General features: G+C 50.4%; 7 protein-coding genes and 1 long non-coding RNA gene across 16 annotated transcripts; 3 read left to right on the top strand and 5 right to left on the bottom strand.

The window, feature by feature from the left end:
• Nucleotides 1–12,281: 12,281 nt before the first annotated feature.
• On the bottom strand, nt 12,282–16,284 carry SMIM45 (small integral membrane protein 45). Of its 2 annotated transcripts, none has more exons than XM_069581689.1 (2): nt 16,010–16,284; nt 12,282–13,471 (listed from the first exon to the last, which is right to left on the bottom strand). In XM_069581689.1, exon 2 carries the CDS (start codon nt 13,455–13,457, stop codon nt 13,251–13,253), a length of 207 nt encoding a protein of 68 aa, XP_069437790.1. In that variant the 5' UTR covers nt 13,458–13,471; nt 16,010–16,284; the 3' UTR covers nt 12,282–13,250. The 2 variants fall into 2 exon arrangements, with proteins under 2 accessions (XP_069437790.1, XP_069437791.1); XM_069581690.1 differs by lacking the exon at nt 16,010–16,284 and adding an exon at nt 13,877–13,980.
• A 7,254-nt stretch (nt 16,285–23,538) lies between these two features.
• CENPM (centromere protein M) lies at nt 23,539–35,392 on the top strand. Of its 2 annotated transcripts, none has more exons than XM_069581688.1 (6): nt 23,539–23,703; nt 24,168–24,247; nt 26,375–26,467; nt 28,351–28,430; nt 29,621–29,712; nt 34,504–35,392. In XM_069581688.1, exons 1-6 carry the CDS (start codon nt 23,647–23,649, stop codon nt 34,642–34,644), a joined length of 543 nt encoding a protein of 180 aa, XP_069437789.1. In that variant the 5' UTR covers nt 23,539–23,646; the 3' UTR covers nt 34,645–35,392. The 2 variants fall into 2 exon arrangements, 1 of the variants encoding a protein (XP_069437789.1); XR_011255354.1 differs by having other exon boundaries at nt 23,541–23,703; nt 29,443–29,712.
• Nucleotides 35,393–43,820: 8,428 nt separating this feature from the next.
• Nucleotides 43,821–45,990, top strand: TNFRSF13C (TNF receptor superfamily member 13C). Of its 3 annotated transcripts, none has more exons than XM_069581685.1 (3): nt 43,821–44,202; nt 44,486–44,818; nt 45,350–45,990. In XM_069581685.1, exons 1-3 carry the CDS (start codon nt 44,067–44,069, stop codon nt 45,529–45,531), a joined length of 651 nt encoding a protein of 216 aa, XP_069437786.1. In that variant the 5' UTR covers nt 43,821–44,066; the 3' UTR covers nt 45,532–45,990. The 3 variants fall into 3 exon arrangements, with proteins under 3 accessions (XP_069437786.1, XP_069437788.1, XP_069437787.1); XM_069581687.1 differs by having other exon boundaries at nt 43,857–44,202; nt 44,567–44,818; XM_069581686.1 differs by having other exon boundaries at nt 43,979–44,202; nt 44,564–44,818.
• A 7,485-nt stretch (nt 45,991–53,475) lies between these two features.
• On the top strand, nt 53,476–59,416 carry SHISA8 (shisa family member 8). The gene is made up of 4 exons (XM_069581684.1): nt 53,476–54,773; nt 57,330–57,463; nt 58,178–58,324; nt 58,712–59,416. Exons 1-4 carry the CDS (start codon nt 54,244–54,246, stop codon nt 59,104–59,106), a joined length of 1,206 nt encoding a protein of 401 aa, XP_069437785.1. The 5' UTR covers nt 53,476–54,243; the 3' UTR covers nt 59,107–59,416.
• A 2,246-nt stretch (nt 59,417–61,662) lies between these two features.
• On the bottom strand, nt 61,663–125,186 carry SREBF2 (sterol regulatory element binding transcription factor 2). The gene is made up of 19 exons (XM_069581683.1): nt 124,880–125,186; nt 100,367–100,792; nt 99,163–99,344; nt 98,014–98,160; nt 96,402–96,623; nt 95,292–95,406; nt 94,911–95,092; nt 84,859–85,048; nt 84,065–84,246; nt 82,951–83,227; nt 80,071–80,240; nt 74,913–75,081; nt 73,344–73,461; nt 72,369–72,478; nt 71,143–71,275; nt 67,683–67,851; nt 65,480–65,665; nt 63,969–64,080; nt 61,663–63,566 (listed from the first exon to the last, which is right to left on the bottom strand). The coding sequence occupies exons 1-19, from the start codon at nt 124,965–124,967 to the stop codon at nt 63,346–63,348; spliced, it is 3,399 nt and encodes a 1,132-aa protein (XP_069437784.1). The 5' UTR covers nt 124,968–125,186; the 3' UTR covers nt 61,663–63,345.
• Nucleotides 125,187–128,175: 2,989 nt separating this feature from the next.
• Nucleotides 128,176–131,499, bottom strand: LOC138436133 (uncharacterized). The gene is made up of 2 exons (XR_011255353.1): nt 131,081–131,499; nt 128,176–129,422 (listed from the first exon to the last, which is right to left on the bottom strand). It is a non-coding gene; the product is annotated as an uncharacterized lncRNA (long non-coding RNA).
• A 13,855-nt stretch (nt 131,500–145,354) lies between these two features.
• CCDC134 (coiled-coil domain containing 134) lies at nt 145,355–161,897 on the bottom strand. 3 transcript variants are annotated; one of them, XR_011255352.1, is made up of 8 exons: nt 161,710–161,862; nt 160,154–160,272; nt 159,322–159,443; nt 159,032–159,116; nt 157,098–157,279; nt 156,756–156,827; nt 147,632–147,836; nt 145,355–146,036 (listed from the first exon to the last, which is right to left on the bottom strand). XR_011255352.1 is itself a non-coding variant. In XM_069581680.1 (7 exons), exons 2-7 carry the CDS (start codon nt 160,254–160,256, stop codon nt 147,711–147,713), a joined length of 690 nt encoding a protein of 229 aa, XP_069437781.1. In that variant the 5' UTR covers nt 160,257–160,272; nt 161,710–161,897; the 3' UTR covers nt 147,233–147,710. The 3 variants fall into 3 exon arrangements, 2 of the variants coding, with proteins under 2 accessions (XP_069437781.1, XP_069437783.1); XM_069581680.1 differs by lacking the exon at nt 145,355–146,036 and having other exon boundaries at nt 147,233–147,836; nt 161,710–161,897; XM_069581682.1 differs by lacking the exons at nt 145,355–146,036; nt 156,756–156,827; nt 157,098–157,279; nt 159,032–159,116 and having other exon boundaries at nt 147,233–147,836; nt 161,710–161,861.
• Nucleotides 161,898–163,626: 1,729 nt separating this feature from the next.
• On the bottom strand, nt 163,627–219,158 carry MEI1 (meiotic double-stranded break formation protein 1). 3 transcript variants are annotated; one of them, XR_011255351.1, is made up of 31 exons: nt 218,957–219,158; nt 216,396–216,519; nt 215,527–215,577; nt 213,344–213,417; nt 211,728–211,833; nt 211,010–211,213; nt 209,456–209,586; nt 205,600–205,714; nt 204,422–204,538; nt 203,327–203,426; nt 203,064–203,198; nt 198,646–198,760; nt 197,711–197,802; nt 196,775–196,916; nt 194,720–194,831; nt 193,875–193,935; nt 192,782–192,879; nt 190,933–191,101; nt 187,912–188,059; nt 183,726–184,001; nt 179,233–179,398; nt 176,392–176,496; nt 174,342–174,452; nt 173,910–174,070; nt 171,613–171,694; nt 171,249–171,424; nt 168,086–168,163; nt 167,403–167,509; nt 164,948–165,076; nt 164,636–164,748; nt 163,627–163,833 (listed from the first exon to the last, which is right to left on the bottom strand). XR_011255351.1 is itself a non-coding variant. In XM_069581678.1 (31 exons), the coding sequence occupies exons 1-31, from the start codon at nt 219,125–219,127 to the stop codon at nt 163,788–163,790; spliced, it is 3,819 nt and encodes a 1,272-aa protein (XP_069437779.1). In that variant the 5' UTR covers nt 219,128–219,158; the 3' UTR covers nt 163,627–163,787. The 3 variants fall into 3 exon arrangements, 2 of the variants coding, with proteins under 2 accessions (XP_069437779.1, XP_069437780.1); XM_069581678.1 differs by having other exon boundaries at nt 168,082–168,163; XM_069581679.1 differs by having other exon boundaries at nt 168,082–168,163; nt 171,249–171,397.
• Between the last annotated feature and the right edge of the window lie 11,754 nt (nt 219,159–230,912).

Here is a 230,912-nt window from a genome sequence, read left to right as displayed (position 1 = left end):
TGCCTGGTGTGATGGATGAAACCTCTCTCTTTACCTGGGCCCCTGTCTCTGTGGACAACTCCGTGGAGGTCACATATACATGTCTGAGGACCCCAGGGGAAGACAGTGGTTATGGAGGCCTGTCTGCCTCTTCCATAAGGGGCCAGAGGACTCTGGGTTCCCACCCACACCCCCCAAAATAGGAATGCCAGCATCCAGGTAGGAGGCTGAGAGACGACCCCTTTGGCTTGGGAACAGGGTAAGATCTGGAGCTCCTCCCAGAACCAGGGAAGAGCCCTAGGCTGCCTGCTGCTGGAGCCGAAGTGGAATTGGAGCTGAAGAAGGCCCTGGACAAGGGGAGGCGTGGGAAGTGCAGCAGTAACAAGCGTTCATGGGGGACTCGTTCGGTGAATGCACCTCTGTCCCCGCTCCTGTCCCCAGAGTCACAGTGAAGCAGGCCAAGCTACATCAGAGGTGAGCCCTGTGGCGGAAGCATTAACTCAGCCTTTGGGGTTCAAGGGCGGAGGCTGACCTGGGGCTGGGGGATTTCATACGGAGGGTCCAAGGGTGAGAAGACATGGCGTCTTTGTGAAAAACCTCTGTGGGGCTTCCAGGCTGTGTCTGGGGGAGGGGGAGACCAAGCTGCAGGTGTGCTGAGACCCAGGCCAGGCCACCACGATGCTCGGGCCCTGGGAGGGGACCTGGTGGGATCTTGCAGGTGGTCACTCTGTGGCTATGTGGCAGAGAGACCGGGGGAACAGAGGAGGAGGCAAAAAGGGAGTCCTCTGGCGTCTGATGGTATGCTTTCACAGCTGTGGCCCCGGTTCAATCCGATCGGGGGGGACTGAGATCCCACAAGCTGCGTGGCAAGGAAAGCCACGACTCTATGGGCTGGGGTGGGGCTGGAAAAGGCTGAGCAGCACAGAGGAAGAAGCAGAGGGACCACCTGGTCATGGGGAGCTGGGGCAGGGGTAGGGGGCTGTCCAGGAATCTGGCTGGTGGTCTGCATGGATGAGCCATCCCCCAAGGGGAGCTCCCGAGTGCCCAGATGGCCAGCTGGTGCACACGCTGGGCTCCATGGAGCTCTCCTTCTGGAACAGTTATTTCTGTTGCTTTCAACACAGCAGACAGGGATGTGATGCTGGGGGGTGGGTGCAGGGCTGGTAGCAGGGTTCACGGGGGAGTGTGACCCTGTGGCTAAAGCCCTAAAGTCTGGTGCAGGGACCAGGCAGGACATCAAAGGGTCTTCATCATCCCTCACAGCAGGGCCCCAGCCCCTCATCCCCCTCCAGTCGCATATTTGTCCCCAAGGCTGTCCTGGCCTTTATCACCTCTCTACTTGGCATGTCCCCGCAGCCCTGCTTGTGGGCCCTTACTCACAATGATACACCCTGGGCACAGGCTTACTTACCCTGCACTTAACCACAAACATCTACCCTTGGTGTACACACACACACACACACACACACACACACACATACACACACACAGCTGGCCAGAGGACAGAATTTCCGAATCTGTTCTAACGTCCCCAGATCCCTTCCCTTCACTGAGCCTCCCTCCGTGCCCCATCAATCACTTGGTCCTGTCCTCCCCCCAGCCACAAAGACTCACCCGCCTTGATCAGAGAATAAGAAAGGTCTGAAGGTTCTCAGTCTGGGAAGCGAACTCCAGGGCAGGGCCCTCACCTCCTCCGCACCCAGATTCTGGCCAGCTTAGGTGGTGACCAGTTCAGGGGCCTCATCCCTCTGGTCCTCTCATGGGCTTTCGCTCAGCATCCAGGCTTGTGGTCTTAGGCCCAGGGCCCAGCCCTCTCCTGACCTGTCCCACCAGCGATGTCCCCAGCTGGGCTGGGCTCCGGGGTAGGGAGGGGCTGGCTTCTTGGCAGTGGGCGTCAGTGAATGGCTGCTCTGAGCCTCTGGAATCCCAAAGGGCCATGGGAGGCTCGTAACGGCCAGGCTGGGCCACTATGGACTCAAGGGCACCTGGGGGATGGTGCCCTGCTGTCTGCCCTCCCCAACTCTCCTCTATCTCCCCTGGACTCTGACCCTCGGAGAGATGTCTGCGGTAAGAACAGGGAGACTCCAAACACAGCCACACTCTGCTGGTCCTGGAGCTGACCTCCCTTGTGCCTGCCTCTGCATCGCCACGCACCCTGTTTAGCTCTCTGACCCTCAGACCGTCTTGCCCACCCGCCTGAGGTCTTTCGTGGAGCAAGCTAGAGACTAAAGCAGGGACCGTCTGCTTCAACAACTATCCCCCAAGCCTGTGCTCACTCCAGCCAGATCCTGTACTGAGCCCCTGAGCCTGCGAAGATGACCCTCCCCTGGGGTTGAGGAAACCCACAAGGCCTCCCAGCCCAGCGCTGGCATTGTGGGCTGTCCGCAGACCCTGGCCCTTGGGCTGGGCTGGGTGTCCTCTTCTGTCTGTTTCATAGGAATCAGTTCAGTTCAGTTGCTCAGTCATGTCTGATTCTTTGTGACCCCATGGACTGCAGCACGCCAGGCCTCCCTGTCCATCACCACCTCCCAGAGCTTACTCAAACTCCTGTCCATCGAGTCAGTGATGCCATCCAACCATCTCACCCTCTGTCGTCCCCTTCTCCTCCCGCCTTCAGTCTTCCCCAGCATCAGGGCCTTTTCCAATGAGTCATAGGAATAGTCATAATAATTGTGGTGCTAATGATAGCTGCCGTTTACTGAACACTTACTATGGACCAGCACTGCCTCAGGGCTGGGAAGGAGCACGCAGCCTGCTCAGACAGCTGATGTAAACAATCCTTACAGGAACTGTAGCGTGGCGACAGCGGACACTGAGCACTGACCCGAGCCAGGAGCTAGACTCAGCATTCTTCCGGCATCCCCTGCTTTCTCCTGATGAGGACACGGTGGCCCACACCATGCTGTGTGGTCTGGTCCATTTTCCCACGTGTCGCTCTCCTTAGCCAGCGAGCTTCTGGAGCCGCACTGGCCTACAGAACTTTCTGCGATAATGGGAGCGTTCTATATCTGTGCTGTCCAATGTGATGGCCGCTGACCACACGCGGCTCGTGAGCACTTACCATGTGGCTACAGCGAACACGGAACTGAATGTTTATTTCATTTTAATTTATGGTTATCATATTGGACAGCATAGTTCTGAAGGGCCCGGATTTTATTCTTCTCTGAGTCTTCCCCCAGGGCCTGGCAAGGATTAGCCTCTTAAGTTTCTGTAGAATGAATGAATGAAAGACAAAAAATGATTCAGTGAGTGGTGGATACGTGGACCTAGGAACTGTCCCTCTTCTTATCCATTCTCTCCTCCTCCAGCTTTAGGTTTTCAAACTTGGCTGTTCCTGGGTTGCCAGGGCAACCTGCTGGAAGGTTGGGTGGGGGAGGGGATCTGCCTGGAGTTCTCTCCCCTTCTCCCCTGCCTTTGAGGCCTGAGGACCAGCCTGGTTCCTGGAAGAACAGATGAGGCTGGGGGAGGGGCTGGCACAGCTCTTTCTGGATTGTGTTGTGCTGGGGGGGGAGCTTTTACCGCCCACCCCACTGGATCGCATCATCTCTGAGCTGGAGTCGGGGGTCTTAGCTTCTCTCCTCTCTTCGGCCAGTGACTCAGTGTGTAGCTTCTATCAGATCTCTTGTCCATCTGGGCCTCAAGTTGCCTTTTCAAATAGGGACCAGATGCCTTCATGTGGCCTCTTGAAGGTCTAGAACTCCTCCATCTTGCTCCATGCCAGAATGTTAGGGCCTTGAAAGCAAGGTATGAGTCTTGTTCATCTCGGTATTCCTACTGCCCATCTTCCCCAGCTCTCTCTTCCATTCTGGGGGGCCTAGAGAAAACTGCTACTGCTAAGTCACAACTGCCTGTCCTGTGATTGCAAGCTTGGGTTCAGCTGCCCCCTAGTGGCCCAAAGTGGCAATGACCACCCGCCTTGTGTCTGTACCCAGGTTTCTTTACCGCCAAAGGAAAGATTGACAGGTCTGAAAGTGGCCTCAAAGGACAGACCTCCACCCAAGCAAAAAATCCTCGTGGTAGCCTCCCAGACAAGTGACTCGAGCTCTAGAGTCTCCAACCTGGGTGTGTTACAGCTGTGCGATTTTGAACAAGTCGATCTCTGTGAGCTCCTGTTTCTTCATCTGTGAACTGGAAATTGTTATCAGTCAAGACGGGTTAAATTATGTCGCAGTCACAAACAATTCCAAAATCTCAATGGCTTGTAATATGGAATGCTTGTTTCTGATTCATGCCTCGTGTCCACTGCCGTTTGGCTCTGCTCGATGTCTGATGGAGCAGCCACCTTCTGGAGCTGGGCTAGTCATTGAGGCAGAAGGCAGGAGACACTGGTGAGGCATGCACTAGCTATGAAATGCATTGGCCTGGACTTTTCCAATCACGACTCACTGGCAAGAACTAGTCGAATTGTCCCAGCCATCACAAGGAAGCAAGGAGATTAACCCTACCGTGTGCAAGAACTGAACAGAACTGGCCCACACGCACGGCTGTGAGGATGCAGTGAGAGATGCCAATGCATTAACCATCATACAGTGAATTCAGGCCTCTGCCACTGAAATGACTGTCTTGGGGACTTCCCTGGTGGTCTAGTGGTTAAGACCTCACCTTCCCGTGCAAGGGGTGTGGGTTTAATGCCCGACTGAGGAGCTAAGATCCCATGTGCCTTGTGGCCAAAAAACCAAAACATAAAACGGAAACAATATTATAACAAAGTAAAGACTTCACAAAACAGTTTACATCAAAAAAAAAAAAAACCTCTTTAAAAAAGGAAATGCTGCTGCTGCTGCTAAATCGCTTCAGTTGTGTCCGACTCTGTGCGACCCCATAGATGGCAGCCCATTAGGCTCCCCCGTCCCTGGGATTTTCAAGGCAAGAACACTGGAGTGCGTTGCCATTTCCTTCTCCAATGTGTGAAAGTGAAAAGTGAGAATGAAGTCGCTCAGTCGTGTCGGACTCTTAGCGACCCCATGGACTGCAGCCTACCAGGCTCCTCCATCCATGGGATTTTCCATGAAAGAGTACTGGAGTGGGGTGCCATTGCCTTCTCTGAAAAAAAAAAAAAAAAAGGAAATAATTGCTCATAATTCTGATTTCTTCTTTTATTTACCCTTGTGTTTTCCAGGGACCTCTGCATCAATTCCAGTCGTTTACAGCTGCAGATACAGAGAGGGTAGTGGACTTGCCAGGCTTTACCCAATGAACGAGTAGCTGGACACCCACATCTCCAGGGCTCCAAACTCTGAGCCCTGCGTCCTTCACTTGATGGGGTGTAGGAGAAGGGGCTTTGTGTTCCCAGGGTTCTTGGTAAGGATGCTGGCTGACCGTGTGATGATCTTTTGTGGGGTGGGGGGTGGGGGTAGTTGCCACCCTCCTCCCAAAGCTGGTCCCTCAAACCTTCCCAAGGCCGGCTCGTTCAGTCCGAGTGGAGAGCGAGGGGGTAGAACAATGAGCAGCCTATGCCTTCCCCCGGGGCCAGAGTCCGAACATTGCAGCCAAGCCTACGCTGGGACCCTGCACATTCCCGCCTCCTGTCCTGGGCCCAGCCCAGTCACACCCACCATTTCCTGACAGCAATCAGATGGTGGGAAAGGAGAGCTCCCAGGGCTCTTCAAAACCTCCCTTACTTTTAAAACCTGCATAACAACCTGACCTCCAAGAAGCCTCCAAGCCTCTCTAAACTCTTTGTCTCTCAGCAGCTGGGCTGTCTCTGGCAAGACAGAGAGACAGGTGCCATTCATCCAACAAGCATGATGCCTCATGCCAGCTCTCCACAGACATGTGCCCAAAATCACAGCACAAGACTGGGGCCAAAACAGGGAAAGCTGCTGGTGGGGTCAGGGAAGGCTTCCTGGAGGAGGTGGCAACTAGAGAGTGATCAGGTTCTCCCCCTGGACCTAAGCCTTACTTGAAACACAACTTTTGGCTTGTTCAGGCTCCTCTCCCACCACTTAAGGCACTGGTATTCTGTGCTGGGACCACGTGACACCCCTCACAATCCTCAAAAAGGACTGGGTCCTCCCTAACCTCCATGGCTTTGCGCTTGCCAGCTCCTCTTCTCTTTACAGGGAAAACTCTTATTCAGCCTTCAAAACCCACATCAGCAGTCATATCCTCCTTGATAAACCCCTTCCTGGGATTCAATTCTCTTTTCAGTTTCTTACACATCCTTCTCTTGCTACAATTACAGTTGTTATCTGTTCACATATCCATCTGGCCCTCCAGTCTGGGAGTTCCTTTGATTGGGAGATTATCTCTTCTTTGTCTTTGAATTCTTGGTGCCAGGAGCAGGTGTGTGACACGCCTCTGCAGGGTTCAGGAGAAGAGCTGTATTCTGCATACCATTCATACACTGCTTTCTTGCCAACTGTCTCCTTTGACATTTGCCACAACCCAGTGAGGCAGGCAGGGCAGGAGCGGTATACAAACAGCCAGGGCGCGACAAGAACCTGACGTGAGCTGAGCACAATGCCAGGCACTGGCAGGGGGCATTCCTCTGAGCTTTAATCATCTATGAAATCTCTGTGCCTGGTACACGGAAATGCTTGGTGAATTCAGTCGTGTGTCTGAGAACAGGAAACTTGCCCCCCAGAATGCGACTGATTTTTCTTTCTTTATTTTTGGCCGCACTGGGTCTCGGTCGCTGTGCGTGGGTTTTCTCTACGCGCGGTGAGCGGGGACTCCCTTCACTGCAGGGTGCAGGCTTCTTGCTGCAGCGGTTTCTCCTGCTGCAGAGCAGACTCTGGAGCGCCGGCCAGGGCTTGGGCCTGGTCCCCTGCACTGGCAGGCGGATTCTTAACCACTGGACCACCAGGGAAATCCCCCTAAGAACGCGATTTAAATGAACAGCTTTATAGGATTTACTATTATCGGGCCCTCACATCAAGTTGCTCCCTGGTAAGCCCTGGCAGATGGGAAAATCTGCCTCCATGGACACTGGCCTGTTTCTGTGACCTCTGCCCTCTGGGTCAGCCTCCTAAAAATGATGCTGAAGGTGCCGTCTACAGTGTTGCTCTTAACATCCCATTTGAGACATTTCTTCTTAGTATTTAGAACCAGATAACTTGTCTTTCATTAAGGGTTGACCCTTCCCTTCTATCACCTAATGGGAATAAAATGAGCTCTTTGTGTTTCCTCTTCCCCTCTGGCTGCCAGGAAGCTCAGAGACAAGCAGCAATAACACAGCAGGAGTCAGAGTCAGAGTCAGAGTCAGAATATTGCCTTCTCACCCCCATGTATGTGTCTCCTTCCACTGAAACTTCTTAGGTCCTTTATGGGAAGAGCACATATAAATAAATATTTGCATATGCATGGAATCTAGAAAAATAGTACTGATGAAGCTGGTTACAGAGAAGACACGGAGATGCAGATGTAGAGAGCGGACTGATGGACGCAGCAGGGGAAGGAGAGGGGGGGACAGACTGAGAAAATAGCCTTGACATCTGTACACTACCACGTATGGAATCAGTAAGCGGCAGGAAGCTGCTGTCTAGCACGCGGAGCCCAGCCTGGTGCTCTGGGATGACCTAGAGGGGCGGAATGATCATTGGGAGGACTGAAGCTGAAGCGCCAATACTTTGGCCACCTGATGCGAAGAGCCGACTCATTGGCAAAGACCCTGATGCTGGGGAAGATTGAGGGCAAGGGGAGAAGGGGGCGGCAGAGGATGAGATGGTTGGATAGCATCACTGACTCAATGGACATGAATTTGCGCACACTTTGGGAGATAGTGAAGGACGGGGAAGCCAACGTGTTGCAGTTCATGGGATCACAAAGAGTTGGACATAACTTAATGACTGAATGACGACAAAAAGAGGGAGGGGATATATATATATACACACACATAATGATGGCTGATTCTCATTGATGTATGGCAAAAACCAACACATTGTAAAGCAATTGTCCTCCAATAAAAAAATAAAGACTAAGTAAATAAATATTAATGTGATAAGCCCTGGGGAGAGCACTGGGAAAGGATCCAGGCTTAAGAGCAGAAGGCTTGGGTAAATCCCCTACCCTCTCAGCTTCAGTCTCCTTGGCAACCTGGGATGGTAGATTCTGCCAAGACTCGTGGATACAGCCAGCCTCACTGTGAAGAAGACCGGCCCCTGCTCAGGCCTCGGGTAGGGTCACAGTCAACCTCCCCCTGTTTCTGTACACCCATTTCACTACCCCCGCAACCCCGCTGAGGCTGTGAAGCTCGTAACCTTGAACACCTTCACACTTTAGATCCAGTATGGCCAGAATTTTTATTTTTAAAGAGGAATCGGGATTTTCTGGCAGTGCAGTGGTTGGGACTACATGCTTCCACCCACGTAGGAGGCATGGGGTCGATCCCCGGTCAGGGAACAAATATCCTGCAAGCAGTGTGGTGCAGCTTAAAAAAAAAAAAAGAAAGAGGAGTCAGAAAAAGACTTTCATGTGAAATCTCCTGACTTAAAAAGGTTGCCAATTAATTTGCATTTGTTCAAACTTGGCTGCAGGCCAGATCTAGTCTGAGGCCTTCCCTGACTCAGCCAGTTAAGCCTAATAATCCAGGTGGGACTGTCTGACGGGTCTGGACTAGGGGTGGGGAGAAATTTTCGTCATTCCTTCTGAGCCCTGACTTCCTTCCGTAACATCCCGAGAGACGTGACACACGGGAGTCGGGGTCAGGTCCTGGGAGGACCTGAGCCCAGATCACGTGGGCTGGCCCAGAGGACCCTGATCCAAGCTGGACCTTACAGAGGACCCTGCCCCAGCCTCGAGCGGAGTTTAAAATGGGCGTCTGAGCTAGGCTGAGCCGTGAATCCTTCCCCTGAGATATCTGTGCTTGCAGCCAGAGAGTATGTGCGTGCATGCAAAGTTGTTGCAGCCCGCCAGGCTCTTCTGTCCATGGGATTCTCCAGGCAAGCATACTGGAGTGCGTTGCCATTTCTTTCTCCAGGGGGTCTTCCCCATCCCGGGATCAAACCTGCACCTCTTATGTCTCCTGCTTTGGCAGGCAGGTTCTTTACCACTAGCGCCACCTGGGAAGCCCTGCAGCCAGAGCGAGGGATGGGTAACTCTCTCTCCAGTGCCTGGAGCTGTGAGACATAAAATTTGCCAGCAGTTGGCTACTGCATTTTCCATGATGGGGGCAGCAGGGGTGGTTAGTGAAATGGGTATACAGAAACAGGAATGAAAAATGGTTTGAGGGGACTTCCCTGGAGGCCCAGTGATTAAGACTCCATACTTCCACTGCAGGGGACATGGGTTCGATTCCTGGTTACGGAACTAGGATCCCACAGGTCATGTGATGTAGCCAAAAAAAAAAAGATTTGAAAGAGAGTCCTAAGAGGGAATGCCTGGTCTAGCTGTCCTGAGTCCCTGCCACTATCCTGTCCTACAGGGCTGGACCACCCCAGTGTCTTTGTGATAACTTTCCCCTTCTTACCCAAGTCGGGATTTTTCTGTCCCTGGCAATCACTGGTCCTAACTCATGCATGTAGCTTCTGCTAGGGCACTTTCCACTTTCCTGATAAACTGGGGCAGCACCCAGCTCCTAGTCCTGGCCTCCCAGCCCCCTCCCTCATGCCTCACACCTCTACCCACTCAGCCTTGTAAAGTAAGAAGTTCATTACCCGCCCCCTCCTGCCCCCTCGAGAGGAAGAGAGCGCAAAACACATCGGGGCTGGCGCTGCCCGAGACACTGAGGCGTGTGGAACTGGCTACCGAGTGGGTGGTGTGGGTGGTGTTGGTTCCCCCCTCATTCTGGTGTTGGGTGATGGAAGACACTGGAAGGGCCCTGCCCTCCAGTGGGTCCCTACAGAACACACTCACCTGCTCACCTACCTCTGCCACGCCCTGCATGCCTGAAAGTCTGTACAGAGAGCCCAACTCACATACCCACCAAACTCTGGAGGAGGGTTTCTGTCCCTCCTCCCCATCCCAGACTCCCAGTCTCAAATCCAGGCGCTGGTAACCCCCTGGTCACCCTGGTTCACTTCTCTTCACCCTTGTATCCGCCTCCGTAAAGCAGCAGTCTCAGTCCCTCTTGGTTTTCACCCAACCACCCTTCCCTTTCCCCTCCCCTCCCCCTCTTCCCTTAGGTAACAGCTGCAACCTACCCCCTCAGACCACGAGATCAGCAGAGTCACTCCAGCCCCGTCCCCTGTGTCTGGAGCCAGAGCTGCCTGGTGATCAGCGTACCCATCCCCTGAGCTCAAGAGCTAGGGGCTCATGGGAACTTTTTGCTTGAACATGACATGTGCTCCTTCCTGAAATCAAGGCCCTAGGGCTGTGTGAACCTGGGACTGTCTGGGCAACTGAGCGCCTCATGGAGAAGAAAAATCCACCTGGATGAAGCCCGCAGGGCTGAGTGAGACGGGGAGAGGGAAGGATGGCTTGATGGAGCACTGATGACATCCTTGAGCCCCAGGGTCCAGCCAAGGCTGAGTCCAGGAGCAGCTGTTTTCAGTTTGGTGCCTCGTGGCTGCAGGAGTCGGGCGGTAGTCTGGGAGAATCTCTGAAAGCTACAGAACGCTTTGCTGGGTCAGACGGAGGTCAGGGCGGTGAGACTCAGAAACAACAGAGCCAGGCCGGGTTGCGACAGGAGAGGTGCCCAGCACTGGTGCCTCTCTTACCTAGCTCTAACCTGGTTCTGCAAGACAGCCCCTGCGATTCCCGGGTTCGCTCCAGGGAGGAGGGTAGCCCCACTCCTCGAGCTGAGAGAAGATAGCTTTTGTCCTGGCTGACTCCTAAGATGGGGCTTGTTTATGAGCAAGCCTGGGCCTGGGATAAGGAGATCCAGTCCAAATCTCAGCCCCTTGCCCTGTGCCCTTGGCAAATCCCTATGAAAATTGAATGGCAGGGATTCCCTGATGGTTCAGTGGTTAAGATTCTGCCTTCCAATGCGGGGAGCATGGGTTCAATCCCTAGTTAGGGAACTAAGATCCCTGGCTGCAGGATCCCAGATCCTGCAGGGTGTAGCCAAAAATTTAAAAGAAAAGACAGAATGCCAGCTGCCTCCATGTGCTCTCCCCCTTTCAAGGAGGGAGGATTTATTTTATCTTTTTAGTTTATATTGGAGTTTAGCCAGTTAACAGTGCTCTGATAGTTTCAGGTGGACAATGAAGGGAGTTGGCCATACATATATTAATGCACAAATCCATTCTCCCCCAAACTCCCCTGCCATCCAGGCTGGCACATAACACTGAGCAGGGCTGCATGTGCTATTCAGTAGGACCTTGTTGGTTATCCATTTTAAACATAGCAGTGTGTACATGTTGAACCAAAATTCCAAAGGAGGGGCTTTTTTAATGGACATATAGTTCTTTTCAGCCTCCTTGCAGCTAGGAGTACCCATGTGACTAAGTATTGGCCAGTGAGGTGTAAAGTGAAGTAAGGGTCCAGCCAGCCACAGTGTCCCTCAAGCCTTCCACCCTCCCTCCACCCTGCTCCTCAGGATGCAGAAGAGCCCCCTGGGGGTGGGGGGCACCAACCGACAACATCCCTTCTGCAAGAGAGGAGCAACTCGGGTCCCTGAACACTGCATGGACCTAGCCACCAGACCAGTCTGGATAACCTCCATAGGAAAGAACCGTGAGAAGGAAAGGACGTTCTATTTGGTATCAGGCTGTGTTGTTTTGCATCTCTGTGCCTGGATTTATATCCTCACTGGTTCTCTACCCCTGGGGATTCCAGTTAGCATTTTTGGTTGTCCTGGGTCAGGGGAGGGCACAGGGCTGCTGGTTTCTAGTGCATGGAGCCCAGAGGTGCTCACCACCCTACCACGCGCAGGACAACCTCCCACAGCTAAGGATGATCTCATCCAAAGAGTCAACAGTGCACCCACTGAGAAACTGCTCTTTCCTTTTGGCGATTCGGTTCCCATCCCCCAAATGGGGGATAGTGAACAATCGTGGGGTTTTTTTGTTTGTTTGTGTTTGTTTCTGGTTGCACCGGGTCTTCATTGCTGGGCACGAGCTTTCTCTAGCTGCCGCGACTGGGGGCTACTCTTTGTTGTGGTTCTTGGGCTCCTCACTGTGGGGGCTTCTCTTGTTTCAGGGCACAGACTCTGGGCACGCGGGCATCAGTAGTTGCAGCACTCAGGCTCAGTAGCTGTGGCTCACAGGCTCTATGGGCTCAGACTTTGTGGTGCATGGACTTAGTTCCTCTATGGCACGTGGGATCTTCCCAGACCAAGGATTGAACTCGTGTACTCTGCATTGGCAGGAGGATTCTTATCCACTGCACCACCAGGGAAGTCCCTGAACTATCATGTTTTTTATGAGGACCCGGTGAGATGATAGACATGACCCTACTTTTAGGAAAGGAGACAGTCCTGCTGAGATAGTCATGGAGTCTTTATTATTGCAATAAATTAAGGTGGAAGCCCCAGAGGAGGGGAGTGAGGCAGGTGGCCAATAGATGTCCAAAAAAAAGGGTGGTGCTCCACATAGGAGGGGGTTCCCAGGTGGGCTTGAGGGGAACAGCACAGAACCAGGAGAGAAGGCAGGGCTCCTGCCAGCAGCCTCAGTCTTGGGAAAGGAGAGAAAGGGGGGAGTCCAGCCAAGGGAGGGGGCGGGAACTGCTGCTGGTGGCCCCCATAATGCCCATGGAACTCACTCCGTCCCCCACTTCCCATCCTGCCTGGGTCCCCCCTCTCCCTCTCACACATACATGCTTCTCCCCCACACCCTGCTGTCTCCAAGGCTGCTCACTCCTCCCAAACTTTCTCTCCCTCTATCACACCCACACACACATACACACACCTCCTTCCTCTATGGTCTTGCCCCTGGCACGCACCATCACACACACTCATCCATGCTAAGTTTGGGTCCAGAGTGTTAGAGCTGGGCTGGCCTAAGCTGACTTCCCTCCAAAGGGGGCCCTTTCCTTGCATCAGCCTTGAAGCCTGGCCCGTGGAGCTGCAGGGTCGAGACCATTGGCTGGAGTGGGGAGCCGAATGTCACCCAGGATCCAGAAGGGATGTGGGAGACCTGGAGGCTCAGGACAGGCAGAGTGCCTGGCTCTGGGTGGAGGGCCAGGAGCGCCGGCAGCACAAAGGCACTGGGGGGGGGGGGGGGGCGGGCAGGACGGTGTCCACAGAGCTGGGGAGGGCAGGTGTGGGGTGAGCCAGCTTAACCTGGAGAGCAAGCCCGGGGCCATCAGCAGCAGCGACATCTCAAGGCACTGCTCAGCCAGGCTGCAGAGCGATCGCCTGGAGGACCAGGGGTGGCCTCCCTCTGCCCCAGGGTCTCCAGGCTGGGTGGCGAGGGAGAGGGCACCCCCCACGGCCACCAGCACAGGGCAGCTCAGACCTCGGGGCCCCCAAAGGCCAGGTTGTCGCGGACCATCAGCGTCTTGCGGAAGTCGCGGTCCACCAGGGGGCGCTGCATGCGCCACTTGTGCGCTTCCTGCAAGCCGGGCTCGAAGTAGTAGATGCAGGCTCCGAAGCCCACCAGGATGAGCACAGAGATGAACAGGTAAACAGGCACGAACCAGTCCAGGAAGTGCGGCATCGCGGCGGCCTTGGCTGCTGAGACACGGTCGGTGAGAACCAGCAGAGGGGCGGTTCGTCCATCCTCCCATCCACCTTCCCTCCCGGAGGAGGCACCCGCGGTCTTCACGGAGCCGGGCGGCCAGAGCATCACCTCGCGGGTGGGGAGACCGACACCCGGAGAGTGGAGGGCAGTGACTCAGCACCCTGGCCCCTGAGCAGGCACACAGCTCCCCACCCAGGGGCCCACCCAGGGGCCCACCGAGCTCCTACTCACCCCCCTACAAGGAAGCCTATAGGGGAGGGCCCAATGTGGCTCAGTCCCTCAACAGAACGTGTGGCCTCAGGCCCGTTGCCTAACCACTCCGGGCCTCAGCATTGCCCCGAGTAGAAGGGGGGACAACTACCAGAGACTTGAGGGGACGGGGTGAGGTGACTGACCTCTCAGAGCTCTCAGTAAAGGACGACTCGGGCGGTCCTCCTCCTAGCCCCCTCTCCCGGCTCTGACTGGGTGTCTGCAGAGGCTGCCACTTGCCAACCCCCTCACAGATGAGTGGGTCCCCAGCCACCCTCACATCCTGGCCAGGTGTCGCCTGGTGAAAGCGTGGTGAACAGCCACCCATCCCCAGGGGACCTCGTTGATATCAACAAGGTCTGCACAGGCTCCCACATTCAGGCCCATGCCCCATGTCATAATTATAAGAGAGTGGACACAGGCAGCAGCCCCCAAAGAAGAGCCTTGATTTCCATGTCCGTAAAAATGGGAAATTATAGGGCTGTTGTGACTGTTGCAAGAGATAATTTATATAAAGTGCTAAGAACCAGTGCCTGACGCTTACTGAGTGCTACATAGCACTTTGTTCTTATTCGCTGAGCCTCGGTTTTCTTACCTGTAAAATGGGCATAGAAGTAGGACCCACTTCTTAAGGTCTCTGTGAATGTTTAACAAGACAATGCCTAAAGTTCCTTTAGCATCATGCTGCCTGGTGCAGAATCAGCACTCGATGAATACTAGCTGATGTTATTTCCAGGGCACCAGAGGTGGGGAGAGCAGGAAACGGAAGCTGGCAGGTTTAAGGTGATTCACAAGTGTTACATGTATCCAGCTCCTTAGAGTGGACCGCCCCTGCTCTCTGCCAACCATGCCAACCTCATCTGCATGCCACACCACCAGAGGGAACCACTTGTCAGTCAGGTGCGTGTGCCTGCTTGTTATCCAGTCTCCATCTCTGTGTGTGCTTTCATTTTCCTGGAATGTCCTTTGTGTTCATGTTCATCTGGCAAACTCCTATCCATACTTCAAAAGCCACACCACAGATTATCTTCTCCAGACATGGGACAAATCAGGACCCATTTAATCCACCTTTGAATGGCTCCTGAGGTGTGAGAAAGGGGTAGGGTGAGGAGCCCCACCTCTGCCTGCCAGGCAGGGAGAACACGGTCAGAATGGAGTCACAGACCTTACAACAGGTCTCTGGGGTAAGTATCATTGTCCACATTTTATAGATGAAGAAACTGGGACTGGAGAAGCCCGCTAACTTGCCCTGAGTTACCCAGCTGAGACGTGATGGAGTTGGACTCCAGTCCCCCAGCGATGTCCTGAGGCTTCATGGGGAAAGACACCTGAACTGAGCGAAATGAGTGAAGGCCCACCTTGTCTTCTAGGGAGGGAAGAATGGCCTCCAGGGCTGCCTGAGAAGCCCCAGGTTCTCAGACCTTGGTCTCCAGACTCCAGCCCTCTTGTCCCTCCACTGCCGGGTGGGTCTCCGAGGAGGGCTGTGACCCCGGGGGGGGAGAGGTGCTGCTCCCCAATCCTGCATCCATCTGGAAGCCCTCCCGTGCCCTCTAGGGTCCCCACTGGCTGCTCTGAACCGCAGTGGCTCAAGGTGCCCTATTCTCTTCACCGAGGAATAAAATGAAGAGTGTGCTAATGGCCCAGAGTCGGCCTAGAGCCTGTTCTCCTAACCATCTGCCTTTCTGGAGAGCCAAAGAGAGGGTTCTGAATTGCTGGTGTGGCCTGGGTTTGGGGGAGGTGGAGAAGGGGATCTACGAGCAGGAAGGCTGGTCCAAACCAGCCTGACTGAGGCCGAGAGGTTCAGGCCCCCTCCCCTGGCCCACCCAGGACCCCAGGCTCCTTTGAGCTTAAACATGAGGATGGGGGACTTGGACAGAGCAGGAGCTGTTTCAGCCGCAGTGCTGTGGGCCCGTGGAGCAGTGGTCTGGGTCTCCCACCCTCTCCAGCCCTGTGAAGAAAATCCCAGGCATTCTGGGGCAACTGAGGACCCCAGACCTCCTCCTGGCTTCTCAGAGGACTGGCTCAGCTGAAGCAAAACCTCCACTGGCCTTCTGTGTGACCTTGGGTCACTCCTCACTCTCTCTGAACTTCAGCGTGTCCCTGCACAATGACGAGGTAGGGATGGGGGTTACCAGATGACCTATAAGGAATTTTCTAGCCCCCATTCCAGCGCAAGTCCCATCCAGGACAGTGCAAGGGTTGCAGACCTCCTTTCCCTGCCTCTCAAGCCGCTGGCACCTCTCCACCTGGCAGCCCAACCCCCGCGCCCGCAGACCCACCTCAAGCCCTGCAGAAGCCTGTTCCGGGGGCTCTGGGCTGAGCACGCCGCCTCAGCCCAAGCAGCTCAGTGTAGGCCTGCGGACTCAGTCGTAGCTGCTGTCCCCAGAGATGCTGCCATCTGCAGCCGCCCTGGGTGTGGGAAGCAGAGAAGGGGCAAGGCCAACGCCCCCCACGGGAGACAGTTTCTCAGGCCCAGGGGCTCTGCCTGGGCTAGGGGGCGGTCCTGGGCTGGGCAGCCTGTACATCTCCCCGCCCATCGGAGACCCTTCCCTCTGCCCCCACCCTCAGGATAGCAGGAGGTGGGACCCGCCTCCGCCAATCAGCAGCCTGGCAGAGCAAGGGCTTTATCCTCCGTTGCCCTGGCAACCAGCCTTTTCTGGATCCCCTGCACTGTGCACGTGGTGCAGAGATGACAGGCAGGGCAGGATAAATTGGGGACGGATGGGAGTCACCCAGCAGGCTGCTGGGCCCCAAGAGGAAACGGCCCCGACCAACATAACTAGGAGATTGGGAGGCTTGTTGTCTGAGGGTACGGAGAGATCGGGTCCCTGGCATGGGGGTGGAACACCAAAGCAATAGCAAATAGAGCCAATGAGGGGACCAAGACTGAGGGTCTGGACACCTTGGTCCAATGTAGCATTTATCATATGCCAGGCACTGCTTCAGTGCTTTGTTTATATTAACTCATTTATTGGTCCTCCAAGGTCACATGGCAAGAAAGTCTCAATGCCAGGGTCAGAGCCCTAGCCTGGGCTGCAGGCTCCCTCGCAGGGGCTGGGTTCTTCCTCACCAGCCCCAGAGCCCCCCGGGCTGGGGTACAGCCTAGGTGGTCATGGCTTTCAGGCACCGAGCCCCCCTGGGCATGCCAGGCCTTGCCCCCACATCACTTCATTTGCTCCTCCAGCTGGGTGGGTGTTAAAGCCCATTTGGGGGATGACACAGTTTCGGCTCAGAGAGGTGCAGCGGCTTACCCTCTCCCTCTCCAAGATCATTCAGCTTCTCAGTGACAGTCGCCAGAGGGGCGGGGAGTGGGAGGGGGTCCCGTGCCCAAGCCTGGGTCCTCCCACCTGTGCTATAGACAGAGGGTGTGCAGAGTTTCATGTGCCCGGTGAGCATTCCATGAACAGCAGTGGTTACTGTCTCAGGGGGAGAGAGCAGCCCTGGAAGCCCAAGGGGCGGGGAAGAGGCTCTGAGGAGCTGTCTCCCTGGGGAGTCCACTCCCAGAAACTGAGGACGGGCAGGTGGGAACGGCCATGGGTAAAGTGGCTTTGGGTCTCTGGGTCCCCCACCCCATTCCACACACAGCCTGCCAGCTCTGAGACCACCTGGGAGTCCTGCAAGGGTCCTCTCCCCTATATCCAAGGGGAGTGAGTTTGAGTTTCCGGAGGGATTTTTTTTTTTTTTAATGATGTTGACATCTTTTCGGACTTCCCTGATACCTCAGTTGGTAAAGAATCCACCTGCGGGGCAGGAGACCCAGTTTCGATTCCTGGGTCGGGAAGATCTGCTGCAGAAGGGATGGGCTACCCATTCCAGCATTCTTGGGCTTCCCTTGTGGCTCAGCTGGTAAAGAATCTACCCACAATGCGGGAGACTTGGGTTCGATCCCTGGGTTGGGAAGATCCCCTGGAGAAGGGAAAGGCTCCCACTCCAGTATTGGAGCCTGGGGAATTCCATGGACTGGATAGTCCACGGGGTCGCAAAGAGTCGGACACGACTGAGTGATTTTCACATCTTTTCAAAGAAAGATTTTTAAATTAATTGTTAGTGTTTATTATTATTATTTTGGCTCTGCTTGGTCTCTGTTGCAGCAAGCAGGAGCTACTCTTCCTTGCTGTGCAGGCTTCTCGTTGCGGTGGCACGTCTTGTTGCGGAACACAGGCTCTAGGCACACAGGTTCAGTACTTGCAGTGCACAGGCTTAATTACTCCACAGCACGTGGAATCTTCCTGGACCAGGGGTCAAACCCATGTCCCCTGCATTGGCTGGCAGATTCTTATCCACTGTACCACCAAGGAAGTTCTCCAGAGGGGTTTTATTAAGATACAAGGTATGAAAGTGTTAGTTGCTCAGTCGTGTCTGACTCTTTGCGACCCAGTGGACTGTAGCCCGCCAGGCCACCTCTGTCCATGGGATTCTCCAGACAAGAATACTGGAGTGGGTTACCGTTTCCTCTCCAGGGGATCTCCCAGGCCCAGGGATTGAACCCAGGTCTCCTGCATTGCAGATTCTTTACCATCTGAGCCAGCAGGGGAGCCCAGCTCAAGCCTGTAAAATATAGTGATGAATTTTTACCTGTGTATACACTTTTGCAATCAGCACCCGGATCACATCTAGGGTGTTTTCCTCATCCCAGACAATTCCCTCCTGCCTCTTGACAGTCAGCACCACCTTCCCACAGACACTCAGTGATCTGACTTCTGTCACCAAAGATCAGCTTTTCATGGACTTGCGCTTCACGTAAATGGGGTCTCACAGTCCAAGCTCTTTTGTGTCTGACTTCTGTTGCTCAGCACAGTGCTCACTCCGTTGATGATGCTGCCTGTATCAGCACCCCACAGCTTGTTTATCTGTTCACCACGGAAGGACGTTTTGGGCATTTCCAATGTTGGACTCTGATGAGAGAAGCTGCCAAAGTGCTGTTCAACATTTCAGAGTGGGAGGGCAGAGAGGAGGTGGCAGAGGATGACAAAAGGGCACAGAGAAACTTTGGAGGTAATGGATATGCTCATTATAAAATGATTGGGATGGTGCCTTCCTGGGTGCATCTTTATGTCAAAACTTATCAAATCATGCACATTAAATATGTGTAGCTTATTATGTGTCAATGACACCTTAATAAATCTGTTTTTTAAAAGTGATCCATGGCCCTTGGATATTGTTTTAGTCATGTGATTCTTTATTCACACAAAAGTTTTTTATAATTTTTATTTATCCATTTATTTTTGGCAGTGCTGGGTCTTGGTAGCTGCACCAGCTTACTCTCTAGTTGTGGTGCGCAAACTTCTTATTGGGGCTTTTCTTGTTGTGGAGCATGGGCTCTAAGACACAGATTTCAATAGTTGTGGGACATGGGCTTAGTGGCTTCGCAGAATGTGGGATCTTCTCGGATCAGGGATCAAACCCTTGTCCGCTGCATTGGCAGGCAGATTCTTTACCACTGAGTCACCAGGGAAATCCCACACAAAAGCTGGTGAGAAGCTCAACATGCAATAGAGATAAAGCCAGAGCTGCTTCTGTTAAATGGTGGAAAAAGGCTGCCCAATCCCACCCACTCAGCTTCCCCCTGTCCCTCACAGTGCCCACCCCCACCGAGGCAGCATCTCCCTAGGGTTCCACAAAAGTCAGTTCCAAACACACTGGCCCAGAGGGTCTCTGATGGCGCTTCCAGTTCTGGGTTCTGATGATATTAATACAAGAATTTCCAGGCCTGGATCTGAGTTTCCTGCCAATCTTTACCCTTCATCACAGGATGGATCTTACACACCACTATTTTCTATTGCACTACCTGGAGGACAAGCATCAACTTGCCTTGATGCCTCAGCCAACAGTCAGCAAAGTGTAATGGGGCTCTCCCCAGGGAGCTTTCACACACCTGCATCTGGGCTCCAGCTGCTTGGCAGGGTGACTCTCGCCCACTGTGCTGCCTTTCATTGCTGTTATCTGCCTGTCCACCCTGAAAACTCCAGACAGCAGGAAGGTCACCTCTGTGCCCGGGTCAGCCCAGCATCAGGCCCAGCCCCGGCAGGCACTCCACACAGGTGGGACCGAATGGGTCTCAGCTCAGCCCCTCCTGGAACATGATGAGCAGAGTCCAAAGTCTTTCCTTGACTCTCTAAGGGCCTCATTCGACAAATATTTATTGAGCAACTACTCTGTAGTTGTAGATACTTCTTATTTATTTTTAAAAGTATTTTTATTATATGAATAAGAAAGGCTTTCCTTCTAAAAATATTTATTGACCTTGGCTGCAGCAGGCCTTAGTTGTGGCACACAGGATTTTCAGTCTTCATTGTGGAGTGCGGGATTGTTAGTTTCAACATGCATACTCTTGGTTTCAGCATGTGGGATCCAGCTCCCTGACCAGGGATCCAACTTGGGCCCCCTGCATTGGGAACATAGAGTCTTAGCCACTGGACCACCAGGAAAGTCCCTACCAAGCACTTTCTAAAGTGCTGGATGTACAAACTGACAAAATCCTTGTCCTTTGTGTTTTATACTTTAGTTGGAGAGACAATGAGCCGGTAACTATATAACAGTTAGGAGAAGCAGTCTGCCATGGGCTTTGAGTCCCTGCAAGTTCTTGCTGGGCAAGCCAAGAGAGCAAGGCCCTGAGAGCTGCCTACCCAGGCCATTTCTCAGGGCTGTGTTTATAACAAGCAACGTTGAGGGATGAGGTAACATCTCCTCCTGGAAAAAGAACAAGCATGCTTATCACTCACTATAAAAGCAGTATGGACTTCTGTGTTCCTCTCTGATGATGCCGTGCGCAAGGTATACAGACAAACACAATGGGTCCTTTGCAGTGCTTGGGGAACATGGGAAAAATGACACAAAAATAAAGTATCAGCGACTGCTTTCTCTGTGAGTAATAATAATGTCCTTTGCCCCTTACCCAGGAGTTCCATGTCTCCTGCAGCACCCATGAAAAGACTTTTGCTAAACCCTAATAAATAGAAACAGTTTATTAGTTTGCAAAATCTCAGATGCTGTACAGTTGTAAGCAATATGTGAAGTGCTTTTGAGAAAACTGAGCAGAAAAGAGAGAGGAATTATGAGAGGGCTCGCTATATATACATAATTTTTTTTCCCTGAGCTGAATAGCACGTGGGATCTTAGATACCCAAGCAGGGATGGAAGCCAGGACCCCTGCATTGGAAGCTCAGAGTCTTAACCACTGGACCATCAGGGAAATCCCAGGGCTTGCTACTTTATTTCCTTATTATTTTCTACTTATTTGTGTCAGGTCTCTGTTGTGCAACACAGGATCTTCACTGAGGCACGAAGAATCTCCAGTCTCAGCACGCGGGCTCTAATTCCCTGACTAGAGATCAAACCCAGGCCCCCCGCTTCGGGAGCCCTGTCTTCATCACTGGACCACCAGGGAAGTCCCACGCTCGCTATTTTAGATGAGATTGTTCAGAAAGCCTCCTCTGATCCAGTGACGCTGGTGCAGATACATGAATAAAGTGAGGAAACAAGCCAAGTGACTATTTGCAAGTGCATTTCAGCCAGAACCGCAGGGGCAAAGGTCCCGGTGAATGAAGTGAAGGTCACTCAGTCCAACTCTTTGCGACCCCATGAACTATACAGTTCAGCTCAGTCGCTCAGTCGTGTCCGACTCTTTGCGACCCCATGAATTGCAGCACGCCAGGCCTCCCTGTCCATCACCAACTCCTGGAGTTCACCCAAACTCATGTCCATCAAGTCAGTGATGCCATCCAGCCATCTCATCCTCTATCATCCCCTTCTCCTCCTGCCCCCAATCCTTCCCAGCATCAGGGTCTTTTCAAATGAGTCAATTCTTCACATGAGGTGGCCAAAGTATTGGAGTTTCAACTTCAACATCAATCCTTCCAATGAATACCCAGGATTGATCTCCTTTAGGATGGACTGGTTGGATCTCCTTGCAGTCCAAGGGACTCTCAAGAGTCTCTTCCAACACCACAGTTCAAAAGCATCAATTCTTCGGCGCTCAGCTTTCTTCACAGTCCAACTCTCACATCCATACCTGACCACTGGAAAAACCATAGCCTTGACTAGATTATACAGGAGTGGGTAGCCTTTCCCTTCTTCAGGGGATCTTCCCAACCCAAGGATAGAACCCAGGTCTTCTGCATTGCAGGTGGATTTTTTACTAGTTGAGCCACAAGGAAAGCCCCTGGGAGCAGGTGTTAAAGAGAGAAAGACAGAAAATGAGGCTGGGGAGTCCGTCAAGGGCCAGAACACACAGAGCCTCAAAGGTCATGTAAGGCGTTTGCAATGTACTCTGAGTGAGAGGGGGACTACCAGTGGGTTTTGACCAGAAAAGTGGCCTGCTCTGATTTCTTATTCAAAAGGAAGACTCTGATTGCTGTATGAGACTAGCCAGTAGCCCTGGAGATCAGTGTGGACACAGGGAGCCTGTGAGAAGTCTATTACAGTAGACGCAATGAGAGATACCAGCATCTTCTCCTGACTGGGGGGTGCAAGTGGTGAGAAATGGTCAGCTTCTGGATGCATTTTAAGAACAGAACCAGAAATTGGCTGTGAGGTGCAGAGAAAAGGAGCCAAGAATGACCCAAGATTTTGTTCTGAGCAGCTACAAGGAATGAGTCAACTGAGCTGGAAGAGACAAATTTACCATATTAAAAAAGAGAGACATCACTTGTCAGGAAAGGTTCCATATAGTCAAAGTTATGGTTTTTCCGGTAGTCATGTATGGATATGAGAGTTGGAACCATAAAAAAGGCTGAGTGCCAAAGAACCAATGCTTTTGACCATGGTGTTGGAGACGACTCTTGAGAGTCCCTTGGACAGTAAGGAGATCAAACCTGTCAATCCTAAAGGAAATCAACCATGAATATTTATTGGAAAGACTGACGTTGAAACTGAAGCTCCAATACTTTGGCCACCTGATGTGAAGAGCTGCCTCATAGGAAAAGACTCTGACGCTGGGAAAGATTGAGGGCAAGAGGAGAAGGAGGCAGCAGAGGATGAGATGGTTGGATGGCATCACCAACTCAATGGACATGAGTTTGAGCAAGCTCTAAGAGACTGTGAAGGACAGGGAAGCCTGGCATGCTGCAGTCCATGGGGTCGCAAAGAGTTAAAAATGATTTAGTGACTAAACAGTCCTGAATATTCATTGGAAGGGCTGATGCTGAAGCTGAAACTCTAATACTTTGGCCATCTGATGCGAAGAACTGACTCATCTGAAAAGACCCTGATGCTGGGAAAGATTGAAGGTGGGAGAAAAAGGGGACGACAGAGAATGAGATGGTTGGATGGCATCACACAATGGATATGACTTTGAGTAAACTCCAGGAGTTAGTGATGGACAGGGAGGCCTCGCGTGCTGCAGTCCATGGGGTCACAAGGAGTTGGACACGACTGAGCGACTGAACTGAACTGACTGAGAGACTGAACAAGAGCACCTGGAATGACCATGAGTGAAGGAAAAATGAATAAACACATCACTGAATACAGTCTTTCTCCCAGGAGTGAAATAAAAGTCCTGTCTCGCAGGCAGCACCTTTGGTGCCTAGGGGCAGCCGTGGAAAACTTCCCCTGAGAAAGGACCTACTGTCTAGCACATGGAACTCAGCTCAATGTTATATGACAGCCTGGAGGGGAGCAGGGTTTGGGGGGGGGGGGCGGAACGGATACATGTGTTTCTATGGCTGAGTCCCTTCTCTGTTCACTTGAAACTATCACAACATGGTTTGTTAATCGGCTATCCCCCAATAAAAGATGAATTTTTTTAAAGGAAAAATGGTATTGTCTCCTTTAAGAAGGCCCTGTCTGGCCCCGCCCCACAGGAAGCCCCGCCCAGATAGTGTCACGTGTCCCGCGGTTACGCACTAGGGACGAGCCAGAGGGCTGTTTGAAAGCGCGGCGCGCACCCTGAGACCGGCAGTTCCGTCAGTCAGCGGGGATGTCGGTGTTACGGCCGCTGGACAGGCTGCCGGGCCTGAACACGGCCACCATCTTGGTAGGCGTCAGCAGCCCCGATTCCCGCGCCCGCCTTTCCTCCTGGGCCGCGCTTCAGCGGCCAGGCCCTCTGCGGCGTTCTGAGATTCTGGCCCGGGCTGCTCCGGCGGGAGCGTGGTGGGCGGGAGAGCCCCTTTCTGAACCAATCAGAGTTAGCTGGCCTCTTGACGCCGGGAGCCCGCGCGCAGGGTAGATGCAGGCGGTCCAAGACTCGGTTGTGGTTTTCCCCCTGTATCCGGGTCAGGCCTCCGGTAGAAACGAGGCTGTCTCAGGGAGGGTTCAGGGGCGAGGGGGGCGGGTAGTGAGGGGAACTGGAGCGGGTGCACACCTCAGACCCTCACCAATGCCTGCCGTAGTCCTCTCGGTAAAGAGGGCCTCGCGCGCTCCGGGGGTCGCGGCAGTCCGGGCCCAGCGGCGGGGCTGCTGTATCCAGGGATCCATTGGCCGCCTTCTCTCTCTGGGCAGCTGGTGGGCACGGAGGATGCTCTTCTGCAGCAACTGGCCGATTCGATGCTCAAGGCGGACTGCACCTCAGAGCTGAAGGTGTAAGTAGCCTGCGCTGGAGATGTCCGATCGCTGGCCTGGGCGCAGGGGAGAGCGGGGAGCGGGGTGGAGTGGATATGGGTGGAGCGGAAGGCCAGAGAGGCCGGCGCAGGCGGGGCGAGCTTGGACCCACCGCTCGGAGCCTCCGTCCTGACGCGCGATCTGTCCATGTGAAGCGTCCTCCGTCACTTCTCTGTCACGCCAGCTTTTCTGTTTCCCTCTAGCACTTGTCACTCTAAAGAAATTTCCATATTATGCCACGTTGGCCAAAACCGATGTCCATCACTACAGTGGCAATAATATTGAATTGGGCACAGCATATGGAAAATACTAGAGTATGCACACTGGCTATCATTGATCCAGGTGATTCTGGTATTATTAGAAGCATGCCCGAACAGACTGGTGAAAAGTAAACCATGTACAATTTTTCTGTAATAAAACTGGCCAGAGCTGGTTGTGGTTGTTGTTGTTTTTAATAAAAAAGAAATTCCCTTGTTCACGTGTTTGTTTACTTGTTTCCAGTCTGCCACCCCAAGGCACCCCAAGGTTAGCCCCTTGAGGGCAGGGACTTTCACTTTTGCTGGCTGGTGAGGAAGCCCCACTGCCTTGAGCAGTACTTGGCCCAGAACAGTTAGTTACTCAGATATTCCCCAAATTTGGAGAAAAGGTGACTAAAGTATATTTTGCTTTCCTTTTTCTAACTGATAGGGAGTAGAAACAGCTGCTGGCAGGAGTCAGGTGACTGAATATGTGTGGGTGTCATTCTCCCCGATTGAAAGATAAGCTCCAAGGGTCTATGTTGAATGATCCAAATCTAAAGCATATTTCCTTTATGGGAATTGGAGATGCCTTTTCCTAGTGAGAACATCATCTTTCTCTCGAAATAAAGATTGTTTATAGGTCCATCTGTGCCCTACCTGTCTTACCAGGCTCTTAGGCTATAGAACACCAAACACAATCACTGATAAACTCAACCCTGATGCGACAGATCAAAAAAAAAAAACAAAAAACTCAACCCTGTAGCTCAGAAATAGGAAAAGATTAAAAAAATAATTAGCATCAGAGTTAAAGGAAAATGTGGACAAAATTGCCTTCCTTGAGCAAGATGGCAATCATTACCAAAAAAGGAAATACTATTATCCTATTTTTAGATTCCGTCTACTGTATTCTAGTGTCTGAATGTGTATACATTTGTACATGGAAAGATAGTTAGAAAAATGTTCTAACACTAATAGTAGTAATTTTTAGGTAACTGAACTTTTAGGAGTGTGTGTGTGTGTGTGTGTTTTAACTTTTGTTATATTTTGTATACTTTTTGGTAGTCTTGAATTAGAAGCTGAGGGGTAGGGGCAGATGAGTAATAGGAATAAATGGAAATGGGCAGAAGTAGAGGATTCCAAAAAAAAAGACAAAACGCTTCAGGTGGGTATTTGACAATCTGAGACCAAGTACTTACAAGAATGTTGAGGGTGACTTCGCAATGTCACACAGCTGATAGTTGACAGACTGGGATTTAAACCCACTTCCATCTCACTCCAAAGGGCTTCAGTCTTAACCCCTAAACTTCATGGTCTTAACACCTTCCCCTCCCCTTCTGAGCCTGGCCTCCCTCCCAGCATTCAGGATAGATGGCTAGATGCCATCTTCTATCCCAAACCCCCTCTTGGCAAAGCAGTTACTAAACTTTCTGGCAGGGAGAGTAAAGCAGGGGAAATCTGAATAAGATCAGCTCTGCCCTGCCTCTGTGCTCACTTGAGGAGTCTTGCCCACAAAAGCTTCCTGTGGGGGCTTCCCTGGTGGTACAGTGGCTAAGGCTCCGTGCTCCCAATGCAGGGGGATCGGGTTTGATCCCTGGTCGGGGATTAGATCCCACAAGCCACAACTAAGAAAAAAAAAAAATCCCTGCAGGTTGCAAAGATCCCGCTTAGAGCAACAAAGATTGAAGAGTCTGTGTGGCACAACTAAGACTTGGCACAGCCAGGTAAATAAATATTTTGAACACACACAGAAGCTTCAGGTGAATAGGGGAGGAGCTTTTGACAGCCTCTTCCCCTACCAAGGGTAGCGTGTGAACGGCCATTGTGATGTGGGTACATGAGTCTTGAGTCCTGCAATCTCTTATTTTTCAGCCACTTAGCAAGGTCCCTCCCTCTGCCCTGCAGCGTGAATCGGCCCCGGATTGACTTGATTGTGTTCGTGGTCAACCTGCACAGCAAACACAGGTGAGAGCCAGAGGATGGGGCTGTCAGTGCTCAGGTGCGGCTCAGGGCTGTGCTGGGACGGTGGCCTCACTTGTCCAGGGAAGGGGAGGAGACGGGGGAGACTGCCTGGGGGCAGGTAGAGGGTGAGAGGGAGGAGCCGGCGCCGACGCAGGATGTTCATTACAGACGTGAGTGAGACGGAGCTTGGGAACAAGGCCCGCTAGGGGAGGAATCTAGGCTTTTGGACAGACAGTTACAGTATCTGTGCTGCGTGCTGTCAAGGCGGGAAGCCTGGGGCTGTGAGCCTGAGCAAGACCTCTGGCTCTGAGGGCTCAGGCCAAGCTATACTTCCTGGCGGAGGTGACATCTGCGTAGGCACCGGAGGGAATTCCCTGGCGGTCCAGTGGTTAAGACTCAGCGCTTTCACTGTGCGGGCCTGGGTTCAATCCCTGGTCGGGGAACTAAGAGCGCACAAGCCACACGTGGCAATCAATCAGTTAAAAAACACCTGAGAGATGAGAAGGAGTTAGCCAGGCAAGGATGACCGTGAGCAGAATGTCCCAGGTGGAGGGCTGGTGTAAAGGCAGGAGCACAGCCTGTGTGGAGGACCGTCCAGGCCTGGGCAGGGTCAGAGCCCAGTCCACTCTGGGGCTGGGGCAGTGGCAGCATGGGTGATATTGATGCCTGTGGCCTGGCCTGGCCTCCCCACGGTGCTGGCAACCCTGGGGTCAGGACTGCAGCCAACCTAGGGAATACAGGTGGAAGGCCTCCCCTCCTTCCTGGAGACAGCTGGCTAGGGACACAGGGTCCAGCACAGAAACCAGGGCAGACACCTAGTCCTGTGGTGGGGGATAAGGGAAGGCTGTGGTAGAAATGCCTGAGAACCGGGGGGCACGGAGACAGCAGACCCAAGGATTAAGTCCAGACCGCACGACCTGACCGCTGGGAACCAGTCAGCAGTGACTTAGGCCCAGGCGGGGCAAGAAAGGGCTGAGACCTGCCGTGGGCTCCCTGGCTCACAGGTCCGTTGCTGTTTGGGTGAGGTCTCTCTGTTCCCCGGAAGGCTCACCGGAGAACCGTCTGTGCCATGGGGCTGTTGGTCTCAGGCCTTGTTCATTCATGAAGCCCGACCGAGATGGCTTTTGGCCTGAAAGACAACAGAGTCTTTCATCGCTCCCTGGACTCCAGTGAGTGAAAGCCTCAACCCAGCAGGTCAAGGTGCCCTTGTTTAGAGAATAAGAGTGTTTTCATACAACTGATATGACTTAAAATCACTGTCATTTTACTGGAAAGCAATTCAGCAATAGCTATCCACACTTTAAAAAGACACATACTGTGACCCAGCCCTTCCACTTCTAGCATCTGCTCTACAGAAACATCTGCTTAGTAGATGTAGGAAACAATATCGATGCAGCGTTCTTTGTGACGGTGAAAAACTGGAGACCATTTAAATATCCACCGCAGGGCAAGCAGTTAGTTTGGGGTACGGTGCGGTCATACCAAAGAATGTAATAGAGACATCGAACCCAATTAGACCCAATTGGCTGATATGCATATCACTGTCTGTATTTGCATATGAAGAAAATTCCAGAAGAACTACACCCCAAACTATTGTGGCAGTCATCTCTGGGGAGTTAAAACTAGAGGTGATGCTGGAGACGGGGAGTTGTACTTTTTAGTTGTTCACCAGTATTTACTATCTGATCGTTTCACAAGCTTGACTCACTTTGTAATTAGAAGCAGTTTAAAGCTACAAAAGGACAAAGTGTTCCTCCAGGTCTGTCTCCCGTCACCCTCGTCTTATGCCCTGGCCTCTCTGGGATCAGAGGCGCGGGGCTTCTTCTGCCTTCTCTGTTGTGAAGTATTCCTCTGCTTGTTTTCTTGCCCTGGCCTGGCTGCCCCAGCCTGCAGAGCGTGGAGGAGTCCCTGTGCCACCTGGACGCGGCCTTCTTCCTGGGGAAGGTGGCCTTCCTCGCCACAGGGGGTGAGTGCCTCCCCTGCCTGCTGCCGTGGGTGGGCCCGTGGTGGACTCCGTGCAAGTCAGAGCTGATCATTCTGCCAGGTTAATTCTGCTGAGATCATTGCCCTGGGGTGCCTGGTGGCTCATCTCCTGTTACTCTTTTTCAGACAGTTCTCAGAGACTCTGTAATGGCAACAGGGGAAATAATAGTAGCTAACCTCAGGGACTTCCCTGGTCCTCGAGTTGGTGAGACTTAGCCTTCCAGTGCAGGGGGTGAGGCTTCAATCCCTGGTCAGACAGCTGAGATCCCACATGCCATCTGGCCAAAAAACCAAAACATAAGACAGGAACAATATTGTAACAAATTCAATAGAAACTTTAAAGATGATCCGCATTAAAAAAATTTTAAAAACCTTAAAAATATATAGCTAACCTATATTGAGTACTCACTATAGACCAGACTCCGTTCTACGTGCTTTGTTTCTGTATCACTTAATTTTCACAAAAAGTACTATTGAGGTGGGTGCTATTGTCTCTCTTTTACAGTGAAGGAAGCTGGTCATGAGGTTAGGTAACTCGTCCAAAGGCCCCATAGCTAGACAGTGGTAGAGCAGAGTTCATCCTTAGCTGGTCATATTCCAGGGCCCATGCCTTTAATGACTATACCATGTAGCTTCTCATACTTTCTCCTCTTTTTTATGTGTCTGACCCCAATTTTCTGCCCCCTGGGGGACACCGTCCTGACCAGCCCTGCTGTCTGGGCCCTCGGGGTGTCCATGCAGGCCTCTGTCCGACTCCTCACCCTTCTTCCTACACTGATGGTGTGTCTGCCCCCCTCCCCCAGCTGGGCTGCCAGCTCCTGGCACGAAGGGCCTGGCTCACATTATTTTCGATAAGCTTTGGTGGAGAAGTGAACGCCAGGTTACTTCTGTGTGTTCGTTCACGGACTTTCTATAGTAACTCAGCAGAGTAGGTGCTGTTATGCTCCTCATTTTGTAGATGAGGAAACTCATGCGTTTATTCCAACTCTATCAAGTCCCTTTAGCCTGTTTTCTGATCTGATGATCTTGACTGCCCTGAAAAGAAGATAGAACAGGCCTGTCACCCAAAGAAGGCAGAAACTGTGGCCCAGAGAGGGGACGTGACCTCCTGGGCCCAGTGCTTCCTCCATCACAACCACGAAGGTGGAGGTGACCGGCGTGGCTTCTTTGCAGCTGGGCGGGACAGCCACTGCAGCATCCACCGGAACACCGTGGTGAAGCTGGCCCACACCTACCGGAGCCCCCTGCTCTTCTGTGACCTAGAGGTGAGGACCTGCTCACGTGGGCCACGGGACGGCACCGTCAGAACCCAGAGGGCATGGCGGGCTGCTTCATGAGTACCTGAGCGAAGGGGCTCCTGATGTGGAGGCCAGATCCTTGTTGGAATCCTGGCTTTTCCACTCACTGTCCTTGGGTGGGTCACCATAAGCCTTGGGTGCACCCCTGGAAAGCAGGGCAACACTCCATGTACATCCTGAGTTCCGTTTGTACACCAGATGCCATCACCTCTTGCTTTGACATTTTTCTCTGTACTCATGACTAAGTCTTGTGTGTAGGTCTATGGGTCCCTGTTAATGTCTCACTTTTCTTGCTGGGTGTAAGAGCTGTGAGGCCAGGCATTCTGTCTGTCTCATTAACCAGCAGTCAGGATGCCCTCTGTTCCCCCTTACCTCCCTAGATCGCAGACCTTGTCCGCTCCCAGCCTGGGGCAGGGGGTCCAGCAGGCAGCAAGGGTGGAGATTGGGTGGATAGGTGGATAGATGGCTGAATGGATACATGTGATGTTGGTTCTGCCCTCTCTTGCTTCTCCTGGGGTTTCTCACAAGCTGAATCCTAGCTGTGATGGTAGCACAGCAGATTTCTGCTTTGCTGATGAGTTTTGCTCTCCAGCCTCTCTGTGCGTAGTGTGGAGCCTGAAGACATTTTGCTAAAGGGTTCTCGGCAAGAGTTGATTCTGCTCCCTCTGGGGGTCTGCTGAGGGCTCTCAGGTCCTGGGCTGCCCCACCTGCGCACCAGACCTGCTCGGTTGGTTTGGGGGTCTGTTTATTTATTTGTTTATTTTATATTGGAGTGTATTGCTTTCTAGTGTTGTGTTAGCTTCAGGTGTACAGCAAAGTGATTCAGTTATACATGTATCCATTCTTTTTCTGATTCTTTCCCCATATAAGTTATGTTTATTGGTTTTGAGGTTCATTTTAAAGATTTGTGTTTCTGTTCTGGGTCTTAGACCTGTCCCTAAAGGCCAGGTGATGTGGCGCAGAAGGAGCTGAGTCAGCGTGTGGTCCGTCATCACCGTCTAGACCAGAAGTGCTGACTCTGGGGTCTATGGACCCCTCTGGTCCAAAGGGAGAAGCATTTCAGGGTCTATGGACCCCTCTATTGTGAAGGGAGAAGAATTCGGGGGAGTTGTGGCTTTGGACAAGAAAAAAAATTAACTTCTGTTTTCACTAACCTCTAAGAGGAATTTAACATTATGAACGTAGATGGGAGGCAACAGCAGTGTTAGCAGAGCCTGTGGCTGTTAGCGACAGAAGCCGCAGACACTGGCACGTCCCGTGGGGACAGGGTGGGCCCAGTGAGCTTCTGCGATTCTGCAGAAGCCGTTAGACCTGTCCTAGGGCCTCTTTCTCAGTGAGTCGCTCAAGGTGCACATGCTGCTCTGTCACAGAGCTGTGTTTCACATCTGATCACTGTTTTAAGAACCCTGGCGAGACCAAGGCTCTGACCTCACAGGTAGGACCTGAGGCACCCTGAGGTGCCCATCCTTGCCGGCTTCGCTCACAACAGGAGAGGTGGCATGCTCACAGTCACACAGCTAGTAAGTCAGCAGAAGAGCCAGGTTGGTGTGCTGCTGACTCTTTCCTGGCTTAGCAGGCTGGCTGCATGGCTTTGAACAAGTCAGCCCCTCCCCGCAACACACACGTGCGCGAGTGTGCGCACACACACACACACACACACACACACAGATAACTCGCTGGGCCTTCCTTTTCTTAGCTCTCAAGGGGAATGGCAATCCACAGCAGAGGTGCGCGTGGAGGTGCAGTTCTGCGCGCGGCCAGGAGGTGGCAGGCTGTACCAGGTCCTGTGTTGGCCTCTAGCCTGAGAATGGTAGTTGCTCAGTTGTGTCTGACTCTCTGCGACCCCATGGACCATAGTCCGCCAGGCTCCTCTGTCCATGGAATTCTACAGGCAAGAATACTGGAGTGGGTTGCCATGCCCTACTCCAGGGGATCTTCCCAACCCAGGGATCTCCTGCATTGGCAGGCAGATTCTTTACCATCTGAACCACCAAGAAAAGATCTGTGGCTGACTTTCTATTTCCAGCCTGGAGCCGGCGGGCTGAGAACCTAAGCCTGGCATCCTCTCATCCGACGCACCCAGTGTGAGGACAGCCGGCATGCCTGGTACCTGTGCGGTCCTGTCCGGGGCACCTTCCCTCACTTCGTGAGCTGGAGCCTCGTCGTGTTTTGAGGCCTTTGCATGGCGAGAAGCACTGGCCCCGTTTTACAGGACAGGAAGCACACCCAAGGAGGTGCAGGATCCGCCCAGTGCGGTTCCAGCTCTGCTGCTAGGCCCTGTGCGAGTCCCTGAGAACCAGATGCCTCTGACACTGGCCCTGCCCCTCAGCGGAGGGGAATAGACCGCATGTCACACCTGCTGTGGCAGGAGCATCCACAGGGCTTTGGAAGCCAGGCAGTCAATCCAGCTGTTCCTTCCCGTCGGCGTCGGGGCAGTCACAATGGGCTCAGCTTTCTGGGGGTCACATCTCTGGAGTAAGGTGTGTGGATGGGAGGAGGCCCAGCCAGAGGCAGGAGGCCGGGGATGAGGCTGCAGGAAGCAGACCGTGGAGCGTGAGTGAGAGCAGCGGCCGTTTGGAGGGACCGTTCGGAGGCCAAGGCCGCAAAGCCCCGAGGATTTCTTTAACAGATATTTCTTAACATAACCTACAGCCTGTGCAGTGTTGCTCTAGGCTCTCGGGGGCAGCATAGAGCAAAGCAGTGTTAACACTCCCAATTCTGTTCTGGTGGAGGAAACACTGTAAGGAAGGGGAATGCGTGCTGTGTTAGGGCACGGAGATGTGACCCGTCAGGTGGTGTTAAAGCTACAGGATTTAAATGGGGGTGAAGGGACTCCCTAAAAATCTGACCTTAAGTGAAGACGTGAAGGGAGGCGCCGTGGAGCCTCCTGGTGGAAAAGCCCACGAGGCTGGAGAAACTGCAAGTGCAGAGGCCCTGAGTTTAGACGCTGCCTGCCATGTGCAAGGTCCACAGGGAGCCATGGGTGCCTGGAACAGAGCCGGGGGACTGACACTGGGGCCAGATCAGCAGGGCTCTGTGGGTCACAGCAAAGGTGTGGTGCCTTTCACTCTGAGTTAGACTGGGGCAGCGGAGGGGTATGGGGCCAGGGAGGGCCACAGCCCGACTTGGGTTTTGAATGGGGCCCCTCCAGCTGTTGGGAGGAGAGTAAACTGAAGGGAGGCAAGGGCAGAAATGGGGAGAGGGGCCTGGGGACTGTGTCTGGAAGAGTTCAGAGTAGTCTGGGCTCCATGGGAGCTGGGGAAGGGGGAGCTGGGATGGTCTCTGATGCTGGTTGTTTCCAGGGTGGGGCTACAGGTGTGCAGATGGCCTGCCTGTGAGACAGGAGAGGAAAAAGAGTCAGAGTCAACTCTGGAGTTTTCAGCCTGATAAGCCCCGCCCCCTCCTCCCCACTGCTGCCCCAGCCGTGAGATGTTGCACAAAGCAGGGAGAGCTGAGAGGTGGAAGGAAAAGCTGGGGGTGGACGAGTCCTGGGAACCAGGGAGAAACAGCCTGCCAGGGAGGCAGCAGCTGCCTCAGGCTCCACTAAGAGGAGACCCCGCTGAGGACGAGGCCAGTGCGTCAGGACTAAGATGTCGCCCCTGGACTTGGAACCCAGGACTCAGAGGTGACAAGACAGAGTGAGAGCAGGGGGGCTTCAGGATGTCCCGGCTCTAGCTTGGGTGACTGGGCGGATGGTGGTGCCCTTTCCTCAGTTAGAGAGGGAACAGGAGGAGGAGGAGGTGCTCTGAGGCCACCTGTTGGTCGGGGGAGGCCATCTGAGCATCACCGTTTATTCTCCTGCCTTTCTGGAGCAGCTCATTCCCGTGCCAGCTGGGGCCTTCGCACAGTCTGATTCAGTTCAGTTCAGTCGCTCAGTCATGTCCGACTCTTTCTGACTCCATGAACCACAGCATGCCAGGCCTCCCTGTCCATCACCAACTCCCAGAGTCCACCCAAACCCATGTCCATTGTGTCAGTGATGCCATCCAACCATCTCATCCTCTGTCGTCCCCTTCTCCTCCTGCCCTCAGTCTTTCCCAGCATCAGGGTCTTTTCAAATGAGTCAGCTCTCCGCATTAGGTGGCCATCAGCTTCAACATCAGTCCTTCCAATGAACACCCAGGACTGATCCCCTTTAGGATGGACTGGGTGGATCTCCCTGCAGTCCAAGGGATTCTCAAGAGTCTTCTCCAACACCACAGTTCAAAAGCATCAATTCTTCAGCACTCAGCTTTCCTTATAGTCCAACTCTCACATCATACAGTCTGATTGCCTCTGCCTAATCCCACGGCTCGTCTGGGCCCACTAGCCCTTCCATGGCCCTGGTGTAGGGACCGTCTGTTGATGGCACCTCCCTGTCCTCCGTGAGGGCCACTCTGTCCACCCCTCCTTTCCAACCTGGGCGTGTCCATCTCAGATACATCCCAGGGGGTGCCACCTCAGCATTGATTGGGGCTACCCCTGGTTCAGACCCCAGCTTGACAGTCGCTCACCGTGCCTCTGGACTGTGTCGCTGACCCCGCCAGCCCCGCCTGCTGAGCCTTCATTTCTTCTGGAGTAGGGGTCAGCATCTCTGGTATCCCTGGAGGGTGTCTGAAGGGTTTCCATAAGCTGAGGTGGTTGGAAGCTGCTCGGTGAGGTGTGGCGTGGACAGAGGGGTGGCCCTGGGGGCAGCGGTGCCCAGGGCTCTCCCCGTGTCTTCGCCCCCAACTCCCCTCTGGCTGCCGCCTCACTGGGGTCCTGTCTCCTCCTCTGCAGATAGAAGACTTCCGCGCCGCCATGGCACAGCGCCTGGTCCGCCTGCTGCAGATCTGCGCAGGCCACGTGCCCGGTGTCTCGGCCCTGAACCTGCTGTCCCTGCTGAGGGGCTCCGAGAACCCCTCCCCGGAGGACCTTTGAGACCCCCAGCCGACAGTCGCTGTTGCTGGAGATGGTGCCAAGGCTCGGCAGGCCTGGACCAGCGGGCAGCTCCCTCAGGGCCCAAAGTTCTCGTGTTCCAACAGGAAACGCCGGGGGGGTCGGTGGGGGCAGTTCAGCTGGTTGGACTCCAGCCCCCCACCCCTCTCATGCCCACCCCAGCAGAGCCCCAAGTCTTCATCCATCTGACGTCTTTCCTCTTGAGACTTTGTTCGAACAAAGGGTCCGTGGCTAAAAGTTTGAACATCACTGAACTCATCCACCACTTTGATTTTGTAGATGAGGAAACTGACTCCAAACAGTTAAGAGTCAAAGTGGGTAAGGACTTCGCTGGTGGTCCCGTGACTGAGACTCTGCGCTCCCAGTGCCGAGGGCCTGGATTCGACCCCTGGTCAGGGAACTAGAGCCCACATGTTGCAACTAAAGATCCTTCGTGCCTCAGCTAAGACCCGGTGCAGCCAAATAAATATTTTAAAAAGAGTTGGGCAGCGGGAGCTTGAACTCTATGAGCCCAGTCCAACTCCACATCCTGGCCTTGCCATTCTCACGGGACCTGCAGAGCCTCCATTTCTCCAGGTGTTAGGTGGCGATTGTTCAGCTTACCTTGCTGGCGTCGTAAGGGTGAGTGACATGGTGGTAAAGGTGAAGCGCCTGAGGTGTATTGCATTACTCCTGCGCTTGTTTGGGTGCTCCATGTATTTCATAATAAATGTGTGAATGCTTGCACGGAGCCAGGTAAGCACTCCACGATTAGTTACTTGAACTATTATATGAAATCACACAGAGCCAAGTTACAAAGCTGGTGCACATCCAGGAATTACACCATGAGGTCTTAAGTGAGAGAGCCTGACCGAGGGCTGGTTTCTGGGCTAGCCGCAAGGGACTGTGCAATGACGGCCGCTTTCCTTCTCCTCGGGGTCTAATTAGAATCTGTGGCCATGCTGAGACGAGGCTGCAGAAACCCCGGCAGCCCAGTGTGAGCTGCAGCCGTGCCCCTGTGGCCAGCTGGACACTCCCAGGGGAGCTTGGGTGAGGAGGAGGTCTGGTGCGAGAGGAAGAGAGCCAGATCCTGGTTCCCTTGGAGTGTCCCAGCGCCCTCCCAGCACCCCCTCCATCCTCAGGCCTCAGGACAGGCCCTGCTTGATGCCCTGGGCAGTGCCAACGCCACAGGGCCTCTGCTTTGACATCACCGTGGCAGTCACAGCTCACACACTTCACTGACGGATGGGCCACCCTGAACCTCAGTGCAGGCATCATGAGGGTGGGGCCCACCTTTCTCCTCTCCCTGGGCTCCTCTCCACCCCTGTGGGCTCTCGGTAAAGTTTGCCGAGGCCTGGCTGGTCTTCCAGGCAGCCCCCACCGAGAACCTCAGCCATGGTGATTTCGGTTCAGGTCTCAGACGTCACCCAACCTCCACAGAGCTTCACGCTTTACAGAGTGCTTCTCACACAGTCGCTCCTGCCACCCGCCCTCCCCGCTGATCTGTGTGAAGTTGACAGTGTTTCCCCATTTCACATTTAACGAAACCGAGACTGTTGCCATCAGAGGCATATCCACAGTCACACAGGTAGTCAGAGGTAGAGTCCAGCCCTGGGCCCAGTTCTCTGCTTTTTCTCTCTGGTTGTTCTCTTGTGCGCCCAATTGTTGAACAGAGGTTTGGTCATTCCTACTGGGCAGTGAGAACCCAGAAATGTGGACACGCGGGCCTTGTGCCGGAGAAAGCAGCCTGTGTGGAAAGACATTCTCCTGAAGAGCTGTTCCCACCGGCTGGGGCCCGTTAGCACAGGGGCAGGCCTCGTGGAGGGGAGGGCGGGGAGCAGGAGCCAAGAACTCCCTCCACATCTGGGGAGGGAGGCCCCCTTCTGTGCCAAGGTGGGGAGTGGGTCTCCGTGGGGATGGACAGGATCAGCCGAAGCCCAGGAGGTCAGCTTCCCAGAAGGACCTGGGGTCCTAGAAATCAGCCTTGTCTTCAGCCCCTTGGAGCCTGGGCCCTAAAGGGTGGGGCCCCACAGGGCTGCTAGAGGGGAGCGGAGGGCGACGGGCTGAGGTGTCCAAGCAGGAGTGAGCAGGGGTGTGGGCACACCCTGCCTGCCAGATCTGGGATGGAGTCAAATGGGGTCCTCCACACCCCCTCCCCGCCCCCTCCCAGCATGGGGCGCTCCTTCCCTCCCTCCCTCCCTCCCTCCCTCCCTCCCTCCCTCCCTCCCTCCCTCCCTCCCTCTCTCTCTCTCTCTCTCTCTCTCTCTCTCTCTCTCTCTCGTCCCTGTGCCACGTTTTCTTCGCCACCTGGTGCCATTTAACAAGAGAAATGGCATCACATTTTCCAGCCGAGGACCTGGGAGCCTTCCAAGTGCTGGGGGAGCTCCGTGCTGTCACGGCTCCAGCGAGCTCAGCGGGGCCCCCGGAACCCTGGAACCCTGCCTCTGCCTCACAGTGGAGCCAAGCCCTCAGGTCCGGGAGCCAGCCAGCCAGTGGAGGCCAGCGACCCTGTCCGGGAGCCGGTGTGAAGGAGGGCCTGTCTCGACGCCCCTGTGGTGCCCAGCACGGGTGCCTGGTGCCAGGGAGGGAGATGGGAAAGGTTGCCCTTGCCTGCTCACGGGTCCCACGCTCGCAGGCAGGCCCCTCACACTCCTTGTGCCTCCGTTTCCTGTCTGTAGCCTGGGGTCAGGCTAACTGATGCCTCTCTTCCCAGCTGCTCGTGAGGACAGAGCGAGAAGCTGTGATGTTAAACAAAACCTCAAGGCTAGTGGAAGACCTCAGGCTGGCCACAGTCACGGGGCGGTCACGTCGGAGGTGGTTACTGATGGTGGGCATGGACCCCTGGGCAGCAGGTCCAAGGCAATGGGCAGCCTGAGGCTCCGTGCTCCCTGAGAACACGGGAGGGAGGGGGGTATCGGGGCCCCCGCCATGAGGGTGCAGCACCGAGGCTGCCAGAGGGGCAGGGCTCACTCGGGTACAGGATTGTTTGGGTCTTCAGGCCACCTGGTTGCGGGCAGCCCTCGAGCCCAGGCCCGAAGGGCTCAGGCTCTCCGAAGAAGGCGGCCCAGACCCAAGCATACCGGCCCCAGGCTGAAGCTATTTCCCCTCCCCGCCCAGGAGGGGGCTCCGAGCCTGGCACCTGCGTCTCCGCCACCCCTCAGCGAGCAGAGGCAGGGGCGGCCTGGGGCTGTGGCTAAGACAGAGCAGCCTGGCCACAGAGGGGGAAGTGATGCAGTGGGAAAGGACCCAGCCTTTGCGTCCCACTGCCTCGGGGTCTGTGGCCAACCTGCAGCATGACCTGGGGCGGCTCACTTCCCACCCCCGGGGCCCTGTGGCCTGGCGAGATCCTCGAGAGGCTCAGAGAAACCCGTGGGCCAGGCACCGCACCTGCCAGGGTCTGGCCCTCCACACCCGCCGCAGATGGTGGCCCCGGGGGTTGAGGGGGAGTGGTTGGCTGGCTGTGCCCAGGGGTGTGGAGGGCAAGATGAGCACAGGAGGTGATTGAACTAAAGCCCCGCTGCGGGATGTCCCTCCCCCAAACACACCTGGTGTCGGGCCAGGCCTACCTGGCAGGACTCCAGCTCAAAGGGACCCTTTCCAGAAGATGCCTACTCACCTAACCCTTCCCCCACCGCCCCTGCCCTGCTCAGTCTCCCCTGGGGCTGCGAGCCTGCAAGCAGAGAATCATTGTGAAAGGACTTCTCACAGACACGGGGCGAGGCGGGGGAGGCTGAGGGGTGGGCTGCGGAGCCTGCTGCACCCTGAAGCTGTGAGGCCCACTCGAGTGTGACCCTAGGGATGGGGCTGGGGTCCCTGAACAGCTGCTCTGGGCGGGAGAGTGGGTGGCCATCCCCAGTGCCTGTGACCTGGGGACACCCCTGTGGTGTTGGCGGGAGGCGGTGCCAGAGACATCTCAGGGGGTGCCTCTGACGCTAACATGTAGCAGGTGCTTGGTCTGACTGGGTAACAGCGTTGCCCGGCCAGACTGAGAGGGGACCCCAGCTCTCTGTCCTCTTCTTTGCTGGACTAGACCCCCCACCCTTGCCCACCGCCGATGTCATCAACCAGCAGAAGTGGTATGGAGGGGCGGTGGCAGGAAGGCTCAGGGCCCAGGGCTGCCTGGCTCATCCCTTCTCCTGAGCTTGCTTTGTTCTCTGCAAAGGAAGGATCTCGAGGCCACCTCCCCATAGGTCAAGGCAAGGGGGCGCAGGGCCAGGCCGTGGTGGGCGTGCACCCTGCTGTCTCCCTGGTTGCTGTGGCCGGTTGGTCCCTGGGCCTCGCCCGCTCCTCTCCAGACATCCTCGGGTCACTCGGACCTCTGTCCTCCTGTTCCAAGGTCGCACCGGGCCTTTCCCAAGGCTCCAGCCCTCCCTGTCGCCCTGCGCTCCTGACACTTCCTCCCAGCATGTCGCACCTCCTCACCTCCTCTGTGGTTTCACTGTTGGGCCTGTATCTCTGTGGTTCCCTGCTGTCGCCCCAGAACCTAGAACACTGCTTGACCCATGGTACATCCCCGGTCCCTCCTGGGTGGTGCCCTGAATGAGGCCTGGGGACGGCTGGCCCCACCCACCAAGTCTCAGCATCTCTGTCCACCTACGTACCTATAACCCTGGCCCCAGAGGGTGGGGGCCTCCTCTCCCTGTGAGGCTGAGGGGCCGGGTCTCCTTTTGGACCTCACATGGAGGGCCCAGGCCCAGGCCCCCCAGCCTGGGGCCAGGCTGAGAGATCTGCTGGGGCTGCACATGTGTGATTGGTAGCAGGGGCAGGGATGGGGCCTTAAGGATAGGCAGAGGGGCCTGGGAGCCTGGGCGAGGACTTTCTAACTGCTTCCTGGACAAGCAGCCTCAGGGAGCACTCCCACCTCTGTCCCCCTGTTCCAAGGTTTCACCTTGTGTAACTTGGATTCAAGGGGAAAGGGGTCCCGGGGACCTCTGGCCTCACCAGGACTTTGAGCTGACCTCCCTGCCTCTCCCAACCCTTCCCCGTGTCCAGAGGCCCCACATCACACCCTTCTCACTCTCCCTGGTAGGAAAGGAAACTTTCTGGCAGTGTCCTGGATGTCAGAGCTAAAATGACATCTGTTGGCCAAAAGTTTGGTTCAGATTTTTCCATAACATCTTATGTAAAAACCCCAACTAAACTTCTTAGCCAACCCGATACATGAGAAAAGCAAAGGAGGGCTTTCCCTGATGGCACAGTGGATAGGAATCCCCATGTCAAGGCAAGAGACATGGGTTCAATCCCTGGTCCAGGAAGATTCTACACGCCGAGGAATAACTAAGCCTGCGTCCCACAAGTACTGAGCCCTTGCTCCACAAAAAAGAGAAGCCACCAAAATGAGAAACCCGCACACCGCAACTAGAGGAAGCCTCTCGCAGTAGTGAAGACCCGGGGCAGCCCAAAAATAAACAAAGAAAGGCAAAGGGAATCTCGACTCGGGGGACTCTGGCCGCTGTGACAAAATGAGATGGAGTGAGACAGAATTCCCCAGTGGTCCAGCGGTTAGGGCTCCACGCCTTCACTGCCGGGACCTAAATTGGATCCCTGGTCAGGAAACTAAGATCTTGCATGTCACGTGGTTTGTCTCCAGAAAAGAAGACGACACGAGAGAGCCAACACAAGCACTCAGACCGACCGGTCAGCTCGCAGCCCGAGGCCCCTCTCTCTATGAAACACAAAACCTGATTTTCTCAATGCACGTACCCGAGAATGCAAAGGCGTAAAAGTAAGACTGGGATGGAAGGCTTCAACAAAGTGAAAACAGACCCCCTCTAGGGCAGAGAAATGCCCCTTCTTACTCATCAACTTCGGTATTGTGTGAGGGTTTTTTTTCATGAGAACATGTGCAGATATTACTCACAAAATTACAAATAAAACTAATTTTTAAGTAAAGAACACAGGCATCCCAGGTCTCAGAGCGCTTTCACATCCAGATCTGGGGGCTGGGCCTCTCTGCCCCTGGGGCCTCCCCTCTCCACACCCCTGACACTGAGCTTGTCCACCAGGCAGAATGTCCTTACTTCCCCATCCTGTCTTTGAGGCTTGAAAGGCACAGGCCACACTTCATGCTCAACTGGACACAGACCCCAGGCCCCCCCGTAGGTGCAGGGTCATTACTCTGCCCCTCACAGTCCCTATTTCCCCATCTGAAAAGAAAATGACATCATGATAGCACCTGTGTCAGAACCATGGGGAGGGTGTTTTGGGGGGTATTTTGCGGGACACAGATCAAAGGAGACTCTGTTTTCCCTGACAGACTCAAATTAATCATATTAAAAAAAAAACCAAAACTCAGTGAATTAAAACTTGAGAACGCTAATAGATTCAATTAGAAGGGTTTTTCAGCAACAAAGTCCCTAATTTTCTACTTGTGCATACATAGAGTAATGATACCAAGTTAAAATAAAAGCTGTTGCGAGCACAGGGGACATTTGCTTGAACCACATTTGATTTTAGAAACTTAACTCCTCCCTCTTGGTCGTATCTCACAGTTAAAAAGTGATGCAGATGGTGAATTTTTAAAAGTAATAAATTTGACTTCAGAGGATATGAAAAAATACACTGAGGAATAAACTTCTACCATATGGTCTGATGGTGAAATTTCTCTCTCTCTCTCTCTTTTTTTTTTTTTTGTGGCAGCATGTAGTATGTAGGATCTTAGTTCCCTGATCAGAAATTCAACCCTGTGCCCCCTACAGTGGAAGCTCAGAGTCTCAACCACTGGCCTATCAGGAAAGTCCCGAAATTTCTTAACCCCTAAGTCATCCGAACAGAGATTCAAGGTCTCCCTGCTTCCCTATTTAGGAAGCACAAGTGAAAAGGTTTGGAGTCAGGCCCCCTGCAGGCTCCATCCACACGAGTCCTGTCGCCAGCTCTGTCCCCAGTCCCTGCCTCTGCAGGCATGCAGAAGGCGCCCAGGAAGCCTGTGTGTTCAGTGAGGACCTCTTTCCTTCCAGGAGGCCTGCGCCACCAAGCGCCACTCTCCCCGAATGGCCTGAGGCCCTGCCGGTCACCTCCTCTGCTCTCCACCAGGGTCAGAGCGGCTGCAGGAAGACAGAGGCCCAGGGCCGCCCGTGCAGGGGTGGCTGGTGTACACGACCCCAGACCTGGCCCTCCTGTCCCCCAGGCATAGGTTCTCCCCAAGGTTCCTGAGACTCAGCTCCCTCTGCCCAATTGTTCAGCACTCAGCTTCTAAGAAGGGGCTGCCCAGGTGGCACAGAGGTAAAGATCAAGCCTGCCAAGGCAGGAGACACAAGAGATGCTGTTTCGATCCCTGGGTCAGGAAGAGCCCCTGGATGGAGGAGGGCACGGCAACCCACTCCAGCATTCGTGGAAATCCCAAGGACAGAGGAGCCTGGCAGGCTACAGTCCGTGGGGTCGCCAAGAGCACACACACACAGAGGTTAGAAGAGATGCCTGACGCTATTAAGGGCTCGGCAGTCCCACGGCTAACAGGTAATAGCGGCATCAGTAGTGATGGGGTGGGGAGGGGGACCCAGTCTTCTAGTCTTGCCCCTGACCCTCTGCCCCCCAGGAGGGCCTGCCCTGCCCTGGCTCCTGGGCCGGCTCCTGGCTCCCCCACCCCCTCAACACACACCCACACTTACACCCACACCCCCACCCCAGGCCCACTTCTCCTTTGCAGTTGCCCCACCGCCTACACCTTCCTGCCATGGAGTTGCTGGCCCGTAGGCAGGGGACGGAGAGGCAGTGGGCCCTGGTCTCCCGAAGGCCGGCTGTCTGAGTTTCTGAAGCCAGAAACCTGGGGGCGGCCTAGCCCCACTCCCCTCATTCCATCACGTCCCTCTTTCCTCCGGAACAATTGCTGGCTTGTTCCCCGGCCCTGGGCTGTGGTGCCCAGCCTCCTTGCTGCGCTGCCCACCCTGGCCAGGCTGCAGCTCCACAGCAGCAGGCAGAGGGTCCCTTTGAAGGCACAGCTCAAAGAATCTCACCCACTCCAACACCTCCTGGGGCTCCTCACCCCTCCAGGGCCTGTGGCTCGAGGCCTGGCCCGGACCCCCAAGGCAGCGGCCAAGCTTCCCCTTGCCCCTCTCTTGCTTGCGAACTTGTCCGTCCCACCTTCTGTCGGCAAGGTTTCCCTCCTGCTTGAGCCACTAAAGATCTACTCCTGGCCCTGAGTCCCCTCCCTGCTCCCTGGACAGTTACTCTTTCCTCTGTGCACCTCCAGCCCTGCGTGCTTAGGGGTCTGGTACGGCCCACCACGAGGGCACCAAGTCCATGCTCCTTCCTGAGGCTCTTTGCTAGCCTCGGCCCCCAGCCACTCCAGGTAGGGGGTCCAGCATCTGTCCAGGAAGGCCAAGGGGGCTGTATGTCTGCCTGAGACTCGGCCCGAGAGACACAGGTGAGAGTCAGGTGGGGCTGCCCCAAACACTAGGGCGTAGAGAGACAGAAGGGGCCTTGATGAGACAGAGGGGTGAGCAGCCTGGACACACACAGCCCTGGGAAAAAGAAGTTGAGGTGGGTGGGCTGCCTACCGCCTCCTGGGCCTTGGTCTGTCTATCTGTTTACTGGTTGGTCTGAGTCTCCCTCTTGCTTAAGAGCTAGAGACTGAGCTATCCCTGGACCTAACCCATCTATGCACTCTGTTCCAGCCAGTGCTGAACAGGCAGGTCTGACTGGGACACTTCCTGCTGAAAGCCTCCATGGCCCCAGTGCCCTTGCAGCCAGTCTTGGCTTCTCTCAGTCAAAGCCCCAGCCCCGCCCTCTGGTCCCAACACTACCTGGCCTTTGGATTTGGCCGAAGGCCTTTGTTTACACTGCCTGCTCCAGTGGACCTCACTCCATCTAGCAAACACCTGCTCGTCCTGTCCATAAAGTTGCCCTGTCCACGAAGCTTCCCTGTCCCCCGGTGGGGATCACCTTCAGTGATGCTGCGGCAGAGAGGCACTCCCTCCCCCAGTGCCACCTCCGAGTGCGGGAGTCCCCCGGGGGCCTGGGACAGTGTGGGCACTCCGGTTGTGTTTGAGGATCTGACCAGCGCTGCCTAAGAAGCACAGGAGGGCTCCCCGGAGGAGGAGGCAGGAAGGGAAAGAGGACTGGTGAGGATGGCCTGGGACTACAGGCTGGCCTTGGGGAGGCCACCTCAGAGCTCTGTATCCTGCTTAAGGGGCCCATCCTCTGTGCCCCAAGATCAAGCCCCCGGGTCTCAGTCCCAGCCTGATTTCAGAGCCCAGAATAGGGCCCGCCCCATGGTTGTCTAGGGGTGATGGTTGAATGGAGAAACCACAGAGAGAAGGTCTGGGGTGCTGGTCCGCGGGCTAAGAGTGGTCCCACTCCAGCAGGCAGGAGGGCGGGCTGGGGCGGAGTGGGTGGCGCCCCGCCCGGTTCCCTCCCCGCGGGGCAGCAGAGGCCAGACTCGTCCAGGCGGCGGGGGGTATGCGCAGAAGGCTAGAGGCTCCGGCAGCATGCCGCGAGGGCGGAGAAGCCTGCGGGGCAAGGACCGGCCGGCACCCACGCAGTGCCTGCAGACCCAGTGCTTCGACCCGCTGGTCCGCAACTGTGTGGCCTGCAGTCTCCTCCGGACGACGGAGCCTAGGCTGGGTAAGAGTCGAGCCGCGCCGCATGGCGCGCGCACGGGGCCGCCCTGGAGCGGGAGGGAGGGGGATGCTAGGAGTCGCAGGCAGGCCCCCCCCAACCCCCGCCGCCGCCCTGTCCCGGGACTGTGGGGAGGGGCGGGGTCTCGGGTTAACTGGCGAGGTGGGGTGGGAAATGTGAGCCGGGGGCCTGGAGGGGGGACCAGCCGTCGGCGCGTGGCCCTCACGGCCCCCTCTCGCCCCTCGGCCTGCGCTGCCCCGCCCGGCCGTCCCCCCCTTCCGCGGCCCAGCCTCACCTTCCTCCGGCCCTCCCCCTCCCCACGCCCCCCTCCCCTCCGCCCCCTGCTCCCCCTGCCCGTCCCCTCCAGCAGGCGGCCCAAGCAGCCTGGCGCCCGGGACGGCGCTGCAGCCGCAGGAGTCGGCGGGCCCCGGGACCCCCGCGGAGGCCGAAGCGGCGCTGCCGCTCCCGGCGCTGCTCTTCGGAGCCCCCGCGCTGCTGGGCCTGGCGCTGGCCCTGGCCCTGATCGGGCTGGTGACCTGGAAGCGCCGGCGGCGGCAGCCGGGCGCGGCGGTGGTCCCTGAGGCTCCGGAGGCCGCGGAGGCGCCGGACGGAGACCCAGACAGTAAGTCCCTCGTCTAGGGGACCGGAGAGGGTTGGGGGCCGTCGGAGAGGAGGCATGGTCCTTGAGGGGTCCGAGGGGGTCCGGGTGAACGGGGAGGGATGGTCTGAAGGAGGCAAGGCCGAGGGGAGAGAAATAGTCCGACCAGAGACCGGCAATCCAGGCGAGGGACACAGCTCTAGCGTCCCAGACCTGTGTGAGGAAGAAATCCAAGGCTGGGGAGCCCAGTTGGGGGTGGGGGTGGCCTGTCCCGCCCTCTCTCTGGGACAGGCAGACCGGTTCCCACCTCTCCTCGCCCTCTGTCAGCACTGGCATTTTGCCAGCCAGCTCTAGAAACTTCCCGTCCTGAGGGCCCATCACGTGCCACCCCTCCCCATCCCACCAGTGGGGCTTTATCAGCTGACTGCTCTCCCATCAGTCAGAGGGCTGTCCTGCCAGGGAGGCTTCCAGAACGGGGGGGGGGGGGGGGGGGGGGGGGGAGACGGCTGGGAGCCAATCCTGACCCTGCACCACCCACAACCCTCTCCACCCCAGAGCCCCTGGATGTTGATACCGCACTCTCCCCCGGAACCCTGGATGCCACGGCTCCCATCTGGCTTCTGCCCAGTGAAGACCCAGCGGCCACCCCACCTACCCACAGCGTCCCTGTGCCAGCCACAGAGCTGGGTTCCACTGAGCTGGTGACCACCAAGACGACCGGGCCTGAGCTACAGTAGCGACCGAGGAGGGCAGGAGGCAGCCCCCACCCTTTCTATGGGCCACCAGCTGGACTCGAAGGTTGAATTCAGTTCTTCACTCCGGTGCCCACTGTCCCTTCTGGAAGCTCCCCCGCTAACCCTGCAGAACTACAGACACCCAGACCACAGAGTTTGGACTGCATGGCATTGTACTGCGTGTTAGCATTTGGCTTAAACTCATACTGGGCTGCCCAGGTGGCGCTAGCGGTAAAGAATCTTCTGCTAATGCAGGAGACATTAAGAGAGGCGGGTTTGATCCCTGGGTTGGGAAGATCTCCTGGAGGAGGAAATGGCAACCCACTCCAGCACTCTTGCCTGGAGAATCCCATGGACAGAGGAGCCTGGCGGTTACATTCCATGGGGTTGCAAAGAGTTGGACACGACTGAGTGACCACAAATGCACAAAATAAACTCATACCATCTGTCATAGTCCTCAAAGGTAGTGGCTGAGCTCTGTGCTCTTTCAGTGGTTGGGATACTCTGAGTAGAGTTTTTCTTTAAGCTTGGGGAAACCACCATAAACCAGAATGAATCTAGGAAAGCACTGAGTAGGAGGATGCTTAATTTGTAGCCGGGTTGTGTTTAATACGTGCTCTCAGAGCTGTCCCGCTTTTAAACCGATGCAAATGGCAGCAGTGAGTAACCAACTGACCGATTTGCTTTGGGATTTATTACAAGATGAGTTTAAGAAATAGCCTGAATTGTGCTGGTTATTGGGTATCTGTATCCTAGGGTCACCCCTGAGCTTGGCCCAACCTGCTAAGATCTGTGATGCCATTTTTGCCCTGGTGGCAGCTTCCAGAGCCCCAGGCTCACGCTTGGGAAGAAGTCTAGAGCCTGTGGGGCTGGACTGCAGTTGCACACTGATGGCGTGCTGACAGCACGTCAGCATGAGCCCACCTGGAGTGCTAGCGGCTTCCGGGGCACACAGAGCTGTATACAGGGCAGGGCCCAGGACCTGCAGGAGGCTTCTTAGTTAGGAGGCCAGGGCAGGCCTGGGCCCTCAAACCAGCTGGACCTGATGTCCTTTGAGTGCCCTTCGCTCTGTGGCCTGTGCTCCCCAAGTCAGGCATCCACCACCCCAGTGGAACTATTCCTCTGACGGGGTGCCCCCTGCCCTGGGGCCTGGAACCAAGACCTCTCTCTCCCAGTTCTGGACCACGCTGTGCGCTCAGTCAGCTGCTGGCTTTCCTGCCAAACCTCCTGCGATCAGGAGGGTTAGATCCTCCTGACCTGGACTCTACCCTGACTATGGCCTTGGAATTTGTCACAGTTTAGCACCCTTGGAAGGGGCAAGGGATTGGGGAGTCAGAAGATGGTACTCTGAGTACCATGTCATCCTCCTTGTAGGTTCTTGACCATATTAGTTTCTCTTTTTTGGGCCATGCTGCACACCTTGTGGGATCTTAGTGCCCTGACCAGAGATGGAGCCCATGCCCTTGTCAATGAGAGTTTGGAGTTATAACCCCCGGACTGCCAGAGGATTCCCACCTTGACCATGTTCTGTTCCATGCATCATCTCTCTGTCCATCTGTCCCTGACCTGCCCATCAGAGCTGCCCAGTAGACACCTGCCCTTCTGGCCCAGCCCTTCCCCAGCTCAGAAGATAGTCAGTGGCTAGCACCGTTTGGCGGCCCCCAGAACCGGACAGCCACATCTGAGTTTCTTCTCTCCATCCTGAACACATCTCTCAGATGCCTCCCCCCATCCCCCCAGCCATCAGCTGGCTGAGGTGAGGTCAGGGTGAGGGCTGTAGGCAGGAGGGTTGGGGGCACGCCCAGAATGGGCCCAACTTTCCACTTCTCTGCCTCTCAGAGTTGGGGGAGCCTGAGCTGTTCTCGGCCACCCCCGTCTCCCTCTCCACCTTTGTTACCACAGCCAGGGGGTGGGCCCTGGCGGCCACACAAGTGGGTGCAGCCCCCTGGGGCCCAGACATGCAAACCTCTGGCACCACTCTGGCACCACTCTGTCCCCACTGAGCCCCTAGTCCAGTCTCAGTTTCCTTTTCTGAAAAATGGAGGTGGGGGTTGGATGCAAAGCTCTCCTTCTGGCCTGCGGCCCTCCAAGGACTGGAAGGGAACATAGAGGATCCCCACTCCTCACCTCCAGTTTACAGATGAGGACACTGAGTCTCTGTTTCCCGGAAGGAGAGTTGATGCTTTAAAAAGGCCTTGATCTTTTTCAGAGCCCTTTTGGTCATACTGGTTTCCTGAAAATCTGGACCAGTTCATGTTCCTGAGCAGGGATTATATGGCTCATTTTGCAGATAGGAAAGAAAAGGCCCAGAGAGATGGAGGGACCTGGCCCAAGATACAATCAGCAGTGGTGGAGCTGGGCTAGACCTGGGCACCCTCTGGCCAGAAGGTCCCAGGAGCAGACCCGGGAGCTGCAGACTCCAGGCATTGGTTCCAGGCTTTGCTCTTTATTTTCACCTCGACTCAAAGATTTCCCTCCCCAGCTGGTCTCTTTCTGCAGTAAGAAGGATCCAAGATAGACTGGCAAAGCTGCTTCTTCAGATCAGAACCCAGGAAAGTAGCCCCCTTCCCCAGCCTGTTTCTGGCTAGATTTTCCTGGTGCAGGGTCAGGTTTCCCCAAGGTCCCCAGGGCCCTGCAGGTGGGGGCGGGGCTGGCTGAAGTCTCAGTTCCTCCTGGGGCTTCCTGCCGGCACCTCTCACTTCCTGCCTGGCAGCCCTGGCTCCTGGCTCAAGGTGGGGGTGGGGAGGCCCAGCTGGTGAGGCCAGGAGGAGGGACGTGACCCCTAACCTTCCTCTGTCCCGGCAGGGATGGTCCCACACAGCCCTTGCCTTTAGAAGCTGTGGCATCTCTTGGGGCCTGTCTGCTATGTGCAAAATGGAACCAGCAGGCCAACCAACTGTCCAAGATTAAAGAGGCCATTTGGCAAGTAGGGGCTCCACCTCATGAGTGCCTCTATTGACTTCCTTCCCTGGGATGCAGATACTTTTTTGCCCAGAGCCCCTCAACCCTCAGAAATTCTTCCCCCGCCCCATGTGAGTTTCCCAGAGCTGGCCTGAGGCTCTGGTCTCAGGAGTTACGGCTCCCATCTCCCATTGTCATCTGTTTAGTGCCCCCGTTGATCCCAGATCCCAGCACGCCTGCGTTGTGCCAGGACCATGCTGGTGGGTGCCAGGAGGTCAGCCTCAGACCCCGCCATTAGGTCCTATTCCAGCAGGAGAGACAGAGCGAGATGCAACAACAGGACAGGGTGATCCCGGCCAGAGCCAGGGAATGCCCCAAGCAGGTGCGGAGGTGGGGGGGGGTGGCGGCACGGAGAAGGGAGAGGGGTGTGTGTGTGTGTGATAATTCAGCATTTAGAGTGCTTTGGAGAGTAGGAGATATGCCCTGAGTCCTGCAGAGCTGTCTTGCTGGAACAGAGCAGAGAAAGGGCATTCCTGGCCCAGGGAGCTGTGTGAAAAGCTGCAGAGGTCAGGGCAGGGGAAGGGGCTGGAGACCTGGGCACACGGCCGGCCGGCCGGCCGCTGAGTGCCAGGTGAGGCTGTCAGAACCTTCCCTGTGGCCACTCCCCCCCAGTGGCACCCAGGGGCACCCACCTCTGGGAGCACAGCGCTCCTTCAGTTCCATCACTTGGTCTCACCCTTTCTGTCACCTCCAGACCCTTTAGCCCTCCCCTGGGCACAAGGTGGGAGCCCACCCCCATCTTCTCTGTTGTCAGTGACTCAGGCCAAATTCTCCCTTACCCAGAGCCGAAATCTGACCTCTCTCCCGTCTCTGGCGGCTCCCCAGCTGCCTGATCCAGACCTGGGGGTGGGGAAGGGGGGTTGCAGGGGGGTGGGTGGTAGGAACAACTGCCCAGGGTCACACGGAGAATCGAGGAGAAGCCAGGAGTACACAAACGCCTGTGTGCTGGCTCCTACTCTTCGGGGGACTCTGCATGGGTTCCAGGGCCCCACCGGGCCTCTTGAGCATCTCTTCACTCCCCTGAGCTGCAGAAAATCTGAGGACCAGCCCCGGGCGTCCTGCATGGATCCAGGACGGTGCCGACGACTCTGGCGCAGGTGAAAGTCTGTGTCGGCGGATCCTGCGGTCAGCGAGACCCGGGGCACCTGGACAGCCTGCGTTCGGGCACCAGAAGGCGGGGCTGCGGGAGGGAGGGGTGGGGCCAGGGCTAGAGGCGTGACGAGGGCGGGGTCAAGGAGGGAGGTGGGGTCAAGGAGGGAGGTGGGGCCGAGGAACCCCAAGCCTTGGAGGGTAGGAGGAAAGGGGCGGGGCCAGGAGCTGGTAGAAGGGGTGGATCCAAGGCCCACCTGCAGGGAAAACGGGAGGTCGTGTAGGAGCAGGGCACCGAGATCACCTGTAGACTCCAAACTCCGGACCGCCGCGCTCACGCGGGGTCCCCGTCCTCAAACGAGGCCCGAGGACCTCGACCTGAGCCGGGAGGGGTCCAAATGCAGGGGCTTGGCCCGACTTTTGGGAGAGGTGGCCTCCCCGGCTCTGTCCTCCTCCTCCGGCTCGGCGCTCCGCGCTCGGAGCTGACCTCAGAGCTATGTCCTAGGAACCGGCAGGCTGGCGGGGCAGAGCGCATCTATTCGGGGTGGAGGCGCGGTATGGCCTCCGCCGAATACTGTCCTCTCTGGGTCTGTTTCCGAGCTAAGGTCACGGTGGGCAGCTCCAGACTTGCACCTTGGTTGCGTGCACGTGGGTTTGAGAAGGGAAGATGAGCTCCAGCACCCAGCGCCAGCCCCCACCTCCCAACCCCAGCCCCCTCGCGACCTCAGGAGCGCGGGCGCGACCGGTCCCTCCCACAGCCAGCTGGAGCCTGAGTCACGAGCTGCCTCTCAGGGAGACAGAGGAGCCTCGGGCCCTCCCTGCAGACCTCCCCACCAACGTACATTCGGCATCTGCACGGGCCAGGGGATCCATGGTCCCCTGCAACGTCTGCCTCTTGGGTAACCTTCCACCATAGACGAAATGGGAGCAAGATGGGCTTGGCAATGACTCCCAGAGGGCACCCATGGTGGAATCACCGTCTTCTTAGCACAGCTGTGGTGGAGGCTCCCAAAAGGCTGCAGGCTCTGATGTTGTTCAACCGGAGACCCGTTGGCCTCTCCCTGCAGCCCTGTGGAAAGAGTTAGCAGCCCATCTTGCAGATGAGAAAACTGAGGCCCAGAAATGTGGATCGGTCTTATTAGAGCCGGCATTCCAACTCACATTAGTCTGGATCCGAAGTGAAGAATAGATAGGAGTTCTCAGTGTGAGGGGCTGGAAAGGCATTCCAGGAAGAAACAACCCATGGGAGGGCCCAGGGGTTTGTGGAGGAGTTGATGTGCCAGGTGTTAGGCATTGGGAGTGCTGGGAGCCTCCAGCTGCTTTCTCTATACTGAACTGGTCAGAAGGTAGGTTTGGGGCACACAGTGCAGGTTCCAGGCCAGACTCCGGCCCTTCCAGGCTGTGTGCCAGTCACCACAAGTCATTCCCTGTCCCGGGGCTTGGGTTTCTCTCTAGGAAGGCTAGGCAGACTGGTTACCTACCACCTAGAATCCGGATGCTGATGCCCAAGCCAGGTTCTTAATGTACGTCCCCGATCTCTCCTCTCAGGACCCTGAGCCCTGCTCAGCCAGACCTGGGCACCAGGCAAACACTCAACAGGGAGGGTTGTGCACAGGCACATTCGCACTGCCACACACGCATACATACACACCCACGTGCAGCGAAGGCCCTCACAGCCGTGCCAGCCCCAGACGTGTACACTCTCACTCATGTTCTCGAGCACACTCAGATACCCACACACTCCAGATCCCAGCTTTCGGAGCTGGGGGCGGGGCAGGTGCCCTTCATGAACGGAGACTCGGCTCCTCTGCCTGCCCCATGGGGCTTGCTGCAGATGCCAGGGGTTATTTTAAGCCTGGATCAATGGATGACTTTTGGTGATACAGGCTTGGGGGCGGCGGGCAGTGGAGATGAGGGGACGGCGCTCTGGTGCCTTGTCATGGAGAGAGATCCCAGGGTCCGGGGGGGCAGCTTGGACAAAGGGGTCCTCCCTTAACTGGACTACTCCATCTGTGGATCCTCTTGCCCAGCACGTGGCTGGGCACCTGGGGGACAGGGTCAGACCCCAGAGCTCAGCCAGTCAGCTGTGGTCTCTCTTTGCATTTGCCCTCTCTGTGTCATCCTGCACCCCAAGGCTGAGTGTTCACATGGAGAGGGCATTGAGTGCCTGGCATGGACCCAGTAGATGTGGGCATCTATGGTTCCTGGCTGACCACTGAACCAAACTGAGATGGGGAGGAAGCCATGGATGTGGGGAGGAGTTGGAGGTTAGACATCAGTCCCTGGGGGGTATGATAGGGGGGTGCCTGGAATCCAGCTCCTTCGTTGGCTAAATGGAGACATATATCCTGATTGCAGTCAGTCTGGGGTGGAAGCTGGGCAGAGCATCCAATGATGCCAAGAGAGCAGGGTCAGGAGAGGGGTCCAGGGAGAAGCAGCGCATTGGAAGACTTGCTCTGGGTCCAGCAGGATCATGTTACCCGGGAAGAGGTCACAGTCCCAGGGAGCAGTGACAAGCCTCTTGAAACCTAGTGCCCAGCAATAGGGTGGGAAAGAGGGGAGAAGCAGCCCCCCTCCGAGACTCAGTGACCCAGAGGGCTGCTTGGCAGTGTGTGTTGAGGGCATTGATACAAACTAGACAGTCTGTGCCATGGATTCCATTTCTAGGAATACCAGCTAAGGATGCACCAGAAAATATAAAGTTATAAAGCAGAATAATATACTGAAAGTTTGACAGCAAAATGTAAACGAAAAACCAGTTATAAAGCAGCTTGTAAAGGATCAGTTTTCCCTGGTAATGGAACTAAGGCAATTTCATTTTATCCCTTTGTTCATCTATTCTCTTTTTTCTATAAAATTGTAATAAAGCCTTTTAGTAGGGTAGGGTCTTCTGGGCTGGATCCAAAGCATGTTTGTGGGTGGAGAGAGGAGCAGTCTGTTTTTGGCCAGGGCATAAGGAATGGGGGAGGGCTTTGTAGGGAGGTCACCCTCCTTCCTGTCTTAGCCCTGAAATTAGCCTGTCAGCCCCTCATCTCATCAACAGGAAACCTGATCCTCCTTTAAATGTAAATCTGTCTCCTTCCTGCCTCCACCTCCTCCATTTTTATAAGCTGATCCCAGTTACTGAGTGAAGACAGGATGCAAGAGGGAGCAGGAAGCACCCAAGGAGCCCAAATTCTTCATCTGAAACCAGAGGCTAGAGTCACTTCATTCATTCAGCAGATGTGGCAGAAGTCTGTACTGTGGGGACACCAGGAAATTGGCACACGCAGTCGGTGTCCTCCTAATGCTCTCATCTAGACAGTGGGAGGCCCCACCTTGACCCTTCCCTGCCAGGAGAGGCAGTTCCTGATGTTAAAATGAGAAACTGAGGCAGGGAAAAGCAAGGCAACCCACCTGGCTTGTTTGGATCACATTCTGCAGTTAAAACCAACTTCAGAATCATAACTGAGCAGCGCTCTGAGTAGGTTCCCTCCTGGCCCCTACCCCTACCCCAGGGTTTGAGAAAGGACCTGAGGGTCCAGTGGGGACCAGGGCGCAGTGTCTGACAAGGGCTCTGCCCCAGGGGGAGTCCCTGCGGGTAAACCAGTCTCCTCTCTTTCTCACCTGGGCTGGCAGGAGAGATCCAGGGAGCTCCAGACTAGGCCCTGTCCACCGCTCATAGGCGTGGGGTCACCGCAGGACCCCAGCCCAGCGTCCAGGAAGTTCTGGGACCCAAGTTCGTGTCCCAGGGTTAACACTGAACCCGAGGCAGCCTGGAGGGGACCTAAACTTGGCCTTCTGCTGAGGCTCTGCTGGAAGTTTCCTTCCCATTTAACAGCCAGAACATCGAGGCGCGCAGAGGAAATGGCCCTGCCTCAAGCCACACTTGTGTCTGGATCGGAACTGGCGTAGGGCACGGGGAGGATGGGGGACAACAGCGACCCGCCAGGGCTGCCCGGTCCCTTCAGTCCCCGCACCTGTAAACACAAGCGCTCCCGCGGCGGGCCTAGTGTCCGAAGGAACAGTCCCGAGAGCCTTGGGCTGAGCGCCCCGGAGCGCCGGTTCCGAGGACCGCTAGCGGCGGGCCTTCGGGGAGGGTCTCGGTGGGGCGCTCCGCCGGTGCGGGGCCCGCCGCGCCACCGCCCTCCCGCCGCCGCGGCCGCGCTCCTCCCCCGGCCCTGCCTCCCTCCCGCCTGCCCTCCTTCCCCCGTTCCCTCCCTCCCCCGCCCGCCCGAGCCCGCGCGGAGCCGGAGCCGCAGCCAGAGCGCGGGCAGCGCGGAGCGGGCGGCGGGAAGGCAGCGGCATCCGGCGGCCCGCCGCCCCCGCTAGGCCCGGGACCCGCACACCCGCCGGGCCGGGACCGGGCGCAGGCGAGGACCCGCCGCCCGGCCCGGGGGGGTGGGCCGTCCCAGGGCGCCGACTGGCCGGCTGGGGTCCGAGGTGAGCCTACGAAGAGTACGCGCCCACCGGAGACGCGGCCCCGCGGGGCTCAGACCGAACCCCGGCCCAGGGCCTGGGGTCCTCGCGGGAAGCTGACGACAGAGGCGGTGTCCTCCAGGACCCAGCGGCAGGGCGGCGAGGCGGGCGCGATCCCAGCGGGCGCGGGCCAGCGGGCCCGGAGCGAGGCGGGACGGAGCCGCGGCGCGCCGCCATGCGCCGGGTGCTGTAGCCGAAGCGGGCCCGATGGAGCGGGCCGGTGCGCGGGGGCTGCGCGGCCGCCGCGGGCCGCCGGGGCTCGGGCTCGGGCTCGGGCTCGGGCTGGCGCTGCTGCTGGCGCGGCCGCCGTCGAGCCGCGCGGGGGCCCCCGAGGCGCAAGAGCCGGCGGCTCCCGGCACAGCAGCCCCAGCTGGGGGCGACCGCTGCCGCGGCTACTACGATGTGATGGGTCAGTGGGACCCGCCCTTCAACTGCAGCTCGGGCGCCTACAACTTCTGCTGCGGTACGTGCGGCTACCGCTTCTGCTGCCACGACGGGCCGCGGCGCCTGGACCAGAGCCGCTGCTCCAACTACGACACGCCGGCCTGGGTGCAGACTGGCCGGCCGCCCGCGCGCGCCCGCGACGCCGCCGCTCCCCGGGACCCGGGCCGCGAACGCAGCCACACAGCCGTCTACGCGGTGTGCGGCGTCGCCGCGCTGCTGGTGCTAGCGGGCATCGGGGCGCGTCTGGGCCTGGAGAGGGCGCACAGCCCGCGCGCGCGGCGCGCCGTGACCAGGTGAGCGCGCGCGGCCCGGGGCCGGGGCCCGGGATCCCCTCCCAACCCCCTGGACGGCCAGCCTGCCGGGTGGGCTCCCCCTCTCGAGCCTTCTTTCTTCCTGACCCTTGGAACCTCCGATCCTCTCAACAGCCGCCTCCTCCAGGTTTTGTCTCCCCGCTTCTGAGTCTCCAGGTCTGTTTCTCCCCCATCCCCCCTTCACGGAGGGAGACAGCCGATACCGCTCCGTCTCCCCTTGACCTTCCGGCGGGAGCTGGGTGCTGAGCGGCCTTCCCCCGCAGCTCTGGCCTCTTCTGGAGTTAGGGGGAGGACAGGTCGCCCTACTGAGGGCACAAAATCAGTGCCTAGGGGAGGGGGCCTGGGGCCAGAGCCCAACTAGCGCTGGGGTAGAGGGCGTGCACTGGTGTAGCGTCGGGCATCTCAGGTCCCCAGGGAAGGGACATTTTCTGTGGCTCCCTTGGCTCTCTCCCCTCCTGCTTCCCTTCCCACTCCCCACCCCACCCCCACCCCCAAAGCTGTGACTCAGGGCTGACCTTATTTGCCTGGTGTTTCTAGAAGACCTCCCCATCTCATCCCACTCAGTGCCCCTGGGTAGAGGGGGATCCGCATTGGGTGCCGTACAGGTTCGTTTTGGCTGCGGTTTGGACAGGTGCTGAGTTCTGTGTTAAGTGGGGGTCACAGGACCCAGGTTCCCTACCTAAGCTGGGAAAGGGACTCTGGGATTCGGTGTCCTAAACCTAAACTTTCACTTACACCCCATTCCCTGACACACACTCACATGCCCCCAGTCACCCCCATGTCCTGGGGCCTGTGCCCTGCTCACTCGCTCATCCAGGCCCGGCTCCCTTGGGTGTGTGGGCTGCTGACACGGTGTGCGACAGGCTGGTACTTAGAAGTGACCATGGAGAGAGGCCTCCATGCCTGGGTGGGCTAGGTGTTAATGCTTCCCCACTCCTAGACTTCCTTCAGGGGCAGGAGGGCTTCCTTGGCACTCTGTGGGACCCTCACCCTCCAGACCACCCAGCCCACCTGCTCTAAGGCAGCTGAAGGCCGAGCCAGGACTGGAACCCTGGCTTCAGCTGCTGTGCTGTGTGCGATCTGGTGCCTCTCACCCTGGGTGCTGCATGCTTCAGGGGCAAGGCCTGGGCCTCCTGAGCTTGGAGCCTCCTGGAGCTGGATGAGGGGGAGAGGACAGGGCCTGTCCTTGATCCGAGCGGGGAAGCAGGAACTGGGGGCCATGATGATGGAGGGGAGTGGCTGCAGCAGCCTAGGGACACGTTCACCCGGAACCCATATTATCCTCAGGGGACCAGGAAGCGGGTCTAGTGATGCTTCAGGAAGAGCTGGGCCACCCCTGATGTGCTGAGTCCGTGGACCAGTGCCTTTTTCTGTCTGGCCTTTAGGCTCTATGTGCCCTGACTCCGATTTCTTATTTGGGGAGACCTGGAGCTTGTGTGTGGGTGTGCTCTGAACCCCTGCCCTCCTCCCCTCGAGTCACACCCTTAATTCTGTTTTGTTGAGCTTGCTGGTCAGGGAAGGCTTCTCAGATGGCTTGGTGGGGAGTCCGACTCTGTCTCTGGAGAAAGTTTGTGCAAAGGCTCAGAGGCATGAAAATCGCTCAGGTGTTTGGGAGAGCTGGCTGTTGGGTGCTCAGAGATGAGACCACGGGGGTGAGCAGCCAAGGAGTGAGCAGGGGATGTGGATCGGCTCAGGCAGGCGCTAGGAGACCTCCAGCTCCTGCCACATTGCAGCCAAACTGCGCCCATCCCAGGTGTCCCATCTCCAATGTGCTTCAGCATGAATCAGTCATTTGAGGCCCCAGCGAGGAGAAAATCATGGGTTCTGGACTGAAGGCAGCTGGGCTGAAGGCTGGGTTTGGCTGTCTGTGGGGAAGGCTCAGTCAGATCCTGTCACAGCTGGGTGGGGGCTGGGTGTCCTGGTACCCAAGGTCACACAGCCTCTGGTGCGGGGCTGGCACTGCGGGGGTCTCCTGGCTCCTCCTTCCCCACACTGTCCATCTTCCCTGCTTGTGCTGGCAGCTAAGTCCCAGAACACAGCAGAAACCCCTGTGGCAAGAGGGGAGGAAGGTAGGCAGGTAAAAAAAAAAAAAGGCTTCCTGGTAGAGGAAGGATTCTGGTGGGCTTTGAAGAATGAGTAGGAGTTTTCCCAGAGGAGACGGAGAAGGAGTGGCACAAAGTCCAGGAGCCAGAGACACTGAGATGCTTGTGTTGAGACGGGGGCTCAACATGGAAGGTCTTGGGGAGTAGACTCCAGAACAGGGAGGAGGAGAGCCTTTGGAAAATAAGGTGGCCCTGGTTACACGTGACCCCCTTAGTTTCCTGACCTGCTCTGAGAGTTGGCCATGTAGGGGCTACAGGTCATGTCTGGGAGGAGAAACTAGATATTTGGGGCTAATCACCCGGGAGAGGGCAGGCCAGAAGGGTTGAAAGAGCTGCCCAGGGCCACACAGTGAGAAGTCATGGCGGGGGCTGCCTCTGATGGGCCAAACCTGGCTGACAGGGAAACAGGCTGCCTGTCACCTCTCTTTCCCTACAGGACACTGACAGAACTCCTGAAGCAGCCCGGCCCCCAGGAGCCACTGCCTCCACCTCTGGGCCCACCTCTGGGTAGCTGTGTCCAGGTGCAGATGGGTGATGGCCTTCCCCGGGGCTCCCCCCACAACAGCACAGGTGAGGCGGCTAGTGGCCGGGCCTTTGTTGATCCACAGCACAGAGCCGCCTTGTCAGGAGGGCCTGGGAGCAGGGGACCGGGGCGCTGAGGCTGTGAGCCATTTCTCAGATGAAGTGAGCTGCCCGCCTCTGTGAGGGGGGAGTGGGCAACTAGTCAGCTTCTTGTGGTGGACAGGGGTCCCTCCCAGGGTCCTGCAACCTCCAGCCTCTGGGACTCTGTGGAGAAGATTCCTGATTCAGGAATGCCCAGTTCAGACTCTGGGTCTGCCTGGTCCTAGGCTCTGGCCCAGAGCCCTGGCCTGCATCTGTGGCCTCTCGTGGGCCTTTTCCTTCCAGCTGGTGCCTCCCTCTTGGACTCTTGCTGGCGACACAGGCTTGACAGCACCTCCCCTCCCCCAACTATGGGTTCCAATCCTCAAACATTCTCTTCCTCTCTGGGAGGAGCCGATCCTGAGCCCCAGCGCCAGGCTCCAATCGAACAAGCTGGCAAGTCATCCGTTAGATGAGCACCCCCTCAGGGCTGGCTGCTATTATTCACGTTTATTCTGAGCCAGGCCCTGTCCGAGGTACTGGAGATTCTGCCGTCAGGAGACAGAGGAGGAATAAGTTCCTAAGTCATCTCACAAGTTATCATTAATTGCCCTCGGGAGTGGGCTGCAAAGAGGTGCAGGATGTCTTCCGGTCAGCGAGCCGAGTCTCATCTCCTCCTTCCAGACAAGAAACGCCCCAACAACGTGCCCCTGGGTTCGGTGACTGCGGGGCCCCCGCGCGCCCCCCGGCTGCAGGGGGGCGGCAACGTGACGCTGCAGCCCGACTTCGCTAAGTACGCCACCCTCAAGGCAGCCGCGCTCAAGGCCGCAGGTGAGAGGCCGGGTTTGTGCGAGGAGCGCCGGGCCCACTGCACCCCCGGAAGTGCAAGCGCTTGGATTATGAGGCTCGGCGTCCCAGTTCTAAAGTTCCCGGCGCTCCAGCCAGCGTCCGCATTGCCCCCTCGCTGATCGGCTCCCACGCCTCGGCTGCACCGCATCCCTCTCTCATCAGGCTGCGGGTCTGGGGCCGGGTAGCCGAATCTAGAGCCGGGGGGCATAGCCTGTACCCTTCCTGGGTGGCTCTGAGACCCCCGCCTCTGCTGCCTGTCCCCGCCTGGAGGCGCTGAGGCCCCGTCCCCGGGACCTGGTCACGCCTTGAGGTCTGACCCCGCCCCGAAGTCTGGCCCTGCCGCCGACTCACGGCTCTCTGTCCCCGCAGAGGCCTCCGCTCCGGACTTCTACCAGCGTTTTCCTGCCACGGAACCCGCCCCGCTGACCCTCCCGGCGCGAGCCCGGAGGTCCCCCGAGGACTTGCCTGAGCTGCTCGACGCCTGCCCCTGGGCCCCCCCGGGCTACGCGTCCCCCGCCGGTTCCACCCCATCGGGCCACTACAAGGCCTGGACCGCCGGCCGCCCCGTCCGGCCAGCAGCCCGCGGCCACCTGGTGGTTCACGCCTCTCCCGCGCCCCGACGGCCAGGCCACGCGCCCCGGAGCCAGTTCAGTGTGGAGAAGCTGCCCGAGGCCTTCAGCCCGCAGGCCCCTGGCCTTTACGGCAGCGCCGGGCGCGGATCCCGGCACCTGAGCACCAACAGCAAAGCTGAGGTCACCGTGTGAAGAAGGGGCTGCCAGTTCTCTCGAAGCGTTGCAGCGCCGGGAGCCCTCTTCTGCCAGGGGGACTTGCCACAGGGCCTGACCGGGGGTGGGGGGAGCACCCAGGCCGCGGAAGGAGGGATGCCAGTCTTGAAGTCCAGCACTTCTGCCTGCCCAGACTGGACCAGGAGGAGCCTCGGAGTCTTGCAGGGATGAGATGCACTGGGTAAGGCCAGTGGTTCTGTCCTGGGGGCTCCTTGTGTAAATAAACCCTTTTCTGTGACTCCCATCCTTGAGAATAAAGGAGCCCCAGCTTGACTCTGAGAGGCACTGATGGTGGAGGTGTTGGTCATTGACTGGACAGACGGCAGTGCCAGCAGAGGGCACAGCATGTACAAGAGCAGAGGACTGAGAGCTGGTGGGCAAGTGCTCTGGGAGCTGGGGAGAAGCAGCTGGAGAGGGTGGTCAGGGCTGAATGCCAGCCGGAATGTCCACACCAGGAAGAGCCATGGGAGGGGGGCAGCTAGGTCCCAGCCATCTTGGAGGTTGGCGCAGGGGAGAGAGCTGGTGGGCCCCCAAGGGTCCATGACCCTGAACGGAGGAGAGCCCCTCCAGCCGGCCACCTGCTTGACTTCGCTGAGCCTGGCTGATCCTCACTGACATTGTCTGGCCCTGGGCCGGCCCCTGGGCTGCAGGCCACTTGGCCAGCTTGGCCTGGGGCCACCCCCCTGATGGGCGTAGGCAGTGGGCCGAGAGACAGCTGGTACTCAGGATGGGGGAGCCTGCTCCCAGTGGCTGCTCTGGGGAAAAGGGGGATGGGGCTGCTGGACCCAGAGCCTTGGCAGTGCCCCCGCCAGGGTGCTTGCCCCCCCTCAGGCTTGGCACTGCCAGCTCTCCCTTTTCCTGGCTGTGGCCCAGGGCACTGCCAACACCCTGCATGCCATCAAGTTCCTCTGTGCCAGGCACTGGTGGGAGGTTGAGGGCTGGATTATGCCCCTCACTGGATATCTTAGGCACGGTATACTGTTTCAATAACAATGGCTGCCATTTTCTATTTCTTCTTTTAGTCCTCATGAAAGCCCCATGAGCATGTGGCTGGACAGATGAGGAAACTGAGGCCCTGAGACCTCAGTACCTTGCCAAGGTCACCCAAGTGATGGCAGTTTAGGACTCTTCCGCATTCTGCCAGCACTGTGGGTCTGGTGGTGGAATGGCAGCGTGTGTTGGCAGAGGGACCCCTTGCTCCCAGCCAGTCTCCGGCCTTCCTCCTGCTGGCTGGGCTGCCCTGAGGCCCCCAAACCCTCCAGCTCTTCACCTGTAGGAGGGTCCACCTTGCCCTTTCTTACGTTCTCTTGAGAAAACCAAGGCCCAGAAGCCCCAGATCAGAACAGAGCCTAGGGTCCACTGTTATGCCTGCAGTGGGGACCCCCATGGCTCACAGGGAAGGTGGCCCTCACACCCTCAACCCAGGGTGGGGGTGGGGTGCCCCCAAGAGGATCCTGCAGCTGTACAGAGCTGGGGGGGGTGGGGGTGGGTGCTGAGTCACAGATCTGGTAGAGACTCACAAAAGGATCAGTTTCCTGGGCACACATCAGCCACCCACAGCCACCCACCCTGGTGACACAGGCCCTGGAGAGGCTGGGCTGGGAGGTGGGTGTGACCTCGTTGCTCATTCAGCCCCAAGGGCCCTCGATCTCCATCCCAAGGGCCAGGCCTCCGCTGGAAATGCTGCTCTAGTGACTGGACAAGGACCAGCTACAGTGACCACCCCGCACCCCACAGGCTGTTCTGGCCCTAAGGACAGTGGCCTGCTGTATGTCCTTCAGAGAAGGGAATGGCTTAGACAGCTCAAGGGCCCTGGCCCATTTCTCAGCTGGGGGCCAGGTTATGGACCACGCACTTCAGCCCCCAGACTCATCCCCACGGGCCTTGCTGACCCGCCTGCTCACACAGCCCTGCACTGCTTGTGGCCAGGCCCTCCCCACAAACAGGCATTTCACGTGTGCCAGGTGGTGCACACTGGCCAGCAGGCTGTCATAGGCAGGGGCTAGCTGTCTGCACACAGGCATGTGGAGGCTGAAGGGACACATCCCACTCCTGCCACCCGCCCAAGGGGACCTGGCTGGGAAGCACAGGAGCTGGACTCAGATGTGACCTGCAGGCCACATCTCAGAAGCTCTCTGCCTCCAGGGAGACGGGGAAACCAACTGGGGAGAGCCTTCTCAAGGGTGAACCCAGGAGGGTTTAGCACCCCAAATCCCAAAGAACTGGTGTCGTCTGCTAAGCAGCCAGCTGTGTCCTGCATATGGTGACCTCTGACCCCAGCAACACCACCACCGACACCCCTTTTCGCCCAGGTCTGTCCCAGCCCTGAAGTGTGAGCCAGACAGCCAGCGCTGGGAGAACGCGGCCAGGAGCATGGGTGGGCAAGAAAGGTCTGTCAGCCGGAAGCCCCTGGGACCTCTCGGCAGAGGAGGAGAGGCGGCCCCTGGTTCCGGACCCACTGGAGGCCAAGCCACGCGGCTGCCTGGCTGGTCACCTCAGCGGTCACACCACAGACCCCACACGCTTCACACCGGGTGGTACCAATCTGTGTTTATTCAATAACCTACATCCAGGACTCAGTGAATGATTCCACATCCAGGAAGCCACAGGCATAGCCCGCTTTTCAGTGAAAAACCGACCCCCTCCCACCCTGAAACCATAACGAGAAAAGGCACAGTATATACACACGACACAAAGGCTGGCTCACCCAGGGGGCAGGGGCCATAATGGTGGGGGAGCAGAAGAGAAGTGGCTGAGGTCCAAGCTTATGGCTGAGGCCTGCTCTCGGCATGAGGGGAGCCCTTGCTCCATGTCCCCTCAGTCTGTGCTGGGGCCCCTGCCCACTTTCTGCCCCAACCAGCCCAAGGGGGTGAGAGGCACAGGGACGGAGGAGGGCAGCTCCTCAGCCTCCCTGCAGGCCCCAGGAGAAATGGCCTCAGGTAGACGCCAAGCCTGGGCATCCAGAAAAGTGGGGCCACTCTTGCTCACAGGCCCCCCTCAAGGAAGGGGGCTTCGATCCTAGTGCCCACCTTGGGCAACACTGTGCCCACCTCAAAAAGCGGCTTGTCTGGGGACGGGGTAGGGTCTGGTCCCTGCCAGCCTGGCTTATTTTCAGGTCAAGAATTAGGGATAAAAATAGACTGTGGAGGTAGGAGTTGGGGTGGGAGGGAGCCCGAGAGAGCGGGGAACCCACACTGAAGGTCCCTGGTCCTCAGTCCTGGTGGGTGGCTTTCTCTCTCCCAGCCCCCCAGGGGCCTACCCCGAGTCTGGGCTGACATCCCAGGGGGCGGGGGAGTGGGAAGGAACAGGACAATTAAAGAAGACCATTTATTTTTTAAAAAAATTAAAAAATAATGCCAACATGATTTCACCCGTCCCCAAGCCTGCCCCCTGCCTCCCACCCACCTCCCCAGGGCTGGGCTTGCTCCACCCCAGGCTGTCCTGTGTAATGAAGAGAAAACAATGAACTCGCTTTGTCAGGCACAGGGGAGGGGACGCGGACCTGGGGAGAGAAATAAAGATGCCACAGCAACTCAGCCTTGCATCACGGCAACCCCAAGCACACGGATATAAAAACATTCGTATAAAAGGGGGGTGTGCCGGGCACAGTGCCATGGGTGTAGCGCACGGTGCCCAGAGATCTATGTCCCCAGAGAGAAAGCCTGATAAAAAAAACAAGGAAGCAGGAAGGGGAGCGGGAGATTTTCAGAGGAGAGAGTCTTGGGAGGGCTGGAGATGGGGCTGGGCAGCCTGGGAGCTCCCCCTGCCACTTTCAAGTCAGGGAACCCCCATTTCCTGCCCGCCCTGTCTTTCCCTGCTCAGGCCCACTGGGGCCCAGGCTGGGACCTCTCTCTGCAGCAGCTCCCAGGGGCCCGCTAGCCCGAGGTGGTCCAGAAGCCTCGGCAGGTGACCGCTCCGAAGCCAAGGTTCATCCCTCAGCTCCCACTGGGAAGAGGAGAGAGACACAAGAGACAGAAGAGGAAGCAGAGACTGAGAGAAAATGAAGAGGGAGAGACAAAGGGAGAAGGGAGAGACTCAGAGACAGAAGGAGGAGGGAGAGAGACAGGGAGGAGGGAGAGACTCAGGGACAAAGGAGGAGGGAGGGAGACAGCGGAGGAGGGACAGATGGAGGAGGGAGAGACTCAGAGACAGAGGAGACTCAGAGATGGAGGGAGCTGGGGAGCCACCCAGGCGGCGGCTGAGGTGCAGAGCCCATGGTCAGGAGGCAGCGATGGCGGTGCCGCCCCCCAGCTTTACGATCATCTGCTGGCAGTCGCTGCATGAGCGCCGGTCACCCGCCTTCTCCAGGGTGCGGGCGGCCTCGGCCAGCAGCACGGCGCGCTGGCCCGGGGAGGACAGGAAGGAGAGGGGGAGGTGGCGGCAGGCCAGGAGGATCGCAGTGGCCCGCTCTCGTTGCCCGGGCCAGGCGTCCGCCTCTCCTGTGGGAACCAGGAGACACACATTCCCACTGAGAGCCCGCTACGACGCAGGTGCTGTCCCACAGCTCAGTGAGAACTTGGGTATCTAAGCCCCCCACCCCAAAGCGAGGGAGGTTCAGCTCAACAGATGAGCTGACCCAGGCTCATTACACACATTACTCTGGCTATCATTCTGTGATGGGGCTGAGATGGGGCCCATCAGCGGGGGCCCAGCTCCTGCGCTGGGACAACACCCCCCACCATCCCCTTCTCCCTCTGGAGAGGCTGGACCCATGACAACCTGACTGAGGCCAGTCCAGCCCCACAACGCCTCACAGACCCTCCCTGGCCTCCCACCAAATCAAGCCTTGGGTTGCCCTCCCCTCCCCTGGGCCCACCCAGGCGCCAGCGCTGGGGGCTCACCGTGCTTGGCGTTCTGAGCCGTGCGCCGTCGCAGGCTGTGCTCCAGCAGCTGGTGGGTGCGGGTGGGGCTGGCTCCGGCCATCAGGCGCACAGTGGCTTCATGCAGGAACACCTGGAAGCCCGGGGACACAAGCCCGGTGTCCTCACCTGTCTCTGTCCCTGGGGGAATCCCTCCCTGCAGCATCACATCTGCCCGCTGACCACACCCCTTCTCCTCTAGACACCCTGCCAAGCTCGAAAACAACCTCTCCTGTCCTCACTCTGACCCCGGACACACACCCGGCAGGAAAGGGGAAGAGCACAGGCCAGCTGGTGGAGCTGGAGCGAGCGAGCACGCTGAGAGGGAAGCTAAGGGCCACCTCCGCTGACGGTGACTGAGAGCACCGGCATGCACTCTGGGCTGTGAGGACAGTAGGCAGGTGGGCCCTCATGATGCTGGGGGCTGCCTCCAGCCCAAAAGCAGGACATGGGAGAGGCAGGGACAGGAGGCGGCAAGGGGACAGCTCAGGCGGCTCGGGGCCTGTGTCCTTTGGTTTCTTCAGAAAGGGTCTCCTCTTCAGAGTTCAGAAGGTCTCAGGAGGAAGACCTGCAGCTCTTCTGTCAACACGAGTCACCGACAGAGGAGGGAGGGAGGGGAGAAGGGGGGGTCTCCATCTTTTACACCTGAACACCTCAGGGTGTGAGGAGGGTGGCGCTGCCCTGGATGGCCAGGGTGGAGGCGGGGAAGGGAGAGGCAGGTGGGGATGTTTTGTGAGGAGGCCGCCGCCCCTGGGCGCACTTCCTCTTTTCCACCGTGCAGGGGGTGGTTCTCACATGACTGTATTTCATCTGTAGTGTCTGTCCTGGCTCACTGCACACAGGGAGGGGCTACAATGCAACCACGTGAGGATCCCAGAGCACCCGAGGGTGAGGGCAGCTGTACCTCAAGCCCTTCTTTTTCACACGTTTCCAAATACAGCCCTTCCCCACCCCTAACACTGGCCTTCTTACTTGTATTTTTGGAAAACAATTCAGGGAAAATATGTTGAGTTGTATTACTCTTAATTAGCAATAAAGGTAAACACAGGAACAATTTGAGTCCACTAAGTGGGTTATACAACTGCCCTCATTGCCAAAGGGAGATGTTACGTGGAGTTCTCAAGCACAGAACTAAAACCCCAGTGGCCCAGAAAAAGCATTAAACGCATTTCTAGGGGATTCTGACACTCACTATGAAAACCTAGCAGTGCTCCCTAGTGGACTTCCCCCCGCCCCCCCGTCCTCACACAGACTAGGAGCCCCTTCTTGCTCCCGAGTGTTAACTGATAAGGTGAGATCTCTGCTGGCCTGTCTGTGCTGTGTGGACTGCTCACTGCCACGTTCCAGGGAGCGGCACACACAGCATGAGCCAAAGGGATGAATGGCACCCAGCCCAGAGCCTGACCAGTCAGCCGACTCCACGACCCAACGCCAGAGCTGGGCTCGGTTCTGACACCTCGATCCACCCTCCCCAGCAGCAGGCTAGGCCTTACCTTGCGGTAGGCCGGGCGGAAGCTGTGTGCCAGCCTGCGCAGGCTGCCCAGGTCCCGCTGGAAGCCAGCCAGCTCAGCGCCTGACGCATGGTAGGTCTCCCCCAGGGCCTGGCTGGCTCCAGCCTGCTTCTGCCACAGAGTCGTCCGCAGCGACAGGAGCAGGTCACAGGTCAGCAGCTGGACCACCTGCGTGGTGGGCCATGAGGAAGGAGAAGGTGACTGGCCGGTTACCAGGGCAAGGGTCCCTGCACGCACCAGGTCTTCCCCGACCGGACACCTAGCAGCTCTGGGATTAAAGGGGAGACCCAGAAAATGAGGGAGCAAGAGAACCACCAGGGAGGGAGCTTCAGTTCATGACATCTAGTCCTTCCTACAGCCCCTGTAGGGAAATCTGCTCTTCCATTGGGCCGGTGAGGAAGCCAAGGCTCAGAGAAGGGCAGCGCCTCATGGAGGAGACACTGCGAAGGGTAGGAATAAAACTCTGGTGGTTCTGACAGCAAGTCACACGCCCCTCCCACCTCCGGGGCCCCTCCCACCTCCGGGGCCCCTCCCACCTCCGGGGCCCCTCCCACCTCCGGGGCCCCTCCCACCTCCGGGGCCCCTCCCACCTCCGGGGCCCCTCCCACCTCCGGGGCCCCTCCCACCTCCGGGGCCCCTCCCACCTCCGGGGCCCCTCCCACCTCCGGGGGCCCCTCCCACCTCCGGGGGCCCCTCCCACCTCCGGGGGCCCCTCCCACCTCCGGGGGCCCCTCCCACCTCCGGGGGCCTCTCCCACCTCCGGGGGCCCATGGCTGGCCTAGAGGCCCTGTCCTTGCAGGAGAATCAGAGCCTGGAGATGGAGCAGGGATCAGAGGCTCGCTTCCATGGATGGGGCCCAGGTCTGGCCCTAGTGGCCTCTGTGGTGGGCGGGGGAGACAGGAACCCAAGAAGGCAGACCAGCAGAGCGGCTCAATGCTGGGGTTTGGATCCACCAGTCTAGATCTTTCACTGTTTCCTGTCCATAGCTATGTGGCCCTGACACATGACCTCACCTCTGAGCCTGTTTCCCCACTCAAAAAATGGGAACCACAGAGGGCTGCAATGTCACAAAGGAGAGTCACAAAGGGCACCGGCCTCAGCCCACGCTGGTGTTGCCTAGCTCCTGAGGGCCCTCAGCGCCAGGAACAGTGCTTCTCAAGGTGGGTCATGTGCCGCCCTCAGGCGCCAATGGACGCCTCCAGGCTGTTCCTCATCTCATCCAGCCTGGCATCCCTTTCTCCAGGGTGCTGCCCCACCCTCAGGCACAGTGGTATTCTGGCTGTTGACAGCACTGGTTGAGAACGTGGATAAAACCCCTCTCCTCAACCAAAGGTAGCATTTCTGAGAGGTGAGGTAGCAGCCTGCGGCTGATTTCTGCCCTGAGGGACCCTAGCCTCTGTGGGGGCCCCTTCTTCCAGGCCCACTTTCCCACATAGGTGCCTGCAGCCTTTCTCGCCTCCTCAAACTCGTCTGGTTCTCCATGAAGACAAACACTAGAACCACCCAGAGCAAGCCTTGGGCCCTGCGGGCACACCTGTCCTGTAGGGCTGGCATGTTATCCCAGGTTCACCACAGGGTCCAGGTCCAGGCTCGACCTCAGCCAGAGGTGCCGGACCAACCCTAGTGAGGTCCTCGGAGTCTGACCCTCAGGACACACCTCCTGCCTCCCTTTCTGGAGTGAACCAGGCTCCTCCCGGTGAGCAGATGACAAGCCCCCCTCAGCTGTGTGCACCCCTCCCCTCCCCTCCCCTGCCCCAGATGGCCCTGCCTCGTGGCCCGGCAGTGACACAGTCCCTCTATCAGGCACGGGGAGTCTCTCGAGGGCCGGGCAGGCCTCTGTGATGCACTGTGGAAACATTGCACGGTGCCGCCGGAACATGCAATGCAACTACAATGCACCGCAGCCACCCGCTCCAGGGTGCGCGCGCAGGGGCGGGGGCGGGGCAGACGCGCGCCGGCCAGCCGGGGTCCGCCTGGGGCGGCCCGCGCCGAGGCCAGCAGGACCTGCGGCCCAGGTGGGAACACGCTGCCTCCCCCGGGCCACCGGGCCAGGCTCTGAGGGAACGGCTGCTGCCTGGCCTGTCTTCCACGCAGCCCCACAGGCCGGGTGGGCTCATGGCGGGTCAGAGTCCTATCTCCCAGGAGAGATGAGCACCGCCTCCAGGGGCCATACGCCCCTACTCACATGGTTAAGGTCAGGGTCACAGGTTGCCCCACTGACGTTGAGGCTGCTCCACAAGTGGCCACTGGCCCTCTCGCAGTGGCAGAAAGAACTCTGCTGCCCGTCCGCCTTCCCGGAGAGTGAGGCATGCATGGCTCTGCAGGTGTGGAAGATGGCCTTCACCAGGGGGCTCCTGGGTGGTGACAGGCAAGAGGTCAGCGCACGTCACCTGGGCAGAATGAAGGTGGGGAGCCCAAGCCAGCAACCACTGCCCTCACACTGCTGTGACAAGTGGGTCCACAGGACTAAAGTCACCATAATGGTTCTAGATCCTAGCTCCAGGTCCTGGAATTGCTGGCCCTGAGCGAGGGAGGCTCCCAGGCCGTAAGAATCCTCTTCACTCCAGAAATGTGCACAGTGTTCACGTTCTAGTGAAGGAGTCGGATGATCAACACATTAGATACTGAGTGTGTAATGCCAAGTGCTGCGAGAGCCATGAAGGAAAGTCACCCAGAGCCAGCGGGTGGCGTTTCATAAAGGATGGCCAAGGATGTCCTCACGGGAAAGGTGACACTCGCGCAGAAGGAACCCGAGGGAAGCAGGCACGCGGATTTCCAGGGGGGAGGGTTCTGGAAAGAGGCACGGCAGATGCAAAGGCCCTGAGTGTCTGACACGTGTGAGAACATCCAAGTGGGAGCATGGCTGCAGGAGGAAGTTAGGGGAGTGGAGGACAGCAGGCGCTGAACGAGGCCCTTCTCAGCCTCTGACTCGCTCTAGGCTCCAGGCAACTGGAGCTCATCTCCGCTCCCGTCCTCACTCCTCGCCTCTGCTGTCGTGGCTGCCTTTGCCTGGAATACTCTATTTCACCATTCCCGACTTGTTTCTGAGAACTGTTTCACCGGCTGGCCCTCTGGTCTGCCTTCTCCTGCCCTGCCCCCTGCAAGCCTCCTCTGGTGGCCCCCTGGGTCAGGTCCCCTGCTCCCCTGACACTGCCTGTCGGTCTGTGAGCCTCCTGCCCTCACCAGGTTGTGTGTGAACTCCTGGAGGCTCACCTGCCTCTGGCCCAGAATGTCTCCCCGCGATGTGCTGCCTGCTTCCTGAGAGCCAAGACTGGAGCCAGCAGAGGCCACGGCTCCCAGAGTGGAGAGCTGAGTGGGGCAGGCCACTGTCTATTTGCTTATGGCCGTAACTTGCTGTCTCATTCACCACGGCCTCCCAGAGACTAGAACTTAGCTGACACCAAGTACGCCCTCAGCTAAGCACTTGCTGAGTGGATGATGGAATCGTGGAGGGATGCAAGAGACCCCCGAATGTGGCACGTGACCAAGGAGAAGGGATCAGAGATTCCGGCCACAGAGACTGTTGGTGGGCCCACCAACAACAGTCACTGAGAAGCCACCCAAGACGGTCATTCAAACAATCTGTGCCTCAGGGGGGGGATGGTACAAGTCTGTGTATGGCTGAGTCCCTCTGCTGTTCACCTGAAACTGTGGTAACATTGTTAATTGGCTATTCTCCAACATAAGATAAAAAGTTGAAAAAAAAGCAGAAGAGCAACAGTGAAAAAAAAACCCATGCCTCAGTTTCCTCATCTGCCACAGTACCACTCGCCGCACCCTGTGGGGACGTATGTGTCGGCCCTGTTATCTGCACTCACTCGCTAAGGTGCAGAGGCCAGGTGCTCAACTCTGGAGAAACAGCCTCATTTCAGGGAGCAGATCAGGGAGAGAGTGGGGAGGCTGGGGCGGGGTGGCATCCCACAGCATCGCCACAACTAAAGAGCAAAGGGCCCCGGGTGGCTGAATTTGGGGGGAAGGAATGCCTGCAAGGGTCTTAGCTGTACCCCAGGGCCTGTTCTTACAAGTGAGAAGACTTTAGAGTTTACCCGCTGGGCCTCAGTCTGCTTGGGTGTGTCAGCTGGGAGACAACACATCCTGGGTGGGCGTTCACTGGTCAGAGCTTAAAAGGGGGTTACTTAAATGGCTGCTTCCCTGGTGGCTCAGAGGTTAAAGCATCTGCCTACAATGCAGGAGACCTGGGTTTGATCCCTGGGTCGGGAAGATCCCCTGGAGAAGGAAATGGCAACCCACTCCAGTATTCTTGCCTGGAGAATCCCATGGATGGAGGAGCCTGGTGGGCTATAGTCCACAGGGTCGCGAAGAGTCGGACACGACTGAGCGACTTCACTTTCTTTCACTTAAATGAAATTGGGAGTGTTGAAGCTGCTTAAACCTGCTTTCCTTGGCTCCCTCCTGCTCTCCCGGGTAAATGCCCGCTTGGCGGGAAACGCGACAGCCTTGGCTCTGAGGAAAGACCCAGTGGTGCCTTCCTGCCTTGGGGCGTTTCACAATTTCTCCAAGTGGCAGAAGATGTCAGGGACACTCAGATCCAGTCCGAGGCAGCCAGAGTGTTGGCAGGCTGCCCGCCGATACAGGCCAAATGCCCCCAAGAGGCAGGCATGAGTCCCCAAGAGGAATGTCAAAAGCTCTCTGGTGATGCCTTGTGCTAAAGGCCTTTTTAGTGATTCAGCTGGTGGGGTGGAGGGTGGTCGAGAGGAAATGGGACTCAGCGCTGGCACACGAGAGGATCCCCGGGCCTCACAAGCCAGCGCTGGCCTGCCAGGCTCCACCAGGACCTTCTATAGTAGAAGGAGCCACCAGCTCTCCCTGCTTGTCAGCCTGTGTGAGGAACCCTGGGAGCAGCACTGACAGCTGCTGGGGACACAGACACAGACACACAGACACACACACAGAGACACAGACACAGACACAGACACAGACACACAGACACACAGACACACACACACACACACAGACACACACACAGACACAGACACACACACAGACACAGACACACACACAGACACAGACACACACACAGAGACACACACACGGACACACAGACACAGACACAGACACACACACACACACAGAGACACACACACACAGAGACACACACACACAGAGACACAGACACAGACACACACAGACACACATACACACACACAGACACACACAGACACACATACACAAACACAGACACAGACACACACACAGACACAGACACACACACACAGACACACACACGGACACACACACACAGAGACACACACACGGACACACAGACACAGACACACACACAGACACAGACACACACACAGAGACACACATACACACAGAGACACAGACACACAGACACACACAGACACAGACACACAGACACACACGGACACACAGACACAGACACACACACAGACACAGACACACACACACACACGGCTAGCCACATCTGGAGTCTCCGTGGCTCCCTTGTTCCCTCGCTTCATCTCTCCATCTGTCGTGTGGTCCCCAGGCTGCCTGACCCTTCATGCTGATGGCCATGCAGACCTGCTCCCCTCCCCCACTAACCCAGCGAACCTGGCACCTGCTGGCACCAGGGGCTTCCCTGGAGAGAAGCAGGCAAGAGATCAAGGAGGGCTACGCACTCTGTCGCTTCCAGGGCCTGGGGGACCCGCTCCACTTCGGTGAAGTGAGTGCGCACAGCAGCGTCATCTCCCTGGAGCCAGCTGATGGCCATGGTGATGGCGGACGTCCACCACCGACAGACGACGTCTGGGCCTAGAGGCGAACAGAACCAAACGCCGTTCCAGCGCTGCAGAGACTAGAGCCCCCCTGTTCGTGCCGTCTCTCCCTCCGGAAGACGGGCTGGGGCCTGTGGGCCGCCCTCTCACATCCACCAGCCCCATCTCAGAACATGTTTGGCAATTTGCCTTAACAGCCTTAAAAATGTTCACTTCTATTAACCTAGGAATCTCATTTTTGAAAATCCATCACAAAGAGATGAGCCTAAACAGAGAAAAAAAAGATGTTCACTCTGGTGTTATTTTTAAGGAAGAAGCTGCAAACAGCCCAAACTTCCAACAGCTGTGAAAAACAGTGTTTCCAGAATATGTGTAGGAACAGTGCAGGTACAATCCTTCTAGTGTTTTCCTCTCTGAGGCCTAGTTCTCTCAGTGAACCTGCACGTGAAATGCCTAACAGCGCATTGTTTTCTCAGCTTGGAAATGAGACAGGCCATGAGGTCAGAGGTCATGATGGGGAGGCTGCTCCTCTGGGATACTACCCTCCATGGGGAGAGCTGTCAGAGGGAGCTCCACGCCCTCTCCTGCAGCCTCAGCCAGGTGAGAGGCGGCCGCTGTCATGTTGTCCCCTGGATGACAGTTTAGAGACGGGAGCAGAGTGTCCTGCTGCCAGTTCAGTCAGCAGTTGTGTGGCCATCCGAGGCAGTGGGTGCCGGAGCAGTACGGACGCCAGCAGAAAGGCCTCTCTGGCAGAGAGCATCAGACCCAAGAGCAGCCCCAGGGACCACTGTGTACTGAAAGGTGAGTACCCTCCACCAGCCCCCAGGGCCTGGACCACTTGCTGCCCATTCTGAGCACCTGGGAGCATTCTTGACCTGTTCTGGCCAGCATCACTGACTCACTCATCATCCCACTTCTAGCAGCATCGTGATTTCCTGCCCCCAAAACACAGCCCAGTGAGGGGAACTGTGGGTGGGGGGTGATGTGGGGACTGCAGAAACACACCTCAGAGCCAGAGAAGGTTCTTGAGTGGCAGACTCATAACCAATCCTGGGCCCCCAAGACATAAGGGCTGTGAAGGACGGAGTCAAGCAGCCTGAGGCCCGTGGAGCCGCCCGCAAGGTGCTTACCAAGGGCCGACTTGAGCACAGAGCTGCTGGAGAAGGGGGCGGTTACAGTCCCCACGGAGTCCACAAAAGAGTTAAGTAATTTCAGGTACTCGAGAGCGCTGGAGAATTCACTGGAAAGAAAAGAAAGGGTCCCACTCACATCAGAGTGTACACAAGGACCTCACTCACAGCCTGGCTGGTCAGCCCCCAGCTCTGAGACCCACAGGGCCAGGCACACCCCGAGCACTGCCCCCACCAACCACTCTGGCTCGCCCCAGGCCGCCCTGACACTGTTCCTGACACTCTTCTCTCTGTGGGAAAAGCAAGGTTTCTCTTTCATCCCTCGCCCTTCAAGACCCAATTCAACCGTGGTCTCTGCCCAGAAGTTTTCTGATCCCCCAGGCAGGAGACCCCCTCTCTGCCCTCAGAACCTGGGCCCTGAAGGAAAGTGATGCTGGTACCTGTCTGCCTCTCAGGTCTGACTCTGTGAAGGAAAGACTGTGCTCAGTAACTCCGTAAGAATAAGACACCACCTGACTTCTCAGTACAGGTCTGGGTCCCCAAGATGTCTGGGCCAGAGGCATCTGCCTTCTGCTGACCGTCCCACACTCCATTCCAAAGGCCACCCTCCCCCTGCCAAAGGGCAAAGCTAAAGAAATCAAATCCCCGACCTGCTCCAAGAACTGACTCCACTCGGTGATACAGGTATGTATATAGGTGATATAGATATAGAGACAGGTAGAAAGGAGCAAAGGGGGAAGTAATATACTTGGTGGGGCAGCAAGAGGCAAAGAAGCCAGCTGTGAGCCCACAGAGGGCTCTCGTGGGGCTGCCAGGCCTGAAACATCAACATCAAAGAGTCACTGGATTTCCCTGTGGCTCCCACACTGGGGCTCGTTTCCTTAAGGGAGGTGGATCTCAGAGCCCCATCTGCGCTACCCAGGGAGGCAGCCTGAGGTGGGGGCATGGGTGGGGATGCATATCCAAGGTCTGTACCAGCTCTCCTCTTCTTGGTCTGCAGCTTTCTTCTTGGCCTGAGGTTTTACCAAGGACTCCACTGCTCGCTCCAGCAGGTTCTTACAGAAGGCCTGGTGCACCTGGGCGATGGGGTCGGCTGGAGAAGAGGAGGAAGCCAGGAGAGGGGTGAGTGGGACTCACTTAGGAGCTCAGTTTGTCCTACAGAGAAAACAGGGCATGGTGGGGGAACCCAAGGAACAGATGTCTCCTCTGAATGGGGACAAACCTCCCCAGCGAAACCCCAGAACTGCTCGCTGAACAGCGGGGGGTGGGCGGGCGGAGGGTGGTCAAGTCCAAGACTACATGAGTTCTGGACTGGCTCCAGTGTGTGGGGGCGGGGTGCATGAGGGGTGCTGTGTCTCTTAGCATAATGCTCAGTCCTTGCATTCAAGGCTGGGAGCTGTAAGGTGGTGGCCACAACCCTCGTCAGCAAACAGAACCAGGAAGGTGGACAGCCACCCCAAGTCTCAGAGGCCGCCCCTTCTCCTGTGGCTTAGGAGGACGGCCGCCGAGGCTCCTGCCTGACAGGGTGAGGAAGAGCCAGCTGCCACTTAAGAGCCTTCGCACAAGACCCATGACCAGAAGTTGTCTGGCCGAGGCGATTAAACAAGAGGCCTGGCAATGTTGGCAATGACAGCTGCCTGTCACCAAGTCCCCCGACTGGCAAGCCCCAAATAGGGCGTCACCAGGCCCTTCCCCTCATTCACATGCCACAGACGTGTGGGCTTTAACTTGACAAGGACAGGGAGGCAGGACACTTAGGAATATGTTCTGGGCAACAAGGCCTAGAACCAGAGCCACCGGAGGCATGAGGGCCAGGGGCTGCCTCTGCTGCAGACAGAGCAGCCTGGCCAGGCATCCAAGACCGATGACGGCTTCTGCTTTCGCCCTTCTCTCTGGGGTCGCGTGTCATTCTTACTTTGAACAACAGAGTTTCTGAGAAGGAACGACAGTGGACCCCGCTTTCCCCACAAAATGCTTGACACACACTCCTGAACCTGCCAACCACATCTGACTCCCACACGCCTGGTTCAGAGAGGACAGGACAAAGCCACTGGCTGCTCAAGCCTGGGCCAACCCGACCGGCCTTTCCTGCCCGCTGCGAGGCCGGGCGAGTCGACTCAGATCACCATCAGACACGGGGGACAGCCAGCCGGCCTCTCCTCCCGACGCCCGGAGCCCTGTCTCTGCCGCCACCCTGAGCACTTGACGACCGTCTGCCGCCTGTTGTTCCCTAACTGCTCCGTCTATGTCTGTTTGTTTTCTGGCGGAAGCGGGAGAGTGGGGCCAGCCAGCAGCTCCTCTACACCCTCTGAGTCTCCACAGTGCCCGGCACAAGGGCAAGATTCCGCTGAGCACACTCAGTCACCCTTGGGGACGTGTGGCGGGGTGACTGATGCCAGGACCACGGGCTCCGAGTGGCCCAGCGGCGAGCTGGCAACCAGGCTCCCGAGCTCCTGAGTGTAGGGAACTCACGGCCAAGGCACCCTGTGTCTCCATGTGTCTGGGGGCAGCACCAGGGGCCCCCAGGGGGCAAGGCGTTCTCACCTGGGTTCCTCTGGGCACAGTACAGACTCTCCTTGGCAGCTGACTTCACTGACCAGCTCCGTTCCATGAAGAACTTCTGGCCCAGGGGATGGCAGAGCCAGCGCAGTGAGTCAGGGACGGCGCTGCGCTCGGGGCCACACAGGCTCTGGGCGTGACTGAGGAAATAGCTCTGTGGAAGGACGAGGACCACCGTGACACCAAGGTGGCGGACAGCAGCTGTGGCCACGGGAGGCCGTCAGAAAGTGCCACCGGGTGGAGGCAGGCTGGGGAAGGGGGGCCAGCAGGAGGGCTGGGACCCTCCACGCCTGGAAGCAAACACCCCCACAGAAACCAGGGCGTTGGCTCCGGGGGAACCTGCCGGGCTCAATGACAAACCCCAGAGGGAAGGGGTTGGGGGCTCAAGGCACCCTTGGAGACTTGGCTGCACCCTGTCCTACTGGGTGTGCCCAACTGGACTTGAATCATGTTCTTCGCCATGCTGGCGTTCAACCTGCCAAGCTGAGCCACGCTCTCCCAGGCGCCCCTGGCCCCCCTACAGCATGCCCGCCCTCAACCCTGTCCAACCCTGCATTCCAGCCAGGTGGCCCCCTGGGTCCTGAGACTTTTTCTCTTCTGCCATTTTAATTACATATCTTTGAGAGCATTTTTAGGTAAAACTGTGTTCTGCTTTGACTCATTTTCATTTCTTTCACCTCAGAGTGTGAAGAGTGTAGAACAGGCACCCAGCAAGTGGCCAGCGACTGTCATTTACCATCACTGTCAGTCTAGAAAGCGCTGGAGTGAGAGGGCTGCCCCGAGGTTTGTCCAGGACGCAAGCAGGCCTGCGTGATGCCCCTCCCTCAAGGCTGGCCCAGCAAGGGCTTTGTCCACCTGTTCTCTGTTCTTTGTCCAGAGAACCCTCTGGGACCTCCTTGGTGGTCCAGTGGTTAAGAACCTGCCTTGCAGTGCAGGTTGATGCAGGTTTGATCCCTGTTTGGGGAACTAAGAGCCCATATTCTGCAGAGATACTGAGCCCATGTGCTGCCAACTACTGAGCCTGCACGCTGCAACTAGAGTCTGCATGCTGTGATGAAGATCCTGTGTGCCACAACTGAAACCCAACATAGCCAAGCACATAAATAAATGAGTATTAAAAAAAAGAGAGAGAGAGAGACACCCCTGCTATCCCTGGGTGAGCCCAAGCCCCTGCTTCCCACGTCCCTCTTTAGCCCACAAAATAACATCACTCCAGGGCCCAGGGATAAACCTGCAGGGACAACGATGTCCATCCATGTTTTCAAAAATTGTGTCATTTTTTTTGACTGCAAGGAAATCTAACCAGTCAATCCTAAAGGAAATCACCCCTAAATATTCACTGGAAGGACTGATGCTGAAGCTCCAATACTTTAGCCATCTATTGTGAAGAGCCAACTCTCTGGAAAAGCCCTTGATGCTGGGAAAGGCTGAGGGCAAAAGAAGACTAGGGATAGCAGAGGATGAGATAGTTAGATAGCACTGCTGATTCAACGGACATGAATTTGAGCAAATTCCGGTAGACAATGGAGGACAGAGGAGCCTGGCGTGCCACAGTCCATGAGGTCCCAAAAAGTTGGATACAACATAGTGACTGAACAACAACAAATCTTTATTCTAAATCCCATAAAACCACTCGATACAGCACGATCTGAATGAGAAACTAGCAGAGAAGGATGAAGGGGCGAGAGAAGAACGCAGTGCAGGGAGCCTGGAGGAGGAGCGGCTGCTGGGCTGGGCCTCACCCATCACACGGCAGCCTTGCCTTCACAACCCAGGAGGCTGCTTCCTCTGCTGGTTCAGCCTGATGGTTCTGACCTTTACTGGGCTCTGAGCACCATCATCTAATGTGACGGTCTCAGAAGACTTGAATGCCAGGGTCAGAAATAGCCCTGCCAAAGTGCCATTCAAAGGACGTGGACCAAGGAGACTGGCTCTCTTGGGGGAACCTGAATACGGTTGCCTGAATCCAAAAGCAAAGGACGTGTGGTACAGTCCAGAAGAAAAGAGAAAAACAAAAACATAAGATCCCACATGCTGTGCTGTGTGGCCCAAAAAAACAAAACAGCAGTAACAAAAAACTGCTCACTGCTTGTTAAGCACACTCAACGTTTTCAGCGGGGTGGGGCACTCACTGGGGGACCATCTCCCCCATCCTCAGCTGCTACACACATGCCTTCCTCAAACGGATGAGTCCCTCTCACAGAGCAGCTGCGTCTTAGCAACAAGGACAATCAAAACCCCCTGGGATTTCCGGGCTGATGGAAATGATCCTAAAATGTATACGGGAAGGTAAACAGCAGACACTAGTCACTAGGGGCAGAGGACTGACACTTCCAGACATCAAGACGTATTAGATATATGGTCGCCAGGGGTATGTGGTATTGGTGGTGCACTACGGAACTGACCAGAGGGTCCAGAAGCAGAGTCCTCACATGCAGACATTTAATTTATGCAAAAGGGGTGCAGCAGGGAGAGGACAGTCATTTTAACAACAGATTCTGAGACAGGGAGATAGACATGTGAAGAAGAAAGTAGATCTGGCATCTCTTCCTCCAACTCATACACAAACCGGTTCCAAGTGGATTATGGACCCATGTGCAACATTTGAAAATAATGGGTCTATCAGACACCTAGTAGAGTATTTTCATGACACTGGGGTAAGATAAAGGAATATTAAACAGGACCTGATATATCTGTTAAGGAAAAGAATAGACTAGATTTCACGAACATTAAGAACTTGTGCTTATTGATCAACACCACTGAGAGAACAAGCAAGCTACAGAGTGGGGGAAGACACATGCAGAGCACATCTCCAACCAAGGATCAGAGCAGAGAACTCCTCACACCAACAGAAAGACACACATCACAAATGAGAAACGGGTAGAAGATCTGAACAGGGTGTTCACAAAGGAGGCTATGTCCAAATGGCCCATAAATGAACACTATGAGATGACCACCAGAAGGGCTAAAACCCCGAAACTATCCTGTGTCTGCTGAGGGTTCAGAACTGAAACTCTCTACACTGCTGGAGAAGTGAAAACTGGTCCATCCACTTTGGAAAACGGCCAGGCTGTGGGTACTGAAGCTGAGCGAATGAAAACCTCTGAGCTAGCAGCGCCGGAGCAGAGATGCAGGCACAGTGCACTGAGAGAACGGGAATGTTCACAGCAGCACTGCTCACAGTAACCAAAACAGGAAACGACCCCCAAGTCCACTGGTAAGTGCCTGGTCATACAGTGGACTCCCATGAAGCGATGAGAATGGACGATCTGTAACCACGTGCGACAACACAAATGAACCTTACACATGGCACCGAGCGGAAAGGGCAGAGAGCTGCAGGACGCACGCGCGCCTCTCCTCGTACCAAGCTTATAGACGCAAAGCATCTGAGGTCATCTGGATGCTGGTTACCCAGCGGGGGGGCTTGGGGTGGGGAGTGGCAGTTTGCTGATGGCAAGGGTCCCAAGGGAGGTTTCTGGGGTCTGGGCTGTGTTCTGTTTCTGGATCTATCTGTTGGTTATAAGCACGTGTGTTCATTTTGGGAAGTCGCTGACCTGTATATTTATAATTTGCACACTTTTCTACAGGCATATTGTACTTTAAAAAAAAGCTTCCAGGAACAACAAACAGCAGGGAGGTTAACCTATCGTGATGAAATTCAGGACACTGGTCCCCTCTGTGGGGGCAGCAGGAGCCAAGGCCTGCAAGGAGGCTCTGGGGGTGATGGGAACACACAGCTTCTTGATCTGGGTGGCTGTTACGCGGGTCAGTTCACTGTGTGAAAACTGATCAAGTTGCTAAGTTATACTGGACACATTTCACTGTGTGTATGTTGTATGTCGATTATGCCTTGAAAACTTTTGGGGGGCAGAGATGACAAATGTGACGACGCTGGCCCAGAGCACCAGGACTGCTCCCAGCCCAGAGAGGCCACCTCGACCTCCTCCAGGACGGGGCCGGGAGCCCAGCGTGCTCTCTGGGCAGCCAGCCAGACCCCACCGCACCCTGCTGCCCCCAAGGCCTGGGCCTGGTCTGGGTTCCTGTCCGACTGCGAGCCACCCCCGCAGGGTGAAGGTCCTGCTGGCCACTGCACGTCCTCCCCAGGGAGTGCCTGGCCTCAGTAACCTTTGCTGAATGAACCTCTTATTTGGGTCTTGGGAACACGGTCTTCCTCTCCCGTGCCCTCTGTCACCCAGAGTATGGTGACACGCTTCAAGCACATCAGTGTCAGCACGGGGCACGTTCCTGCTTATTCTCAGCACATCTGTGCTATTAATGAGATATGGACATGGATGGGGGGATAAGATCATTCTCTGCTGAACACAGCTGATGTGCTAGGCAGCCAACCCAAAGCTGACACTGAATAAGACATGCCTGTGTCTGCTGGAAGAGAAAGCCTGAGGTCAGCAGAGGCTGTGAACGAGTTGGCAACACGGTCTGTGAATTATCCAGTTGTGAGTTCCCAAGGCTGGCCCTGTGCCAGGCACACTGGAGGAAACCACGGTCTCCACCCGGAGTCTGACGCGAGCCCCTCACAAGACATACAGTGTTTTCCACTTCTAGACCCACAGAGCTGTGATCAACACAAGGTACCAAACAGAAGGCATTCTCAGTTAATAATAGAACCAGGAGACACAACCAGCAGACTCCAAGCAGAAGAGCCACACGTTAGCCTCTTGAATACAAGGTCACTCTTATCACTGAAGCAATACCTCAAGATACTAAAATGCCTTGTTCTGTTTAAAATGGCTCAGGGGAAGGAATTCTTGTCTGTTTTATTTACTGCCAAGTATTTGTGGACATCTACCCCTCAAGGTGGTCAGCATCTGAGGGCAGGGCCCACACCAATTTTTACATCTTGGCTCCTGGCTGGGAAGGGCTTCCCTGGTGGCTCAGACAGTAAAGAATCCGCCTGCAATTCTTTGAGATGCGGGATCAATCCCTGGGTCAGGAAGATCCCTGGAGACAAAAATGGCAACCCACTCCAGAATTCTTGCCTGAAGAATTCCATGGACAGAGGAGCCTGGTGGGTTACGGTCCATAGGGTCGCAGAGTTGGACATGACTGAGTGACTTTCACTCACTCAGTTGGCTGGGAAAGGCGCTCTGAGAAGGTCCAGGGGAGGGAAGTGAAGGACACTCACCGCCAGGAAGCCCAGCTTGCCTCCACACCTGGTCTTGAGCCCCATGGCGGCAGTCAGGTGGATCTCCACCAGCGTGCTCGGAGGGATCTTCTCCTCAGCACATTCAGCCAGGTTCACTGCGCACAAGGCCATGTGCACGTCGGAACAGGGGGATCCCACGGGAAGCTTGCCTATGGCGGCAAAAACAGAATGATGAATGTTGACAGAGGCCCTCAACCCACGCTTTCTCCTGCCTCCTCCAGCACCAGCAGAGCAAGAGCAGAACCATGGCGGGGAAGCTGGTGGACTCTTTGATCACAGCCCTGGATGGGGCGCCAGCCCTGCGACCCAGTAGCTCTGTGCGCCCTTCTACCTCACAGGTGGTTGAGGACCAGAGAAAGCACAGGTCTAACGCCTGGCCCGCAGCCCCAGCCCTGGGTAACGGAAGTGATCAGGACTGCAGGCGAGTGGGCAGGACTCAGGGGGCAAGCTGCAGCATTTTCCCAAACGGTGTCAACAGCATGGCCGTGTTCTGCTAACACAGTCCCGTGTTTCCAAATGGTGCAAGAAAGGTTGGAAAAATAAAAACTGATCTGAATTTATCTTGCTTAACAAGACCCCACAGTCTATAAAGCACACACCCTTTCGAGGGAAGGAGGTTACGCAAAACTGAGCCATGATGGCCAGACACATCTTGGCGGGGAGGTGGACGGCCAGGAGAGGCTCACTGCAGCCTCCGTGAGGGCTGAACGGCTCTTCAGGGACCAGACCCCAAGGCGTGTCAGAGGCTCTGAGGCTCTCACACTGCCACCTGCCTTGGTCCTCACTACAGCGAGGGGAGGTGGCCAGCACAAGCAGTTGTCTTTTTTTTTTTGGAGGAGGGGAGCAGGTTGTCCCTTGGGGGATGGCCAGCCAGGCCTCCTGACCCCGCCTGGCCTCTTTGGTCTCATATCAGGCCCCAGACTTCATTCGGCACAGACGTTTAGGTATTGGTCTTCCCAGAAGGCACCACCAACTGGGCTTTCTCCTTTGTGGGGAAGGCAGGTGGAGGGCAGCGTGAGGACCATGTCATCTCTCCGTCACTGTCCTCTCGGGGCCCTGCTCAGGGCCAGGCCCACTGAGTGCTGGGTGAGTGTGGGGGATGAGCAGTGTGAACCATCTCAGCTGGAACTTTCCTGAACAGATGCAGCTTCCGGATCAGAGACCTGTTTCATCCCCAAGGGCTCAGGATGGATGGGGAAGCAGGGAAGGTCTGCACATGGGGCTCCGCTGCGAGAGCTCTACAAGGCCGCAGGTGTTCCAGCCCCACACTGCCCCAGAGTCTCATCTCCATCCCCCTGGCCTGGGAGCGCCCCACCCCTGGGCGAAGCTCCCCCAGCCACCAGGTCACCTATGGCCTTCCTGTCGCTGTGCCTGCGGCTGCTCTCTGCCCTCGTCTCACCCCCATCCCAGCAGCAACCTCTCTTCTTGAATCCCCTCCTCCCCACACACCAAGCCTCTCGGCCTCTCCTGCCCGGCCACCTCTCAGGTCAGCCTCTGCCCCACTCCCTGTCCCTGCCCCGTCCTTTCCGTGCAGGTCTCCTCCCACATGCCCTGAGGGCCCTTTCATCACAAGCCCTCTCATCAGCGCCCATAGCTTTTATCCTCACCTGCAGACCAGAGGCCCAGCCCCATCCGTGGACAACAGATCTAGTGCAGCCCCTCACTGAACAGCCCTCCTCAGTGTCTCATGGGCAAGGGTCCCGAGCTGGATATCTCACCTCCTCCCTAGAAAGCTGTGTGTCTCTTCTTCTCCCCACCTTTGTTGGTGGCAACATGATTCACCCCAACTCTCAAGCAAGAAACCAGGGAAGCCCCTTACCCAGTTTTCCTTACCCTTCCCATGTAATGAGTCCCCAAGGCCTGTCAACCACCCACTCCTTCCTCTCTGTCTTCTCGGCACCTGCACCCGCTCCCACAGGGCCTCCCAAAGGCAGCCTCTCCATCGGAGTGAATCTTCTTGGCTTCAGAGCACAGGCCTGATGACGTCATTGCCCCCACTGTGCTGGCGCCCGTCGCCCTCCCCTCACACAGCCCACCTGGGGACACCACCAGGCGGGGGGAGCTCCTCCTTAGGAACACGTCCCTCGGCCTGGAAGACACATCCCCTCAGCAGAGCCAGTGAACTCAAACGCCTCCTTGCACACAAAGCCGGAAGGCTTTCAGGGCCCTACCCAACATGGACCCCTCCCTCCCAGCTGAAACCCAACTCTTCTGTGACCCCTAAACCACACTGAGCGGTAATTCACCTGCTGACCAATCTGCTTCTCTATTAGAGCAGGACTTTGTGGAATGAAATAAAGGATCATGTTTCACTGATGCTAAGACGCCATCAATTTTAAGTTTCTCCATTAACTTAAGCACCACCACGGAAAAAGCACTGCCAACTTAACCATGACACTCAATGTGTAGAGGACACAGCCTGGTGCAGAGATGTTAAAGTGAAAAAAACATGTGTCTTATAATGATGAAAGACTTCCCCGGTGGCTCAGATGGTTAAAAAATCTGCCTGCAATGCGGGAGATCTGGGTTCGATCCCAGGGTCAGGAGGATTCTCTGGAGGAGGGCATGACAACCCACTCCAGTGTTCTTGCCTGGAGAACCCCATGGACAGAGGAGCCTCGTGGGCTACAGTCCACAGGGTCGCAGAGAGTCTGACGTGCCTGAGCGACTGAGCACACGTAATGAGGAACTGCGTCTTCACAGCCGTGGCCACGGGCAGAGGGCTGGTCTAACCATCCTCGACGAGCATTGCAAAGGGGACTTTGTTGATCTGGGGCGGAAAACTGGCAAACTGAGGCGGGGTGGGGCGACGGCGCAGGGCACTGGGAGGCAGGCCGGGCCGCGGCGGCCAGCCCTCACCTGTGATGTGCAACTGGTGCAGCCTGTGGTAGGCCAGGGCTGCATCCCGGGCGCTGGTCTTTGCTTCCTCCTCAAAGCCCGCAGCAGTGGCTAGGGCAGCCCGCCGGTGCTGGAAGACCTTCTTGAGCAGCCAGCGCACCAGGCGCAGCTTCTGCAGGCTGTAGCGGATCACGTTCCAGGAGAGGCTGCAGGCCAGGTCCAGGCGGGAGGTGGGCAGGGCCCGGCCCAGCACCGACAGGCAGGTTTGCAGGTTGGCCGCGGCAGCCGCAAAGTCCCCCTGATGGGAAGCAAGAATATGTAACATTCGCCAGCCTTGGGGCGGCCTTTTAGTTTCGTTTTAGTGAAAACTCTTACTTTCTCTTCAGTCCTCCAGGTTATCAGAGTAATGCATGCTTAGTGAAGAAAAATCTGGGAAAACTCAGAAAGCTACAGAAAAGTACAAAGAAACCACCTGGAATCTTATCCCCTAGAATGACTGCTGCCATTCTGACATATTTCCTCCCAGCCTTTTTGCTTAACTGGGATTGTACCTTGTTCTATCTTTAAGCAAATATTCTATCCAGAATTTCCCACGGTACCTTTCATACATAAGGTGATAACATGGATGAAGACGAACCAAGTAATCTTTCAGGCTTGTAGGTTCTTAAAGGGTGGTTCCCAGAGACCAGGAGCATCATCAGCCCCTGGGATCTTGTTAGAAATGTGAATTCCTGGTTTACCACCCCACCCCTTCCCCACTACCGACTCAGAACCTCTGGGATGGACATGGGCCCTCAGGGTGGTCCTGATGACCCTGAAGTTTGAGAACCACAGTTTTAGACAAATATGCAGTGAAACTACTCTGACCGAGGATCTGAACAGGTCTCTGCCAACCTGAGAGGGCCTAGTGGACAGTCTACTGCCCTGTACTGAAGACCCTGTCTGTGTTTTTCTCATTCCTGGAGGCCACACTTGGGAAACTAGGGTCAACGCTCTTCTCCTTTCCCATCATGCAATGGGTATGACACCCAAACCTTCCTTCCTGTACCTTTAAGAAGAGAGGACCCTGAAGAAGAGGGACAGAGGATGCCCACGCGCTGAGCATGACGGTCTCTGAGCCCATGCCCAGACTCACCCGGGCGAGGTCCAGGTCCGCCTGCTTCCGGTGCCTCCAGAAGGTGACTGAGGAGCGTGAGTGCGGCCGGATCACTGGCTCCCCGTGAACCAGCAGCTTCACAAAGACGCTCAGCACAATCACGCCGTTCACCAGCCATAGGAGAAGCGTTGGCATCATCCAGTCGAGCCAGCCCCTGGAGCCTATGGAGAAGCGTCTCAGCTGAGCCCATGAGGAAGGGCCCACGCACCCACCCAGGGCAGCCCTGGGGGCACTGCAGGGCACCTGACCCACCCCTCAGGTTAAAGGAAGCAGCCTCCTCCCTCATGTTTGAAACAAATGTGATTGCTTCATTTAGTAACAATGTCTAAGTGCTTAGAGCACAAATAAATACATGCAATTAATCCACACTGTAGAAAATCTGGGACAACTCCACAGCCTCGATGGGAGCCCTGGAGCCCTTGTCACCATGGCGCGGCAGAATGCCACACAAATCTTTGCTGGCCAAGGCAGGGCTCGCAGCTGGTTTAACGACTCAGGCAGCAAGACCACATCCTCCTCCAAACAGGCACACCCCCAAACCCCAATTACAGCTGAGCAGGGTCCTGATTTGTTTCGCTATTTCTGATTGAACTTAGGTTTGTCCTGTTACTTGTACATGCAACTGATGCTGGACACTATCAGAAGCAAGCAGGTGGGGCCCACTGTGAAAGCCCTTTGGGACCTGGTGACAAGCCAAGTGGGTTGCAAGTAGGGCCGCCTTCTGCCACAGTAGCCCACTCGTGCCCGGGTGGCCCAAGGCGCCCTCCACCTACCTGACTCGAGTGATAGCATGCTACGGCCAGGGCCTGAGTGCGGGTGCTGGTCTGCATCGTGGGCACCCCCCCACTGCAGCAGAGCGGTCAGGGGGTTAAAGGAGAGGCAGAGGAAGGTGAGGACACACAGCAGGATGCGGGAGCGGTCCACCATGCCCAGCGCGACCGGAGAGTCTGGCTCATCTTTGACCTTCGAAACAGGGGGCCGCGAGGCGAGAAGGAAGACTGCAGTGAGTTTTTATAGCATTTTACTTTTTATATATCGGAATCGGGACTCTGAGATTTAAATTCAAGACCATGAAGCTGGATGGGAATAAACTCAGGAGGGAACTAAGAGGTTCATGCCTCTCCCACTGCTGCTCAGACACGGGGCCCTCGCCTAAGGGGGAGGGCCCACCTGGGAGAAGAACGTGTTCTAAAGACCGGAGGGAGAGGGGCCCTGCTGTTACCACAGTGCTCCGACACAAAAGAGAACACCCTGAGGGATTCTGCTTCTGTGTAATTCCACAACAGGCAAGCTGATCTAAAGCGACTGAAGGCAAAATCAGAAGTTAACTCTGCGCCTGGAGAGGTATGGGTGAACTTCCTGCAAAAGTGTACATTCATGGGAGATGAATATGTTCTGTATCATTTTTTTAAAAACCTAGAAAGGATTTACTCATTTATTGTTATTTTTTAGTTAAAGTATAATTGACCTACAAACATTATGTTGGTTCCAGGTACACAACACAGTGCTTGGACTATTTTCATACATGACACTATCTCTACAATAAATCTAGCTGCCATCTGTCACCAGACAAAATTATCACAACATTACTGACTATTTTCCCCATGTTGTAAAGCTCTTCCCTCTGACTGATTTATTTTTTTATCTGGAAGTCTGTATCTCTAAGTCTCCCCCTCCTATTTCACTCACCCTCCCACACCCCTCCCCTCTGGCAATTACCCATTTGTTATCTTTATCTAAGCATCTGCTTCTGTTTTGTACTTTTTTTCTTTTTAAGATTCCATATATAAGTGAAATTCTTAAAGAGATGGGAATACCAGGCTGCAAGGAGATCCAACCAGTCCATTCTGAAGGAGTTCAACCCTGGGATTTCTTTGGAAGGAATGATGCTAAAGCTGAAACTCCAGTACTTTGGCCACCTCATGAGAAGAGTTGACTCATTGGAAAAAACTCTGATGCTGGGAGGGATCGGGGGCAGGAGGAGAAGGGGGCGACCGAGGATTAGATGGCTGGATCGCATCACGGACTCGATGGACTTGAGTCTGAGTGAACTCCGGGAGAAGGTGATGAACAGGGAGGCCTGGTGTGCTGCGATTCTTGGGGTCACAAAGAGTCGGACACGACTGAGCAACTGAACTGAACTGAACTGAACTGAATACCAGATCATCTGACCTGTCTCTTGAGAAACCTATATGCAGGTCAGGAAGCAAGAGTTAGAACTGGACATGGAACAACAGACTGGTTCCAAATTGGGAAAGGAGTACGTCAAGGCTGTATATTGTCACCCTGCTTATTTAACATATGCTGGAAGAAGCACAGCTGGATCAAGATTGCCGGGAAAAATATAAATAACCTCAGATATGCAGATGACACCACCCTTACGGCAGAAAGAGAAGAGGAACTAAACAGCCTCTTGATGAAAGTGAAAGAGGAGAGTGAAAAAGTTGGCTTACAGCGCAACATTCAGAAAACGAAGATCATGGCATCTGGTCCCATCACTTCATGGGAAATAGATGGGGGAACAGTGGAAACACTGCCAGACTTTACTTTGGGGGGGCTCCAAAATCACTGCAGATGGTGATTGCAGGCATGAAATTAAAAGACGCTTACTCCTTGGAAGGAAAGTTATAACCAACCTAGGTAGCATATTGAAAAGCAGAGACATTACTTTGTCAACAAAGGTCCATCTAGTCAAAGCTATGGTTTTTCCAGTGATCATGTATGGATGTGAGAGTTGGACGGTGAAGAAAGCTGAGCACAGAAGAATTGATGCTTTTGAACTGTGGTGTCGGAGAAGACTCTTTAGAGTCCCTTGGACTGCAAGGCGATCCAACCAGTCCATTCTAAAGGAGATCAGTCCTGGGTGTTCATTGGAAGGACTGATGTTGAAGCTGAAACTCCAAGAAATACCCCACGCCCTAGGTAAGAGAAACCCAAGAAAGATGGTAGGTGTTGCAAGAGGGCATCAGAGGGCAGACACACTGAAACCATACTCACAGAAAACCAGTCAATCTAATCACACTAGGACCACAGCCTTGTCTAACTCAATGAAACTAAGCCATGCCCATGGGGTAAACCAAGATGGGCGGGTCATGGTGGAGAGGTCTGACAGAATGTGGTCCACTGGAGAAGGGAATGGCAAACCACTTCAGTATTCTTGCCTTGAGAACCCCATGAACAGTATGAAAAGGCAAAATGATAGGATACCAAAAGAGGAACTCCCCAGGTCATTAGGTGCCCAATATGCTACTGGAGATCAATGGAGAAAAAACTCTAGAAAGAATGAAGGGATGGAGCCAAAGCAAAAACAATACACAGCTGTGGATATGACTGGTGATAGAAGCAAGATCCGATGCTGTAAAGAGCAATATTGCATAGGAACCTGGAATGTCAGGTCCATGAATCAAGGCAAATTGGAAGTGGTCAAACGAGATGGCAAGGGTGAACGTCGACATTCTAGGAATCAGCGAACTAAAATGGACTGGAATGGGTGAATTTAACTCAGATGACCATTATATCTACTACTGCGGGCAGGAATCCCTCAGAAGAAATGGAGTAGCCATCATGGTCAACAAAAGAGTCTGAAATGCAGTACTTGGATGCAATCTCAAAAACGACACAATGATCTCTGTTTGTCTCCAAGGCAAACCATTCAATATCACAGTAATCCAAGTCTATGCCCCAACCAGTAGCACGGAAGAAGCTGAAGTCGAACGGTTCTATGAAGACCTACAAGACCTTTTAGAACTAACACCCTAAAAAGGCGTTCTTTTCATTATAGGAGACTGGAATGCAAAAGTAGGAAGTCAAGAAACACCTGGAGTAACAGGCAAATTTGGCCTTGGAATGCAGAATGAAGCAGGGCAAAGACTAATAAGAGTTTTGCCAAGAAAATGCACTGGTCATAGCAAACACCCTCTTCCAATAACACAAGAGAAGACCCTATACATGGACATCACCAGATGGGCAACACCGAAATCAGACTGATTATATTCTTTGCAGCCAAAGATGGAGAAGCTCTATACAGTCAACAAAAACAAGACCAGGAGCTGACTGTGGCTCAGATCATGAACTCCTTATTGCCAAATTCAGACTTAAATTAAAGAAAGTAGGGAAAACCGCTAGACCATTCAGGTATGACCTAAATCAAATCCGTTATGATTATACAGTAGAAGTAAGAAATAGATTTAAGGGCCTAGATCTGATAGACAGAGTGCCTGATGAACTATGGAATGAGGTTTGTGACACTGTACAGGAAACAGGGATCAAGACCATCCCCATGCAAAAGAAATGCAAAAAAGCAAAATGGCTGTCTGGGGAGGCCTTACAAATAGCTGTGAAAAGAAGAGAGGTGAAAAGCACAGGAGGAAAGGGAAGATATAAGCATCTGAATGCAAAGTTCCAAAGAATAGCAAGAAGAGATAAGAAAGCCTTCTTCAGCGATCAATGCAAAGAAATAGAGGAAAACAACAGAATGGGAAAGACTAGAGATCTCTTTAAGAAAACTAGAGATACCAAGGCAACATTTCATGCAAAGATGGGCTCGATAAAGGACAGAAATGGTATGGACCTAACAGAAGCAGAAGATATTAAGAAGAGGTGGCAAGAATACACAGAAGAACTGTACAAAAAAGATCTTCACGACCCAGATAATCACGATGGCGTGATCACTAATCTAGAGCCAGACATCTGGAATGTGAAGTCAAGTGGGCCTTAGAAAGCATCACTACGAACAAAGCTAGTGGAGGTGATGGAATTCCAGTTGAGCTATTTCAAATCCTGAAAGATGATGCTGTGAAAGTGCTGCACTCAATATGCCAGCAAATTTGGAAAACTCAGCAGTGGCCACAGGACTGGAAAAGGTCAGTTTTCATTCCAATCCCAAAGAAAGGCAATGCCAAAGAAAAAGGTCAGTTTTCATTCCAATCCCAAAGAAAGGCAATGCCAAAGAATGCTCAAACTACCACACAACTGCACTCATCTCACATGCTAGTGAAGTAATGCTCAAAATCCTCCAAGCCAGGCTTCAGCAATACGTGAACCATGAACTTCCTGATGTTCAAGCTGGTTTTAGAAAAGGCAGAGGAACCAGAGATCAAAGTGCCAACATCCGCTGGATCATGGAAAAAGCAAGAGAGTTCCAGAAAAACATCTATTTCTGCTTTATTGACTATGCCAAAGCCTTTGACTGTGTGGATCACAATAAACTGTCGAAAATTCTGAAAGAGATGGGAATACCAGACCACCTAACCTGCCTCTTGAGAAATCTGTATGCAGGTCAGGAAGCAACAGTTAGAACTGGACATGGAACAACAGACTGGTTCCAAATAGGAAAAGGAATATGTCAAGGCTGTATACTGTCACCCTGCTTATTTAACTTATATGCAGAGTACATCATGAGAAATGCTGGACTGAAGAAACACAAGCTGGAATCAAAATTGCCGGGAGAAATATCAATAACCTCAGATATGCAGATGACACCACCCTTATGGCAGAAAGTGAAGAGGAGCTAAAAAGCCTCTTGATGAAAGTGAAAGAGGAGAGTGAAAAAGTTGGCTTAAAGCTCAACATTCAGAAAATAAAGATCATGGCATCTGGTCCCATCACTTCATGGGAAATAGACGGGGACACAGTGGAAACAGTGTCAGACTTTCCTTTTTTGTGCTCCAACATCACTGCAGATGGTGACTGCAGCCATGAAATTAAGAGACACTTACTCCTTGGAAGAATAGTTATAACCAACCTAGATAGCATATTCAAAAGCAGAGACATTACTTTGCCGACTAAGGTCCGTCTAGTCAAGGCTATAGTTTTTCCAGTAGTCATGTATGGATGTGAGACTTGGACTGTGAAGAAGGCTGAGCGCCGAAGAATTGATGCTTTTGAACTGTGGTGTTGGAGAAGACTCTTGAGAGTCCCTTGGACTGCAAGGAGATCCAACCAGTCCATTCTGAAGGAGATCAACCCTGGGATTTCTTTGGAAGGAATGATGCTAAAGCTGAATCTCCAGTACTTTGGGCACCTCATGCGAAGAGTTGACTCATTGGAAATGACTTTGATGCTGGGAGGGATTGGGGGCAGGAGAAGGGGACGACAGAGGATGAGATGGCTGCATGGCATCACTGACTCGATGGATGTGCGCCTGAGTGAACTCTGGGAGTTGGTGATGGACAGGGAGGCCTGGCGTGCTGTGATTCATTGGGTCGCAAAGAATCGGACACGACTGAGTGACTTAACTGAACTGAACTGAACTGGCCATCTCATGCGAAGAGTTGACTCACTGGAAAAGACCCTAATGCTGGGAAAGATTAGGGGCAGGAGAAGAAGGGGACAACAGAGGATGAGATGGCTGGATGGCATCACCAACTCGATGGACATGGGTTTGGGTAGACTCCGGGAGTTGGTGATGTACAGGCAGGGAGGCCTGGTGTGCTGTGATTCATGGGGTCACAAAGAGTTGGACACAACTGAGCAACTGAACTGATAAGTGAAATTATGTGTGGTAAGCTTTCTCTGACTCATTTCACTTAGCATAACAGCCTCTAGGATCATACAGGTTGTCACGAAATTTCATTCTTTTTTATTGCTTTTTTTCTTCAGAAAAATAGCCAGAAGTGGAACTGCTGAATTGGACGGTAATTGTCTTTTAAACTTTTTGAGGAACCTCCATACTACTTTCCATAATGGCTGCACCAACTGACATTCCCACAACAGCTGGGTGAGGGTTCCCTTCTCTCCAAATCCTTGCCAACACCTGTCATTCTCTGACTAACTTCACTTTAGTATAATACCCTCTAGGTCCATCCACAGTGTCGCAAATGGTAAGAGTTCATTATTTTTAATGGCTAATATTTCATTGCATGTATACCACATCTTCTTTACCCATCCATCTATTTATAGGCACTTAGGTGGCTTCCATACCTTGACTATTGTGAATAAGGCTGCAATAAACACAAGAGTACATATATCTTTTCAAATTGGTATTTGTTTTCTTCAGAAAATACCCAGAAGAGGAACTGCTGAATTGGGTGGTAGTTCTACTTTAAACCTTTTTTTAGGAACCTCCCTCCATACTGCTTTCCATAGTGTGTGTGTTACTCACACAGTCGTGTCCGACTCTTTTCGGCCCCATGGACTGTAGCCCACCAGGCTCCTCTGTCCATGGGATTCTCCAGGCAAGAACATTGGAGTGGGTTGCCATTTCCTTCTCCAGGGGATGAAGCCAGGTCTCCCACCCTGCGGGCAGGTTCTTCACTGTCTGAGCCACCAGGGAAGCTTTCGAGAATGGCTGCACCAATTTACATTCCCACCAACAGTGCACTAGGGTTCTCTTCTCCACATTCTCACCAACACTTGTTATTTGTTGTCTTTTTGATAACAGCCACTCTGACAGGTGTGAGGTGGTATCTCACCATGGTTCTGATTTGCATTTCCCTGATGATTACTGGGAAGGAGCAGTGGCTGCTCCGACGCAGGAGGGCCAAGAGAAGCTACTCCACAGTCAAGGTCAGGAGGGGCGGCTGTGAGGAGATACCCCTAGTCCAAGGTAAGGAGCAGTGGCTGAGCTTGGCTGGAGCAGCCGTGAAGAGATACCCCACGTCCAAGGTAAGAGAAACCCAAGTAAGACTGTAGGTGTTGTGAAAGGCATCAGAGGGCAGACACACTGAAACCATACTCACAGAAAACCAGTCAATCTAATCACACGAGGACCACAGCCTTGTCTAACTCAGTGTAACTAAGCCATGCCGTGCGGGGCCACCCAAGATGGGCAGGTCATGGTGGAGAGGTCTAACAGAATGTGGTCCACTGGAGAAGGGAATGGCAAACCACTTCAGTATTCTCGCCTTGAAAACCCCATGAACAGTATGAAAAGGCAAAATGATAGGATACTGAAAGAGGAACTCCACAGGTCAGTAGGTGCCCAATATGCTACTGGAGATCAGTGGAAAAATAACTCCAGAAAGAATGAAGGGATGGAGCCAAAGCAAACACGATACCCAGTTGTGGATGTGACTGGTGATAGAAGCAAGGTCCGATGCTGTAAAGAGCAATACTGCATAGGAACCTGGAATGTTAGGTCCATGAATCAAGGCATGTGAAGAGCTGACTCATTGGAAAAGACTCTGATGCTGGGACGGACTGGGGGCAGGAGAAGGGGATGACAGAGGATGAGATGGCTGGATGGCATCACCAACTCGAAGGAAATGAGTTTGGGTGAACTCCAGGAGTTAGTGACGTACAGGGAGGCCTGGTGTGCTGCAATTCATGGGGTCGCAAAGAGTCGGACACGACTGAGCAGCTACACTGAACTGAACTGATGATAACTGATGTTGAACCTTTTCATGAGCCTGTTAGCCATTTGTATGTCTTCTCTGGGAAAATGTTTGTGTCCTAGGTCCATTTTTAAATTGCTTATTCTTCCGATGTTGAATCCTCCAAGTTCTTTGCTTATTTTGGATATTAACCCCTTATCAGAGAAATACCATCTTCCATTCTGTAGGTGGTCCTTTTATTTTGCTGATAGTTTCTTTTGCTGCAAAAGCTTTTTAGTTTGCTGTTGTCCCATTTGTTTATTTTTGCTTTTGTTTCCCTTGCCTGAGGAGACATACTCAAAAAAATATTGCTGAGACAGGTAATAAAGAGCATACTGCCTGTTTTCTTCTGGGAGTTTTATGGTTTCAGGTCTTACATTTAAGTCCTTAATCTGTTCTGAGTTTATTTTTGTAGATGGTCTGAGAAAGTAGTACATCTGACTCTCTTGCATGGAGCTGTCCTGTTTTCCCAGCAGTATTTACTGATGAAGCCATCATTTCCCCCCTTTATATAGCCTCGCCTCCTTTGTCACAGGTTGACTGACCACATAAGTAGGTTTATTTCTGGGCTTTGTATTCTGTTCCATGGATCTATGTATCTGTTTTGTGCCAATACCATACTTTTTTGATTACTGAAATCAGGGAACCTGCTACCTCCAGCTCTACTGTTCTTTCTGAAGACTGTTTGGCTACTTGGGGTCCTGTGTGTTGCCATATAAATTTTAGGATTTTTTTTTTCTAGCTCTGTGAAAAATGTCCTTGGTATTTTAATAGGGATTGCACTGAATCTTGAGGAGTATGGTCATTTTAGCAGTATTAATTCTTGCAGTCTACAAGCACAATGTATGTTCCATCTATGTCCATCACATCACTGTCAGAGGTTTCTTTCATCAGTGTCTTACAGTTCTTTTAGTACAGGTCTTTTAGCTACTTAGTCAGCTTTATTCCTAGATATGTTATTCTTTCCGATGCAACTGCAAATGAGATAGTTTTCTTAATTTCTCTTTCTGGCACTTTGTTAGTATAGAAATGCAACCAATTTCTATATATTAATTTTATATCCTGCAATCTTGCTAAACTTATTAATCTAGTAGTTTTTTTGGTGGCATCTCTAGAATTTTCTATATATAGCATCATGCCATCTGCAAACAGTGACAGTTTTACTTCTTCCTTTTCAATTTGGATTCCTTTTAACTTCTTTTTTAGGATTTCCAATTCTATGTTGAATAAAGTGGCAAGAGTGGGCATCTTTGTCTTTTTTTCGGTGGGGGGGGTCATGCAGTGCAGCTTATGGTATCTTAGTTCATCGACCAGGGAGCAAACCTGGGCCACTGGCAGTGAAAGTGTCGAGTCCTAGCCACTGGACCACCAGGGAATTCCTCTGGGCATTTCTGTCTTCCACCTGATCTTAGAAAAAATACTTCCAGTTCTTTCCTCTATACCATGATTATCGTGAGTTACATAAGTGTACATATTTATTAAAACACTTATTGTGCAATACAGTAAAATAGGTGTATTTTATCACATATAAATTATACCTCCAAGTTGATTAAAGACCATACTTTAGTATGAACCTACTTTCAGAAGCTTACCTATTCTAAACCCACAACATTGTTTTCTCCCCATTTCACAGAACTGGAGGCAGAGGCTCTGCCGGCCTGGGGAACCAGACTGGAGTCGGCTCTCCTCCGACTCCCAGTGTGTACATACATGTCATTCCTTTTCAACGTTTTTAAGCCACTTGAAAATTTCTTCTAATGATTCAGACACTTAACCAATTCAAGGTATATGTCATATGGACTTGTGTTTCCAAACAGAATCACACTTATAAAATATTTCAAAAATACAGCTTCCTTAATAAAATTAAGCAGATGCTACAATAAATAGTCTGATCAACAACTTATGGTAGAAGGAAACTTGTGCTTTTGAAGCCAGAAACTGCCAGTGTCAAAATACAGCACAAACCCCAGTGGTCTCCACAGGGTCCTAGGAAAATCATTAGGCTTGAGTCTCTTCTAACTAACTCCATTAAACAATTGTCATGGGCTTTCTTCCACAATTAAAGGCCCTTGGTAGGAATGTTATCTGTTAAGACTGCAAATTGTAATCATTTCCCAAAGAGGACCCAAAGGCAGCTTCATCCTAACCCAACTGAACAACCTCACAAAGCAGTCTTGCCAGGCTCATTACAGGCGAGGAAAGCAATGAGGCATCGCCACCAACTCCCAGCTCTGCCTGACAGCTGCTGTGTGTCCCCGTTCTGGACTTGGCCCTTATTTCTCTCTGATGGGCCCTTTCAGCAAAGACCAATAAAACCAGGGGCTGTCTCCCCACATAGAATCAGTCTTCTTTTTCTTTAGTTTTCAGTATGTGCCTAGTTTCACAGAATTCTTGCTCCTCTCCAGCCTGAGGCCTCTGAACACCTGTCCTGGACCTCTGTCTGCAATCTCCCCACTATTAACTACAAGAGATGGGAGAGATTCCCACGGTTAGGGATTTCCAAAGCTCATTACCTTTGCATCATCCAATAGAGGGCTTCCTGGCTCTGAGTCGATGGAGTAGGGGGAGAAGCCGGCCTGGGATCCTGAGTCGGAGGCCGGAGGCGACATCAGAAGGACATTCTGATTAAAGTCATCGATCTTCAAGTCCACGTCATTGTCCACCAGGCTGCCCAGGTCAATGCCCTTCAGGAGCTCTGTAAAGAAAACCCTGCCTGGCAAACGGTCGGTTTTATAACACTCAGCCTGGGCCAGGGCAGGGCTAGGAGGGATGCAGAGCCCCTGCTGCAGCTTCGCCCGTGGCGGCGCCTCGCACACATACCCATGGGCCTCCCCCACATACCCATGGGCCTCCCCAGCCCAGCACAGGACCCCTCCTACAATGAGCACACTCACTGCTCTTCTGATTGGCCAGCTTCAGCACCATGTTCTCCTGGCGCAGTTTATGATTGACCTGCTGCAAGTATTTGATGTAGTCGATGGCCTTCCTCAGAACGCCAGACTTGTGCATCTGGGAAGGAAGACGGGTGAGAAACACAGCGGCATCAGACCAGCCTGCACAGTGAGGGCAGCAGAGGCCCAGAGCTCAGGTTCTAGAGTGGGAGGTCCTTGCTGGGTTCAGATCCTGATTCTTCCACTAACTAGCTGTGTAACGCAGGACAAGTTACTCAGCATCTCTGAACCTCACTTTTCCTCCTCTGTGAAATAGGGATAATGACAATATATGAGTCATAGGCTTGCCATGAGGGTTAAAAGAGATAATATGTGTAAAGAGCTTAGCCTCTGGCCTGGCACACAGCAGCACTAAATATGAGCTGTTATTCCTACTTCTTGTAATAACCCTAGCACCAAAACAAACTTTAAGGAAAATAAGCGACAAAAAACCAGAGCACTGTTGGATGGTTATCTTAAATAAAGGTGTATCAGTACCTTTCAGGTTTGAGGGCTACCAAGAAAACTGTATTTTCTTTGAAAACAGAGGTAAAGATAAACAGATAATAGATTTAAAAATCTACATGGCAAAGCCAAAAGATACATTAATTGAAATACCAGAAATACATGAAAAATAAATTTCTTCTTATTTGTTCTTGGTCAAAGACCCAATCTACATTTTATCTCCTCCCTAAAAGGTTAAAATATTGCTAGCCATCCCTGAATATGATTAAACATTTGCCAAAAATGCCATCGGCTGACTAAGAGGTGCACGTGGTCCTGTACTTGGCCATCAGTGAGCAGCAGGGGCCTGTGACATGGTGGTTGTGGGGGGAGCGGTGAGTAGCCATCATTGCAGAGCAGAGTCAAAGGTCCAGGCAAGCTACTGCCTGGCCAACTCCCAACAGCTAACACTTTATAGAATTTCAAAACACCAAGATGCTTTAATAAGAAAGCACCTTTAACTATTCTTGCATTCACTTGCTTGGGCCTGGGTCTTCCCTAAATTCCCAGAGCAAAGACAGACAGAGGGGAGACGACGGGGCATGAGACAAAATTCTGCTTGACACCCACCTTGGCATCAGTCCCCATGACCAGGTCCTTCAACTCAATGATTTTGTCGTTGATGGAGGAGCGATACCGCTTCTCGATGATGTTGTGTGTCGTCCGCCTTTCTCCTTCCTTGGGAGGCTCGAGCTGCTTGACTCCCCCAGGGACCTGCTTAATGGGGACCTTCTCCTGTCCCATCATCACAGGCATCGTGGTCAGAATGGTCCCATTGCTGCCCACCAGGGTCTAGAACAGACACAAGGGCAGAATGATGGCCTGGTTAGCGTGAGGAAAGCAACCTCAGGACACGAACCCGCTGGCCCTGGCCATGTGGCATCACCTGAACATGCTTGGTGTGGTCTGATGCCCTGCTTGGGATCATCAAGTCTGGAAGCCCTGGGAGCCACGGTGTTTTGGGCACTGTGCCCTTTCAGAGTCACTGCTGGTTAGCCTGTGCCACAACAGCATCAGTGTGGGTCAACGCCAACCTTTGGTGTAAGGATGACAGAGAATGTCTACTTTCTGCTTTGCTGTCAACCCGTCAGCCGCCTCTGAGCTCGCGTACAATGCTGCACCAACCACAAAACTTTCTCCTGTGTGTGACACACTTTTCCTCTCACATGACGGAGAATTAACTTACTGGATTTCCTTATACAGTTTGACCATCAAAAACCTCAAGGGCAGAAGTGACAATCAGAGCCATTTTAATAAATAAACACACCAACTATGGAGGCATCCCCCTGTTTTCCCCTCAGATCTGCTTTTCTTTCTCTTGGTTTCTATTTTCACTAATTTTAGTTTTATTTTCTTCAACAAATGGCCTCAATATCCAAATGGCCAATGAGCAGATAAAACGCTTCTCAAATGCATGAGTCATCAAGAAATAATTCACAATCAAAAGTACACATTTCAACTGTACAACTTAATGGAATTGTGATGTATGTAACACAGTGTGTGTAACCAGCATAAAATAACCCTGATGAAGACACAGACCCTTTCTGTTTCCCGAGAAAGTTCCCACACGCCCCTTCCCCGTCTTTGTAATCACTGCTCTGACCCCTATCACTGTCTTCTTAAACTTCATACCCTGGAAACATCAGCATGAATTCTTTGTGATTTTTTGCTCAGCATACTATTTCTGAAGGCCAGCCATGTAGCTGTATCAATAGTTCTTTTTGGATGGATAGCTGGGTTGATTCTGGTTTTCGGCTTTTATGAATAATGCTTACTTTTGACTTCTGATCACTTTTCTCTGTCAGACTCTCCGGCCACAAGATGCGGACAGTGACCAAGACCCTACACCTTAAGTAAGGGACCTTGCATGACCCACCTTGAAGCCCTTCCCTGCCTAGGGTCCTTCAGAAGCTAAACCCCCATCGGCAGGACCTAAGAGGCGGATGGTCCCATGTGGACCTGCAGCTCCTCTGCGGTCCCTCCCTTGCTCCTCATAAACCCTAGGACTCCCACATAACACTAGGTGCTGGTACTTCTCAAGGGGGAAAAAAAACTAAAAAGGGATGACTGTGCAATTTGACTGACACATTCTATAGAGTTTCTGCATCTATGCAGGGTCTGGAGGCTTTGTTAACATCGCTGAGGCCTAATACCCCCAGGAAAGAGGGAGCCCAGCTCTTACCGGAACCTGCAGGGCGGCTGTCTGGATGGGGGTGGTGAGGGCGGTGAGGGCGGGGTTCTGGACTGCGGCCATCACGGGGCTGCCATCTGTCTTCAGTGTGGTCAGGACAAGCGAGTCGGTCTTGATGATCTGAGGCTGCACCAGGACCTGCATGGAAAACGAAGCTAGCACTGTATTTCTCTTCTTCCCTCTTTTTGGCTGCACCATCCAGCGTATGAGGCCTTAAGTTCTCAGACCAGGGATGGAACCGACACCCCTTGCAGTGGATGGGTAAAGTCCTAACCACTGGGCCACCAGGGAAGTCCTGGCAGTGCTATTTTTCTCTTTTGTGTTACTTCTTGCTGCAAAGACCCTCCAGACAAGAATGATAAAATTTTCATAAAACTGAGAATGTAACTTGACTACTGGGTTGACGGGGAGAAAGAGCATAGCTAAAGAGGGTTTGGGGCTTCGCTTCTGGAGTGGCTCAGTGGTAAAGGATCTGCCTGCCATGCAGAAGAGGTGGCTAGATCCCTGGGTCAGGAAGATACCCCTGAGAAAGAAATAGCAACCCATTCCAGTTTTCTTGCCTGGGAAATCCCATGGACAGAGGAGGCTGGCAGGCCACGGTCCATGGGGTTCGCAAGAAGCGGCTACAACTCAGCGACTAACCGACAACAACAAAGAGGGTCTTGGGATAGAAGGTTGAAAGGCTTCAATGCGAGCAGTGCCAGGAGCCTAGCTAGCGTGGAGATGGCATGACGCGGAGGGACTGTGGAGGGGAGAGAGATCTGATTATGGACAAACTGAGGAATGCCAGGTACATGTCTGAGAAGCAAAAATGGTAAACCTGGATTTTTCAAGATAAATTACTTCATTAGAAATACAGTCCACTGTGATGCATGTCTTAGAAACATTTTAGCACATCTGTTTTCAGTTTTATACCCATTACATGTGCAAATAAGTTACTACACCAGCATTTACTGAGTTTATAGGAGTGCCAGTGTCCACCTACAGAGGTCATCTCTACTGGGTCTCATGGGTGCCTCGTAAGGTCCAGTGGCTCCCTCAAACCCTGCTGGCCCTGCTTGGTATGTAGACCCCATGCTCCATCACAGACTGGCCGAGAGCCCCTACCAAGGCCTCCCGGAACTCCTGCCAGCCACCTACCGGGACCTGCTGCACCTGGGGTGCAGCCACTGTCTGCACTGTAGCCGGGGCCAGGGTCTGCAGCGTGCCATTGGCCGTCTGCGTCAGCACCCGCTGGGCCTGCACCGTCTGCACCTGCTGCTGGATGGCAACTGGCTGCACCTGGGAGGAGGTCACTAGGCTCTGGACTTGAGGCTGAAGGACTTGGGAAGAGAGGAGAAGAAAAGTCACATGGACGAGGAATGCATTCTGTCACTGCAGCTGCGTTGTAACTGAGTGCCTCGGAAGGACCCCAGCTCCCTGCCTGCTTCTGGACAGGATGTGGAGAGCCGTCCACAAGCTGGTCAAGTGGACAAGAGATCCTGTGAGGGCTGCCTTAATTTCTGAGCGAATGAGTAGAAGCTACTTCATTACTCCAGGTGCTGGAGTGGAGGTGAGGGGAGCTAAACAGCATATGGCTGTCCCCAGTGAGCGAGTTAACAGATGTCAGAACCAATTCCTGGGGCTTCACTGGCTCCCAGGAAATGACGGAAAGTGTACTTTGGGATGACTGTTTTGGCTTTTTGCCCTGTCGCCTTTCCCCAGCCCTGAAACCCCTGAAGCCTGCTGAAGAGCTGGCAGAGCCTGTGAAATAAATTAGTACAGCAGGACTAATCACACCCTGGGCTCCCCACAGGGTCAGAGAGAAATCCCACCCAAGAAAAGGGGCTGGGACACTGCACAGCGCAGAAAGTTGCTGGTTTACTCTGCACACGGCTAAGGGCCCACTCCAAGGCCCGCCACTTCAGGAGACAGGGTCAAAGGCCCACGTCAAAGGTGTGCTCCTCTCGGTGGTAGACGCTCAGATGTTGGCTGGATGCTGGGTTCTCAACCTACAGGAGCTGTGATCCTCCTGGGGCCTGGGTTAAGTTTCAAGACCCACTTCATACAAGCCTCCACCTCTAGTTCTCAGGATAGCCCTGAGCCTACTGTGCCTGTCAGGAGTCTGTGACCACGAATCCCTGAAGTAGGCCCAATAGACATTAAGGTACCTGAAGAGCAGGAACCTGATCCTGCACCACCAGGCTCAGTTAACCAAAACCTCATTCAGACCAGGCTAGGTCACTAAGATTCCGTCATCCCCAGGGAAGACAGAACGCTTCTCTATCTGCCTCCGCAGTTATCTGCAGACTGGCCTGAAAACTTTTGAACCCACTAAAGGCTATGGCATGAGTTCTCAAGTCACCTTGAAAGCTGGTAGCTGCATTCTGGTAGATGACGGGCTGCTGGATGATCCTCGTCTGCGGAGCGGTGCTGAAGGTCGAGGTGATCATGACGGTCTGCGGCGGCAGCGGGGCAGGGGGCGGGGGCTGCGGCTGGGGGCGGGGCTGCAGAACTGGGGCCGCCCTTGGCGGGGTGGGACCCGACGCAGCGGGCGCCTTGACCTGGAGGGTCGCAGCCTGCGAGGAGGTGGCCGAGGGGGAGAAGGCCGGCAGCGGGACCTGGCTGAAGGGCCGCTGCCCGGAGGGGTCCCCACTCCCGGCTCCGCTGCCGCTGCCGCCGCCGCTGCCGCTGCCATTGCCACTGCCACCGCCGGGGAAGGAGCCGCAGAGCGGCTCTGAGAACAAGTCAGGGAACTCGCCCACTTGATTGCTGACGAACTGCAGCATCTCTGTGAACACACGGAGAGGGGGAATTTTACTGCCGTCCAAAACGTCTAGTTTAGTAGGTAAATGTGAGATAAAACATCTTGGTTGTACTTGTTTGTGGTGTAGCTTTGGATCTAAAAATAGGAAATAAACTTGAAAAGTATTTAGCATCATAAATGAACAAGATATTGATTAACTTTTAAATTTGCTTAAGAACCTGAGGCAGGAGAACTTGGGCAATCTCCGGGAGATAGGGAGGAACAGGGAGGCCTGGCGTGCTGCAGTCCGCGGGGTCACGGAGACGGGGACATGACTTAGCAGCTGAGCAGCAGCAACTGAGGCATGAGGAAATCCAACAGCTTTCCCAAGACCAGGGCAGAGACAGGTGGCCTCTTTCGCGTGCGGGGACTCAACGAGGCCAGCATGGCTGACCATGGGTGAGCGGGACAGGACTTCACGTGGCTCCTGTTCTCCCTCCTCACCACCTCCAGGCCCGCCCTGCCTGCTTTCCTCATTGTCTCCATCAGGTCTAATAGGAGCCGCCTCTGTGCTGAGTGTGTGCTGCCTTTGGAGGGGGCTGCTGGCCCCATTTTACAGTTGGGGGAGTCGCTGCCTTAAGTCTTCGGGGCTCAGCAGCCTGGCACTGTGAGGCCACCTCCAGTCCTGGCCAGCATTGCTCCCCACGGCAGAGCAGGAGTTGGCCAGACCCTGACTCTCCTCACCACAGGCTAGCTCTGGGCCTTCCCTCCATCCTGGGCAATGGAACCCATAAGGATGATGAAGGTGATGGCCCTGAAGGAAAGATGTTACGAGAGGTTGAGAACAGGGAAATCACTCGGCCAAGGTCACACAGCGCATCAGGGCACAGCAAGGATGAGAACCAGTTCTTGGCCTCCCACCTTCAAGTTCTTCCACTGCACCGTCAGAAGGTCAGGGCAGAACAACCTGGGCCCTCGACTCCTCTAGCTGTGCCCCTTTCCTATGGGCAAGGAGTCCGTGGGGCTGAGGGCATGTGTCCACTGGAGACCATGCCGTTCTTCTAGATCGTGCTCTTAAGTACCTGGGACCCTAAATTCCCAGCCCTGAGGGCCAAAAGCCTGCTTCCAGGGCCTCTTCCCCTGGTTCATCCTCCCAAAGGTTTACCCAAACCGAACTTAAAATCCACGACCAACAGCTCACCTCTCATGACTCCTTCCCTCCACATAGGGCTGCTTCCCACTGCGAGTCTGGGGCCTCAGCTGTGTCCCAGGTATCTTCCGATCTACAATCCTCCACCCGGTCCACATCCTCTCCCTTTTCCTTTCCAATATATTCCCAAGAAGCTACTCCTTGTTCCTAAACTGTGGTACCCTCCTCTCAAACCCTCAAGGTGGCAGGATGCTCTGATCTGGTCACACAAAGAAAGAAAAACAAACCAAAGCCCCTAAGCACTATCTCTAATCATTCTCCAAATCTCCACCAGCACGTCCTTCCCAGGTCTCTAACTGTGTGTGTGTGCGTGTGCTCGTCGTGTGTGTGTGAATCTGGGCTATGAAGAGTCTTACGTTAGGCAAGTAGAAAGCTACCCAGGGGTTTCTAGAGTGACCTAGCAGTTCAGCACGCTTTTGTGTTCAGTCAGTTCAACCTGCTGGAAAAACAGCACCTCACAAGATTAAATGACTACACAGTGGCGTTATTTACCAACACCTTGGCATTCAGCTCCGTCCCCACTCAGCCCGTCACCTGTGGGAGGGAGGAGTGGGCAGAATGCCACAGATAACTGTAACTTGTACCAACTAATTCCAATTTGTCATACATGATTATTGAGAAATATCCTCAAATTAGCACAAAATTTAAGCAAAACAATTCAGTGCTGACACGTTCCAAGCACAATTTCTTTAAAATGCTTTAAGAAAGTGATTAAGAGAAACCTAATAATTTGTTGAGCCTTCCCGTAATATCTTCCCACTAGGGAATCAACACAGAGGACTACTTTGTAAGCCATAAGACTCTTACTCCCCCACTAACTGCCCTAATCCATGGAAAGGGAAGGAGGGTAAAAAGAGGCTGGAGGGCAGACGGGCACAGGTTTGGCACCAAGTGGATCTCCAATCTAATCCTCTGTGTGAACATGGGCAAGTCACTTCTTTCCACATGCCTGTTTCCTCACAAGAGGCTGCCACAAGAAGACGTGGTTTGTGGTGAGGATTAATAAGATAATGTATGCGAAGTGCTTGGTGAGAGGCTGACCCTTACAAAGATCCCTGGCACTGGGGCCTCTGAAGCCCTAGCACACGGGTGCTTGGCTCCACTTGCCTTGTCGAGTGCTCTCCAGAAACTTTTGTGGGGGGACACTTGGGCTGGCTGGGGAAAAGTCACGTGCAGAGGCCACACAGCTTAGCTCACAAAGCAGGGTGTGTTAGGCAGATGGAATGTGACTGCTTAAATTAAAAAAAAAAAAAAGAAAATCCTTTTCAACCCACACATGATGAGCTCTAGCAGAGGTATCTCCAGCCAGGCAGACAGGCACTGGGCTGAGGGGCACAGAGGGGCTGTGGAGACTGAGCCCTTGAAGGAAGAAGTAAGAAGAGGCTCTGGGAGGCACTGCTGCAGCAGGCCCGCCGGGCCTCCCCGGACCCAGCTGGCTGCAGTGACAGAGGGGAGGCCGCGCAGGCGCAGATCTGTCTGTATCTCAGGGTACTCCCTGGGAGCGCCCCGCATCTCCCAGCGCTTCCCTGTTCCCATCACTCATGTGCCGTGGTCATGCAGGCTCCTGTGCCTGCAGAGAGCCATGAAACCTGGAAAAGGGAGGCCTAAGAGAAGGCAGGTTGTTGTTTTCTGTTTAAATAATTGTCTTTCTTTTTGGCCGTGCTGGGTCTTCTTTGCTGTGCACGCTTTTCCCTAGTGGCAGTGCGTGGGCTTCTCACAGCTGTGGCTTCTCTTGTTGCGGAGCACAGGCCCAGTAGCTGTGGCTCATGGGCTTAGTGGGATCTTCCCAGGCCAGGGAGCAAATCCATGTCTCCTGCATTGGCAGGTGGATTCTTTCTCACTGAGCCATGGGGAAGTCTGGGTATTTTTATGGAACTTCAAAAATGCAGCTGGGCGAGACATGGAGGACAGGCATCCTTGGAGCTGGGCCATCGCCTGAGGCCTGCAAAGCCCAGCTCACTGGGTGGGGTGGAGGGGTGCTCCTGTCAGTTCCCCACCAAGCTACCCTCTTGTGTTTAGCTGCTTCATAAACTAAGATTCAAGTTGCCTGATAAAGTAAGCTGGGCCCCGAGAAACTACATGTGGGTTCTGACCACATAACCAAAATTAGAGGCTCTGGCTGTCACCTGTGCGTGACAGTCCCAGGTTTCATCCAAAGAGATCCCAAGTTCACGTATACTTTACGGGGCCTGGGACCTGGAGGTAACATAAGCCACTGTGTTTGGCTCTGTCCAGTGGCATCTACCTGAGAATGAAAGTGAAAGTGAAGTCGCTCAGTCCTGTCCGACTCTTCGAGACCCCATGGACTGTAGCCTACTAGGCTCCTCCCTCCATGGGATTCTCCAGGCAAGAGTACTGGAGTGGGTTGCCATTTCCTTCTCCAGGGGATCTTCCCGACCCAGGGATCGAAGCCAGGTCTCCCACATTCCAGGCAGACGCTTTAACCTCTGAGCCACCAGGGAAGCCCTGAGAATGAGGTAACCTGAAATCTAATCAGATTAATTTCGGTCAGAAATAAAGAATCTGAAACTCCAAATGGGGTAATATCGTTTCCAATACTACAGCTGGTCAAAAATCCTTTCTGTGGGTGTTTGTTACTGAGCCCTGTTAGGTGCTAGAACTGTTTTACAAAGGTCATTTATTCTTATATTTTGTACTTATTATGGATCTTGGGTTAGACAATGTTTTCTTAAAGATGTTTTTTTAGATGTGGACAATTTTTAAAGTCTTTATTGAATTTGTTACAATGTTGCTTCTGCTTTTTGTTTTGGTCTTTTGGCCATGAGGTATGTGGGATAGCTCTCTGACCAGGAGTCGAACCTGCACCCCCTGCACCAGAGGGCGACGTCTTAACCCCTGGGCTGCCACGGAAGTCCCTAGACAATGTTTTAAAATAATTATCTTTTTTAAACCATAAAAATAACATATTCACTACAGAAAAATTTAGAAAAAAATTAAATGAAAAAGAAAATCATCCAGCAATTCCATCACCCAGAGACATCCGCCATCAGTGGTTTGGTGTGTATCTTTCCAGACTTCTTCCCATTCGAGGTTTCCTTGCAAACACAAGCATGCACACACATGGGATGGTTTTACACAAACGGGATCACACTGGGGAGATGCTATTTTGTCCCTGTTTCTTTCACTTAATAAAACACGAAGAGTATGTACTGTCAACCATTATGGACAGAATACCATCCTTTCTGAGAGCCCGACATTCATGTTGCATTGTGCTGTGCTGTTCGGCATTGTATTAATGTACCAGGATTTAACCACTTGGTTCATCACTTGGTGATGATAAATGAATGCTTTCCTCTTTTTGGCATGATGAACAACTCTTACAAAAATCTTGAACAAGGATCTTTCCCCACTTACCTGATTATTTATTTTCTTAGGATAAAGTTCTAGAAATTAGACGGCTGGGTCAACAGACAGGTATTCTATATATACTTCAGAAACGTTATAACAATCTATATTCCTGCCAGTGTTTTCCCACGTTTATTTCTGTCCATTTGATAAGGGAAAAAAACATCTAATTGTTCTGATTGACATGAATGAGTATTAAATGAGGCTAAACGTCATTCCCCCCATTTCACTGGCCATTTGTATTCCTTCTTTGCAAAGTGCCTGCTCTTGACCTTTGTTCTACTGGGCTATTTGTCTCCTTTTACTGATTTGAAAAACTTTTATATGTTATGGATTTTGCTTTTCCTTAAGTATTTGCCCCACTTTGTTGGTTTGTTTTTGCTCAGGAAAGAGAATGGCACAGTCATGAGAGTCACCTTGTCCTAGCCCTGTAACCTGGGCTAAATTTTACCTCTCTGAGTCACAGTCGTCTCACCTATGGAATGTGGCTAACAAGTATACTGAGCTCATCATGTTGTTCAGAGATAACTCACATAGAATCTACAGCACAGTGCCAGGCACTTAGTATTCACTAGTACATGTTATACGTAGTGGTTTCTGATAGTTTTGCTTTGACTTTATTTTTGGAAAATTCAGATTTTTTTCCAATGAACTGGATATATTAGGGAATAATTTGGGCATAAATTTTGTGTTTACTTAAGCATTAAAGAAACACTAAAAAATGCATAAAACCACACCCAGCTGAAATAAGCCACACAGGAAAGCAAAAAATGCACACACCTCAAACATCTACCAGCTTCGTCATTTGCATGTATCATGAGCTATAACCGTCCACATCTGGGGTCAGAATTTCCACTGGACTTCAGATAGCCCTTCTCCCATCACTTCACAGTAACTCATGAGCTATAACTTTCCAACACCCACTTCCACAAGCAAACCTCGGGTCTATTTCAAGGTAGAGTGCTGTATTTCTGAGCCGCTTAACATCTGTAAAACTGTTTTAGGGGTTGCCATCTTAGTTATTTATTTTTAGCATTTAAATTAAAATTTTTTTTACTGGGCTATAGTCGATTAACAAAATGTTAGTTTCAGTTTTACAACACAGTGATTCAAAATCTTTATAAATTAAATATACTCTATTCAAGGTTATTATAAAACACTGGCTATTGTTCCTGTGCTGTACAATAAATAAATATATCCTTGTAGTTCATTTATTTTATACATGGTAGTTTGTACCTCCCTATCTTTTTTTTTCAGAATGCCGATTTATTTTTCTCTCTGTATTTTCTGGTCTCCTACGAAGATTCTGAGTGTTGAGAGCCTAACCCCACTTTCCCCACAAGCTCTGTGGTTTCACTGTGTAATTCTGCGCAGTGCAGCACTTTCTAGTAACACGCACGTTGCATTACAGCAGAGCAATTTTAATCCTGTGTAGTAAAATTACTTGGTTTCTCTTTCTCATTCCCAACATCATAAGGATACTGACCTAAACCTTCTTAACTTACTTTTGTTCATCTTTTGCATTAGACCTGCGCAACAAACTTGAGAACACAGAAGCATGGTGTGTGATGTGTGTGGAACGAGAAAAGACCATATCCAGTGGGGGAGAGGGAGGTAAACACAAAACCTAATCCCCAAAACATATCCCGCTTTCAAGCTGATGAACCTGTCTCCCCTCCTAGGATTGTTTTTCTAATTAAAGAATCTGAAAAAAAAAAAAAATCCAATGTAGATCCATATGGAACCTGAGGGTTAGTGGTAAGGTGACTTTCCATTTGCCCACCATTTTGCCTTTTGTGATCACCCCTGCTTTCTCAGGACCTGAAACATCCGTCATCCCCATCCAGGTCACCTGGAGGAGCAGTAAAGGAGCTGGGCTGTCGACCACTCCCCTCAACATAGGAGCCCTGAAGTGCAAACACGACCAGAAGGAACAGAGGGACAGCAACAACCGGCAAACTGCCACCTTAACAATTGATCCACCCTGGAGTAAGAAATGGCAACACTCCAATATTCTTGCCTGGAAAATTCCATGGGAAGAGGAGCCTGGCAGGCTACAGTCCATGGGGCTGCGAAGAGTCAGACATGATTAAGAGGCTGAGCACACACAGTTATCAGATAATCTGATAACATCAGGAGACGGATGCATGCGTGTATTCTATAGGCACAGCAATAGGGGAGGGCATTTCTCTAAGAGCCTCGTGTATCCATGGTGTCTTATCAAATGTGCACTGGAAAGACAGCATTTGCACAAGGTAAATCTGAAGATCTTCTGTTTTCTGGAGAATGCCAAAATTCCCCTGTGTTTCAGAGATGTGTGGCAATGGCTTGAACGTGTGATAAGGAAGCCTAAGTGTGCTCTATCTACGGCAGGGGCCGACAATCAGACCCTGAAAGACAATTCAGAAAGCAAGGCAGGTCCAGTTGCACCTCAACAAATACCAGTCCAGGAATCAGAAGAGACAAGTCACCCAGGGCAAAACCCACTAAGAATTCAAGACTAGAGTCTCTAAGGATTTGGGTCATATACCACAGAACTCTCCTTGATGCAGCATTTAAGAAGACTCAAAGGGAGGTGGGAAAAGAAGAGAGACTGAATTGGGAAGAACTTAGAGTTTAAACTAGAATAACTGAGAGATGACAACTAGCAGAATGAGCCCCCTACCCCTCCCAAGGGAATATTAGGACTGTTAGAGACATTAATAAGGTTTGTTTTATTTGTACACTATTATTTTGTGTAAATGTATGATCTGACAACAAGTACCCTCCAAATCTAGTGACTTGGAGTCAATATTTCCATAGAAAATGTGACCACTTATGAAATTTCTTGAAATTAAGCCCTCAAGAAATGAAATATCCTCAAGATATTCTTTGAAATTATATGCTATGGCAGCTCTACAGATAAAATTATTCTAGAGATCTCTCAACTAAAAAAAAAAAAAAAAATCAATCCACTCAAACACTGGGAGGCACATTCATTTGCTAAGAAGCTCAGAGCACAGGGGTAGAATCATGTACTTCAGGGGAATCCTGGGTCACAGTCCTGGGGAGAGGGAGGCTGGAAGAGATGCCAAATGACACAGGATGACAAGCGGGTGACTCAGGTATCCTACATTTTAAGCGAGGGATGAGTGAACTCTTTACTGACAAAGAAACCACAGAGGAAAACTAGGCGGGGAGGTGGAGGTTCTCAAATGCTTGTGTTTCATCACACACACAAATGTGTCACATTCCTCTGCATATATCAAGTCTTATGTAATAAAATAATACATTGAAAAATTAAGAGAGAAAAGAAAAGACAAAGGGAAACCAAGTCGTTCTCGGAGGGCCTCTGGTCTGCCCTGGCTCTCTCGCCACCTGCCCAGGCAGGGGCAGCCCCAGAGGACCCGGCTCAGCTGACCGGTGCCATTGTCTCTGGGCCAACAGAACCTGAGCCAGCTCCTGAGTTCCAATCGAAAGACAGTGACCTGCGGCACCACCTTCAGTTGCTCTTTTCTTCTTTCCTCTACAGTGAGTTTGCTATGAATTCCTGGCAGGTCACCTTCCACAGTATCACAGGGTTATCTCTTCGCTCCTCTTGCCTTGATTTCAACTGCAGTCTTGAGTATCTTGTTGGGCCAACAATCTTTCAAAGCAAATCAAACTTCTCAAACAGGACCTTCATAGCTTCCCACCAATGGCTCCCTCCGACTCCAAGGGATTTCACTTCCCACCCACTTTAGCTCTTCATCCACCTTGGAAAAGTATCTACTCCCTTCCTTGTCAGCACAAGCCTTTGGGAGAGGAGGAGGGGCTCTTTCTCCGAATGCAATCACCTGCCTCACCCTTTCTGCTTGTTACAGCCTTCTTCCTTTTAATTGCACAATTCCATTTCAAAATGACCTACAATTTCTTTCACCAAGGACACTTTTCTACCTCAGGTCTAGCCATCTTTTAACTCCTGAACCCAACTGTGATTTGTTTAAAAAAAAAAAATTGTCCAAAACTTGAAAATAAGCTGGGGCGGGGGGTGGGGGGGGGGCAGGGGAAGTACAGCGTCTCTAGAAGTTCTACCTGTCTACCTAAAGGTCATCTGATGCTCTCCGGAAACACAGAGTGGTCTGACTTCCTCTTTACTACTCATCAGGCACACATTCTGTAAATGAGATGTTCACATGTAGAAAATAAACAAATAGCAAATGACTTGTCTGGTGAAAAAGATAACCTTGAAAGCTTTGTCTTTACTGCCCTGCAGGACATTAGCCGGTTATGTATCTGAATTTGCAATCTCACTTCTTTCCTACTATGTGAGTATCAGTTTCTTGCATTCTCCTTGAACCCACCTTTGTCATCCTGCTGTTTTCCTCAGTAATCTTCATAAATCTTCGGTACATACTGATGATATACTGGTATAAGAGTATGCTTCTAACATTAAAAAGTTTGTTTTGTCATATTACATCCAGTAAGACATATTTTTTTAATACTTTCCTTAGATCTCGTGCTCCACAAGCACCTAGACAAAACCTTCCACTCCCTGGGCCTCTCTAGGCACTCAGCGCTCTGGTACTTAAAAGACTTGGTATCAACTCACTGAGATGCCCTCACATGCAACCTTCATGCACTCTATAAAAACGGCAAACACACCTTCTGAACCAAAAGTGGAAGGGACACCGCCTTATGATGGGACAAGATATTTTTTGAAATTTGGGTTACCCAGGAAAATCTGGACAAATTTCTGCAATTTCCACAAAACTTCCACTTTTGGTGAAGTAGGTATATAAATGCAAGGTTTTAAATGTGTTGAACACCCACTGTGTGCTGGCGCAGAGATGACAAAACACCCCTTGACTGCAAGGAGTTGGTAAGGGTGACAGATCTGGCGGCGACAGTCACAGCAGACGAGGACAACACAGGGGATGTGATAAAATCACCGACTCCAGCTGGTCGAGCAGCTTCCTCAAGAAGCTGGAATGAAGGCTGACCAGGATGCCGGGTGAATTCTAGGCCCAGGGAATCTTGCAAGTCACAGCTCTGAGGCCTGGAGCTGCATGGTGGGCAGCGGGAGGGCACCAGGCTGGGCAGGTGGTCAGGACCAAATCCTGAAGGGGTCTGCAGCTCACGGTAATGAACTTGGTCTCTCTCCTTCTTAAAGAAGGAAAAGCTACAGCCAGCAATCCAGCCATGCTCTAGGAAGGGGAGCCCTGCAGCTCAGCCCTGCTCACTTTGGTTTGTATAAGGAGGCTACTGGCTTGCCCAGAGTCCCCAGACACCATATGCTCACTAAGAATCATTCTGAGCAAAGACTTAGGGCTGAGTTCTGACTTGAGAGAATATCAAAACAGCTAAAACGAAAGTTAGGGTAACTTCATCAACAGAGGAAGAGACTTCTGAAAATTGATTAAAGGGAAGTTCTTTTTTTTTTAATTTTTGGCTGTGCCACACAGCATGAGGGCTTAGTTTCCTGACCAGGGATTGAAACTGTACGTCTTGCAGTGGAAATGTGGAGTCGTAACCACTGGAACCGCCAGGGAAGTCCCCAAAGGAAAGTCCCAGTTATGCATGAAAACTGGGAAACACGCCACCTATCTCTTAGGGGTTGTGTGAAGGGAGCGTGGCAAACAATCATATTAAAAGAGAAAAGCAGGAGGTTGAAAAGTTAAACCAAGAATTACCTGGAAGGCCAAAGAGAACGGGGATTCCCAAGTTTAAATTCAAAGATGGCTTTCTGTGTGACAAATCAGAAGGCTGGTTGGAACTCTCATAATGTAATTGTGTTGCCTCTGGGAAACTAATTGATCTCTCCGAGACTCAGTTTCTCTACTTATAAATATGGGAACAATCCAAATTCCAACGGATATATATTAATATATAGGGATATGACCAGCACATACTAAAATGTCTTTGACTTTTTCATAGTTTCTTTTTCAACCTAACATTTGAAAAAGGGTTATTTGTAGCTTAGTGAAAAAAATAAAATAAAATAAATTTCACTAGTGAAAGTCACTCAGTCGTGTCCGACTCTTTGTGATCCATGGACTATACGGTCCAAAGAATTCTCTAGGCCAGAACACTGGAGTAGGTAGCCTTTCCCTTCTCCAGGGGATCTTCCCAACCCAGGGATCAAATCAGGTCTCCCACATTGCAGGCGGATTCTTTACCAGCTGAGCCACAATTTAACCTTTGAATAAAAGCCAGTAGTCACACTACTGATGTTTAAAAGCAAAAACAACTCAGTGACAAAGCTAATAAACTTATTTTCTAACTAGAAATCATATTTACAGTTTATTCAAATGCAGAGAAGATGGTTATGACTGAAATTAAATTCACTTCCTATTGATTCTATGTGGACAACATAATAATAGCTGTCACTAATACCTACTTACTACTTCATACAAACCCAGATGCTAATATTACTATTCTACTTTACAGGTCATGAAAATAAGGTTCCGGGGAGTTAAACTATTTGCTCAAGCCCTTCATACAAGCTACAAGATCTGAATTTATATCTGTATTGAGGTCTGCATATCTCTTCCATGCACTTTATTTCCCCCCACAAAACAAACATTTCTTGGATTTTACAACTTGGGAGAAAGATGCAAGATGGACCTGGAGTGACAATAAAGTCCGGGGAATCTGGGTGTGGGTGGAGGGGGGACACTTAATGTAACCCATCTCATGACTCCCAATACTAAGTTCAATGTTAAATGAAAGAAGATCCATCCCAGGGTGACACACATGTAACTGACTCATGGGGGAGTAAATGAGAGAGATTTTTGCCTGACTGTATTTTGCCAGCATACTTTCCTCCCAAAGTATTAAACCTTTCTCCAGATAAGACCTTCTGCCTTGACAAGATGCTCCTTTCCAGAACACCCCTCTTTCTTCAAATAAAGAACAAACCAATAAAGATACAACCCTTAAGACCTGCATTCAACACACATTAACTGAGCCTACAGCGTGCCAGACACAAAAGTGAGCACATCAAGAGGCACGTGTTCTGGTGGAGAAGCCCTGTGTGAACACCTGCCTGGGCCAGGTGCCATGTGCCGGGACGATAAAAGGCGCATGGTGCAAGAGGACCCTGTTGGAGTACATTTCCTAAAAAGCTTCTGTTGTTTTTCACTGCAATTCATCTCATGCTTGTGTGTAAGCATTTAGAGACAAAGGTTAAATGTGGTTTTCTTTTCTCTTTTTTACTAGAAAAGACCTTCATCAGCAGTGTCACCCAGCTGTGCCTGCTTTTAACGCCTTGCAAACTTCCACTCATCATGGCATACGATTCAAATCACTCTGGGAGGCAGCTTTAGGCACTCTTTCAAATGAGTTAATATATGCACAGCACTTAGAACAGTGTCTGGCACAGAGTGCTTGAAAGTGGTGATGGTGGTGGGGGTTGTTACACAGGAAGAAATAAGCCCAAGTCCAATGAGGGGTCTTAGGCAGGTGAGTTCGCGAAGGCTCCATCCTGGTCCAGACGTCACCCCAACAAGCATGCTGGGGGGGCTTCCTCTCAGGAGCCCTCTACCCCTGGGACTGTCCCACCTCGCAGCGACTGTCCCCACCCATGGGAAAGCCCCACCCTGGGTCCTAGCTGGGAACCCAGGTCTTACACAAGACCACATTAGAGGCAGCAGAACTGCTGACCACCCACATTGGAAAGGCTGTCCATCTTGTTTCTTTATTCCTTTGAAATGCATGCTTTTAGAAACAGATCAAGAATAGATTTGGAGAACAACAATTAAGAGAAAACTCAAGCCAATGGCTAGCAGTAATAATATAGTATAGCAATTGTTCACATTTCCTGAGCTCTTACCACACGTTAGCAATTACGTTAAGCACTTGACATGGATTTCATCACTTCATCCATGACACTTTGAGGTAGGTGCCTTCATCACCTCCACTTCACACACAAGGAATACTAGGCACAGAGAGGTTAAGTAACTTGTCCAGCGTCACTCAGTCAGCAGGTGACGGTGCTGGGACTGAAGAGTTAAGTTCTCAGCCACTACCCTGGACAGATGCTTTGCTTCTGTTACTGTGTGGATGTCACCAGACAGAGCCTCGTTCTCTAATGGGAACAAACACCCCCAGCTCAGGAAGGAAAAGGGTGCCATCCCAGGTGTCCTGCATCTCACTGGTGTCTCTCTCACTCTCCTGCAACAAAGAGACTGGAAGCTGAACAACAGGCAGAGAGGAAGACCCTCAGGAACGCCCCTGCACAAGCCTGTTTCAGGGGCTGGCGCTGCACAGTGCCAGGTGACTGAGTGTCCACAAAGTCTGGCAAAAGCCACTCCTTCCACTTAACTGTCCTCCTGGGAGGCAAAGTTCCAAAGCTGGGGATCTCAACCTTTCCCAGTCCTTAAACCACTCAGTAAGGCAACTATACTCCAAGAAAAATTAATTTTAAAAAAGTCATTCAGGCAAAAGTGAAAGACCTCAGTGACTCACCAACTTACCCTTCCCCAAATCATTACCACACCCCCAAATCTCCCTCAGACTAAGGACAAAAATAATACCTCCAAAGCAAGTTACTAACCCCTGCTACAAATCACCACCAGCATGTTCACTGTGCACTGCGGGGCTGGGAGCTCGGGGAACCCGCATACAGCACAGACTCCAAAGTGCCGGTTCCCTTCCCACCCAGCAACCTCACAGGGAAGAAACCCAACCAACCCAGAGACTGTGACAAGGGTGAACAGACAGGTGCCTCCCAGAGGAAGGGCTGCCAGAAGGCAGAGAAGGGTGACTCGGCCTGGTAGGCAGGGAGAGCAGGGCCTCGAAGGGCGGAGAGACGTCTGTGATTTAGAGAGAGGCACGGGTAGGTGCTGCAGACAAATGGAACGGTATGAGCAAAAGAAATGTTCTGGAGGGAGCTTCGGCAGAGCACATGGAACAGAGTGGAGAGACGGGGCTGCCTACACTTGAGCTGTGAAGGCCTCACTGAAGCTGCCTGGTGTGGCACAGAAAGCACGATGGACATCTGCCATTTCTGCTGTCTGCCGTCCTTCCAGCTGAACCTCCCATGCACCCTGATTTTCCTTCTGGAGAACCCACGCTGGGTGGTCTCAGCAGTAAGGTTTCCTGCCAGGCAGCTCTGATGAATGCATGCTCCCACCAGGAACATGACTCTAGGAAGCGGGGACAAGCAGAGGCCACCGAGGTGGCAGGTCCTAAACAGGCTGCTCCAGCCTCTCCTTAGCAGGACTCTGCTGCCCAGCTGCCCTTGGCTCTGGCCCGTGTTCCTGGTCTGGCTCTCCTGCTTCTCTGATCAGTCCACACACCATCCTGCCAATAAACTCCTTTTCTACTTGAGCTACTCAAAGCCAGCTTCTTTGGCTCATCACCAAGCCTGCCAACTGACAGCACATGGGAGCAGGAGAGGGACCTGATCAAAACTATGTTTGAGGAAGCCCGCAAAACACAGCTGTCAAGAGGACAGCCTGCAAATCGCCCGAGCACGGTGGTCAAGCCTGACGAAGCGGCTGTCTGCTCGGCCTGGGACACTACTGCGCCTGCTCCCCTGGCCGGCGCCCCTCCTGGACTCTACCCCAGATCTTACCTTCCACACTGGAGTCTTTGGGGGTACACCCTGGTGGGCCTCTTAAGCACATTAAACTTTGAGACCCTCGGTCCCACACAGTGTTCTGGCCACAATGAATCACATATTCCCAAACATGTCAAATTATTCCCAACACCCTGCCTTTCCAAATTCTCCTTTCTAAAATACTGTTCACTCATCCTTCACAACTCAGCTCAAATGCCAGTCTCAGTGAAGATTTTCCTACTCCCCTTCCTTAGTGTCTCAGAAACTCAGGGCTTTGTTCCTCTGTTCTGGCCTCTGTTGCATTTCGCTCTGTATTGTGACTGGCTGCTTAGATGTCAGCTCCCTGAAAGTCGAGAGTTTTTCATTCATCTCTAGTACCTGAGTCTAGCGACGTGCTAGCTTGTGTGGGACCCAGCACAGAGCACAGATATGTAGCACAGAGCTAGGAACACAGTGGATACTCACGTAGAACTGGGATGAATAAATTTCTTAAATTAAATTAAAAAAATTTAAAACAACTTCTGACCAGAACAGGGGTCCCCAGACAGGCTTCCGGAGTCAGGGCATCTCCCACCTCATTCCCACAGGGTAGGGAAGAGTATGAGCTCATGTCAGAAGGCCCAAGTTCACTCCTAATGCCACTTCATCAGCGCAGTAAACCTCGGGCAAATAATTTTATCTGCCTCTACGTCTTCATCTGTAAAATAGGAATAAAATCAAGTACCTCCCAGCACTGTCAGGATGACAAATGTATCAGAGCGACTTTTGTAACGTGTTAGGCCTCGCGGGAACGTTTATACTTGGGAAGAAGCAGTATTTCCATGAGTTGCTATGGGATGATGAGGGCCTGAGCCAAGAAGACTCCAGTTTAACAAGGCAGTTCCACATCTGGTTCAGCAGCCGGAATTTCATCACTGATCCAGTCTAGCCCCTGAAGCCAGCAGACCAGTTCCATGGGACAGATGCAGAAGCCACATTATAAGGGACGTTTAGACACGTGTTCATTAGCAATTCCGAAGGCCTGAGAGATGCAGAAAGAGCTCTGTTTCCCAGCTTCCAAGCTGTTCAATGGTTAAGGATCAGTTTCTAAACAGAGGTTTCCCCAGAGAGCCTTCCTTTGAGGCCTTGCTCTGGGATCCTGCTATTCTTTAAAAAATTCCATCATGTCAACAAAGTTTAACCCGTGAGGCTTGTGGTCCAGAAATTGAACACTTGACCTTGTTCTGTGACTGCTCCTTTGTGTCAGCCCACCACACCTACAGAAGCCCTTTCAAAAGGAAAGAATAAACATTTCAAAACTGTATTCTAAAAAAAGGGCCCTTGGTCCTAAGAGTCCACTTGCAACTTGTAGCTCCTTGTTCGTTCTCAGATAAGAATCGAAGAGAATGTTATACTCCCTGCCCTCTTCCGGGCATGTGCTGTAGCTTCAGGCAAGTCTCAGAGCACCTCTGCAGCAGGACAGAAGGCTGAGAGAAGTGCTGTGGGATCCAGGGAAGTCGCTTGAAGCATCCAGCACAGGGCAGACCCTTCCTGATAAACACATGTGGACTGAAGGGAGACATGAGCAGAGGAGGCTGGTCTCTCCAGCCCCAGCCCACCACCCGCCTTGTATTCACAACTCTGAAGCCCTCTACATCAGATGGGGACTTGGCATGCAAGGGAGGAAAACTACATGGATTTTGGAGTTGGGCTGAGGTCACCATTTTACAACTTACTAGCTCTGATCTGGGCCTCAGTGTCTTCATCTGTAACATACCATTCAACTGGAGAAAGAATTAAAAGCAAAAGACAGTGTAGGTAAAAGGCCATACACATCGTGTGAAGGCAGGGAGGGACCTTGCTCACCCTGCCAGGGCTATACCCAGAGCCCAGCACAACACAGGCCCATGGAAAGGGTCTCGACTGCAGAGCTAACCAGACACTGTGCTGGGCACACGGGGGATGCTGCCTACAGTGTGATTTCAAAACCTGATGAAGGATGGAAAAGAAGTGGCAACTGCAGAGAGAGTCAATAATTAATAAAGAATAAGACAGTCACATTTACCTAGAGCACCGATGCACCTCAGGATAAATGACAGTACATCTGTAGGATCAAGATGAAATGGTCCCATATTCATCATCAAAGATGGTGTATGTCTTAGGAAGAATCACACGATGGGAAACAGCTATTGCATGTAAATTTCGGTCCTGCCCAACAAATAATCACAGAAAGTCCACCCATCTAGCTCAGAAAAACCACCCCCACTGACTTTTAACAGTTCAAAGGAAAGTACTGTGAGAGGTGAAGCTATTCATAACCAAAGGGCATTTCCTAAAATATCTGCAGATTTTTGTGAAAAGTAGTCATAAGAGAATTAGAACGAAGAACACTATAGGAATACAGAGTCCCAAACAACTTTCACGCAAGGATAGAGGATTCACAGACTTTTGGCAGAAGACAGGGCTGCCACCAAGACACTGAAGAAAAGGGAACTCAGAAGAGAGCCCCAATGAAACAACGTAAAACAAGAAGTCATTTATCAAGTTCCCCAAGGCAGAGGAGGGCTGAAAATAAGGAACCGCTGTACTTTTAGAGCAATTCTAAATGTACGGAGAGCAAGCCAACCCGATGAAGGATCACTGCAAGAAACCAAGTGGAGCAGAGGAGTAAGAGAGTCGCAACCACTCGGGTTCTGAGCAAGCAAAGGGAACATCAGAAGCACACGAAGGGACTGCTCAGGAAGTTCGTGGCTGCTCAGTGACTGTCTAGTGGTCTCAAGTACAGGAAAGGCAAATGAGGAACCAGGAGGCCAGGACAAAGGAGCCTGTTATCTGTGCATTGTGGGGGGCTGGGTGGCATCAGCCCTAAACTGGCATAGAGACAGGCAGGATAAAGGGACCAGAGTTTCAGATTCTAGCTGGAAGCTAAGGAGGACAGGCCCTCTCCTCCACTGTGGCAGGGGAGTAAACTGGTCCCTCCAGAGTGGAAAGCATTGGACAGGACCTATCAAAACCACAAAGGAGTCAGAAGAGGATATTACTTCCTGCCCCCTCCTTTCATACGTTTTATCTCTTTTGGTTCTGGCACCATCTGTGATGTGGCTATCACCACCCCACCTAGAGCCAGCAACCCCACCTCTAGCCATTCATCCTGCGCCTATACCTGCACATGGGTTTCTCAAGTGGCTCAGTGGTAAAGAATCTGCCCACCAATGCAGGAGACACTGGAGATCCGGGTTTAATCCCTGGGTCGGGAAGATTCCCTGGGGAAGAACCAGTGACCCAGTCCAGGATTCATGCCTGGAGAATCCCACTGACAGAGGAAGCTGGTGCGCTATAGTTCAGAGGGTCGCAAAGAGTCAGACACGACGGGGCACGCACACATACCTGCACATGTGTGCAACGATGAATTTACACAGCTATTCAAACCAGCACATTTTTCATAGTAAGCCTGGAAACACCCTCAAATGTCCACCAAAAAGGGCCTGGGCAGATGAGTTACAGTGCGTCTATATAATGGAGAACCACGCAGCAGTGAAGGAGACTGGGAAGATCTCTAACATCAACATCGGCAGAAAAACAAAACTTAGAGCATGCGAGCTATTTGTGAAAAATCAAAAGGGGAGCAAAAATGAAAATCCATACATGCTATTCGCTTCTATCTGCATTAAGTTTTGAAGGATGTAAAGGAAATGAAAAAATGAATAACCTGGGGGTTGTGGACCCTAAGTAGATGATGACAGGGCTGGGGACAAGACTTTCCATAGCACCCCTTTCATATTTTTTATTTTGCTTTATGAATGTATCATTAAAAAATATTTTCCAAGTGGTAAGTTCCAATCACCACAGTAATTTATCATATTGAAAAAGTGTTTTTAAATGAAAGGGCTACAGCTGGCAGTGTGTAAGAGCTATCACCCAGCTCTTGACTTGAAGAGTCCTTGATGAGGAACACACACCAACGGACTAACTCCAAAGTGATTTGCTCATGTGTGTTCAGGGCAACAATACTTAGGCTGATGAAACTGCAAATGATGAAAATGTTCCACAGGGACCTGAACAGGCGTTTGCCGCCTCAGATGAATTACACTGGATAACGTGACAATTACACGTCAACTGCTTCCATGCACAGTAACCCATAAGTGAAAATGCTATAATGTTTCATGTGCACTTTAACATAAAGTTCATACACAAACCCAGCAGGAGAGACAATTTGATATTCAGGGGGCACTAGAATAAAGTCGCTTAAGAAGTTCCTTTTTTAATTACGAAATTGAGGAAAGAAAAGATCTATATAGAAGCAAAAATTCACTTAAAAAAAAAAAGCCAAGCCTGGGCTGAGTATGAGGATGACGGAGAAGACTGAGAGGCAGGCAGCGCTCAGCACAGTGGCCACAGGCCCGGGTGTGAGCGGGACAATGTTTGTCAAGGGCGAGACCAACAGACCCAGGAAGGAGGAGAAACCCAGGGAGACTGGCTCGGAGGTGTGAGCAAGCCCAGATGTATCCCAGGAAATGGAACTGGATGAGACCAGGAGCTAAAAACTCGTAGAAAATAAGCAAGCTAAGAGCAACAGCGGCTTTCAATCCAGACACTAGCACCAGCGACATATACCTCAGGGCCAAGGCAGAGCTTACACCTTGAAAATGGGGTAAGAGGCAGATCGAGGCTCCACCTCACTGAGCAGCTTTTCCGAAGCATGACTCACTGTAGAGACGTGGAATCAGTTTCTACCCCTCTCCTCACCTCCTCCCCCACACCGGGCTGGCCACTCCAACCTTCCCAGTGACGTGGACACACAGGCTAGGGGCCCAGCCAACACCTAGAGCCTGAAGTGCTTTCCTCTCCTCATTAGACACATCTTTACAGAGTGCCTCTTTAGTGCCAGGTAGTGTCCAGGGACACTGCCCAAGACAGAACTGTCCGCCGGGAGGAGCCAGCAGAGGTCCAAGAGCCAGTGCCACCCAAAGGCTCAGGAACCACAGACTTCTCAGCAGAGAGGAGGGCAGGCTGGGTGGCCAGCAGGGGGACTGCACGCAGGCAGGTATCCGACTCTGGGAGCCCTCCAGAGCCCACCGAGCAGGCACAGACCAACCACGCAGTCACATTAGCGGACATCCTTGTGGAGTTCAGAGCACCAGGGATAAAGAGAAGGGCCCACAAACTTCCAGGGAAAACAGGTCACACACAGAGGGTGGGAGTCAAAACAGTATCAGATGCCCAACTACTGAAAGCTAGCAAACGAGGCAATGCCTTCAACCTGAAATTCTAAACTCACCCAAACTATCAGACTGGAGAGGTTAGAATAAAGATATTTTTAGAGAGGTAAGGTCCCCCCAGATTTACTTCTAATGTACTCTTTCTTAGGAAGCTACTGGAGGATGTGCTCCATCAAATCAGAGTAAAACACACACACACACACAAAACAAGGGAATAAGGGCTTCAACATGCCCCTGACCCCAGCTGATAGTCAAGGGTAGTCCCTGTATAAACGAGGAACAATAGACCTAGAACCACCATCAGACACAGCAAAAAGAGGGAAATTTTCAGAAGAGATATCAACAAGGGGAATGCAAAGAACTGACCACCAAACTGAGCTTCTGTCGTAAGATTTAGGGATAACTTAGTTATGAGAACATGGAAAGTAAGCAAGTGAATAAATGGAGCTATTATAAACCCTAGGAAAAAAACAAACAGCGACAAAAACCATAGAGGATCTACCCAAGAGAAAAGAAAGCATGCCCACAGAAAATCTGTACATGAATGCTCACAGCAGCTTCATTTATAATAGCCAAAATGTGGAAACAAGTTAAATGTCTAACAAGTGATGAACCGATAAAACACGGAGTATCCATATACGGGAACACTGGTGCAACACAGATGAACCGCAACCTTATGCTAAGTGACGAAGGCCACTCAGTGTATGATTCCATTCATATGAAATGTCCAGAAGAGGCCAATTCACAAGGGCAGAATGTAAATTAGCTTACTGAAAAGTTTCTCCAACCTTCTCCACTGAGAACCGCTGCCCTTACTTGCCCTCCTGACTCTGTTTACCCAGCCTTAGACCACTTCACCCAATCGCTTCCTCCAGTGGATCTCCTAATTGCCGAATCCCACGAGTCCTTTCAGAGCCTCATCATCCTTGCTGTCTTCTGCAGCCCTGTCTCTATCATCCACTGCTCCTCTAAAAGCTCGCTTCCCCTGAGATTATTACACTTTCCTCGCCTGTCCAGTTCCATGTTTTCCTCTCACCTCTGTCCTAGTGACGAGTCACCTGAGTGACTAGTCTTTAATCTGGAGAAGGCAATGGCAACCCACTCCAGTGTTCTTGCCTGGAAAATCCCATGGGTGGGGGAGCCTGGTGGGCTGCCATCTCTGGGGTCGCACAGAGTCGGACACGACTGAAGTGACTTAGCAGCAGCAGTCTTTAATCTCCACCCCTAGTTTTGATGTTCTCCTGAATCTCTCTCTCCTTTCCTACTAGTGCCTCAATTTCAGTCCATTTAAAGACAAATTTTCATCATCTCCCCAAACCAGCTCTTCCTGCTAGCTTCTGAACCCTCCCAATGCCCTACATCAAAGCCTAAATGGGAACTTAAATTCCACCTCTACTCTGTCTTCAGGACCAGGTTTCACTGAGGCCAAGTCTTGTCATGTCCAGAACCTTGCACAACGGCTACTTCCTCTCCCCATCCCGTCACTCTCTTAGGATCATCATCACACACCCAGATGGCTGTCTCCTTGAGGCAGGAATGAGTTCTCTAGGTGGTATGTACCCTCTCTCCCCCACCACACACAAACAAAAAAAATATATGTGTTCATACCCACAGAGTCTCTTCTTCAGCTGACTGGCTCCCAGAAACATCTAGCCCTGATCTGATCCAACACCAAGGGCTGAGCCTAATATTCATTATTCTACTCCTGCCTAGCTCAAAGTCCTTGGACTCATTCAAACATGCTACAGATACTTAATTCTAGGTGAAAGAAACAAAACAAAGGTCCTGGCCCTCATAGGGTTGATGTTCTGGAGTGGGGTGTATGGGTGTATTCAAGGATACCTGCAGACCACTGGTCTTCAGCCCGCCCAACTCTGCTCTAAGACCTGAGTCCAGGGCCATCTCTTTGGTGTGGTCTTCCTGGTAAGCCAGTATTTACCAAGCTCCATCCACATTCACTGACTTTCACTAACTGTCCTGTATAACTGAGCTGTTCTATACTCAGTATGCTTACCAGGCGGCTCAGTGGTAAAGAGTCTGCCTGCCAATGCAGGAAACAAAGGAGATGCAGGTTCAATCCCTGGGTTGGGAAGATCCCCTGAAGGAGGAAATGGCAACCTACTCCAGTACTCTTGCCTAGAGAATTTCATGGACAGAGGAACCCTGCGGGCTATAGCCCAAGGGGCCGCAAAGAGTTGGACAGAACTGAGCATGCATACCACACACATACACTACGGTTTTATTATCATTCATCTCCACAAAGCCATACAATTCTATCTTCCTTATCTTCTCATGTTCCCTATAGCTCAGAAACTACAGCTGGCATGTGAATACTTGTCAACCAATGAAGACAGGGGACCACTTTACCCCAAATCCAACATGGAGCCCTGTGAAGCCACTTAACCACTGTGGGAGTTTCCAGAATGTTCATCTTACTCAACAATCTATAGGGATAAGGTTACTACTTAACCACCAGGTACTTCAACACAGTGCACTTCCAGTGGCTCAGCAGTAAAGAATCCACCTGCAATCCAGGAGACACAGGAGCTGTGGGTTTGATCCCTTGGTCGGAAAGATACCCTGGAGAAGAGCATGGCTACCCACTCTAGTATTCTTGCCTGGAAAAACCCCATGGACAGAGGAGCCTGGCAGGCTATATAGTCCATAGGGTCACAGAGTCAGACATGGCTGAAGCGACTCAGCATGCACATACGCACACTTTAACACATTATAAATTTATAAATGAAAACAAACAGGGATCAGTTTCGGAATGGGAAGGAAAAATCCACACAAATTTCTTTGTGTGAGGCTGCTGGTAGGCAGTTATAGACATACTCCTTACTGGCTGTGTAAGCCTGGGTAAGTTAATCAACTGCCTTGAGCCTCAGTTTCAGGATCTATAAAAAAGGGATGAATGTAGTATAACAAGCAGTCTCTACCGGATGGAACTTGTTAAAGGATTGAGAACATTGATGCGCACTAACTGCTTAACACGGTGCCTGGCACACAAGTGCTCACGACATGTTAGCTGTCCTTGTTAAGTTCCAAGAACCTCCCTCCCTCCTTTTGTCAACACAGCTCTGCATTTGGGAGCATCCAACAGAAAAAGTCTGTGGTTAGATTTAGGGCTTCATTTAAGAGTCTTACCACACTGCCTGGATGACCAAAATAGGAAAACAAGGTCAGGCCACAGGGTTGTTACAGAAGCAAAATGAGAAACGGATCCTTTTCAATTAGCTGCTGCCACTGTCTCTTCCCCTGGAAGAGAATCTTCTGCTGCCTCGGTTTCTTCATCTGTATAATGAGATGAAGCCTTCATACCTACTTGCCGGCAAGGCTGTAGTAAGATCCTGGCACAAGAAAGCACTTTGTAAACTGGAGAGCACAATGCCCCTGAGTCATTTACTGATTAAGAGCACGGGTTCTGGAGAATCTAGAGGGAATGACCTGAGACAAGTTAACATCTCCTGACTTAGGTCCCCTATAAAATCGGACCAGTAAGAATATCTACTTCAGGGATTATAGTGAGGAACCAGTGAAACAACATAAGTGGGGCCTAGACTATCAGAAGAGCCCAACTGCTGCTGCTAAGTCACTTCAGTCGTGTCTGACTCTGTGCGACCCCATAGACGGCAGCCCACCAGGTTCCCCTGTCCCTGGGATTCTCAGGCAAGAACACTGGAGTGGGTTACCATTTCCTTCTCCAATGCATGAAAGTAAAAAAGTGAAAGTGAAGTCGCTCAGTCGTGCCCGACTCTTCGAGACCCCATGGACTGCAGCCTACCAGGCTCCTCTGTCCATGGGATTTTCCAGGCAAGAGTACTGGAGTGGGGTGCCATTGCCTTCTCCGCCCAACTGCTGGGAGTTATTATTATTACTAGGACGACTAATCCACTCACTGGACCTCTCACCCTCAAAAGATCAGGTGAAAAGACTGATGTTAGCAGCGACGGCAACACCGACCCAGTAACTGTGTGCTGTAAACAGCTTGGGTGACCTTGGGCAAGTCTCTGACCTCCAAACTTTGGGTTCTGTGATCACAAAATGATCCCCTGGGCTCCTACAGCTCTTCCTCTCCGCTGTGAAGGTGGCCGGAACAAAGGCCACCCGCTCCCCAACCGGTCCCCGAGGGGGTCGGGGAGAGCACAACTCAAAATTCCTGCGGCTCAACTCCCTTTGCAGCGCGACAGCAGGAGCGCCCGGGTCTCTATCGCGGGGAGATTCGTCCAACACTCCGCCGCCACCGCTCGCTTCATCAGCGACTAAGCTTCTGGTTGCCCCCCAAAGTTTTCCCAAGCGCCGGGAGAATTCGGCCGCGGTCCAACCCCGGGAAGACCACGGAGGGGCGAGGACGCGGAGCATGGGGGCCCGGCCCCGGGAATCTCCCAGAGCCGCCCACGCGGCCCGGTGGGGAGTGACAGGTGCGAAGCGGAGCCGCTTGGGCTGGCGGGCAGAACGGGACCTCGGACGGCGCGCGACGGAGGCAGCGGCCGCGCGCTCTCCGCTGGCCGCTCCCTTCAGGCCCTCCCCGCCCCCCGCCGACCCCGCGACCCTCGCTGGGCTTCCGGACACGAGGCGACCCCCGGAGCAGCTCCCGCGCGGCCTGCCGGAGCCCAGCCGCCGGGCGGGGCAGAAGCCCGCAGCGCGCGGAAGGGTTGCGGACGGCCGCGGCGACCGCGCGCGCCGGTTCCTCCCGCGTGAGACGGGGCTGGCCGGCGGCGGGCTGTGTGTGAGAAGGTGGGCGCACGCGCACCCGCGCGCGCCGCCGTAACCCCTTCCTCGCCGCGCGCGCCCCCCGCCCCCCGCTCTTTCACCCACCCCACCCCACCACTCACCGTCGATGTCCCCCAGGGTCAGCTCGTCGCCCAACTCCGTCAGCGTCTCCATGGTCTCCAGACCGCCCAGCTCGCCGCTCCCGTCCATCGCCCGGCTCGGCGCAGAAGACCACCTCCCCCCCGCCCCACGCCTCCTCTGCCGTCCCGCTCAGGGAGACACGGGGGCGGTGCCGCCGTCGCCGCCCATGACACCCAACAGCCCCCGCCGGGTTACCGCCTCAGCGGCCGGTGCCAGCCGCCGCCATGTTTGCGCCGCGCGGGACGGGGGCGGGGCGGCGCTGCCCCGCCCCCAGCCCGCGCCCTCCGTGGCCCCGCCCCCCGGGCCGGGCTCCCCCTTGTTTGTTGTCAATGGGACCAGGCTGGTCGTGGCCAATCGGCGCGCCGGCCGGCGCGTGGGGTGATGGCGCGTCGACGATCAGCAGCTCGGATTTGCATAGTGAGGCCCCACCTCTGGAGGCTCTTAAGCGAATACGAAGAGCGAGTCCCCCGGGTCCTCAGACCAACCTTCTTTCCCCCCCACGTTTAAAGGAACAGTTCCCTTTTCTCATGGTTTGGCTCCGCGAGCTAACTCGGTCCACCTACTAGGGGAGAAAGGGTTAATGCCGTCCGCCCCGCGTCCGCTCGGAGCCCCGCGGAGCACATTACGTCATCCTCCCAGCTGTCATCCTCCTCTTCCCCCACCCCCGCCTCTCTGCCCAGCCTACTGGGGCGGGCAGAATCAAAACTGGACCCCCAACCCTGGCCCCCGTCTACCCCGAGGAGTTTGAAGATGCTCTCTAATCGCGTTCCTCCTGAGCCTTTCTACGGAGACTAGCAAACTGCCCGAGTGCGGAGCGTTTGTTTTACGAACTCTGCGCCTTTGCATCTGCCGCGACCACGTGTGTACTCCAGCGGTCTCCCCCTGGGTACCTCCGAATCTCCTGCAGTCCTTTAAGACACTGCCAGTGCCCCGGAACCACCATAGGGCTTCTGGGGTGCGGTGCGAGCACGACATTTTGACAGAGTTCCGCAGAGATCCTGAGGCGCAACCTACCCACGGATTCCCACTTCAACCATCTCACTTCCCCACCTCGCAGCTGGTCACGATGTAAACAAATGTGCAGGTTTCTAGGAATTTTTACTAAGGAATAAAAGTACGAGTGCTCCGAGAAGTGCGCAAGCACATGTGTTCATCACGGAATCCCCTGTAACCTGGAAAAACTGGAAAGCCCAATAAGGACCTGATGAATACATTACATCCACACAATGTAATTCCATGGCATCGTTAAACATTACATACCCAAATGTGTATCTGTTGACAAAGACTTGCACAATATATTGGTGAAAGGGAAAAGCTGTCTCACTAGTCGGTGAGACAGCAGTTGCTTCGTGGTCAAAACTTAAAATCGAGTTCACAGGTTGGGTGGAGGTAACCATATGGACATATGGATCCACTTATGAACCCTGTGACTTTGGGCTGGTTAAATAACTTCTGTTTTGTTTTGGGTTTCTTTCCTTCTCATTTTTGTCATCTCTAAAAAACGAGGGGAACAATGCCCCCTCGGAGTGGTGAAGATGAAATGAGATCACTTGCACACTCATTTGACAGTATTTATTGAATATCTCTGTGGCAGGCAAAGAGACAGTTCCTGCCCTCTGAGAGCTTCCAGTCTGTTGAAGAAAACAGAAACTGATATTTAAGAGGAAGCTTAAAATTCTGTGGTGACAACTGCATCTGGTATAGCCAGGGGAACACACAAAGCAAACAAAGGCCCTGAGGCAGGAGGAGCTACTGCAAGCCAGCACATGGATAAGGCCTGACACACAGTGCTCATACAAGGTAGCTACTGTATTGGTAACTGAAAAATCACATGTGATCTGTGTGCACATGAAGGGCAAAAAGGATGAAGGTCCAACAGTTGAGCGTCAATTATGGTTACGGAGTGGTGAGATTAGGGTGACTCATACTTTCTTCTTGGCATATCAGTGTTACTTAAAACTATTTATAATCAACATGTATAGCAAAGTACCTTATGGGGAGCGTGGGGGAGACACAAATGTTCTTTTCATTGTTTACATGCAGGAGAGTTGATATAGATGACAGAAGTCTCACCTTGAAACAGAAAACTAAACCCTGCTGCCCTGCTCTGGCCAGGTGCTGAGCTGGACAGTGCCACCTTCAACTCCACCATTCAGTGGCTCTCACAGGGCTCCCACACCAGGGGGTAGTCTGCTGGCACACCACACCACGTACTTTCACTTTGGTTCAATACCCTCCCATTCCAGAGCCTCAGTAAGCTACTGCAGAGGGCTGCCTGAGCACCAGGTCAGGTAAGTGGGCACAGTGCCTCCCACTCTGCAGCTGTTCCCTCAGCTCCCAGCTGGACCTGCCCAGGGAGGAGGAGAGCAGAGCGGTTCTGTTGTACCTTTCAAGGTGTCCGAGGGGAAAACGTGGGCTCATTGGAGGGTGGAGAGAAAGGCATCAACCGAGATGGAGAGAAGTGAAGGTGTAGAAGGAAGAGTCCCAGAGGATAAAGGTGGTAAAATGGGGCAGAAGTGAAGACTGGTTAAAACTGGGCCCCTCTCTCTCTAGCTGTGCATACAGTGGGCACTCACCACATCTCTGGGATGAATGAAGAACTGTTATGCCCAAGTCGCCAAATCTCCCAATGACCACCAGGGAGCCAATGTCCGATGCAAAAGCAAGAGTCTTTATTACCAAGCTAGGGCTCCCGCCATCACTGATGCAGCGGCTATGGGAAGGAGCCCCGAGTTTTGGGTTACATTGCTTATATAGGGTATATTCGTGGAAAAGGGGATTTCCAGGCTGGAGGACATCTGATTGGTCACCCTCTTCCGAGGGGTTGTGTGTTGATTTCTGATTGGCTCTTATTACCTAGGTGAACCACAAATTCCTGAACGTGAAATCAGGAGATTTTGGTCCGAGGTCTGATCGGCTCGTGGGTAGTGAGGTGAGGTCGGGTGATTTCCAGAGTCTTTTTCCCGGAACCTCACAAAATGGAGTTCTTGAAGAACCTAAGCCACTCCATTTTGTTAAAAAAAAAAAAAAAAAAAAAACCTATATTTTAGAGTTCTGAGGAAAGAGTCTTTGGAAATCCCCTGACCTCACCCCACCACCTTTGAGCCAATCAGATCCCAGATCAGGATCTCCTGACTTTACGTTCAGGACTTATGACCTGCCTGGGAAATTCGAATTAAGCCCGGGAAATGAAAACCAGTCAGAACCCAACACCTGACCCTTCCACAGAAGGTAACCAATTAGACGTCTCCCAATCCGGAAACTCCCGTTTTTCGAATTTTTCGCGCAAGAATACCATATATAAGCAATGTAACCCAGAGTTCGGGGCTCCTCTCCTTAGCTGCTGTGTCGGTAACGGTGGGAGCCCCAGCTTGAGCTTGGTAATAAAAACCCTCTTGCTTTTGCATCGGATACCGGCTCCCTGGTGGTCACTGGGAGATTTCACGACTTGGGCATAACATTCTCTTTTTGACAAAATGGAGTAGCTTAGGTTCTTCATTCCCCCCTTCTCAAGGATCCAGGACAGACCCAATCATGGGTCTGTAGTCACTTCTATATTGTCTCCCGTTAAGGGGGCCGTTGGTAGGGCTGTATATTGGGACCTGAGCACCATGAGCTGCACCATGTTGATGTCGCTTTTGATGAAGGTTATTCAGTTCAGTTCAGCTCAGTTCAGTCGCTCAGTCGTGTCCGACTCTTTGCGACCCCATGAATCGCAGCACGCCAGGCCTCCCTGTCCATCACCATCTCCCGGAGTTCACTCAGACTCACGTCCATCGAGTCCGTGATGCCATCCAGCCATCTCATCCTCGGTTGTCCCCTTCTCCTCCTGCCCCCAATCCCTCCCAGCATCAGAGTCTTTTCCAATGAGTCAACTCTTCACATGAGGTGGCCAAAGTACTGGAGCTTCAGCTTTAGCATCATTCCTTCCAAAGAAATCCCAGGGCTGATCTCCTTCAGAATGGACTGGTTGGATCTCCTTGCAGTCCAAGGGACCCTCAAGAGTCTTCTCCAACACCCCAGTTCAAAAGCATCAATTCTTCGGCGCTCAGCCTTCTTCACAGTCCAAGTCTCACATCCATACATGACCACAGGAAAAACCATAGCCTTGACTAGACGGACCTTAACCGGCAAAGTAATGTCTCTGCTTTTGAATATGCTGTCTAGGTTGGTCATAACTTTTCTTCCAAGGAGTAAGCGTCTTTTAATTTCATGGCTGCAATCACCATCTGCAGTGACTTTGGAGCCCAAAAAAATAAAGTCTGACACTGTCTCTACTGTTTCCCCATCTATTTCCCATGAAGTGATGGGACCGGATGCCATGATCTTTGTTTTCTGAATGTTGAGCTTTAAGCCAACTTTTTCCACTCTCCTCTTTCACTTTCATCAAGAGGCTTTTTAGCTCCTCTTCACTTTCTGCCATAACGGTGGTGTCATCTGCATATCTGAGGTTATTGATATTTCTCCCGGCAATCTTGATTCCAGCTTGTGTTTCTTCCAGTCCAGCGTTTCTCATGATGTGCTCTGCATATAAGTTAAATAAGCAGGGTGACAATATGAAGGTTATTAGTTTGTTTAATAAACATGGCCCGAAGGTGAGTAGCAAAAGCAAGATAATCAGAGGCCCTGCCAAGGAAGATATGAGGGTTGTGAACCTGGGGGATGAGTTGAACCAGGATTCAAACCAACTCTGAGACACTTCTCTTTCTCTTTTTCTCTGATTCAGCCCTTCTCTTATCTTGGCCAGGGATTCTCTGACCACCCCTGAGTGATCTACATAAAAACAGCACTCTTCTCCTAATGCGGCGCATAGGCCCCCTTGCTGGAGAAAAACCAAGTCTAGCCCCCTTCTGTTTTGCAGTACTAGTTCTGCCAGGGAGCTCAGCGACTCTTGGAGGTGGCTGACTGAGCTTTCTAGTCGCTTGATATCAAGATCAATGGCTGCCCTTAGGCTGGAATAATGTTGACTCTGTAATACCAGAGAGGATATCCCAGTTCCTGCCCCGGCCGCTCCTAACCCCAACAAGACTGTGAGGGTTAAAGCCGTGACCGGTTCTCTCTTGGGCCGGTGAGAGTCTCCTAGTTGTTGGAGGAGTTCATCATTGGAGTGATAGAACAGTCGGGGGACTAATAGTACTAACACAGAGAAATCTTTTGAGTCATTTAACACCTGCCCATGTATACAAGGTGCTAAGCCGGTGGAGGATGCCCACCAATTTTCTTGGGGAGGTACCAGGTACTCAGTTGTTATATAGAGTCTGTGGCATTGCAAAGGTGTTGATAGGTTTGGGGGACATTCCCTATGCAGAGGCCCTGTCCAGTCACTCGTTGGAGAGTTAATCTTGCGTCCCCTCTTTGCTGCCATCGGTAAGCTCTGTGGTCTCTCGTTTGGGTGTAATTTCCCGGGACGGCTATGCCTTCATAATACGGGGGTTTGACGTCATAACATAACCAGCAACTATTAGTCAGGTCTGGGCAGGTGGAATTTAGGACCCAATAGGTATTAACTATCATGTCAAATAATCGGTCCTGACCGTTTTTAACATTGGGCCCTGTAAAGTTAATTTGGGGGAGTGTTGTTTGTACTGGTAAAGCTGGGCCCAGGAGGTGTCCGGGTAGGCTCTCGGGGCACTAGGACAGAATTAGGCCCTATGCCTTGACTTGGGCCTGCCTGTATGGGTTCTATTTTTAGCCTAACAGTGAATAGCAATCCATTATCATATCCTGATTGATACAGCCGGAGGCCCCAAGATTGTCCCACCTCCTAACTGGGGAACTTTTTTCCTTTGGTTGAAAATTTGAGCCTCACCAGATTGCAAAGAAACCTCATACAAGGTCCCGTAATGAGAGATCCCCTCCCATGTCCCCCAGTTAATCCGGCGGGCCCTGGGATGCAACTCAAAGTAATCAAGTCTCCTCGAGTAGGAGGTTCCTAGTCGATAGTCCCCGTTGACTAGCATCCCCAAGCGGCACAGTAAAATTTGTCAGCGCCCCCCGCCCCCCCCCCTGCAATTACTGACTGTTGCCTGGTTCCGTCTTCCCCCAGGGCATACATAGAAGGTAGTGTCTCACAAGGCCACTCGTTGAATGAAATGACTGCATCCAGGTCTTGTGTTGGTAAGGGGCCAGGTATTGCAACGATTAATGCCGGCCCCACATTCTGGTTTGCTGGGGGTTCTTACCTCCCAAGATGTCCCAAGATCCCGCGGCCAGAAGACAGAGGTCAAATTCCAAGTCCGGCCACCAGGTATTTTTAGGATAGATGGCTGAGGTAGAGTTAATTACCTCTCCTGTGGTCGCACTTAAAACCATCCAAGTCAGGTTCATGGGTTGATGGGGGTTAGCGGCAGCATCAGGCCATAGAGACAACAGCATAAGCAGTATTTTTATCGTCGTTGTAGTTTGAGCTTGAGGGGATTTGCCTTGTCCAGCTTGGCTTTCCACTGGGGAAGGAACTCTTCTCTCAAGGCAAACAGGTCTGCAGGCCGTACATGAGTGTAGTGAACCCAAGTGGATATGCCGTCAACCTTGAGTGCAGTGGGCGTCATCAAGACAACTAGGAAGGGTCCTTTCCATCTGGGTTCTAGGGTCTCTTGGCGATGGCGGTGCACAAACACCCAGTCTCCTGGCCAGTAGCGGTGGGGTTCAGGTGGCAGGCCTGACTCATGTAGAGCCTTGAGTCTCTTCCATGTGTCCCTGTGGGAGTATTGTAAGGACCAGAGACAAAAGAGTAATTTTTGATCATCTATTTCTTTTAGCACCTCTGTTTTTAGGTTAGGAATTATTGGGGGTGGTATTCCATACATAATCTCGAAGTGGGTAAGTCCCAGTTGGTAGGGGGAGTTCCGCACCCAGTATAGGGCAAAGGGGAGGAGAGCTACCCAGTCCCCACCAGTCTCAGCAACTAGTTTTGTTAATATTTCTTTGAGTGTCCTATTCATCCTTTCTACCTGTCTCGAGCTCTGGGGTCTGTAGGTGCAATGCAACTTCTATTTAGCCCCTAAAGCCCGGGCTACCCCCTGGCTTACCTGAGATACAAAGGCTGGCCCATTGTCCGACCCTACCTGTGCAGGAACCCCGAACCGCAGCAAGATGTCTTCAATCAACTTTTTGGCCACCACCTGCGCTGTTTCTCTTTTGGTGGGGAAAGCTTCTACCCACCCTGAGAAGGTGTCTATGAATACCAGTAGATACTTGTATCCCTATCTATCCGGTTTTACCTCCGTGAAGTCCACCTCCCAGTAGGCTCCTGGTCGACTTCCACGCTCTCTAGATCCAGGGTTGGTTGGGTGGCGGGTAGCGTTGGTGAGCTGGCAGGCCTTGCATGTTGATACAATGTTTTCTATTGTTGGCCTAATGTCTCTCATGGTAGTTTTGGCATGTCTAATCAAGTCCTGCATCTTCCGGGTCCCCAGGTGGGTGGCGTGATGCATCTTCAATAATACCTATTTTCCCAGCTCTTCCGGGAGGATGAGGGAGCTATCCGCTGCCAGCCACCACCCAGTCAATTGTTGGGTCATGGGCAAACTTTTTATCCAATCTAAGTCTCTTGGTGAGTAGTCAGGCAGAGCTGGCAAAACAGGGCTTCCAGGGTCGGGCAGTTGTAGGGTGGCTTCTATTACCACGCCCTGGGCAACATCTCGGGCTGCCTTCTCCGCCAAGTTGTTTCCCCTTGAGGTCGGAGTGTCCAAATTCTGGTGTCCTGGGCAATGTATTATGGCTAGTTTTTTAGGAAGCCATAATGCTGAGAGGAGGGCCTTTATTTCTTGTTTTTGATTGTTTTACCCTTGGCCATGAGGAGGCCTCTCTCTCTGTAAATGGCTCCGTGAATATGGGCAGTAGCAAAGGCGTATTGGCTATCAGTAATGATGTTAAGTTTCTTGTCCTCTCCCAACTGGAGAGCTTTCCTTAGGGCGATTAGTTCAGCCTTTTGAGCCGAGGTGCCCAGAGGTAATGCTTCCGCCCATATGATTTCAGTCTCAGTGGTTCCGGCGGCCCCTGCATACCTGAGTCCATTTTGGACAAAACTGCTCCCATCCGTATACCAGGTGACTTCAGCATCCGCTAGAGGGAGATCTTGCAAGTCCTCTCATGTTCCATGTAACTGGGCCAGTATGTCGCCTCAGTCGTGGATTGGGGTTTGTAAATCCGGGTTAGGAAGCAGTGTAGCTGGGTTGAGAGCAGTAGGCTGCAGAAAGATGATTCTGGAGGGGTTTAGCAGTAGTCCCTAGTAGTGGGTCAGCCGAGCGCTGCTGATCCATCTATCTGGTAGTTGTTTTAGTATACCCTCAATAGCATGGGGGGCGGTGATATGCAACTCTTGCCCCAATGTCAGTTTATCTGCATCCTTGACCATTAGGGCCACTGCTGCAATCATGCGGAGGCGTGGTGGCCAGCCTGACGCCACAGGGTATCGGCGTTTAGACAAGTAAGCCAACAGCCGCTTCCAATGTCCCAAATGTTGCATCAATACCCCTTTTGCCACTCCCTGTTTTTCATCTACATACAAGAGAAAGGGTTTTGTAACGTCAGGCAACCCTAGAGCGGGGGCTGACAGCAGGGCCATTTTAATGGTTTTGAAAGCCGTCTCCATCTGTTCTGACCAGCTAAAAGGGGTGGTACTCTTTGTGGCTTCATATAAAGGTTTAGCCAGTTCTGCATAATTAGGCATCCAAAGGCGGCAGAAGCCAGCGGAACCCCCCAAAATTCTCTCACCTTTCGAGGTGAATCTGGGGTAGGGATTTTGAGTACCGTCTCCTTTCGTGCCCCTGACAGCCATCTCTGCCCCTCTTTTAGTACATAGCCCAGGTAGGTGACCTCTGGTTGGCATATTTGAGCCTTTTTGGCTGAGGCTCGGTATCCTAATTTTCCAAGGGTCTGCAATAGCTCTTGGGTGCCCGTGAGGCAGGTTTGTTGATCCTTGGCTGCAATCAAGAGGTCATCTACATATTGTAACAAGGTTAGTTGGGGGTGTTGCTGTCTGAACTCACCCAGGTCCTCATGAAGGGCCTTGTCAAAGATAGTGGGGTAATTCTTGAATCCCTGTGGCAGCCGGGTCCAGGTCAGTGGGCCATTAATTCCCTCTTCTGGGTCGGACCATTCAAAGGCAAAAAGATCCTGGCTTCTGGGCACCAGGGGAAGGCTGAAGAAAGCGTCTTTTAAATCTAGGACCGTATACCAGTGTTGGTCTGGTGGGAGTGAGCTCAGGAGGTTGTATGGGTTTGGCACAGTGGGGTGAATATCTAAAACTCGGTGGTTGACTTCTCGTAGATCCTATACCGGCCGATAGTCATGAGAATTGTTTTTTTTGACAGGGAGGAGGAGGGTATTCCAGGCTGACTGGCAGGGCCTCAAGATCTTCTGGGCCAAGAGTCTGCAGATATGGGGACTGATCCCCTGTTGGGCCTCCAGGGTCATGGGGTATTGTTGACCCGGACAGGGTCGGCCCCTGGCTTGAGATCTATATATATAGGAGGGCGGTGCCTGCAAAGCTGGTTCCCCCTGTCTCAGCCCATGCATTGGGGAATTCATCCAGCCATATTTGAATGTCCACTGGGGCAGTATGGGTTTCTGGTGCAACTGATATTCATCTTCTAATTGAACGGTCAGTACTTGGATCGGGTTGCCTGTCTGGTCGGGTATTTTAGTTTCCTCCAGGAGAAAATGAATCTGGGCCCCCATTTTGGCCAACAGGTCTCTTCCCAACAGCGGGAAGGGGCATTCCGGAATGACCATGAAAGAGTGGGATACCCGGCCCGCACCCAAGTCCACTGATCTTCGGGTAGTCCATTGGTATTGTTTCATCCCGGTAGCCCCCTGCACCCAAGAGGTCTTGTCGGCCAGTTTTCCCTGGGGCTGTAGCAAAACTGAATATTGAGCCCCTGTGTTGACAAGGAAGTCAGTTGGGGTCCCCTCCACTTTTAGGGTCACCCTGGGTTCAGAGAGGGGCGCCGAGCCCCGTCCTCCCTAGTCGCTCAGTTCGATGGCCAGGATGGGGGCCTTTCGTGGCCCCCTTTTTTTCTTGGGACATTCTTTGGCCCAATGTCCCTCTTCTTTACAATAGGCACATTGGTTTTTTCCCAATGCTGGTCGCGACCTTCAGTAGCTACGCAGCGCAATTGGCGCTCCCTTTCTCATGAGTCAGGAACTGTAGCGGCCAGCAGCATGCGTATCATGTTTCGGGTCTGGCGGTCTGCTGCTTTGGCTTGTTTTTCCTCGGGGGTCTCGTGGGTGTTGTAGACTCTTTCTGCTACTGTTATTAAATCTTGGCTACTCTTTTCACTCAGGCGGTCTAATTTTTGTAGCTTCTTTCTAATATCAGGAGCCACCTGATTGACAAAGCGCATTATCAAGGTGGCCTGGGTGCCTTCTACTTCTGCATCCATGGGGGTGTATTGTCTAAAAACTTCCATCAGCCTTTCCAGGAAGGCGGCTGGGCTCTCAGTGGGGCCCTGTGCTCCTGGCCAACAACTACTGAAAATGAGTTGGTAGGATTAGAAAAAGTGGTATGCGGAGTGAGAATGCTGCAGAGGAAAAGGTGAGGGAGAGTTTAAAACCTTGGAGAGTAGTGAGTTCCCTGTTGCTAGAAGTATTCAAGCAAAGATTGGATGGTTAATTGTCATCTAAAAAGCCATAGACCAGATTTAGATTATGGAAGGATAACTGGAAAAGCTTATAAAGATATTGTGCAACACCTCTTTACTTGCGTCTCATATTTAGGTCTGCCAAAAGTTTTGAAAACTGATATTGCCCCTTTAAAGCTATGGAGAGATTGTTTACTAACTTTAAATGATTTCCAGAAATTATTAGGGGATATTAATTGGATATGCCCACATTTAAAACTGACTACTGCAGATTTAAAGCCTTTGTTTGATTGCTTAAAAAGCAATCCTAATCCCAGTTCTAAGAGAAAGTTGACTAGTGAGACAGAGTCAGCTCTTGTGGACAGGCTTTAAATGATCAGTTAATTAGGATTAATATTACCAAAAGATGAGGTTAAATTATTCTTGCCACAAAGCATACACCTACAAGATGCTTGTGACAAAAAGGCCCATTGGTTCCATCTACTAGTGACCCCAAGAAAAATAGTTTTCTCTTATCCCAGCTTGGTGGCACAATTAATTATATATATATTTTAAAAGTGTGGAACTTTTTGGAAAAGAAGTAGCAAATATAGTAATTCCATTCAATAAGGATCAACTGCAAGTCTTTTACAAAATAGTGACGACAAGTTGCCCTGATAGATTTCAGGGGCCAAATTTTGTTTCATTTGACCTCAAGGCCCCCCAGTAGCTAAGAGTGCAAAAATTTTAGATTGGCGGTTTGAGGATACCTGTGGAACTTCTCAACCGTATGTAATTCCTTCACTCCCCTTTACCCTGTGGGGGAGGGACGTGCTGTCTCAAATGGGAGTGTTACTGTTTAGCCCTGATGATAAAGTGACCTCTCAAATGCTGCAGATGGGCTATGATCCATCAAAAGGATTGGGTAAAAAACAAACAAAAATAATTGAGCCAATTTGCCCAACTCCTCGACAGCTACGTACTGGATTGGGGTATCCAAATTTATAATGAAGGCTATTGTTTTTGCTGCCAACCCCATTACATGGAAATCTCAGGATCCAGTGTGGGTAGAACAATGCCCTCTGCTAAAGAAAAATTACTGGCAGCTAAAATGTTAATTACTGAACAACTAGAATTGGGACATATTGAGCCCTCCAATAGCCCCTGGAACACTCCTATTTTTGTCATTAAGAACAAATCTGGTAAATGGAGACTTTTACAAGATTTAAGAGCAATCAATGCCACCATAAAGGACATGCGAGCTTTACAACCTGGGCTCCCTTCCCCAGTAGCCATTCCAGAGAGATACAATATAATTGTAATTGATTTACAAGACTGCTTTTCCACCATTCCTTTAAATGCTGAAGATAAAAAACGATTTGCCTTTAGTCTGCCATTAAAAAATCTTAAACAGCCTTATTTAAGGTTTCAGTGGAAAGTATTACCTCAGGGAATGAAAAATAGCCCTACCTTATGTCAAAAATTTGTCAATGCCGCTTTGGAAGATATTAGAGCTAAATACGAACGAATATATATGATCCATTACATGGATGATATTTTAATAGCTCATCCTGACAGAGATCATTTGCAAACTGTACTCCAAGATTTGACCCAGACATTGTCATCTACAGGCTTAAAACTTGCCCCAGAGAAAATTCAAACTAACCCGGCCATAATCTACGAAGGAAGAGTCATCAATTCAGAAACTATGACTCATGCCCCGCTACAATTAAGACCATCTTGTCACTTTAAATGATTACCAAAAACTTTTAGGTGATATTAATTGGATTAGGCCCTATTTAAAATTAACCACTGCTGAATTAAAGCCTCTTTTTAACGTTTTGCACGGGGATCCCGAACCAACTTCTAAAAGACAATTAACTGCTGAGGCTCAGGAAGCCCCAGACAAAGTAGAAGCAGCTTTATCTGATAGCTCCATCTTCCCACCCAAGCTAAAAAAGTGGTAGCTTCTTATCCAGGCTCAATAGCAACGTCAATATTAAAAGGGAGGATACGGGGCATGGAATTGTTTGGGAGAGAGCCACCGGAGATTGCAATCCCATATAATAAGGAACAACTTGATGCTCTTCTAATGTTTGATGAAGATTGGCAGATTGCTATAGGAAATTATTGTCAACTTTTACATCATTTACCCTCACATGGTTTGTTAATTCAAAAACCAAAAAAAGGGGAGTTTAAGTATCAGTTCAGTTCAGTCGCTCAGTCGCGTCCGACTCTTTGTGACCCCATGAATCGCAGCACACCAGGCCTCCCTGTCCATCACCATCTCTTGGAGTTCACTCAGACTCATGTCCATCGAGTCCGTGATGCCATCCAGCCATCTCATCCTCGGTCGTCCCCTCCTCCTCCAGCCCCCAATCCCTCCCAGCATCAGAGTCTTTTCCAATGAGTCAACTCTTCACATGAGGTGTCCAAAGTACTGGAGTTTCAGCTTTAGCATCATTCCTTCCAAAGAAATCCCAGGGCTGATCTCCTTCAGAATGGACTGGTTGGATCTCCTTGCAGTCCAAGGGACCCTCAAGAGTCTTCTCCAACACCCCAGTTCAAAAGCATCAATTCTTCGGTGCTCAGCCTTCTTCACAGTCCAACTCTCACATCCATACATGACCACAGGAAAAACCATAGCCTTGACTAGACGGACCTTAGTTGGCAAAGTATTGTCTTTGCTTTTGAACATACTATCTAGGTTGGTCATAACTTTTCTTCCAAGGAGTAAGCATCTTTTAATTTCGTGGCTGCAATCACCATCTGCAATGATTTTGGAGCACAAAAAAAAAATAAAGTATGACACTGTTTCTACTGTTTCCCCATCTATTACCCATGAAGTGATGCCATGATCTTCATTTTCTGAATGTTGAGCTTTAAGCCAACTTTTTCGCTCCCCTCTTTCACTTTCATCAAGAGGCTTTTTAGCTCCTCTTCACTTTCTGCCATAACGGTGGTGTCATCTGCATATCTGAGGTTATTGATATTTTCCCCGGCAATCTTGATTCCAGCTTGTGTTTCTTCCAGTCCAGCGTTTCTCATGATGTACTCTGCATAGAAGTTAAATAAGCAGGGTGACAATATACAGCCTTGATGTACTCCTTTTCCTATTTGGAACCAGTCTGTTGCTCCATGTCCAGTTCTAACTGTTGCTTCCTGACCTGCATACAGATTTCTCAAGAGGCAGGTTAAGTGGTCTGGTATTCCCATCTCTTTCAGAATTTTCCACAGCTTATTGTGATCCACACAGTCAAAGGCTTTGGCATAGTCAATAAAGCAGAAATAGAAGTTTTTCTGAAATTCTCCTGCATATTCCATGATCCAGCGGATGTTGGCACTTTGATCTCTGGTTCCTCTGCCTTTTCTAAAACCAGATTGAACATCAGGAAGTTCACGGTTCACGTATTGCTGAAGCCTGGCTTGGAGAATTTTGAGCATTACTTTACTAGCATGTGAGATGAGTGCAATTGTGTGGTAGTTTGAGCATTCTTTGGCATTGCCTTTCTTTGGGATTGGAATGAACACTGACCTTTTCCAGTCCTGTGGCCACTGCTGAGTTTTCCAAATTTGCTGGCATATTGAGTGCAGCACTTTCACAGTATCATCTTTCAGGATTTGAAACAGCTCAACTGGAATTCCATCACCTCCACTAGCTTTGTTTGTAGTGATGCTTTCTAAGGCCCACTTGACCTCACATTCCAAGATGTCTGGCTCTAGATGAGTGATCACATCATCATGATTATCTGGGTCGTGATGATCTTTTTTGTACAGTTCTTCCGTGTATTCTTGCCACCTCTTCTTAATATCTTCTGCTTCTGTTAGGTCCATACCATTTCTGTCCTTTATCGAGCCCATCTTTGCATGAAATATTCCCTTGGTATCTCTAATTTTCTTGAAGAGATCTCTAGTCTTTCCCATTCTGTTGTTTTCCTCTATTTCTTTGCATTGATCGCTGAAGAAGGCTTTCTTATCTCTTCTTGCTATTCTTTGGAATTCTGCATTCAGATGCTTATATCTTTCCTTTTCTCCTTTGCTTTTCACTTCTCTTCTTTTCACAGCTATTTGTAAGGCCTCCCCAGACAGCCATTTTGCTTTTTTGCATTTCTTTTCCGTGGGGATAGTCTTGATCCCTGTCTCCTGTACAATGTCATGAACCTCATTCCATAGTTCATCAGGCACTCTATCTATCAGATCTAGGCCCTTAAATCTATTTCTCACTTCCACTGTATAATCATAAGGGATTTGATTTAGGTCATACCTGAATGGTCTAGCGGTTTTCCCTACTTTCTTCAATTTAAGTCTGAATTTGGCAATAAGGAGTTCATGATCTGAGCCACAGTCAGCTCCTGGTCTTGTTTTTGTTGACTGTATAGAGCTTCTCCATCTTTGGCTGCAAAGAATATAATCAATCTGATTTCAGTGTTGCCCATCTGGTGATGTCCATGTGTAGAGTCTTCTGTTGTGTTGTTGGAAGAGGGTGTTTGCTATGACCAGTGCATTTTCTTGGCAAAACTCTATTAGTCTTTGCCCTGCTTCATTCTGCATCCCAAGGCCAAATTTGCCTGTTACTCCAGGTGTTTCTTGACTTCCTACTTTTGCATTCCAGTCCCCTATAATGAAAAGGACATCTTTTTTGGGTGTTAGTTCTAAAAGGTCTTGTAGGTCTTCATAAAACCGTTCAACTTCAGCTTCTTCAGCATTACTCGTTGGGGCATAGACTTGGATAACTGTGATAGTGAATGGTTTGCCTTGGAGATGAACAGAGATCATTCTGTTTTTGAGATTGCATCTAAGTACTGCATTTCAGACTCTTTTGCTGACCATGATGGCTACTCCATTTCTTCTGAGGGATTCCTGCCCGCAGTAGTAGATATAATGGTTATCTGAGTTAAATTCACCCATTCCAGTCCATTTTAGTTCGCTGATTCCTAGAATGTCAACGTTCACCCTTCCCATCTCTTGTTTGACCACTTCCAATTTGCCTTGATTCATGGACCTGACATTCCAGGTTCCTATGCAATATTGCTCTTTACAGCATCGGATCTTGCTTCTATCACCAGTCACATTCACAACTGGGTATTGTTTTTTATTTGGCTCCATCCCTTCATTCTTTCTGGAGTTATTTCTCCACTGATCTCCAGTAGATTGGGCACCTAATGACCTGGGGAGTTCCTCTTTTGGTATCCTATCATTTTGCCTTTTCATACTGTTCATGGGGTTCTCAAGGCAAGAATACTGAAGTGGCTTGCCATTCCCTTCTCCAGTGGACCACGCTCTGTCAGTGGTAGCTCTGATAGCTCCATCTTCCTGTCCAAGCTAAACAAGTGGTAGCTTCTTATCCAGGCTTAATAGCAACGTCGATATTAAAAGGGAGGAAACGGAGCATGGAATTGTTTGGGAAAGAGCCACCGGAGATTGCAATCCCTTATAAGGAACAACTTGATGCTCTTCTAATGTTTGATGAAGATTGGCAGATTGCCATAGGAAATTATTGTCGTCAAATTTTACATCATTTGCCCTCACATCGTTTGTTAATTCAAAAACTTAAAAAAGGGGAGTTTAAGTATAGTTCTCCCCATCAAATCTTGCAACATGCCCTTTTCTTAATAAATATTTTAAATGCTGATTCAGCCAGAACTACTGCAATGCTTCGCCATTGTTGCCCGGAGCAATTAAGTGCAAAGCCATTAGTAAAATGGAAGGACCTCCTCTCCACACAATGGAAAGGTCCCGACCCATTGTTAACCAGCGGTCGAAGGTATGCTTGTATTTTTCCACAGGACGCAGATTCTCCAATTTGGGTTCCAAACCGATTGATTCGCCAGGTCTCAGCCCCTCGGATACCGGATTCCCCAGCTGCCACGACCCCGAAAAAGAAAGAGACCTCCTCTGCCTCTGCTCCCTCTGCCAGCACGGGAAACGCCACTGACATTGGGACAACTGACTTCGGAGATCCCTGATGGGCAAGGAACGGATCCGTCCACCAAGCAGATGTCTCAGCTTCACACATACAGAACATTACTCCCCTTGCTTCCCTGCCCCACAGAAAGATGCCAGCTCGCGTGACCCAGGCAACTCAACATGCCCCCTTACCAACTTGGGGACAAGTGAAAGCACTCTGCCACCAGGCATGGAGAATAGCTTCTTTACAGGGATCTCCAGCTTCTCCTGAGAAAATGTTTATTGCCATGCTTGCTTTGCTTTCCTGCCAGGTAAGCGCCTCCCCCATTCCAACAAAATATTGGGCATATCTCCCAGATCCTCCAACTTTTCAAGTTGTTACTTGGAATAATGATCCCATACGGGTTAACACAAACCAACCCCAACTTTTGGGAGGATTTTATACTTCTTACACTAAGGACAAATATCCCATTAATTTTAATTATACCTTTAGGGGATTGACTGATGAACTCCCTGTTTGCTTTAATTTCCCTACCAGCAAAACAGGACATTTTATCACTCCCACTAAGGAAGGCTGTGTTGGAGCTTCTGAAAAGGTAATTCTGACTGAGTCTCCAACCCAAAAACCTAATTTTAAAAAGCCTCATTCAGTTTGCATACTGCGGGCTTGCTTGCCCGGGATCCTTGACCCTCATGAGTCTCTGTTTGTTGGGGCACCCCCAGGTTATCCAAATAGTAGAGAAATTACTCCTTTAACTGCTGTCTGGAATGATATAAATTATCATTCTGGGTTTCCGATTTGGCAAGCTTGTACTTATGATTTAAGAATTGACTACAGAATTCCAAGAGGAGGGAATTACTCAATTCAAGATTGGAGCAACCCAAACCCATCTGTAAGCTCTGAGGCCGAGAAAGCATATGTTTTGGGTATTGACAACTGGCATACCGATATAATTCCTTGGCAATTAAGATCCACTAGGTGGCACGGTAGTTTGTTCCCCCTATGTTGTCCTATACAACTAAAAATAGAACTTTTTGGCAGCCAGAAATATGGAGAGCTCTCGCTGCTACTACCCCTATTACTTTCACAAGCCCATATAATGACACTACTTATTCTGCCAGAGCCTGCTTGCCTTCTCCTTATGTCTTTCTTTTTGTTAATGATTCCAGAAAACTTAATGTTCATATGAATTTCACAGGTGGACCCAATGTAGTGACTTGTGAACAATGTATGCCCTCATCTTGTCTAACTCCTCAATATAATGTTTGTTCTTCTGTGGTGTTAAAAAGTCCACCATATCTTATACCTGTAACTACTCATTGGTATGATAATTAATGATCTTGCTGTGTTACAGCAATTGCAGGATTTGACGTGAGCACGACAATTTGTGGGCTTACTTATTCTAGGAATATCAGCTTTAATAGCCACAATCACTTCTGTTACTGTGGCAGCAATATCATTGACTCAACAAATGCATACTGCCCAATATGTTGACACTGTCTAAAAATGTTTCTTTAACTCTGGCAATATAGGAAGCTATAGATAGAAATTTAGAGATGAGGGTGGATGCCTTGGAAGAAGCAATAATGCATATTGGGACTGAACTACAAGCTCTAAAAGTAAAAATGGCTCTCTCATACCACGCTGATTACTGGTGGATATGCATGACATCTTTGAAAGTAAACAAGACAGATTATGAGTGGGGGAAAAACTAAAAATCATATTTCAGGTGTTTGGAACAGCTCTGATATTGGCCTGGACTTAGGAAAACTTCATAATCAGATACAGACCTTGGAACACTCTCGACTGGATTTTACTGCCGCAGGAGCAGCTATTGACTTTTTCCACACCTTCTCTATCTTTATTTCTGGAAGAAACATTCTGTCTAATGTCTTCAGTTATGCTGCTGTTGGTGCTATAATTTTACTTCTTATAATCATTCTTCCTTGTATTGTCAGAATTCTTCGGCATTCAGCTCTCGACTGAGCTGCACAGGGCTGTTTTATGAAATAATAAAAAGGGGGGAGATGCCGGGGAGCCAGCGTGAGGAACTCCACCCTTGGCAAAGGTCATGAGGAAGGAGGCTCGGCATTATGCAAAGGTGAGATTGAGCCTCAGGAGACTCCCTGTTCCCGAGCATCTACCTCCAAAACCAGAGTGCCTACTTTACTGTTTTATGCTCTCACCTATACCTCTGACTTTACGGGAGGCTAACCATCCCCCCCCACCCCCCACCCCCTACCCCCCGCCAGCTCTCTCAGAGAAGGAGCTAACTTGCAGCTCCAGTTAATAAAAATTCCTGGGCATGACAAGAGTATTTCAACTTACAAACTCCTCTGAAGTTTCTCTAGCCTGCCTGAGCAGGTTCGTCCAGCCACATGTGATTGTTTACAGCCACCCAACCGTGAGAGCATGAGATGCTTTAAAACTTTCTAAACACAGACTCTTTTGAGAAGTTAGAAAATTATTAGTATAGTATTAGTGGGTTGGTTAGAAATTATATTGGTGAGGGTTTTTCATTTGTTGAGCCAATATTTGCTGCTAAATCTCCATATTCCCTGCCCTTATAATGAATATAACTAGCATATAGGAGAAATAAGTATTAACCTGTAAGATTAATCATGTTAAACCTTAGGCTGAGAAAATTTCTTTCTTAATTGTAACCCACTACACCCTCACCCTATAGAAATGCAACTTTATTTGGAGGGTGGCGCCTGGTTTAAGAAAAAAATCACCCCTGGAAAAAATAAGTTTTCTGGTTGACTGACCGTTATTAGAAAGGGCCATAAAATGTCAGCAGGCCTCATGGCCAGAAGATGATGTAAAACCCCTAAGACCTTTGTATAATTTTATATGAAGCACCTGATTTTGACAAGGGTCAGGTCTGCTGACTCCACATGACTCTGTATTCATCCCTATGTATAACAAAAAGTATATAAGCAAACCTGAAAATAAAGAAAACGGATCAGTTTCTGGAAAGACTGATTCCCCCATGTCATTCTTTCTTTCCCCTTCTGGCTGAATTCCCATCTGGAGCGTGGGTACTCACCAAGCCTGCTAATTTTGCCTGGGCTTCTAAGATCTGACCAGGGAGGCCTCAGTGTCTCCTCTCCTTCGGGAGAACGGAAAGACGCCTGTGGCCTATGTAGGTGGTGCAAATTCCTTGTCTTGGAGTTTTATTGGTATTCCACATAAACGAAGTTATTCAGCCTCTTTTTCTCCACTAATCTTCCTACTACACTATTCTTTTCTAATCTCTCTTTATATCTGTAATTAAGTTTTTTCCTAGGATGCCGATTCCGTCTCCCCTTCGAATTACCCTGGATCCACCGGAGCTGGACCCCGGCACTCTCTCTCTCTTCTGTGGTAAAGAGAATCTGGAGCAGCTGTTGGTAGTCATCCCAGGTGGGCTGGTGGGTAAAGAGCACAGTCTCTAGGAGATTGGTTAAATCTCTAGGGTTATCTGAGAACTTGGCGTTTTGGGATCTCCAATTATATAGGTCACTAGTAGAGAAGGGCCAATATTGATGAGGTTGGTTCCCTTCCTCATGGGGGGGGGGGCGGCCACTCACAAGGGGAGGGCAATGGTTGAGTCTGCCAGCCCCTCTGGGGACATGGCTCACCAATGGCAAGTATTTTGTGTGGGCCACCCCCCTGTGTTTCAGCCCTGGGTGGAGGGATGGTGGGGGCAGGTGGTGGTTCCAGGGGTTGGTAAGGGGGAGGGAAGAGGAGTTCTTCTTCTGTTCCCCTCTGCAGAATAGGGTAGAGTGGCACCGTTGGTTCAGGCTCCTTGGGATTCTTCAGGCTCTTTCCTGTTCGGGTCACTAACACCTGATTGATGGAAAATCCCTGTTGAGGCAAGAAAGGTTTTATCCAAGGCGGGGCGGGGGAGGGGGGCGCAACACAATATTTTCCCATTCGGTGATGTAGGGAACTTGGTCAGGGTGTCTGATCCGCGGTCGGAAAATGACATCTCAGACTCGGTGTACAGTTTCCAAATCAAAGGTGCCTTCTGAGGGCCATCCTACATTGAAGGTTGGCCATTCGGCACTGCAAAAAGTGATTAATTTATTCTTTTTGACTTCCACACTGAGGTCATGAGCGTGCATTTTGACCTCCTTGAAATGATCAGTAATCAAGGATACAGGCATGGGGCTAGAATGGCGTCGCCCCATCGTCCCTGGATCAATCAAATGTTGGTAAATTAACACAGACAAAACGGACAGCCACACAGACAGACAGACAGAAAGAATAAACCTCCAGGAGTTTGGACGCAAAACTGAAAGTAAAACCATGGCCTCTGGCCGTTCAGCGGGAGCGACCCGCTATCGTCTACAGAGAACAGGTCCCCTCCGAGGGGGTCGGGGACGTCTCCCAGCAACCCACACCGGCAACCCGTTGGCGTGTCCACCTGAGTCATATACCAGTTTCAGAAAATAGGCCTAATCAGAAATGAGGAAAAAGAAGAAAAAGGCTTACTGGCTACAGATGACCCTCCGGATCCGTCCTCCCGTGGAGCCGGTGGGAGATCCCGGACGAGCCCCCAAATGTTATGCCCAAGTCAAGAAATCTTCCAATGACCACCAGGGAGCCGACGTCCGATGCAAAAGCAAGAGAGTCTTTGTTACCAAGCTCGAGCTGGGGCTCCTGTCGTTACCGACGCAGTGGCTATGGGAAGGAGCCCCGAGTTTTGGGTTACATTGCTTATATAGGGTATGTTTGTGAAAAAGGGGATTTCCAGGCTGGAGGACATCTGATTGGTCACCCTCTTCCTAGGGGTTGTGTGTTGATTTCTGATTAGTTCTTATTACCTAGGCGAACCACAAATTCCTGAATGTAAAATCAGGAGATTTTGGTCCGAGGTCTGATTGGCTCGTGGGTAGTGGGGTGAGGTCGGGTGATTTCCAAAGTCTTTTTCCCGGAATCTCACAAAATGGAGTTCTCTTTTTGACAAAATGGAGTAGCTTAGGTTCTTCAGAACCATCAGAGAAGGGCTCTTGTCACTGAGAAACCAGGCCCCAACCTCAGAGAAGCAGTTTGGAGCTGGGCAGAGGGTTCAGGCATTATCAAATTCATTACAGCAATGAAGCCACTGCACAGGGAAGGGGTGGGCCAGGGTTACTCAGCAAGTCTGATGGGCTAAGACCCTGGTTCTCCCTTGGGCTCCGTTAGTGGTAGGATATTGGGGATAGCTGTGTGTCTCTTCCCTGGCTTGGCAAAGTCAAGAGACAGAGCTAGAATTCCCCCCAGAGCCCCTCCCTTCTCTGCCTGGGAGGGGCATGACTGAAGGGTGGCTGCCTACTCAGGGCCTGAGTACCTCTGCAGCTCCCCACCCACCTGGCCCTGGTCTCTGCTTACAGGCCTCCTGACACAGGGAGCTTGCTGTCTGGCCCATCCATCCCAGGAGCAGCCCTTCTGCTACAAAGTACAGCCTCCTGCAAAGCTGCAGCCTGTCCCCCAACAGTGCCCCCAACAGGCCCAGGGGCTCCCTCCACTGCCAGAGAGGACAAGTTGATTCTTCCCTGGGCCTGCCTGCTCAATGACTGTCCCTCAATACCTGAAGACAGAGATCAGGCTGCTCCAAGACTATCTTGGGCTAAACACCCTCCCAGGAAGGATACTTCTGGTCCCTTCCCAACACTGACCCCTCATCAAAGACGGTGCTGAGAAGGGAATAGGAGGCCGAAGCCAAGCCTCTGCTTTGCTGCTCTGCCAGGGCCTGAGGCTCCTCTGGGGTAGGCAGAACATTCTCTAAGGTGGTCTCTATAGCTGAGGGCCCCTGACACCCCTGCCCAGGCCCCCTTCACCTGCTCCATGGAGAGGCTCACATCTCCCTGGGGCCCAAACCAGCCTCGGTCAGCCCAGAGCATTTGCTGGCTTTTATTTTCTCTGCAGGGGGCTAGGATCTGTGCCCGGCAACTCAGTGACACAGTGGGGCCAGCAGCAGGCGTGACACCTCTGCACATGGCTCAGAGCCTAGTTCTGCCGCCTCCTCGTGAGGAGCGGCTGCCAGCGGGCCAGCGGTCCAAACCCACAGTGGTGGGGGAAGGAGTCCAGCCCGGATCCCTCCTGCTTCCCCCAGCATCTCCATAGGGTTAGGTCTGCAGAACAGTGCCCTCTGGAAGATCCCTTGGCACCCCTCCGGGGAGGTCCCTGGGAGGAAGTCCAGCCCTCTGTGGCCCAGTCCCTTCAGTGAGGGCTTGGAGCCAGCCCCAGGGGGCCAAGCAGACTCTGGCCTCCTCTCTGAAGGCACCAGCGCTCACCATCAGCTACGCGTCTGCACTCTTCTTTTCCTCCCAACTGGCCACCTCCTGGTCCCGTGAGCCCTGGCCCGTTCCAGGGCTATAACTCAGACTGTGATCTTGAGATCCGAGGGCCTTTTCGGATCTCTTTCCTCTTCTCTTCTTTCTTCCGGCGTTTCTCCTCTTCCCTCAAGGCCTTCTGGAAAGGGTCAGTGCTGGAGATGAACTGAGGGGAAAAGCAGAGAGGTCTATTAGGTCAGTTGGCAGCAAAGAGTGTGCTCTGAGCTAGGCTGCTGTCGGCTGTGGGTACAGGAAGGTCACTGAGACACAGGCCCTGGCCTTTAGGGAAGCCCACGGACATGGAGCTAGTAAATGGGCTCAGGGAAAACTGCTGAGTGGGTCTCAAAAGATTAAGCAGGCGCTTGCCAAGCCAACAGGGCGAGGGAAGAGGACATTCCAGGAAGAGGGACAGGTGCTGAACCTGCACAGCACATTTGAGAAACAAGTGACAGACTGCACTCGGGGTAAAAGGGGTTGAGTGCCCAAGACCCAGCATGGGCCCCCAGAGCCTTTTGTGGGAGGGGGCAGTCAGCGAGTGTAAGACAACAGGGGTCCTACTGCTTGCGGACAAGCTGCAAGCTGTAGGCAAGGGAGTATATAGGAAGCAGCTGTATCAGAGGTTAAACTGCCAGACTTGGAAAGAGATGGAAAGAAGATGACAGTGATGCCCAGGCTTGTAGCTTCCCTAGTGGGTGCAGGGTGGTACCCAGTGAGAAGAAAGGAACACGGGGCGTGCTGGGCGGGAGGAGGACAGGACTCTGGCCGGGGCAACCCCCAGGCCCTCAGCTCTTCCTCCCCGACTCTCCAGACCGGTTCATCTGAACCCAGGGCTTCTGTCGCACCTCCACAGTCCGTCACCCCTCAGATTTGCATCTCCCTATCTAAATGCCTGTCTGACACCTCCACACGTGTGCACATGTGCCCCGAACTCAGCATGGCTCCATCTCCCCAAAACCCAGTCCCCTTCCAGAGTCCGTGTCCTTGTGAACAGCAGAGTCCCACATTCCAGTCAGCAAGTAGGGCAGAGACCAAGCATCGCCCCCACTCGCCCCCCAACTCCCCAGCCGCAGGTCCAAACCCCTCACAGTCCATTGCCAAGGTCTGGCCCATTTTAACCCCTAAGTCTCGAATCCATCTCTTCTGTCTCACCTATCATATCGCTAACCCCATCACCACCCCCCTACACATCTCCTGATAAACCTCGGCACATCCCAGGGTCTCTCCACACCCACTTTGGTCCCTCTGAAGCCATTCTCTTCGCTGCAGTCAGATATTTTCAAAATGTAAATCGGACTCCTGCTGAAACACTTCCTTGACTCTCCACACAGCTCTATCTGCAGGCCCACCCTGCCCACCCCCCTTCCCGCCTCATTTCTGGCTCCTGGGTTCCTTTGTGCCCACTTCCAGCCCTCTGTTCCCTGCTGTGCCCCAGTTCCAGAACGCTCTTCCCGGCCCCCACTCTCTTTGCCACAGTAGCTGCAGCTCAGCGGTTCCCATCCCTAGGGTGACTCCTGCCCTGACTTTCCCGGCTGGGGCTGTCTCCTCCAGTTCCTTCTCAGTGCTTCTCCCCTGCAACCACCTGCTTCTGTGACACCTGCTTCGTGCCTGTTGCCCTCACTGGATCACACTCTCCCCAAGGACAGGTGGATAGTGTGGGGTGCCGCTCACTGTGACACAAGCCCCCAGTGTGGTCTGATGGGCCGACAGGCAGCGCTTAGTATGTATTTTTTAAATGAATGAATGAATCATGTTAGAGTATGAAATACAGTAATATCCACAACTCAGATAACTCTGTTGGGAAATATGCCCCTTTTACTTGTTCATATGGTAAATCTGATGGTTGGTCAAGGCAGATGTTAAAAACAAACTAGGAGCTCCACCTTGTGGAGTAATCCACCTACTGTGTTAGATTGAACAAGTCTGGAAGATGGGATGAAGCCAAAGTGCAGCCCAGAGAGGGTAAATGATCTGCACAAGTCACACAGCTAGTCCCAGTTGGGACCAGCCCCCAAGCCTCCCAAGCTCCCTGCCCCGTGCTTCCCTGATCACACTGCCTCCTATCCCTACCAGTTACTTCAGATCCTCCTGGGAAGCAAGGAGGAGCCAGGAGACCCCTCGGGCCACAGAAGACCCCATCCTCTGGCTCTGGCTGGGCAAGGACCAGTCAAGAGATCCTGGCCCCTCCAGCCCCAGCAGGTTGGGTCAGCAGAGAAACAACACCTAGTCCTTTTCTGGCTCTCCTCCCAGCTGGGCCTGGCTAATGCCTACTTTAAATTCGGATGCTGACCTCCAGCGGGCCCTCCCTGCTGCCTGGCAACCCAGGATGTTGCCCTGGTCCACTCCCTACCCTGCTCTCCTAGACAGACCTTCTCCTCGAGCCTCCATCTCTCCTCCCCTCCTCACTCGCAGACCGTGACCTCGCTTCCTGTTTCACAGAAAATGGAGACACTAAGGAGACAGCTTCCGTGAGCCCCCGCCGCCACACCCATGGGCCCATGCTGCTGTGCCCACGCTGCTCTTCCAGGTGAGGCCAACCCTCCCCCAGGCAACAGCTCGCCTCTCTCTCCCTCCTCACCTCCTCAGGGATGAGGCTCCAGAGACTCTCCTACCCCTGCACCGGGGGCTCTTCCCCACCCCTGCCATGGGTGGGTCCCCTCAACATGCAAATGTGGTGTGGTCTCTCCCATCCGACTAAGATTTCCCCAGGAACCCACGCCCTCCTCCAGCTAGTCTCCCATTGGGTCTGCTCCCCTTGAAAACACATCTCTTTACAACAGGTAACAAGGATATACTGCACAGCACAGGGAATTACAGCCTCTGTCTTGTAATAAGTTTTAATGGAGTAGAACCTGTAAAAATACTGAATCACTACGCTGCACACCTGAAACATTAAAAACAAAAAAAAAAGAGTAACTTTTCAAAAGAGTCAGCTGTATTTGACAGGACGAGTCTACTTCCTTTCATTTCCTTCTCTTGAAACTCAGTCTTTTATCCCCACCACTCGACCAAAAGAGCTTTTACCCAGCTCTCTGAGGGCTGGTCTCCACGCTAAGTTCGGCAGCCGATTCTCAGCCCCACTTCCTGACCCTCCAGTGGTGTCCGATGGCACGTCCACTCTCTCCTTCCTGTCATGTGGCCTCAGGGAACCAATTCCCTCTTGGGTCTGCTACTGCTCCACTGACTGATCCCTCTTGGGGTGCTCTGTGAGCTCCTCCTCACTCTCCCAACTCTAACTGCAGGCACATCCCAGGCCTTGGTCCTCAGACCACCACTCTACCTGCCCCGACCCCTGCCCCCTGGAGTGATGGGACATGGTCTGTCATCGGCATGACTCTCACATTTGTAGCTCTGGCTTTAATAAGCTCTCCCCTGAAATCTAGTCCTCCTCCTTGACATCAGTCAAGTCAAAATCAGTTACCTCCTTGACATCTTCATTCAGATGCCCATTAGGTCCAGAAACAAGGCACTGATCCCCAATCCAGCCCTCAACCTCGCCCCACCACTTTGCCCATCTCGTGGAAAATAGCAACTCCATTCTTCCAAAATTGTCAAGTCATCCTTAATGCCTCTCTTTCACTCCATATTTGCTTCCTTAGTAAATTTTACTGGCTCTACCTTCAAAACAGAACCAAAATCTCACCATTCCCAACAGCCCCACTGTTGTCCCCCTGGTTCAAGCCACTGTTAACTCCAAATGGACCAGCTGTTAACTCCAATGGACTGTCAACTCCAAACGGACCAGCACAGCGGTCTCCTCACCAGGATCTGTCTCCACCTTGGTCCTCACAGTATTTGCCACGCGGCTGCCAGGCTGACCCCTAAAAGAGCTAAGTCAGAGCCCCTCACCCTGCTCCTCTGTGTCCCGGAGTAAACACCAAAGCCCTGGAGAAGACCTGCAAGGATCTTATGACCTGGCCTACGACTCTGACCTCCCCTTCCCATGCTCCTGCCCTTCCAAATACGCTTCCAACTCAGGGCCTTGGCACTCGCTGCCCCTCCAGTCTGGAAAGTTCTTCCCCCAGAGACAGGGCTGGCTCACTTGCTGCTTTCAGGTCTTTGCAGTTAGAACCTCCTGTGTCCAAGTCACATGAAACAGCAACAATATCCTCACCTTATCCCTGGAATTCCTTAACCATGTGCCTCTGCCTTTTCCTCCATCCCCCGTCTCCATCTACCATGTATTTTTTATTGCCCGTCTGTCTTCTCCAACCAGAATGCCTTTCCCAGGTGGGCAGAGCCAGAGGGCTTCTCTGGTGGCTGGGATTCAGCAGATGCTCACTAAACGCTGAATGAAGGCATGCGCTCTGCCTCTGAGCCTTCATGCAAGCCAGTCCCTCTCCCTGGAAGGTCTTCCCTGAGATGGTCCACCCGGCAACTCTTACTTGTCCCAGAGCTTTGGCCACCTGCTTCCACAGGTTTCCTCACATGGGTCCCGTGGCTCATGACGCTTCCCTCTTCCACTGGGTCCAACGATCACGCTCGACTGGGACTGTGCTCCTCTGCTACCTTCCCCAGCAGTCTGTAAGCATCTGAACAGTAGGGAGAGGGCCAGCTCCCTCTGGATGGGGACAGAGGCCAGCCCAAAGCCTGATACGAGCTGGCTCTAGTATCATAAGTAGGGGCCCTCCCAGAACACCCACTGGTATGGAGGCAGTGCATGGGGGGAGGGGAGCTGAGTAAACCTGGGCTATTGCTGGCCTCCCCAAGTGGATACCTCAAAGAAACTGCCAGGATAGGCCCTGGGCCCCAGAGAACTTGATGGGGCTCTCCTATCTCACCTCGCCTACCCTGTCCAGCCCCTTGGGGCCCAGGAGGCCAGAACTGAGCCCAGCATGGACTTCACGGAAAGGAATTCTGGTCCCCCAGCCCATCTACCCTGCACCGGGCTGGGAGCCAGGCAGGACTCGGGTATTTGGGGTGGGGGCAGGGGCTGGCCTCCCAGGAGCCCTACAATGCAGGTTCCGTGAGGGGCCAGTGCTGTGTAATAGAGCACAAATGACCTTTAAGAAAAAAAAGGTCATCTCAGAACCTTGCTGGCGGAGGGGTCTACACTGGATACTAAAAAGTGAGTACAATCTTGGGACTGGCCCCAGCTGATGAGAAGGGAAGCGTACTGCCTGTTTGACTATATCCAAGCAGAGCATATTACAATGACACTGAATCACAGCTCTCTGGAGCCTGTTCTCTCTGAGGTCTACCTCCTGTGGGAGAGGCATTCATTTCATGATCTGCAGGGCAAGGAGAGCCAGCATCGCAGCAGGAAAACATCTCCATGAGAGCCCGCGCTGGGAAAGGCAACCTGCCACGGCCTGGAGCCTGCCTGTGTGTCCCTGCTGGGTACACCAACAATCAGCCCTGCTGCTCTTGTCCAGGCTGTTTATCAGGGCTGTGGCGGCAGCAAGCTGCCGTGCAGGGTGTGTCATCTTGGTTTCACATGAAAGGGAGGCAGCTATGCTGGCGTGAAAAACCGTATCGCCCACTCCGTCACCTGAAGCAAAGCCACTAGTTGAACTGAGACCTTGAGTCAGAGGTTCCTCTACTCAGGAACTCCACTGATTTGTTCATCTGAATGAAGCGCTAATGGTGCTCTTAATCAAGCTGGCCTGACTGCTCTCCTTTGGAGGGCCTGCGTCGAAGGCCGGCCTTTGGTTGGCATCTCGGAACTCGGCCCTTGGCTGGTGTCTGGGAACCAGGATTCTGGGAGGGATTTCCATTACCCTGACTGATAAGAGTGGCGCCCTGCGCCTAAACTGTACAAAAGTGTGGTTTATGCCACAAACACGTGCTTCCCTTCTGGAGTGTGGAATTTTGGTATGTGTTAGGCAGAGGGTGCCTACGTGACCGGTCCCTGGTAAAAACTCTGGGTGCTGCCTCCTTAACGGGCTCTCCTAACAGATGGCTTCTCACACGTTTTCATAACCTGTGGCTGGGGGAATAAAGTGTGCCCCGTGTGACTCCACTGGGAGAGACACATCGAAGCTTGTGTCCAGGTTCTCTTAGACTTCACCCCAGGAGCCTTTTTACCTTTTTTAGTGCTGATTTTATTGTGGATCCCTTGCACTGTAATAAATCAGAGCCTTGAGGACAACGACACACAGGAGTATTAACCAGTGACTCAGGACTCAGTCCTCCCAGCAAATCACCAACCTGGGGGTGGGTTTCTATGGGCGGCAGCAGCCATCCAGCTCCAGGGATGACGCTGGGAGACCAACTGTCATAAAGTCCAGTAAGACAACAACCTGAATTAAAAGCCGTGACTCTTGCCTAGATGGTATTTCTAGCGGCCAGGCATGCTGTATTCTTACTGACTGTTGTCAGCGTCCTAGCCATCTGGTCTGGCAGATAAGCAGGCTGAAAACTGGCAGGTCACACATGGCCATCCCTCTCGGGGGCCATGACCTGTGGAAACAAACCATGGTTGACAACGGGACAGTCTGGGTCACTCGTTTAGATGCCCACAGCCAATTCCCTGATGAGACTGATCAGAATCAAACTGCCGATCGAGCTGACACCGCCCGGTTGACGGCACTGCCACCTATACGTGTCACTGTACTAGATATGGCGGTACACCCACCACCACAGACTGACATGAAGCAGAGGACTCTGAAGCTCTGATTCAACCACCTAGAGACCCTGGATGGAACAGTATGGCCCAAGATCATCAGAATAATGACCACCTGGGGGACTTCCCTGGCAATCCAGTGGTTAAGAGTCCATACTGCTACTGCAGCAGGCCTGGGATCGATCTCTGGTCAGGGAACAAAGATCTCACATGCTACACAGCACGGCCCCCCCTCTCCAAAAAAATAATAATGACCACTTGGCTAAGCACAATCCTTGCCAAGTCCCCTTGTAGTGGCCCATGTGGGCCAAGACGGGAAATAGGTGTCTGTGAAAATTTTGCAAAAAATGCTCTTGTCCCACTCACTTCTAACCCTTTCAGACAAAAAGTCTAAGTGAAAGTACGGAATAACTGGAGAAAAGTGAAATTATAGGTCCTGGGATGTGACATGTTGATTTTGCAGCAATATTCTAGGGAGGGACTGCCTTAGCCCCCAGGAGGCATGTGGAACAATTAATTCTCTTTGTCCCTTACAGCCAGCACTGCTGCCTGGCCAAACAATCCTAGGGTTCGTGCAAGCCAAGTGGCAGCTGCAGTTGAGTCAGACCAACTGTCCAGGGTGTCATTCTCAACCACGTGACAGGAAAATTCACATAGACGAGGTCACTGCTGAACTATTTGGTTCTGCCTGCTGCCATCAAAGGCAGCTCCCGAAGTAACCCTGCGCAGACACACAGACCAGTACAACCTTGTTTCAGTCCAACCTTGGTATGGATCCTTCCACCTGTCCTGATCCTTGATCGACCTTGGGTTATACCACACAGGGCAACTGAGGCAGCTGAACAACTCCATGATAACACTGCCCCCATTGTTTAGCTCAAACAATGCAATGGTGACCCAAATCAAGTGGGAGACAGTGGATCATGGAATGCCTCCCCACTGCGTATGAAGATGGCTTTGGGTCTACCTACTGGCCCCAGTATGAGGCTTCCCCGATGGCTCAGTGGTAAAGAATCTGCCTGCAGTGCAGGAGACTCAGGAGATGCAGGTTCGATCCCTGAGTTGGAAAGATCCCCTGGAGAAGGAAATGGCAACCCACTCGGTATTCCTGCCTGGAAAATCCTATGCTCAGAGGAGCCTGGCATGCTACCATCTGTGGGGTCGCACAGAGCCGGACACAACTGAGCAACTGAACACACACACAGACTGGCCCTGGTAGCCACTAGCAATGACACTGAATATCAGCAGCTCAGTCTGAACTCTTGTGTGGGTGGTAAGAGGTAATAGATTGGTCTCATATGACATCCTAATTTTCTAATATAAGTTCTACTGATCCCCCAGGACTTATCAGAGCTGGTTGAGTTCAGGACCCTGGAGCTTATGGTTAAGATCGACACTGCACGTGGCCTCATCTTGCTAGTTACAGTCCGACTGGTAGCAGCCTGAGATGAACTAAACAAATGTGGTCCTAGTCTCTAATGATCAGACTATGATGTGGAATAAGGCATTCATGTAGAAATGATAGTTAAGCCAAGACACACAGGGCTGGTGGATGGACTGGTGTGTGTGGTGGTGGTGGGAGTGTGTATGGAATCCTCTCTATGGCCCTGAGCGTCCCTGCATTCTTGTTGGGTACACCTGACCCCTCTGTACCTGAGCTATTTCTCAGGTCGTGCTTACAAAAAGTTACCTTGAAGGATGAGGTAATGTCTGCCTACAAACAAAGACCACGTTTGCTTCTGTTTCACTACAAAGGTGGTGGATTTCCCAAGCTTGGTGTTTCTCAACCTGATACAAACCCACTGGCATCTGTCTGGACCCCTCTGCTTCACCTCTCTCCACCAACCAAGACTTGGGAAATAAGGCAAACCCGCATGACCAGGTTGACAGCAACTGCTTTCGCTGTAATGAACTCTGATGTCTCTAACCTGTCAGCATCCATGAAACAGTAGCAAAATCCTAGACCTTCAGCGGTAACCCCCCGACACTTGGGGAGAGCTTGTCTTTTGCAGAGGCCAGTCCTCCAGCCCTTCCTGCCCAGCCACTCTGACCCCACCCTCCCCTCTGCTGTCTGTCCTGCTCCCTCTGCGGCCTCCAGCCCTCAGAGCCCACTTCAGCTCTAGGATGAGAACACGTGCAGAAATGTGGGACAGAAAGCTGGCTGGGTGCTCAGAGGCTCAAGGGCAGAGAAGCAGCACCTGACCTCCCATGGCTTCCCTACCATTCACCTGGCGTGAACAGTGCCTACTGTGCCCTGGGATGGATGTCTTCATAGCCCCTCACTACCCCCATAGCTGAGGTTCACCTCGCATGGACAGAGAGGAAGCTGAGACTAAGACAGGGCCAGCAGCTTGCCCAAAGGTACCAGTGAGTGAGAGGTAGGTTAGACCCAGACCCCGGCACTTCTGGCTCCAAGTCCAAAGCCCTCACACTCCACTCTAGGTGCTGCAGCTCCTGCTGGCCCTGGCCTACCAGGGCCCTGCAGACACAGTGCAGACAGGGCCACAGGCCCCAGCAGCTCACCTCTGTGCGGTCTACTTTAAATGGGTTCTGGAAGTCAGAGTGTTTCTCGCTGATCCCCAGCTCCTGGGCCATCTGCGGATGAGGAAAAGCTAGTCATCATCTGCCTTCTCCCGCATCTTGCTCACCCGCAGGCCATTCCCTCCAAGGCTGGGACGGATGTGGGCCAGGTGACGACCCTCAGGCACCAAGATCAATACAGAAGCCCTTGAAATGGCACCTCAAAGTGGCCCGGAGGCTTATCAGAGAAAATGCAATCAAGGGTTGACATTCAAGCCCCACTGAAGGAGGCTCATGGTGCAACCACATAGCGGGCTCCTGGACCTCCTCCGCCCCAGTCCTTACCAGGCCGAGGATGGGTGAGTGGGGGCCCTGGTCAAAGACGCCCGACTGGTTGCAGAAGCTGATGCCCCAGCGGATGAGGAGGTTCCAGTTGGAGTTGTGGTCAAAGTAGTGGTGCACGATCCTTGGGAAGCGCAGCACCACGTCACCGAAGAAGGCTGTGTTCTCCACCACTTGGGAGAAAGCTGGCAAGAGGACTCTGGTGAGTGGCTGGCAGAGATGGCCCTCTGCAGCCTCCTGGCCAGCCCTACACACCCTCCAGAGGACAGCGACAAGCCCACTAACCAGAGAAGGGAACAGTGCCTGTTGCACACAGGCTGCTGACCACATGTACAGTGAGTATTGAGGGATTCATGTCACCAAATCATCAAAACCACGTTCAGAGAGACATGTGGCTGTAATTCCCATTTCACACATGGGAAACTGAAGCTGACAGCTAGTGAGCAGCAAACCTGGGCTGCAAACCCAGATCTGACTCCAAAGGACATGCTTCTTCCCCCATACCTTGCAGCTCAGAACACTCGTTTGCCATGGAGACCCGAGAGGGGTGCAATTGCACAGATGGAGGCATTTGCATCCCATGAGGCTTTGCTCCTAACCTCCCCAACTTGGTACCATAATGTCCAGAGCTGGGTCCTGGTGTTAACTAGTGCCTGTGAGGGGTCAGTTCTATTAGGATGGCCAGGGAACACATCAGGGCTTGTTGTCTTTTTAGTATATGTTCAATTTTATTTTAAATGCTTAAGTTCTTATTTTGAAATAATTTTAGACTTACATAATACACCACAAAATTCCTTCACTTGGCTTCCTCTAATATTATCATCCTTATATAACCATTGTACAAACCATCTAAGACAGGAAATTAACATCAATACAATACTATTAACTAATCCCTAGACCTTATTTGATTTTGGTCAGTTTTTCCACCAATATCTTTTAGTCAACAGATCAGTTTGAGTTTAGTGTCCATTACAGTGGCAGGTTTCCCTGACCCAGGCTAGCGTGAAGAATACTAACTATACACCCGGCCCTGGTTGCGGCGGGGAGGTCTGTTTGAGTGTCCCCCCATAGATAAGGCCCACGTCCTTACCAGCACTGGCCAGACCACACAAAGAGATAAGGGGACTCCTCCAAAGATATGCCAGGCTGGGTCTGAGACAAGTGGGGCAGGGACCTCTGAGCTTCAGAACAATCCTGAATCACAAAGAACTCAGGAATTCGCTAGGTTTATAGGTAAGAGCCAGGCAAACCACCTGTCCTCTTTCCCTTGGAAACTGGAGTTGATGGTGCCTTCCTCAGTTACAGTGGAGATCAGAAATGGTATCTGCCCAACATTCAATACGTAAAGGCTACTTCTGTCCTCAGACAGCGTGACCTAACATACTTTATTGTTAGAATGTAACCAGTTAATGGGGAGAAATTACTACTGGAGAGAAATTCCTGGAAGAGGAGATGAAGGGATATAGAATATTCTTTTATTTATGTTGGTCCCACCTTGTCTCAAAAAGGATTTAAGGAGGTCAAGGCTTTTAGAACAGCAGTAAAGAGTGCTGGTAACTGCTCCCATGGACCAGTCACTTCAATAGACCTCAGTTTTTTTTCTTCTATAAATGGGAACAATCCTTGCCATCTCTACCAGAAGGGTCAGGGTGGTGAAGGCAAGGATTGCGGGACTGGAAGTGGGCACAGGCTCCTCCCTGATTCCCCTCCCCCAAGCACAGGACAGCACTACATATTGTATGTGTGTCAGGGATGCAGAACCTGGCTCTGCAACGAGCCCAGAACACTCGGAGAATCTTATACTGAGTGCCCAACCACCCAAGAGACTCCATGAAGGTGCTGCAAGAGGGCATTCCCAGAGAGAAAAAGAAGAGTGACAAGGACAAGAGGGAAGGAGCAGCTGGAGAAGATCAAGGTTGCGGGGGGGAAGACCATACCATCCTTCAGTTTCTCGTCCTGGGGGAAGGGCCCATCTGGGAGCACACCTGCAGCAGTGAGCACTGTCCGGGAGTCCTCCAGCACCTGAGGGAAGCCCGCCTGGGCTGAGTGGCTTTGCCAAGGTCCTCCCAGACCAGCCCCAGCCCTGTTTACTGAGGCCCTACTTCAAATCTTCTGTGGGTTCGCTTCCCCTTCACTGAACACCATCCCCGTGGGGAACTCCTACTCATCCATCAGTGTCCAGATCAAAGACCAGGCCTGCCATGAGCTGCCCCCTGCCTGCGTGCACCTTAAAGAGCCCCTTGAGCATGACATCCAGGATCTTGTACTGCTGGTGGACATCGTTCAGCTGTGCTAGGTTTTTCAGTGCCAAGAGCTGCTCCCTCCGCTTCACCTCAAACATCTTCTTGTCTGAGCACCATTAAGTTAAGGAGCTGGCACCAACTCTCCTGCCTGGACAATCCAGTGGTCCTGATCCAGAGGGCCCATTCCTGGCCAGCAAGTCTCTGCAAGGGGCATAGATGTGCATGGCTAGGACTTCCCAGCGAATGAATAAGCTGTCTGAGAAGCATATGAATGCCGCAACATATCATTATTTCACAGAGGATTCCACACCCAACAGCCTGAATACAACCGTCAGGACCTGGCTCCTGCCCCCGCCCTCCCCTCCCTGTGGTCTTTCCACCATCTCCCACAACCCTTCACTGTTCCCAGAACCTCTGCTCCTCTGCTCACACTGTACACTCTGCCCGGGGTGCCCTCCCACCCTTCTCTATGAGTTTCCACTCTTTCAAGACCCGGTTTTTTAGTAGGTAGCCCAAAATGCCAGGATTTGGTCTCCGCCCAGGGTCTCACACAGAAAGTGCTAGGTACATGTGAAATCCTCAGGGTCCTCAGGGTCCTGAAATATATGCCTCGCCTTCTCAACCTGTATGGGAAAACTGAGGCTCAGAAGAGAACTGACTTGATCAAGATCTGGTTAGAGCACATTACTTTCTCTCCCCGATTTCTACTGGTTGACAGAGGCGGGTCCTGCTTTACCCTGGAAACCCCTAAGCAACTGTGGATATAGAGACCTCATTTATAGATCCCTCTAAAATACCTCCAACCCCAAAGGATACATATCTCCAGGCTCGGGTCCAGGGAGGTCCTCAGGGTGTCTGTGACTCCTGTTCCAGACAATAGCAGGACAGACAGGGAGGTCAGGAACTGAAGAAGGTCCATATCCAAGACTCTGGAGCTAAGAGAGCAACCCAGTGAAAGAAGGTGAGATCCAGAGCTTAGTGTTATATAAAACAGAAAGTGAACTGAAAAGCAACTTCCCCTGACGTGACACAGCCTCCAAATACCGGAAAGCCAGCTTTCGGAATCCCTGAAGCCCCAGTCCCTAGCCCAGGGCCAGGGACAAAGAGACACATGGTGAAGACATGGGATAATGGGAGGAAGAAAGATAAATGTCAGCACAGCAAGGATGCTCAGAGAACAGGTCTGGAACCCTGCGCTGGAGCCCTGGCTGTGCCTGACTTCAGGACCTAAAGAAGGCAAACTGCTCAGCCTCTCTGAGCTTCATCTTCCTCACTGCAAAATGAGGATAAGGAGGTCATCTCCCTGTTGCAGAGACAGAGACCTGGGTGAGGCACTGTGCCTGAGGAAGGAGGGTCAACATCATTCCCCCTCAGTTCTCCCTCCCTGGCCTTCCAGGAGGCCCAGGCAGTCAAAACGTGAAACTTGTAGGCTTTCCTGCTTTTCCTGACTTATGTCATCAGAAAGGAAGAAGGGGTGCGGGGTGGGAAGGGAGGCAAGGCAGTTCTGGGGTAAGACGGCTGTTACTCTCCTAGGAACCACAGGCACCACAAGCAAAACCTGTTCCTATCTAGGCAACATTCCCCAACTATTTACTGAGTGACTTTCATGTTCTGGAGCCAGGAATACAGCAGGAACAACATTCCCTGCACAATGGCACTTCTATCTCTAGTAGGGTTAAGAGACAATCAACAAAGTTGTAAAACAAGCACAGAAGGATAAGAGGGAGTCAGCAAAGTGTGATATTAAAAACAGCAGTCAGAGGAAGCATCTACAACGTGGAGATAAATGCACAGAAAAATGCGGTGACTGCCCAAATCACTTATATATCACTCACAGATTTTCCAGTTAAACTAAGAGTCTTAATGAACAGGCTATCTCACAGCTGGCCACTGTTCTACCGGGACACCTGCCCCAGGGGAGAGATGCTCAGTTATTGATAGTGACCTCTCACAGAGGTCAACCGGAGAACCAACTCTATCCCGTGCAGATCAGACAACTGAAGCCCAGAGAATGTGAGGAAATAGTTCAAGCTCACCCAGAGCCCTACGTTCCACCGTCATACTCCAGACTTAAGTGAACCAAACCCTGGTTAAGGCGAAACTTGGGAGTCAGAGAATATCAGATGGCCGGTAATGACTGAAGCGGGGAAGAAGTGGGAAATCAGAGAGGTGAGCTGGTAGTGGATTCTGAGCGGGCCACTCGGGCTTGCAGACCAAGGATGCCATCCGTGCCTCTAGAGCTCCTAGAGGAGAGTCTTTCCAATGAGGTCCGCGAATCTCACACCCCACCCCCTGCAGCCAGTTTTGGGCCCTCGGTCCCTCCCTCCGCCCTCCAAAGGGGTCTGCTTGCCTACGGCCCTCGCCCTACCTACCGGGCTAGGCGGGCCGGGGGCCAGAAGTCAGGCAGCAACCGACTCGAGGGTCTACTAGCGACCAGCGGAGCCGTGGATTCTCATGGTATGCCCGCTGGTAGCAGCACAGGGACCGCCGATTACTGGCCCCGCCCACCGTGCCACTCCTGACCAACGAGCGCAGGCCGCGACGGCCGCTCCTTGACCTCACTTCCGGCCCCGCCCAGTAGGCGGAGGCACCTGCCCGGCCTGAGGTCCGTGGGATTCCGGTCCCGCCCACCTTGCCGGTTAGCTGGCGCACTTGTCGCGTGTTAAGATCGGTTTGGAGAAAACAGCCTGACTGTCGCCGTGATCCCTTCCGGACGGTCTTTCTAGCGCCCTCCCTGAAACTGTTATGTCAGCTGAATGTTTTTCAAACTGCATTTGTCAAAATCAGTTTAGTGGGTCGTGACTAACCCCTTTTTCTAAGTAATGTGCAATGCAGAGGTGGGACATCCCCTGCTCGCCGCTTCAATCCACGAAAATTCTAAACGAAGCTCGTTGGTTCTTCCCTGGTCTATGATTTTGTACAGCATCAGTACAGACCCGAGGAGAGCTCCGAAACCGTGTACAACCCGGTATCCTCGTCTTTTGAAGTAAAACGCTGACTCTAGCGTTAATGATTGGGAAAGGTGAAGATGTAGAAACAAATAGCTGTTGGGCTGCTAAGTCACTTCAGTCGTGTCCGACTCTGTGCGACCCCATAGACAGCAGCCCACCAGGCTCCCCCGTCCCTGGGATTCTCCAGGCAAGAACACGAGTGGGTTGCCATTTCCTTCTCCGATGCATGAAAGTGAAAAGTGAAAGTGAAGTCGCTCAGTCGTGACCGACTCTTAGCGACCCCATGGACTGCAGCCTACCAGGCTCCTCTGTCCATGGGATTTTCCAGGCAGAAGTACTGGAGTGGGGTGCCATTGCCTTCTGGAACTGGTAACAGTTTAGACTATAATTCTGCCACATAGCAGAATCACCGAACTCTTAGTTCCCTGGAAGATATAAAGGTCTGACACATTTCTAAATTGTTTTTATAGGAAGCAGACCACCACCCCCACCCCACCAAATGAAAACTGCTGCCCACAAGAACCACAGGCCATTGACTAGCTGAAACCAGAAAACTGATGATACCTGAAACTTCATCTTGATGCCAACCCATCTGAGAACTGTCCATGGATCATGCCCCGCCCCTTGAAGACTATAAAATTCCTCACTACCCCCCTCCAGGGTGAATCACAGTCTTGAGGGCATTAGCCCAGTGTGGCCCTTTTTGCCTGGCAAAACAACAAAAGCTACTCTTTTCTACTTCACCCAAAACACTGTCTCCGAGTTTCTATTACTATTTGGCACCAATGAACAGTGGCTGAGTTTCCATGAGAGCCCTGGCGGACAGTCAGTAAGGGAGCTGTCACTCTGGGTGAGCTGAGTGCAGAACAGGAGTGGGAAGTTGTGGAGAGCAGACACTGGAAGAACTGCACACATAGGTGCACAAATACACGCTCCAAGGAGAGCCAGGAGTGAAAGGCACACAGGGGACCTGCTTCAGCCAGGAAGGAGATGAGCTGGAACAGCTTTCTTTAGTTAGGAAGGCTGAGAAAGTTCTGACCTGCTCACTTTCCTTGCCTGGAAATTATACTTCTCTCCACTTTGACTTGAGGTAAAGCAGCAGATAAACTGATCCCAGAGCACCTGGATCACAGCAGCACCAAACATGTGGCCTCTCTCTGCCTCTCCTGCCCCAGAAATAGCCTGACTGATGTCTTCAACTGAGGCGACCAGTCGGTTTAACAAGAACAAGTCCGCCCCCTCTCTCCCTGAGGAGGCCACCCATCCTGGCTGAGGAACCAGATGGAGGGAGCCCAGGTAAGTGCAAAGTGACATATTTTTGGAGAGCCCACACAGGCATCTGAGTGTTTCACTTTATTTCCTGATTCTGTTCCAGTAACGGAGTAAATGGCCCCAGATGAACGGCTGCAGTTGTCATACATTTCCCCCAAACCATTGTGCCCTGACTTTGTCTTCTCCGGGTCTCAGTTCTCTCTGCTTCTAGGCATCCGGCCGGAGGGTCAGTCTCTGATGTGCGACAGGGATACAGACACCCCTCCCAGGCAGCTGGCAACAACCATGAGAGGAGAACAGCAAAGAGGTGGGGCCAACCATGGGAGAACCATGCTTCTCGTGCCCAAAAGGGCAAAAGTAGACAAGAGCAGAGGTGCTCCTGAGAACAATGGGATGGACTCTAAATTTGGGACCTGAATACCTGAGCTCAGTAATCACTATACATCAAGGAGGGAACTGTTCCATGGAAAGGGGAAGGAGAGTCCGTGAAGAGGCACCCCCACACCAACCCCAGCACATGCAACTCCAGACCAAGTGTCTCTGGAGCACCGGAGTAACCCCTCAGAGGGTGGGTGACCACTGCCACAGCCCCTGGCTTTCTCAGGGACCTGCCAGACACCCAGCAGCCTCCCCCATATTACACTCAGGGCAGCATCTGTGCCAACTGGGCTTGGGCAACTTTCTCCAAAGCTCCTGGGGAAGGGGTCACTCCTCTGAGTTTGGTGATATGACTTTGGAGATGGTAAAATCTGGAGTCAAATCCTGATGCTATCAGTGTGGATCTGGGCATGTCATTTAACATCTCTGATCTAAGTTACTACTGTATTAACACCCCTCGCTATTGTGAGGATTCGATACAGTGCATGTAACATGACTGGTCCTTGGTAGGAACTTAACAAACAGAACAAGTCATTGTCACTGCTCCCACTGTTAATTATTCTCACTGACCCCTGCTTGCCTTAAGAGGACAGGACTGTAGACAGAGCGCCTCTCTGCTCAGAAGCATGATGCCACGGCCTCCCGTGGCCTGGGTGACCATGTACAGGCCAAAGCTCCAAGATGAGAGAAAGGATACAGCATGTCCTGTAGGGCTGGTTGGGCCAGGGAGGCCCTGGGGGAGAGACTCTCCAAGGAGGCCTGCAGGGTCTGGGCCACACTGTGGTCAGTCAGGAGGCCCATGCTCTGGACCTGGAGAAAAAATAGGGTAAGAAAGACAGGCTTTCTCAGTGCCCACTCCACACAGGCCCTCTCTGCCCTCTACCCCCTGCACTCCTGACCTCCCACTGGCTGTTGTGTTTAGAGCTCCCCCTTCCCACCCTGCCCCAAGAGAAGATGGTATAGAGGGTTTGGCCTCCCAGTGGCTAAATGGCATCCCCTCCCAACTCACCTGCAGGAAGAAGCCATGCAGAGCCTGGAGTGTGGAGCCAGGGAGGGTAGAGAGGTCGGTCAAAGCTGCGCCTTGCAGAACGTGACCCACCTCCTGAGAGAGGATGCTGCTGCTCTGGAACCGCACAAACTGGGCCAGGGAGAGAAGCCAAGCATGCAGTGACTCGGCATCTCCTCCATTCACAAACATTTCCTGTGTCCCTGCCATGCCCAGCACTGGGCTGGGGACACAGATTTGAAGCACACGGAACTCTGCCTTCAAGAAGCTCAGCACTGGTACGCACAGGTAGGGTTGTGTCTTGGGACAGTGAAGTCACGAGGACTGCGAGGCGGAGAGCTGGCCCTGCTGGCCCTGCAGCCCTGCCTCTCACACTGGACTGCGTGTGGCCCATCCCCGCCCGCCACCCTGTGCTCGTACACCTGCTGCTCTCACCTCAGTGCCCGTGATACTTTCCCTTCTCCTTATCAATTAATCCTCCAAGGCTCGGCCAAAGTGTTACCTTCACTACTGAGTGGTTTCTTAACTTTATTAAAGATATATAGGCATTAACTCTCCCTCCCTATGCTAAAGCCTTTGAGTGCGTGGATCACAACTAGCTGCGGAAAATTGTTAAAGAGATGGAATACCAGATCACCTTAACCTGCCTCCTGAGAAATCTGTATGCAGGTCAAGAAGCAAGAGTTAGAACAGGACATGGAACAACAGATTGGTTCTAAATTGGGTAAGGAGTGCATCAAGGCTGTATACTGTCACCCTGTCTATTTATTTAACTTATACGCAGAGTACATCATGAGAAATGCCAGGCTGGATGAAGCACAAGCTGGAATCAAGATTGCTGGGAGAAATATCAATAACCTCAGATATGCAGATGATACCAACCTTATGGCAGAAAGCAAAGAGGAACAAAAGAGCCTCTTAATGAAAGTGAAAGAGGAGAGTGAAAAAGCTGGTTTAAAACCCAACATTCAAAAAACTAAGATCATGGCATCCGGTCCCATCACTTCATGGCAAATAGATAAGGAAACAATGGAAACAGTGACAGACTTTATTTTCTTGGTCTCCAAAATCACTGCAGATGGTGACTGCAGCCATGAAATTAAATGACACTTGCTCCTTGGAAGAAAAGCTATGACCAACCTAGATAGCATATTCAAAAGCAGAGACATTACTTTGCCAACAAAGGTCTGTCTAGTCAAAGCTCTGGTTTTTCCAGTAGTCATATATGGATGTGAGAGTTGGACCATAAATGTTAAGCGCCGAAGAATGATGATTTTGAACGGTGGTGTTAGAGAAGACTCTTGAGAGTCCCTTGGACTGCAAGGAGATCCAACCAGTCCATCCTAAAGGAGATCAATCCTGAATATTCATTGGAAAGGACTTATACTGAAGCTGAAGCTCCAGTACTTTGGGCACCTGATGCGAAGAACTGACTCATTGGAAAAGACCCTGATGCTGGGAAAGATTGAAGGCAGGAGGAAAAGGGGACAACAGAGGACAAGATGGTTGGATGGCATCACTGACTCAATGGACATGAGTTTGAGCAAGCTCTGGGAGATGGTGAAGAACAGGGAAGACTGGCATACTGCTGTCCATGGGGTAGCAAAGAATCAGGCACAACTGAGTGACTGACAACAACAGGTATTAACTGTCCCTCCCGGCTCTGGCAGAAACCCTTACTCTTTTGTTGGGACTTCCCTGTTGGCTCACTGATAAGAATCTGCCTGCCAACGCAGGGGACACAGGTTCAATCACTGGTCTGGGAAGAGTCCACACGCCGCGGAGCAACTAAGCCTGTGTGCCACAGCTACTGAGCCACCACTCTAGAGCCCCCGAGACGCAACTATTGAATCCTGTGTGCCTAGAGCCTGTGCTGTCCTCTGCAACAAGAGAAGTCACCGCCATGAGAAGCCCATGCACTACAAGGAAGGGTAGCCCCGCTCGCTGCAACTAGAGTAAGCCCAGCAGCAATGAAGACCCAGCGCAACAGCAACAAAAAATTTACTTTTCTCTGGGTTCCTACACCAACCATTGAGTTACTCATTGATCTGTTTCACTATCATTCACAGGCTCACTGCCTTATTGTTTATTCAGTAGACACCTACTGTGTTCTAGGCACTTAGCATTATCTTCTACTCTTCCATTAATAACAACATATTTTAAGTCTTAGTTTCCTTGTCTATCTCCTTCTCTAGACTGAGGGACCCTTAAGAAAGAACAGTTGGCTCACTGACATCTTTGGTAGCTAGCACAGGATCTGGCATGTGGTGGGCAGGCTCTGGTCAATGTTTCATTAATGCGTGAATAAGAAAGAATGCCCAGGTCTTCTGGGCTAAGATGTGGGCAATTAGAAGAATCCTCTAAGCAGGTTTCTTATAGGGTGAAGGCCCACCCAGCCCCTCTATGCTTCTTGGAGGATGACATTCTTCAGACCACAAGACATCCATTCTATACTTACCAGGGTCATAAGTCTCAAGATTTCAGGTTTGAAGAAGGAATTCTCTCCAGCTTCCAAGAGAGTAAACATCAAAAACCGATTCCAGGGCTGGCAGGCCACATGGAGGGCTATAGGAAACACCAGTTACAGCGTTGTTAATGCTGCTTTTCCAAAGGCCATGGAACACTGATAAAGAAAACTTTCTCCTATTGGCTCAAAACCGGGTTGCTCCACTAGAGGCAGGGCACTGGCCAAGCTGACTCCAGGGGATTCTTTTTCTCCTGGGCTTCTATCCACCCATGCTGCCTGGCACAGGGAGACCATATATCCCATTATATGTGGGAGGAGCTCTGCCATGCAAGAGCTATGTGGGGCAATTGCTTGACATCCCTGAACCTCAGTGTCCTCATCTGTATGATGGACATAGCAGTGCCCTTGCAGTATTGCTAAAAAGAATTAAACAAGATGAATGTGAATCAAGGAGCTCCCTGGTGGCCTGGTGGTTAGGATTCTGGGCTTTCAGTGCCATGACTCAGGTTCAATCCCTGGTTAGGGAATTGACATCCCACAAGCCAAAAAAAAAGAAGAGTGTGAATCACAGAACAGAGAATGGGAGTTTGGGGTAGGAGGGTGTCACGGCAGGTGCTGGCTCCCTCCAACCGCCCCCATGGGAACATCAGAGAAGGGTGAGGGTTTGTACCGACATGTGGGCTCCGGGCATGCACGTAGTCAAGCAAGGCCTCCAGGCAGCCGACACAGGCATGGGACAACAGAGGGTCCTTCTGCAAAAAACCAACAAAACCCAAAGACGTACACATCAGATTTTGCTATCAATGGATTTTGCTGCCAATCAAGAAAAAACATTTGGTTTTCAAAACAATTGGATTTCAGGATTTCAGATTGGGGATTGTGGCTCTGTAGAAAATCAAGACATTTGTTGGTTTCATCTCTCACTCACACACACATCACAGTGTGTATACTGATGATTTACCAGCATTTGACAGACTGTTTTGTTCCAGAGAAGAGTGGGCCCTGGGGCCCCTCAAGCGATTCCCAAATTACAGATGCTGTAAGAGCCACGCAGTTTATCTAAGTCAGCGTGGGTAGGTTTTTTCTTAAAGCAAAACCTTTTACCAAACAAAATTTTATGCTCTAATAAGCACATGAAAAGACCTTATCATCATTAGTCATTAAGGAAATGCAAATTAAAATCACCCTGAGATAACACCACATGCTCACCAATAGCCGTGACTGACAATAAATACTAAGTATTAGCAAAAATGTGAAGCAACTAGAACTCTCGTGCACTCCTGATGGGAAGGCAAAATGGTGCAGCGGCTTTGGAAAATAGTTTGATGGTTTCTTATAGACATATGCTTACCATATGTTGTAGGCAGAATTTTAAGATGGTCCCATGACCTTTGCTCCCAGATGTTACTCCTGTGATTAGGTTACATTATATGGCAAAAGGGAGATTGTTTGGGTTGGTCCAATCTGATCACACCAGTTCTCTAAAAGCAGAGTTTTCTTTGGCTAGTGGCAGAAGAAGAACCAGAGAGACTGGAAGGGTGAGAAGGACTCAACATGCATTGGCTAGTTAGAGGATGGAGGGGCCATGTAAGACAGAATAGGGGCAACCTTCAAGAGATGGAAGAGCACCCCCCACACCAAACTGAGAAAGAAGTGTTTCTTTCCTTGATCTCTCAGATAAGCACCCAGCCTGAGCAATAACTTGATTTCAGCCTTGTGACTCTTAAGTGAAGAACCTGGTTAAGCCCACCCAGACTTCCAACATAAAGAACTGTCAGATAACTAGTGGGTGCTATGTTAAGCTATTACATTTATGGTGTGTAGATACGCAGCAACAGAAAACTAATATGTCATTTGACCCAGCAATCCCACTCCTAGATATTTTACCTGAGAGAAGTAAAAATGGATATTCACCCAGAGACTTGTACTTCAGTCTTTATTCATAACAACTAAAAGTCTGGAAGTCCCAAACAGCTATCAGTGTTATGTTAGTCGCTCAGTCATGTCCAACTCTTTGTGGCCCCGTGGACTGCTGCCCGCTAGGCTCCTCCATCCGTGGAATTTTCCAGGCAAGAATACTGAAGTAGGTTGCTATTTCCTTCTCCAGGGGATCTTCCCGACCCAGAGATTGAGCCCAGGTCACCCACACTGCAGCCAGACTCTACCAAGTGAGCCACCAGGGAAGCAGTAGGTAAATGGATAAACAAACTGTAGTATAGCAACATAGTAGGCCACTACTCACCAATATATAGAAATGAAGTACTGATACACACAACAGCATGAATGGATCTCAAAAGCATTATGCTAAGTTGAAGCAGACAGACACACAAGGCAACATAATTCATTTACATGGAGTTCTAGAAATGGTGCAACTATAGTGCCAGAAAGCAGATCAGTGTTTGCCAAGGGTCGGGGATGGGGAGGGGACTGATTACAAAGCAATACACGGGGGCTTTTTGTGGTGCTGGAAACCCATACCATGATTGTGGTGGTGGTCACAAAACTGTGAACTGTAAGACTTCCCTGGTGGCTCAGACGGTAAAGCGTCTGTCTACAATGCGGGAAACCCAGGTTCGAGCCCTGGGTTGGGACGATCCCCTGGAGAGGGAAATGGCAATCCACTCCAGTACTATTGCCTGGAAAATCCCATGGACAGAGAAGCCTGGTAGGCTACAGTCTGTGGGGTCGCAAAGAGTCGGACACGACTGAGCAACTACACTTCACTTCACTTCACAAAACTGTACTTGTCAAAACTCATCTAATTACACTTAAATCAGTGAATTTTACTACATGTAAGTTATATCTCAGTAAGACTGATTTTTTTTTAAGGTAACAAACCCAACAAAAAAAAATCCTATGTTCACCTCATGCTATCCTTTGGAACACAGCAACCTGGAGGTTAAGTTATGAGGCAGATCTGGGTTTGAATACTTGCTTGGCTACTTACCATCTGCAGGATCCTGGCCAAGGTTACTTAATTTTGCTAAGTGGAGATAAAAAGATTACTTGGGTTGCTAAGAGGGTTTGATGAGATATGGGTACAGAGTATCTTTACGAGTGCTAAGCACTGAGTTAGCACAAAAAAGTGGTGAATATCTTAATGAAATGCATAACAGGGGAAACATTCTCCCTAACAACCCCTAAGTCTAGGCCTTGTGTCCTTTCTCCTTCTCCAATCAAAAATTAACTCTTAACCAGTTAAGAGTTGGGCACTTCCAACTTCTTCCCAGGTACTCAAGATTAGCGACTTTTTGCTTGTCCAGGATCCATTCCTCCTTCTTCTGAGAACAATTTTATTTTGCAGAAACACTCCTCTCTTATGTTCAGTCCGTGTGAGTTACGGATAGTTGACCATAATGCCCCATCCTTCATGAGAGGCACAAGCCAGGCCAATCAGAGCACCCCTTATTTCAAGCAGAGTGACTAGCACATTACCAAGCCAGGCTCATGAGACTCAATTCTGGGGGCTACTGAGAAAGAGAAACTTTCTTTCTGCCAGAAGGATATAGGCCAAGAGTTGTTCTAGGTTATCCTGCCATCCCATGAGAAGAAAGCTGAGAGAAATGCAGAGCCAGGAGACAGAGAGACAGGAGACAGTGATGACACTGTCTGAGCCTCTGGGATCCCAGATGTGCCTAAAGCCAGTTTTGGCCCCTGGACTTCTCAGCTATGAGACAATTTGAGTTTTGTTTCTGTCACTGTAACTTTAAAACCAATCAATCTACTCTCCAGGCCTTGGTGGGAATACCAGGATCTTGACAGGCAGTTACCCCTTCCTGCCGTCATCCTGGGAGAGGCAGGCTCCACTGCCAGGGTCCCACTTGGCAAGGGCCTTACCTGCACCAGGAGGTTCTGCAGTCCGATGACCAGGGACAGCACTTGTGATGTTCCCAGCGGAGCTAGGACAGTGTCCTCAGGGGCTGGCGGTGACTGGGCCCCTGAGGGCAGCAGGGCAACCAGGGCAGAGGAGAAGTTTTGTTGCAGAGCTGTCCGCAGGAAGCGTAAGATGGCAGCTGAAAGCAGGCAACTCCTTATACCCAGTTCCTGTCTCATTCCCCACCTCCCTGTGCCCAGCTCTGTTCCAGGGGGAAGACCATGGAGATATAGTGGGGTGACCACAGGCTGGTCTCAGGGGGTGGTCCCATCTCAGTATCTAGGGGAAAGGTCTCTCTTCTCCCTGCTGGAGGCCCTTGCCCCACACCTGACAGCAGTGCAGCCTTTCTCTTCGGGACGCTGAGGGCCTTCAGTACTTGGTCCAGTTCCACGGACAACGTCTGATGAACCTGGCAGAGCATGGGGTAAAGGCATAACCCCCACTTTCTGGGAGCCTGGGGAGAAAATAACCTGCCACAGTATCTCGCGTACCTTCATACACATACCCAGAAGGACAGAGAAGGCCACACAGGGTCTTGTGAACCTCATCTGGATTCAGGAGCTTGAGGAGGAAAATCAAACCCAGACCTGGAGAACCCTGCGTCTCCCAAATTTCCCCCATCCTCAGAGAGCATCTACACCACGGAGGAACTGATCCCGGCCTTATCTGTAGGTCCGTCTCTATCTCAGCCCATCATCCACCTAACTCAGACCTGGAGTCAGATGGCCCAGATTCAAAAATCCTGGCTCTGCCACTTGCCAGCTGAGTGGCTGTGGACAAGTCACTACCCTGCACCTCTCTCAGCCTATCTTACGTCCTTCACCTGTGAAACGGGAACAGTACCACCAGCTTTCACTCCTGCCAGAGCCATTGTGAAGAACAGCTGAGGATCAGCACTGTGAATGCGCTCTTTGACGTCAAAGCAGTGACCAAACTGAGGGGTTAGTTTAGGCAACAGGTTCAAAGCTGTGAGTGTGCTCTGCTCTCCTTACCCAGAACATGAGCTGCCTTCAGGCAGCTTCTCCTCCACTTGGATCTATCACAGTTTTGCACAAAGTAATTCCTCAAAAATGCTTGTTGGCTGGTGGAATTGGCAGGTTCTAGGCAGAAGAACCAACTTGTATAAAGATATTGAGATGCCATACTAATCTGTTAGTAGAGGAAGCTGTGTGCAAGTTCTGTGCTATCTGCTCAATTTTTTCGTAAATCTAAAACTGTCCAAAAAATAACAGCTACTAAAAATCAACCAGAAACAAACAAAACAAGGTATGGAGATGTGAAAGAGCACAGTGAACTGGGAGAAGAGCAAGCACGTGCTCTGAAGAGGAGGGCAGAATGACAGGAAGTAAGGCTGCAGAGGGGCCTAGTAGGAAGGGTCTCAGCAGCCATGAAGAGAAGAGAAAGGTGCTGAAGGAGAGTGGGCAGAGGGGAAGTGTGGATAGATGGTGCCGTGGGGATAGAAAGGCAGTGGGAAGGAGAGGCTGGGGCCAGCAGATTGTCAACAGGCCGCCTTGGTGGTGAGGATAAATGATCAGGCCTGAGTGAGGGCAGAGGGGAGGACTTGGAGGAGAGGCAATTAGGTGATTGGCTGGGTGTGAGCTGAGGGCCAGGGAAGCACTGATGACATGGTGCAGGCTTCCATCCAGGCAGGTAGCTGCAGGGGTGGGGGTGGGCCCAACAGAGAAAAGCAGGAGAGGCTCCTGTCCCAAGTTGACCCCACTGGAAGCTACCTGAGGATCTGCTATACTGTAGATCTGCCGGTTTACTGAGAGTCTAGAAGCCAAGATTTTAAAACTCACTTCAATTCTATACCAGTGAGTGAGTGCCTGGCATTAGGTTGGCACAGAGCTGGGCACAGTGAGAGGATACCTCAAGGGCTAGGCAATGGTTTACGTCCACCAGGAGTAGCCAGCCTTAGGGGAAACACTCAAAGTGGAGCAGCCCACAGAGGAGCCCATGCAGGGCCCTAGGATGCCAAGGTCATATAAGGGGGAGGGGCCGAGAGGACAGGAGGTGCGCTGTGGATAAGCCCACGCGCGTCCGTTCCCCGCATCACCTTCTCTAACAGTCACATGACAGCTCCCATGTGTATGGCACGTCACAGCTTACCACCTACCACTCCAGGATCATGGGTTGGATTCTGCCTTCCCATTCAGCTGGACAATCCACTCCCCACACCCTGCCACTGCGATACCTCGCCACTCTTCAAATACATAAATCATGTCTTGTACAACTTCAGGCCTGTGCTCATCTCATTCTCTTTGCCTAGCATGCTCTCCCCCTTGCCTGGCACAGAATACTTACCTTTCAAGCCTTTTCTTAAAGATTACAACACAAGTTCCCCAAGTGTGGGGTGTATACAGTATTCATTTTTTATTCCTCTGTTCCTAAAGTACCTCCTGGAATGGAGGTGATCCATGTGTGCTAAATGGATCGATGTAAATCAACCTGACAACAGCCTTGCATGTTACTCTCTTGTAGGCAAGGAAACTGAAGCTCAAAGAGGTAAATACTTCACTAAGGTTACATAGGTAATAAGCCACAGAGCTGAGACCAGAACTCGGATCTTCATCGTTCCTTTGAGCGACACCCATGCCCCAAAGCTACAGGGGTTAGAGACTAACCTGAAGACTGCCTTTGTGCTGCTGGGCAGAGAAGGAGGCAGTGAGAAGCCAGGCGGAGCAGAGGAGCCCGGTCCTGGGAGAGCCCTCCTCAGCCCAGGTCAGGGCCAGCATCTTCTCCAGAAGCTCTATCAGGGCCGTGCTACTCAGAAGCACTGCAGCGGCTGCAGAGGGTTGGGAAGAGCAGGTAGTGCTCAATTAGTACCCAGAAGGTGCTCCACATATGCTCTGTGAATGAACAAAAGGGTCACCTGGAGGCTCCCAGCTTCGTTTCGGAGCCAAAGGTTATCAGAACCAGAAAGGACGTTATGACCATCCATTCCAGCCACACACACACCCTGATTTATTTAAGATGGAAGAACAGGGCAGCAAGAGCCACAGACACTGCCCAGCACCCTCCCTTCCTCTTCACTGTGCCAGCCTGGGCCCCAGTACCTCTTCTCTGACTGCCCAGCGTGGTCTGGTGAAGGCTGCAGTACAGGAAGTTGAAGGAGGGCTGCAGGATGTCCGAGTCAGCGGGGCTGCATGTCCCACACAGCTTGCTCACTGCAAGAGATCAGAGTCCTCGGGAGCCCCAGCACTTAGCACTCACACTTCTTACAGCTAATGGCCCTCAACTGGCTAATTTCAGATGTCAGTCTTAGGGATCAGGAACAAACCTGGTGTCCCTGATGTTACTGCCAATGGAAAGAAGTAGTGACAAACCCCAAAACATGTTCACACTCTCCATAGGAACAACATCAGGCAAGCAGCCCACCGGTGCATGTACGAACAGACTGCACAAGTTTAGGAGATCAAAAGGCAGCCTCTGACAGCCCTTGTGCCAACCAGACTCCAGGTTGCAGAGTCTGCAGAGGTTACGTAGGCCAACTTGCCACCATCAGCAGAAAGACGATCAAATCTCTGAATTCTTCCAGCAACAGGCACTCACCACCTTCCCAGAGGAGGTCTGTAGCTATCGATGTGCAGTTCCCTAAACTTGCCACATTCTCTCTCTCATACCACCTCCATCTAGCTAACACCTTTCCTCCGATTCAGCAATCAAGATTCAGCTCAAAGGTCACCTCCCTCATGAATTCTCCCTTAATCTCTCAAGGTAAGGTTAAACACCTCCTCGTACTCCACCTGCCTCATCAGAGTGGTTACAACACTGTGGGGTAGACATCTACAGAGCACAACCGTTTCCTCCTGGGCATTACCAGTCCTTGCTCCCCTGCCCCTACCATCCTAGATATAAACCTACCTAAGTCTCCATTCACTTTTTTGGCAGCCATATCACACTTGACTTTATATGGCTCATGATCAGTCAGACAACCAGGCCCCTCCCAACCACAGCCCCACCCCTGAACCACAGTCCTCTACCCTCAATGCTCTCCAATAAAACTATTCAGGGTTATATGTAAACACATACTCATTTCACAAATATGCTTCAGTCTGCTATGTCTCCCTGTTAGAGGCCCTGTTGACAGCTATTTCTGTCACACACAAACCTCCCTCCTGGCTGAGTGCCACCTGATAAGATAGGCAGGCAATGACCAGCACCAGGCCAGGCTGGACACTTATCTTCTCATGAGGAGATCTGGGCTCCAGGCAGGGAAAAACCATACTACCCTGTGGCCAGAGGACACGACACTCCACAGGGACTGGAGACACACCTTTTTTCCTAATAATTTCAAGTTTTCCTCAACAAATCTTCCTGAGGGTGCTGCCTATGAACTGGTGGCTGCATCAGTGAGCAGTAAAAGATCCTAATAAGGTTTGGGGTATGGGGAGAGGAAAGGCCTAGAGATCTGTGAACTGGATCATCAGATCCTGAGTCAGCTGCAGGGTGAGGTGGAGAACAGCTTGTGCCAGGAAAAATAAAGGATACATAGACAGTACCCACTGAAGGCCTACTCTGTGCCAAGTACCTTGTGGCATTCTACACTTAAAGTTACTCCTTACATCAACCCTAAATCAGTACACACTGTTATCTTACTTATGAGGAACCAAAGGCTCACAAAGGCTAGAGGCTGCCCAAGGTTCCATAACTAGTGACTAAGCTGAGAACAAAATCAGGCCTTCTTGATTCTGGAGCTTGTCACAGTGACTTGTTTTGGTTTTTGTTTTCCAAACATCCCCAGAGGACGAGCAGAAGATCTGGAGGGTCCTTTATCAAGAAGCCCATAGGCGATCAGCCAGTCAGAGAACTGTGTGTGAGTTGATCACATACCCTGCTACCCTCCTCCCTCACGTTGCCTTTAAAAATGCTTTGTTGAAGTCCTTCAAGGAGTCTGGGTTTGTGGGGGGCATGAGTCCCCATTCTTGCATGGCCCTGCAATAAACCTCTCTCTACTCAAAAAAGAGAGAGAAGCCCACAGGAATAGACTGACCCACCAGCTTCTTCCAAAAGGTGAAAGGGTGGAGGAAAGGAGCAAGGCCAGTGCTATGAGGGCCGACCCATAGCCCACCCAGCCCTGAGCCCTCAGGCACTGTTCCAGAGCACCTTGGTGAAGCAGGTTCATGGCCATGCTGTCCAGTTCTTGCTCTGACTCATTCCTCAGCTGCACTAAGGAGAGAAGGTTCAACAGCAAAGGCAGGTTCCCAGAGGCTGTTAGGAACAAGGAGAGCTGGTCAGGGGCAATGACAGACAGATCACCACCACCACCCAACCAGCAGTAAATAGTTCATTGGGATTTACCCCTATTTCCTGTCTTCTTTATTTGGAAGAGGGGCAACTGACAGACTGAGTGCCAACTCTGGGTTGGGTAAGAGAATTCATTATTTCACTTAATCCTCTTTAAAATCATGGGAAGCAGGGACTGTCATTTCTATTTTACAGTTAAAAAAACTGAGGCCCAACGAGGCTAAATGACATCTCCCAGGTCTCACGGCCACTGGCAGGGCCAGGACTTGAACCCAAATCTGAATCCAAGGTTCAAAGTCTTTCCACTATGGGTTTCCAAGAAATCTCATGATTCTTAAACGCTATTAACACTTAGCTGTGGCTTCTCCTTCCCTGAAAAGGAAGGATTCAGCTCCTCCAGATCCCCTTAACAGAAGATATTAAGAAGAGGTGGCACAGAGAAGAGAATACACAGAAGAACTATACATCAAGATCTTTATGACCCAGATAATCACGATCGTGTGATCGCTCATCTAGAGCCAGACATCCTGGAATGTGAAGTCAAGTGGGCCTTAGGAAGCATCACAATGAACAAAGCTAGTGGAGGTGATGGAATTCCAGTTGAGCTATTTCAAATCCTAAAAGATCATGCTGTGAAAGTGCTGCACTCAATATGTCAGCACATTTGGAAAACTCAGCAGTGGTCACAGGACAGGAAAAGGTCGGTTTTCATTCCAATCCCAAAGAAAGGCAATGCCAAAGAATGCTCAAACTATCGCACAATTGCATTCATCTCACACACTAATGAAGTAATGTTCAAAATTCTCCAAGCCAGGCTTCAGCAATACGTGAACTTCCAGATGTTCAAGCTGGTTTTAGAAAAGCCAGAGGAACCAGAGATCAAATAGCCAACATCTGCTGGATCACTGAAAAAGCAAGAACGTTCCAGAAAAACATCTATTTCTGCTTTACTGACTATGCCAAAGCCTTTGACTGTGTGAATCAAAATAAACTGTGGAAAATTCTTCAAGAGATGGGCATACCAGACCACCTGACCTGCCTCTTGAGAAACCTGTATGCAGGTCAGGAAGCAACAGTTCAAACTGGACATGGAACAACGGACTGGTTCCAAATAGGAAAAGGAGTGTGTCAAGGCTGTATATTGTCACCCTGCTTATTTAACTTATATGCAGAGTATATCATGAGAAACGCTGGGCTGGAAGAAGCACAAGCTGGAATCAAGATTGCCGGGAGAAATATCAATAACCTCAGATATGCAGATGACACCAATCTTATGGCAGAAAGTGAAGAACTAAAGAGCCTCTTGATGAAAGTGAAAGAGGAGAGTGAAAAAGTTGGCTTAAAGTTCAACATTCAGAAAACTAAGATCATGGCATCTGGTCCCATCACTTCATGGCAAATAGATGGGGAAACAGTAGCTGACTTTACTTTTTTGGGCTCCAAAATCACTGCAGATGGTGACTGCAGCCATGAAATTAAAAGACACTTAATCCTTGGAAGGAAAGTTATGACCAACCTAGACAGCATATTAAAAAGCAGAGACATTACTTTGTCAACAAAAGTCCACCTAGTCAAGGCTATGGTTTTTCCAGTTGTCATATATGGATGTGAGAGTTGGACTATAAAGAAAGCTGGGTGCAGAAGAATTGATGCTTTTGAACTGTGGTGTTGGAGAAGGCTCTTGAGAGTCCCTTGGACTTCAAAGAGATCCAACCAGTCCATCCTAAAGGAGATGAGTCCTGGGTGTTCATTGGAAGGACTGATGTTGAAGCTGAAAATCCAACGCCTCATTGGGCCACCTGACGCGAAGAGCTGAGTCATTTGGAAAAGATCCTGATGCTGGGAAAGATTGAGGGCAGGAGGAGAAGGGGACAACAGAGGATGAGATGGTTGGATGGCATCACCAACTCAACAGACATGAGTTTGGGTAAACTCCAGGAGTTGGTGATGGACAGGGAGGCCTGGCGTGCTGCGGTTCATGGGGTCGCAAAGAGCGGACATGACTGAGCGACTGAACTGAACTGAACTGAGATCCCCTTAAACATGCCTCCAAACCCCCGTCCTCAATAGAACTGGACCAAGTGAGCCATAGTTCTCCACCCACTTCTTCTTAATTGCTTGAAAATTTTAAAGTTCAGCTCTCTAAGAGTAGGAAAAAAACAGACTAATCCTAGCCTTTCACACTATACCAAATATCAAGCTTCTGTGACTCCAGGGAGTCCCATTCCAGATTTGGAAACCATCCTTTTAGATCTCACCAGGAGCTCCAATCCATCACAGATCCACCCCCTCCCTTGCCCCTGCTGGCTGTTGCTGCCTCCCTCACCTCCCCAACATTCACCGCTTCTTTCTTCCCAACTGGGGGCTGCCATTCTTGTGACAAATAGCTCTGAGCACATGCTGTGCAGGGTGGGGATAGGCATGCATGCATCAAACACACCCACCCATGCAGACATGAAACATAAGCACACTCAAACCACAGACACACACACATATACACACACAAGTACGTTGAACACCCACTCTCCCACAAGAGAAGGAGATAAAAGTTTCTCGCTTGATGCCCCACTGGCCTGACTTTTCTTTTGCAGAGAAAACTCTGATTCTCTCTCCCAGAGCAGATCTCATCACAGTAGAGATGCCCACTCCTGAGTGACCTTCCTTCAGGTCTAAACATGCCTCCAGCAGCTACAGGCTGACCTCCTGAGGGGGAGGACCCATGCTCCATCAGCAGATGCTGTAGGATCATCAGGAAGTGGCCTCGGATGAGACCGCCCACTTGGACATCTTCATTCCTCCTCAGAAAGGTCTTCAGTACGATCAGTACCCTGCGGGCTATGTCCACGGGACTGGAACAAATGAGGTCCTGAGCAGGAGAGAAGGAAGCCAGAGCTGAGAGGGCATTATAGCTGGGGACAGTTGAGCAGTGAAGAGGGGCTGGAGAAGAGCCCCAAATGATGCTGTCACAGAACTGGGGAAGGAAGCACTCACTCAGGACCTACCATGCATCATCCTGTCAAACAAGTCCATCCTAAACGGGAAAAAACAGGCTCAGAGAGATTGTGTGATGTGTCAAAGCTCACACAAACTAGTAAGTGGCACAGTTAGGATCTGAATCCCTGGTGGCTCAGATGGTAAAGAATCTGCCTACAATACAGAAGACCCTGGGTCAGGAAGATCCCCTGGAGAGGGAATGGCTACCCACTTCAGTATCATTGCCTGGAGAATCCCATGGACAGAGGAGCTTGACAGGCTACAGTCCCAAGGGTAGGACTTGGATCACAAAGAGTCAGACAGGACTGAGTGACTAACACACTCCCAACTCCAAGCCCAGAGCTCTTTCTACTTTCCAGGATGCCCCTCTCTTGCACATGGAAGTACAAGGGCCAGGAAGAGGTTATTTCAGAAGCAGGGACCTGAGTGTGCCTTAAGGGAGAAGAGGGTGGGGGTGGAGATGTCACAGGGCAAGGACAGGATGGGTTAGGACAGATTCAGGACACAGGAAGAGAAGCAAGGACCAGATCAGGCCCTGTCTCCACCATGGCATCTGGCTATTTCTGCCCCAAGGAGTAAAGGCCTTGGTTTCAGAAGGCTGGAAAGAACATTGCTTTTTATTTGCTTTCAGAGTTAATAAGTATATGTTAAAGGGGAAGTCAGCAGAAGCTACACCAGAGACTATCCCATTGAGAGTTGCTGGCATCTGCCAGCTCAAACAGGCCAATTCCTTTGGACAAGGCGGCGGGGGGGGCGGGGGGGGGGTGCTGGGTGCCACGAAACCAGTGTCACACACAGACTCCTAGCTCCTGACACACAGAACCATGATTCCAGGCAACTGGCCAGACAAGCCCAGATGTGCTGATCACTGGGTAGCACAGGGGCGTCTGTGCTTAGTTCTCTAAAAACCCCCACAGCTGCCAGAGAAACAACTATAATACTGATGAAATAATTCATATTTTATGGCACAATGAGAAACATTTGAACATACAATTTTTCTTTGCTAGCTTGGGCCTCTTCCTCCCCTTTTATAGTGTATTGTGCATCTGAATTAACCAGACCTCCTTAGGAGATAACATTCTTTCTCAATCTCATCAAGGGTCACAACTCGTAAGTCTTTACGGGATAACTTCCTTCCTAACTCTGCAAGGGACCATGATGACCTGTGATCCACTACTACCTTTGTATGTATACATTTAAATTGTGTAAACGATCAATAATATGTCATTTAACCATTTGTCTCAAAAACTTAAATCACTGTGCCCTGACCTCTTATGGGCAGAACAGTCCTCAGAGCTTTTTATTTTACTTTCTTAATTTATTTTTTTGGCCACACCACATGGTTTGCAAGATCTTAGTTCCTGGACCCGGCATGGAACCTGTGTTCCCTATAGCAGAAGCACTGAGTCCTAACTACTGGACTGCCAGGGAATTCCCCTCAGAGATTTCTGAAAGACTGTCTACCAGGTTATAATTCTCAGGTTGGCTCAAATAAATTTGCCATTTCCTTCTGAGATAGACTGTTGATTAATTTTTATTGACAACATCAATAGCAATCACTCAATCAGGACCTAATAATGTCAAGTATTGTTCTGTGTTTAAACTGTAGTTACATGTTTGTTTATACATTATCTGTATCTTCATGATAATTTTTCCTAGTAGGTGTTACTCCAGTTATTCAAATCAGCAAACTGAGGCAGATTAACTAGTTTGCCTGTCAAGAAAGCAGGGGCATTATAAATTCTATAGCCACTATGATTTAAGGAAGGGCAGGGATGAGGTTGACTTCATCTTTGTTACCTTATAGGGACTTGGTTGGGAAGATCCCCTGGAATAGGAAACGGCAACCCACTCCAGTATTATTGCCTAGAAAATTCCATGGACAGAGGAGCTTGTTGGGCTACAGTCCATGGGGTTGCAAAGAGTTGGACGCAGCACTTACATACACATACACACAGAGACTCAGAAAACATCTTTGGCAGGAGAGGCTCTCAGAATAAAAAGGCTAAAGGGAATCTCAGTTCATTTCCATCAACCGTTTTACTTTATAGAGTGTGAGGCTGAAGCCAGATGAGGTGTGATTTGTCTGAGGTCACAGGACCCACAGCCAAACTAGTTTCCTAGTTCTGCTCCTTCACCAGCACACGGCTGCCTGACTGCCAAAGCCGGTCTCTTAGAAACGTAAGTTAGTGAATGTTCAAAGTGCCAAACGAAGGGGGCACTGTGATGAATGCCAGGGGAAGGGGTGCACCCCACCCGTAGGGTCAGTGAGGAGGCTCTGGGTGGAGCATGGCCCCCTCTGAAGCCTCTCCTGTCCAGAGTCGTCCAGAACTCTGGGACTGGGCCGACCAGAGAGACATGGCCCAAGCAGGGAACAAACAGAGCTTCTATGACATCACTGTTTTTTACATATAAACAACCCACGTGAAAGACCACCTGTTGGTAAGAGTAGCAATTAACAGCTTTGTTTTCAGCTGTTAATTACCCATATCAGAAACAGAAATTGTACCAACACTTATTTTTAGACTCTTTCCCCTCCTGCAGCTAGAAGCTGGGAAGCAATGGTAGGAATTATACACATGAACAAACAACAAAGTTGTTCCTTGCTCTTCTTTCTTAACTCTGATGTTTCTAGGATCTAATTTAGTAAAAACTCATTATTTAGGCTCCGGTCATGGCCATGACCTTTGTTAGCTATATGACCTTCAGAATTCAGTAAGTCTTCCTTTTTTAAAAAACTGTTTATTTATTTGGCTGTATCATGTCTTTGTTGTGGCTTAGTTGTCAGGTGGAATGTGGGATTTTAGTTGCTCAAGTAGGGTTCAAACCTGCATCCCTTGCATTGGAAGGCAGATTCTTAACTAATGTACTACAAGGGAAGGCCCTCAATAAGCCTTTCTGAGATTAAGATTCTTTATCTGGTTCAGAGTCAGTAAGGAATCAGTGAATGATAGTCTACCTTGTACAGCATACCATGAGTGCTCCTATGTATTCTTTCATTTATCCCCATGTTATCTCCATTTTAGACATAAGGAAACCAAAGCTCAGAGAAGACTTCTTTCAGTTGTTAGGGGTTTGTTGTATCTGAGTCCCTCACTGGCCCATGGGCCAGGAACTAGGTCTAATTCTTCCCTGTGCTCAAACAAACAGCTCTCCCATTAGGTGAAACCCTAAGTCAGGGTTGGTTTCCCTCTTGTCCTGAGATTTAGCTCAGTTTACTGGAAAAAACAATACGGAATCAAAATTTGGGTTTTAATCTTAGCTCTTGTGACCTTGGGCAAATCTCTCTAAAACTATTTCTTATTCTGTTTAAAAAGAAAAAAATAAGATACTATGATTAGTATCGTCCTCAGAAGATCTGAATTTTTTCTTTTTTGAAAGACTTAGATCTATTCAGATCCCTAACTCAACAGGTCAGCAAAGGTTTATAAATACTTATGTGTGAGGAACTGACCCTGAATACTTTATCTGGCAAAGAAAATCCAGCATCTTAGCTCTGTCCATTGCTACTCTGTGTCCCATCTTATTTTCTTTCCTTATGCACTAATGGTTTTTAACCCGTTCCTTATTCCCTTTTCTTCCTCATCCAAGGAAGAATTTGAGCCAAAGCATGAATGTGGGCCCTATCAAATCAACTGCATACAAGCAGCTTCCTTATCTAACTGATGAACCTGACAAATTATAGGAATGTCTTACTTCACACAAAAAAATCACTGGAATATGCAATAAACTCCTGATTAAAAAAAATTCTGGGTATGCCCAAAGAAGAGTGTTGCACATGTAACATAATCTTGAGAGTTATGACAGGAAAGAGGCTGAGTCCCTTTGCCAATCAGACATCTGCCACTACATGCCCCAGGGGTCCCCTGTGACATCAAACCCTTGCTAACAGAATATACTTAAGACAGGGAGGCGAGAGGGAATGGTGACAAAGGTCAGCATTTCAGAGGTATATCCCCTGAGGGTTAGAGGGGCACGTATCTCTCAGTGAGCAGACATCCATCAGACTTAGGAAAGGGTAAGGATTTACCAGGCACCTGCCAGCTGAAAAGACCTCCTACTAGCATGGAAACACTGATAAGTCCAGAGGTGGGTAGAAGCAGCTCTGAGTGCCTCCTGACCTCAGAAAACCAGCTCAGGAAACCAGAGAGAGAGGGCCCACCACCTCTGACTGTAAAAATGAGCAAGTGGTCACCTACTAGCAAAATGAGTAGGATGCTGGGGCTGCTCCTGAGTATGTGAAACAGGGCTGCTACGCTGGCGGGAAGGGTGGGCTGCCCAGCAGACGGGACACCGTCCAGCTCCTCACAGCTGCTCTCTTCCCAGGAGAACCAAAGTTCCAGGACACGGTGCCCAAACCTCCTCATCAGCTCTGGATGCAGCAGGAATAACCTGAGCAGGAGCGGATGGTGGGTGTAGACTCGGTGCAGGTCTGGGGTGTCCTCTAGGAATTTTCTGATGGCGCCAACCACAGCCTGGAGGCAAAGAATAAAGAGGCTAAATACACCTTGCAGAGGCCCCAAGAGACTCCAATCCCCAACAAATAGAGACAGCCAAGATGTAACTGGAAAAAAATGTACTGGCTTCTCAGGGTCCAGGTTATTTTCACTGGCACCCTCCAGCAAAAAAAGCATCCTCACTGTGCTTACCTTGTAACAGTGGCCCTCAACTCGGGGTGATTTCACTCCCCAAGGGACAATAAAAATGTCTAGACTGTCTAGATTGTTGATTGTCTTGATTGGGGGAGTGCTAGTGGCATCTAGTGTGAGAGAGCAGGAATCCTGCTAAATATCCTGCAATGTACCAAACAGCCTCCCACAGAAAAGACTGTGCAAAATGTCACCAGTGCTGTGGCTGAGAAACCCCCACTCCATAATGACACTTAGCACAGTGTGCCACAGCTGTCAGCGTGTATGTGTCTACCTACCACACTAGACTTCAGCTGTCTGAGGGCAGGGACTGCGGCAGATTAATTTGTGCCCTGGCACAGGGCCTGGCACAGAGACAGCAAAGAGGAGGTGTGTTAAACCATTTATTAAACCTCTCTCTTCCAAAATAACTCAAAATAATATACACATATAAGAAAGCTCAAATTCCTGAGCACGTTACTCTCATGATTTTACGCTTCATAGTTTTAACTCTTCACTTGGATCTTTCATCCGTTTTGAGTTCATTTCTGTGTATGATATGAGCTAAGGGTCGAGCTCCATTCTGTTGCATGTAGATATGCAACTGATTCCAACACTATTTATTTACTTATTTTTTTAATTTTTATTTTTACTTTATTTTACTTTACAATACTGTATTGGTTTTGCCATACATTGACATGAATCCACCACGGGTGTACATGCCTTCCCAAACATGAACCCCCCTTCCACCTCCCTCCCCATAACATCTCTCTGGGTCATCCCTGTGCACCAGCCCAAAGCATGCTGTATCCTGCATCGGACATAGATTGGCGATTCGTTTCTTACCATTTATTAAAAAGGCAATTTTTCCTTTGCTGAATCGTCTTTGTTGTTCTTATAAAAAATATACGGGTTTATTTTCGGGGTTTTTGTTTGTTTTCATTTTTGACCTGAGGGACCTTAATTCTCCCACTAGGGATGGAACCCAGGTCCCGACAGTGAAAGTGCTGAGTTCTAACCACTGAACAGACAGGGAATTCCCTATGGGTTTATTTTTGGACTCTCAACTCTATTCGGTTGATCTGGATGTCTCTCCTAGACATATTTAGAACCACACTATCTTGATTACTCTATCTTTGTAGTAAGTTTGAAATGAAGAAGTGTGAGTCCTCCAAACCTGATCTTCTTTTTCAAAATTATTTTGGCTATTTTGGGTCCCTTGCATTTCCAAATAAATTTTCGGATCAGCTCGTCCATTTTGAGACAAGAAAAGAAAAACAAGGCAACTAGAATTTTGATGAAGCTTATGTTGAATCTATAGAACAATTTGAGGAGTATTGCCATTTAAACACTATTAAGTCTTTTTTCCTAGTTTTCAGTTCAGTTCAGTCGCTCAGTCGTGTCCGACTCTTTGAGACTTCATGAATTGCAGCACACCAGGCCTCCCTGTCCATCACCAACTCCTGGAGTTTACCCAAACTCATGTTCATCGAGTCAGTGATGCCATCCAGCCATCTCATCCTCGGTCGTCCCCTTCTCCTCCTGCCCCCAATCCCTCCCAGCATCAGAGTCTTTTCCAATGAGTCAATTCTTCGCATGAGGTGGCCAAAGTATTGGAGTTTCAGCCCCAGCATCAGTCCTTTCAAAGAAGACCCAGGACTGATCTCCTTCAGAATGGACTGGTTGGATCTCCTTGCAGTCCAAGGAACTCTCAAGAGCCTTCTCCAACACCACAGTTCAAAAGCATCAATTCTTCAGTGCTCAGCTTTCTTCACAGTCCAACTCTCACATCCATACATGACTACTGGAAAAACCATAGCCTTGACTAGATGGACCTTTGTTGGCAAAGTAATGTCTCTGCTTTTCATATGCTGGTCATAACTTTCCTTCCAAGGAGTAAGCGTCTTTTAATTTCATGGCTGCAGTCACCATCTGCAGTGATTTTGGAGCCCCCAAAAATAAAGTCTGACACTGTTTCCACTGTTTCCCCATCTACTTCCCATGAAGATGCCATGATCTTCATTTTCTGAATGTTGAGCTTTAAGCCAACTTTTTCACTCTCCTCTTTCACTTTCATCAAGAGGCTTTTAGTTCCTCTTCACTTTCTGCCATAAGGGTGGTGTCATCTGCATATCTGAGGCTATTGATATTTCTCCCGGCAATCTTGATTCCAGCTTGTGCTTCTTCCAGCCCAGCGTTTCTCATGATGTACTCTGCATATAAGTTAAATAAGCAGGGTGACAATATACAGCCTTGACGTACTCTGTTTCCTATTTGGAACCAGTCTGTTGCTCCATGTTCAGTTCTAACTGTTGCTTCCTGATCTGCATATAGGTTTCTCAAGAGGCAGGTTAGGTGGTCTGGTATTCCCATCTCTTTCAGAATTTTCCACAGCTTATTGTGATCCACACAGTCAAAGGCTTTGGCATAGTCAATAAAGCAGAAATAGATGTTTTTCTGGAACTCTCTTGCTTTTTCCATGATCCAGCGGATGTTGGCAATTTGATCTCTGGTTCTTCTGCCTTTTCTAAAATCAGCTTGGACATCAGGAAGTTCACGGTTCATGTATTGCTGAAGCCTGGCTTGGAGAATTTTGAGCATTACTTTACTAGCATGTGAGATGAGTGCAATTGTGCGGTAGTTTGAGCATTCTTTGGCATTGCCTTTCTTTGGGATTGGAATGAAAACTGACCTTTTACAGTCCTGTGGCCACTGCTGAGTTTTCCAAATTTGCTGGCATATTGAGTACAGCACTTTCACAGCATCATCTTTAAGGATTTGAAATAGTTCAACTGGAATTCCATCACCTTCACTAGCTTTGTTCGTAGTGATGCTTTCTAAGGCCCACTTGACTTCACATTCCAGGATTGAGACATAATTAACATATAACATTGCATAAGTTTAAGGTTTCCCTGATAGCTCAGGTATGGGCTTCCCTTGTGGCTCAGCTGGTAAAGAATCCTGCAATGCACAAGACCTGGGTTCGATCCCTGAGTTGGAAAGATCCCCTGGAGAAGGGAACAGCTACCCACTCCAGAATTCCAGCCTGGAGAATTCCATGGACTGTACAGTCCAGTCACAAAGAGTCGGACACGACTGAGGGACTTTGAAGTTTAAGAGATACAACATAATCATCTGATAAATGTATATATTGTGAAATGATTACTCCAGCCTTAAGAGTTTATAAAGAAGCTGGAGGGAGAAAACCTGTAACAAATAACCTCATCAAAGTAATCCAAGACCAGCCTGGCTAACAATGATGTAGGTCCCAGCAATACATCTTGTTTCATAAACTCTTATCTGTAGACATCTCATACCTTTTTCCTCCTGCACAAACCAGAAGTGGTACTAAGAAAACAGCCTTTAACCTAATTCACCTTTATAACTTAGGTTAATTAGGACCTAATTAACTTAGGTCCACAGCGTGCAGGATCCTTCCTCTCTGACTAGGGATCAAACCTATGCCCCCTGCAGTGGAAGCATGGAGTCTTGACCACTGGACTTTGAGGGAAATCCTTAAGTCTTGATTTTCTTATCAATAAAATGAAAATAGTAACCTCTGCCTCCCAGAACTGTTGAGAGAACTGGGTAGTTACACGAGCTCTGTATGTGTCAGCGCTGTCTCCCTCTAGTCCCCTAACACACCCTATCTCTCTGTCGCCCAACATCTCTATACATAAACCAAACAGTCTTCCAAGGAACCATAATAAAGAGGAGCAGGAGAAGGAGGAAAAGCCTCAGGAGTTTTGGTCCATACCTCATCTAAGGTACCATCTTTGTCCTGGCAGGTTGCAAGCAGACAGACAGAAGCTCTGAAGACCAGGAGTGGAGGGCGTTCACCCTGGTCCTGCAGAGATAGGAGGAAGCTTTGCACAGCCATGAATAACTTCGTCTTTGAGACAAACCTGTCAACCAAGGACAGTCTGAGTGAAAAAGGCAGAGATGGCTGTCCGGCCTTGCCACAGCCTCCCTCTGCCCTTCTGTCCCAGCATGTCCACAGCCTAATGACATCTTGCACAAAGAGGGTGCTGTACATACTTAACAAAGCACTGTCACACATGCACAGCACGCAGTTCTCTGCTTTGTGCAAGGATCTGTTAGAGGACAGAAGCTCCTCACTCACACCTAGAAGGTAAAGCATCAGGCAGCTGGACCAGCAGTGTTAAAAAGAAGGGTGCTACTTTGGGGTTTCAGGAGGCCCTGCTTTGACAGCCAGTTCACCCTTCTCTTCTCATATTTATCACTAAACATTTGTGTGTTCAATGGGCTCGTTTCTGGGGAAGGGAGACTTCTACACTTGTACATGCAAGGAAGATGTGGATGAGGAGACCAACTTCACTACATGTCCTTTTATGCTTTTTAAATTTTCTACCATGGGTATGTCTCACCTATCAGATTAAGACTCTGATAAACATTTTAAAATAGGTAATATTAAATGCAATGTGGTATCCTGGATTGTATCCTAGAACAGAAAAGGGACAGTACAGGAAAACTGGTGAAATCTGAATCAAGTTTAGTTAATAGTATTGTACCACCATACATATGGTCAAATGATTTTTAACAAGGGTGCCAACACCATTCAGTGGGGAAAGGACAGTCTTTTCAACAAATGGCCCTGGGAAAACTGGATTTCCACATGCAAAAGAATGAAGTTGGAATCTTACCTAACATGATAGAAAAAAATTAACTCCAAATAGAAACACACTTAAATGAAAGACTTAAACCTATAAAAAAATTTTGGAACAAAACATAAGGCAAAAGTTTCATGACATTGAATTTGGCAATGAATTATTGGTTATGACACCAAAAACACAGGGAATAAAAGAAAAAAATAAACTGGACTTTATGAAAGTTTTAAGTTTGTGCATCCAAAACCACTATCAACAGAGTAAAAAGGCAACCCACAGAATGGTAGAAATTATTTGCAAATCTAATAAAGAACTAATATCCAGAATATATAGATAATTCCTAAAACTCAACAACAAAAACACTCAAACAATCTGAATCAAAACTAGACACAAGATTTGAATAGACATTTCTCCAAAGAAGATATACAAATGGCCAACAAGCACATGAAAATATGCTCAACAACAAATGACAACAGAAAATATAGACAAATTTCATCCCCCCCAAATTTAATTAGATTTAATAAAAATTTAAATTAAAAGGCACTTGCTCCTTGGAAGAAAAGCTATGACAAAACTAGACAATATATTACAAAGCAGAGACATTACTTTGCCAACAAAGGTCTGTATAATCAAAGCTATGGTTTTTCCAGTAGTCATGTACGATTTCAAGAGTTGGACCATGAAGAAGTCTGAGTGCCAGAGAACTGATGCTTTTGAACTGTGGTGTTAGAGAAGACTCTTGAGAGTCCCTTGGACTGAAAGGAGATCAAACCAGTCAATCCTAAAGGAAATCAGCCTTGATCACTGGAACGACTGATGCTGAAGTTGAAGCTCCAGTACTTTGGGTGCCTGATGTGAAGAACTGACTCATTGGAAAAGACCCTGATGCTGGGAAAGATTGAAGGCAGGAGAGGGGATGACAGAGGATAAGATGGTTGGATGGCATCACCAACTCGATGGACATGAGTTTGAGCAAGCTCCAGGATTTCGTGATGGACAGGGAAGCCTGGGGTGCTGCAGTCCATGAGGTCAAAAAGAGTCAGACATGACTGAGCAGCCGAACTGAACAGAATCAAAACCACAATGCAAACACCACTTCATAACCACTAGGATGGCTATAATCAAAAAGATGGACAAGTCTTGACAAGGATATGGAGAAACCAGAACCCTTGCTCGAACATTGCTGGCAGGGCTGTAGCTCCTCTGGAAAACAGTTCACAAGTTCCTCAAAATGTTACCCATAGTATTACCATATGACTCCTCAATTCTAAATGTGGTGTATACAGAAAAGGAATAGAAAACAAGTACTCAAACAAACACATGTACACACATATTCACAGCATTACTATTCACAATAGCCAAAAGGTGGAAACAGCCCAAATGCCCATCAATGAATGAAGGAATAAACAAACTGTGGTGTATACACATAATGGTATTCAGCCATGAAAAAGAATGAAGTACCAATGCCTGCTGCAAACATTATGCTTACTGGATGAATCTTGAAAACATTATGCTCAGTGGAGGAGCAGGTGCAAAAGATCACATACATATGACCACATCTACCAGAAATGTTCAGAATAGATAAGTCCACAGAGACAGAATGCAGAATGCTAGTTGCCAGAAGCTTAGGAGAAGGAAAGGGGAGTGACTGCTTAAAGGATAAGAGGCTTTACTTTGGAGTCATGGAAATGTTTTGGAACTAGACAGAGACGGTTTGCACAACACTGTGAATATACTCAGTGCCACTGAGTTGTCCTCTTTAAAATGGTTAACTTAGCTATATAAACTTTACCTCAATAATTTTTTAAAAGCTTAATGAAAAATAGTACTTTGATTTTAAATTTTAATAAATTGTATAGTAATTCTTAAAACCAAAGTAAACTACTATTTTTTTGGTGCATAAACAACACCCTCAGGGATATCAAGGAATTCTCATCAGCATTCAAGGCTCTGTCCTTCACTCCTGAGACTACCTATCTCTCCAAACTGTGAGCCCCTCAGGAATACACGCCATTTCTCACTTATCTCCATTTCCCCGGTGCTCAGCACCAGACCTGGAGAGGATGCCTCTGTAAATAGTTATTGAACTGAACCTGGCTACAGATGTAGCTTCCAGAACTAACTGTCAGTTGCCAGCTCTGAGCACTGACCTGTCCTCGTGAATGTAGGCCAGGTAGAAGAGGAGCAGGATGCAGTACTGTCTCTGGCGAGCAGCTTCCTCCACGTACTGGCGATCTGACAGGAGAGCAAGGCTTTCAGGGCCCCTGCTGCTTATCTGGGGCAGCCCGTGCTGCAGGAGCTCAGACACTGCAGAGAGCTCTGGAGAGGAAACAGGCCGGAGAAAATCACACAAAGGACAGAGGAGAGCAGGTAATGGTCACATGCGTGTCTGTACATACAGAATACTGCACAGGACACAAGGACACACACAGGACAAAAGGCAATCAGCCTCTTCTCCCTCTCTTAGTCTCTCAGGAAAGACTGAAGGTAACATGTGGAAGGACTCGGATACATTCGTCTACTTGACAATGTCCGCTGAGTGGCTATTCTAGGCCAGGCTATGACACATGGGCCCTACCTCCTGTAGCTGGCAGCTGGTGGGAAAAAAATAGATAATGAGACAGATAATTGCAGGACATATGATCAGTGCCATGTTCAAGTGTGGAAGAGAGAGTGACTCATGCCACCTGTGATGGGGAGGGCAAGCTCAAAGAGGAGGGAACCGTGAAGGGTAAACAGAAATCAGGCAGAGAAAGGAGAGAAGAGGCTTGCCAAGCCAGGAAGCAAGGTGTTCAGCAGCCTGGAGGCATAAGAGGACATCATGTTTAGCGGGCAGCAAGGAGCTCAATGTGACTGGACCATCAGTGAAAAGATGTGGAGTGCCAAGGGTTTAGGAACTGGGTGATGTAATTTGTAGGTAGGCTGGGAAAGACCTTGAACGAGGAGTAGAGAATGTGGATTTTAACCTGAGAGCAGATTCCTGCATTTCTCATGAAACCTCTGTTTCTTACAAGAAAGAACATTTGAATACCAAAAGAATATGAAAGAAAAGGACCTCAGAGCTTAAGTTTCAAATAAACTCAACTTCATGGAAAATTCACTACGTTACCCTTACTTTCCAAATTTCACCACAGACAGACCAGAGGAAATTCCACCACTGTCAAACAATGCCTGATAGACTGCTGATTGGAGATGACTGCTGAAGGCCAGGGGAGTTGAGATGTTGACGTGGGGAGTTGAGACATTGACTTGGATTTTTGGATAGACCCTCCAGCAGGTGGTGAAGACCGGTTGGAGGATGAGAAACTGAAAGCAGGGGGCCAAGATAAAGGTCACATGAAAGGGTCCACCCTGCCAATGCAATGGGCCTACAGGCAAGTAGAGAGTGAGATGGAATGTGCCACTGAGATGTGGCAGCAATCAGGTCAGGTTTCCTAATTCTAAGTTTATTGCTTTTTCCACCAAAGCACACTATGATCATTGTGATCATAACAAAATTAATATCCTTGAGCCTCACACACCCACCTGCCCTTTCTCCTGAAATGTAAAAGAAAGATGCAGTCTGCATGTAAGTAAGGTTGGCTGCTCTTCCTGGTGCTCTGAGATACGACAAGATATCTGGGTCTCAGGGTCTGAGGAGGCAGAAGTGGGGCTCCCCCTATTCAGACAAGAGAGAGAACTGGCCAGAAGCAGGGGACTGGTGCTGGGAAGCACAAGAGGCTGCTGTGACGTGGCTGCCACCAGGGCAGAAGTCATCACGCTATTCTCTGTGCAGGCCAGACCACACCTGGACAGGCAGAAAGCTGATCTATTACCTCACCTCCCTCCCTAGGAAGCAGCTTATAGTTCCATCGTTCCAGGATTCCATGGTTCTTCTGGGTAGCTTTAGGCAAAGATTTCTTATTACTGTACTGACTTATGACTCAGCCAATCAGCAAGACATCCAGACACTAAGACACCACCATGGACCTCGTGAGTGGTCAAACTACAGCATCTTACCTTCTTGGGAAGGTGGTCCTGTCTTCTCTGGAGCTGAGAGGAGGCTGATGCACATGTAGTACAGGAAACTGGAACACACCTGGTTCAGGGCTGAGTGACTTAGTGAGAGGAAAGGAAGACAGAACAAGAGAGAGGACATTGCTACTCTGGCTGGGACAGCATTATCTCTGCCAGGTACTGAGGCACCACTGCTTTGTACCAGAGCCCAAGGAAATTCTAACCATGGCCCTGGTAGAGAAGGTTGAAGGTCTAGAGGTGGCTGTGAAAAGTAAATATGGAACCTGCTGCCCACAGGTGTAACTTAGTCACTTGGCCCATGTAAGTATTCACGAAAAATTTCCTGAAAAAAGTAAGTGGAGCTACTAAGCTCCAAACTAATAAAACATATAAACAAAATGTGCTCCCGGGTCAGGAAGGGGCTAGCAAATACTAGAAAAAGGGGAAACTGTTGAACCCAAAATGAGTGATTCAGGAGAATTACAAACATCCAAAACTGTGAATCTAAACCCAGGTGGATCCCTGTATTCGCTCCTGAATGTCAGTTGTTCTGTCCAGAGATACGGAAGGAGGGCTAGATAGTACACTGAGGTTACCCTGAGGACTGTAGGCAGTAACAAGTGGAATCTGCCAAGCAAATGCAGAAACAGGTAGCAAGTCAGAAATGGGAAGGCTGCTCCAGAAACCTAATGAGAGAGATTGAAGCAGCAACCTCTCTACTTTATATAAGAGAGCCTCTCCTCCGGAATTGCTGGGCTCTCCTCTGGAATTTATGACCTCTTGATGGACATGGCATCAGTTACCCTGTGAGGGCCTCAGCTTCCTGGTCTATAAAATGAGGGTTAGACAAATGATCTCTAAGAGCCCTTCCAGTTTTGATGCTAAAAGCTGCCCTTCTGAGTATCACATGGAATGAGAGTCTTATCAGAACCAGATAAGTAGAAGCTAAAGAAGCCCATCCAGCTTATACCATCAGGTGCTGAGCAATTCTGACACCGTGTCAATCCCTCCACGGTCCTATAACTAAACCACACCAGTCAGAAATTTCCACTTGTCCAGTCAAGAAGGACACTTGGCCCCTTGGGACAATACATACCTCAGGCCACTGCAGAACCTAGCCTTCAGTTCCAGGGCCAGTCGTATGAAGGATGAGGCAGCTTGCGAGAATTGGGAAAAAGAGAGTGGTTTAAGCCAGGCTTGTTACAGGGATTCTCAAGTCTGAGTGGTACTATTTTTGGAGTCACACAGACCTCGGTTCAAATATGCTCCATCGCTAACTAGTAACGTGACCTTGAGACACTAACTTACCTTCTCTGAGATTCAGTTTCGATATCTATACCTCAAAGCCTGCTGTGAAACTAAGTAAGATATATGTATATAGAAGATCTAACAAATACTTAGCTCAGAGCAAGTGCTGAATAAAAGTTCACCTTCTTTTCTGATGAACATTCCGCATTAGCTGGGGACCCTGGCCCAGTCCCCTGCATTGCCTGACTCTCCTAGTCTTCCCCTCCCACTTCACCCTGCTTAAAAGTGACCACTGTCCTGCCCATTCCGGGCCCCTGTAAGAGCAGGATTCTAGACAAGAGCTACCACTGCCCCAGCTCGTGTTGAGGATAATCTGTATTCTATCCTAGGGCTTCTGGTAGGGAATTAACTTCTCAGAGTCTCACAGCAACTTTCTGAGACAGCAGTTTAACCCATGGCTCTGATCTGGAACCTTCTTGACTCAGAGAAGTATCAATTAATTTGAGAACTGCCTTTAAAGACTTCTGATTGCTGGATGATATATCCTTCCACGCAACACTAGGCAGAGTGTGGATGTTGATTCTGAACGAATGAGTAACCCTCCACCCACAGGTTGTACTCTCTCTGAGTACCCTGAGCAACTGCCTAAGGCGCCAGCCTCCCTTCCAACTTCCACACTTGCTTGCAGCCTACCGAGCTTCTTGGAGAATTTCTCCTTCATGTGAGGGACGATGACAAAAAGGCTGTGCAGAACCGAGAGGAAAACCTCCATCACGGCTGGGTGAGTGGCCTGCTCCCAGTACCTCTGCAAAGAACCAAGAGGGAGCGCATAGTCCACTAGGGCTGAACCTCTGAAGAAGAAAGAGCATCAGCAAAAATTGCATCATCTAGCAGAAACAGACTAAATTCTTTCATCTGATGGACACAAAAAAGCTCAGAGACCTGAAGTCACAAGCCTACCTCCAAGGCTTACATCTGCCACTTAATAAACTGTGCAAGAGTCACTACTGCTCTGGGCATCTACCAAAGAGTAAACCAGGAATAACCACAAGTCCTACCTCCCAGAAACAAATCACATCTCACATGTAAAAAGCACTTTCTAAACTATGCATTATAGTGATATGAATGACACTCATGTTTCTAACATATAATAATATGGTTCACAAACTTCATGTTTATTTTTCATGTGATCTTTGAACAGAATCACGAGGCAGCCTGATGTGGTAGACAGAGTAGAGAAACTTGGGTCCTATTTCAAGCTTTGCACAAGGTCGCTGTGTGCCCTGGGTCAGTCACTCCCTCCCCTTTCACTGTTTCGGTTCCTCATGTATAAATAGCCAGGGCCTCAGGGATGTGGTTCTTACAGATACTTTTCATTTGGTCTTCAAACCAAGTTTGTTTTCAACTAGAAAAGTAAGACAAGTTCATCAGAGAAAATGTATAAAATACTGAAAAGTAGAAAGCAAGAATAACACAATAATTCTATGATCTAATTCTAGATCTAGCTCTAACACTTCTTAAATCTAGGAGGAAGGCAGAGAAGGGGAAGAAACCAAAGTGAATGGCCCAACTATTATTGTTAGTGTGTGCCAATCAGGGTTGTAACCCATGGCCCCTGGGAGTTACCTCCTAAAGACCCTGGCATGCTAGCTCAAAGGCTTCTTCAAGGAACAGAGGCTTTCCTGTCATAGCCAGAGGATGCTCCCCTGCTGCCATCTACTGTTTCCAGTGGGTGTTTTGGAGGTTTCCTTTCCCAACTAACAGACTGTTCATAGGATGTCCAAAACTCAAACAGGACAAGACTCACCCAGGGTCATCTGGGCAGTCAACACTATGGACCCTGCTCTTCCTACCATCTTTGTCTCAAGTCAGCTCAAAACCAGGTCTCTTGAGAGTAGCCATCTCTGATGTTACAGAACTCACATATGTGCTACTTACTGAAGCCTAAATTACACTGACTGTTGCTCTTTGCATGCCTAGTCACTTAGTCGTGTGCAACTCTTTTGTGACCAGCCCCCCGCCCCGGACCACAGCCCACCAGGCTCCTCTGTCCATGGGATTTTTTAGGCAAGAACATCAGAGTGGGTTGCCATTTTTACTAGGCAGACAAAACACATGGGTTCAAACCTCAGCACTGTCATATACTTGCTTTACAGCCATAGAAAAATCATCTTTAAATTGGGGAAAATCATAGGACCTATTTCACAGGGTTAATGGGAGGGTTAAATTAAGTTCTGAATATAAGGCATTTATCACTTCATTAACACGTGCCAAAGAATTGATGCTTTTGATCTGTGGTGCTGGAGAAGACTCTTGAGAGTCCCTTGGACTGCAAGGAGATCCAACCAGTCAATCCTAAAGGAAATCAGTCATGAATATTCACAGGAAGTTCCAATACTTTGGTCACCTGATTCGAAGAACTGACTCATTGGAAAAGATCCTGATGCTGGGAAAGATTGAGGGCAGGAGGAGAAGAGTCGGACACAACTGAGCGACTGAACTGAAGCATTACCGATTTATTATTTTATTACTACTACTTTCTACTTTTTAAGAGGCATCTATTAATCTAAAGTGTTTGCAACAAAACACTGTACTGTGATTTTAAAACCAAAGGAAAAGTAGCTGCAAGAACAACACTGCTAAGACCCTCAGAAGGTCTCGTTCAGTGTCGAGTCACTGTCCTGTGCCTCTCAGCCTGGCTTGCTTTCACATCTTTCTCCTCCTCAAGATCCTTACTGCCCAACCCACCATCACCATGGGGATACACAGGGAGTCACAGGCACTGAGGAGAAATTCTGAGAAGGCCTCCAAAGTGTCTTCTTTCTCAGCACTGGGAGCTGTGAATGGATTCTCCTGGGCTGAAGGCTCCCTCTGGAATTCCATAGCCAACCTGAGAAATAAATATGAGTATATTTACTACTGTCTAAGCAACAAGGTCAGATTCATCCTCTTAGAGGGATTTCTGAGTTCAGGGCTCAGGGAAAGCATCCCCACCAGCAGACCTGGAGAAAACTCCGGAGGCCTCAGTGAGAGAGAACCTGGTCTTGGGCCCTACCTTCAGCTTTGAGCTCCCTGTCCTCTCTCCCATAACACGTGACACTCCACCCGACTATGTGCGTTAATATTTCCCTCGACATACCATGCTGTCTGCTGCTTCACATCTCTTTGCCTATATGTGTGGTGCTCTCTCTGTTTGGAACGCCTTCCCCAGGTTCATGACAATGTAACGGATTGCACACATATACACAAAACTGTCTCTGTTTCCAAGAGACTGTGAGCTCCTTTTGGGCAAGAGCTGATCTGAGTTATCTACTTTCACTGTTAGCATCAGGGCTGGCACACAGTAGGTACAACAAATGTTTGTTGATGAGAACTGAATTAATCCAACAAGCAGTCAGTGAATACGTGGAGCGCTAGGTTACTTGGGATGAGGCACAAAGCTGAATGAGATACGACTTCATTGCACAGTAACAAAAACCTCACCAGAAGGGAACCTTTAGAGAACTCCTCCATACTCACTCCAAACTCACACACATCCCCATTCTCCACCCCAGCTAAAGTCCTCTCACTATGCAGCAAAGCATCAGAAATCAAGTGCTGCTTCTAGAACTTCACCCTTTGTCCACTCCTCTCTGTACCCACCCTCCATGCTACTACCTCATCAGACCATAAAGAGCTCCTCACCTGCAGGCATTTCTAAATCCCTCCAGAGTGTTCAAGAGGAACTTCCCTCTTCGAAGAATGGCCCTCTCCGAATTTCTATTGGAGGCGTGGCCCTGAGGTGAGAAGGAAAGAGGGAAACTACTGGTCAAGTACATACTCTGTATTCCAGTCTTTGCTTAGAGGACTACAGACGTCTTCCTCCCACACTGGAGTCTGGCATTCCCACACACCTAACACTTCCCAGGGGGTCTTAGGGATATCCTCAAAAATTCAGACATCTAGTAGCTCCTTTAAAAACATGGTACAAAGGAGAACCTTAACCCCTTGTCTCCCTATGAAGCACAGGACTGGTTCTTGTTCTATTATACACAGAAAGCTGTCACAGGCTAGTCGACATTAGCCTAACTGGCTGTAACACCCATATTAGTTGCTCCAAAACACACAAATTCCCCCACCGTATCATGTGCAAAGAGCTTAGTTTCCAAAGTTAATCTAGAAGACATAAAGCACACGTATTAATAGTATTTCCTCTGATATTTTAAGCCTATGGACCACTAAAAGCCAACAATTATGACACACTGCACACTCGTCAGATTCTCTGATTCTAGTGAACCCAGCCTTAAATAATTTTGTGAGCATGTTTACCCTACCCACTTGGATGATATAAAAGACAAAGTATGCAGCAGGCCCTGGGATTTACTACCCAAACTCAGGTCTTTGCTAGCTTTGGACCTAAGAGAAAAACTGCTTAACCCCTGCGGCTTTGGTTTCCTCACGAGGATAACAATTATTAAGCCTCGCAGCTCTGCAGTTACGGTAAAAAAATAACATCTAGTTGTAAGTGTGTGCATGAGAAAAAGCTACAAAGTGGCATATAAAGATAATGCAATGTACTAATTATCCTCTAAAAAACAGAGCAGCATGATCTCCAGAAACAGCAGCTGCTGTGCACTAACCAGGGGCCTCCAGTTCAGCGGCGTCTGGGACAGATCGGCACACCGGCTCAGCATGTCTTTGACCAAGGCCTGCAGCTCCTTGTACAGCACAGGTAGCGCACTCTGATGATCCTTCCTGCACACAGGAAGACAAAGGTAGGCCTATGGTGAGGTCAGGATACCCCAAGATAGCCCCAGGTTCTCAGGCAATGAGGGGGCATGTGGTGGATCCGAACTTGGGTCCAGGAACTGATCTGACAAAAATCCCAGCTCCAGCACTTGTCTGCTGCGTGACTTTATGCACATTCCTCATCCTCTCCAGCCCTCAGCTTCCTCATCTAGTAAGTGAAAGGTAACAGTACTGTCCTTATAGAATTATGCTAAGGATCAAATTGGATAATGTATGCAAAGAACTCAGGAAGTGCTTACTAGATAGGAAGTCCTTATAGATGGCAGCTATGACTATGACTGGGCTTCCCAGGTGGCACTAGTGGTAAAGAGCCCACTTGCCAATACAGGAGATGTAAGAGATGTGGATTCGGTCCCTGGGTCGGGAAGATGCCCTGGAGGAGGACATGGCAACCCACTCCAGTACTCTTGTCCAGAGAGTCCCCACGGACAGAGGAGCCTGGCAGGCTACAGTCCGTAGGGTTGCACAGAGTCAGACATGACCGAAGCGACTCAGCACTCGTGCATGCACGCACATGACTATGGTTATTGTTATTAAGGATACAGAGGGTTTTCTCACTGAAAAGGATCTCCCAATTAAAGAAGTACTACCTAGAACAGAAGGTGTATCAAGAGATGCATATGGCCACTGTTCTCAAATAATTGATAAGCTCTCTTATTTTTTCAATTAATTTAATTGGAGGATAATTACTATGCAATATCGTGATGGTTTTCACCATACACCAACATGAATCAGCCACAGGTATACATGTGTCCCCTCATCCTGAACCTTCCTCCCACCCCCCTCCCCACCCTATTCCAAGCTCTCTTAGAGAAGAAAAATCAAATCTGACTTCTGCTACCTTGATGAGGAAAATCATGATCAATAGGTATATGTTATCAAGGACCCAGATTTTATTTAAGGAATGAATATAAGGAAGAACTTTCTAAGAGTCAAAACGCTATAGAGGCACACAACACTGTAAATTAACTATACGTCAATAAAATTTTTTTAGAGCTGAAAAAATCTCTATAGAGGTAGACAGGAGTATCTAGGAGAAAGCGAGCTCTCTTGGAGATTATAAACAGAGACTGGAAACTATGTTTGGAGAATCAATTAATATGAGAATGTGAAACAATGTGAAAAGTAACACTTACAGTCCATTTGAACTCTCATATTTCTATAGACTCAGAGGAGGCAAAAGTCATGATTAGTCTAAATGTGAGCTCCAAGAGGCCAGGGGCCAGTTCTGCCTTTTCACTTTACCTAACAGAACTAGATGCACTGTAAATTGATGCTAAATTTAAAAAAAAAGTTAAAGAAATGAATGACTGACTACTTGACAGAGTATAGTTTGCCGTATTGATTTCCTAGAAATGCTATGATAAGTTACCATAAACTGTGTTACTTAAAACAACAGAAATTCATTCTCACATTCTGAGTGCTGAAGTCTGCAGTCAAGGTGTCAGCCCCTCCAAAGGCTCTAGGGAAGAACCCTGCCTTGCTTCTTAGCTTCCGGTGGTTGCTGGCAATCCTTACCGTAGCCTTACCATGGCTTATAGACGCATGATCCCAATTTCTGCCTCGGTCTTCACATGGCCCTCTATGTGTGCCTGTGTCCAAACTCCCTTCTCGTTCTAAGGGAATCAGCCACTGGATTCAGGAGCCCACACTGTATGGCCTCATCTTAACTCAACTGTATCTACAAAGGCCCTATTTCCAAACAAGGGCATACATTTTAGAGGGATGCTAATTCAACCCAACGCAGTAACTAAACCTATGTTAACCCTCATCTCTGGGCTGTTTTTGAACTCTGAGAGCAATCGATTGGGCCTTCTAATTGCTCAGTTAACTGTATATAGTGAAGGCTTGATTTCCCCTTTTCCTTCTGGAAGCTCTTTCATTTTTTCCCCCCTTTTTAGACTTTATCTTTTACAACAGTTTTAGATTTACAGAAACAAATACAGAAGATAGTGCAGTGTTCCCATACTCCCCCAGGCCTACTGCAGTTTCCCCTACTGTTAACACACTGCATTAGCGCGGCACATCTGTTACAATTAGTGAACAGTATTGAATGGAAGCTCTAACTTTCTATCCTACATTGACAGCCAAGCTCTGGCTCTGCCATCTTTACGTTCTTTCAACAGTTGTCACTCCTCATTCCCTCTTCTGGTTGGGCTTCCCAGAGACCTTCCGAATCACTGCACCTCAGAGGGACCACCTCACTAAACATTCAGGAAAATTAAAGTCAAAAATAAAAGCATCTAAGGATTAATAACCCCCACCCACATGTTTTTACCAATCCTAGTCCTTCCACAAATCTATTTCTCTCATCCCTTATGTATGTATATGTTAGTATACATAATAAAATTAACATTTATAATGTTAATAATATAAGGTTATTAATCCTTTGTAACCCCTTGGACTGTAGCCCACCAGGCTCCTCTGTCCATGGGGTTCTCCAGGCAAGAATACTGGAGTGGGTAGCCATTCTCCAGGGGATCTTCCCAACCCTGGGATCAAAACTGGGTCTCCTGCACTGCAGGCAGATTCTTTACCATCTGAGCCACCAGGGAAGCCCCTGTAGCACAGCTCAAACCCTGCCTCCTGCCTGAAAGGTGCTATCAGTGTCCCATAACACTGACCTCCTGGGAGACTTGCAGCTCTGCCTGGCAACTTCTGATTGACTCTTGCTCTTACTCTAGGCCTTTGTTACCCTGTAGGTTTACTCATCTCACTCTTGTTAGGATTCATGCCCCAGTTTTAGAGATTCAAATCCAGGAAAGGACAAAAGGGGAAAAGAGACAAACTGAAGCCATTATAATATAAATGCTATTCTTTTAGTTTTTAGAAGCAATTTTATGCAACTGACAAAGACTTAATTATGGTTACAGATGAGACTATAAATGTTAACAACCTTTACAATATAAATTAAAAGTACAATACAAAATTAAAGGTACAGCTGATATTGAGAAGTAGGAAGTAAGGAGAAAGCTAAGGAAGAGCTGGGGTGCTAATATACCTAGCTAACCAAGTAGGGTGTCAAGAGATACTGCTTCAAGTTGAGGGAACAAGAAATACAAGTTTTAAGCATATTTAAAAGCTTGAAAACAAAATATTAACTAGCAAAAACGTCAAGGAAATGTAGAGAAGGCAAAACAGCTAAGTCTTGGTCTTTCCTATTGGCACGTCAATGAAATGAAATGTTCTAAATGGACAAAGAAATAACATTGCACTCATATTGTTTTGAGTTAGGGAAATAAGTCACCGCAACTAAAACCAAAATGAGTTAAAATTAGTTTCCTTTAGTAAGTAGGGACAGAGGACTTTTTCTTTTCATTATAAACCTTGTGCATGTTTTATTTTTTATTGCTTAAATATATTACTTTGTCAGATTTTTAAAAGGGAGAATATAGAAACAAAGTAAAATTTTCTATATAAATAAATATTGGTTTCCTTCATTAGTTTTTCCAAGATCAAGCATCTTACTAAGGAATGATTCCCCATTTTGACCCTAGGATCATTTAGTCTCACCATCCATTTTAACATCATTCACATACTATCTATTAGGAGTGAGGCATATAGCAGTTAAAAAAAAAAAACATGATCTTTTAATTCTTGGAGATTATGTTATATTGTGGAGAAGACACAAAACAGATTAATAAACAAGAACTTTCAAGTAGGTGCTGCAATAGCCAAATGGGTCAGTTAGGAAAGGACACTCTGAATGAGACCTCAATGATGGAAAGAGGCCAGTCATGCAAAGATTTAAGGGTAACAGCATTTTAGGCAGAAGGAAAAATTAGAAGAAAGTGGAAGCAAAGTCCAGACTAAAAAAAAAGACTGAGTTTTAAAAAGTTATATCCACAAAATAAATACAGAATAAAATCCTATTTTAAAAGACATGCAAAGAATTGGAAGGAACTCTTCCAAATTAAAATACTAAAGTAGAAGTAAAATATTCAATAGTAGAGTTGAAAAATAAAGTCAAGAAAATCTCCTGGAAACTAGCACATAATGACAAAAAGATGAAAAACTGTCAGACAAAGAAAAGAAACAAAACAAAAAAATCAGATGACCAATCCAGGATGCCCAACATCCAAATGGCAGTTTCATAAAGGCAGAACAGAGTAAGCAGAATAATGGAAAGAAATAATTCAATGAAATTTCCCTGACCTAAAGGACAAGTATCCTCTGGAAGCTACTCTGGCCTTGACAGGCCTCTGGGAACACGCAGAGGTGGAAAGTTCAGTCTGTCTGAGTCTCTCACCTCAGAAAGGCAGAAATGGCCTTCAGTGCCTCAGCAGCCACCTCCAGCACAGGGCTGCTCACTGCCTCTCGGAGGGCACGGCCAGCATCTCTGCACATGGCTGAGCTTGTGAACAGCTTGATCTCTTCTGGCTGCCTGAGAAATTGTAAATGAAGAATAAGCGTGTGGACTCCCATCACTGACCCCACCAGGAATAAATACTTCCAGTTCTTTGCTTCTCCAGTCTGGCCCCTGCAGGCTTGATGCTCCGCCACTTAGCTCACCGAGTCAGGATCTCAGCAAAGAGCAGCAGGCCCTGCTTGTGCAGCTCGGTGTTGTTCATCCTTAGGCTTTCCTGTAGGCTCCTCACCACCGACTCAATCCCTACCTCAAAATAACACAGCAGAGGCCAGGGATCAGTGCCCAGGAGTCTCCTTCCTGCCTTCCCAGGAGAGAGGAAAGGCTCTGGACAGCACACAGTTGCTGGCAGCCCTCCTGGAGCAGTCCTGACAAGTTGAGCTGATGGGGCAGGGCTGTGAGATCTTTGAGGGCAGGCCCTTGTCTGATTCACCTCTGTCTTCCCAAACCCAGCACAACCCACAGCACAGGCCCTGGCATTCAAGGTATTTTGTCAATGCCTATTGGCTGGGCTACTATACCTTCTCTACTACATACACTCCTATTTCTCCTCAAAGAATCAGCTCAGACCTCCACTCTCCAGGAAGCCTTCTCTGGTCCACTCAGGCAGAGCTATGGGCCTCCCCAGGCCTCCTCCACCTCTTGTCCAGCCCCTTGAGTATAACCCTAACCACCTTGTTTATATCTCCCTCCCCTTCCAGAGGACAGGGACAACGTTATATGTATCTCTAAATCTCTAGCTCCCAGCCTGATGACTGGCATAGCATAGGAACACAGAATATGAATAACTGAATGTGCCCAGTCTAAAAATCTAGATGTGATATAAAAAGTCACAGACAAGGAAGGTATTACCATGAAAGAAGAAGGGATAGTTTCAAAAAACTTTGAAAGGTTAAATCAAAGTTGGGGGACTAATTAGATGGGGAGATTTCTGGGGCACAGGAAAAGACTGCTCCAAGGCTGATAAGGTTGTTCTTAAGGTACAACAGGAATTCATCTCGTGGCTGATAGGAGTGTCCTTTTCTCGCTAAACATATACTTCCGCCAATTAACGGAGAGCAGAACTGTTTGGATATCACTGCTGGCCTGTGGAATCTGGTGACAAGTTGGGGCTGATGGAAATGACCAGACCAGCACATTCCTCCAAAGTATAGGCCAGCCCGCCCATCACTGCTGCTGCCACCTAACTTCAAGGTGCTGTCCACCCGAGCCAGAGCTAGTGCAGGACCCATAGTACCAACCATACACCGTGTGGCACTTGGAAAAGAAGAGTGGCTCTTCTGCCAGGAGTATCAAACAGTTGTAGCAGGACCAGACGAGCACTTCACTGGAAGAGGAGAGATGCTCAAAGAGGAACTCTGGCCAGGGAGAGAGGGAGGAAGCAATGTGAAAACTGTGTGATAATGCTCCCTTAACTAATATTACGGTTTAGATTTATTAAGCATCTCATACCTGTCACTTCATCTGTTCATATACCCTCGCCCTAAGACATGATCATTAATTCACAGATAAACCTGGAAAATGGCCTCTGGCTTATTGTCTAACTTCTTCTTTTTACAGATGGGGAAACTGAGGTCGAGAGAGAGACAGCTGGTGGTAGAAAAGGGACTAGAACCTAGGTCAAAGGGACTAGAACCTAGGTCCCCTAATTCTCAGGATGGGCAGCTACATGATGCAGAGAAAAGAGGTTTTAGAGCCAGAAAGCCTTGATTTTGTATCCCTTCTCTGCCAATGCTGAGCCTTGTCAATTTAAACCAGCTGTTTCCCTTCTCTGACTTCCCTGGTGGCTCAGACGGTAAAGCATCTGCCTGCAATGCAGGAGACCTGGGTTTGATCCCTGGGTCGGGAAGATCCCCTGGAGAAGGAAATGGCAACCCACTCCAGTATTCTTGCCTGGAGAACCCCACGGACGGAGGAGCCTGGTAGGCTACAGTCCATGGGGTCACAAAGAGTCGGACACGACTAGGTGACTTCACTCTCACTCTTTCCCTTCTCTAGTTCAATTTCCTTATTCATAAAACAGCAAAGATGAGGACCTAAATGTGGCAACATTTACAATGCACCTCAGGGCATATTTCCTGGCTCATCACAAACTTTCAAGACACATTAATTCCTTTTTTCCTACAGGTCTTTCTACTACCCCACACTAGATGTTTATTTCTAGATGGTTTATTCCTAGACTGGTCTAAAAGTCAGTAACAAATTGTTCAAAGTCAGTTAGAAATCTGTCAAAAGAGGATTCAGATTTCCTGAGGTGTATTTTCTAGACTCTGTCATATATAATGAATATGACACCAGCCAGTCCCTTCAGTATGCATAACAAAGAATCCCAACAGAACTGCTGCTGCCACTGCTACATAAAAATCTCCAGTCAGAATTCTGGGGTTCTCAGAGGAGAAAGTTAGAAGGGGATTCCCACCTGGGACGTCAGCGTGGATGAAGGCCAGGGCATGCTTCGCTGGTGAGTGGACTAATACTGCAGTTATACATTGGGCACTGGCCACCTGCAGAGTCTCATCTCTGGAGAGAAGAAGCTGGAGAAACAGGCAGCGAAATGCGCCAGTCACAACACAGACAGGACCAGAGGGAGGCACCTGGGCGCCTCAGGGCAAGAGCCTGATTGTCTCTGAATCCCTCCCACACTACTGGCACCAGGTGTAATCATGATACTTAAGGAGAGCAGCTGTGGATTATGGAAAAGAGTCTCTATGAAAAGCAGTAGGCCTGAAATAGAACAAAAGGACACAGTGGCAATCCAAGAACACCAAACCTGTCCCCAAGAATGCTCTGGCCTTCACTGACAAAAGTATTTTCACAGCCCTCGTCCAGTTTTGATGTCTGCAACAGGCCTGGGATGTGACAAGGCAAGGTTCTACTATTAGCCTCACTTAACAGAGTGTGCAGAAAAGAGTTAATACTGCAGACCTGAGACTGTAGCCTTAGAAAGTCCTGTCTGCAAGGTTGGTCACTCACCGAGTCTGGGAAGCTGAATTTCAGGAGGGTTCCCAATTCCCCCAGAACTGATAAGAGTGGCTCATTGTGACTAAACCATTTGTTCAAGCAATACAGTTTATGCTGCAAACCTGCTTTCTTTCTGGGAATCTAGGATTTTGGTATGTGCTAGGCAGAGGATACCTATATAATCAGATAGCTCCCAATTAAAACCTTGGGCACTGAGACTCTAAAAAGCTTTCCTGCTAAACATTTCATATATGCTGTCACAGTTCATTGCTGGAGGAATAGAGTGCATCTGTTGTGACCCCACTAGGAGAGGACTCTTGGAAGCTTGTGCCTGGTTTTCCCCTAGACCTCATCCCACATACCTTTCCCTTTGCTGATTTTGCTTGGTATTCTTTTGCTGTAATAGATCACAGCTGTGGATATAACTGTACACTGAATCCTGTGAGTCTTCCTAGTGAGTCACTGAAACTAGAGTGGTCTTGGGGACCCTTAACACACAAAGGAAGGAACGAAAGCTCACTAAAGTTACCTATGCCAGGCCACACAGCTCATAAGTGGCAAAGCTCAGGCAGACACTCAGGTCAGTTCAGTTCAGTTCATTCACTCAGTCGTGTCCGACTCTTTGCGACCCCATGAATCGCAGCACGCCAGGCCTCCCTGTCCATCACCAACTCCTAGAGTTCACTCAGACTCATGTCCATCGAGTCCGTGATGCCATCCAGCCATCTCATCCTCTGTCGTCCCCTTCTCCTCCTGCCCCCAATCCCTCCCAGCATCAGAGTCTTTTCCAATGAGTCAACTCTTCGCATGAGGTGGCCAAAGTACTGGAGTTTCAGCTTTAGCATCATTCCATCCAAAGAAATCTCAGGGTTGATCTCCTTCAGAATGGACTGGTTGGATCTCCTTGCAGTCCAAGGCACTCTCAAGAGTCTTCTCCAACACCACAGTTCAAAAGCATCAAGTTTTCGGCACTCAGCCTTCTTCACAGTCCAACTCTCACATCCATACATGACCACAGGAAAAACCATAGCCTTGACTAGATGGACCTTAGCCGGCAAAGTAATGTCTCTGCTTTTGAATATGCTATCTAGGTTAGTCATAACTTTTCTTCCAAGGAGTAAGCATCTTTTAATTTCATGGCTGCAGTCACCATCTCAGGTCAGCCACATCCAAATCTAGGAGTCTTTCCACAACTGAGATGCCTCCTTCATCAAAATTTTAAATCAGGTTACTCCTCTAATTTAAATATTTCAATGAATTTCCATTGAACTCTGAATAACATCCAAACTCCTACTAGACACCATAGCTATCAGGAGTCCCTAAAACACTTTCCATGGGGTCGCAGAGAGTCGGATATGACTGAGCAACAGAACTGAACTGAACAACACTTTCAGAAATCAAGGAAAGAGTTTAATGCAACCAGAGATTTTAAGTATAAAAGAAACTGGCCTTCTGGGGGGAAATGACAAGCAAAACATAGCACAAGACAGAGGAGAGAGTGCATGATTTTAGAGCTTCAAAGGAAAAGGACCAAGCTGCACATTTCTTGAGGACTACAAACTTAAACCCATCTCAGTTATGTTAGACTTAAAAATGGATAAACAGCCTTTCCATTTGCATGTAAAGGAGTTTCTAGATATTAATCTTTATCTTGTTCTCTTTTATATAGGAAATGACATGTATTTCAGTCATGCCTAGTGATAAAAGGCAAACCATTATTTTATGTACCACTAAGAAAGAAGAGCTATAATTAAACTATGACATACTATTAATGGTAAAATGTCTCCCAGTTTGAGAGCTGTTACAGTATTTAAACATTAGAAAAATGATATTTAACCATTAAGCAAAGCAATGATTCTTGGCTTAAAATGTATATTCCTTATTGTGTTGGGATTAGACTGACCAAAAACACAAAAAAAAGGAAGAATGGAAGTAGAATACAGACCAGTCCTTATTTAAAATTTTGATATTTTGTTCATCATTAATTTCTTGCATTAACTTTGACTTTTTTAAAATTCTGCATTAAAATACTATTTATCTTGATTGCTGAGGTCTTCTTACTCTTTTTTTTTTTTTTGATTGCTGAGTTTTTAGCACCCCCTTAAGTTTTCCACCTAAGGCAAGTGCCTGCTCACCTCACCAAGTTCCAGACTTGCTGATTCTTGTAGTAAATAAAACACTAATCATCCAAAATGGCCAAGAGAGGAACAGTCTCCATGTATGGATGGAGCTCTAAACCAAGATTCCTGTCTCCACGAAGCTCTCTCTCCCTAGGGAGGTGCTCTCCAGTCTCCGTCCCCGCCACTCTCATGCTGCCTTGGTGTGCTCCTGCTAAGTCCAGGAGCAACATTGTAACCTGACACCACCAAGGACTCCAGGACAGCAGCAATTAAGTGAACACAGAAATTAACCCACTATGAGATTTTGTGGTTCAAAGACACAAGACTTGCTCTTGAGAGTTCAAGGGCCCTGCGTGGACCATTCCAGAGGCATCCCAGGGAGGTTAGGAGGCGCAGTTTGCTCTGGTTTTTTGATTCCTACCTTACCTAATCCTAACTGTCCCTTTCCTGTTTCTAACCAAGGTACCTTCTCCTTTCTGCAGAAGGGGTCCCACAGTCTAGTCAATGAGTGACATCCCTGGTATCAGGTGAGGATAAGCAGCTCTGCCAAGCCCTGTGCTGAGCACTGTGGACAGAGACTCAGGTCAGACTCAGGTCCTGCTCTAAAGAAGCTCCCAATTGATCAACCACAACATGGTGAGGTAGGCACTGTGAAGAGGGCACATTCTACCTAAAGGAGCCAGGGGACAGGGGAGCTCTATAGGCCTTGAAAGCTGAATCAGACCAAGGAGAGGGGAAAGGCTTTAAAGGCAAAGGGGAAGAGCATCTGCACAGGCACAGAGACAGGAGGTCCTAGCATATACAGGACCAGGGAGAAGTTGCATCTGGCTGGAGTGCTGGGCTGTGGGGTAGAAGAGAGGCAAGTAAGGCTGAAGGGATAAGCTGGGCCCAGAGAAAGAGGGCTCCATGTACCAAGCTGAGAAGCTTGAATAATCCCCAAAACGACTGAGGTGGCTTTGTTTCCACAGCTGCGTGTATTCTCCATTCTCAGACAACCCAGATGTAAAGGGGAGGATACAAACATTAAGATTCATGACTGAAGGAAAACCAACGTTGAGTCTTCCAACAGCATGTTGTTTTTGGCCAGTGAGAAAGTACTTAGGAAATCCTAGGTAGAAGGATAAGGAAAAAGCCCCAGGAGATTCAGGTTCCTGGGTTACTGAAGCCAGAGACCAGGAGTCACAGGACAACTACCTTTTTGAGCACCAAAGGCAGTGGGGTCTCTCCTGGTGGCCCCTCAACACTCTCAGCACTTTCCACCAGCGCAGACTTGTTCATGAGCATGGACATAAAGAGGTCATACTTCAGCAGCTGCTTTAGCAAACCTAGACAACAAAGGGGTGGGGAAGTGAGGCAAGAGCAGCATGGGTGCAAGGACACGCCCAAGGTGGCTCCTCAGACATCTGCTACAAGTTTCTTCATCTCTCCATAGATGTTCCTAAGCATTTTATTATTTTTAACGCTACTGTAGATGGGACTGTTTTCTTATTTTTGAGATAGTTTGCTGCTACCATATAGAAATTAAACTGATTTTGTATCCTACAATTTTACTAAATTCATTTATTAGTTTTAACAGTTTTTAGCGTAGTTTCTTGGACTTCCCTGGTGGTTCAGACGGTAAAGCGTCTGCCTACAATGCGGGAGACCCGCGTTCAATCCCTCGGTTGGGAAGATCTCCTGGAGGAAGAAATGGCAACCCACTCCAGTATTCTTGCCTGGAAAATCCCATGGTCAGAGGAGCCTCGTAGGCTACAGTCCATGGGGTCACAAAGAATCACACACAACTGAGCAACTTCACTTTTCTTTCAGTGTAGTTTTTAGGGGTTTCTATCTATAAGGTAGTATCATCTGAAAACAGAGACAGTTTTACTACTTCCTTCTTTTATTTCTGCCTTTTATTTCTTTTTCTTGCCTAATTGTTCTGCTAGGACTTCGAGTACTACGTTGAATAGAATCCCACCTTTTTCTTTGCAATCTCCATGACAGCGCACACCACAATTAATTCTAATTGTCCACATCTGCCCTCCACAATGGACTATGAATTTCCAGATTAGAGCATGGGTTTAATCACCTGTACAAATCCAGAAGGGGTCCTGGTTCAGAATGAACACTCTCTATGTGTTGCTGAGCTATTCAAAATAGAGCTCTTGGCCCAAACTGAAAATAAATTGTTGTTGCCCAGACTATGCTTTTCCCTGTAGCCCCTGCTTTGAAACAGGTCTGCACCCAATCACCATAGTGCCCATTTGCTCTATCCAAAATACGAAAGCTCCCTGCTCAAAAGTGTTTGATAGATTCTGTGTATTTATGTAGGAAGTTAACAGGAGAGGTTGAAAGGGTACACTGAACCTCAAATAACAAGAGAAACTTGGACTTCACCCTGGAGGCCAAAGGAAGCCATAGATGATTTTCCAAACAGGAAACTGACGGGACACGAGCTATGCAGTATGAAGATTAATTTGGCAGCAAGTGCAGGATGCACCAGGGCAGGCAGTAAAGACCAGAGGCAAAAAAACTGCTGTCCCACTTTTCCTCTTCTTCTCCTTCCAAAGGTGACATTCTTAAGATACCACACCAACATGAGGCATCTTTCACAGTCTGTGCCTCTTATCTCCCAAATCCATGACTTCTACCCCATGCAAAGCAGCAAGCCTCCCCACCACTAATGAGTCTGCATCTCAAATCCTAAAAAAAAAAAAAAAAAAATCTCAAAAAGCTTTCTCTTTTCTCTCCAGTCCCACATCTTACCCAAGCAGTTGATCTGTAGCTCCTTTGTATGGGCACCATCCATGGTGGAAAGGAAGAGAGGACACAGCTTCTCCCGGAAATGGCCCAAAAGCATCTCAGCAGCAACTGGGGAGGAGTACAGCTTCCCATAAAGGTAGCAGACAGAAGCCTGCACCCCCTCATTGGGGTACACTAAACCTCTCAACAGATGCTCCATCAGGTCACCTATCCAGAAACAACCAAGGGATCAAGGGAACCTCACAATGTCAACTGCTAGATGACACTCCAAACTACTGCCCTGAATGGGGCAGTCATGGTAGTCCCCTATAATCCCCCACAATACATGATTTCTGGGAACCTAAGAGAAAACCAAGGCATAGAGAAGTTAAGTGATTTACCCTTGGATAAATCTCTATGAGGTAACTTATTTCCTTTTACTAATAGAAAGCGCTTCTATATTCCAGAATTAATTCCTCCTCCCATCTGAAAGACTCATAGTAGATACTTAATTATTTTGTGTTAAAATAATGAATAGAAACAGCCCAAGACCAGAGTTCAGCAACACCTTTTTCCCCCAATTAGCCAATATAAAGCATATTTTGCAGATGAGGAAACTGAAGCCTATAGAAGGAAAGTAATGTCTTTCCAGGTGTACACAGTGAATGGACCTCCCAGATGGAAGTGTGATCAAAGCAGCTCTTGAGAGTGTAGAAGCAGCTCTTCCCCAGAGGTCACTCACCATGTTCCATCACAAGTTTGTCTGCCAGAGCAGGGACAGCATCTACCAACTTGCCAAGAAGGGTCAGGGTGGCCAGGCTGCCTCGCATGGAGGGCATGCTACACAGCTACAGAAAGTGAACACATTCCTTTCTGTAAGTTAGGATGAAAACAGATCTCCCATCAAAGTTCACCTTGCCCTATCCACACCAAAGCCTGTACTGCCTATGTCTCTCACAACAGTTAGTAACCAGCCTCTTTAGCTAAGTATCAACTGCCCCTACTGGACTGGGAAACCCCGGAGGAAAGGGACCAAATCAGATTTCTCTTAGAATCCTCAGTACATAGCTCAGTACGTGTTTGTTAAACTAAATTAAAATTAGCGTATTTTGCCCCCTATGGAGCCAGAAACTGGAGGGGTGAAAGTTGGACACATCATAAAAATGGAATTCTAGTTCATTGCAAAAAATTATTATTATTATCATTATTATAGCTACTATTACTGAACATTCTATTTGTCAGGTACTATGCTTGATGCTTGAGGCTTCCCTAGTGGCTCAGGGGTAAAGAAGCCGCCTGCAATGCACAGGAGACTCGAGTTTGATCCCTGGGTTGGAAAGACCCCTGGAGGAGGGCATGGCAACCCACTCCAGGATTCTTGCCTGGAGAATCCCATGGACAGAGGAGCCTGATGGGTTATAGTCCATCCATAGGGTTGCAGAGTCAGACATGACTGAAGCAACTGAGCATGCATGCATGCTTGATGCTTTTCAGGGAGAGTCAATAGTATTTATTTCACCTTTTCTATTGATTAGCTATAGCACCTTAAGTAAGATTCTTAACTCTTCTGATGGGAATTAGTATCAACTTTACTGGGTTGCTGAGAAGACTGAATGAGATATTGCATGTGAAGCACCAACACAGTGCCTACAGTATATAAAGGGGCATCACCATAATGATGTGTTGATATTTATAAATATAAATTTATAAATGTAATCTTATACACTAATCACATGCAGAATAATTATAATGACATGATAATTTAACTTTTTAATTAAATGTTGCTCTTAATGGTGTTAAATAAACATCTGTCTTTCTCTTGCAAAAAAAATTATTCTGATATTATTCCTATATCTTAAACACAATGCAAAAGCTGCTTGTTTAACTGATATTTTTGACTATATTGAAAAAAGCAGGTTAAATATAACTATTCAGTGCTTACTTTAGATGCTGATAAAAACAAATGCCTTTAGTACAAAATAGTGTATACAATTTAAACCAAACAAAAATACTAAGCCAAGACATAGTGAACATATTTCCTTAATAAATTTTTGAAGGAAATCTGTTCATATTTAGGAGGATATAGAGAATGGCCATGGGATGATTATGCCAGAAAATGGACTTCACCAACATGGAGGTAGCCTTTGGGAGACTAAAAGCGAAAGGGCGGAAGCTGCAAAGAGCACTGGAGCAGAAGACCCAGGCCCCGACTCTCGCTCTGCCACTGACTCAGTGACCTCAGGCAAGTCCCTTTTCCTCTCCAGATTCAATCTTCCAGTCTATCCAAAGAAGGGCTGACCCAGCTCTGACATCTGAGGATTCCAAGAGGTACTCAAGAACCCATGGATACTTACTGACCTCTTTGTGACATTCATCCAGCAGGCAATGAATGGTCTGCTCCAACTTCAGCTGAGTCGTAAGCTGGATAAGGACTGAACAGACACAATAGCATTACTTACTAGAAGACAACCCCAGGCCCAGACTTCTAATCAAAGTCATCTGCTTGTGTTAATTGGCATTAGTCTTTTCTATCTCCTCCATTCTTAACCGTTTTATCATCAATGGTTCAAAACAAGGCAATATATTACAATAATCTAGGAAGCTTTATAAAAAACAGAAACTACTGCTCAATTCCATCCCAGATCAATTAAATTAGAATTTCTAGAGAAAAGAGTCTAAGCATTTGGATATTTTTTAAGTTTCTCAGGTAAGCCTATTGTGAAACCAAGGTTGAAAACTACTATCATTATATTATTTCCACTTTTTTCCTTCCTTAGAATTTGCTACTTCATATACTAAAAAAGAGTTACGAGTTAATTCTTGTGCTGATAACTGACAATAATATTATCACTCAACCCCAAACCTATCCTTCTATACAATCATTTGTGTGCTTCTGCTGATGTCTTTGATGAGGAGTGGAGAAGAGGCTTGCTCTGCAAGTGTGGGGAAGCAGCAAACTAGATTTGGCTGCTGCTGAGGGAAGACTCTACCACTCCCAGAGTAAAGAAGCATTCTAGAACAACACTGACAGAAACAGAAAGAAGGCAGGAAGTAAACAGCAAACAGTGAGGAAGGAGCAAGTCCTTCTCCCTCTAGCTTTGAAATCTCCATCTAGTGCTCACCACCTCATGAAGTTTCCAGAGGATTCCAAGCTATGCTGGCATCTACCAGAAGCAGATGGCTTTAGGATGACAGCTCCACTCTAGAGTGGCCTTGGGAAGCCTTGGGGCTTCCCTTGTGGCTCAGCTGGTAAAGAATCCGCCTGCAACATGGGAGACCTGGGTTTGATCCCTGGGTTTGATCCCTGGGTTGGGAAGATCCCCTGGAGAAAGGAAAGGCTACCCATTCCAGCATTCTGGCCTGGAGAATTCCAGGGAGTGTATCGTCCATGGGGTCACAGAGTCAGACACAACTGAGCAACTTTCACTTTCACTGGTAAACAATCTACCTGCCAAACAAGAGACATGGGTTCAGTCCCTGGGTCAGGATGATCCCCTGGAGGAGGAAATGGCACCCCACTCCAGTATTCTTACCTGGATAATCCCATGGACAGAGGAGCCTGGCAGGCTATAGCCCATGGGGTCACCAAGAGTCAGACATGTCTCAGCGACTAAATAATAACAACAGGGCAGCCTTGAGGAAAATGGCAAAGGGAGATCTCCCCACCCACGCCAGTGGTTGGAACTGCAAGTGAGACGTTTGTTCATCCACATTCTCTATGCTGAGAGATAGTCAGAAGTACACACAGATCATACTGACTTGTGACAACTGCTAGCAGTTACAGCTGCTAACTCTATAGCTGTATGGTCATGGACCCAGCAGCAGCCAAGCAGCATTCCTCTCCTCAGCGGTCTGAGTTTCATATATGGGGTCCTTCCTCCAAACTTGTTAAGTTTTAATAATTTCAACCTTTCCCTTTGCTTCCCTAGTCCCAAGGGTGGCAGCTGTTTTCAGAAATTGCTACCTTGGTGAAAACTTGGTTCTCTTTTTGCCTTTAGTTACCTAGTTAATAATTCTTTAAAGTTCTTTTTTCTGTTCAAATAACTTGAGTGGTTTGTGTTTCCTCACTAGACTTCTGATACAGTTCTTGTTCTTTCTGCAAGAATCCTTTCATCTCAATGCTCTTGTCTTCCTTCTTCTTGAGTCTTACAGGTAAATTCAGACACTTCCACAGCTTTAAATACCATCTATGTGCAGACAACTACCAATCACCCAACACTAATGTAAAAAAGCAGTTTGTACATGTCTTTGTAATAGCACTTATCAGCCGTTACTATTTACCAGCCAACCTCTCCTCCAGATTGTAAACTCTAACATAGCAGGAATTATGTCAGATATATCACTAGTATCACTAGTATCGAATACAGTACTTGACACAGAGTAGGTGCCAAGAAAAAAAATGCAGAATTAATTATTAAAAATGGAGTTTTCTTTATCTGTCTGTAAAATGGAACACTTCATCCAGGTCTCAAATAGTCAGAGCGGCAATTCAGGGTAATATTTCCGGCTTCAAATGCTGAGAACACAGAGTTTTATCTTACCTTCAATACAGAGGTCTGTTATGCTCCCATCCTCTACATTACATAACAGTCCTTGGAGCAGAAGGAAGAGGGGGATGGTTAACAGTTAAAAGAGAAACAAATCCAGAAAGGCACACTATGAATACTAAGACTAATAGCAGCTTTAAGCAATGTCCCAGCTAAATTCTATCCTCAGCACCAAACCCCAGATTTTCAATAACAGCACTCTGGCTTTAAAAGGATAAAAATAGTCAGTGTGTCACAGTATAAAAACTGTGTGTTCTGGAGTCTGTAACAGACCTGGGGTAAAATCCCAGTTCTACCAGCTGTTAGCTAAGGCCTGCCTGAGCCTTGGGGATCATTCTCTCTCCCTTAAAAGAATATTTTGGCAGTTGAAAGCCTGAAAAGCCTCTAGCAAAGAAAAGCATTCAATTTGAGTTGGCTCCCTTCCTCCTTGAAAGGGCTCATTCCCTAGGACACTATAACTGTATTAAGAGGAGGGACTTCTTAATTCATCTTATTTTATACATGAAGAAACTAAAGGTACAGAAAAGAAGTCACTCAATCAAGGTCACAGTCATATCAGCAGACTCCAGATCTGACTATTAATCCTGTTCAAAGACCAGACAGTCTAGACTTTTTAAAAGAACACATCCACCTTCACAATTTTATTAACACCTGAGCTATAGTAAAGCCAGTTACCATACAATGCATCGTGTATCTCAGGAAGGGGACCATTTCTTCACCATTATAACAAAATAATTTGTAAGTTAAACTTTTACATTCCGAACAGTGGAAACTATCGTTCCAAGACCATTTCTCCAAGACCCAAAAACAAATGTACAAGGTATACAGGCAAAATTCATTCCAGGTTTTCTTTTCAGTCTCACCGAAAAGCATGCTTATGAAGTGGATACAGACTTTCTGATCCTGAGCCACCAGCTGCACAACCAGGGAGGCATGCTTCATGAGAGCATCTCGGAAGCCCGACAGCACATGCTTCTTGCGCACCAACTTGGGGCAGATGAAGAAAATATTCAGTAGCAACCAAATCTCAGTTGTTCTGAACCCAAACAAGTATCATTTCCAAATATAATTACAAGATTACACCAGTGGGATCATCTGAACTATGGAGTATGAAGAGGCATCATTTACACACAGGAATCCACATGTTCAAACAAAGGATGATACAAGAACTAAGGTTTCTAATACACTATATTTACAGAGTACTTTACTGTTCACAAATCACTCTTTTGTCCACTAGCTCATTTAAGCCTAATTAATTGGTAAAGTAAGCAGGAAAAGGTACTACTATTGCTGTTTTGGAGATGAGAAAACTGAGGGTCAGAGACTTTGCCAAGGACTCAGATCTAAGTATCCAACCAGGTCTTGTCCAAGGCTCTTTCCACAGTCTATGAGAATGATACTGGGGACCCTTCATAAGTCTCACTGAAGTAGGCAGAGAAAAATGCATCCTTCCATTCATTGCAGGCATCAATCTTCACACTCAATTTGCCTCCCTATACAGGAAACTGGGTAGCAGCTGTGCAAAGTGTTCAAGACAGTAACAGAAGATAGATTAAAAAAAGGGTGTACTGAGGATAGAACATGAACATAGGTACAACTGACTACATTACCCCTTCAGTTGGTGAAAACTGAAGCTAAGACAAGTACGTTCAATAAAAGGTGAATTGCGTCTTTTATTGCCTCTAACCTGTGCTATTACAAGTCTCTCGTTCTTGAACTTCACCAGTTCCTCCCACATGATTCATTAAGCTAGTGACCTCAATGAGTTATTCAAAAAATTTCAATGACATTCCTTCACCCGCTAGATCCAAGCCTTAGCCTGGATTCAAACTCTTCCAGGAACTGATCTCAACTGTGGCTCTCCAATATTACCTCCCTCAGCTGCCCTTCAAACACATTCTAATGACCTCCCCAAACTCATCCTTGCTAATCCCACCTCCTGGAAAAAGCTCCCCCATTTCCTCTGGCCCAAATATCACCCATCTTTTCAAGTGTAATTCAAATGCTTCCTCCTCTTAAAAAAAACTTCCTTAATTTCACTCCTTATCCCACCAAACAGCACTTACCATAAACATGTCCAGCTTCTAAATTCCCAGAAATGTGTTCTTATTTTCTCCCATACCTCACTATCTTATTCATCTCTGTATCTCTCACTCTCCAAGAATGGCAGTCTCAGAACTTTAGCCTCAGTGATATTACAGATGTTATCAGCTAGTCCAGCGGTTCTCAGAGTATAGTCTTTGGACCCAGAGTATGCCCAAAATCCTTTCATAGGATCCACAAGAAGAAAATTATTTCCATATAATACTAAGATGCTATTTGACTTTTTCAGTTATTCTACTGAGTTTACAGCAGAGTTTTTCCAAGGAGATATGTCACAACAGATAAAACGCAGAAATCCAGCCGTCCTCTATTAAATCAGATGTTAACAAAATTTGCAAAAATGTGAAACAGACATTCCTTCCATTATCTGCTGTTTTGAAAGTATTTTCATTTTGAAAATCATGTATGCCACAGAACTGTACATTTAAAAGAGTCAAAATGGTAAATGGGATGTTACCTATTTTTTTGGCAAAATAAAAAGAATTGCATTAATATGTAATGGATTTACTATTATTTTTAAATGAGTATCTTAAACTTTGTTACTTTCAACACAGTAAATAAACAAAAGCTCTGTGGGGTCCTCAACACTTTTAAAAAGTGGAATGGTATCCCCAGAGCAAAACCTTGAGGACCGCTGATCTAGCTGATTCCCCACCCACCCCATGGTAAGAATTCCCCTCCTGAGAATCTGAAAAACAAGTTATCTCCCGAACTCTACTTGGAGGCGTCCATGGACAAAAAACTCACAGGACAAGTGGGCAGACATTGAGGGAGCGGGAATGTCACGCTCCAGCCGGCTCTGCCTCTCAGAAGGTCTTCCCCTCACCCCACTCCCGCCTGCCCATAACATCCATTCCTGCTGCCACAGAGCCCAAGGCGCCCCCGCCTCACATTTCCCTCAGAGCTGAAGGGAATAAGGCCCTGCGGTGTGTGCGCCCGGCCCACAGGCTGCGCTGGAGGGAGCCTGAGCGAAGGCTGGACCCTGGAGAAGGGGAGGGTCAGCAAAGGGCGGACGGCTGAGAGGAAGGCAGAAGGAACGCTGGGAACGCGTGCCAATGAGTCTTGGAGGGCCCCGAGAGCCCTGGATTTAGTGCGGAGAGCGTAGGCCCACACGAGGCGCAGAGCCAAGGTCAGGGCCTCGTTATGAAAGAGGCTGCGGGGCGGCCTGCGGGGTAGGGTCAGGGGCGGGCCTGGGTAGGAGCCAAATTTAACCAGGCCGGGGCCCGGCTTAGTTTCCCCGGAGGTGAGTCAGGTTCAAGCGACCTGCTCCGTTGAGGGGAGGGCCTAGTTGGTGAGGGAAATGCTGGGACCCAGTTCGCACCGACACGCCGGGCTCCGGCAGCAGCTCCAGCGCGCAGGCCAGGCAGCAGCGTGGGGACACGGGCAGCAGCCAGCGCGACTCGTGCCGGTAATGGGCGCTCTCGAAGAGCAGCGCCGCCTCTTCGTCCCTGCCGGGCCCGGGGAGGCCTGCCGCCGCCTCCCTCACAGCCATCCCTCGACCGGCGTTCCACCGCGACAGCACTGTTCCCGCCAAGTTTATGCGCAAGCGCACTGGGCAGAGCTCGGCGCAGGCGCAAGAGGAGGGTAACGCGCCTGCGTAAACCGAGTACCTGGCAATTCGGGCGAGCAGCGACACCTAAAGGCGGGTGAAGGGACTCAGGACTCGTCTTGTACGTCTAAGCTCAAAGCTGTTTGCTCTTATCAGTTCTGTTCAGTTCAGTCACTCAGTCGTGTCCGACTCTCTGCGACCCCATGGACTTCAGCACGCCAAGCCTCCCTGTCTATCGCCGACTCCTGGACTTAAACTCATGTCCATCAAGTCGGTGATGATGCCATCCAACCATCTCATCCTCTGTCGTCCCCTTCTCCTCCTGCCTTCAATCTTTCCCAGCATCAGGGTCTTTTCAAATGACTCAGTTCTTCACATCAGGTGGCCAAAGTATTGGAGTTTCAGCTTCAGCATCAGTCCTTCCAATGAATATTCAGGACTGATTTCCTTTAGGATGAACTGGTTGGATCTCCTTGCAGTCCAAGGCACTCTCAAGAGTCTTCTCCAACACCACAGTTCAAAAGCATCAATTCTTTGGCACTCAGATTTCTTTATACTCCAACTCTCACATCCATACATGACGACTGGAAAAACCATAGCTTTGACTAGACAGACCTTTGTTGGCAAAGTAACAGAGGAAAACAATAGAATGAGAAAGTCTAGAGATATCTTCAAGAAAATAAGAGATACCAAGGGAACATTTCATGCAAAGATGGGCTTGATAAAGGACAGAAATGGTATGGACCTAACAGAAGCAGAAGATATTAAGAAGAGGTGGCAAGAATACACAGAACTATACAAAAAAGATCTTCATGACCTAGATAATCACAATGGTGTGATCACCAACCTAGAGCCAGACATCCTGGAATGCGAAGTCAAGTGGGCCTTAAGAAGCATCACTACGAACAAAACTGGTGGATGTGATGGAATTCCAGTTGAGCTATTTCAAATCCTAAAAGATGATGTTTGCTCCTGTAACTTGCAGGAATTCGGCTTCACCATGCCGAAGGTTGAAAAGCATTTATAAAGGCGCTGTTATTAGCCTTGAAAAACAAAGGAAAGGAAACAATCTATTTGTGCTATTAAAAAATTAAATGATCTCGGTGATTTTTATCAAAAGCTGTCAGCACTATCATTTTAAATTTATGTGACACTTTTCTCTCAGACAATCTAAGGTGATGCCTTTCTCTCAGAGATTCTAAGGTGATCCCCTTAAAATATCCTCTCACAGAGAGCTACACAGTACTTGCAATTTTGTGAGCCCAGAAGGAATCCTGAAGAAGAAAAATTGGTTTATTAAATATATTAAGCAAATCGGTCAATCTACAGGAATTTAATTAGCACCAAAATGCCCAGCAAGCTGTTAGCATTGGAGGGGATAAGTCAAGGTCATCTTGCTAAACTGTGCCTGGATTCCTGACTCACAGAAGCTATGAGTTAACAAATGCTTCTGTGGACTTCCCTGGTGGTCCAGTGGTTAAGACTCTCGGCTTCCAATGAAGGGGCATGGGTTCGATCCCTGCTTGGAGAACTAAGATCCTGTGTGCTGCATGGTGTGGCAAAAAAAAAAAAAAAAGTTTAATGTTGCTTTAAGCTGCTAAATATTGGGGTATATTAGTTTTTTATGGCTACTCTAACAAATTACCACAAACTTGGTGGTTTGAAGCAACAGAAATTTATTCTCTCAGTTCTGGAGGCCATAAGTCAGGAGGACTACACTGCATGCTCAGTTATGTCCAACTTTTTGTGACCCTGTGGGCCGTAGGCCACCAGGCTCCTCTGTCCATAGGATTCTCCAGACAAGAATACTGGAGTGGAGTGCCATTTCCTCCTCCAGGGAATCTTCCTGATCCAGGGATCGAATGCACCTCTCTTATATCTCCTGCATTGCAGGTGGGATCTTTACCACAGGCATCACCTGGGAAGCCCTAGGCACTAGCAGGCAAACAGTTCCTTGTTGTTTCCAGCTTCTAATGACTTGAGAACCAGTATTTGAGTGCCGGCGACGGAATGAAACACCAACGCTGCAGATTGAGCAATAACTCCAGTAGGAGAATAGGGAGTATGGAACACTATAAAATATATAGGTTGATCCTGTTGTAGATAAGTAAGAAACCCTTTATTCAACCGTTGCTCTACAAAGTGTAATTCCTCTTTTGCTTGAGAAGTAAGAGATCGAGGACTGTTAAGAGCAGTATCACCCTCTAAAGTAGAAAATAAATGACGCAATTGATGTGTAGGAATCCCTAACATGGGACGTAACCAGTTAATATCACCCAAAAGCTTCTGAAAATCATTAAGAGTTTTCAAATTATCTCGTCTAATTTGGACTTTTTGAGGTTTTATTCTTTGTTGTTTTAAAATAGCACCTAAATATGAAATAGGAAATTCAGTTTGAATTTTTTCAGGAGCAATTTGAAGATTAAAATCACTTAAAGCTTTCTTTACATGAATAAAAAATGTATCTCGTTCCTCTTTACTATGAGCTGCCAATAGAAGATCATCCATATAATGACAGAGAAGACAATTAGAAAATTGTTGTGTCACAGTAATAAGAGCACGATTAACAAACCCCTGACAAAGTGTAGGGCTATTAATCATTCCTTGAGGCAACACTGTCCATTGATAACGTTTTACCGGCTGCCCATGATTATACACTGGAATAGTAAAAGCAAATTTATTTCTATCTTTTATTTGCCAAGGAATATTAAAAAAACAGTCCTTTAAATCTAAAACCATGAAAGACCAATCCTGTGGAATCAAAGCAGGAGAAGGGAGACCTAGTTGCAAAGCTCCCATAGGTTCTATACATTTGTTAACTGCCCTTAAATCAGTCAACATTCTCTATTTACCAGATTTTTTCTTAATGACAATAACAGGAGAATTCCAAGGAGACGTAGAAGGTTCATTATGGCCAGATTGAAGCTGTTCTTTTACTAATTGTTTTAAAGCCTCGAGCTTCACTTTTGGAAGCGGCCACTGCTCAACCCATTTAGGGACATCAGTTAACCATTTCAATGGGAGAGCTCGAGGAATCTGAGCAGTGGCTACAAGTTTTCCGACCAGATGGTGAGTGTTGTTCCTGAAGAAAGTAAAAGATCTCTTCCCCAGATATTAATAGGTATATTAACAATGTAAAAAGAAATAGATACTTTCTTTCCATTAGACAATTGGCATGACAAAGGTTGAGTGCTTCTCCACACATCTGCTATTGATCCTAAGCCTGTTAAAACAAGAGGAATTTTTTTTTTCCAGTCATTAGGCCACTGCTGGAGAGAAATAACCGACACATCTGCTCTTGTATCCACTAATCCTTCAAACTGTTTACCTTTAATAATCAGTGACATTAAAGGACGAGAGTCGTTAATAAGCATTCCCCAAAATATACTTTTTTCCGTACTTCCAAAACCACCGACTCTCTCATTAGAATATGAAGAAAACGGGTGATAAGGTAACAAGAGAAGTTGTGCAATCCGTTCCCCTGCCAGTAAAGAAAGAGTTTGTGATGTAGAAACCATAATTAAAATTTCCCCAACATAATCAGAATCAATTACTCCTGGGTATACAATCAATCCTCTTAATGTTGCACTACTTTGTCCCAAAATTAACCCAAAAGTTCTTCTTGGTAATGGGCCAAAAACATTAGTCCGTAATTTATAAATACCTCCTCCTGGGGATAAAATAACATTTTCAGCCAATGGAAGATCTGCAGCTGCACTACCTAATGTAGCAGCCTTCAAATCTGAAATCATCATTTGAGCACCATTCGAGGAAATTGGGTGTCGAGATTGGCATTGACCTGTGCAGGAAACTGGCAAGGAGCTCCCGGTACTGTTCCTGGGCCCCAGGAGCTTAGGCCCACTGGGAAGTTTCCCGACAAAGGGGCTCTTAAGGGATTCCCTTCCCGATCAGTTTTAGATTTACACTCCTGAGTCCAATGCTTTCCCTTGCCACATCTCCTACAAAGACCTGAGGGCTGTCGCTTTTCTGGCAGTCGCCCATTTTTTGGCTCATTTTTTTGTCTCTTACAATCTTTTTGAAAATGTCCTGGCTTCCCGCAATTAAAACAGTTTCCTCCCCTCTGAGGTTTTACAACCTTTGCCAAAGCTGCTGCAAAAACAGAAGCTTGATGTTCAATTCCTCCAACTCCAGAGCATGCTCTTATGAACTCAGCCACAGAAGCCCCTTGTCCTTTTAAAGGTCCCAAAATCCTTTTACATTCTGGATTAGCATTTTTATATGCCAATGTATCAAGCAAAATTTTTGAGATCTCATCTCGACCGACTGTCCGTTCAATAGCCACCCAAAGGCGGGCCAAAAAATCTGTATAAGGGTCATTAGGACCTTGTATAGTTTTTACAAAAGACGGTTGAGCCTGTCCAGTAGGTACCACTCTACGCCACGCCCTTAAGAAAACCTGATGCACCTGTTGCAATTCCTGATTTGTGTACTGAGCTTGTTTCCTCAAGGCTCGATATTGCCCTTCTCCCATCAACTTATCTTTTAAAGGACCTTGTGGGTTTTGTCCCTCATTAATCCTAGCTTGTTTTCGGGCTTCTTCTTCCCACCAACTACGAAGCTGTAACCATTGAGATCCTTCTAAAACAGCTTGAGCTATAGATTCCCAATCAAGAGGAAGAATAAATTTAGAAGTTCCCACATTTTCTAACATTGATAATACAAAAGGAGATTGGGGACCATATTGAGAAACAGCGGCCTTAAGATCTTTAAAAAACTTATACTCCAAAGGCATATATTGAACATTAATCATTCCTGCCGGTGCATCATGCTGACGTATAATGGGAAAGAGGCGAGGTGGATCCACAAAACCTCCAGGAGGTGCTGAAAGATCATCATCATCATAGAACTTAGTAGCAGGAAATGTAAATCGCTGATTCTCTCTCCCTACCTCAGCCTTGTCGGCAGCTACTGGAAATAAGGATGCGTAGAGTGGTGCAGAGGATTTAACAGCCTTGGAAGTTCGCTTTTTATTTGATAAAACCTTCCGAAAGGCAGTAGTCATTGCCTCTACAGAATCTGAATCCTCCCCAGAACTTACATCTCTATCTGACTCAGTGGATGAATCTTTACTATCATCTGGGGGTTTGAGCGGAGGCCGAGATGAAGCCCCCCTTTCACCTTTATCTTCCTTCTCCTCACTCATAGGCACATCTTCATACAGGGGATCTTCCTTTTTAAGAGAACATGAGATGGCCTCACTATTAACAGCCATTAATTTTAAAGCCTGTGTTATAGCGCTACATAGAGTCCACAGTCTTAAAGGAATCACATTTCCTTTTGGATGCTGCCTTCTTAACTTTCGCACCACTTTCCATTCCTTCAAATTTAGCTGTACTTCTGTTTGATATTGAAACCAATAGCAATGCTGCTCTATAAGACAGAATAACTCACTCAAGCGGCGAGTAGACGTTTTAATTCCTATAGAATGCAGGAGCCCCTTAACTAGCTCCATATATTGTGACTTTAAAGATGGGGAATTCCCCATAGTTTTTTCTTTTTCTTTTCTCTTTTCTCTGTTCTTTTTCTCTTATTTTTTTTTTCCTCGAAAGTCCCCCTTTTAGCGTTTCGCTCCGGGGTGCTGTCCCTTTCGGATTTTTATTCTTTTCTCTTTTTCTCAAAAGTCCCCCTTTCAGCCTTTTGCTCCGGGGTGCTTACCCTTTCGGTTCCGTGGAGCCCCACGTTGGGCGCCAGATGCCGGCGACGGAATGAGACACCAACACTGCAGAGTGGTTTGAATCTTTATATTTTTTAACACTTGCTTCTTACAGCTGCTTTATTTTATATCTCTTGCACAACAACCTACAGGGCAAGCTGCCAAGCACTATGATTCAGAGACTATACAGTGCGCAGGCGCAGGGCGAGATAACCTTTACCTTGGCTTATTTACTGCAGCTAAGACTTTGTTTTGGGGAACTTCCTTATCAACTTAGAATCCATTTTGTCCCAAGGTCTGTTCCTTTTGAGGAATCAAAGAAACATCCTTGTGTGCAAGCAATGTTCTTTTCCCATGGGAACAAACAGGATTCTTAGCTGAACATCTCGTTTGCAAGAATGTTCAGCCCTGGTTGAGAGTCTCGTTTGCAAGCACTTCTCAACCTTCCTTAAACCTAGTTCCCTACATTGAGAACTGAAGAGGTAGAAATGTTTTCTCCATGGGCTCCATACATGGACAGCAGAATCCCAGAAGGGCAGCTACTCAGTGGTCAAGCTCTCTTCCCTCTGAATAATAGTGTCCAGTGCAAAGTACTACCCCTTCCTCAAGCAGCAAAGGCTGTTTGAGCATCCTATCTCAATCAGAATTAACTTGGAATAGGAGAGGACATGACTGTACCAAAGCCTTTGACTCTGTGGATCACCACAAACTGTGGGAAATTCTTAATGAGATGGTAATACCAAATCACCTGACCTGCCTCTTGAGAAATCTGTACGCAGGTCAGGAAGCAACAGTTAGAACTGGACATAGAACAACAGACTGGTTCCAAATAGGGAAAGGAATACGTCAAGGCTGTATATTGTCACCCTGCTTATTTAACTTCCATGCAGAGTACATAATGAGAAACACTGGGCTGGAAGAAGCACAAGCTGGAATCAAGATTGCCAGGAGCAATATCAATAACCTCAGATATGCAGATGACATCACCGTTGTTGCAGAAAGCAAAGAACTAATGAGCCTCTTGATGAAAGTGAAAGAAGAGAGTGAAAAAGTTGGCTTAAAGCTCAACATTCAGAAAACAAAGATCATGGCATCTGGTCCCATCACTTCATGGCAAATAGATGGGGAAACAGTGAGAGGCTTTATTTTTGGGGGCTCCAAAATCACTGCAGATGGTGACTGCAGCCATGAAAGTAAAAGATGTTTACTCCTTGGAAGAAAAGCTATGACCAACCTAGATGGCATATTAAAAAGCAGAGACATTACTTTGTCAACAAAGATCTGTCTAGTCAAAGCTATGTTTTTTTCAGTAGTCATGTATGGATGTGATATTTGGACTATAAAGAAAGCTGAGTGCCAAAGAATTGATGCTTTTGAACTGTGGTGTTGGAGAAGATTCTTGAGAATCCCTTGGACTCCAAGGAGATCCAACCAGTCCATCCTAAAGGAAATCAGTCCTGTATATTCATTGGAAGGACTGATGTTGAAGCTGAAACTCCAATACTTGGGCCACCTGATGTGAAGAACTGAGTCATTTGAAAAAGATCCTGATGCTGGGAAAGGTTGAAGGCAGGAGGAGAAGGGGACGACAGAGGATGAGATGGTTGGATGGCATCACTGACTCAATGGACAGGAGTTTGAGTAAAGTCCAGGAGTTGGTGATGGACAGGGAGGCCTGGCGTGCTGCAGTCCATGGGGTCACAAAGAGTCAGACATGAATGAGCAACTGAACTGAACTAAACTGATGACAGGACAGGGCTTCCCAGGTGGTGCTAGTGGTAAAGAACCCTCCTGCCAATGCAGGAGACATAAGAGATGTGGGTTTGATATCTGGGTTGGAAAGATCCCCTGGAGAAGGAAATGGCAACCAACTCCAGCATTCTTGACTGAAGAATCCCATGGACAGAGGAGCCTGGTGGGCTACATTCCCCAGGGTCGTGAAGAGTTGGACATGACTGAAGCAATTTAGCAGCAGTAGAACAGGCAGAACCATAATAGAAATTTCAGTACACCCTCCTCTGAGGACCGGGAGAGGGCAGGTGTTTAGGAGGCGGCATTGGGCTGACATTTTCATACTGTTCATGAACAGTATGAAAAGGCAAAATGATAGGATACCAAAAGAGGAACTCCCCAGGTCATTAGGTGCCCAATATGCTACTGGAGATCAGTGGAGAAATAACTCCAGAAAGAATGAAGGGATGAAGCCAAAGCAAAAACAATACCCAATTGTGGATGTGACTGGTGATACCCAGTTGTGGATGTGACTGGTGATATAAGCAAGGTCCGATGCTGTAAAGAGCAATATTGCATAGGAACCTGGAATGTCAGGTCCATGAATCAAGGCAAATTGGAAGTGGTCGAACAAGAGATGGGAAGGGTGAACGTTGACATTCTAGGAATCAGCGAACTAAAATGGACTGGAATGGGTGAATTTAACTCAGATGACCATTATATCTACTACTGCGGGCAGGAATCCCTCAGAAGAAATGGAGTAGCCATCATGGTCAACAAAAGAGTCCAAAATGCAGTACTTGGATGCAATCTCAAAAATGACAGAATGATCTCTGTTCATCTCCAAGGCAAACCATTCAATATCACAGTTATCCAAGTCTATGCCCCAACCAGTAATGCTGAAGAAGCTGAAGTTGAATGGTTTTATGAAGACCTACAAGACCTTTTAGAACTAACACCCTAAAAAGATGTCCTTTTCATTATAGGGAACTGGAATGCAAAAGTAGGAAGTCAAGAAACACCTGGAGTAACAGGCAAATTTGGCCTTGGAATGCAGAATGAAGCAGGGCAAAGACTAATAGAGTTTTGCCAAGAAAATGCACTGATCATAGCAAACACCCTCTTCCAACAACACAACAGAAGACTCTACACATGGACATCACCAGATGGGCAACACCGAAATCAGATTGATTATATTCTTTGCAGCCAAAGATGGAGAAGCTCTATACAGTCAACAAAAACAAGACCAGGAACTGACTATGGCTCAGATCATGAACTCCTTATTACCAAATTCAGACTCAAATTGAAGAAAGTAGGGAAAACCGCTAGACCATTCAGGTGTGATCTAAATTAAATCCCTTATGATTATACAGTGGAAGTGAGAAATAGATTTAAGGGCCTAGATCTGATAGAGTGCCTGATGAACTATGAAATGAGGTTCATGACATTGTACAGGAGACAGGGATCAAGACCATCCCCATGGAAAAGAAATGCAAAAAAGCAAAATGGCTGTCTGGGGAGGCCTTACAAATAGCTGTGAAAAGAAGAGAAGTGAAAAGCAAAGGAGAAAAGGAAAGATATAAGCATCTGAATGCAGAGTTCCAAAGAATAGCAAGAAGAGATAAGAAAGCCTTCTTCAGCGATCAATGCAAAGAAATAGAGGAAAACAACAGAATGGGAAAGACTAGAGATCTCTTTAAGAAAATTAGAGATACCAAGGGAGCATTTCATGCAAAGATGGGCTCAATAAAGGACAGAAATGGTATGGACCTAACAGAAGCAGAAGATATTAAGAAGAGGTGGCAAGAATACACGGAAGAACTGTACAAAAAAGATCTTCGTGACCCAGATAATCATGATGATGTGATCACTCATCTAGAGCCAGACATCTTGGAATGTGACGTCAAGTGGGCCTTAGAAAGCATCACTACGAACAAAGCTAGATGGAATTCCAGCTGAGCTGTTTCAAATACTGAAAGATGATACTGTGAAAGTGCTGCACTCAATATGCCAGCAAATTTGGAAAACTCAGCAGTGGCCACAGGACTGGAAAAGGGCAGTGTTCATTCCAATCCCAAAGAAAGGCAATGCCAAAGAATGCTCAAACTACCACACAACTGCACTCATCTCACATGCTAGTAAAGTAATGCTCAAAATTCTCCAAGCCAGGCTTCAGCAATATGTGAACCGTGAACTTCCTGATGTTCAATCTGGTTTTAGAAAAGGCAGAGGAACCAGAGATCAAAGTGCCAACATCCGCTGGATCATGGAAAAAGCAAGAGAGTGCCAGAAAAACATCTATTTCTGCTTTATTGACTATGCCAAAGCCTTTGACTGTGTGGATCACAATAAGCTGTGGAAAATTCTGAAAGAGATGGGAATACCAGACCACCTGACCTGCCTCTTGAGAAATCTGTATGCAGGTCAGGAAGCAACAGTTAGAACTGGACATGGAGCAACAGACTGGTTCCAAATAGGAAAAGGAGTACATCAAGTACATCAAGGCTGTATATTGTCACCCTGCTTATATGCAGAGTACATCATGAGAAACGCTGGACTGGAAGAAACACAAGCTGGAATCAAGATTGCCGGGAGAAATATCAATAACCTCAGACATGCAGATGGCACCACCCTTATGGCAGAAAGTGAAGAGGAACTAAAAAGCCTCTTGATGAAAGGAAAAGAGGGGAGCGAAAAAGTTGGCTTAAAGCTCAACATTCAAAAAACGAAGATCATGGCATCCGGTCCCATCACTTCATGGGAAATAGATGGGGAAACAGTGTCAGACTTTATTGTTCTGGGCTCCAAAATCACTGCAGATGGTGACTGCAGCCATGAAATTAAAAGATGTTTACTCCTTGGAAGAAAAGTTATGACGAACCTAGATAGCATATTCAAAAGCAGAGCCATTACTTTGCCGACTAAGGTCCGTCTAGTCAAGGCTATGGTTTTTCCTGTGGTCATGTATGGATGTGAGAGTTGGACCGTGAAGAAGGCTGAGTGCAGAAGAATTGATGCTTTTGAACTGTGGTGTTGGAGAAGACTCTTGAGGGTCCCTTGGACTGCAAGGAGATCCAACCAGTGCATTCTGAAGGAGATCAACCCTGGGATTTCTTTGGAAGGAATGATGCTAAAGCTGAAGCTCCAGTACTTTGGCCACCTCATGTGAAGAGTTGACTCATTGGAAAAGACTCTGTTGCTGGGAGGGATTGGGGGCAGGAGGAGAAGGGGACGACCGAGGATGAGATGGCTGGATGGCATCACAGACTCAATGGACGTGAGTCTGAGTGAACTCCAAGAGATGGCAATGGACAGGGAGGCCTAGCGTGCTGCGATTCATGGGATCGCAAGGAGTCGGACACGACTGAGCGATTGAACTGAACTGAACTGATTGGGCTGACCCACATTCCCAAACCTTCAAAACCATAGAGCAACTATCCCACCCATATGGTATCCCATCCCCAAAAGAGGCACTTATAAAACATGCATCGAAGAAATCAGAACCCTCACAGGGCTTAAATAACCAATTTTATTAGAGGTTATTTTATCATCCCCTTTAGCGGTTAGCAGACCACTCTCATGCCTTCTCTGGATGTGTTTTGAAGACTCTGTGCCCTCAGCCTACTTCCCAAAGCCATGCTGGAGCAGAAAACCCCTCAAAGATTTCATCAAACCAGACTTTCTGGGGGCTGGTGGATTCCATAGGGCCCCATGTGGGTTCTCAATTTCCTCCAGTTCTTCTCTCTTGAGAAGAGGAGCCCCAGCACCGCAGTGACCTGGTGGCTGAAGGTCCCTCTTCAGAGAAGTGTGGACTCTGATGCTGCCCTCCCTGGCATGTGAGGCACTCACTCTGGGAAGCGGCATAGGACCAGGATCTCTCACACTCAGGTTGGGGGCTGAGTGCTGGGCCTTGGCCAAGTGTGGCGACCGGGAGCTCTTGTTCAGAAAGGTCATGCTCAGCCTTGCCGCAGCAGAGTGGAGACTCCTTTTGAAGCTGAAGGTGTCTGTGGAACAGGAGGAAGGCTGCTGCCCAGCCCCTCTGCGTTCCTCAGGTTCCAGGCTTCCTCTTCTGTGTGAGGGCTGCTGACACTGGAATCTGAGAAGCTTCTGAGATGTGTGTTCCCTCCTCCAGTGGTCGTAGCCTGCCCTGGGGTATGAGATCCTCATTCTGCGGGAAGCCTTCTCTGCCATCCGGGAGATCCCCGGCCTGATCTTTCTCCCCCTGCTGTTCTCACTGGAAGGTTCTTGGACCCTTTCTTGGCCCCATCCGCTGCTAGATTCTGCAGCGGGCCTGGGGTTCCTGGAAGCCATGAGCTCCGCCCT

Source organism: Ovis canadensis, chromosome 3 (genome assembly GCF_042477335.2).
Source record: "Ovis canadensis isolate MfBH-ARS-UI-01 breed Bighorn chromosome 3, ARS-UI_OviCan_v2, whole genome shotgun sequence".
NCBI classification, from domain to species: domain Eukaryota; kingdom Metazoa; phylum Chordata; class Mammalia; order Artiodactyla; family Bovidae; genus Ovis; species Ovis canadensis.
The sequence above is the reverse complement of the archived record's forward strand: the minus strand, read 5'-3'. Positions and strand labels throughout refer to the sequence as shown.

Coding starts and splice junctions, on each gene's coding strand:
- SMIM45 (XM_069581689.1), bottom strand. CDS start 13,457: ATGCCGCACTTCCTGGACTGGTTCGTGCCTGTTTACCTGTTCATCTCT.
- CENPM (XM_069581688.1), top strand. CDS start 23,647: ATGTCGGTGTTACGGCCGCTGGACAGGCTGCCGGGCCTGAACACGGCC. Junction 23,704..24,167: donor TGAACACGGCCACCATCTTG/GTAGGCGTCAGC, acceptor CTCTCTGGGCAG/CTGGTGGGCACGGAGGATGC. Junction 29,713..34,503: donor TGCTCTTCTGTGACCTAGAG/GTGAGGACCTGC, acceptor CCTCCTCTGCAG/ATAGAAGACTTCCGCGCCGC.
- TNFRSF13C (XM_069581685.1), top strand. CDS start 44,067: ATGCCGCGAGGGCGGAGAAGCCTGCGGGGCAAGGACCGGCCGGCACCC. Junction 44,203..44,485: donor GACGACGGAGCCTAGGCTGG/GTAAGAGTCGAG, acceptor TCCGCGGCCCAG/CCTCACCTTCCTCCGGCCCT. Junction 44,819..45,349: donor GCCGGACGGAGACCCAGACA/GTAAGTCCCTCG, acceptor TCTCCACCCCAG/AGCCCCTGGATGTTGATACC.
- SHISA8 (XM_069581684.1), top strand. CDS start 54,244: ATGGAGCGGGCCGGTGCGCGGGGGCTGCGCGGCCGCCGCGGGCCGCCG. Junction 54,774..57,329: donor GCGCGGCGCGCCGTGACCAG/GTGAGCGCGCGC, acceptor CTTTCCCTACAG/GACACTGACAGAACTCCTGA. Junction 57,464..58,177: donor CTCCCCCCACAACAGCACAG/GTGAGGCGGCTA, acceptor TCCTCCTTCCAG/ACAAGAAACGCCCCAACAAC.
- SREBF2 (XM_069581683.1), bottom strand. CDS start 124,967: ATGGACGGGAGCGGCGAGCTGGGCGGTCTGGAGACCATGGAGACGCTG. Junction 72,479..73,343: donor GACCAAGAAGAGGAGAGCTG/GTACAGACCTTG, acceptor TTTTCTTTCCAG/TGAATTCTCCAGCGCTCTCG. Junction 64,081..65,479: donor TCCGCCCGGCCTACCGCAAG/GTAAGGCCTAGC, acceptor CCGGGCTTCCAG/GTGTTCCTGCATGAAGCCAC.
- CCDC134 (XM_069581680.1), bottom strand. CDS start 160,256: ATGGACCTTCTTCAGTTCCTGACCTCCCTGTCTGTCCTGCTATTGTCT. Junction 156,828..157,097: donor ACTCACCCATCCTCGGCCTG/GTAAGGACTGGG, acceptor CCTCATCCGCAG/ATGGCCCAGGAGCTGGGGAT. Junction 147,837..156,755: donor TTAAAGTAGACCGCACAGAG/GTGAGCTGCTGG, acceptor TTTTCCCCTCAG/TTCATCTCCAGCACTGACCC.
- MEI1 (XM_069581678.1), bottom strand. CDS start 219,127: ATGGCTGTGAGGGAGGCGGCGGCAGGCCTCCCCGGGCCCGGCAGGGAC. Junction 215,578..216,395: donor CTTCATAAGCATGCTTTTCG/GTGAGACTGAAA, acceptor TTCTGCTCCAAG/GACTGTTATGTAATGTAGAG. Junction 171,695..173,909: donor AGCACAAAGGCAGTCTTCAG/GTTAGTCTCTAA, acceptor ATGCTCTGCCAG/GTTCATCAGACGTTGTCCGT.